This window comes from Canis lupus, chromosome 26, assembly GCF_003254725.2.
Source record: "Canis lupus dingo isolate Sandy chromosome 26, ASM325472v2, whole genome shotgun sequence".
NCBI classification, from domain to species: Eukaryota; Metazoa; Chordata; class Mammalia; order Carnivora; family Canidae; genus Canis; species Canis lupus.
This window is the reverse complement of record NC_064268.1, coordinates 8,734,845-9,023,202: the sequence shown is the minus strand read 5'-3', so window position 1 is coordinate 9,023,202 and position 288,358 is coordinate 8,734,845. Positions and strand designations below refer to the sequence as shown.

The following is a 288,358-nucleotide window of genomic DNA, read 5'->3' as shown; positions in this document are numbered from 1 at the left end:
GGGGTACTGAGAATGTCGTGGAACTAGACAGAGGTGGTGGTTGCATGACACTGAATGCGTTCAATGCCACTGAATCATGCACTTCATAACGGTTGCTTTCACATTGTGTGAAGTTCACCTCAGTAAAAAGTAGGAACACTTAGGGGCAAATGTCGGGGATCTGGACCCCAACTTCTTAGATTCAAATCTGTATGAAGAGGGGCAGGTTATGTAGCCTCTTGGTTCCACAGTTTACCCGTCTTCCAATGGGGTTCCTAAACTTCCACTAAATCAGGTCATAGCTATAAAGATCTTAGCGGAACCTGGCCCACAGTACGTGATAAACATACAATGGTAGTTATTATTGCTGGTGAGGGGAAAGGTGTTCAAGGCAAGGGCAACAGTGATGGCAAAGGCAGAGAGTTAGGTGGAGATAAGGCACAGGCCTGAACTGAAAAATGTTTGGTTGGGTTGGAGATGCCTGTGGGCGTAAGGAGGGGAAAAGGAGAAATGAGCCTTTCTCTTGATCCGACTTAACATGCTCAGGAGGAATTCTGGGAGTCCTCAGATCTCATTCGACCATAACATTTATTGCAAAGAATAAACACGTAGTTTCCATGTCATATTTCTTACCAGACAAGGAAAATAGTCATTCTACCAGGAACTTGAATGTATGTGATGTTTTGAAAGCGACCGTGACAAGAGCAAGTTTTCAGGTCACTTGCAAATATCCCATTGTTCCAAGTAACCTTTGGTAAGTATGCATGAGCTATCTCCATTCCGTCTTTATAGAAAACCAATTATGCATTGTGATTTGTACAAAAAATTGAGGATTTAAAAAAAAAACAACAAATTGGTAACTACTCTGTTGTTAATTAAAATAGAAGTCACAGTGCCTTTGGTTTTCCCACAGGTTCCTGGCCTCATGAGAGACTTTCGCAGAGCTTTTTGTAGGACTCCCCCATGGAGTTCAGTTCATCGAATCTGAACTTAGCCCCTATCAAATATTCCAAAGGCAAGCAGATTGGTGGTATATTCCTCCAGGGTGGTAGCTACAGGATGGGATTCAGGAATGGTATGCATCAGGGACTCAGTTGATAATAGATGTTTCATGAGAAAAGAGTTTCTGGGTCAGTTAAGTTTGGGCAACAGAGGGATTAACAAAGTTCCACAGGTTTCTTTCATGCAGGAATTATCAGAGCCTTTAAAATCCTAAGGTTCATTTGACTTTTCCAGAAAGAGATAGAGGAATCAGTGTTTTCCAAGTTGATTTGTGCAAGGAACCATTTTCCCGCAGAGCAAGCTACAGAACTGGGGTTTCAGAGATCTCGATTTGGGAACTGCTAGGTTACAACTTCCTTTTCAAGTTTAACTTTCTTACAATTGAGAGTGCAGTCTAATCACCTCGACTGGACTTTAATATGTCAATCAAAACACTGATTCAAAAAAAAAAAAAAAAAACAACAAGAAAAACTCCCAAAAAACAAAAAACACTGATTCATCAGTGACTTACTTTGTCAGTGCTGGGGAGGCATCCTGCAAAAGATGCAGTCTCTGCTCTCCAGGAGAAGACAGTCTAACATGGAGAACACTTGAAATAATAATACCAATAATAGCAGGTATCATTTATTGAGCCCTTACTATAATGCCAGATACCATGCTAAATGGCCTATTTAAACAAGCTCGTTTATTTATTTATTTTTTAAAAGATTTTATCTATTTATTCATGAGAGACAGAGAGAGGCAGAGACACAGGCAGAGGGAGGAGCCCGACATGGGACTAGATCCCGGGTCTCCAGGATCACGTCCCAGGCTGAAGGGGGCGCTAAACCGCTGAGCCACTGGAGCTGCCCTAAACAAGCTCATTTAAACATCTCAGAAGGACACTAGTATTATTCGCATTTTACAAGTAAAGATGGGAGGTTCAGAGACAGTAAGCAACCTGGCTGAGGGCACACAGCAAAGAAGTGGCAGAGTGCTTTGAGTCAGATTCTCTGGATACCAAAGTCATAGACTTCACACTGTGAGCTCTAAGGACTTTCTGGTCAAAACAGAAAAGCAAAGGAGTTAAGCCACCAAATCGGGAGGGGATAGCAGAGACTTATAGGTGCCTTCTCTAATTTGTAGAACAAGATGTTTATGGCCTGGAAGGTGATCTAGAGTAAGAAAGACCAGGGACTGGGTGAGAGGAGGGAGAAGATAGAGCTCCACATATAAATATCTGTAAGGAAGGGATCAATGGGGCAGCCCCAGTGGCCCAGCGGTTTGGTGCCGCCTTCGCCTTCGGCCTGGGGTGTGATCCTGGAGACCCAAGATCAAGTCCCACATCAGGTTCCCTGCATGAAGCCTGCTTCTCCCTCTGCCTGTGTCTCTGCCTCTCTCTCTCTCTCTCTCTGTCTGTCATGAATAAATAAAATCTTTAAAAAAAAAAAAAAAGGAAGGGATCAATGACTATGGGTTATCTTGGCAGCAGGGGGGGGATGGGAGGGTGAGGACGACACCCGGGAAAGGAGGAGCCTAAGAGGCACAGTGGCAGGAATGTGGACTGGAAAACCAGGAGAACCAGCCTCTTCTCTGGATCTTGCTCCAATTTACTATGCATCCTTGCATAGGTAACCAAACCACTCTGGTTTATACAGGTGTCAGCATCACACATCACTCTAGGACTAAGGCTGTAATTATGAATCTGCTTCCTCCAAAAGACAGTCCTTTTCAAGAGCAAGATGAGGCTTCAACTCACCTTCTATTCCCAGTACATGGCACAATACCCAGTACATTTTAGGCACTCTATGAACGTTTGTTGACTGAATGAGTGAATGAGTGAAAAAGTAGGTGAAACTGTAAAAGAAAGAGGTTTGGTGTCACTGATTTAAACTGGCACCAGAGTAGCAGCCCCTGAGACATATTTTCCCAGCTTTCTACTAAAATACCTAAGAAGGCAGCAAGAATTGAAAGCTCACAGTGCTGACACCCAAGACTGACAGGCGCCTGTTGCCAGAATCTGGGAGGAATTTCCATAAATATAAGGCAGATGGAGCTGGGTTGAGATAAATAATCGGGAACCTATTCAAGTTTTTTTGTCTGAAACAGGGCACCCCTCCAGGACAAAAGGAGTGAGGAAATACTCAACTCCTTCCCCACTTGCAACCCCAGACTCTGAGAGCCAGAGTCTGATCCAACCAGAAAATCAGGGTAGCAAGGAAAGAGGGACTTTTCTCCATTGTCTGGGGGACAATTCTGTAGGCAGAGTACTCTTCCTTCTTGTTGGCCCATGCTTCCACCATTTAGAGACTGAAGTTTTCAGAAGGCAAAAATTCAGGGGAGGGGGTCTGGAATGGAGGGAAGAATGTCAAAAGCATTTTGTATCCCAAGAGGAACAGCTTCCAGGAGTGTTACAGGTGAGGGAGGAACGGAGACAGAGGGTGTCTGGGGGTTGCAGTTTTTAATGTTCTCCCTTAGTTCCTTATGGCAAGGAATGGATTCGATCAGTTACTAGACTTCTCACAGGGTGGCTTGAATCCTCCAGAGGGAACAACCTAAAGGCTTTAAACTAGAACTTCAAGATTTCTTAGGACCTAACCTCAGATGTCACAAAGTCTTTTCCACGTTGCTCCATTGGCCATATCAAGGAAGTAGAGGAAGGAAGAGACTCTACGTCTTAATCTGGGAAAGATGTATGTACAAGGAAGGAAGGAATTGATATGCTCATCTTAAAAACAAGCCCATACGCACCGACATACCCTTGACAACATCTGAAGGAGAAACCTACAAGGATCCAGGTTGCATAACACAGATTACCTGAGAAAAATAAAAATCAGATTCCTCATATGCAACCCTAAATGCTAAAACAACATTCCTAGAATTATGGAAGAGATAATGATCCAGTAATTTTATACTCAAACTATTCCTTGTGTTAAAAGGTGACAAAAAGACATTCTAAGATAATCAAAGGCTCAGAAAATACAACTTTCATGTGAGCTTTTTGAGAAAGCTACTTGAAGATACACTCCAGTCAACCACAAAGTGAATCCCAACCAGAGGATGCCTGAATTGGAATCAGAATTATTCTGTTTCATGGCAGTATTTCCAAATAACAAATAACAAAGCTGCAGGATATTTGCTGATGATCTAATCAAGAATAAGTGGGGGCTAAAAAACTTCTGCTATAGAATCTGCAGAACTGCTTCTACTATTTGCATGTATCTCAAGATATCGTGTGGATTGTCAGCAATCAGATGTCTATCTCTACAGGACTCAGAAATAACACCTGGACACTGAGCAGTGGGAAAAAAGCACACTACAAAGTCTCTGGGTCTGGGGTCCCAGGTCAGAATGCCTTTAGGGGCCAAGAGAATTATTACTGGATAAAGTGGGTCAAGTGTAAGATAGGGAGTTGAGGAGAACTCGGGGACTGGGTTCCTCAATGTCCATTTTACAGAGGAGGAAACAAAGGCTCAGAGAGAGAACTGACCTGTCCCAGGTCTCAAAGGAGTTTGGATCAGGACAGCTTCTTCTTCATCCTGGAAGCTTCCTCAAAGGAAACTGACAGAGTTGCCAGCCCTATCATCAGGAGGCAGGAGAGGTATGTGCTTCTGAGGAGTAGAGGTGGGAACAGCCATTGGTCAGGGGCTCACAGCTCTGTCCTTATTTCAGTCATTGCTTAGCATAGTGTACTTGAGAATTATATGCTTTCCTTTCCAGGCCCTACCTCACATCCACCTCCTTCACGGGCCCAGCTGGGGGTGCCACTCCTGCAAATCGTCAGTTCAGCGTATGGTATAAAGAGTAGCAGTTGTCCATTACCAAGCATTTACTGCATGCCAGGACCTTGGCTAAATGTTCTATAAACAGGCTTTCGTGTGACCCTCAAGGCTCCCATGTGAGGCAGGTGCTGCTGTGTTCCCACTTTCCTGATGGAGCAGACACTGCCAGTGCCCCACCTGTATACCTTCAGAGATCTCCTCCATTTTTAGGCATACAGCCTCACCGTGTGCTTACACTCCTGTCAGCCTGCATCTGTTCTCTCTGTCCAAAGACTGCCCGCAGGCTTCCAGAAATCTCTCAGCTTGGGTACATGAAGAGGCGAAAGTACTTGGGAATTTATTATATGGCCTCTCCTCTCTCTCCATGCCCCATCCCAAATAAAGCTCTTAACCAACAAATGGTGATATGGGAGTATAAGTACTCTGGCTCCTCCCTCTAGAGGTCACACAGCCCACCTGCTATGCGCCATGTGCTGGGGAGGGTGCCGCAAAGCTGGGAGAGAACTTCCACATCCCCAGGAAGCTTGTCAGCCTCTTCTGCTGCCCATCTCCTCCCGCTGTCCAGGATGATGCAGTGGTCAGGAGGCCAATCCTAGATCCTACAGACACGTGGGCCACTTGGTGATTTATACAAGCGCTGACCCACCTAGAGCCAGGGAGAAAAGTTACAGGCCTGTAGTGTTTAAAAAGACCCCAAATATGCATGCTTTACATAAAACTACACACCCCTCCTTCTTCTGTCCCCTTTCTTTTCTCCACCCAGTTCTCACCCTTAACCTTCTTGGAAAAGTTTTAATGTGCTAATGTGTTCTTGCCCAAGGTCTGAGGGTTAAATTAGTGCCAAACTTCTGGTTCCTTCCATCATTGCACCATCTTGCTACAGGGGTGGGATTCATTGGTCTGAATTGGTTTGGGTTCTCCATCTTCTTTCTTGGTGAAAACCATCATTTCAATGTTAACTTTTTCTCTTAAGTTTGTGCAAATCATTTTATGCTTTATGCAGTAATCAAAACTATGAGAGACAGAAATTATGCTGAGTGAAAGAAGCCAGACACTGTATGAATTCATTTATGTGAAGGATAAGAATAGGCAAAATGAACCAAGGTTAAAATAATGATTCCCTCGGGTGGGGCAGGAATGGGTATTAAAGGGCAAGTGAGGTGAGGGAATCTTCCAGGACGCTGTGCATATTCTGTATGTTGAGCTGAGTGGTGGCTATAGAGTGGTATATATTTGCCAACATTCATTGAACTGGATAGTCAAGATATGTGCTCTTTACATGATTATACTTTAATTAAAAAATACACGATGACTAGTCTCTCTCTAATGCAAGTTAGTATAAAACTTCTCTATCTTCTGCTGTCTTTTATCCTATTGGCAGAGAAGTGTTGTTCTTTATTTCTGTCAACTTATATTTATGGAACACTGTTAAGTTACTTTTATAACTTGCCCTCCCCCCCATCATGACATGATTCCCCCGTAGAACTCAAGATCAAGAAGAGAAGCTAGAAATCAGGGATCCCTGGGTGGCGTAGCGGTTTAGCGCCTGCCTTTGGCCCAGGGCGCAATCCTGGAGACCCAGGATCGAATCCCACGTCGGGCTCCTGGTGCATGGAGCCTGCTTCTCCCTCTGCCTGTGTCTCTGCCTCTCTCTCTCTCACTGTGTGCCTATCATAAGTAAATAAAAATTAAAAAAAATAATAAAAAAAGAAGCTAGAAATCATACTCAAGTAATAATAATGGAGAATTTCAATGGGAATTAGGGAGTGGTGGTGATGAAAATCTCTAAGAATGAATGTAAGAGCTCAAATAATGTTCTCAGAACAATTAGTCCAATCTAGCTGGAACAGAAGAACAAACTGGGATCCATGAAACTGAAGTTAGACATGGAGGGCTTGGAGGCCAAGCTATAGCTTGTTGTAGCAGACAATGGGGAGCCACCAAGGTTTTGAGCAGAAGAGGAGCATAATCAAACCCAAGCTTCCCAAAGAGGAATATGGCAGTGTGATTAAGATGAGGCAAAGCCTTAAATCTGAGAAACCAGTTAAGAGGATACTGCAATAGCCCAGGCAAAAAGTACTAGGGCTTGCAATAGTAGAGAAATTAGGTGATAGGAGCTGTAAATAATATGACCTAAGGGTGTAGAGGTCAAGGAGGGGAGAGGAGTTGATGAAAAGGAGGAAGCAAAGGCATGGCACCTAAAATATCATCTCTGGAATGAGGCTGCCTGGGCTTGAACCCAAACTCTCCCCACATACTAGCTGTTGATTTGATGTGACTTGATTTTTTATTTTATTTATTTATTTGAGAAGGAGCCAGCACAAGTGGGGGTAGGGGCACAGGGAGAGGGAGAAGCTGGCTCCCTCTGAGCCCAGAGACTGCTAGCAGGGCTCAATCCCAGGCCCCTGAGATCATGACCTAAGCCTGAAGTTTAACCAATTGAGCCACTCAAGCTCCCCACTAACTGTTGATTTTAGACAAGTCTCTTAACTTCACAAAGCTTTCCATCTTATCTTTGAATTGCTGATAATAAGAGCACTTGTTGCATAGGATTAAATGAGATAAGGCCCAGAAGGCACTATCATAACGTCTGGGACTCATTAGGTCCTCAGTAAATGAGACTTAGTATAATTATTCTCATCATCATTATAATTATTCAGGATAATATTAACAATGGTTAAAAGACAGCCAATGGAGGGAGAGTGAAAGGATGGGGAGATGATGAATTCACATTTCTTTTCAGCAGAAGCTTTAAGAGCAAACAAAATATGGTTTGTTTTTTCCTTTTCTGCCACAAGCCCAGTGATGTCCCAGATAGAGGCCACTCCATAGGCCTGAATCCCAATAAAAAGACATGAAACAGAGCCACAACACATAATCAACACATGATCGACACATAACTTGAGCAAGAAATAAACCTGTGTTGTTGGAAGTTGTGAAAACTTAGGAGATGTTTGTTATGGCAGCGTATACAGTCTCTCCTGTTACAGAGGACCAATAAATTGCCAATGACCTCATGCTGTGTTTCAACAAAGTTACAGCAGGAGATGCCCACAAATTCCTCCAGAAAAGCTCACAAATAAGACAGGGCTCCAATCTTTTCCATCGTAACAACTATCATAGCATCAGACTGTTAGCACACGCCAAAAGGGATAATTTGGGTGGAGTGGGAAGATGCTCTGTACCCAGTATTTTACTGTTAAGGGCAAATTTGCAGAGATTTGGAAAATTGGGTGGTGTGTGGAGTAAACATACTGAACAAGTTTTCAGCTACAACACAGCTGAGCTCAAGGGAATGGGGTTTGATAGTTAGTGTCAGCATAATGAATTAAAAAAAAAAAAACTACTCCAGAATGTCTATGAAACACTGTCAAGTTAAAAATTGTGCCTGCAGGGTTGTTTTTTTTTTTTAAGCAATTTCTCTAACCGCTACAGCTAATAATATCTCATTTTTGTTAACTCTGAAAGAAGATCTTTCTAAAAACACTGTGACATGTCATTTCCCAGCTTAAACTTACTGACTTCCCATGATCTCAAAGATCAAATTGAATTCTTCAAATGACCCACAAGAAACCTTCATGATTGGGTCCTGCTTTCCTGGCTGCTCACCCCTCCCATGCTATGATCCCATCGCTCAAGTTCTGAAAATTCCCAGTAAAAGCCCTGCCCACTCTACCTCTTAGCCTTTGCACTTACTCTTCCCTGTGTCTGGAATACTTTTCTGATCGTCGTGAAGATCCAGTTCATGCATAGGGCACCAGTAAAGCAGATGCTCCAAGTGTTTGAAATAATTTAAATGTTTATCTTTCTCTGAAAAAAAGCATTGAACATGGAGGAAATCACATTTCTTAGAGTTCCCCTGTACTTATTTTGCTGTTTAGTATTCTTTTTCTTTTGAGCCCTACATAGATTCCCATCATCATCTCTTCCATGCTTAGGTCTGAGGTAAAGGTCTTAACCTTACTTGGTTTCTGGCTCTGGCTCTGACTAGTTTTCTTTATTCTTCAGGTTTGAGAGTAAATGCAACTCCCCCCAGGAAACCTCCTGAGACTACACCCTGCATCCATCAAGGTTAGTAACTTTCTTCTAGGTTACCAGAGCTCTTGGTACTTCTTCTAAGGCCAAAGTGATTATGTAGTAGTTTTTACCTAGTACATAAGTCCCAGGAGGGCAGAGACGCCTGGGTGGCTCAGCGGTTGAGTTTCTGGCTTTGGCTCAGGTTGTGATCCCGGGGTCTTGAGACTGAGTCCCACATCAGGCTCCCCACAGGGAGCCTGCCTTTCCCTCTGCCTATGTCTCTGCCTTTCTCTGCATGTCTCTCATGAATCAATCAATAAATAAAATCTTTAAAAAATTCCAGAAGACCACAAAGGGTGCAAGTCACTGCATTTCCACAAATTGGCTCGTGCTTGGCACATAGTAGATGTTCAATAAACATCACACCAAATGAAGAGATAGAAACATTCATTTCTGCCCCATTCCACCCCTGGACATGGTCCTAGGGCCTGATTTGGGGGTAAATTAATGCAGCTCATTGCATTTGGCAATCAGTGTTGATTTGGTCACCAAATAGGATGTTAAATTCAAAGAGAAGGTGTAAGTTGTTTAAAGCGGGCATTCAGCAATCAGAACTCACCCTCACTCCATTTTTTTGAAAAATATTTTATTGTGAGGGCACGTGGATGTCTCTTTCAGTTGGGCATCTGACTCTTGATCTCAGGGTCGTGATATCGAGCCCCACATGGGACTCCCCACTCAGTAGGGAGTTTGCTTGAGATTCTCTCCCTCTCCCTCTGATCCACTACTCCCCACTAGTAATCTCTTTCTCTATTTAAATAAATAAATAAATAAATAAATAAATCTTTAAAAAAGGAATAAGAGGGATCCCTGGGTAGCACAGCGGTTTGGCGCCTGCCTTTGGCCCAGGGCGCGATCCTGGAGACCTGGGATCGAATCCCACGTCGGGCTCCCGGTTCATGGAGCCTGCTTCTCCCTCTGCCTATGTCTCTGCCTCTCTCTCTCTCTCTGTGTGACTATCATAAATAAATAAAAAAAATTTAAAAAAAAAGGAATAAGAAAAGAATATATCTTACTGTGTGGTACAATATATGTAACATGAAATTTGACATTTTAGCCACTTTTTAAGTTTATATGTTTCAATGGCACTAAGTATATTCACAATGTGATGCAACTATCACCACTATCAACTTCCAAAACTTTTTCATCGCCCCAAGCAAAAATTCTGTAGCCATTAAGCAATAATTTCCTCCCTCCCCACAATCCTTGATAGGCTCTAATTTACTTTATGTTTTGGATTTGCCTATTTTTGGACATTTCATATAAGTGGAATCATACAGTATGTGGTCTTTTGGGCTTGGCTACTTTCACTGAGCATCAAGTGTTCAGGGTTTAGCCAGGTTGTAGCAGGCATCAATGGTTCATTCCTTTTTACGAATGAAGATTATTTCATTGTATGGCTATGCCACATTTTGTTTATCTGTTCATCAGTTGATGGACACCTGAGTTGTTTCTACCCTTTGGCTACAGTGAATAATGCTGCAGTAAGCACTGGCATACAACTATCCGTTTGAGTCTTTTTTCAATTCTTTGGGGTATATATTTAGGAATCGTAGAGTGACATTCACCCAGTGATTATCAAGAACAAGTACGAATCCTTGGTTGGAGTCCCAGAACTTAAATTCATTTGAAGGTTTAATACTGTTTTGATAGAAATATCACCATTTGGGACACCTGGGTGGCTCAGTGATTGAGCATCTTCCTTTGGCTTAGAGCATGATCCCAGAGTCCTGGGATCGAATCCTGAATCGGGCTCCCCACAGGGAGCTTGCTTCTCCCTCTGCCTGTGTCTCAGCCTCTGTGTGTGTGTGTCTCTCATGAATAAATAAATAAAATCTTAAAAAAAAGAAACATCACCATTTGACTATTTTATGTAAAAGAAAAGAAGGCTGGTACTATCATACAAGGAGAGCAATATTCACTACCAAAAATCAAAATGAAAACAAAGCAAACAAGCAAGACTACATCAGAAACAACAAGAACTAGAGAATACAGAATCCAGTAATGGGCACTCAACTCTATGGTCAACTAATATTTGACAAAGCAGGAAAGAATTTCCAATGGAAAAAAGACAGTCTCTTCAATAAATGGTGTTGGAAAAATTGGACAGCCACATGCAGAAGAATGAAACTAGACCATTCTCTTACACTATACACAAAGATAATCTCAAAATTGTTGAAAGATCTAAATGTGAGACAAGAATCCATCAAAGTCCTAGAGGAGAACACAGGCAACAACCTTTTTGAACTTGGCCACAGTAATTTCTTGCAAGATACATCTATGAAGGCAAGGGAAACAAAAGCAAAAATGAACTACTGGGACTTAATCAAGATAAAAAGCTTCTGCACAGCAAAAGAAACAGTCAACAAAACTAAAAGACAACCTGCAGAACAGGAGAAGATATTTGCAAATGACATACCAGATAAGGAGCTAGTATCCAAGATCTATAAAGAACTTATCAAATCAACACCCAAGAAACAAAAAATCCAATCATGAAATGGGCAGAAGACATGAACAGAAATTTCACCAAAGAAGTTTGACATACACATGGCCAACAAGCACATGGGAAAATGCTCCACATTATTTGCCATCAGGGAAATACAAATCAAACCCACAATGAGATACCACCTCACAGCAGTGAGAATGGTGAAAATTAACAAGACAGGAAACAACAAAAGTTGGAGAGGATGTGGAGAATGGGGAACCCTTTTGCACTGTTGGTGGGAATACAAACTGGTACAGCCTCTCTGGAAAACAGTATGGAGGTTTCTCAAGAAGTTAAAAATAGAGCTACCCTATGAATGACCTAGCAATTGTACTACTGGGTATTTACCCCAAAGATACAGGTGTAGTGAAACACTGGGACACCTACACCCTCATGTTCATAGCAGCAATGTCTAAAATAGCCAAACTGTGGAAGGACCCATGATGTCCTTTGACAGATGAATGGATAAAGAAGATGTGCTTGTGACTTGTATATATATATATATATATATATACATATATATATATACATATATATATATATAGACAATGGAATATTACTCAGCCATCAGAAAGGACGAATACCCACCATTTGCTTCAACATGGATGGAACTGGAGGGTATTATGCTGAGTGAAGTAAGTCAATCGGAGAAGGACAATCATCATATGGTTTCACTCGTATGTGGAATATAAGAAATAGTGAAAGGGATTATAAGGGAAAGGAGGGGAACTGAGTTGGAAAAATTAGGGAGGGAGACAAACCATGAGAGACTCTTAACTTTGGGAAACAAAGGGTTGCAGAAGGGGAGGTGGGTGGGGATGGGGTAACTGGGTGATGAGCACTTGATGGGATGAGCACTGGTTGTTATACTAAATGTTGGCAAATCGAACTTAAATAAAAACAAATGTAAAGGAAAATAAATTAAAATTTAAATTAAAAAATAAATAGAAAAAAAAAAGAACTATAGTTGCACCTACTCAGAAGATATTACTATTCACACCTTGGTGCTATTGATTCTTCCAAACCCTCTTCTGTGCATATGCAAACATATGGTGATTTTCTTTTTTAATGAGATCATACAGAGTATATATATCATTTCTTAGCATTTTTTAATTTAATATATCACAACTATATTCCACATTAAGCGGTTCCTCTCCCCAACAGAAATTTATGGTTACCTAGTATTTCATTCATTCCCTCGGGATATATTTATTGAGTGCCTAAAATCGTGCCTCAGAAAGCATTTAGCTGAGCCTCTAATATTGTAAGTAGGTTCTTCCCAGCTTCTTACCTGGATAAAGAGCACTGCCCTAAATATCCTCAAAGCTAAATCTTTACACATATACTTTGGGCCCTTCTGGAAATAAATTCTTAGAAGTGGAATTGCTTGGTCCAAATACAGCACCTTTCAAGTTTCTAATGTTTTCTTAATTAGGCATATTTGGTTGTGGAGAACAGACCCCTGCTTGAACTAGCTTAAGTTCAAGGGGTGTTATGGAAAGGATGCTTGCCTCAGGCACAGGGGAGAACAGAGTTCCGAAAGGCTTCCAGCAGCCAAAGTGTGAAGTCTGTGGTCATTTTTTTTTAACTTGTCACAAGGCAAATTTTATTTTTTTCAAGTCACAAAAATATGTGCATGTCAAAAATACAGTCTTAGTCCATACAAGAGTAGTTCCAGCCATTTAAAAGTTATACAGAGTTTGGAAAGAGCAATGCATATAGAAGTCTTAAAACATACAATATAACCACTCAATTCAGTTATTGCTAGTTATATGCAGCTTTTACTTGAGACTGTTCTCTACCAGGGAAAGGTCAGTGTTGGGCACTGATTGTTTGCTGCTGAAGGCATAGATGTAAACAGCCATTCCAAAATGAGCATAAGCTTACTCTGAGTAGACTATAATGTCTATTCAGCAGTACAAGAGACTGTGGGTCTAAATTTCAGTTCCACCCCATTTTCCAATATTTAATTCTATTCTGTTAACATATCAGAAGTAAAACGTGCAGTTTGGGGCAAGGGTAAAGGAACTGCTGCTTTTCAAAGTAAGCGATAAGAAACCTTAACTTTGAGTTGCAATGGAGAAATGAAGCTGGCACCTTTCATTTAAAAACCCCCAATTGACATGACCCCACCATGAACGCAGTTTTTATTTCAACGTTATCCAAATTCTTAAGAAAGAGGGAATCTGGCTGGTGTTGCCTCAGCCTAAGGCACTGGCTCCCCCAGGTCAGGGAGCTTCGTGATGTAACTAGGGCCTACCTGGAGCCAGGTAGGGGCAGGGAAACCCATCTGGAACAAATACACTCCTATCATATGAAGTGGATCTTAATACTAGCTTGAGACTAGAAATGCATCCATAGAAGAAAAAAAATAGCCTCCTTATCCTTCGTAAATGAGTCTGCATTCTCAGAGCACAGATTAGCCAGAATTTTTTTGGTTGTGAGTGACGGAAGATCAGTTTAAACAGGCCTAAGCATGAGGATTTGAAAGAGGGTTTGGACGAATCAGTAGCACCAAGGTGTTAATAGTGATAGCTTCCCGTGACCCGGGGAGTTTAGGGCTAGATCTATCACCAAATACAGCTGAATCCAAAAGATCTGACGGCGTCACCAGGACTCTCTTTCCCTGTCTTTCTCTCTGTTCTGCCTTCTTATGTGGAGGAGTCGTCTATGGACTGACTTCCAGGATAAGGTCTGTCGGCCACCTGCAGTTTCTGGCTTATATCCTACCACCTTGGCAATTCCAACAGGAAGAGAGTGCCCCTTCCCACTGATTCCAGCCAAAGTTCCAGAGTTTACTTCTGACAGGCCAATATGATTAAACTGATCACCAAGGACAAGGAAAAGGAGTATCCCAATTGTTCAGGCTTATGTCCTGGGAACTTCCAGCTGAAGCTAGGCAGTGGGGTAGCCCCTGAGTAGGAGGGTCTGGGGCGGGGGGGAATCAGGGTGCTTTTCTCAAAGAAGGGGAATAGTGCTGGGCAGGAAGTGCCAACAAGTGTCACTACAGAAATATAGTAGAGTCTTGTCTTTTTCCAGTAGAGGAGATGGCTCATATTGAGCCATCCTGACATTCTTTTCGTATTTCTCCCAAATGACAAATAGGAAGTTTTGTGAGCTCATTGAGAGAAGCACTGTTGTCTGTCCAATAGAACTTTCTGTAATGATGGGAATACTCTCTATCTGCGCTGTCGAGTCTAGAAGCCACTAGTTACCATGTTGCTATTGAGCACTTGAAATGAAAGCAGATTGTAAATTTTAATTAATTTTAATTTAAGTAGCCACATGAGGCTAGTGGCTACCATAAAAGCCTGCTAAATTTTTCTGTTGGCATTGTATAGAAATGCGAGGTCTTCAGTGCTTCCTGACTTCAGGAAAAGAAACTCTTGCCCTTGTCTGCTGGCAAGGAAACTTTCTGAGTCTCAGGGAGTTTTTCCAGGAGAGCAATGGGAGGTCTGCGCTGTGTCCATGGGGCCGGCGGTGAATGAGGCGTCTTGTAATGAAATAACTAAAACATCATTGTGACTGTAGAATCAAGGGTCTTCCCTCCTTATCTCCAAAGTGCCCGTGTTTTACATGAAAAAGCGTTTCTAATTAATAGGCCAGCCCCTCTTGAGTTTGATAAAAACAGAGGAGAAAAGGATTTGATTAACCCACAATCTTTTCAATTTGGCGTGTTCTGCATGAGTGAAGTGTGTTTTCTGCAACAGAGCCAAGCGGGGCCCGTCCTGGTTTACCGTGATAACATTCTTCCTTTGTGCAGCCCTGATTTCCCCCAGCCTGCCAGGAGAGGTTGGTATGAAGAGATTCTCAGAGGTAATCTCCAGTACAGCCTGCAAGGGTAATCTGGATTCTCATACAGATGGTGGCCCACCCCGAGGAAGGGAAGGATGATGAAGGCTTCCATTGTTCCCAAGTAAGAGAGTTGGCTCAGTCTGGAGACAGAGGGCGGGAGGTTTGGGCGGTGCAGGGAGGGGAGAGACCATACAGGAGGGTGGGTGGTACACTCAAAGTCAAAAGGTCAGGAACTGAGATGAGACAGAGGAAAATCAGCTGTTGTGATGTCCCATGCTGGGTGACCTGGTGTCTGCTGGTTGTCCTAGCTGTGGCTTGTGCCAAGGGAAGCCCTCCCTGGTCCAGTAAAAGCAAGTCACAGAGCAATGTGTTTACTGAGTTATGGCCCAATTTAATTCTTCTCTTTGCAGAGATGAGAAACTTCTTTTTCCTCTCTCCTCCTGAGAGAAACAGGATAGGTGGCCAGATAATGTCTTTCTAGATGGGTGGTGGTTTGAAAACATGACCTCAAATTCCTAGACGGTTCTCCCATTGAGATGCGGTGTCCCTCTGTCCTCTCCACTTAAATCTGGATGAGTTTGTGACTGCTTTGGCCAACAGAGTCTGGAGGAAGTGACGTACTCTGTGAAATCTGAAGCTAGGTCATAAAAGGTCCTCATGCTTGGAGGCCTGAACCACCACTTAAGAACTCCCCCCCAGTTTGTGGTACTTTGCTACGGCTGCCCTAACAAACTAATACAGCACCCTTCTGGAGTCCTATTTTGGTGTTGTCAGAAATTTTTTTTGGTCTTTTTCCTCCCCAATATTTTATTATGAAAAACTCCAACACAAAGAAGTAGGAGTTGCAAACACAGAGAAGTAGGAGTTGCAAACATCCATGTACCCATCTCCCACATTCTATAATTAACATTATCTTATGTTTGTTTCATTATATGGCTATCAACTTCTCCATCCTTCTACCCATCTAGCCATTCACCCTTTTATCTCCCTGTCTTCAAAGTAAGTTGCAGGCATCACACATTTCATTCTTAAACACTTCAACTTGTGTATCATTAACTAGAGTCTATATTTGTTTTTGCTTTTTAGGTGAAATTGAAATACAGTGAAATGTACAAATCTTTTGTATGTCACTTTATGAGTTTTGGTAAATATCTAAACCATGTAGCCCTAACCCCTATAAGGTACAGATGATCACCAAGCCCAGAAAATTCCCGCCTGTTCTTTCCAGTCAATACCCACACCCGCTTGCCCAAGAGGACACTACTATTCTGACTTTTCTCAACATAGGTTAGTTTAGTCTGTTCTAGAACTTCAGGTATATGGAATCATATGGTATATACCCTTTTGTATAAGGTTTCTTTCACTCAATATAATAGTTTTGATTGGGTTTTAAGAAAGCCATAAGAAAAAAAAAAAGAAAGCCATAAGATTTGGTTCAACATGTTTAAGCACCTTGCTGAGAACAATGAATAATAAATAACAAACACATGAAACAATGACTAGGAATATGTGCTGTACCTGTTCCATGCCAGGCAATGTGCTCCGACCTTGGGATACAATGTTGAATAAAACCCAGCCCTCTCCTCAAGAAGCCAGCAAGTACTGGAGCCAGAAGGAAAGAGTCTAAACACAGTATAATTCTGAGTAAAAAAGATAAGTACAGGGAAATGGAGATAATGGAGATAAGTACAGGGAAATGGATCTTTCTCAAACTTGGTTCCAGCAGCATTACTGTCTATTTGATATTTGTTTTTAAACCTACTCCTGTTATTTTACTAAGCTATTTCTGAAGTCACAATGTCCTTATCAATGTCAGGAAAGCACTATGCCCAGTTAAAAATGCCTTCTCAGGGTTCCTGAGTAGCTCAGCCCATTGAGTGTCTGCCTTCAATTCAGGTCATGATCTCCTGGGTCCTGGGATGGAGCCCCACAATGGACTTCCTGCTGAGTGGGAGCCTGCTTCTCCCTCTCCCTCTGCCCCTCCCCCTGCTCATGCTCTCTCACTCTCACTCAAATAAATAAATAAAATCTTTTTTAAAAATGCCTTCTCAGACTCCCTTGTAGCTAGAAATGGCCAGAGAACTTAGTCCTAGCCAATAAAATGTAGGCAGAAGTCCATTGGGTGGAGCTCCTAGAAAACTCTTTGCTTCCTAATTAAAAAACTGATGATGATAATGATGGTAGTGGTAGGGCTGGCATTGGTGGTGATGGTAGACAGACTCAGCTATACAGCCTTTTCCCTTCCTTTCCTTCTCTTCTTCCTGCCTGGAATGGGGGTGCAATGCCTGGAGGAGAGCAACTATTTTGAGGCCATGAGGATAAAAGCCTCAGGCTGAGGATTAAAGCAGGAAATTAGAAGGAGCCTGGATCTTTCACAACATCCTTGGATTGCTGCACCAGCCTTGGACTGTTGATGTTCAAAAATGCTGATGATTGAAAAAATTTTAACTCCTCACTTGATTAAGCCACTGTTGACTGAGCTTTCAGTTATTTGAAGTCAAATGCATCCCCATTTAATACATTTAAGTTTGATGGGCTACTTGTGTCTTTTTCTAATTTAATTCAAGTAAATATGTAATTATTCAAATAAAGTTGCTTTTAAGTCTGTAACTGACCAATATAAACCAGAGGAGGGTTACACTTTTAGAAATTGAGACCTGGTAGGGTCATTACTTTGAGCATTTCAGAATCTACGGTGATTCCTCCATGATATTTTAATTTAATCTTCACTACAACTCCAGGAAGCAGATGAGACAAATGAAAGAACGGATAAGCTGAGAGTTGTAAAGTGATTTGCTAAAGATCTCATAGCTGGTGAGTAGGGAAGCCAGGAGCGTTTCACAGTGTTAATGTCACAAAGGTTTATTAAGCACCTACTAGGTGCCAAGGGCTGTAGATACAATGGAGAATAAAATAAAGAAATAGTCTCTTCTCCCCTGGAGTAAGAGGGAGTAGACATTTTATCAGGTGTTGGCAACCAAATATGAACAATAATATGATAGAAATCTAAAAGTCTGAGGAAACATGAAAGAAGGTCTCGATCTTAATTTCAGCTCCCCAAAAGCTGATCCTGAGGCAACACTGGAGAGCACATAAATTTGAGGGAGGTGGTTCCAGGAGGTGTAGGTGGAAAAGCGAAGATAAAGTGGGAACAGAATATGTGCTAATAAAGGCATGGTAATAAGTTTTACACAGTGGGAAACAGCGGCTCACCTTGCGTCTCCAGTGGAGCCTGGGGCCCTCCGGAGAACCATGCAGAACACAGCTCAGAGTTGCCTTACCTGCGTGAGGAGTGGGATATTTATTCACCACCTCTCCTCCCTTGCTGGTTGAGAGCAGCTCCTGGGGGGCATTACCTCTCAGGCACTCTGGCCTATCCTACTCCTGCGCCAAGCAGGACTTTATCTAAAATAAAGTCCCAAGACAAGACACCCTTGTCTCGCACCAGATATGTGTGCAGATGAGCCCCGCGTGGGTGGAGGAGTTATGCACCAGCAACCACTGCCACACAGGGACCTCATCCAGTGAAGAAGGGTTCAAGAGGCTTCCGAGGGAAGTGATGCAAAATCAACCCTCCTTTTGCCACAGAATGCTGCAATCTGACAACATGAGACAGTGTGTAAGGAAGGCTGACTTGATGTAGTAAACCGCCTGCATATCTTGACATTTGACCTGCTGGCTCATCCACAAGGCCCATTCAGGCTGAACCAAAATCCCATAGTGGGGCTCCAGGATGGAGACAAGATCAAAACATACCTCCTTCCAGAAATCTCCTCAGGAACCTGGCCTCCTATGAGAGACCAGGGAGCCAGCAGCCGGTTACCAACTTCGCCTGGGCTTCCTGCGATGTGTGCTTCTGTCCTTGCTGACACGCCGAATGTTCTCCCCCAAATTATTTCTGAGTTCTCCTGGCAGCGTCTCTGCCTCCCCCGCCTCCCCTCCCCACTCCCTTTGGCAGATCTGTGTTATAAAATAAGAGGCTCGGGATTATGTCTGTCTGACAACTGAAGAATGAGCAACGGAGCAGATGCAGAGTCTTACAAATCCCGTGAATTATACATGGCCATCTGCAGCCTCGAGCCGTCCAGGATTTCCACCCCACACCACGGCGTTCCATATGGAGTCATATGTTTTTAGTATCGGAGCCATGCTGTCAACGTCCAGCAATCCGTCATGTGGCACATGTGTGATGCAAGCGCCCAAATAAATGTTATCTCAGGCCCAGGAGTGCCGAGCAGAGGAGCGCAGTGCCTCCCGCAGCCTGGTCTTCCCAGAAGGGTGCTTGCATGTATAGTCTTTGGAAATTTTGACAAGGTTCTGAAATCTTTAGCGAGGCACACCTCATGCCCTCCACCTCACCAATACCCTAAGAAAGGCTTGCTTTTAAAATAAAATGTAAGAAGTCACTAGATTTAAGTTCAGGCTGGTGAATTTCGGTGGATTCTTTTGGGACTACCACCACCTTGTGTTAAGAAACCTGGCCTTCGCTTTTCCGGGTAGGGCTTGAGATCACATGACCCTACCCTGCCCGGAGCTGATTGGCTCAGGCTGGAGCTCCCTGGCCGCGTCTGGGCCAATCAGATCCTCTCACCCAAAAATCGGGGCGGGCCTGGGTGGCTCAGTGGGTTAAGTGTCTGCCTTCCCCTGGGGTTGTGGTCCCAGGGTCGGAGAGTCCAGCCCCGCGTGGGGCTCTCTGCTCAGTGGTGAGCCCGCTTCTCCCTCTCCCTCTGCTGGTCCCCCTGCTTGTGCTCTCTCTCTGTCAAATAAATACAGTCTTTTTTTTTTTTTTTTTTTAAATCAGAATTAGGGGAGCTACTCGGGCTGTGCTTAGATCTTAAAAAGAGGAAACAGGGCAGTGGGGAAACCTCGTAGGGCCATGTGCATGGGAAGAGAGAGAATTAGGGTGCAGAGGATAGTGAGAGAGACAGAGATGGAGAAGAGAAAGGAAGAGGAGGGGAAAGAAGACGGGGGGCGGGGGCGGGGGAAGAGGTGGAGGAGAATTACCATCTCTGCCAATCCCTTGTTCTTAGCCCCTCTGCCCTGAGCTACCCTCTGTGTAAATTTACCCTCAGTGTAAATTCTTCTTGCCCCAAGGCTGTCTACTGGATGAAGGTTTGTGGTGAGAGAGAAGGAACCTGTTCAAAATCTCCGGGTTAATCAGTTAAAAGGTGGCACACCCAGAGTCTCCTTGCCTCCCAATAGGGAGAGGCAAGGGCTGGAGAAGATAGAGGTCAATGCTTTCAGGGCACCAGGAAGAGGGGCTGAAGTCCCCGTTACTGGGCCCTGGTAACCTTCCCTCAGAAACACTACAGGAGTCCGACAAAGTGAGGTGATCCAGCTCTTTGCTGTTCCAGTAATAGGAATATCTGGGTCTTGCTGCTGTTTTGCAAATACCAACTTTATGTCCATAGGGGATACCCGTTGTCTGGCCTCCTGGACATCTCCTTGCCCTCCTCTGGTAAAAGCAGCCTATTTTCCTATTTTCCTTTCCTAGACTACCCCCTCCCACTCTTACTGCATGTGGTTCATTGGTGATCTTGTCTTGACTCAGGCCCAGCCATTTAGAGTTATAGTAATGGTTTCAGGGAGGGGCCTTTGATCTAGGGCCACTGAAATTTGGCCTGGGACTTTTCCTGGAGCTATTAGGAAAAAAGCACTCTCTTTCTATAGGAGTCATTGAGCTAATAATTTGTAGGCATGGAGCTGCTGATGGCCACTTTTGCCATTGCAAGAGAATAAGCCAACACAGGAGAAAGAAAGAAGAGCTGGGAAGCAAGTGGAGAGAGGAGTGAAGGACAGCAGGAAAGAGAGAGAGATTGAGTCCAGATGAGCTGGTGTAAAGCTTGGATCCAGCTATGCTTGAGTCCTTCACACCAGGACCTCTCAGTTACATGAATCAATAAATCCTCTTATTTATATAAGCCATTGAGTTTTATGGTTCTGTCACTTGCAATCAAAGAAGTCATGAGTGATGCAACCTTCTATACACCCCAAACCAGTACCACCTCTTTGAAACTAAAGAAAAGGAGGCTTTTACAGTAATCCCAGGATAGAGGGTTCCCTGGAGAGACTAGTGCAATTGGCAGTTGAGGGGAATGGGTGGTGAACTAGGCTGGGTCAGGTGATGCGAGGTAGAACCTTTAAGGCTCTCCCACATCATCAGGAAGCTCTCTCAGTGACCTCTGCCTCTTATACGTGTGGATAAATGCCTGAAGCGTGTAAAAGTAGGACTTCCTCATGGCTCTAAGGAAGTTCAGTTCTTATGACAGTGACAGCCAAGAAAACTGAAACAGGTCTATGTAGGCATCTCAAGAACCAGGACTGGGCCTTGGTTGGACCCCAAGCCTTATGGCTGAGACCTGGATTTGAAGCTCAGTCCCATCATTTCCCAGCCCTCTTTCCTAGACAAGTCTGTCACCTCTTTGAGCCTCAATTCTACCTCTGTAGAATGAGGATGATGATGGAACCCATCTTATGGGGGCATGGTGAGCTATAAAGGAGATAAAGTCCTACTCTGGCTATACACATGATTGCCAGGTATCAGAGGTAGTTATAAGTTGGATAGCATTGACAGTTTTTATTTTAATAGTTGTTTTTGTTTTTAAGGTTACTGTCTGCTTTTGACAACTGATCCTGGTTTTTCATTGATGGCAGTGATCTAAAGTTCCTTTTCAAATAAAATTTATTGAAATAGAAAAGATGGCCAATTTAAAGATGGGTAAGTCAAAAATAGTACAAATGGAACTTTCAAAAACCATGAAGGGGAATTTCAGTGACTGTAGATGGAGAAGCACCAAGATAATGCCTGATGCCTGGCACATAGTAGGTGCTCACTAAAGATGTATAGATTGAGATGAGATGGCATTTGGCCCTGGCTGCAGGAGCAGGGCCTTAACTGGAAGGAAACACACAAGAGAGAAGATGACGGAGGCACCTGACCTTGTGGGGTGGAAGCTCTGATGCCTGACAAAGTGCCAGATGTACAGTAGGTGTCCCAAGTGGTTCTTAAAGTAAATGATTACAAGAGAAGTCAGCCCCAAGGCAAGCCCTGAAACTTGCAAATGCTAATCCCCTTTTTGGGTCTGGAAAACTTCCCACTTTGAATGCCTGACCCCTCTTGACAGCTGTCATCACACCCAGCATGCAAGAGGAAAAAGGAGCTGAGGGCAGAGTCCTGCAAAATGAGTGATTGCTTTAGCTGCTGTACAAGGCCACAAGGACTGATTGAGGCCAGATCATCTCTCCTTGGAACTTGGAAACAGAGCCTTACCTGGAGTGGAGAGTTTCTGGGGTCCCAAATTTAGATGGCTTTTAGGAGGCCAGACATGGAAGTAAATGAATAAAGTTAATAGATGTGAAACAAGAATCCTGGGGGTGGTGCCTCACTGGAGAAGGCATGTATCCCACTCAAGGTAAATTCACTGACTTGTTTTACAGATCACATTAGATCCTGGATATAAATGCTTGGCACAGTGCCTGGTACCCAGACAGCACTCAACAGATGATAGCTATGATTATTGTTGTTGTTCCTCAGTCAAAAAAGGGGAGTGCTGGTGGCACCTGGCTGGCTCAGTTCATAGAGCATGCGGCTCTTAATCTTGGGGTTGTAAGTTCGAGCCCCATGATGAGTATAGAGATTATTGATAAAAACACAAAAAGACCCTCTCCCCCCAAAGAAAATAAAAAGAAAAAAAGAGGCAATTACTAACTCTAGGGAAAACAAAAGTGTTGTAGACTTAGTATATAAGGACTAGTTGTGAACAATATAAGCAATCATCATAATATAAACACTGAATATTAATTCAATATTTTAATAGATGTATTTTTTAGAAAAATCTTAGATTTACAGGAAAATTGATAGTATGGAGAGTTTATAGAATTATCTTATACCTCATACCCAGTTCCTATCACTAGCATCTATAGATTATTCTGATTTCCTTAGTTTTACCTAATGTCTTTTTCTGTTCCAGGAAATCAACATTGCATTAGGTGAAATCAACATCTCCTTAGGCTCCTTCTGACTGTGACAGTTTCTCAGACTGTCCTTGTTCTTGATGATTTGACTGTTTTGAGCAGTACTGATAAAATATCTTAGAGAGTGTTGCTCAGCTGGGGTTTGTCTGATACTTCCTTCATGAGTAGACTGGGTTATAGGTTGGGAGGAAGACCACAGGGATAAAGTGCTATTTTCATCATATCATATCAAGGGTACATACTACCATCATGATTTATCACTGCTGATATTGACCTTGCTCATATGACTGAAACAGTGTGTGTTATTTTTAAAATATTAAATATAAAATAAAAATATAATATAACTTTAAAAATAAAATAATACTGTAACTATACTTAGAATATGAAGTGGAGAAGTCTATATGTGTCTGTGGTATGTGGAATATTCTAGGGGCAGGACTGAATAAAAATAAATCTTTACCTTCTATAGTTGAGAGATAATAGGTATCTGATTAGAAAAAAAATCGAGGAATGACAGAATAAATATTGTATTTAGGAAAATGCAGATAAAACACAGAGGAAAAAGAAATCATTAAAAGAGTTGAAAATAATTGCTTCAGGGAAATGAGAGTTCAGGGTGAGAAGTGATGGGACAGAGACTGTAGCAGAAGACACTGAGGGTTGACCCACCCAAAACCCATCCCAACCTCCATCTCCTTCCCTTTCTTCTGTAGAGTCTAAAAAGCTAAAAAAGAAAAACTCTCACCTCCAAGACTCCTTTGCAGCTAGGAGGGATCAAAATACACAATTTTGGCCAATGATATAATCAGAAACCTGCTGGGGATTTCTGGGAAGGACTTTGCCACCTTGCTTCTGCCTGGGACGCAGATGTAACTGATGACTTGAGGAGCTGCCATAGCCATTTTGTGGTCATGAGGAAAGGCCAAGAAATGAAAGAAATATCTGTCCTAATGCAGTTGGGCCACTAAAACGAACTGCTCACCTCTGGACCCATATTTGTGAACAACTAAAATATTTAAATCAACTCTTTCAGTTAATGTTACCAGCATTTAGGTTTTCTATCATTTATAGTCATGTGCAATCCATAGCAGATATAAGGGCTATTCATCAATGTATCTGCATTATTTTGATAATCATTACAATTAAATTTAAAAACAGGTAGGGGGACGCCTGGGTGGCTCAGCAGTTGGGCATTTGCCTTCATCTCAGGGCATGATCCTGGGATCCGGGATCGAGTCCCACATCGGGCTCCTTGCTGGAAGCCTGCTTCTCCCTCTGCCTGTGTCTCTGCCTGTGTCTCTGCCTGTGTGTGTGTGTGTGTGTGTGTGTGTGTGTGTGTCATGAATAAATAAATAAAATCTTTAAAAAAATAAAAACAGGTAGAACGTTTGGAACAGAGATTGCCTGGCACGTATACGGTTCCTATCATTTTTTGATCCCTTTCTAGTTCTCCCACAGCTCCTGGGCTAAGTCCTCCCAGAGTCTTTAGACAGCGCACCTCTCTGATGGATAGTGGAGAATACTGCAGATATAGTAGCCTCTTTGACAATCCCCATTACATTCCTGTACTGCACATCTTGACATTTATAGATTTTCCCTAATGCTGTAAATTAAGATAATTGTGCTGAAGTCCAATTAATTCAGTTAACTTTCCAGGACAAACACAAGTCAAAGTTTGGTAATACAGCAGAATCCTGAGCTCCTTTCTGTTGCTTACTTCTTTCCTTCTGATAAAGCCACTACATAAAGGTCTCAAAAACACTTTTCTGAATTCCCCTCTGCTATATCACTACTTCCTTAGAGATGAAACCAAATAGTCAAGAATCGGAGCCCTGCCTGTCATCTTTGATGCCTCCTTCATCCACCCTCTCAAGTTCCACCTACTCTCAGACCTGTTAAGGCCATCTCCTCTCCAACTCCCCTGCTCCCTTCCTGGCTTAAACTGCCATCAATAAGTTGCTGTCCTGTTGTATTCATAGGCCTCCAAGAGCTCCATTCCACTCAGTATGAAAGCCAGTGGCCTGCAGATCCAGGTGATCTGGCCCCACATGATCTCTGTAGGCTCTTCTCTGCCAGTCTCTACTCTCCCCATTCTAGCCATGTGTGTGCCAGGTCTCCTCCTACCTGAGGACTTTTGCCTAGAATGTTCTACTTCCCCAACCCCACACGCTCTCTTTGCCTTTCACTTTTTCAACTCCTACTCATCCTTTGGAGTTAAATTAGCTTCTCCTCTGGGAAGCCTTTCTGGATTCCCATTGTTATATAATGAGAGAGGTCCCTAAGGGCAGGATCCAACATTCCCTATTGTAACCTCAGCATTTGAACAGTTTCTGTTACGTAGCAGGTGCTCAACAGAAGTTTGTGATAGGCAGGAAGAAAGAAAGGAAGAAATACTGGTAGAAGAAAATTAACTGATATACAAATAAGTTTATTAGAAACTTGTAAGTACAAGTGGCAGTGAAGGCCTGTGAACACAGCTGCATTTGGGGTGGGAGACTACCCTCCAAGGCAGCTAATATATATTGTTAGAAATGCTTTGGGTTCAGGGCCCCTGGGTGGCTCAGTTGGTTAAGTGTCTGCCTTTGGCTTGGGTTATGATCCTGGGGTCCTGGGCTCCCACATTGGGCTCCCTTCTCAGCGGGGAGTCTGCTTCTCCCTCTGCCCCTCCCCCTGCTTGTGTTTGCTTTTCTCTCTCTCTCTCTCTCAAATAAATAAATAAAAATTTTAAAAAATGCTTTGGGTTCAAAGAACAGTAAATTCAGGAAACATGGATAAATATAGAGGTTGGCATCACAGGGTAAATTTGTGGCCCCCGTGAAATTCTGAAAATAAAGATTTATTGGAACACAGTCACATCCCTTTGTTCTGTCTATGGCTGATTTCATGATTCAACAGAGCTGAATCATTGCAACAGAGACCATATGGCCCACAAATTCATACTTGAAATAGCTACTATGTTTGGGGCATCTGGGTGGCTCCATTAATTAAGTGTCCAACTCTTGATCTCAGCTCAGGTCTTGATCTCACAGTCATGAGTTTGAGCCCTGCATTGGGCTCCACACAGGGCATGGAGCCCACTTAAAAAAAAAAATCTACTGTGTGGTCCTTTATAGAAAACATTTGCCAAATCTTGGCTTAAATGAACAGGGGTTGGTTTTTCTTATATAACAAGGAATCTGGAGATGAAGGCTCCCAGAGTTGGTTTGGAGAATGGCAAATACTCAGGGCTCTGGACTAGTGTCTGTGTTAGTTTCTTGGTCTTCCCCTCATGGTCACAAAATAGCTGCCACAGCTGCAAGCGTCACATCCTCACACAACTGCATTCAGAGGAGGAAATAACTAAAGTCTTAGAGCAGAGAGATTCTTCTATAACATCTTTTCCTCTTATTAGGGAAAATAAACTTCCCAGAATCCCTCAGAGGTTACCTCTTGCAAGGAAGAAAAGAGAGGTGTGCTGTCAGTCGGCAACCAAGTGCATGCCATAACTCCCCCCACAACATTTCTTTTATTAGTGGCACCTGATACTACCACTGCCCCTCCCTTCCCAACTGGCACTTGGTCAAATGTGGAATCCATGGTAAACTGAGGCACCTTTCTTCTTCTCAGCACCAAGACCCCCATCCTTTATTAGTACATAATAACCATCAGTTGTTGAATGCTAACTGTATATCTGGCATATTTCAAGCATTTAATTCTTATTGCAACCTATGAGGAAGTTATTACCATTTCACAAGGGAAGTATTGAGGCACAGAGAGGTCAACTCACTCACTTGAGGTCACACAGCAGGTACCAGCACAGTCAAGATTGGAACCAGCAGTGTGGCTCCAGAGCAGCCCACCATGACCACTCCACATAGCTAAGGCCAGTCCATGGAATCCGGGGAGGGAATGCTTTTGATTACAGGCCAGGACGGGGCACATTCCACTTTGCCTTGGAGGCCGCTTTTGCTTGTCAGGAGGCAATGGACCGAGGTACTATTCTCTTTGGGGCAACCTGAACTGCCACCAGAAAAGTGACCCATAAATTCAAGACGGAGCAGTGGCTTCCTCTGTGTATTCCGTCCTACTTTACATCCCTCCCTTAATTAATTAATAAAGGCTCGCGCCTCTCTCTGCCTCACTGCTTCCAGCCCTCCCCACCTGCGCTGAGATTCACCTTTCCTCCCTGTGGCCCCGCCCCACTGTGTTCTCTCTGCCTCTGTAACTGCTCCTTGCGCTGAGGCAGCTGGAGACAGAGACAGTGGACAGAAGGACCCGGCTGAGTTTGTGCAGCTCTTAAAACCAAAGCTCTGTATCACTGAATCTCAATTTTGTTAGGCAAGCCTGGCCTCTGCTCCAGATTAACCCCAACAGGCAGATGTTCCAAAAAAGAAATGCATCCCAGAACCGTGGTCAAGGTTGAAATGGGATTCTGAGCTCTCTGATGTTTCCTCCAGCTTTTCTATTTGAGGGTGTATCATTTTTAGATAGCCTGAGATCAGGCTAACAATGTGTGGTACAGAGCCCAGGCCCTAAATTCACACAGACCTAGGGTTCCAGTCCCAGTCCACCAATTCCTGGTCAAGAGATCTTAATCTCTGTGTCTCAGTTTCCTCCCTTACAAAATGGGGATGACAGCAGAAATCGGATGATGTTTGGGAATTGCATGACAAGACATGGAAATCACTTAGCATCAAGCCTGGTACAAAGTAAGTATTTGATTCTGAAAAAGTCAGCTGTTGGTATTGTCACTGGAATCATTACAATGATTTTATGACTCTGCAAGACACTTAGCACCCTGCCCCTGGAGAAGCAGCAGAGAGCTGGAAGTAAGAACACAGGCTCTGGATCCAGTCTCCATGGCTTCAAGTCCTGGCTCTGTCATTTATCAGCTGTGTGACCTTGGGCAAGTCACTCTGCCTCTCTCTCCGCCTTAGTTGTTTGATATTAAAATGGTGCCCACCTGACAGGGGGTCGTGAGGATGAAATGAAATAAGGCACTTGGAGGACTTAGAATAGCCCCTGGCACAGAGCTAGCACTCAATGAACATTAGCTGTTATAATTTCTGACACCAACTTCTCTGTTACTGAAAGTTATTCTTTCCATGTTAGGATGTGATCAGTGGTAGATGGTGACAACAGGATCTCCTAAAATAATATATGCATGCATGTATGTGCATTTTTAATAATAAATTTTATGAATATAAAGGATGTGTAGCACAAAAGCTACTGATAATATTTGTAACATATACTATATTTTGTCATAAATGATAACATTTCATTGATTTTTGCCAAACTCTGTATCCACTGTCCACCTGAGGCTGTAAATCCATCATGATCTGACAAATGGAGTGGTATATACTCCAGCCATGAATGTAGTTCTGAGATGAATGTTCGTTGATTTTCCATTTACATTAATGGATGAGATGACAGTGGAACAATGAACACAGATGTTAGAACTTCATTCATCCATCAATGACTTAAGCAACTACATTAAATAATAGTTTTTGAATACCAGGAGAATATTCTCCCAGTTTTTGGTGCATACAACACAACCCACTTTATTTTTTTTAAGATTTTATTTATTTATTCATGAGACACACAGAGAGAGAGAGAGAGAGAAGCAGAGGGAGAAGCAGGCTTCATGCAGGGAGCCCGATGTGGGACTTGATCCCAGGACTCCAGGATCATGCCCAGGACCAAAGGCAGGCGCCAAACTGCTGAGCCACCCAGGGACCCCCAACACAACCCACTTCAAAGTTTAATCTGCACTAACATTTTCTCTGTCTCTTTTTAGGGGTAGGCGAGCAAACACACAAAGCCCTAATTTGTAGCAACTGCCAATTTCCGTGGTGGAAAAGTTCCCACTGTGGCCAAAGGCAAGCTACCAGGGCAAAGTCACTGAACATGGACTGTGCACTGGCACATTGTTGTGCAGTGGTTCCGCAGTAAAGACACAACAGACTACGTCACCTCAAGAGCATAGGTAATAGCAAAATTTATAAAATAATTAGAAAGTAATGAGGGTTGCATATTTTTTTACCTGTTTTTAATTTAATCTATTCCAGTGTGAGATTATATAATGTAATTTAAAATAATTGCTGTGTTTAACAACCAGCATGCAGAATTCCTAAAAATTTTACAATTGGCTTTTAGGAGCTTGTGTAAGCTACTTCCAACATCCCACTGGTTTTGATACCTGAATCCCCAAAGGAAGTCTCAAGAAAGACAAAATGAGGAAATGCATTAAATAATTATCAGGTATGAGAGGTTTTTTTTTTTAATTTGGCATACAGAAATTTTCATCAATGAGGGGTTTCCTTATTATGTCAGATTGTATTTTGCAAAGACGGCCACAAAAATATCTCTTATTGCCAGATGTCTTCTAGAAGCTCAACACTGCCCCATCAATAGGTGGAGTCAGTCTTCTCCCCTTGAATTGTGGGGGAGCTTGTGATAGTTTGGGTCCATATACCAGGGTAAAGTGACTTCTATCCACAGGTCATTTCCAAGATCATAAAAGATGGTGTAGCTTCTTCCTTGGGAAGCGGAACACTCACACGCTTGAACTTTCAGCTTCTTAAGCAGTCTGGCTGCTCTAAGATAGCCATGCAGGAAGGAAGTCCCAACCAGCCTATGTGGAGATACCACATGGAGAGGCCCTGGGACTCCATGATGAGGAGAGAAATGTCCCCTGCTGGCCCAGCTCTAGTTCCTCTTGACCTCAGCTGCACAAGAGAATCTGAGCCCAAACACACATATGGGATCTTCCCAGGGCCTTGGAGATACTAAAAGCCTGTAGAGCTTTGAGGAGGATGTCAGTGAGAACTTGAAGAAAATGTCGTTTGATACTGAGAGAAAGGGAAACCTTGTGGTGGCAGAAAGATGGTCACCTGCAGTAATGTGGAAAAGAGAAAACGTATGTAATGATCTCCATGGTAGAGCAGAATATTGAAAGTGTCATCTGGCTTTTTCTTACTACCTATAATAAGTGCAAAAGGAGAAAGATGTCCAAAGAACAACTATTAAATATAAAGGAGCAGGCAGCGCTGGTGGCTCAGCAGTTTAGCGCCGCCTTCAGCCCAGGATGTGATCCTGGAGACCTGGGATCGAGTCCCACGTCGGGCTCCCTGCATGGAGCCTGCTTCTCCCTCTGCCTGTGTCTCTGCCTCTCTCTCTCTCTCTCTCTCTCTCTCTGATGAATAAATAAATAAAATCTTTAAAAATATATAAATATTTTATATAAATATATATATAAATAGATAAATAGATATATAAATATATAAATAAAGGATCCAGGGCCTGCTGGGCCCCCAAACAAAAGCATTTCTCATTCCCAGCCTCTCTGGATGACAAAAAATTTTCTCCAACTGAGAAAAGACCTCAGGCTTTTATTACCTGATTTCAAGACTTACTATAAAGCTACAGTAATCAAGACAGTGTGGTACTGGTGAAAGAACAGACACATAGATCAATGGAGCAGAATAGAGAGCCCAGAAATAGACCACTCATATGTGGTCAATTGATTTTCAACCAATGTACAAAGGCAATTCAATAGAGAAAGGATAGTCTTTTCTACAAATAGTGCTAGAACAACTGGATATCCGCATGCAAAAAAAAAAAAAAAAAAAAAGGAAAAGAAAAGAAAAAAAAGAAAGAAAGAAAAAAGAAAACAGCACATGTCTATACAAAAATTAACTTGAAATAGATCATAGACCTAAATGTAAAACCTAAAGGTATCAGAGAAAATCTTTGTGACTTAAGATTGCTTATATAGGACACAAAAACACACATTAAGAGAAAACTGGTAAACTGGACTTCATCAAAATTTAAAACTTTCTGCTCTTTCAAAGGCACTGTTAGGAAAATGAAAAGCCAAGGAGCTACATACCGGGAAAAAGTATTTGCAAAAAACATCTTAAGAAGAATTGATAACCAGGATAAGTGGATTTAAAAAAATTCTTGAGGGATCCCTGGGTGGTGCAGCGGTTTAGCGCCTGCCTTTGGCCCAGGGCACGATCCTGGAGACCCGGGATCAAATCCCACGTTGGGCTCCCGGTGCATAGAGCCTGCTTCTCCCTCTGCCTATGTCTCTGCCTCTCTCTCTCTCTGTGACTATCATAAATAAATAAATTATTTTAAAAAATTCTTGAAACTCTATTTTTAAAAACTTCAATTTTATTATAAAACAACATAATTTAGAACGGGCAGAAGACTATCTGCTCTCTACTGAATTGCTTTTGCACCTTTGTTAAAAATCATTTGTGCATTTATATATGGGTCTATCTCTGACTCTATTCTGTTTCATTGATCTCTGTGTCTGTCCTTGTACCAATACCACACTGTCTTCAATACCATAGTTTTATGTCTTGAAATCAGGTAATGTTAGTTCTGCAACTTTGTTATTCCTTTTCAACCTTATTTTGACTATACTAGGTCTTTTGCATTTCCATATGAATTTTAGAATCAGCTTGGCAGTTTCTACAAAAAGCCTGCTATGATTCTGATCAGGATTGTATTAAATTTATAGCTCAATTTGAGAATTGACATCTCAACAATATTGAAGCTTCTGACCCATGAGCAAGCTATATCTCTCCTTTTATTTAGGTCTCTTAAAATTTTTCTTGGCAGTATTTTGCAGTTTTCAGTTTGAGCCTTGTACATCTTTTATCAGATTTATCCCTAAATATTTCTTATTTTTTGATGTTATTGTAAATGGCATGTTTTTTAAAGTTCCTATTTCCAACTGTTTATTGCTTGTATAAAGAAATGCAATTGATTTTTGTATAATGATCTTGTATCCTGCAACCTTGCTAAACTTACCAGTTCTAGCAGCTTTTTTGGAAGCTTCCATCAGATTTTTTTATGTTGGTGATCATGTCATCTGCAAATTTTACTTCTCCAATATAATGTCTTTTATTTCTTGTCTTTGCCTTATCAAAGCATAACCTGCAGTACAAAGTTGAATAGAAATGGTGAGGTGATAGAAGACATTCTATACCTCATCCATATATATATATATATATATATATATATATATATATATATATAATATTTATAAACTAAAAATGGTTCTTAGGCCTAAATATAAAACTATAAAATGTCCTGAGGAAAGAGACGTTTTTGTGACCTTGGGCTAAGCAAAGATTACTTAAATATAACACTAAAAGTGTGAACCATTTAAGAATTGGTAAATTAGACTTTATGAAATTTTAAAATTTCTTCTCTTTGAATAAGAGCATTAAAATAATGAAAAAGCAAGTCATAGACTAGGAGCAAATATTTGGAAGTCACATATCTGAAAAAGGACTTGTACACACAATATACAAAGAACTTTCAAAATTAAATAATATGAAAATAAACCACTCAATTTTTGAACTGGGCAAAAGACTTGAACAGACATTTCACCAAAGAAATGTACAATAGCGAATAAGCACATGAACAGATACTCAGCATCACTAGTTGTTAGGCAAATGCAGATTAAAAACGCAGTGAGAGGGATCCCTGGGTGGCGCAGCGGTTTGGCGCCTGCCTTTGGCCCAGGGCGCGATCCTGGAGACCCGGGATCGAATCCCACGTCGGGCTCCCGGTGCATGGAGCCTGCTTCTCCCTCTGCCTGTGTCTCTGCCTCTCTCTCTCTCTCTCTCTCTCTCTCTCTCTGTGTGACTATCATAAATAAAAAAAAAAAAAAAAAAAAAACGCAGTGAGACACTACTACAATATCTATTAGAATGGCTAAATTCAAAAGACTGTATTGGGTTGAGTAGTGTCCCTCAAAAATGCATGTCTAAAAAAAATGCATGTCCACTGAAACCTCAGAATGTGCCCTAATTTGGGAAGATATAATTAATTAAAGCAAGGTCATACTGGATTAGGATAGGCCCTAAATCCAATGACTGGTGTCCTTAAGAAGGCCATGTAAAGACACCTCGATGTCAAACTTCTAGCTTCCAGTTCTGTGAGAGAATTCATTTCTGTTGTTTTAAGCCACCCAGTTTGTGGCAATTTGTTTTTTTAAGATTTTATTTATTTATTCATGAGAGACACAGAAAGAGAGGCAGAGACATAGGCAGAGGGAGAAGCAGGCTCCATGCGGGGAGCCTGATGTGGGACTCAATTCAGGTACTCCAGGATCATGCCCTGAGCTGAAGGCAGACACGCTTAACCACTGAGCTACCCAGGTGTCCCTCTGGCAATTTGTTACAGAAGCCTTTGGAATCTAATTTATTGACCATTCCAAATGTTGGCAAGGATGCAGAGGGAACCAGAACTCTCACACAGAGCTGATGGGAATGCAAAATAGTACAACCACTTTGGAAAACAGTTTGACAGTTTCTTAAAAAGTTAAGTATACGCCTGCCATATGATCCAGCCATTCTGCCCCTATTTACCCAACAGAAAAACAAAACAAAACAAAGAAAGCTGTGGGAGGCACAATAATCCTCTGCCCCAAGATGTCCACACCCAAATCCTCAGAACCTATAAACATGTTACATTACGTATCGAAAGGTACTTTACAAGTATGATTAAGCTAAGGATCTTGAGACAGGAAGATTGGCCTGGATTATCCAGGTGGGGCCAATGTAATCACAAGGGTCACTGTAAGTGAAAGAGCAAAGCAGAAGAGTACATGTCAGAGTGACACCATGTGAAAAGACTTGAGTAGTGCTTATGCCTTTGAAGATGGAGGAAGGGGCCAATGAGCTTTAAAAAAAATTAAAAAAAATTTTTTTTTCAGGTGGCTTCTAGAAGCTGGAAAAAGCAAGTTGGACAGATTCTCCTCTAGAACCTCCAGAAGGAATGCAGACGTGCTGACACCTTGATTTTAGCCTAGTGAAACCCATTTTGGACTTCTGACCCTCAAAACTATAAAATAATAAATTTGTGTTGTTTTAAGCCACTACATTTGTGGTAATTTGTTAAAGCAATTATAGGAAACCAACATGAAGACATGTATCAATACAAAAACTTGCATACTAATGCCATAGCAGTTTTATTTGTAATAGCCAAATATCCATCAACAGGTGCATGAATAAAAGAATCATGGAATATCCATGCAATGGAATTCTACTCACCTACATACGACATCATTCCCATCATATGGCATTCTGGAAAAGGCAGAACTAGAGGGACAGAAAATCAAAGAGGGATGGAATGTCTGGCTGTGTTGGTTGGTGGAGCATGTGACTCTTGATCTCAGGGTCATGAGTTTGAGCCCCATGTTAGGTGTAGAGAATACTTAAAAATATTTTAAAAAATACAAAGAAAAGATAAAAGGGATTTCAGGGCTGGAATGGGTAATGGAAGCAACTCCAGAGGTGTAATAGAACTTTTTAGGGTGATGAAATACCCTCTACTTGAATTGTAGTGGTAGTTATATAATTGTATGCATTTATTAGAATGTATACAACTGTATCCCTAAAAAAGGCTGGATTTTACTATATGTAAAGTACACCTCAATAAATTTGACTTAGTAAAAGGAGAGGTAAGAGATGTAGTAAAGAAAAAAAGGAATAATGTAAAGAAAGGGATGAAGGAGGGAAGATGAAAAGAAGAGCCTCAAACCAAATATCAAATCCAGGTTGGGACTATAAATTCCTTGGTTAAGACACCAGAAAGATACAAAGCAGCACCTTATAGAACCTTTCAAGTAGACAAGAACCCCTTTAGGGATAAAGGCCGTGCCTCCCAGATACTTTTCTCTGTACAATTAGGCTTCTAAGAATCTTTGAATTAGCAATAATCACTCCTTGGAAAAACCTCATTGGCTACAATACTGACACTGAGCAAAGCTTAGGCTTCTAAGAACCTTAAAGGCAGTGGCCTCAGTGGGAGCCCAAAGTAAAGAAGGATTTATCTTGAGGTGATTTGCTATTTTGGCTTTTCTTTAACGGTGTGACTCTCAATAAGATTTGTAGAAAACCCACAGAGTTTTTAATAGAATTGTTCTGGTGGAAGCAGTGCCAGCTGGGACTAAAAGGAACAGAAACAGCGCAAAATAAAATGAGGTCTTTGGATTCCAAACCTTCTTTGCGTAGGAAGCAAGCTGAGAAAACCACTTAGCTGCAAACATGGGCTATATTTTATGGAAAAAGAAGGATGGCTCAGAATCATACTGGCCATCAGCAAGCAATACTGTGTCCTAATCAAGGAATTGGAGACATCTGCCCAGCTGGATTCAGAATTGCTATGGATTGCTATATACCTCCCAATTTCTCATTCTTTGTGGGTTTTTTTTATGGTGAAAAAAATTTAGATTTAGATTTATAGCCAGCTGGACTCAGTTTAGTTGATACCAATTTTATTGGCAAAATCCAAAACATCATAGCCAGGAGCCAGTCAAACATACACTTTCTTCTCCCCAACAGGCCTTGTCAAGGTGTTGACCTTGGCCACATCAGTGTTGCAGAGCTTCTTCACAGCCTGTTTGATCTGGTGCTTATTGGCCTTGACATCCACAATGAACATAAGTGTGTTGTTGTCTTCTATTTTCTTCATGGATGACTCAGTAGTCAGGGGGAACTTGATGATGGCATAGTGACCAAGCTTGTTTCTCCTGGGGGCGCTCTTTCGAGGATAATTGGGCTGCCTTTGGAGATGCAGAGTCTTGGGTCATCGGAATGTAGGTGATGTGTGGATCTTCTTTTTTTGTGTGACTGTGCATGCCTTTCAGCACCGCTTTTTTAGCTTTCAAAGCCTTTGTTTTGGCTTTGGCTTTGAGAAGGGCAGGGGCTTCCTTCTTCACCTTTGGCACCATATTCGTGAAAGGCCTAATTTCTTCCTCTTTGAACAATGATGTCCATATCACTTATCCTATGCCTGCCCTGCCCCCCATTGTATATTGGGTGTGGGAGGCAGATGATTTGTTTTTTAGTTCACAGGCCAAAAAGAAAGGTACTCAAGGAGCTGTACCCAAGGCGTTATATTTGGGAAGTTTCATCTGTGCATGGACCTGATTAAGCTAACAAGATCCTGTGTCTTGGTACTGAGCCTGACCCTGTAATGGGATAAAACTTTTGGGAAATCTTGGAGAGATGTATTTTGCATATGAGAGGGATGTGAATTATTGTGGCCCGAGAGCAAACCTGGAAGATTATGTTTTCCAAAAATGGCTGCAACAATATTTCCCATTTCATATGCTTTTCTAGAATGTTGCAACTCTTCTCTCAACAGGTGGAATTTATGTCTTATCCCCTTGAACTCAGGTTGGCTTTTAGGACTACCTGGACAAATGAAGTACAACAAAAATGACACTGACTTCTGAAGCTAAGTCACTGAAATACCATACATTTCTGCCTTGATCTCTTGGGCTCCCAAGCCCGGCCTTAACCCTGCCACCATCATGTGAGGAAGTCCCAGTGGCGCTTGAAGAGGTTCATATAGAAAGGAATCAACATCTTCAGTCTAGTGCCCTGACTGAGCACCTAGCTAACAGCACCAAGACATCAGCCCTGGGGCACCTGGGTGGCTCAGTCGGTTAAGCGTCTGCCTTCAGCTCAGGTCATGATCCCAGTGTCTTGGGATCGAACCCCACCCTGGGCTTCCTCAGCGAGGAGTCTGCTTCTCCTTCCCCCTGCTCTTGCTCTCTCTCAAACTCCCTCTAAAAAAAAAAAAGAAAAAAAAAAAAAGATGCCAGCCATATGAGTGAGCCTTGTTAGGGGATCTGCCTACCTCCCAATGAGCTACCTCAGCTGAAGCCCTTTGGAGCAAATATAAGCTAACCCCACTGGGTCCTGTCCAAATTGCTGATTCATGAGTGGTATAAATGATTACTGTTTGTTCAATTCCCTACATTATGGGGTAGTTTGTTATATAGTAATGAATAAACAGAGTCCTTACCTAGAGGTATTTAAAAAATAATATAGAGTCAAAGCAATAAGAAAAGTTTAATAGATAAATACTTCTGAATACTTCAAAATGGAAAACTTCTGCATGTGAAAAAAAAGTCATACAATTAAGAGGCAAAGTTAAAAGTTAAGGACATTTACTTCTGGGCATATATACAAAAGAACTGAAAGCTAGGGATGCAGACAGATGTTTGGGACTCAGACACATGTTTCTACATCCATGTTCATATTAGCATTATTTCTAACCACCACAGTTCACCGATGCATGAAAGGATAAACAAAGTGTGGTGTATCCATACAGTGAAATACTACCCAGCCTTAAAAAGGAAGGAAGCTCTAACACATGCTACAGCATGGATAAGCCCTGAAGACATTATGCTAAGTGAAATAATGCGGTCACAAAAGGACAAATACTGTATGATTCCACTTATATGAGGTTTCTAGAGTAGTCAAAGTCAGACAGAAAGAAGAATAGAAGTTACCAGGGGCTGAGGGAAGGGAGGGATGAGGAGTTCGTGTTTAATGGGTATAAAGATTCGTTGGGAAGGATGAAAAAGTTCCTGAGATGGATGGTGGAGATGGCTGCATAGCCATGTGGATGCATGCACTTAATGCCCCTGAGCTGCACATTTAAAAATGGTTACAATGGGGACACCTGGGTGGCTCAGTGGTTGAGTGTCTGCCTTTGGCTCAGCTCGTGAGCCTGGAGTCCTGGGATCAAATCCTGCATCAGACTCACCGCAGGAAGCCTGCTTCTCCCTCTACCTATGTCTCTGCCTCTCTCTCTGTGTCACACATGAATAAATAAATAAAATCTTTGAAAATATGATTACAATGGTAAATTTTATACATGAATATTTTACAATAAAAATGAAATAAAATAAGTTAAAGACACAGAAAACTGGGAAAATATTTGCAATGTATTTGGAAAAAATAACTGTAATATATTGCCTTTTTTTTAATGTGGGAAAGTGACAGAAACCTGAAATGCAATACAAGAAGGATGAAGAGGAGGAGGGGAATCAAAATGGCTAAAAAGCACTTTGGAAATATATTCAAGCTCTCAAGTAAGCAGTTTTAGTGAGGGTGTGGGATAATGTACAGCTGGTGAGTGTGTAAATTAGCATCTTTCTGGAAGGCAGTTTGGTTCTATGCATCAAATCCCTTTAGAAAGTGCCATTACCCCACAATTGTACTACTAGGAATTAATTCTAAAGAAGTAGATAAGATACAAGGATAGCAACAGAGAATGACTTATAATCAGGCAAAAATTTGTATCAGCCTAGAGGTCCAGGAAGAGGGGGTCTGCGAAGAAATGCCGGCACATCCATAGACTACAGTACAACCTTTAAAAAGGATACATTCTGCTATATTTATTGACATGCAGAGGTGTTCGTGACATATTTTAAGTGTAAAAAGATGCAGAATAAGAAGTGTATGTACAGTATGGGGGCGGAGGAGTGCATGTGTCTGAATACATTAGAGGTCTAGAAGAAATGTTACCCATGCTCATTTCTGGGTGGGGGAGCTCAAGACAACTTTTTTTCTTCTTTAGACTCATCTGCGTTTTCTAACCTTTATTTGGCTATATATTACTCCTATCAGAAAATTTTAGGCAAACCTTTTTTTTTTTTTTTTTTTTTTTTTTTACAACTACAGAAAATCACAGATGTAGTTCTGGCTGGAAAATGAAAACACTCCTATGAATCCCACGGCTGTTCTCATCTGTGGATCTCAAAACACATCATGAAACATCTGCTGAAGTCTCGGCAGACCCTAAAGTTGTCTTGGGCGAAGTCGTCTTGCCCAGAAATATCCTTGGAGGAGAGTCTTGGATCACAGTCCTGTAATCCACACAGCTCACTTACTAGCCCTCCTCAGGTCTTCCAGCATCTGGGGCCAGTGGAGTAAGGTACCCGAGGATCCACGATCTCATTCACTGCCCCTTGCCTTGCCTGTCCATGGCACTGGGCTCCTGCTAGAGCATCTGCCCCACTGCTTTCTGATGCTTCTTCAAGCCTCAAACCTGTGACATACAACTCCCCTGAGTAGAGATGGTCAAGCCATGCCTCCAGATGCCAACTTTCTTTGAGCAGCCTGGTTCTTTGTTCTCTGGATACCTGATGCTGGCTGCCTAGGAGAGCTTGGGAGTTCCCATCCTGGACATCTGGGGTAGATCATCAAGGCTAGGAAGGATGTTGTGGGAGAAGCTGAAGGAGTCTGGGAATGTGGTGCATTCCTGAATGAGTTCTTCCTTGCCGCGTGTGTGTTATAGGTTATGTGACCCAGCTGGTGGCCTTTTCCTTCAACTTCTTTATCTGTAAAATGGGTACATTAGACTTCTCCCTAGCCACTCATAGAGGTAAAATAGCAACAGTACTAGAAATAACACCAACATGAATATTAGCCACTACTTCTAAAGACCTACCACATGTCCAGCCCTGTACAATACGCTTGCAGAACTTGGTCACTTAAGCTTCACAATGCCATGAGGCGGGGACGGTGATTGCACCTGCTTGACAGATAGGGACACCTGGGCTCCAAGAGGCTAAGTGTGCTGCCCGTAGTCTGACAGGTAGGAGGCACAGAGGTAGGAGGTAGGAGGTAGGACTGGTTAAGGTAGGAGGTAGGAGGTACAGAGCGGGCTCAAGCCCAGGCTGCCTATCTCCCACGCCCCCCGGGGACCGCGGTCTGCTCTGTCCTTCCTCTCCCGACATCTCCCATCTCACGCCTTTCTCTGGTCCATTTCTTCCTTTTGTCCCTCTTCCTGGACAAGCCCTGAGGTGAAGCCCTGTGCTAGGTAGGCAGAGCACGCAGGCAGAGCTGCTGCTGAAGTCGGCTACCTCCCCAGCCATGCTCGGTCTGATCGTGCCCTCAAGAAAATGCTCCGTGCATCATTGTTAATAATGGCAAAACCCCCGGCTGTCCGTCCACAAGGGATCAGATCAATAACACAGGACTTCTGCACAATGGAAATCTCCATTACAAAGACCAAAGGAGCCCCTTAGAGAACAATATCTAAGATATATTAAGTGAAGAAAGCGAGCAGACACGTTTTAAATGAGTCCGTGTGATTTTTTTTTAATGTGCAACATGATCTTAATTTGATTGATTGATTGATTATTGTTATGACAGTATTCTTTGTTAACGAGGTAGAATTCACAAAACATAAAATTAACCATTTTTAAAGTGGAAAAACTCAGTAGCATTTCGCACACTCACAAGGTTGTTGCAATCCTTGCCTCTGTCTAATTCCAAAACATTGTCATCATCCCAAAGGAAGCGCGCACCGTTAACTGGTCATTCCCGCCGCCAGCCCCCGGCAACCACCCATCTGCCTTCTGTCTCTGTGGCCTTTCTCATTCTGGATATTTCATATAAAGGGGATCATACAGTATGGACCTTTTATAACTGGCTTCCCGTTTTCAAGATCATCCATGGAGGGTGTCGTGCTTCATTCTTTTTTTAAAGCTGAATAATATTCCATTGTCTGGGTATAGCACATTGTCCATTTCTCGTTGCTGGACATGCGGGCTGTGTCCACCTTTTGGCTATCGCAAATAGAGCTCCTACGAATGTCTGTGTTTGGATTTTGTCCGAGTACCTGTTTTCATTTCTTTTAGGTCTACATCTACGAGTGGGACTGGGTCACATAGCAATTCTGTTTGACTTTTTGAGGAAATGCCACACGGTTTCCTACAGCAATTATATACCATTTTACATTACTACTAGCAATTTGCAAGGGTTTCAAATTCTCCATGTTCTTGTCAACACTTCTTCTTTTCTGGGTTCTTTTTTCTTAATAGCCATCCTAATGACTGTAAAGTGGGATTTCATTATGGTTTTGATTGCATTTCCCTAATGACTAATGATGTTGAGTATCTTTTCTTGTGCTTCTGGCCATGTCTATTCAAGTCTTTGGCCCATTTTTAAATTGAGTTATTTATCATTGTGTTGTTGAGTTGTAAGAGTTCTCCATTTAGTTTTTCAGCATATGCATGTTTATGTATGTCCACTCATTCAATAGCATTCATAAATGTTTAATGAACACCTTCTGTGTGCCAGCCACTGTCCCATGGTAGACAAGACAGACAAAAATGCTTGCCTATAAGGAACTTCTAGTCTAACAGGGGAGACAGAAAATAAGGAAGCAAAAAATAAATAAATAAAACAAGATCTGTTCTGATTCCCATGTGTGTTAAGAAGAAAGTAAGGGGCAGCCCTGGTGGCTCAGCGGTTTAGCACCGCCTACAACCCGAGGTGTGATCCTGGAGACCCAGGATTGAGTGCCACATCGGGCTCCTTGCATGGAGCCTGCTTCTCCCTCTGCCTGTGTCTCTGCCTCTCTCTCTCTCTCTCTGTGTGTCTCTCATGAATAAATAAATAAAATCTTAAAAAAAAAAAAAAGAAGAAAGTAAGCAAGGTGATGTCTGAGTCAGAGGAGGACTTCTTTACTCTGGGGGTCAGGAGGGCCTCTCTCTCAGGAGGGGTCATTTGGGCTCAGATGTGTTGAGGACAAAGAGCTAACTATGCAAAGATCTGAGAGAAGGGCTCCAGACAGCAAGAACAGTTGGTGCAAAGGCCCTGGGGCCAAATGAGCTTGGTGTCCTTGAGGAAAAGCAAGAAGGCCAGAGTGACTAGAGCAGAGTGAGCACAGGTGAGAGAGATATGTCAGTAGAATCAGAAATGTGAACAAGGGTTGGACCCTGTCTAGAAGCTGGACCCATAAAATTGGTTGTGGCGACTTCTGCAGAGATAGGACCTTTCCCTTTCTACTTTCCACACTTCTCCTGTGTTTGGCTTTTATAAGAAGCAAATATTGCTCTTGTGAGAAAAACTAATATAAAAAGCAATTCATGCCCAATATAGAAAAAAATTAATATAGAAATGTGTAAAGAAGAAAATTAAAATAAAAATTACCCATATGGCCAGCCCCTGGAGACAAACCCTCCTGCAGGATATTTATTTCTCTTCAGAAAAGGCGATTTCACACCAAGGAGCACATCTTCAGGCCACCATAGGGTCCCCCTGAAGCCCTCTCATATGCCTTCTTGATAAACACATAGATCCCATGTATAACAGCTTTCAAAAGGTGCACAACTTAAGGCCAGCATTTCCACTTGTAAAAGTGCATCCTAAGGAAATAATTGGATACTAGGACAATATAAAAATGTTACAAGAATGGTGGCTGTATCACCATTTATAAAGAAAGATGGAAAACAGTCTAAATGCCCATTATAAGAGGATATGAATAAATAAAATATGGGGCATACAATGGGACATTCTGCAGCTGGTACAGTAATGATGTGGATCAATATTTAGTGACATGGAATCATCTTCTGGTTATATTCTTGAGCAAACAAGTGGCTATGAAGCAAACTGTATGAATGGAATAACTCATTTTGTTAAAAAAAAGAACATATATGTACATTTGTTTGTGTATGTGCTTAAAAATAGACCACAAAAATATACACCAAGTTATTTCTGAGAAGAGGGATTACAAGTAATCATTTTCTTTTTCAATATCTGATTTTCCCATAGTAAGTAGATATTACTTTGCACTTTTTAAAACTTTTGCACTTTTTAAAACAGCTTGACCTTGACCTTGGCAGTGCTTCTGCCTGGAATAGTCTCCCTCAGCTATCCTCCACTTCCTCCAAGTCTTTGCTCAAATGTCATTTTCTCCAGGACCCTTCCTGACCACATTATTTAAAATTACACACACACACACCTCTCTCACTTTCCTCTTACTATATGGTATTTCCTTTTATTCCATAGAAAAACGTAATAATTTCTACCCTAATATGTAATTTGCTTACTTATTATGGTCATCACCTACGATCTCCTCCCCATCTTCTTCCTACCCAGGTCAGGTCCCGGAGCAGGTATTTCTGTCTATTTTGTTCCCTTTTGATTCTGAGAGTCTAGAACAAGGCTTGCTTGGAGCTTAGTGGGAGCTCAATAAATCCTGGAGGAATGAATGAACAAATGAATGAAAGAAATACAAACAAGCAAATGGTTTTCCTTTACAAAAACTTTCGTCCTCACCCTTCTGATTTTCAGAAGGGGTGTGGATGAGATGGATCTGGCAGGCCTGGGAGGGACAGTGGGGAGAAAAGATGTCCCTCTCACCTTCTAGATTCCTGCTCCCTGAATTTGCCAGAGAGCAGCCCCAGCTGGGCTGAGCCCTAAAGTCACACCGCCCCCTGCTGGGAAAGTGTGATGAACTGCGATGCTCAGTGGATGGCCCAGATGCATTTCAAAGAATTAAACCTGGGAATTTGGAAAGTAACCGGGTGGAGGAGGCCCCTACGTTCTCCCCTGGCAACCAGATAAGTCTCTGGAGGCCTTTCAGACTGGAAGGGGGGCTGAGAAGGAATTGGGGCCCAGGGACTCCAGGGTGGCTCAGCGGTTTGGCGCCTGCCTTTGGCCCAGGATATAATCCCAGAGTCCCAGGCTCCCTGCATAGAGCCTGCTTCTCCCTCTGCCTGTGTCTCTGTCTCTCTCTTTCTGTGTCTCTCATGAATAAATAAACAAAATCTTAAAAAAAAAAAAAAAAGGGAATTGAGGCCCTTTCCCTTGGCTCCGAGTCCTAATTTAGACAGAGTTCATTGCTCACAATGGATGGATTTCTCCTGTTGAAAAACTTGGTCTGGCCTGACCTTGATGGAAATCAGCCCTAATTCTAAGTCAATCCTCCAGTGGTCTTTTTTTTCAAACTTCTGGTTTCTCTAGAGTCAGTTCAAGTCCAGAGTTTTCCTCCAGGTTTGTGTTTAGCGTGTATTCTTTTATCCAACCCACCCCGCAAAACAAAAATTTCAAACCCAGTTTTTACCCAGACTTTTAAAAATTTATTTATTTATTTTAAAGATTTTATTTATTTTATTTATTCATGAAAGACCCACAGAGAGAGGCAGAGACACAGGCAGAGGGAGAAGCAGGTTTCCTGTGGGGAGCCCGATACAGACCCAATCCCTGGACCCTGGATCACAACATGAGCCAAAGGCAGACACCCAACCACGGTGCCCCTTACCCAGACTTTTCAACGAATATGCCAATTCAGTTATGGAAGGGTAAATGGATTGGCCAGATTCATTCAGTGACTCGGCATTTTTACAGAGCAGTCACTGTTGGCTGGACATGATGCTAAGTCCTGGGAATACAATAGAGAAAAAGACAAAAATCTCAGACACCATAGAGTTGATATTCTAGTGGGAAGACAGATGCTTAGCCCATAAATAAATTCAAATACCTAATTTAACACTGCAGTGGGACGCCTGGGTGGCTCAGTGGTTGGTTGAGCGTCTGCCTTTGGCTCAAGGTGTGATCCTTGGTCCAGATTGAGTCCTGAGTCCCGCATTGGGCTCTCTGCGGGGAGCCTGCTTCTCCTCTGCTTGTGTCTCCGCCTCTTTCTCTGTGTCTCTTATGAATAAATACATAAATAAAATCTTAAAAAAAAAAACACTGTAGTAAGTGATCTAACAGGAGAGAACAGGATATTGTGAAAAAGAGAAGCAGGGGTAGGCTTTGATTTGGAGAGGTCCATATGAGAACATGGCATTTAAACCTGAATTTTTCTCCTAGGAGCCAGCAGCATTCTTGATGAAGGAAATTTCCAGGCTTTCAGCCTTGGCAAAGCATTTCCCAAAAGAGGAATAATTTGCCCACTTTAGTAAATGTTTGCTCTATGGAATACGGTTTAGCACAGTGGTCTAGAATCAGAATCCTGGGTTCTAGTTCTGGATCCATCTTCTTTAGTTCCCACATCCTTTGTCCCATAGATTTATTATAAGGATTTAATGAGATAATAGAAATAAGGCAACTAATGCTTCACAAGTAGTCAGTACTCAATACATACTAATTGCTATTGTTAAAAGGCTCTGAGAACTTCTATAATGGAAGAACTTATTTAATTAGACTCTGGCTAGAGAAGCTTCTGGTTACATTACATCTTGTATTCCACTATAAATTTCTGGGAGAAATTACTTCAGCTATTTCGTAGGGGATGGGGTGAGTAGACTGTATTTGGTACTACCCCAAATCCATTTGCCACTTTTGTTTTTCTTGCTAACAGAACTTCAATCATGTTCAGGATTTGGCCAAAGAGCCTTTGATCTCAAGGAAAATGGCCAGGCTTGGCGTAGACATGGGCATCTTACCTTGTTTTGGCCCATGAAATGTATGGAGAACTCCCTGGAGGCTTCTGGAAAATATATTCCCCTCTTTGAGAAGAAGGCAACAGGCTACTTGGATCAGTGGCCACTCTCTTGGAAGCATTAAGGGAAAGAAATAGGATCTCTGATCGTGTCCAGCTACCAAACTACCATGGGACTCTCTATTCCCAAACTCCTTGTTATAAGAGAAAAATAACTCGCTCTTGGTTTAAGCTGCTGCTAATGGTCTTCTGTCACCTGCAGCCCAAAGCATTCCTCACTGATCCAGGGGTCTCAGCTCTATGTTCAGAAGAAAGATTAGCCTGGTTTTCTCCCTTAACTTGTATTAACACTCACTCGTTCACCCTGAGGACAGTCTCTGGGCATTGTATCAAGCAGAACCTTTCCCTTCCCTGGGACCTGTTCCCCTTCTAAGACCGTGACTCACCTCAGAGGCCCTAGTTGGCCTCATACCTTCATTCCAGAACAGATTCTGTGATCCATCCCTCTTTGTCTTTCTTGTCTCCCCTATCTATTTTTGTCCTTTGTCAAATGCCCTGGACCCTGGCTGGGATGCAGAAATGTTAGCATGTACTCCCCCTTAATCCCTTAGGCTCCTGTTCCCTTGTCCAAAGTCACCTAGGAGAACAGGGCAAGCCTAGCTTTTCTGTCTGGCTTTTCCTGGGGAAATAGAACTGTTCCATTATGTGTCCCAACCTCCAAATTCTCTGTTCTTCTAACACACATAGCCCCAGATTTTTTTTTTTCTGTCTTGTCTCGGAGGATATCTACAAAGGAGGAATAGCAAACACATGGCACATGGCATGCACCACCACTCTCCGATCCAGTACCCATGGCAGACATTGCTAATCAATCACAGCGCTCCCTCTTATTGAGCCAGAATGGCGAGGCTAAATTGGAGTTGGCGGGGAGATTAAGTAGACCATCAAAGATGTCAGCTTATTTATGTTTCCCAGTTATTTATTCTTACCCAGTTTCCCAGATAAAGGTCTCCAGCACCAGGCCCCTCTCTCCCTCACTTAACACAGTTGCATTTCATATTTATTTGTCTGATTATTTGATGAGCATGACTCTGCTTGGGCTGTAGCTCCAGAGGGCAAAGACTGTGTCTATCTTGCTCATCATTATCCCCTAACACCCAACACAGCACCTGGCACAGAGTAGTCACTCAGTATTTGTTGAGTGACTGAATGGCACCCTCTTGCATCATTCACTGCATTCTGCTTTATCATCTTGTTAGTCTGTCCCTTTCTTTTTTTTTTTTTTTTTTAATTTATGATAGTCAGACACACACACAGAGAGAGAGAGAGGCAAAGACACAGGCAGAGGGAGAAGCAGGCTCCATGCACCGGGAGCCCGACGTGGGATTCGATCCCAGGTCTCCAGGATCGCGCCCTGGGCCAAAGGCAGGCGCCAAACCGCTGCGCCACCCAGGGATCCCAGTCTGTCCCTTTCTTTAGAACCTTCCAGGACAGAGGCCAGGATTCATTCATCTTCCCCGGGGCTCCTGGCCCTGGCACATAATAGGTGATCACTATAGACTAATGAAATTGAATTCAAAAAAGACTGGGAATGGTCCCAGGGGGAGTCCAGAACATGTGTGATAAAGCCCTAAGCATTCTTTTACCTAAAAGCCAGAAAAAAAGCCATGAGCAAACCAGTGGTTTTCTAACAGGGGCAATTTTACCCCTGAGGAGACATGTAGCAATGTCTGGAGACATCTTGGATTGTCACAACTGGGTGGCATCTAGTGGGAAAAGGCCAGGGATGCTACTGAATATCCTCTAATGCGCAGGTCAGCTCCCTACAACAAAAAATTATCCAGCCCCAAATGTCAATAGTACTGATGACAACACACTTTATCCTCCACCTCCAACCATGTTGGAGAGGTCAAAGATGTCAGCTCATCTCCCCTGCCAACTCCAATGTAACATGGCCACCCTGGCTCAATTAGAGAGTGCTGTGATTGATTAGCAATGTATGCCATGGGCACTGAATGAGGCAGTGGTACTGCATTTGCTATTCCTCCTTTGTAGGTACCCTCCCTCAGAGACCTGAAAAAAGGTTCTAGGGCCATGCATGGCATGACCGTGACATTGAGAAACCCTGATCTAGATAAAGAGAGCAGGGAAGAAGGGTCCCTCCTCTCTCTATCTAGAGGAGGGATTCCTTTATAAAGAGGAGGGATGGAAGAGTCTTTTTTTTAATAAAATAATTTTTATTGGTGTTCAATTTACCAACATACAGAATAACACCCAGTGCTCATCCCGTCAAGTATCCCCCTCAGTGCCTGTCACCCAGTCACCCCCACCCCCCGCCCTCCTCCCCTTCCACCACCCCTAGTTCGTTTCCCAGAGTTAGGAGTCTTTATGTTCTGTCTCTCTTTCTGATATTTCCCACACATTTCTTCTCCCTTCCCTTATATTCCCTTTCACTATTAGGAAGAGTCTTTATCTTAGGGGAGTGAGTGGTCATTTAAAAGTACGAGTGGTGACAACCAACTTCGAAAAGTTCCCTCTGACTGCCGGCCATGTGGCGACAGTCTGCAGAAAGCCAAAGGCTAAAAGTAGGGAGGTACTTGGGGGGAGATTTTTGGAGTCATCCAGGTTGGTGGTTATAGGGATTTGATCAGGATAGCTGTACACTCTCGGCAGGCCTGAGCTGAGGGAGGATAGGAGACTGGACATGAAATCAAAGAACATGTTTTGAGCTGGGCTCCCATTTGGGGATGACCATTCTAAATACTGATTTAGGATTGTGTTGGGGATTAAATGACCATATAGGAGTGAGCAGAAAAGCCACGAGCAGAAAAGTCTTGCCTTTTTATCTAAGGGCAGACTAGATTACTCTGGGAAACAGGAAGGCAAAAACAAAATTGCATTTTGTTCAACATTATCTTTTTGTTGTTGTTGTTGTTCAACATTATCTTAATGCAGCCTCACAACTCCCCCAATGGGGTCAGTATTCTTACCCAACCCATTTCACAGATAAGAAAAGAAAGGTTCTACAAGGAAAAGCCACTTGCCTTCCCTCATCCAGCTAGCAAGTGGCAGAGGGAGCATTCTATCCTAGACCTGGCTGTAAATTTCCCCTTCTTCCCTACAGGTAGGCCAGGAGATACCAGGAGGAAGGGCAAAGGGTGGTCGGTGAATTCAGCACCCCTAAACCACCCTCAAACTCTCTACCAGCAGGGAACCCCTCTCTCTCATCCTAGTCAGTGGTTCTCTCATCTCTAGGTCAGTGGTTCTCAACCCAGGATAATTTCCCTGCTAAGGGGACAGTTGGCAGTATCCGGAGACATTTTTGGTTGTCCTAATGTGTGTGTGTAGGTGTGGGGGGGTGTTGCTACTGGCATACTGGCATCTACTGGGCAAAGGTCAGGGATGCTGCTCAGTATCCTACAATGCCCAGGACAGCCTCCTTGCCCATAATAAAGAATGATCTCACCCAAAATGTCAATAGAGCTGAGGCTGAGAATCCTCCAGAATCAAAGCCCTGTGAACAGCCATGTCTGCACTGGGAAGGGACAGGGGCCCCGGCCCTGCAAATCTGTGTGTTAGCTGACAGTATGCTGAAAGGTCCTTCACCTGAGAACCTCAGGTCGGATGACTAATGAGCCAGGAGTGAGACCTTTATATAGCTCCAGAGCAGGGCAATAGTGACAGGTTTGGCTGTCACAGTGCCACGGCCTCAGCAAAGGGGCTCTGACAGGCCGACAGAGGAGGGTGTGGAAAAGCTGGTGGGGGGAATTTGGGGCAGCAGCTGCTGCTGGAATCTGGGCCTCACAAGAGGAACAATGCCCCCTGGAACGCCAGGCACACCACGAAGACAGCTGAGCCTGCGGGGCGGGCGGGTGTGGGCAGGCGGGCATCTGAAGGGCACCAGTAAAAATGGAATTGTCTGGGTGCTTCTGTCTCCCACCCAGGCAAGGCAGATGACCAAGAGCTAAAAATACCAGGAAAGAAAAAGCCACTGAAGGGTTGTCTGGCTGCCTGGGGCTGGATCCGACCTCTGGGCTCCCTGCAAGTGATGAGAGCTGGGGCCCAGATCCCCCAAGACCTATGATCAGAATATCAGGGTGGGGACAGGCCCAGAGGTAGAATCTGATGTCCTGGGTTAAAATCTGGCAGGTACTTGCAGTGCGGCCCTGCAGACTGACTGCTCCTCCCTGAGCCTGTTTACTCATCTGGAAAATGGGTCTAATATTAGTACCTTCCTCACAGTGTTGTTTGAAAATGAAATAAGATGGTGGGTAAAGCACCGAGTGCAATGCCTGTTACACAGGAAGCTCTAGATAAGTGAGAGTCAGGTTTTCTTTGGGGACCTCAGATTGGCAAGCTCAAGGGGCAGTGGCTGGGTGGTAGCCATGATGGTAGGCCTACTATCCCCAGTCCTTGCTTTCCTCCAAGGATCCACCACCAGACTTAATAACCCCTCCAGGAGCCAACACACACTTGCTATACTCAGCCAGCTCATGTTTGTCTTTCTTCACCACAAAGCTGTCATTAAAAGTGGTACAACACAAAAAATGAGGGGAGCCTTGATGGCTCAGTTGGTTAAGCATCTCCCTTCAGTTCAAGTTCTGATCTCGGGGTCCTGGGATTGGGCCCTGTGTCAGGCTCCCTGCTCAGCAGGGAATCTGCTTCTTTCTCTCCATCCTCCTGCTGTGCTCTCTCTCTCATTCACTCCCTCTCTCAAATAAATAAATAAAATCTTTTTAAAACATGAATCATATTTGCCAGGTGCCACGATCATCTTCTCTCAAGAGCTTTGCATGAGGGGACTAGCAGGTGAGGGGGGTGGCTGGAATAGAAAATGAGCCTAGAAAGATAAACCATAATAACCACACACACACACACACACATACACATATACATATGTATGTGCACACATGCACATACTCATGATGCATGTACTGTGTGCCCAGCACTATATAAAGCCACTCATACACACTGCAAGAGTTGCTGTGTAGATGGCACTTGGAACAGAGCCTGGCACAGAGTAAGTACATAATAAATGTTAGCTGCTATCATTAGTATCACAATTTTCTAGTTTTATTTTAAAAACAACCTCTGGGGTCAGCACCATTATTTCCCCTGTTTATCAAGCAAGGAATCTGAGGTTTAGTGTGGCTAAGTCATTTGTTCAGGGTCCCACCTGAACTCCACTTAAGAAAGTGGAGTTGCTGACCTGGAACCCAGCTTTCAATCATTGCACCATTCTGGTAGGTCAAGGTCAAGTGCTAAAAGATATTAATCTGTCGAGCCAAGAAGGGGAGATTTCTTCCTGACATAGTAGGGAACCATTGAGGGTTCTGGGACATGTGTGGGTCATCATCAGAGCAAGGCATGGAGGAAAGTATTTAGAATGGGGGTATGTGAAAAATAAGGGTAGAAAGTCATGAAAAGACAGCCCCCCACCCCCTCCCAAAAAAAGACAGGCCCCAAACCAATTTACCATGGGCCAGATCTGGGACAGGACTAGGGAAGTAGATTTGCAATACATTCTAGAGGCATCCAACTCTTGATTTCAGCTCAAGTCATGATCTTGGGGTCGTGAGATGGAGTCCTCCCTAGAGCTCAGAGGAGTCTGCCTTCATCCCTCTCTTTTCCTCTGCCCCTGCCCCTGTTCATGCACTCTCAATCTCTTTCTCTCAAATAAGTAAATAAATCTTAAAAAAAAAAAATAAAAGACATCCTGGAGGCAGAAGAGATAGACTTTGTCACCAATGGGCAGAATTGAGATGGCTGAGGATTTTGGTCTGGGTGCCAAAAAGAGCAGTAAAATCATTACCAGAAAAAGAGTTTGAGGGGATCTCCGGGTGGCTCAGCAGTTTAGTGCCTGCCTTCAGCCCAGGGCGTGATCTTGGAGTCCCGGGATCGAGTCCCACATCGGGCTTCCTGCATGGCGCCTGCTTCTCACTCTGCCTTTGTCTCTGCCTCTGTGTGTGTGTGTGTGTCTATCACGAACAAATAAATAAAAATCTTAAAAAAAAAAAAGTTTGGGAGAGAAAGAGGAAAAAATTGAATTCATATTTGATCATGTTATTCTTTGATTCCCATTTCCCTGGACCCAGGTGACAGCCAAGAATAGGAACTGACGGTTCCTGAACATTCGTTGTGTGCCCGGCAATGTCCTTGCACTTCCCAAGTATTAGCTAACTATACTCACTCATTCAAACCTCCCAAGAATGTTTAAAGGGCCATCATTATCTGCGTTTCACAGATGAGGAAACCAAGGCAGGCAGAGCTGACATTGCTTGCCCAAGTGGCACTTGGTACGCAGCGAGTGTTCCATGAATGTGGCCGACCTGTCTCCACTAAGCACAAGGCCTGGTCCATCCAGTCCGACTTGCTGAAGAAGCCGCCTTCCCCACTTGGTGGTTCCTGCTGACGCCTGGGGGCCCTGACACAGGGAGATAGGCGCTATCACTTGATGACAGAGTCTATCAGCCACCAGGCTTTGGGCTGGCAGGGCCTGGTATGCCTTTGTTCTATCTGGAGATGACTGACTTCACCACCCGCCTTAAAGGGGCATGACACCCCAAGGCCAGTTGACCCGCTAAGCCAGTAACTTCCAGTGGTACCATAGTGAGTGCTTAGATCTGGCACTTTTCTGAGTCAGGCTCTGTCCTAGATATTAATGTGTTACTAGATTAACACTTTAAGTTACTGATATCAATATACGAACTCCCTTGATTTGCTGAAGAATTTTATAAAACAACTATATGGAGAAGGGGTTCCTGTTTACTTTACAAAGTGGGATATAACAGCTTAGATCTGAAATCCAGGAGCTAGAGAGGAGAAATTAATTTTAAAATGCCCCCAGCTGGGGCTGGATTAAAACTTCTAAAATACCTAAAAACGGAAAAGACACTGACTCCCACTGCCTCATGTGAAATGAAAGATAAAAACAGTTCGTAATGGTCAAACTAGTGTAAGAACATCCCACGGTGTTCTGATTTTCCCCACGACGGCTATTTTAATCCTTTTTAAAAATATATCTAATCCTTTCCCAAAAAAAGTTTATGGAGTTTTTCTTTGTTTTGTTCTTGGCACCTCTGCTTAGCTGGTGCTGTAAAGAGCATGTATTAAGTGTGTCTGCTGCGTGACCTGGCTCTGCCACCAGCCTCTCGGTTGGCTGAAATGGGAAGACATGCATTCTATCCTCATTAGCGAGGTGACGGCTGGGACTCCTCTAAACGTCTCCAAGGCAGATCCTGGAATGGAAAGGCCCAGGTGGGGTGTGCATGTTTGTCTGTGTGTTACCAGTGTATGACAAAGTGTATTTGTAGGTGTTGTATGTGTGTGGTATGATATCAACGTGAAAAAATGTATATTTGTATGTGCAAATGAGAGAAAGAGTCAGGAAATGCAAGATGGTATCCTGGAACAGAAGCAAGGACAACAGTGGAAAAGTCAGAGAAATCAGATAAACTCTGAAGTTTGGTGAATAGTCATGTACCAGTGTCCCACAGTAATGTAAGATATTAATATTAGGAGAAACTGGGTGAGGAGTATATGGGAACTCTGCAACTTTTCTGTAAGTTCTAAAATTAAAAGTTTATTTCAAGCAAGTCTAGAAGGAATTCTATGAAGTTCTACAATGGAAAAACTAATCTACTGTGCTAGAGGTAAAAAATGAGGGGGTACTTTTGAAGGGGGAGATGTTGATGGGCAGCAGGGAAAGCTTTGAGAGCTAGAATGTTCTGTCTTGACTTGAGTGGTGACACAGCGTGGACATAGGCAAAAACTCATTGCCCTGGGCACTTAAAAGACATGCACTTTGCTACAAGTGCATCTCAAGTTAAAAAAATCAAACAATTAAAAATATAATCTGGAAAACATAACAAGTATTGGTAAGGATGTGGAGAAAAAGGAATGCTGGTGCACTGTTGGTAGAATGCAAACTGGTGCAGCCACTGTGGAAGACAGTATGGAGGGTCCTCAAAAAGTTAAAATAGAACTCCCTTATGATCCAGCAATAGCACTGCTGGGTACTTACCCAAAGAATACAAAAACACTAATTTGAAAAGATATATACACCCTTAAGTTTTACTGCAGCATTATTTACAATAGCCAAATTATGGAAGCAACCTGAGTGTCCATTGATAGATCAATGGATAAAGAAGATGTAGTGTGTGTGTGTGTATATATATATATATATATATATATATATATATACACACATGTGTATTATATATTATATTATATGCCAGAATATTATGCTGCCATAAAAAAGAATGAAATCTTACCATTTGCAACAACACAGATTGATCTAGAGAGTATAATGCTAAGTGAAATAAACCAGTCAAAGAAAGACAAATACCATATGATTTCACTCATGTGGAGTGGAATTTAAGAAACAAAACAAATGAACAAAGGGAATACAGGAGACAAACCAAAGAACAGACTCTTAACCATATAGAGAGAACAAGCTGGTGGTTACCAGAGGGGAGATGAGGTGGGGGGATGAGTGAAAGAGGTGAAGGGGATTGAGAGGACACCTGTCATGATGAGCACTGAGCAATATACAGAATTGTTAAATCACTATATTGTATTCCTGAAACTAATATAATACTCTATGTTAACTACATTGGAATTAAAATTAACTTAAAAAATCATAAAAACACAAAAACATAGAGTCTGGAAGACTTTACATTAAACACACAAAAGACATCCCCTTCAGGGAGTATTTGGCCGCAAGTGGTAGAACAGAAGCTTTTAAGTCAATATATTTCTGTAATGTTTCAAATTGTTTTATATTAAGAGTGTACTCGTTCACATAGTATCGATTCAACTTCTTCCGGACATGTAACGTGCACACAGAGAAGAGTACTTATAGAGACGTACAGCTCCACTAATCTTCCCAAACATAGTATATCTGGGCAACCAGCACCCAGGTCAAGATACAGAACATTCCCTGTGCCCCCCAAGCCCCCAATTACTCAAATTCTGATTTAACTTGTTTACTTGAGAAGAACATCAGAAGAGCCCCGTTTCAGCTCCCTGCCTCTCCCTCTGCACCTCCCCCTGCTCATTCTCTCCCCCCCTTCTCCCCCCGCCTCAAATAAATAAAAAATAAAATCTTTCAAAAAAAGAGAGAGAGAAGAAGAACATCAGGGGCAGTGATTAGCAAAGCGGGAATCAAAGCCTTATATATATAGTGTTCCTTACGGGTCTCCCTTATTCTAAGTCTCCCTTCTACCCACTGAAAACAGTCAACACAGGCAAAGGCATTAAATCCACATTCAAATGGAGTCCTTGACCCTGAAATGCTCCATGGTGTTCCATGGCAAGGCTCCTAATGGTCAACGGAAAAAAGACTGTCTCCCTTTCAAATATTCCTGTCCTATAGGCCTGGGAAAAGGTTGGAAACCTCCTGGCCCCAAGTAGGAGGGTCTAACTGTCAAGTACCCCAAAATAATCACAGCAACTAACACTTATGGGGTGCTCACAATGAGCTACTTGATTGAAGCCTCATGAAAACCCTGTGAAGTGAGTGCTATTATCATTCTCATTTTACAGATGGGGAAATTGAGACTAAGAAGAAACTGCAGATCATACAGCTGGCCTGGACTCAAACTTGATTCATCCAGTTCCCAAACCCTGAGCCACCAGGACACCTTGAGGAAAATCGAAAACAAATATTCCTGCTGTCCTCAATCAGTCAGATGACCAAGACTCTGCAGGACCTAGGATCCACGGGCTCTCTCTCTGTTCTCTGATGTCTTGCTTCCAGTGTCGCCAAGGAAGAGTCTGATGCTGACTTAGTCAGATTTTCTCTTAATCTTGGGAGTTTGTGAATTTCACCAGGATATACCTTGGTGTGTGTTTTTTTCTACATCCATCCAGCATGGAGCTTGGGGATTCTTTCAAGCTACAGATTTGGCTCTTTCCCCAGCAGAAGAAAAATTTCTTGTATCACGTATTTTCAGCCTCTCCTCCTGAAATGGTGATCATTTGTACCTCTTCATTATTTGGCCCTGAGGTACTCCCTGCAAGTCATTTCCAGGTCAGTATTTGGATTGCAACAGGGACCATCCATTTTTGCAATTCATCTACTTAATTTTTAGCTTAGAAATCAGGTTTTAAATCTCCAGGAAGTCACTTCAGAGTTTCACCTGAATTTCCCTAGGTGTTTTGTTTTGTTTTAGTTTTATGGAGTAAACCACATACTTGGTTTTTTAAAAAGTAATCAAATTAATACATTGCCACATTTTCAAGAGAGAATTATTGAACATAAATACCCACTTTTCTCAGATTTAAACTTATTACATGCATGTCTCCCTATACCTGGATGAAGTTTAACTGATGTATATCTGGCCCTGGAAACAGGGCCCAGCACATAGTAAGGCTTCATTAAATACTTAAGTAATCAATACCTTTTGAATTGGGGATCAAAACCATTCTTGCTTAAAAACAGAGTACATCTACAAGCACTACTTACATTTTTCCCTCTTCTCACCTCTTCTTTTAATATTGTCAATGGACAATGTTTTTTAAATTACCACTCAATAAAATTGACCTTTTTCTGGTGTATAGTTCTATGAATTGTAGCTTAAATTTTATTGTTGTAATTAATATTACTCAGCAGTTGATCTGTTTTCTCCAACTGTTCTGTTTCTCTAGGTGTGGTAGGCAGGAAGCATTGAATTTCCCCAAAGATGTCCACGTCCCAATCCTTGGAAGCCATGAATATGTTAGCTTACATGGCAAAATGGACTTTGTAGATATGGTTATGGATCTGGCAATTAGGTAAGTATCCCGGATTATCCCGGTGGACCCCATATAATCACAGGGGATCTTTAGAAGATGGGAGAGAGGCAAGAGGATCAGAGAATCTGGAGTCAGAGACTGCAGTGATGTGGCCACCAAGTGAGCCAAGGAATGTGGGCAGGCTCTGGAAAAGGCAAGGAAAGGATTCTCCACTAGAGCCTCCAGAAGGGAGGCAGCCCTGCCAAACCAGTTTCCATTTCTGACCTCAAGAATGGTGAGATAGTAAACTAGTGCTGTTTTGAGCCACTAAATTTATGATAATATTTTTATAGTAGCAATAGGAAACTAACACACCAGGTTTGTTTTCTGATTGTTTTAGTAGTTGCTATTCTGATTGGCCTGCCCAGCCTTTTTCTCTTTGTCTTCTGAGTACCTCAGGCAGGCAGTTATTTTTCTCTTTGGCTCCGTGGGACTTGTGTGGTTTGGGGGATACTTCTCAGCCATAGGAATCCCACAGTCAGTAGAAAGGTAGAGGGTTTCGAGGTAGGTCCCCGGCCCTGTGAGCCTATGGCTCGTAGGTAAGATATAGCCATCCCAGCCTTGAGGACAAAGAAGGCTCCAGCCCACCTACTCTCCTCAATGCATTCTTGAGGTTGATGCTGAAACATACCCCTGAAAGTCTCCATAAACCCAAAACCCAGTCTTTCTAGATTCTCCACTCCCAGGACCTTGTCCCAGGTCTCTGGGGGGCCTCTCAGTGGTGTCCCAGTCCATTGGCCAGGGAGGGGTGCCTCTGGGTCTCCAGTTCTCTCAACAGAGCCCAAGACCTGACAAACATCCTGGGCTATAAGTCCTGGCAGCCATGAGGCTCCATGCTATTCAGGCCGCCATGTTCCCAGAATCTGTCTGACACACATAATTTCACTCACTGCCCCCAGTAGCCTTTTGGGGTCTGCAGTATTATGGTCTTCATCTGCAGACAAAGAGATTGAAGCCCCAGGAGGTTAGTGCCCTGTTTGAGATCCTGTACCTTTAGCTACTGAGCCAGGACTCTCTCCCAGTATCCCCACCCAAAGATCCAGTTGAATAAAATATGTCCTCAGGGGAACTAGCTGTATGGGTGCCCTTTAGGGCACACTTATATACCTACCTGCCTCTGGAGGGCCTGAGCCCATCCTTACCTCTGAACCAGGGGCTCCCCATCCCCCACCACTCATTCTGCACATCCACTGTGGCTGCAACAACTATTTTGCTTGGCCATTTATAGCTACTGACTGCTCACACAAGTGTTTTAACGAAAATCCATGGTACACCTATTAGCTAGGGAAACATTTATTCTGGTGTTGTCAGACAATCTTGGACAGAAAAGCTCTTCTTGACTGATCTGTGAGCACATGCATGGGTTGGTGAGTATGCATGGGCATGTGGCCAGTATGCACACGAGTGTCTGTGCGTATTATGTGCTGTGTGTATGTGCACGAATATACGGATATGTTTTTGTCTGTGCATGAATGCGTGTGTCCATCCACTCTGATGTGCATGTAAACACACCTTTTGTTATTAAAGATTCTGTTGGAAGATGCTCTGGGCCATTCTAACCCATGTATGACTGGAAAGAGGGAAAAAATTTGCATCTTTTTTTTGTCATGGCAATAGATGGTTCTTGGGTTTGTGCCCTCAAAATTGAATTTTGTTTTCACCTGAGAGGGGAGGTGAGTGATGCTTACCTGGGCTTCATCTCCTCTCATCCTGCAGAAAGCCTCATAAAGGTCTTTATATCCTTTTCCCACTTTCTGTGCTAAGAGAGGTGAAGTCACTTGCCCAAGGTCACACAGAGCTCAGATTCAAATGCAACTTTATCTGACTTTCCAGCCTCAGGGCTAAATCCCTCCACTCTCCTGCCTCATATCTCCTCAGGTTGAATGGAGACTAATAATCCCCACACAGGCCAAGGGGGCAAAGTCTGCCCAACTCCTTTATTAGCTAGTTTGTTCATTCCTGGGAGCCGAGGATCTTGTTAGAAGGTTCAAGCAATCAGAACAACTGAGAACATATTTGTGGATTGATTGGCTTGATAGGATCTCCAATAATAGTGCTTGCTGGTCTTGCTCCCAAATCAGGATGTCCCTGGGCACTGGGCAGCCCCCCAGGACTGGTTAGACAAAGGGTGTCCTGCTCTGAACTCCTCTACTGCTCCCTTCGTGTCTGGAATGAAATCCCAAGGCTGTGATCTGCCCAGCCTGCCTTGCTGGCTTCACCTTGTGCCCCTGATGCTCTGACAGCTCCAGCCACACAGGTCCTTCTGCCCCTCAAAAAAACCAATTCACCCTCCTTTGAGGCTTTTGTTGTCCTGCTGCTAGGAGCCAGTCTCTGCTCAGAGAGGATCCCTGAGCGGGGAGGCAGCTCCCCGCCCAGGACTTCCACACCTCTCTATCATTTCTATGTAAGATTTGTTTCTACCTGAAATTATCCAGGTCATGCATTTCTTTATTTTTATTCATCTTCTCCTGACACATAGCTTTCTGAGGGCATGGAGTTTGTCACTGGGAAGCAGTTTCCCTCAAACTAACACAGTGCCTGGGATGAATGTTGGGGACACAGAGAAGAAGGTGGTCTCTACCCCACAGGGTGTCTGGAAAATTAAATATGAGCATGAGACATGTGTACATGGTGCCTGGCACGTAGCAAGTGCTCGGTAAGTGAAATATGTTATTTCTTCAATCAACAAGTATTCATTGAGCAGCTGCTGTGTGCCAGTCACGAGCTAGGAGCCAGGGAAAGAATAGCGAGGAGAACTGAAAAGGACCCTGCTTTCCCAAGTTGACTGTTCACTGACACTGAACAAAATAAATAAGTGAATTACACAGTATGTCAGGAAGTGATAAGTGCTCTGCAGAAAAACAAAGCAGAGAAGGGGTTCTGGAGGGCAGACAGTGAGTGGCTATTTTAAATAGGGTGGTGGGGAGGTCTCACTGAGAAGGTGATATTTGAGCAAAGATCTGAGGCAGGTGAGGGAGGAAGCCTCCCTGATGTCTGATGGAAAAACACTCTAGGCAGAGGGAAGTGCAGGTGCAAAGGCCCTGGGGTGGGACCCTGATCACGTTGGAGAATTTTAACAGTCTCCTCTCTGCCATTTTCTTTCTCAAAATTGACAAGCACAAGTGCCTCCCGCCCGCCCAAGTGCTGCTGAATAAGTGTGCAGCATCTCTCCCTGTGACCCAGCCGCCTGTCTCTTTAACCTTGAATGCCTTTTTGGGTCTCATGTGTCACCGAGTGGCGAGCGAGCTCCCCTTACTTCAGAAGAACGGCATGGGGTGGGGGGGCCTTAGGTGGTGTCCGCCTCACCTATTACTGCCAAAAGTGGTCATGGGGTTATTTTTAAACATGGGGAGGAAGTATTTATTGTTCTGAGCAGAAGAGAGAGGGGCAGCCTCAGGGATTCTTCTGGGGAAGCAGTTCTGTGTCCTTTCCACCATGGTGAGTAAGCGAGGGCTTTGGGAGGTGTGATGCTGCAGTGGGGGGAAGGAAACGGCACCTATGAGAAGAGGACCAGAGGGGAGGGGAAGAAAGGTGGCTTTTGAGGGCCCCAGACCCTGGAGAAAAAAGCAGTGCTTGCTGTGTGTGCTCAGAGGAACCCCAATCAATGCCCCCATAAGCCACAAATAACAGCAGCTCCCAGGGACTCGCAAAAACAAAATAAGAGAGTTGGCTTTTTTATGGCTTGTCTACTGACCTCTCGAGGAATCAATAACTCCCAGGGCTTGCAAAATGGGATTGAATGCTTTTAAGGATCAAATTGTAATTCTTTTCTCTTGTTCAGGCAGCTGGGGAAAAGAATCTTTTTGTTTTCACCTTTTGAACTTGCAAATTTAAAACCTTTCTCCCTGTGTTGTTTGGCTAGGTGTCCCTCTCCTAGAGCAAGAAGCCACCAAGTCAGGGAGAGCCTGGGGAATGGTTAGGGGCACAGACTCTGGAGTCAGACTGCGCAAGTGCAATTCTGGGTCTGCCTTTTTGTGACTGTGTGACCTTGGGCAAGTGACCCAACCTCTCTGAGCCCTAGGTGACTTTCCAATAAAATGGCTCTGGTAATAATAGCGTTTACCTGACAGGGGGATTAAATGAAATCACGTATGCACGGTGTTCAAGTGTTTGCTCTATTTAAAGTCAGAGGGAAATGGGGTGGGGCCAAAGGTTAACTTGCTTTTCTCTGCACTGTTTGCCTATGCAAGGACAGAAGATTTAGAGAGATTTCACTGCCATTTGGATCAAAGGAGAATTGGGAATTGGGGAGGGGGAGCAGTGGGTTTTAACACCCTGAAAAAGTGTCACTTCCTAAAGGTATTCCTCATGGTTTAGTGAGCCTGACATTCCCCCCTGACGCCCACCACCCAATCAATTCTCCTTCTGTGCATTACTGAACTTTTTTGTGAAATGCACTGAAACACAGGCGGTCAGATCCTGCTGGGGCTGATCTGAAAGTATTGCCTCCTTCCCCAGAGGTGCAGCTCCACCTCCCCCAGTTTTACAAAGGAGGTGCTGCAAGATCCACAGTCTCTGAAGACCCACCAGAACCAGAATGCCTTTGAGACACGCTATTCCTTCCCGGTCCTCTTAGCCCTCTAGGATCATCGTTTTGAGACGAGTGTCAGCCTCCTACCCCCATTTCACAGATGAGCAGTTGAGGCTCACTCAGAGAGGGGACCTGACCTAGTTTTCTAACTTTCAGCTTCTGACTCTTAATCGATGCTTTCCCCTGCCTCCCACCACTTCCAGGCACCCAAGAAAGCCAAGAAGAGAGCAGAAGGCGCCAATTCCAACGTGTTCTCTATGTTTGAACAGACCCAGATCCAGGAATTTAAGGAGGTGGGTGCAGCTGTTGAACCATCCGCCCAGATGGAGATTCCCACCTGTTAGAGAGAACGCTCCTTTGGTCCATGTTCCCCACAGGGACCTCTTGGCTAGATGTTTCTATCCTCCAAACCCAAATCCAGTCTCAATGTGTGTGTGAACCATTTATTTTATTTTTAATTTTTTAAATTTAAATTCAGTTTGCCAACAAAGTCTAACACCCAGTGCTCCTCACATCACCAGGTGAACCATTTTAAGAGATTATTTTTTCATGATTTTTGCCGATCATCAAAGTAAAGCATATTTCTTGTTGAAAATGTCGGGAGAGAATTCAAGAAAACCCCAAAAAAGAACACAAAAATGACCTATAATTCTATAACCCATAGATAATAAGTGTACATTTTGATATGCATGCTTTTTAAAAAATATTTTATTTATTTATTCATGAGAGACAGAGAAAGAGAGACAGAGACACAGGGAGAGGGAGAAGCAGGCTCCCTGGCGGGGAGCCTGATGCAGGACTCGATCCCAGGACCCTGGGACCAGGGCCTGAGCCAACGGCAGTAACCACTGAGCCACCCAGGTGCTCTGCATATCCACGCTTCAAGTCATTTTTGTGCTATGTGGATACACTTTTAAACTCTTCTGCTATTTTTCTTTGACCAATTCCTCATCATTTTCTATCATCTATTGAAACCACTTCCTATGGTCGGATGTGACATTTGCTCAGATTGTCTTACAGTTATAAATAACACATCTTTGCTTGTTTCTTTGGGGTAAATTCCTAAAAGCAGAGCTGCTAGGTGAAAAGAACTTTAAAAAAGGAACTAAAAACCAGTAGACCTGCTGGCCCTCCAGAAATGTGGTACTAATTAATACCTACTCCCATCAGCCTCGAAGGGAAGGAGTGCAATTTCCCCCTATATCTCCATCAACATTGGGTATTAATAGATGAAAATATTATTTCTACCAAACTGAGAGCCAAAAAAAGAGTATCTCTTAGATTTTAAATTATATAGTCCTCCATTGTTGAGCACAAGCCAGGTGGAAATCCCATGGCATTCTACAGGAGTGCCTTATTAAGTAAACCTGAGGACCAATTAGGCCGAATTAAGCCACTGCCCGCAGGCTTAGAAGGGTACACTCTGAATTAATTTTCCAGGAGTCCTGATGGCTCACACTGAGTTATCCACACTCCCACCTGAGCCTGCAGAGGCAAATATGCTGCAGAGGCCCATGTGTTCTGTATCAAAGGGGAAACCATTCGGGATTTGAACACTTGTACTTTTTCGTCCTCACAAAAGTTCAGACCACAGGAATGTTGTGTCCCACATGCCACCAAGGAAAGAATTCCTAGACAAAATATATCTTGAACTTGTCACCTTCCAGGGAGGAGACCACGCCGCCCCTTCCCCCTCACCCAATCTCTAGAATGAGATCAGCATCTGGAGGGTGTGGGGAGGAGGTGTAAATACTTTCAGGAACCAGTTGCAAAGAACTCCAAAAACGTGGAGGTGAAAAGCCATTTGTAAAACACCTGGGTATTGACAAAGCTGTTGGGAGTCTTCATGGACACTACCTGGGAAAGATGATTGGCCCCATTTTGCAGATAACTGGGCTTTGGGGGGGGATGTTGGGGAGGATGAGACCCCCAATTATTAACTTGATTTTTTTTAAGATTGTATTTATTTATTCATGAGAGACACAGAGAGAGAGGCAGAGACACAGGCAGAGGGAGAAGCAGGCTCCCTGTGGGGAGCCCGATATGGGACTCGATCCCAGGACTCCAAGATCACAACCTGAACCAAAGGCAGACGCTCAACTAGTGAGCCACCCAGGCGTCCCTAACTTGTTTTTTTTTTTTTTCTAACTTGGTTTTTTGAATGAACACTTCATAGAGATGTAATTCACACACCTGAAATTCACCTTTGTAAACTACAGTTTGGTGGTTATTTACTAGTCACAAGCATTGTAGAGTCATCATCACTAACTCCCAAACGTTTTCCTCAGACCAGAAAGAAACCTCATACTCATTAGCCATCACTCCCCATTGCCGTCTTCCCCCAGCCTCTGGCCACCACCCAAATATTTTCTGTCCCTAGGGACTTGCCTGGTCTGGCCATTTCATGGAAACACATCCTACAGCATGTAGCCTTTTGCCCTGGCTTCTTTCACTCAGTGTCACGTGCCAAAGCTCATCCGTGTTGTAGCCTGTGTCAGGATCTCCTTCGTTTTTCTTACTCAGTAGGAGTCTGTTTCATGGGTAGACCACATTTTGTGAATCTGTCCACCAATTGATGGACACGTGGGCTGTTTCCAGTTTGGGGCCACTATAAGTAAGGCTGCTGTGGCCATTCAGGTGTAGGTTTCCATGGGGACAGATGTTTTCGATTCTCTTGGGTAGATGCCTAATTGTAGAACTGCTGGATCCTGTGGTAACTCTATGCCTAATATTAGTTTTGAGGAATGGCCAGTTTCCAATCATTGACTCTTGATCACATATCCTTCACTGCTCCCTGAATCCCAGAATCCCATTTCCTCCTGTTCATAGCCCAATCTCTTGGGCTCCTCCACCCAACTTCTCCTGGGCTGACCAGCCAAATGCCCCCTTCCACAGGCTTTCACCATCATGGACCAGAACAGGGATGGCTTCATCGACAAGAATGATTTAAGGGACACCTTTGCTGCTCTTGGTATGTCCACCCCCCATACACACCCTGGTAGGCCTGCAGGGGGGTCTCCTTATCTCCTGAGGGGTGAAAGGTAGGACCACTGCAAAGGTCAAGGGCTTGTCATTTTTCAAAGAAATGGCTCAATCATGATTGGCCTTTAAGACAAACTTCGGAAGTTAGTATTTAGGCTTTAAGTGTCTTCACATATCTTTTGTTTTTCTTTTAAAATAACTTTTTTTTCTGTGATTTTGAATGGAATGCCAACTCATAATAGAAAATTTGCAAAATTCAGAAAAGTATAAAGAAGAAAACTCAACCATTAGGCCACATTCCACTGTAACATGTCAGCCTCTCAGTCTTTTCTAGATACATCTGGGTTTTTTGTAGGGTCGTTGTTGTTGTTTTAAGCCTGGAATCATTCTATTTTGGAATCACCTTTTTAAATTTAACATCTCAACAGTGTGAGCACCAGTATATTGAGCTTTTTCAAAATATGTGTCCAACCTGCCACTGCTCACACCCTGTCCATTCCCACTCCCAGAACTCAGGGCCACCATGAACAGCTGCGCAGGTTGTGCACTATACAGTTCTATAGATAACTATTCATGTTTGTAGCCACTGTAGATTTTTATACTTAAAACAAATTATCTTAAGAACAGGTGTCTTTTAAAAATCTGCACAAAGATGCTATATGGGCTTGTGGCAGAGGCTGGGTAGCACAGGTATATCAGAATCTCCAAGGCTGTGTAGATTATAGCAGGTATAATCTGAAAAAGTTCCCTCAGGTGATTCTGATCTGTCTTTTTCACCTCCAACTGAGAGGGATAATTTATCGCATGAGTATTTTCCATTTAAGTAAAAAGTTAAAATATCTGTTTAAAATGTTCCAGGTTCTAAAGGCACTATTATAAAAATAGCTAACCCCTCCCCACATTGGATGTTCGGGTTTTTTCCAGCTGTCTGGCTATTATAAATAACACTGTGGAGACCATCTTTTCCAGTGAATCTGGCCCCACCCTCTCCATCTCTGATTGTCCCTAGACTAGATTCCCTCAAGTGGAATTACAAGGGCAAATGCCAGTGTCCTGACAGCTGCTTCTGCCCCAGCCCAGGGGGCCCTGACTGTGTGTTTCCTGCCCTAGGGCGTGTGAACGTGAAAAATGAGGAAATTGATGAAATGCTCAAGGAAGCTCCAGGTCCAATTAACTTTACTGTGTTCCTAACAATGTTTGGGGAGAAACTTAAGGGTAAGCTCGCGTGTATGTCCGTATGTGTGTAAGTGTAGCTGCATTTGTGCACCTGTGTGTGTATCTTTACGTGTCTTCATCTTTGGGCATGAATTAAAACCCCATGAGGGCAGACAAAGGTTGGCAGCAGATGAAGGCAGGGTAACACCCGGGGGGGGGGGCGGGGGGGAATAAAAGCAGCAGTTGCCATTGCTCCAAGGCAGGCCCTGAGCCAGACCTCATGCTTCGGCCTTTGGACGCATTACCTCATTTAGCATCTAGGAGGCTGGTTCTACTCTTATCCCTAGTCTTACGCGCAGAAATGGAAAGCACCTGCCTATGGCCACACAGCTAGCAAATGCTGGAGTCAGGATTCGAATCCTAGTCTTTCTAAATCTAGATCCATGTTTGAGCTTGGGTTTGTTCAGAAATGACTGGATTCTCAGCTCACTCCTTCCAAGAGTCAGTGCTCAGAGCAAGCAAAACAGCCTTGCTCTGGCCCCTCCATCTTTGGGATTTGTTGGGCCCTGCCTCCTGGGGTACCATGGGTTCCCAGCCACCGGTGGTTTGATGCAACCATTTTCTGTTTCAGGGGCAGACCCCGAGGAGACCATTCTCAACGCATTCAAAGTGTTTGACCCTGAAGGCAAAGGGGTGCTCAGGGCTGATTAGTGAGTGGGATGTGTGAGGGAGGACATGGGGGTTCCCTGCTTCCTGTGCACACACTTGGTGCCAACACCTGCTGTTCTCTCTCCACAGTGTTCGGGAGATGCTGACCACACAGGCAGAGAGATTTTCCAAAGAGGAGGTAACTATACCCCACCTCACCCTCTTTCCTAAAACACTCCCGCCCCACACTGACAGAGAACCTGCTACTGAGCCCCCATCTCATTTCATTCTCTCCACCACCCTATGAGGTAGAGACTAGTATTGCTGTCATTTTATAAATGGGGAAACTGAGGCCTAGGGATGTGAGTCACTTGCCTAAAAGGACACCACAATGCGAATTGCTCGTGTCTGTATTCAAACCCAGATCTGTCTGACACCAGGTCTACCTTCCTCACAATGCATGGAGCCCTGGTAAGAGCACCAATTTCCTGATGGAGTGAGGGTGGCTTGCAGGGTACCACATAATGTCATGTAGGTTCCACACTGAGCAATTCTTCCAGATGCTGTACTCATAAGATATACTGTAGAGTATCCATTTATTGCAATTGTTTTCCAGCAGATGGCAGTAAAGTGTCCTGTTACAATTTTTTTTTTTTTTTTTTTTTTAACTGTATATATGACTTTTCTGGCAGGTGGTAGCACTGTGCCTGGAAGAAGGGGCACTTTTGCTAATTTGCCAAAAGCCCTGTATCAATAAGCAATGGTCCTGTCGATATTAATTAAATATTTAAAATAGTCCCTTCTCAGCCCTGATTCCATTAGGTTTCACATTTCACTAAAAATTTTATTTAGATTTCCCCTAAAACCCAAGCAGTTAAAAGAGCCTGCCTTCACCTCCTAGCAGCTTGGTGACTTGAGACAAGCTCTTTAACTTCACTATGCCTCAAGTTCCTCATCTGTAAAGTGGAGATGGTAATAAAAGTTTTCTGGTAGTATGCTGTGAGGATTCAACAAGTTAATACGTGCAAAGTGCTGGAGCATGTGATAAGGACAATGTAAGTGTTAGCTATTATTAGCCAATATGTATTTTTAAAAATAACTAGTCAATACTTTTTTAAAAATGCAGAAATTACATGTTTTTAAAAATCTACATTTCTAGCTTCCCTCAAAGAATCAGATTTCCTCAAAAAGTCTGACCTACATGTGCACATGGCTGCATTGGGCTGTCCCTGTGGCACTTGTCACCTTTGTAAATGGGATGTGTGTCTGCTTTGAGCCACAGTCCCCGCTAGGCCCCCCTTGCTCCCTTACACAACCTGCCTGGCCCCTCTGTATGCCCGTGTTTGCGATCCCTGCTTTCCCTGCTGCCGGCTGGGCTCCCAGGAATATCCCTGCAGAATGGCCCGTGGGGTGAGCACCTGCAGAAGAGCAAGGAAGGGAAAGAAAGCAGGGAGGCATGGGGAGAGGTGTTGAACCTCATTTCAGGCCCATAGACTATCTTGGCTACCCTCCCACCCTAGGGAGCTCTGGAGATAGAATACCCTTCTAAGAGGTCCCAAGTTAGGCCCCACACTGAGCAGGTGGCTGTGGGTGGCCCAGGAAGGCCATGACCTTGGGGCTGGCAGCTCTCTGCAACAGCTGGGTGACAAGGCCTTCTTGGAGGGGACCTGAGTGTCATGTCTCCATGCCCACCGAATCCCTGCCACCTCTGCACTGGGATTCACCCCACACACAGCTGTCCCTCTTACTTCCCCTCTTGTCATGCTCAGCACATGTGGCTGGTTCATTGCAGATTGACCAGATGTTCGCCGCCTTCCCCCCTGATGTGACTGGCAACTTGGACTATAAGAACCTGGTGCATATCATCACCCACGGAGAAGAGAAGGACTGAGGGGGCTCACCAACCAACCCTGGGCTTGTCTTTGGTGGGGATGTAGTCCCTGCCCTCCTCTCACTTTGCCCAGTAATGCTGCCATCCCTGCTACCGGCCCGTTAGTTGTGTGGCTGCCTCATTAGCCACCTTCATCTTCTTTGCAGCCTCTGTGGCATATAGATACCATGTGGCCACATATCCTGTAGATGGAAATCCATCCAGAAGCTGTGTTCAAATAAATGAGAGGTTGTCTCTTTGTTCATGGTGTTTCTCTGACAGAAGTGCCTCGGATAATGAAGATCCTTTGCTAGTTCCCAGAGAGTATGAGTGAGTGATGTCCCTGCTGTCATTATTATTGAATCTTAGTAACTCTTTATTTGCAGTAGACCTTCACAGCCACTCAGAACTATTTCTATCAAGGGCCACAATTTATTGGAATGTTAACTAGAGGACCACACCCCTTTCTTTCAAAGAGCTCAAGCAACTGTAGAGCCTAGCTTCCATGACATCCTCTCCTTTAGGATGCCATTGGAATGTTTCTCCCATAGATGCACTTAGGCCCCATGATAAATTAAGAGGAGGAGGCCTCACATTCATGCTAAAAACATGGCTCATTTGGAAAAATAAATCATACCCATTAACTATAAGAGGTTAATTTCTAATTTCAGACGTAGCAGTTGTTTGTCCTGGTCACAATCACAATCTCAGGAGCCATGGTGACCTCATACAACTCTTGTCTCCTGTGTCAGCTCCTATGTCCTCCTAACTCCTCTACCTCATCCCAGGGTGGCTTCCAGAACCCTAGTTGAGTCCCTTTGTAATGAGTGTGAGGAGGCACTGAGGTTACAGAACAAAACATTTATTCTGGTTAAAGTACAAATGTAGCTCCATCCGCCTCAGACCGTTAACTTCTTCTTGAGCCTCAGATCATCCCCCTTTTCTGGTATGCTGTCTGAGTGTAATTCCCTGCTTCGTAACTGGTTGCTGAGCACCAGCTGCTGAAGGCTGCTGTGGTCCAGAGGCTGATCTGCTGCGTCAAAGACAGGACTGGTGTGAGGAGTTTGGAAAGCAAACCCAGCATGGGATGGGCATAGGTAGCTCCCTTCCCAAGGACAGTGTCCCTCTGCCCCGTTCATGGATGCTTAAGGCAAGGATATCCAAGCCTGGTTTGGGGGTCCCTCAAACTGGTGGGAATAGAGTGTGAGCACTTTTGAGGTTCAAGGAGGAAGAGCATCAGTAGAGATGCACTGCACAGGGACACCCAGACAATAATTGTTTTTTTTTTTTTCTCCCAGAAGAGGATGTGAAGGTGATTTTAGTTTAATGTCAAAGATACAGGGCCACCATGTGCAGTTGTTCAGGATGTAGACCACACAGACATCTGGTGGAGATGGTGAATGGATGGGCTGGAATCCAACCCTTGCTTGATTGCCAAACCATTTCTACACAGAAGGGGTACCTTTTCTCAATCTGTCCAGGGGGAGTGCCTCTTCTAATTCACACCTATGGACCAGAGTGACTAGTGAGCTAAGAGAAACCAATGTTTATCAACATTCCCTTGAGCAAAAGTGGACACATCATCTACAAGTCCTTGACTATGTGGGGCCAGCTTACCAGAAGCTATGCCTTGCCACCCTCCTCTTTTAGGAACTCAAAGGGTCAAGGGAAACTGTGCTAAGGTGCCTAACACCAGACCCAGCTTTCACTCCAGCTAAATTTCAGTTGCCTAGACCTAAGTCAGACAGGAGGGGCGTGTGTGTGCATGCGCGTGCGTGCACCTGTGTTGGCAATCTTCCTCCAGCCCTCCCCCTCCATCTTTGACATGCCTGCACACTTGAAGTGCTGTTTAGAGAAACGGGACAGATTATTTTAAAAATCTAGGTTTCTTTGATTACTGAAGTTGCTCAAGATCATTGTAAAACATTTGAACAATACAGAATTATTTAACTTAGAAATGCAAAGTTCTATGTAAATCACCACCTAAAAGTACCCACTGTAAGTCAGCCTATAAATCCTTTGTTTTTGTATGCACAATCAACATACCTTTCTCCTTCCCTCCCTCTAACCTTCCCTCCCTCCCTCCTCTCTCTCTCTCTCTCTCTCTCTATACACATCTCTTTCCCTATCATATCTCAGAGTTGTCAAGGGCTGTCTTGTACATTGTAGGATTTTTAACAGCATCCCTGGCCACTAATGCCAACAGCAGCCCCCCCACCCCATCTCCCAGTTGTAACACCAAAAATATCTACAGACATTGCCAAAAATCCTGAGGGGTAAAATCACCCTGGTTGAGAACTACTGAATATATATATATAGATAGATAGATGATAGATGATAGATAGATAGATAGATTGCCAAGCCATATATATATACACACACACACACACACGTTATATAATCCATATATTTATATATATATATATATATATATATATATATATATAACAATTGCATATATAATTTATATACCCTGTGTGTGAGAGTTTATATTGTCCCATTGCATTCCTTTCCATGTCTGCATAGTATTCCTATCACATGGATGGGTGAACTGTAGTTCCCAGACCAGTTTCTAATAGGTGGGTATTTCAGTCATTTCCAGTTTAGGGCTGCAGTGAATGCTGTCCTACGTTCATCTTTGACCCCTGAATAAATATTTCTTGAAGAACTGGTTTGCACAGGAGAGATTACAGGCCTAACAGGTATACCCATGTCTCAGGCTTATCACATGTGTGGCCAAACTGTCCTCCAAAACCCAGGTGGGGCTGATTTTTTCCCCAGCTCCAGATTTTCTGCCCCAGTGAGGGGAGTGTCATGAGCTTCTGGCCCTGAAAGGAGGGAAGGTCAACAAGCCAGCTGCAAGGCCACAGTTAGGCATCTGGCTACTGCCCCCAACCTAGCCGCACCTGCTTCAACCATGAGTTTGGGGGACACAGTTGGCATCGGCCGAGGTGGTCATGGGTTGAGTAAGACTAAGGGGCATAGGGTGAGGGTGACAGATGAGATCAGGGAACCTTGTGTGCCTGCAACTTGCTAATTTGTAAACTGTGGACATTTTAAGGTTCGTTTTATTTTATTTTTAAAGATTTTATTCTTATTTATTTGAGAGAGAGAAAGAGCATGCAGGAGCAGGGAGGAGTGGCAGAGAGAGATGGAGAAGCAGGCTCCCTGCTGAGCAGAGAGCCCAATAAGAAACTTGATCTCAGGACCCTAAGATCATGGCCTGAGGCTGAAGGCAGATACTTAAACGGCTGAACCACCCAGGCTCCCCCTTAAGGTTCATTTTAAATGGCCACAAAGTAGTGATTTAAAAAATACATATATATCCAGGATCACTAAACTCTGGGATCTTCACTGTGCTGTAGGGAGAAGCATCCCCAGGCAAAACAAGTCAAGGGCCACAGCCAAGGTGGAACCCAATGGAACACGTGGACCCATGAGGCTCATAAAGGGAAACTGAGGCTCTATACCGCATATTCCAGCACAGGTCTCCTAGCAACCAGCGCAGATGGCAGATCGCGGGAGAATGAGAACTCACCTTCATCCAACTTGTCGCTGAAGGGGTCAGCCCCGAGCACTGGGGGGATGACCTTGACCTGTTCTGCAGGCTTGAGGAGGGCGGAGCTACCCCAGAAAGGGTTGACGAAGGGCGGCATGTCTGTCTCTGCCCCTTCCAGCTCCAAGATCCGCTTGTAGGACTCCAACAGCAGCAGATCGTTGGTCTTCTTCTCAACGATGGCTGGAAAAAAATCCATCAGAACCAAGACAGCAGCAGAGAGACCTGGTTCCCAGGGTTGGACGTGCGGAGGCGGGCGGGGGTGGGGGGGGACAGGGAGGGATTGGGAGTGATGCCCCTGCTGGAGAGGAAGGGAAGGAACAGGACCAAGCCTCTCTCGAGAGTTATACCATGCATTCTCCAGGGGGCAGTATCACTCTGAGAGGGCAAAATTTGGTCGTTGATTAGCAAAAGCAAAACAAACAAAAATCTGACTTTATAACATAAAAAGATAAACATGCAGAACATAAGCAACTACATAGTGTATATAGTGTGAAAATTGCATAAGGACAATTAGGAAAAGAATGTCTGAAAAGGTTCCTTAGGAGGCAATAATGAAAAGGAGGTTGAAAAAAAAAAAAAAAAAAGAAAGAAAAGGAGGTTGAGAAACACTGGGTTTCACCAAAAACTGGGAGCCCCAGGCAGCCTTTTAAACTACTGATTTTTCCCCTGTGTGCTCTCTGTTTCAGGCTTCTGGGCCTTTGCTCATGCTGTTCCTTCTGCCTAGAATGCCTTTCCATGCACCCTTCCCTGAATCATGACTGCTGGTGCTTTAAGACTTGGATCAGGGCTCCGCACCCTACGGGAGTATTCCTCTGACCTGCCTAGGGGAAGGAGGTCTCCCTCTGTGTTTCATAGCTCCTGTAGTCTCCAGAGTCGTGTGTTCATTCACTCACCCTACAAATGGTTATCGGATACCTGCCATGCCAGGCTCAGAGCTGGATGCCATGGATGCATGGAGGAAAAACAAAATGAAAATAACTGTAACAACAAAGATGCAGTCCCTGACCTTATTAAGCTCATAAGCTTCAGTATATGTGAGGAAGATGGAGAGAGAGACAAATTCAACAAGGAAACAAATAAGTACACATATCCCTTGCTATCCAGATGCTCGTTATCTAGATTCTGTAACTCCTGGATTTGGATAACGTTTTAAACAAACCTCACACTACCTGTACTGTAGCTATTCTTTCTAAAAATCAGGGACCAAAAAATAAATAAATAAAATAAAAATAAAAATCAGGGACCAAAAATATTTGCATCTGGAACTATCAGATCTCAAAAGTCTTATAGATTCACCCAGTACATAAAAGAATTGCCATGAAAGGGAATAAAAGTGTGGAGGGGAAGCCAGCTTCAGGTGGGGCAGTGGAGGGAAGCCTTGCAGAGAAAAGACATTAGACTGAGATCTGAGTTTGAGGAGGAAATGGGATAAGGATTCCAGGAACAGCTTGTGCAAAGGCCCTGAGGTGGGAATGAATTGAAGGGAGGGTTGCAAGAATACACAGGACAGTGTGACTTGAGGTGGCAGACAAAGACAGAGAGCAGGACAAGAGGAGATGAGAAATGGAAGCAGGGACCAGGCTGTGCAGAACCCTGATAGGCTGTGTGCAGGAAAGAGTTAACACAGCAGTCCTGACCGCTATTCTTTGAAACGCCTGCTTCCCAGCATGGCCCCAAGCTGGCATCAAGGAACTTGGATTTCCGGAAGGTTCCTATCATCATTTACTAATAGCAGCTCAGTAGTCCTCCAGTCCTCCACTTCACCTCATGACCCTTTCCCCTTTTGCTGAAACAAATCATAGCCACAAGTAACACCATATGCTGAGTCTGTGAGCCCTCCTAGCAAATCACTGAACTTGGCAGGAGGGAGCATCTTGGGAAGCCCCCAAACAGATTGTATTAAGAACCGTAGGTTTTATTCTCAGAGCAGTGCAAGCTGTTCATTCCAAGTTGTCATGATCCACGGAGGTGCATCCCTCTCTCTCTATCCTGAGCTCAGGCCTATGGCTAGAAATGTGTTTTCGTTCATTAGGAATTTGCTACATGCCAGGCACTGCTCTGTACACTTTATTACTTCCTTTCCAATCTGTTTGCTTTTCATTTCTTTTTCTTGCCTTATTGCATTGCTTAGGAGCAATGAGAGCAGATATTCTTGCCTTGTTCCTGATCTCAAGAGGAAAAACATTCTGGTTTTTGCCTTAAGTATAGGTTAAGTATAGTAGGTGGGTTTCTTTTCTTAATTATTTACTTATTTGAGAGAGAGGGAGCAAGCACAAGTGGGGTGGGTAGGGGCAGAGGGAGAGGGAGAAGCAGACTCCCCACTAAACAGGGAGCCTAACATGGGGCTTGATCTCAGGACCCTGAGATCATGACCTCTGAGCCAAAGGCAGATGCTTAACCGACTGAACTACCCAGGTGCCCTCAGTAGTGGCACCCTTGGAGGTTAAGAAAGTTTCCTTCCAGTTCTAGTTTGTCAAGAGCCTTTATCGTAATGGATGTTGAATTGGTCAAATGCTGCTTCTACTCTCTATTGATATGATCATATAGTTTTACTCTAAAATTAAATATTATCTTCCTAACAACCTTATGAGGTCGATATTGGGTTTACTCCTCATTTTTTTAGATGAAAAAATTAAAGCACCGAGAGGTTCAGAAAGTTGCCCAATGGCACACAGCTAGTAAGAATAGAACCAGGATTTGAACTCAGGCAGGCTGGCTTTAGTGCCCACATGCTTCACCACCAGGCTCACCACCACCCAAAGAACAAGTCCTCATGCCTGCTCATAGAAAGCTCTGGAAATGGTTCCTAAGGGTCCAACAGGCCCCAGCGTAACTCACCAAAGTACTGTGGGAGGTTGTTGTCAGTGATTTTCCCTGTCTCCCCCAAATGCCCCAGGATCTCGGTGGCATCACAATTAATCTTTTTAAACAGATTCTCCACTGAGCTCTTGAGATACTCCAAGGTCTTGTTGATTTCCTTGTAGCTGTTCTCATACATATCCGCCTCCTCTGTGGTTTTCTTCAGTTTCTCCTGGTGACAGACCCCAATTCCCATCCCAGGTCAGCCAGACTGCCACCCTAGGCTCAGCCCACCTGTGAGGACTTTGAATGTAGATGGGAGTTCGGGACTCTCTGGAAACAGGGTCTCTGAACCACAGGTTTTCAAACCTCTGAGGGGGTTCAAAATCAATTTTCTTTTTTCTTTTTTTTTAAATTTATTTATTTATTTATGATAGTCACAGAGAGAGAGAGAGAGAGAGAGGCAGACACACAGGCAGAGGGAGAAGCAGGCTCCATGCACCGGGAGCCCGACATGGGATTCGATCCCGGGTCTCCAGGATCGCGCCCTGGGCCAAAGGCAGGCGCTAAATCACTGCGCCACCCAGGGATCCCCAAAATCAATTTTCTAAGCCTTAACCAGTATTTTATTTTTTATTTTTTAAATATTTTATTTATTTGAGAGTGAGAATGAGCAGGGAGAGAGAGAGAGGGAGAGAGAGAAGCAGGCTCCCTGCTGAGCAGAGCTCGATTTGATCCCAGGAATCAAGTGCTGGAATCATGACCTGAGCCCAAGGCAGATGCTTAACTGACTAAGCCACCCAGGCTCCCCCTTAATCAGCATTTTAAAGAAAGAAAGTATATCTCAGTGGGTTAAGTGTGTGCCTTCTGCTCAGGTCATGATCCCAATGTCCTGGGATCAAGCCCCACATCTGGGCTTCCTGCTCAGCAGGGAGCCTGCTTCTCTCTCTCTCCCTCTGCCTGCCACTCTGGCTATTTGTGTCCCCAAACCCTCATCAAATAAATAAATAAAATCTTTAAAAAAAATAAACAGAACAGAAAAAAAAAGGAAGAGAAAATACTAGTATGCATTGCAGGGAAAGAGGGTAAATATTGTTAAATGTACATTTTGTTTCCCTCACATATACATGTGTGTGTCTATATGTGTACTAGATTATAATATATTTAATTTTTAAAAAATAGGCTTCATATCCAGCATGGAGGCCAAAGTGGGGCTTGAACTCACAACCCTGAGATCAAGACCTGAGCTGAGACCAAGAGCCAATTTGGTCAATTGACTGAACCACCTAGGTACCTCAGAATTATAACATCTTTTAAAAGCTGATGACTTATATTTTAAAAACTGGCCCACAGAAAGGAATACATTTTACAGTGCAGCCCAACACCTGCATACATACATACATATTTGTGCATATGGGTGTGTGTTTATACGTATTATCTTATCAAATGAAGTGAAAGTTCCACAAATCAATACTTTGTGTGTTTTAAAATTTTGTTCTATTTCATTATTTTTAAATGCTGTTTGATCCAACAGACTGATTTTACCATTTGCAGTTTAAAACACATCACTCAGGGCACCTGGGTGGCTCAGTGGTTGAGCATCTGCCTTTGGCTCAAGTCATGATCCAGGATCCTGAGTTAGAGTCTGGCATCAGGCTCCCCACAGGGTGCCTGCTTCTCCCTCTGCCTATGTCTTGCCTCTCTCTCTGTGTCTCTCATGAATAAATAAATAAAATCTTAAAAAAAAATAAAACAGATCACTCTAGCCCAGTGGTTCTCAACATGGGGCCCCAGGACTAGGAGCATCAGCTCCATGGGGAAACTTGTTAGAAATGCAAATTCTTGGGCTCCAGTCCAGGCCTTGAATCAGGCTCTGGGGATGGGCCTGGCAATGTGCTTTTGATGAACCTCCAGGTGATGCTGATGCACAGTAAAGTTTGAAAAATCCTGCAAGTCCACTGGATCACAATCTTGGCTTCACATTGCTATCATCCGGGAGCTTCAAAACACTTGTGGCCCTGACCCCAGCCCCAGATTCAGATGATTTGGTCTGGGGTGCACCTGGGAATCAGGACTTTTAAAGCCTCCCAGGTGAATCTGATTTGCAGCCCCAGGCTGAGAATCCCTGCTCTGGGGTGGGAGCTTCCATTCATTTCCCATCTCTCCCTCTGAGTTCTCTGCTAGCTGAGGTGAACCAGGCCCTGTGAGGACCACCCCCATTCCCTGTGGCTCTATATGCATCATCCCAAATGACAGTCCCAAAGGGTCAGTCCGATCCACATCCCCACTTTCCAAGGATGGATCCAAAGCACTCAGTCAGGAGAGAGAAGCCAAGGTCTGAGCTGTCTCTCAACCACTGCACCAGGCAGCTTCCTCTGCCCCCAGCTCCCAGGGCTGCTGCATTTCCTCCTGTAACAATAAGAGCCGCCCTCTGGTTCTACAGGCGCATTAAGAGATCCCACAGCTAAACAGCCTAATGTGATGGTAACAGCACGAGTCCAGCACCTCACACATGTCACCTCCACCTCCTCACAATGGCTTCAGTTTCCAGATGATGAATATTGAAGTCAGACAAGTAAAGCAAACTCATGTTTAGCTTCTATCTATTGAATAGTCTAAGTACCCTACCTGGGGTTCCTCTCTCTTGAGAGCAAATATTTAGTATCAAGGTGATAGTGATTTTGAGGTTTTATGGACTCACACGATATCCACAATGATAGCTATGTCTAGAATTGTCTGCCCGGCAGCAGGCCTAGCATGTGCATGGATAACTTGACCCAACCCTCACAGCCCATTGCAGTGATGAAGATGATCATCTTCATTTTACAGGTGAGAAAACAGAGGCTCAGAGAGGTTAGATCACTTTCTCAAAGTCACACAGCTAGGAAGTGACTTTTCTGAGAGTCATATGCAAGCTTTTGTTCCCAAGCTTTTGTTAGGGCCTGGCTGCCTAACTCCTATGCAAAACCCTCCTGTTAAGGGACAGATGCCACCACTACTCCCAGAGGGGCAGGAGATGATGTAATGGAAGATGTGTGGGAAGGTTCCAAGAATAGAGCAAAGGAAAATGATCTTTAGCAGAGGGAAAAAAAAAAAAAAAAAAGGGCTCTTGTGACCGCATTGCTTTTATGACAAATTCTCCTGCTTGGGAGTATTTGCATTTTTTTTTTTTTTTTTTTTTTAGTATTTGCATTTGAAGAAAGGCCTCCAGAAGGCACGCTGCAACCAAAGGAACGAAGAGGGGATGGAAGGGCTTCAGAGGGGGAGAAACGCTGGAGGTTGCCCTGTCAGCCTCCCTGGGATACCCCTCGGCCTTCAAAACCCCGACAACAGAATAGCACCAGCCCCAAGCCCAAGGAAACATCTGGACACTGGGTGGCCCTGAACCAAGGACATGGGACCCCAAGCATGTGCTCAGCTTGAGGAGGGTCTCCTTGCACTTGGGCCCTACCCGGGAGTTTAATTCCCCATATCTAGGCTCCTGGGAGAGGCCTCCCTGAGCCCGAGCCCCAAAATGAGTGTCTTGTGCTTTGTTGCCCCCTAGTGGCCCACTGGAGAATGGCACCGCCATCCCAGTCCAACTAGATGCTTGTCAACAAGTGGCCACAGAGAAGGAAAGGAAAATGACCCAGGAGCCCAGTTCCCTGCGCAGGGAACTACTGGATAGAGCAGGGCTGTGCGGTCAAACTCTCTGGGTTCATACCTTTGTCAGAAGTTTGCTATCCATTCTCCCCTTTCGCCTTAATAACAAATTCCTGATTGTATTTGGGACAGCAATGTGCCCAGCTGAAAGTTATATTTTCCAATCCTCCTCTGCAATAAAGATGGCCAGTGAGATGTAAACACAGAAGGCACTGGCTGAGTCTTCACCGAAACTTTAAGCTGCCTAACAATCAGCAAAGTTGTTATGTTTGTTCTTGCCTCCCCCCACTTTTTTCCTGCCTGGAACATATATCTGATGGCTGGATCATTGGCAGCCACAATACAACCCTGAGGCATCCTTGGGAATGTAAGCCACATGCTAGAGATGGCAAATAGGAGTGGCCTAGGTCACCAATGACCTCATGACCAGCCCTGAAGGACCTATCTCCAAACATTTCTTAAGAAAGTAAATAATTTTACCTCATTTAGGCCATTATTACTTTGGTTCCTTGTGATTAGCAACTAAATACAAAGCAAAGCTTTTATATAGCAGCCCAGCTCCACAATGTTGGCCAGGTGACTTTACCTCTCTGAACCTCAGTTTCCTCATCTATACAATATAAAGATCACAGTATCTGCCTCATAGGGCTGTTGTGAGAATTAAATGAGATAGTACAAGAACAGCACTTAGCCCAGTGTCTGGTAGGTAGTAATTGCTCAAATAATGTTCATAATAACCGTAATTGACTGTGAGCAGGCCACAGCCAGGACAAGGGGGAGAGAAAAAAATTCTCAGGCAGAGAGCTTTGTCTGGGTTGTGCCAGTCTGGATGAAATTATAGGTGCAAGTGCCTGGGCTAGGCTCCCTGAAGACAGGGAGTCTTTAAAAGGGACATCGAGATTATAGGGACAAAATTCTACAGCAAATATCTGTAACAGAGGTGGCCTGAGACAAAGGCTCAGGACATGCCGAGACACAAGCCAAGCCAGGGGAGTCTCATAGGACAGATATTGTACTCCTCCTGAGAACCACCAGACAGGCCGCCTGACAAAGACTCCCATGTCTCTCCCAACCCTGGTCTTACCTCCAACTGTTTCAGGGTGGAGCAGTTGTCATCATGGGATGATTTCTGCTGGGATCGCAGGAAGATGATCTCGTCCTGCACATGAGAGAACCAGACCATAAGGAAAAGTGGGTACTCCCCACCATACCTAAAACTAAGCCTGTGCCTTGAGGAGATGATGAGGATTTAGATGATCTGTTTCAAGGAGCCTCTGAGTCCCTGGGCCCCCCTTATGCCCATGGAGGATCTTTCTGATGTTTAGGGTTTTTTAAAAGCTTTATTTATTTTTATTTGAGCGAGGGAGAGAGAGGAGGGGCAATGGGGGAGAGGGCGAGAGGGAGGGAGAGAGAGAGAGAATCCCAAACAGACTCCTCCCTGAGCACGGAGCCCAACATGGGTTTCAGTCCCAAGACCCTGAGATCAGGACCTGAGCCGAAATTAACAGATACTTAACCGTCTGCACCACCCAGGTGCCCCTGGAGCAGGGTTTATCAACTCTAGCATGAATCAGAATCATCTAGAGGTTTGTGAAACACAGATTGCTGGGCCCCTCTCCCAGAGGTTCTGGTCCAGTAGGTCTGGGTGGGGCCCGAGAATGTGCGCTTCTCAAAATTTCCCAAAAGCTGCTGCTCCCGTTGACCCAGGGACCAGACTTGAGAAACCCTGGGAATAGAACAAATAGAAAAGGCCAATCTTTGAGTAATTTCATCTCTAGGAACGTATCCCAAGGAAACAGTAGGAGATGTGGGCAAAGTGGCTGCTCAAGGCTGTCATGTTATTGCTTATAATCGCCCCCAGTTAGACACAACCGAAATAGTGGACCAGTTAAATCAATGATGGTACATTCATATCATGAGAGGAATGGGTTTTAAGTAAAAATATGGTTAAAAATGCAGATTCCTAGCCTATTCTCAGAGAATCTGGGTTTGTAAGTTATGGGATAGCACTTGGAGAATCTGCATTTTAAGTATCTTATGATTCTGCTACAGAGCATTCAGAGTCTCCAGAAGCCATAAGAGGAACATAGAAGATGTTGGGAGGTGTATGATGAATTTGGGGGGAGAGAGAGTTTAAAAACAGCCTAGAATGATCCCAGTACTATAAATGGGCACTTTTCCTGCCTCAAGACCTTTGTACTTGCTGTTTTCTGCCTGGAACATTAACCTCCCAGAGACCTACATAGCTTATTCCCTCACCTACAAATCTGCTCAAATCTTAGCTTCTCAAGTTCCCGTGCCCTCTCTTGACTTCAGACCTTCTATATTTCTATATTTCATCTTTCTTATCTACACCATTTCTCACTTTCTAATATACTCTATAATTTATGTATTTATTAGGCTTACTGCTAATTGTTTCTTTCTTTCTACCAGAACAGAAGTTCTGTCCATGGGGGCAGAACTTTTTGTCATTTTGTACACTGTCTCATAACCAGTGTCTAGAATAGTGCATGGCACATAGTAGGTGCTCAATAATACTTGCTTGATAAACAAAACCAAAAGAACTTTTTAAAAAAATCAGAATATGTAAGTCTCTATATAACTATATGGTAATGAATCTGTTAAGTTTTAAAAGCATCACCCCCCAAAAAAAGAAATCAGAAGGAAATAGATCAAAATATCAACAATGATTATCTCTAAGGAATGAGATAATAGGTGATTTTAAAAACTTAATCCTTAGGTAGTTTCCAAATTTTCTATAATGAGCATATCCTTCTAAGATTTTTTAAATATTAAGCATTTTCACTAGAAACGAGTGTTTTCAGGACTTATTCAGCAGGCATTTGCAGCTCTATTAAGCCTCAAAAGGCACAGTTCTATAACTTCAAAGAAAAACTCAGAGGCTACTGTTCTGGTCCAAACATCGTTCTACAAACGGGGAGCCTGAAGCCCAGGGAGATCATGGACCTGCCTATGCTTCATCAGACACACTCCTGCTAAGGTCAGAGACAGGCTGTGTAGCCTAGAGAGGCGGTAGCATCACGTGAAGGGGAAAGATGAAGGGCAATTTTGTTTAGTAACCATTTCTTGATCGGTTCAGTTTCCAACTAGCATCCTCGCATGCCTCTGCTATGGTCTGTCCCTGCCATCCCACTGGGACTATTAAGTTGCTGTCTCCTAGAAAATGGGAATCTTGGTCCTGTCCACTCCCCGGGTCCCAAATGAACCATCCATCCATCCTTCCATCCTTAAGCTTTCAGGCCTTCGGATGTCTGCGTCCAAAACCTTTCCATGCAATACTGCAGGGTGGCCACCTGAGGGCAGTGGCGAAGCGCCTACATCGGAGACAGAAACCTCAAAGGCCTCCAGGGTCCCAGCGCGCCTGGGACAGGACAGCAGATCGGACCCAGCTGGTGTGGGTGGATGAGGGCCAGCAGCCTTCAGCTAAGAGCAGGGTGGTGGGCCATAGTCGTCAGATCAGATTTCCCAAAAGAAACCAGAAATCCAGGTTTTCATGTGGAATATCCTGATTTTTAAATGTTGGCAACTAATAATTTCTAAATTTGGGGGGTAGGGGAGACTAAGCAAAAGAAAAATGAGAGCAGGATTCAACCAGTTACAACCTCTGACGCCGGTGTCCTCCAGAAGGGTGAAGTCAGTTCTTTGAATCCTAATGGATTTATACATTTTTCTTACCTGAACCAAGAGCAGAAGTTCCACAAAAAGACAAAAAGGTAAGGGTCCAGGCAACCCCTCCAGCCCCTCCTCCCAATTCCCACCGCCTTCACCCCAAACTGCTCCGTTTTACCTGTTTTCTATACTGTGTTTCCTCACAACCTGCGTTTAAATGAAAATGTTCTGTAGTTTTTTTGTTTTGTTTTGTTTGGTTTTACAAGAGTTTGGAAAGTACTGCTCTCATCCTACTATGTCATTCTACAGATGTGGAGAGTGAGGCCCAGACAGGAGTGGCCATCTGTCATCAGATACACCTTCCTGACAGAGACAGTCTGCATGGTCAAAGGACAAAAGGACACAATCCTCATGGTCAATGGCAAGATCAAGGTCAGTTATGGTTTCAGAGCCATTTCCTGGTGCCTCCTATTGTGTGCGGGCCAGCCTGGGCACTGGGAAAGCAGAGGGAATACACTCTTGTGCCAGTCCCCTGGAAAAATCACTTTCCAGAAGGGAGACAGAGGGCTGTTCAAGTTCATCCCTCCCACCTTACCCCCACGACACACTGAGCTGGATATTCTCCATTTTCCCCACAAATCTACTTGCCCCACTTCCACACCCTCTGCCTCAAACCCCAGGGGCTAGGGCTCTGGGCTCCCTTGTCTCCTGGCTTGGGTTGTTCCCTGACAATGGGATGCACCAGCTGGAGATTAGTGGTTGGAAAGAGGTTGGGGGTACTTTCCCACCAGCCCCTCACCACCTGGGAAGGTCACTAGCTTGGCCACAATCCCTTCAGGAGAGACACAGACATATCTTCCTCCACACCCCTCATCCTGATTCCAGAAACAGCTCCCTCAGTTTGCTCTGGAGTCCTCCCATGCTGCTCCTGCACTCTCTCCTTATAATTTCCTTAAACCTTTGTAAATAATCCCTTTAAAAAAAACTCACCTTGATTCACCCTCTTGGGGCATGCCATCTGTTTCCTCTGACCACTGATACCACCACCTTCATTCCCATCATGTTCATATACCGCCTGTATTATCTATCACTACGTATGAATGTCTATTAATAGTTTTCTTGAAATCAGCCAAATAGTGTTCATTTTATTATGTGTATCATTATTTGTTTGCCGTTACTATGATTTATCACCCTAAGTAATAATATCCATTAAATCACAAGTTTGCTAGCTATATTTGTCCGAATCCTCATAAAAATGAACTCATCACTGGTAAGCTACAATGTTTTTATCTATATTCCAGCTACTAGTCACTTGCTCATGGCCAGCGCACCTGCTCCATATTCAGGAAGCAGTGACATTGCAAAATTAAGTGGCTCCCTTCAACATACAAACAGCACAAAGACCTCAGAGGGAGGAATGACGAATTCCCAGTGGTGGCGACCTCTGTTCAGGGTCAGGACCAATGAGCAGTATTTCATCAGAAGCAAAGCAGAAGGTGGGAGAGAAAATGGCACAAGGGAAGACTCAGCAGAGGGAAATGCACAGGGTAGCTGAGGAGGGCACCTTCGGGGTCATGAGGGGAACTGAACTTTGTCAAGGCAGGTTAAAGCCAAATTTTCAAAGAGGCGGAGTGTCACACTAAGGAATTTAGATTCTATGCTATGCAGACAATTCCAAAGGCTGTTTATGTGTGTTTGGGAAGTAAGTAGCCCAAGGAGCCAATTAAGTTTGGGAACTTACAGGCTTAACAAAAAAGTAAATAGATTTCTTTACTGCAGGACTTGTCAGAGCCTTTACTATGCTAAGCACATCAATTCTCTTCAAGATGGATTGACAATCTCTCCTCAATTCTGTGAAGCTGTTGATTAATAGGGGTCAGCAGGCTCTTAAGGCAAAGGGCCAGATAGTAGATATTTTAGGCATTGCAGGCCACATATGATCTATCCTTTTTTTTTTTCCTTATAGCCCTTTAAAAATGTAAAAACCATTCTTAGCTCATGGCCTGTACAAAAACGGACCACAGGCTGTATCTGGCCATGGGTATAGTTTACTGAACCCTTGATTATAGAACATGCCATGGATTATAAATGTCACCATGGGGGGTGGGGTGGGAACGACCACATTATGTGTCTGCATCAACTGGAAAACAGTTATCAATTTCAGAAAGGTTAAAATGTAGGTGGGGGGAGCCCTGGAGGAAAATAGTGTTTCCCAAACCAATGAGACCTTGAGGCTCACTCTATAGAGCATCTCAAGGAGTGTTTTGGGGGACCCACTTTGAGAAAGGCTGCTGTGAGAGTGTGCCGGTCCCAGGCCTAGGAAAGGAGAGCTGCCCTGACCTGGATTCTCTGGGTCTTCTTGTGCATGGTCTCCATGTCATTGTTGAGCTCCGTGACATACGTGAACCGAGCAAAGTTCTTCTCCTCTTTGGCCAAAAAGTCATCAATGAGCTGATTCAGGTTCCCATCTTTGGTCAACTTCAGCAGCCGGAGGTGGGCCACCTCGTAGCTCTCGAAACTCTCACCCTTGCCCGTCTTCCTGTGCTTCTTTGCCTTGAGAGCTAGAAAGGAGAAGCCGGCAACCGTGAGTCTGAAAGGAAGCCAGTCAGAGCAGTGCCAGGTAGGGAGAGTGCTGGGCAGTGATGTTATCACACCCTAGGGAGGAGGCTAGATTCTTCCAGGAGAGGGCGCAAGAGCTTTACTCCTGAGTCCCTTCACAGCTACCTAACTGAGCATCTACTATGTGCCAGACACTGGGCTGGGCTCTGCAGACACAAAATCCCGGCCCCGACGGAGGAATCAGACAGAAGGAGAGAAGGAAACAGAAGAAGAAATACATGATCACCGTGGCTCAGTGATGGAGGAGCATCAGGTGGTGGCCAGGGAGCTGGGTGGCCAAGGAAGGCCTCTCAAAGGAGGTGGCATTTGAGCAGGGTGAAGGTCAAGGGAATCCTGTTGGTAGGCTCAGACCTTGGCAAATTCAAGGAACTAGAACCAAGAAAATTCTCCAAGTTTTCTTCTCTCCAGCCTGATGCCTGCAACAGCCCCGCCTTTCCTGAACTCAGTCTCATCTCTGATTTAGCCTCCAAATGGCCACCACAAAGATCTTCCTAGATTTTCCTATGCACATTCTGGCCGTGTGACTCCTTTACGTGTTATTTTAGAGAGTGAGACGTGGAGTTTCTCCCAAACACACACTTTTTTGCAACACAGTCCCAAATGAAAAAGGCAGGAAGAGACAGGAGATGCCAAAAGAACAAAGAACAAATGCAGCTGCCCCGGGGCTCTTTGAAGAGCTCAGATTTTTCAATCTGTTTGCGAGAGAGTAAAAATAACAGCACTGACACTGTTCTCCTCAGAAAGGGCTCTTCTTGCAAGGTTGGCCAGTGGCTGCACCTGGGCACTTTTTTTTTTTTTAATTTAAATTCAATTTGCCAACATATAGTATAATAACACCCAGTGCTCATCCCATCAAGTGTGCACCTGGGCACTTAAATGGTAAACAGTTCTCTACACAAATATCAAATTTTCCTTAAATACTGGGAGTGGCTCATTGCACCTAGGCTGTGCAGATGGTGTGTGTTTGTGTGTGAGTGTGTAGTTTATGCTGGACACCCGCTGTTCTTCCGGGAGGCTAGAATTGTGGTACGCACGAGGGAGAGGACACCTATGTGACCAGCCCCCAGTAAGATCTTGGGGCACGGAGGCTGTGATGAGATCCCCTAGGAAATAACCCTTCATAGGTGTCACAGTGAGATGCTGGGGGAATTAGCATGTTCTGTGTGACTGCCCTGGGAGAAGACTCTGGAAGCTTGTGCCTGGTTTCCTCTATGCTTGAGTGTGCTTTGTGTCCTGACTTAGGCCTGGCCACAGAGGTAACTATCCGCTGTATCTGTGACTCCTTCTAGCAAATCACCTAACTCGTGGGTGGACACCCAAGTTTCCTCCCCCTAAAATAACGGAAGGAAAACCTCAGAGTAAGAAGTTGGGGGTTGGCAGATAAAATACAGGACGCTCGGTTAAATTTGAATTTCAGACAAACAATATATTTTTTCAAGTATAATTATGTCCTAATTGTAGATAGCCAACAAGTAACTTTTTATTTCATTTAAAAATTTCTTCACCGTTTTTCTAAGATTTGAATTTAATGAGACATCTTGCAATGTTATTTGCTAAATTTGACAACCCTACTCCAGAAGGACTGGGACCCCTTAGTTGAGAGGGAGAGGGAAAGTGCCTGGAGAGCGTACCTTCCTCCTTTTTGGCCTGCTCCTCGAACTCCAGACGATCATTCAGCTTGATCAGCAAGAAGGATTTGAGCTTGGTCTCGTGGGCATAGACACGCTCCAGGTCTCGGATCTCCAGGTTGTACTGAGCAATGTCCTTCTGCTGGCGGTCCTTCAAGCGAGCCATGGCCTCCAGCCTGAGCGAGGCGGGGGCGGGGTCTGAGTGTCCCGAGGCTCCCCCCCTCCCCCTACCAGGCCAGAGGGACCTGCTGCCAGTGACCATCACTTCTTTATATCAGGGAGGCTTCTGGGAGTGGAGGGACAGCCCTTCTTACCTAAATGATGGGAACTGCCAGCTCTAGGACTACCCCAGGAAATGATTTTTCTGTTATGGTCATCACCCCCAACTTCACCACCATCACCATCATCATCACCACCACTAGTCGGTTACTGTTGCGTGGCCGGTCCTTATATACATATACTATTTAATCCTCACTACCCCCAACCCCTGAAGCGGACCTACAGTAATATAATAGCAATGGAACCAGGATTCAAACTCCGATCTCTCTGAATCCCAAACCTATGCTCTTCGCAGCCCAACTATATGTCTCTTGCCCCTGTGAGTGTGAGGCCAGGAGATGACCCAGACTGAGACCCCCCAGGACTAAAGGCAGAGGCACCCGGAGGAGATGGCACAGCAGAGAGGTTTGAATCTCAGCCCTACAACATCCACCATTTATCTCGGTGTCAGCTTAAGTATTTCAGCATCTCTAAGCCTTCGGATCCTGGTCTGTAGTGTGATAGGGATAACGACCCCAGGGGCAGTTGTGAGGGTTGAAATAATACTCAGGGCCTCTAGCATCATGTTTGGCAAGCAGTCAGTGCTCAGAGTTATGATGATGATTTAAGATCCCTCAATACCTAAGCCCGGGGACAGAGGTGCTCAGCAGGAAGCAAAGAGACGTCCCTGCCCCTAGGGTCTCCCCCCAGCCCACCTCTGCTCATTGGCCTGGGCAGACTGCTCGATGGCCACATTCGTGGTTTTCTTTTGCATCAGCAAGCAGAGCTTCTGTCGCTCCAGCAGTCGCTGGAGCTTCTGATAAGCATTGTCATAAGCAGCCTTCTCATAACGCAGGTCCTCAATCTCCTTCCGGAGCTTGGCATTGGTGGTCAGCTTCTTATCAAAGTGCATGGTGACCTGTGGGCGGGGCTGTGCTTCAAAACCGAGCTCCCTCCAGTCTCTGGAGACAGACTTCCAGAAGGCAGCCGGAGGGTGGGAAGATCTTTCCCCACCTCCAGCCACAGGTCTACAACACAGTGGTTGAAGCACTGGGTGAAGGGCTTGAGTTGGCCACTAAATGGCTAAATGGTCTTAGGCAAGTTTCTGTCCCACTCCTGATTTTAAATTTCTCAGCTGCTTTTTATATCTAACTTCCAGTTTTTAGCAATGACAGGGGAGAGGGGGAGAAGGTAAATGACACCATGAAGAAACAATCAACAGAATCCAGAAGGTAGAACTTTCTATGGGACAGCTGAGCCAGATTCCTCAGTAAGTGGGTATCTGGGAAAAGTTGGGATGGGGATGTTGTAGAGCAGGGCTTCTCCACACTGTTTTGGGCTAGATGATTCTTTGAGGTGGGGAGTTATCCTGTGCTTTGTGGTATTAAAGAAGCATCTGGGACGCCTCAGTGGCTCAGTGGTTGAACATCTGCCTTCGGCTAGGGGAGTGATCCTGGAGTCCCAGGATTGAGTCCCATATTGGAGCCTGCTTCTCCCTCTGCCTGTGTCTCTGCCTTTCTCTCTCTCTCTCATGAATAAATAAATAAAATCTTTTTTTTTTTTTTAAAAGAAGCATCTCTACTCTTACCCACTGAATGCCAGTAGCACAGCCCCTAACCCAGCTGTGACAAGCAAAAATGTCTCTTTTTGGAAACAATGTCCCTTTGGGGTCAAAATCATCTCTGCTTGAGAACCACTGCTGTCGACTAAAGAAATTTAAGTGACCTAACGATCAGGTGAATCTTGATTGGCCCCAACTTCGAAAGATATTTTGGAGCCAGCCAGAGAAATTTTAACGTGGGCAATGTTAAGGAAATAGTATTAATTTTGTAAGGTGTGAAGTAGTTTCGTGGCTATGAAACAAAACATTTGATCTTTAGAGATGCAAATAGAAGTATTTAGGGGTGAAATATTGTGATGTCTGTAATTTACCTTAAAATACATCAGGGGAAAGGAGGGTAAAACAAATATAGTAAAACGTTAACAATTATTAAATCTAAATGATAGGTATGTGGGTGATCATTATTTATTCCCTCCATTTTTCTGCAAGTCTTAATAAATTTATCTTAATAAAGAAGTTTTTTATACAAAGTGCTCCCATAAACACTGAAAAGAAACAATTATAGAAAATATTCCTAATAAATATAAAGTAGATTTGATCAGAGGTTTTCAAAGCAGGTTCTAAGAAATTTTAGGTTTCTGCAAGGCTAAGAAGGAGGAAGGCAAGGGAGACCACCAGGATGCAAAATTTAAGAAGGTATTCACTCTCCCAGGGTCAACCCTGCATTTCCATGAGCTTGATGGTGAGTGCTCCCTAAATTTTGCATACTGGGTTCTTCACTTGCCTCAGGCTAGTCCTGGCCCTCCCTAGGTTCCTCTGTAGGATATGTCAGTAGCCACCATATAAGGGAAGGAAATCCAGGAACAGAATCATTCTCATTCACATTCTTTCTGTGTCTTCTACTTACCCTTAAGAAGATACTGGTTATCAGTCATTTGCACTTTAGTATGAATTTTACTCCAGGATGGTTGACATGCTACCCATCTTCTCATTGTGGGGTAAAAATGGGAGGACTCTCAGGCTCCACTGAGTAAGTGAAGGTGGCTTTAGGGTTATGGGGTATCCTGGGACCCTGAAATAACCTTTAGAGATAGCTATCAAATCTACTAAAAGGCATAGGCAGACTTGGTCAGGGGAGTAAGGGAAAAGGGGACAGGTTTGAAAAGCAAAGGAGCAGAGCTCTCAGAAATGAGAGAGGGAACTTTACTATAGACCTTACATAAATAAAAATAATGATAAGGCAAGGTACTAAGAACAACTGCATACCAACAAATTAAGATAACTTAGATGAAATGGACAAATTCCTAGAAAGGAATAAACTACTGAATTGACTCAGGAAGAAATAGAAACTCTGAATAGACCTATTACAAAAAAAGCAGACCTCTATAGACAAATCATCATTAAATCATGCGTGTGTTCAATCAATCAATCAGTCAACAGATGTTTGCTAAGTACCTACTCCTAGCCTCACACTATGCTGAGCAGTAATGATTTTTAACCAAGGGGACCTTCAGTTTCACTGGGATAATAGTGCAAATGCCTGGGTCTAAGCTTTATGGGTTATGATTCAAAACCAGTGAATCTGGAGAATTACAGGTCTTGATTCAAAAGCAGGAATCTGCATTTTAACACACATCCTAAGCCTTCTGAGGCATGGGTACAAATCACTGTGCATGGATATTAAGAAGGCATTGCCCTGCCTTCAGTCCACTTCCAGGTTACTGGGAGACAGAGATCAGATCCAATTAAATTCAACCATGCCTGATTAAAGCCTCATGGTCAGATTTTGGGGGAAGCTAAGAGCATTGAATAGTGAGGCACTGACAGGGTTCCCTTCAAATCAATTTAATTCACTTTCCCCTCTCTTGGCTTATGTTGTGAGGACTGTAAATTCACAAATCAGACTGGAATGTGTTTGCATGTGCTCAGCATTCCTTCTTCCTTTCTTTTTGCTTTTCCAGGAGAACCATTTCTCAGCTCTTGATCCATATTGTTGGATAGGGCTGTCCTCTCTTGACTTGGGGGTGGGGGGAATGATCCAAAGGCAGTCATGTGGCTCAAGTCCATCTATTCCATTCATCTGCCCACAGTGATTGGGTTAGGGATGGGCACTTGACCCAAGATGGCCCAATGGGAACCCTCCCTAGGACTTACAGTTGAACTCTTAGGAAAGAGATAGTCCTTTTCTGCTGGTATTTGTTCATACTGGGGGCTGTCCAAGAATGAAGTAATTTCCATACAAAGGAGAGATGGGCAGAGAAAGTATCCTAAAGACACGTTTGGAGCACCTGGATCCAGCTATGCCTGAAGGCCCCACCTTTGCCCCTAGAATTTTCAATTCTGTGGCCAATCCATTCTCTTTTTTTGCTTAACCCAGTTTGCAATTTAGAGAATCCTGCTTAGTGCAAAAGTCACTATAAATTGAAAGTGATCAGGAAACATCACTTTTCTCTTTATCAAGTTATGTGTGTCTGTGGCGAATATTTCCTAGAGACATTATCAACAACAACCAAAAAGCACTAGGTCTGATAGAGGCATGAGCAGATTGAAATGGAGAAAGAAGGTCTAACTAATTCTGCTTGCTGAAGGGCACTATTTGAACTGTATCTTAAAAATGAGCAAGAGTTTTTAAGTTAAGACACTAAAAATAGGCATCCCAGGGGGTGTGGGGGATTGGGATGGGGTAGGGACAAAAGCATGGTGCATAAAGTGCATAGAGCAAGGAGAAAGGCACCTTGGGTAACAATGAACCAAGTAGATGGAACAGAGTAGGTGGAACAGAGTGGGTGGAACAGAGTGGGCAGTAAGTCCAAAAGGCTGCCTGGCTTGTGTGAACAGCATTAGTTCACCTTGTCCTGAGTCAAGCAACAAGATTGTTATGTTCTGTTAATGGCTCCACAGACATCATTCTATACTCTGAGCAAGGGAAGGCAGAGCTGTTTGCAAAGCTGCACAGAACACCTTACGTACGAGATTCAAATGGGTTTCCAAAACATGGATCTGTTTTTGCAGTTTCCGGGGATTATTGGCTTCCTGTATCTTTGCGAAGATCTGTTTTTGGTTTATAATTTTCTTTTCCATCTGAACAATCTGGGAAAAGAAAAGGAGAGAGAGAGAGAGAGAGAGAGGAAGAAAGAAACCCCCAGCTGTGTTAAATGAACATGGGTAAAAATTCTACAGTTCACTAACTTAAGTGTGCTAAAATAAAAACTGCAACGTTCTTTCTTTTCCTATAAATAGAATTCTAATTTCTCTCTTGAATACATGCTCAACTCAACTTAATCTTAGCCAGTTTGAGGTAAAATGAGGCAATTTAGAGTTTTTGCAGGTGAATTTCACTCGCCTTTTTGGCCCAAGTTTCTTTTGGTTGGGTATCACATCACCTGTGGCCAAAAGCATTCCTAACACATCATGCAATTTATGCACCAGGTAATTGATTCTGACTTCCAATAAGTTAAATACGCCCTTGCCATGGTTGGTAGGAAAGAATTTTGGTGTTTCTCTCTATGCTGGTAGCTCCAGCCAAGTTCTCCAAACCCAAATATACCTGCCACCCCTGCCATCACCTTCCCACAGAGCTCACTCTATAGTTTTCATACAAGTACTAGCAGATCATGCCATTTCTTCACACCGCCAACAGTGCGCATAACCAACCTGCTGTATGAATGAAGTCATTCATTCCAGGCAGATATCCATCCATATTACCTGTCCAATAGTTGGACCCATCTAGAAGCAGCTGGCTAGTGCTAAATCCTAGCAGGTTCTAGAGAAGTTTATAGAACTATTACCTGAAGACAAGTACCCATAAAGCTTGGTGAGTGCCAGGTCCTAATGTGTCAGAGATACTTTATTTTCTTAGGATTTGGGCTAAGACTAATCTCTAAGACTATTTTTGGAACCCTGGTGCATAAGAGTGGGTACACTGTCATTTTAAGTAATTTGATATGTCCCTGTTTGCCTGGAAGTGGTAGCTTGAATTCACAATCTAAAGCCCAGCTCCTGTTATGAGAGTGAGAAGTTCTACATGAGGCAGGTTAAATGCTTGGTTTAATGAAATATACAGTTTGTCAGCTACATGGAAGCTGGCTTCTAGATGAGGGGAAAGTATCCGTATGCTGAGCTTGAGCTGATGAATTCTGGGAGCAATCTCATCTGGGGTCCTGTGTTAGCATCCCTAAGATTTAGTTTCTTTGGTTATCTCCAAACCTTCAGGAAGTCTATATAGCACAGTCTCAGCTATGACCATGGGACATTGAGAGAAAAATCTATACTAGAGGTTACCAGCTATGGCCAAGCAGGTGGCATAAAAGAGTAATGTGGGCCTATTATAAGATAATACAGGATGGTGGAGTATATAGATATCATGCAACTACAAATTATAGAAAGTGCAACTAAACTGTAGATTTTTAAAGATTTATTTTAGAGAGAGGACAAGCAAGGAGAGGGGAAGAAGGAAAGAGAGAATCCTCAAGCATATTCCCAGAAGAGCAGAGAGCCCCCACTGAGATCATGACCTGGGCTGAAATCAAGAGTTGGATGCTGGGGATCCCTGGAGTCCTGGGATCGAGTCCCGTGTCAGGCTCCCAGCGTGGAGCCTACTTATTCCTCTGCCTGTGTCTCTGCCTCTCTCTCTCTCTCTCTCTCTCTCTCTCTATGTCTATCATGAATAAATAAATAAATCTTTAAAAAAATGTTTTTTTAAAAAAAGAGTTGGATGCTTAACTGACTGACCTGCCCAGATGCCTCATGGCTTAAAAAAATTATGGTTTATCTTTCTCTCATAAACATTGCTGGCTTAAAGTCTAGTAGCCCAAGGAAATAAACACAAGATCTCTGTAATTCACCTGGCCTTTCCCTGATAGTCAAAAAATGGCTGCCATAGTGCCAGCTTTCACAGTCATATTCCAGAGAGGAAGATAGAAAAAGCAATATGGATAAAGGGGTAGAATCTAATCTAGAAAGCAAAACTTTCTCGGACACCCTCAACAGACTCCCCCTTAAATTTTATTGTCCCCCTCTAGCTGCAAGGGAGGATGGGAAACATAGCTCTTTAGGAGTCTCTGTTAGAGAGGAAGGAGTAGAGTGGATAAATAGCTGTAGTGTCACCACAACACTATTTAGATACAGTTGCCCTGTGGAAATTCAGGCCCCATGTTGCCAGATCTTTCAGTCCTTTTTTTTGTTTGTTTTTAAGATTTTATTTATTTATTCATGAGAGACACACAGAGAGAGGCAGAGACACAGGCAGAGGGAGAAGCAGGCTCCCTGCTGGGAGCCCAATGCAGGAACTCGATCCCGGAACCCCGGGATCATATCCTGAGCCAAAGGCAGATGCTCAACTGCTGAGCCATCCAGGCATCCCTCAGTCTTTTTTTTAAGAGAAGCCAGATATCTACATTATTACATGAAATCTCTCAATTGTGAGCATGTTAACTAATTAAAATAAATGTAATCACTCAATGGGCCAAGCCTTCATGTTGTCAGGTTTCATCTGTCCTAAAGACCACCAATTTGGTCTACATCCACATTTTAAGGCCTTGAAGGGACCACAGTAGACTGATGAAAGATGGTTTTAGGCAGCAAGAGATGCCAAGCAGAAGACAGAAGAGTGATCCAGAGCCAGGTGCTGGAAGAGGTAACAACAACCAAAACTGTGGTAGACATGGTGGGTGCTTGAACCCCAACACCCATTTCACCCAAGAAGACTAATCCAAGCCAACCATGGTAACTCTAGCCCCTCTGCCTATGATTTATTCATTCAGGGATGGGCTGGACTAAACCAGTTGGGGCCTCTGAATTGAGAAGGTGTGATTGCTAGAGAAGCTTCTGGAAAAAGTTTCCTCATATCCTAAAAAAAGGTGTCCTAGGAGGAGATAGTCTGTTTTCTCTGTAAGAATCATTCTTTGTTGAAGGGGCCATAAACAGACCAGATTTGACCTTTACACTACAGTTTGCTGCCCCTGGTCTATCCCAAACCAATGATAAGAATTTCATTTCCCTTTGCCAGTGACTGGCCTAGAAGTAGGTATATGCCTTAGCCCTGGCCAATGAGGGTAAATCAGCTAGAGACATTTTGTGAAATATTCTCCCCTTCACAGGAGAGGAGATCATGTAAGAATAAGCCCCTCATCCCTTCTTCATATCTCTGAATGTGATGATGTGAGAAGCTACACCAGCTAAGCTTTGGCAGCCATCTTGGGACCATGAGAGGAGGGCCAACCAAGAGGATCAGAGAGAAAAAGGCCAACTCAACCTTGCAGAGCTACTAAACCATCCCTAGGATGACCTTTTTCCAGATAGACATCTTATTATGTGAGAAAAACAAAATTCTATTCCCCTAGCCACTTCTAGTCAAGAATTGCATTACTTGCAGCCCAACATATTCTCACTGGTACATCAAGAAAGAGGACAGCTCAGACCATCAGGCATCAAGGGAGCCGCCGGGTCTCACACAAACTTGTAAGGCACGTGAATGCTGTTTATGAGTGATACTAGCAGCTCGGCTTTGGTTCAGGTCAAGTCAGACCCCTGTTCTACTTGGTTTTCCGCTCTTGTGCTGTGCATAGTCAGCACCCTTAACACAAACCTGTTGCGATATCCAGGAGGGCAGCCTCTCCAGACGGCAGTACTGCCTGTACTGCAGGAGGCCCGCCCCTGCCTGAGTTGACCGAGAGAGACATCAGGCTCCAGCTCCTAGTCAAAGGCAGGTATGTGTCAGCACTTCCCCATGGCTCTTGTGATTAAATTCAGCCTCCTTTTCCCTTTGGCGCCTTCATGTCAGACATTGCTTTTGTGACACTGAGAGTAATTAAGCCTCAGCCCGATGGGAGACACAGCCATGGCTGTGCCAACAGAGGAATGGATTGCTTACTTGAGGTGCTCTCTTCAGCATGAAGGCACAGGCTTGTTGGCTTTTTGAGGCCAAGCAGGGCTAGTGTGAGGTCCCTGCCTCCAGTGACCTCTTGCAAGGAAGGAGCTCTGGACGTTGTATGGTGGGCACAGCAGCAGGGGATTCTGGGACCTACCTGCCCTGGGGTGGAATTGAGGAAAGAAGGTTTTTGTACAGGGCAGTCAGTGCCATATTCTTTTGAGGATTCCCAAGTAACCTGCCTTTTCCTGTTGTTTCTGAGGACCCACATCCCCATCTTTTCTCCAATTCTCCTCTTTCTTCACTGTTATTGCCTTCCTCATGCATTTGTATATTCATTCGTTTGTTCATCAATGATTATTAAACACCTGCTCTGTTCCAGACAACAAGGGCATGATGGTAATCAAGACAGTATGATGGTCCCTGCCCTCAACACCAATTTATAATCTGGAACTAGAAACAAGCTACGAAACACAGTCCTGGGAAAAGATACATGATTTTTTGGACACGTACAGTAGGGGCATCTGGAGAGGAAATGTAGGGATAACCATCTGGCAGAAATAGCATTTGGGCTGAGACCTGAAGGATAAATAGGAGCTCCTCAAGCAGAGAAGATGGGGAATCCAGGTGGAGGGAACAGCAGGTGCAAAGGCCTGCAAGCAAGAGAGCACTGTGGGCTCATGAAGGTGGCCAGTGTGGATGGAACACCAGAGGAGGAAGGAGCAGGAGAGAAGGTGGGAGGGACTGGAGGCACATAGTGCAGCCAAGTTAACAAACCACCCCTGGGAGCTTGGCCCTTATCTAAAGAACAATAGGAAATTACTAAAGGGTTTGGAGCAGAGGAAAGATGGAATGAGACTCCAGATTCTTTCACATACCTACTGTGTGCCAGGCACTGAGATAGACATGGGATGGGTAGGGAACAAAACAAAATATGGTCCTTGCCCTCCTGGAGGTGACAGGTTTTAGACGGATGACACCTGTGTTAAAGTATAATTACTACCATGAGAAGTGCTATGAGGGAGGTGCCGTGGGGTGTCATAAAGGAGTTAAGGGGTGGTGGTGCTGAGATCTCCTGTTTGCCCCCTGAAGTTATTCTCCACTCTGCTCCACCCTCCCTGCTCTGTGCCCTGGGACACTGACCTGGAAGGAGCCTGCAATGGGTCCCTTGCACTGGGGGTCCATGAGTGAGAAGAGGGGGTTGGAGTATTTATTCCCCTTGGCTTGTTCCCTGTCTACAGGTTCCACAGTGCCTGCCCTGCCCATGGTGGCTAACCCCACAGTGCTTCAATGTCCCTACTCTATGCTCACACCCTTGTAAACAGTGCCTCATAAAACTCTTCTCAGGGGTGCCTGGGTGGCCCAATTGGTTAAGCATCTACGTTTGGCTCAGGTCATGGTCCCAGGGTCCTGGGACGGAGCTCAGTGGGGAGTCTGCTTCTTTTTCTCTCTCTCTCTCTGGCCCTGCTCCCTGCTTATGCTCTTTGTCTCAAATAAATAAAATCTAAAAACAAAAATTAAAAAAAAACAAACACAACTCATCTCAAAGTACCTCACTGAGTGTACTATTTGTTTTTGTCAAGGAAGCTAATTGACGCAAGGGGATATACTTTCAACAGGAGAAAGGGCATAGAAAAGACCTCCCTGGGACACCTGGGTGGCTCAGTGGTTGAGCATCTGCCTTCAGCCCAGGGCCTGATCCTGGAGATCCGGGATCGAGTCCCACGTTGGGCTCCCTGCATGGAGCCTGCTTCTCCCTCTGCCTGTGTCTCTGCCTCTCTCTCTGTGTGTCTCTCATGAATAAATAAATAAAATCTTTAAAAAAAAAAAGAAAAGAAAAAAAGAAAAGGCCTCCCTGAGAAAGTCACATTTAGGCTGAGATATAAAGGACAAGCAGCAGGGATCAGAACATGTGCAAAGGCTCTGAGGTAAGAACAGTTTTCACATATTTGAAAAAAAAATGTCTGCAGCTAGGGACGCCTGGGTGGCTCAGCAGTTGAGTATCTGCCTTTGGCTCAGGGCGTGATGGCAGGACCTGGGACCGAGTCCCACATTGGGCTCCTTGCAGGGAGCCTGCTTCTCCCTCTGCCTGTGTCTCTGCCTCTCTCTGTGTCTCGCATGAATAAATAAAGTCTTAAAAAGAAAGTCTGCAGCTAGGTGAGATGAGTTAAGGAAGGAATGACATGTGATGAAGACAGAGGGGCAGGCAGGGGTTAGACATGCAGGGCCTTTCAAGCCATAGTAAGGGATATGACCATTAACATTGTGCAGCAAATGTCTCTAGCTCTTTGCGTTCTGGATACCGTGTACTTCCCAAACCTTTTTGTGGATGAGTAGAGTTGACTGGTGGTGGTTGGGCAGTTGGGGTATATATGGATTTGGTAAACTATTTTGAGTCTATGGCTCATGGGCAGAAGTGACATGCCACTTCCAGGCTGCAGCATTCAATTGCCAGTGTGAGACTTTCCAGAACTCTGTCTCTGCACAACACCTGGCAATATTCAAGACGGTAAACACCCCATCAGCCTGGCCCCAGGATGAGAAGATATTAAGAGCCCATAGCCAATCCATGGGGGACACAGCATGAACAAGGAAGAAATATTTATCGTTTTAAGGCACTGCGTTGAAGGGGCCACTCGGTGGTGTTACTACAGCATAGCCTAACCTCTCCTGACTGGCACAGTAAGGGTTTGAGAATCTACTCTTGGTGGGAAGGTGCTGGAAAACACAATGGAGGAACGGACCAGTAGCACCGGGGGGGGGGGGGGGGGGGGGGGGGGGGTCACAAGATTGCAGAGCATGCGCAGTCACCTTCAGAGTATGGGGTGTCAGATCTGACCTAAGGCATCATGGGTATTCCCCTCCCTCCTCCCCCTCCTCTGCGCTCTCCTCCCCACCCCCTCCTCCCCTTGCTCAGCGCTCGGGTTAACCCTCTAAGGGAAAGACCACACCTTCTCATTCAGTTCGGCCAACAGCACTTTCATTGATTTAATCAGGGCCTCATACTCCTTGGTCTTCAGCAGGAAACACAGCTCCATATAGTTTTTCTCATTCAGAGCCAAGTTCTTTGAGGACTTGATGAGACTCGAAAGCAGAGTGTTCTCATTCTGCTCTCCCTGCAGGGCCTTGATTTCTTTGCTGTTGGGAAAGCAGCATGTGATTAACCCTAAGCACCCCGAGTTTACCTTGCTCTGAAGCTCCAGGCTCCTTAGTGCGAAAAGGAGACGCAGCCAGGTACTTCCCACCCTGGCGGGGGGCGGCGGGGGGGGGGGGGGCTGGCGGGGGCTGGTCTCAGGTCTCAGGTCTCAGGTCCAGTCTAGAACTCTGACCGGCTTCAACGCCACAGCCCTGCCCCTCTCCAGGAGCAATATGCAGCTGTGCCTGTCAAAACCCATTCCCTAGACGTGGTGGGGGCGCCCAGATTCTCTCTTTTGCCAGCGGCTCATGGGCATCTGTCTGATTTTGCTGACTTTCCTTCCAGACTTGACTTTACAGCCAATTATCTCGGGTAATGAGAGGCAAGCCCATCAGGCAGGCATTTTCAATTTCCCGTCAACACAGAGATGCGCAGTAACCTCCAACCTCCCCCAGTGTCTCTGCGCAGGGTGCTAATGATTTATTAAATCGGCTGACAGGAGTCTCCTCCTCTCTCCCCCTCTCCCTGCTTTGGAGAGGAGACGGCTAGGAGTGTGGGCAAACAGGGATTTTGGGGGGAGAAAATGGCTCGGGTGACGACACAACAATTGAACAACCGGAAATGGCACAGAGGCTGAGTTTCTGGCCAAGTCTGGGCACCACAGTGCAGTCTGCAAACGAGCTGCCTTGACATCCTTTGGAAGCTTGGAGAAATGCAGAAGCTCAGGCCCCAACCCAGGACCTATTGAATCCAAATCTGCTTTGTAACAAGATCCTTGAATAACTCATATGTACATTCAAGTTTTGGAAGCATTGCTCTAGAACAGAAAATGTTCTAGGGTGGGGGTCTCCAAACTCTTTTCTATAAAGGGTCAAAAGGGTATTTTTAGGCTTTGCAGGCCAGATGGTCTCTACTGCAACTATTCAACAAGTAACCACAGGAGATGCATAAACAAATAGGGGTGGCCATGCTCCAATAAAACTTTATTTACAAAAACAGGCAGCTAACTAGAATGGCCCACTGGCCATGGTTTGCAGACCCCTGTTCTAAAGCAACAAGTCTGACAGAATCTCTGTAATGATGAGAATGTTCTCTGCATTGTCCGGTAGCATGAACCAGGCACCAAGGCTATTGAGCACTTGAAATGTGGCTAGTGTAACTGAAGGACTGAAATTTTAATGTTATCTCATCAACTACAAATGTAAATAGCCACATGTGGGAGTGAACCCCTAATTCTATTTTTTTTAAATAGATTTTTTTTTAATTTATTCAGAGAGAGAGAGAGAGGCAGAGATACAGGTGGAGGGAGAAGCAGGGACCATGCAGAGAGCCCGATGTGGGACTCATCCCGGGTCTCCAGGATTACGCCCTGGGCTGCAGGCGGCGCTAAACCGCTGAGCCACCCGGGCTGCCCTGAACCCCTAATTCTAGAGCAGCTTGTCTTCTATCCCTGGCCACTGGGACCTTTCTCCCCCACTTTAGTCTGTCTTGGGAGGGGAGGGTCTTTGTTAAGGTGGAGAGGAAAAAGAGCCCAACAGTCCACCAGACTTGGGTATTCAGAGGGCTCAGTAAAAGCAAAAGGTAGTCTCATGGGCAAGGCTGGGACTGGGAGTGAGGTGGCCCCAAATTTAAGGAGGCCTTCCCTCTCAGGAGGGAACAGGTATAGGACAAGCACTCCTTAACTATTACACCCGAGGCATCTCACTCAGCTCAACTCAGTCCTGGCCTCTATTTACAGGTGTTTCACTTGAAGAATCTCAGATCTCCGCTTTCCCTTCCTCCTCCCCTTCAGGTCCATCACAGTGAAACCAAATGAAATGGACTGGGGTAAAAGTAGGATGAAGGGTAAGAGTCCAGAAAAACTGTCAGAGATCCACCAGGAAGGAGGTTTTTCCTGATGTCCATCAGGGGTAGGCTGTGAATCAGGGCTGCCAGGCACAGATGTCCAGGCTGTGGACTGCACTGCCCACGGGAGCTCTATCCGCTTGAAAAACAATCATTGATTTTCTTGATTTACACTTTCCTAACGCTTCACCTTGTTCTAACAAAATCCCTATGTAGTGACAATGTTTCCAACAGATGGCAGTAAAGTGTCCTGGGAAAGGGTGCCTTTTTCTAATTCACACAAAGATCCCATACGAACTAGGTCGGTGTGAGTTAAATCCATAGAAAATCTGAACCACCCTGCTTCCCCTATCCTTTGAACTTCACACATCATCAAACAGTGGAAGATTTTCTTTCTAATAATGGGTAGTTTCTGCCTGTATAAACGTTATGCATATAGCTAAGGAATTACATTCCCTTCGAGGGAATCTAAGGATATTTGTTTATTCAACCCCAGGGAACGTTGTTCTATTGTCTAAAGAAGCTATCCACATCATAATTTCTAGGACAACCCAGTTTCAAATATTTGCTCTTGCAGATCCCATAAGGACGCACAGCAGGAAACATCTTTTGGGGCAGCGGCAGCCCGATGATTGCCCCTACTCTGGGAACTCCCCCACCGGGGTTGCTAGAACCATGGGCTCCACACTCGAGAGCCATTCGGTGGCTTATGGCCCAGACCTCGCCCCCTGGCCACAGCTGATTGGCCCAGGAGCGGTCACCTGACCCAAGCTGAGCCAATCAGATTCCTCCTTTCCTGGGAGTTTGGGCTTGGAACGGATTCCCAGTGGATTCTCGGTGTGGTCCTTGGTGGCTCGCGAGCGGGGGCAGCCGTCTGCCACCAGCCCACGCTGAGATGCGGACACGGAAGAACAAAACCCACCTATGGAAAGAAACAGCAACCAGAATTTTTCATTTGGACCCTTCCCTGAGACATGGGTGTCCTCCCCCCTTGGGGCCCTGAGGACACCCTGGATTCTGAGAATACGTACGGCCTGCTACCTGAAGCTATCCCAGCTAGGTACCCAGATCGGGTTCAGAGTCGGGTCCTGCCCCGAGGCCGCATGAGAAGGCAAACCGCGTGAAACCAAATCCATCGTTTTCTCCACGTTCGCTCAGTGCAGAACTCTGACCGTCACTTACTGCTGGCTTGAGATTTTCTGCTGGGAGCGGAAGTTGAAGGACTTCCGACTTTCCACCATCTTCCTGAACTGCGGCCTCAGCTTCCGAAGCTCAGCCTCAGCCAGCCGCTCTGTGACCTTCTCGGAAAGTTCCTGGATACTTGCCGAGCTTTTTCTCCTGTGCTTCTTTGGGTGAGACAGAGAGAGGCACTGAGCCACGGCTTAGGTGACCAGAGAAGCCTACGTTGCAGCTCAAGGACGGAGGGTGGGAGGGGGTCGGGGGCAGGGCTGGAGGTGGAAGACCACCCTTGGTGATGTCAACTGCTCATCTGTTCCGGAAAACCTGCTGGGGTGTCAGGGTAGAGAGGGGGCCGGGCCTCATTATTGCATACTGCAGAGGCAGCCTTTCTGTGTGATCTCGGGTGAATCACTTAGGGTCTCTGAGCCTCCAGTCTCTCATCTGTAAAATGGATGCATAGAGGTTTGCTGTCGGGATTAGATGAGCTGATGTGTGTACAGCGGCTAGCACAGTGCCTGACCCACGCAAGCATTCCATACACAGGAGCTAATACCTACCATCGGCATCTTGAAGGAATTGTGCTTTCCCTATGCTCAGACACCAGGGAGGTCAAAGCCAGTGAGTGCTCCTCTCTCTCTCTTCTCTCTGCAATGTCCTGTCCACAGCGGCAAAAGGAAGAAAATGTGTGAGGCCCCCAGCCCGTCCCCCCGGCTGGCAGGGTGGGACCCAGAGGCACCTTCTCCCCCCTCACTCCCCTGCAGTCACTTCCTCCTCCCACCACTTGGCACATGTGGAGGACACAGCAGATGGCTGCCCGGGTGTGAGAAGAGCCGCCTTTTTTTTTTTTTTTAAATAAGCAATGGTTGCCTGAAACCTGTTCCTCTCACAATTTATTATTAGGAACCAGGCAGATGGTTCTGGCATGTCAGTTACCCTCCTGCCCCCTGTGTTCCCAGAGAAGAAGGGGCAAATGGCATTCAGGGCAATGTGTCCTCTGATGGGGTTAAAATGCAATTACTCTACCTTCAGTTTCAGCTAAGGATAGAACACACACCTGCCTTTCAAAGCAAGAGCCAGTGGTACCAAAAGGCACTTTGATCAAATCATAACTTGAACTTCATCCGGCCTGTATATTCAGAGGAGGGGATGACTGTGTTAGCCCTACAAACCCCAGAGGGTTATGAGAGCCATTGCACTCCGACTTGCAGACGTCACAGGCTAGATTCCTAAAGCAGAAACTTCTAGCTTTGCCAACCACTGAGGGGTCCTGCAGTCCAGTGGTTTAAAGCATGGGTTGTGTCAATCATCAGATCTCAGCAAAAATTCCTCCTCCTCCACTTACTAACCTTGGGCAAGTCACTTCCGTTCTCTGAGCCTCATTTTCCTCCTTTGGAAAACAAGAGAAGTTCTAGAAGACACCTCACAGGTTGGGAAGCTGTCAGGCACCTCACTGAGCCTGGCACATAGTAAGTGCTCAGTAAGCAGGTCAATATGATATGGTATTGTATAGGTTGTTTCATGCTGTTTATGAGTAATAACTGATTGTGAGGGCTTGAGGAGTGTGCAGCATTCCTCCTCTATCTCCAGGTAACAATGCCTTGATTTGCTTTGGAAAACTGCCTCTGCCTTCACTCCTGGTCATTTTTTGTTCCCTGGGGCTGACCCTGCGCCTCCCTATCAGATTGGAGCATATGACTCTGGAAGGGCCAACCAGAGTGCCAGATCCCTAGCTAATCTGCGTAATATCCCCCACTCCATCCTCCCCACCCCAGTGTGATCTGTTCAGGGATGGGAGCTTGACCCTGCTGCTCTGGAGCCTACTGAATGAGGTAGGGAGTGGCTGGCAACCGTCTTGCCTCTGCAGGGAGCCTGAGAAAAAGGCTAAGATGGAGAAGACAAAATGGTGAGAGATGAAACTTGGTGATACCATCCAAACCCCCGAATTCAACCAAGTTGAATATACCTCTGGGTCATGTCCAATTACATGAATCAACATATTCCCTTAAAACAATCTGAGAGGAGTCTTCTATCACTTTTAACTAAATGAGTTCTCATGCCCAAGGTGTTTGGATCCATTTAGCACACAGACTAAGCCCCTACTGGGTGCTAAACATTTTAGTGAATTCAGTGGTAAGTCAGCCTTCAAGGCGGTATGAATTCTGTCCAGGGTGAAATAGTGCAAAAGACTCCACAAAGGAGGTGAGTTTTATTTTGGGTTTTGAAGCATGAATAGGAGTTCAACAAGCAGAGAAGAAAAGTGGAGAAGGAATTTTGGGTAGAGAGAACTGCCTGGGCAAAGTTTGAGAGGAAAGTGGATGAAAGGAGTATTCAGAGAATGATGTGTGATCTAGTATAGGTGGCAGCATCCAGCAGGAAGTGACTGACAAAGAAGTCTGGAAAAGCCTGGATGTTCCTTAAAAGCAATAATGTAATAAGATCAGTGTATAAGAGATCTCAAGGTGGGGGTAAAGGCTGTAGCAGGATTTATTTGACTGATGAGGTTTAGGCAAAGGACATCTTTGTACTCAGGAGTTTCTTATTTTTTTAAGATTTTATTTATTCATGAGACACACAGAGAGAGGCAGAAACACGGAGAGGGAGAAGCAGGCTCCGTGCAAGGAACCCAATGTGGGATTCGATCCCAGATCCTGGGATCACACCCTGAGCCGAAGGCAGATGCTCAACTGCTGAGCCACCCAGGCATCACTCTACTCAGGAGTTTTATGCAGCTCTAATTTCATATTGCCCAGGAGCTTTTTCTATGTTCAAGGGCTTTTTTGAACCTAAGTGAACCTGTGATACGCCTTTTTAAAAGCAGGGCTCAGGTAAACCAGACACTCGCTGATAGCCTGATTCTACCTCTCTGAACCTCAGTCCCCTCATCTGTAGAATGGGGATACCGACACTCACCTTTTAACATAAACTTTTATAAAGCTCTCAGCACAGTGCCTAGCACATAACAGTGATGAATATACCTTGTCTGTGAATCAGGATTGTCAAGTATCAGTGTATCTTGCCCTTGAGTTATTTGGTTGTGTTGTGTGTTTTTCCCTAGGAGCTGGAGGCACCATCAGCTTCCCACCTTTTTGCTGATACTCACTCACACCCAGAGCCAGGCTCCCCTGGGTTCTCTCCAGCTTCCAGAGGCCAACATAGGCCTTTCCCTGTCTGTGCCCACTGGTCCGGGCCCACTCTGTTCCCTCCAGAGAGATTTACCCCCATTCTCACAGCTGGGCCTTCAGAGCCCCACCTGTATCATAGCCCTGGCTCAATACCCTCTCATTCCCAAGCCTCAAACTTGAGGCCTACAGGTAGGTTCAAGCTACCTTCAGTCCTGTTTAGCAATCAGTGTTTTAGAACATGCATGTGTTAGACACCTGCCTGGCTCAGGGGTTGAGCATCTGCCTTTTGCTCAGGGCGTGATCCTGGGGTCCTGGGATTGAGTCCTGCATCAGGCTCCCTGCAGGGAGTCTGCTTCTCCCTCTGCCTATGTCTCTGCCTCTCTGTGTCTCTCATGAATGAATAAAATCTTTTTTAAAAAATAAATAAATAAAACATGCCTGTGGGTAGTGTACTCACTCTCCTGGCTACCAACTTCACTCCCTAGTGCCTACCTGCCTCCTCTCTCCAAGTTCCACACTCCCTGAAACTGCCTGGAGCTGGCAGGAATTTGATTTCGCAATTCCTGAGGATAAACTCAAAGCTTGCCCTCAGGCACATGCCCTCCGGTTCCCTGGGCCTCAGTCCATCCACTACAATATCTATAGTCCTGGGCATATGATAAGCTCACGGCAAATAGTGTTTGAATGAATGAAGAGATCATCTTTACCAACGAACATTTAATTACCTGGTGTAGGGGGAGGCAGGCTCCACCCCTGCTGCCGAATTTTTACAATCTGTCATTAAAGGAGAAACCAGAGCCATGACTACATGGGTTATACAATGCCAGGTCTGAAAGAGGAGCCTGTAAAACCTGACCCAGGGCTGCCTAACCTGGTAGTAAGTTAAAGATATGCTCGGGGGCACTAGCCAAGTAGGGGTACAGAAACATAACAATCTTAAAAAATTGGGATCGTTCTAGGGGGAAACGGAAGTTCGTTGGACCTTCTTGAAGTGATTGTCCACACTGTAATTCATGTTTAGTTGAGGGGGCTTATGGTATTTTCCAGGTTCAGGGCAGCCTCAAGGAACGGGCTGGGGCAGCCACCAGCAGGGGAGCAGCAAGCGCGGCTGCCTGCGGGGTGAGGCTTCTTACCAGGGGCCGCCAGGCCCCGCCGTGTCCCACCTGCGGCCGCGGCGTGTGGGCGCCCCAGGGGTGCTCGCCGCGCTGCCCCGCTGCGCCGACCCCCAGCGCCGCGTCTGGGACTCCTCGGACCCCTGGAACCGGCGCCTTTGTGACCCGCACGGAGGGGCGTTCTTCCCTGGAAGGCGCTGGAAGAGGACCCAGGCGAACGGCCGAAGGTGGAGGGCGGGGGCGCGACACACCTGTCAGCGACCCCTTCCCGGGCTAGCCGCGCCCCCAGGACACCCAGTAACAGCCACTAACGCTGCCAGTCGGTTGCCACTGCGTGCTCCCTCCTCGCTGGCATCTCCATTCATGCTCTTCTAAGACTGGCTGGCTGTAAGCATGACACCGGGAACCCTGGTCTGACCCAGGTCACCCCCCACACCTGGCATGAGCATTTTTTTCACAGGCCGAATGGAGTCTGGTAGTTTAAAGATAAACATTTCTCTTCAAATGGCCCCGAAACACAAGCCGACTACTTCTTGTGGGGGCTAAACTCAAGAAGCAGCCGCATTGCTCGAGGCAAAGGATTGGGGGTACTGGTTTTCTAGGGCAATCTTGATTCCATGGGATTTCCGCCTTACCCATAAGGCCGTGGAATAATTGTAGCTCAGCCATACTAAGATCTCCATCTTTTTATACCTAAACTCTTGGGACAGGATGTGTTTTAGAACTTATCACATTTTTGGTTTCAGAAAGGTAATATGGTGCACAAGGAAACATGTTGTCTCTGATGTACCTGGCAGCCACACGTAACCATGGGGAAAGTTAGTGTAACGGTATATCATGTATGGGGTTTGGGCAACATGTCATAATCAGACACATTAACGTTTCTGCAAGGAAACATGAATATTCATGCCAAGTAAAATAAAGATTTTGAGTAGCCTTATGTTAGGCCTTGATGATTCATATGAAGTGTTTTGGGACAAGTGTTCCCATCCTCATTTTACAGATGAGGAACCAGGCTTGAAGAAAGAGTGACTGTTGAGAAGCCAGGATTTGAATCCAGGTCTGTCTGTCTCTAGGGCAACCCTGAGTGAAACCACAGCCCCAGACCCTAGCAACTCTTCTGGAAGCTACCATCTCTTTGATATTTAAAGGACCACTGTAGCCTTCAGCTCCAAACCTAGCCTAGTGACTCACACATTTCGAGTGTCAATGACTGAAAAAATAATTAAGTTCAATTAGATTCATGACTTGTTAAAAATAGGCTCTCCCCAGAAGAATTTACTCTCCCTGCCTTTATGGGCACAGATCTCAGCAGCCCCCATGCAGAGAAGTGCTAGGCTTTTTAAATTAGAACACGCCAGAATTGATTCTGCTTAAAGGGATCTTCAGCTCCATCAGTAGGGCTTGGAGCAGAGTGAGATGCCAGCTTGCCAAAGCAATGAGCCAGCGGTGAGAAATGCTGGCGATAGCAGAGTCTACAGAATGGAGGAGGAAATTAGAATCAAGCTGCAGAGGAGCTGGGCAAAGGCATTTGGCTACAGACCAGGAAGTTGATTGTCCAAATGACTCTATGGCTACAAGGATCAGAAATCCATTCGAAATAGCTCAAAATTATTTTCCCCCCATCTCCAGCATCTGTTCCCCCTATTTCCTTCCTAGCAGATCCCAATTTGTTCAGGTAACCAGCTTTCTCCCATGCAGCCTAAGGAACCGAAGTTGATTTGCACATGTATCTTCAGGGTAGATCTGGATTACCTTTAGCCAATCCTTTCCATCCTCCTTACCAATGATTGGGCCAGGAACATAAATGCAAGCCAATCAGTGCAGAGCCTTCTCCTGGAGCCTGCAACCCATTCAAGAATCGGTCCAGGGATCCCCGGGTGGCTCAGCGGTTTGGCGCCTGCCTTTGGCCCAGGACGCGATCCTGGAGTCTCGGGATCTAGTGCCACATCGGGCTCCTGGCATGGAGCCTGCTTCTCCCTCTACCTGTCTCTCTCTCTCTCTCTCTCTCTCTCTCTCTCTTTTCTCTCTCTGTCTATTGTAAATAAATAAATAAAATTAAAAAAAAAAAAAAGAATCGGTACAGAACTGACAGTGGCCTAATCAGACAGAAAGGAAGAATTTATAGCCCAGGGTTGGAATGGAAATGCTTTTTCTAGCTCCACGGATGGGAACAAGGAGGCCGGTTGCCCCTGTTGTTAACAGCAGCCCTCTTCTAACCATGACAGAAGCCAGTGTGAGATCAAAGCCAACACATCATGGAGGGAACATGATGGAGGGAGGAGCTTAGAAAGACTTGCAGAGACATAGAGCTGGAGAGGATTATACCGTGCCTGATATCCACCTTGCTCTGTATTTCTTGTTATAAGAATTAACAAATTTTCTTACTGCGGGCAAAATCATGCTAAATTATATGAATACCGGGGTTATTGTATTTCTTTGTAGGAACTGTGAAAGTAACTCTCACAAACAGAGGGAACAGGCAGGGAAGGCACAGTATTATAGTGGAGAGGACACTAGACAAATTGTTAAAATACTTAGGTTCTAGTCCTGGCTCAGCCACTGATCTGCTGTGTGCCCTTAGGAAAGTCAGTTGACCTCTCTGATCCTTACTTTCTTGAGACTGCCAGGACCAAATTGAGAACCTAGAAGCCTAAAAAGATTGTAAAATATTTCACACCACCTATGGATTCAAAATAAAAACAGTAGTAATCCATAAGAAGGGTCAGACAGTCTGATGGAATTCTGACTTCTGCCATAATTTTTTTTTTTTGTAGATTTTATTTGAGAGAGTGTGTGTGCAGGTGCATGAGTGGGGGAGGGACAGAGGGCGAAGCAGGCTCATGTGGAGCAGGGAGCCCAAAATGGGACTTGATCCCAGGACTGCGGGACCATGGCCTGAGCCAAAGGTGATGCTTAACCAACTGAGTTACATCTGGCTACAGCTTATGTCTGGATAGCTATCTCCCCAGCCCCAGCCCTCTCTGGGCTTCAATCGCTCGGGTTCCTTCCTATCTTCCTACCAACTACGGAGCTGGCAAACTAAAGCTGGGAGCTTCCAGCTCAAGACTTCTTGTTATGTCAGATTGAATTAAGCATCTTATTTCATAAGCATTTATTAAGGGTAAAAATGGTTTCGTTTCCCTCTGTTGCCAATCTCTCTATGCATCAATCTCCCTTCTCCTACCCCTAACCCTGTCCACACTCTGAGAGAAGTCTCTTTTTAGAAGTCCCTTGACCCACCTGAGTCGGTATCAGTTTTCTTCTGGGGTCCCTCCCCCTGTGACAAGCAAGTGACATTCCTGGGTTCAATGCTGCAGAGATTTTGCCCTCCGGAAGGAATGCAAACCAGCCTGGGACTGAAGCCAGCATTAATTTCAATTTGGCGGCCAAATGCTTCTGTCTTTTTGAAATAACTGGGCCTTCCCCCCTTTGCATACGTGTTATCATCCTCTCCCACTTGTGGTCTTGCTATGTTCAGGTGAGGCTATGACAGGTAGGGTACGGTGAACTAGGGAAGGAGAGAGGGAAAGAGAAGACTCTGGATGCACTAAGTTAGCCTGGTGCTCCAAGAAGCATGAATACCTGCCATACCACTCAGCTGCTCTCAGGAAAGATCACCTCTGGCTGGCCTCCTCTTTAAGGGACATTGAAGTTTGAGTGTGGCAGATACTACCAGTTGTCTCACCAAATCCACTCTCTCCTTTCTTTCTTTCTTTTCTTATTTTTTAGTGGGAGTGGCAGGTGCCCAGCTCTAAAAACTCCCCTCGAATTAGATTTGGTCTGTGACTTGCTTTGACCAAAAGAATGCAGTAGAAGTGAGCATCTGATCACTCTGAGACCCCCTTGTTGTGTGGAAGGCTGAGCTAGCCATGGGATAGGAGCACCCAGAAAAGCACCCAAGCCCTAGACACGTGAACGAAGCCTTCTTGGACCTTCTGGCCTAGCACAGCCGTCAGCTGAAGGCAGCTCAGTGGACAGCCCTGGTTAACACTGTGCAGAACAGAAACACCATCCAGCTGTACTTGGGTCAACCTGCAGAGTGCAAAAAATAATTGTATCATTTTACAGGACTAAGTTCTGGCATGGTCACATAGCAACAGTAACTGAAGCCTGTTTCCTTTTTGGGACCATAGGGAGAGACATCACCAACGTGCTGGGCAGAAGAAAAGATGAAGGAGAGAAACAGTCTGTGTCCTGGATGATACCGTTGAGTTGACAAGCTAAAGCGGGGAGCCTCCACCTCAAGACCTCTTGTTATGTCAGATTGAATTAAGCATCTTATTTCTTAAGCCTCTATTAATCAGTTCTTCTGGTGCTAGCTGCCGAGGTCACTCCGATGAGTATAGCAGATTGGTTACAGATGTGGGGTGAGCGGATGCTTGTAGTCACTGCAGTAAGCATGTCTTTTTATTCTGATGCTTTGGCATCCTGGGGCCTTGCTGACGCTGGAAAGAACTGCCTTTCCCAAGGTTAGCTCCTGCCCAGAGGGAGCTAACTACCCACCAGTGAGCGCACCTTTCACATGCAAACCTACCAGTTCCAATGCCTACTTTATCAAGCTCTTAGTGCCCAGCTACTTTGCCCCTGCCCTAGTCACCCCAGGGCCAGGCAGCGACAACCAACCAGGGACAGAACCTGCACCCCAGAGCCTTCGGTAATCATTCAAATGAGCCAATCTTAAAGCTTTTCAGCTTGCCCATTCCTTCCTGCAGAAATCACAATAAAGATTCTTGCCCACGTTTCTCCCTCACTCCCTCTACCTCCTGCCTGATCCTGGTGCTTCCCCATGTGGCCTCCTGTGAAGTAATAAAAAATATACATACAGTGGACCCTTGAACAACACGAGTTTAAATTGCAGGAGTCCACATATACGTGGATTTTTTTTTAAATAAGTGGCTGTACAGTACTATTCAAGTGTTTTCTCATGACAACATTTTATCTCTAGCTTGCTTTGTTGTAAGAATGCAGTATATAATACATATATAAAATTGTATTAATCAACTGTTTATATTATCAGCAAGGCTTCTGGTCAACAAAAGACTATTAGTAGTTATGTTTTGGGGAAGACAAAAGTTATATGGGGATTTTTGATTGGGGGAGGATCGGTGCTCCTTACCCCAACATTGTTCAGTAGACAGCTGTGTTAGTCTTAGCCCCCAGTTTCTGGCACAGAACTCCTAACCCCTGGAATTTCCTAAGTGATAAGAGCACCAGGAGCATCTTTTGTTCTACCATTTGGGAGATTGTTTCCTGAACACAGTTTCTAAAGTCTTTTGAATTTACATATTTACATTTATATATAGTGCTTTTTACTACATGCTAGACACTGTGCTAGGCATTTGCAAACATTCATTCAAACATCTCTATGAGGTAGGTACTATTATTTTTTTTAATCTTATTTATTTATTTGAGAGAGAGCACAGAGGGAGAGGGAGAAGAAGGCTCTCCGCTGAGCAGGAAGCCCAACGTGGGGCCTGATCCCAGGACCTCAGGATCATGACCTGAGCCGAAGGCAGATGTTCAATGGACTGAACCACCCAGGCGCCCCTGGGTGGGTACTACTATTATTCATCTTTACAGATAAGGAAACCTGGGGTACCGGGAGGGAAAATGACCTGCCCAACGTCAAACAATGAAGAAAAAGCAAAGCCAACATTCAAATCCACCTGGTCTGGGTGACCATCAGCTAGCACTGGTCCTAACTGACTCCTTGAGGAAAGTGTGAACTCCCAGCTCACGCAGGCTGCACGACCTGCCCTCCCCCCAGCAATTTTCTTTTTTTCTTTTTAAGATTTTATTTTATTTATTTATTCATGAGAGACACACAGAGACACAGGCAGAGGGAGAAGCAGGCTCCATGCAGGGAGCCCGATGTGGGACTCGATCTCCATCCTGGGTTTCCAGGAACATGCCCTGGGCTGAAGATGGCGCTAAACCGCTGAGCCACCCAGGCTGCTCCCCAGCAATTTTCTAGTTTTGTTTTTCCCAGACCCCTTTGAGCTCTGGGTTTTCTGCCCCCACATTCTGGGGTGTCTCCATTGCAGTGGCAGCTCTTCTAAATGACCCCAGTAAGCAAGCCTCAGGGCCACTGTGTCCAACTTTCATTTTCTGGGTCCCAGGCTTTCTCAAAAATCGTCCTCTCCTCAGAGAGATTTAGATTAATCCCCTTATTCGGTGGCTCAGGATCAGACGGACAATCAGGTCACCTGCTTCAGCCTAGCCAGACCGGATTACCTGCCATGACCCCAAAATTCACTCAGGCACACCTGTTCCTGAGACATTTGCTGATTAATAACAGCAGGGAGTTGGGGATGATGTGTTTTTCACCTTCTGGGACCGTCTATGGCCTGAACCCAGAGGCCACCTAAGATAGGGCTATAGTTAAACACGTATCTCTTCACCCCTCATCCCCAGCCTCTCAGCTCCCCATCCTAAATTGGCATCATTTGAAAATCCCACCAAATTCCACATCATTTAAAGACCCAGAAAACAAAAGCTGATCGAGTCAAAAGTCCTCAAACTAAAAAATCTGAGCATGACCAGAATGTTCTCAAATCATCCATGTGATGAACGTATTTGAGTTTTCCTGCTTCCTTCTGGGAAGAGCATCCCAATTTCCCTGTTCCCACTCAGCATGTGAGGCTGGGGGTGGGGGGCTGCCCCATGCTGCCTGGATGCAGGTGGCTTGGCTCATGGGGCATTCCTCTACCTCCAGCCCAGCTCCTGTCCCCTGTGAGACCCTAACTGCTGGCTGTACCTGGAAATGGTATTCCAGTGGCTCTTTTGGGATCTAAGCTCCCCTCCCATGCTCAAATCTGTTTTCTCAGCCGCCTCTACCTCTTTGCCTTGTGTCCAAGGGACTCATCTGCTTCCCTTTCATTGAAAACACTGCTGCCACCCTTTTGCTTTCAGGTTGCCCTTGGACACATAGCTGCAAGCAGAGGGGGCACAGGGGTTTAATTCCCCAGCAAGCCTTTTGTTCACTACTCTGAGTTACTTTTCTTTTCTCCTTCTCCTTCTTCTTTTTTTGACTAGGCTCCACACCGAATGCAGGGCTTGAACTCATGACCCTGAGATTAAGATTTGGATGCTCTGTGGACTGAGCAACAGAGGTGCCCCACTCTGAGTTACTTTTCACTGCCCACCAGGCACTGTGCTCAGGATTTTTGCAGGCATGAGCTCATTTGCTATGTATCCCTGTGAGAAAATCCCACATGGGGAAGGTACACAGCTCATGCAATCTCCCAAAGTTCAGTCATGGACACTGAACTGTTTTCCATATTTGACAAACCAGTGGTGGGCAGGAAGGCATGGCGGTTATAGGCTTGGGCTGTGGAGTCAGACGAGCTCAAATCCCACCATGTGCCATGTGCTAGCTGTGTGACTTGGGCAAGTGACATAACCTCTCTGGGCCTGTTGTTTCCTGACCCAGGCTGCCAGGTCACCTAACTCCAGGACACATCATTCACGTTGGTGCACCAGGGGGCGCCATTTACACAGACAATAGAGTGAGTGTCACCCGTGGAGTCCTGCAGAGAGTGCAGCTGACACCATCTCCCTGGATCATTGCTGTCCGGGTTCACCCAGCAAGAATGAGCACTCAGCAATCATCCCAATAACCTCCCCACCCTCCGATTTCCAGAACAAGAAACTGAGGTTCAGAGCAGTTAAATGATAAGTCACAGGCCACACATTAAACAAGCCACTGAGTCAGGATTTGAATTCAGAGTTTCTTCTTGTCCAGAGCCTGTGAGCTATTGAGGCTGCTGTCCTGTCTGAAGACCTCCAGTTTGAAAAGCTGCTACACCACCCGTCTTCACAGCCACGTCTGCGTCTTTCCCTGCATCTGTCATCATCTCCAGAGTTTTCCCTGAAGTGCAAACTCCTTCCTCCCCCCACCCCTGCAGAGCTTCATACAGACCCTCACTTGGTTTTTAGCAGTCTCCTTCCAACCTGTACCTGTGCTGCCTCCCAAATGCGGACACTTAGCTCCTCGCCGCTGGTCCCGAGGCAGACAGTACTATCCATCCGGGCACATGGTCCTCCAGATCCAGCAAGCCGCAGCCCAGGTCTGCAGGCATTCCTGATTCAAGCAATCTGTCAAGGAAAAAACCACGCTTGCTGTTCCTTCCCAAGACTGTAATCTCATTGAGAGCAGAAGTGCAGCCTTCACCGGCCCTGCCTACTCTCTGCCTCAAAATAGTAGTAAGTTTTCATACATCGGCAATTTTTGGTGGTTGGAGAAATCTGGCTTTCCTTCTTACTAGCAAGGGATTTTGAATGAATCCCTTGATCTTGCCAATGTCCAACAGAAATGGAAGCTCAGGAGAATGAAGGGACTCGCGCAAGGTCACACAGCTGGTAAGGGAACAAAATTAAGTCAAACAGAAACAGCGAGTTCTCCTTCGCTATGCGCTAGTGGAGGCAGGGATCCACGTGAAATTCTTAGCACACTGCTTGACACATGGTTCAAACTCAATCACATCAGGCTTCTTCTGTATAAGTAGGGCTTGGCTCTGTTCCCCGGCCCCAGCCTTGTATAAAACTATTCTCTGTCTCTCTGGCTAGAATCTTTCCTTGATATGTGAACATAGAAGGCCCCAGAGAGCCCAGGTTACTGGCTCATAGATGCTGAAAATGCACCTTCTGGAAAACGGACAGAGTAACTGAGTATTTTCTAGAACCCTGGACTAGATTCAAGAGCTATAAGATTGTACTCTTGAGACCCCAGTATGCCCAACTACGAAGCAAAGGTTGGAATGCAGATACCAAAACGTTCCTCTGACATTCGAAGCTGTCTTGTCCTGCCCCCTCCCTGTGGCCCAAAACAAGCTGGTGGGTGGTATGTTATATAAGGAGCTTCCCAGCGTGTTGTGCAACCCTGGGCTGCTGCACAGCTGCTGGGAAGGCTGGGACCCAGGAGGCTGGGCCTGGCTCAGAAACAGATAACTTCCTGCAGGATCAGGCTGGCCACGAAATGCATGACTACTGGTGAGAGGTCTGTCTTCCTTTCTATCTGCCTACATTTTCCTCCCTTCCTCCCCATCTCCCTTCCCTCCCCCTCTTACTTATTTCCTTCCTTCCTTCCTTCCTCATAGCCTACTGTTAGAAAACTTGGGCCCTGGAGCCATGGGTTCAAATCCCAGCTCCACCAGTTACCAGCTGTGGGACTTTGGGCACGTTGCTTAAATTCTCTCACTTTCTTCATCTATAAAACGTGGATAATAGTAATACTGATCCTCACAACACAGCCTCACAGTTTTTGGCCTCACAGAACCTATAGCCTGGGAAGGGAGACAAGCACTAAATAAGTAATTTTACTGACAATTAATGGTTATCGTCAAAGGTCCGAGGAGTCAGGGAATGTTTCCCATGCAATTGTGACTCGTCCATTAATTGTTTCTTCTACTAGTTTATAAAGCTCCAAGAGGACTGAGGTCATGTATGCTTTATTCACTAATGTTTAACTGGCACCAGGAGGAATTCAATAACTATGTTGGGATCAATGGATGAATGAATGATGTTCCACTGGAGACCAGATAGATGAGAAGGAGTAAACCAAGTGAAGAGAATAGATGGAAAAGCATCCCAGGCACAAGGAACGGCAAGTGCAAAGGCCCTATGGCTGGCTAGAAGTTGGAGTGTTTGAGGAAATGAAGCAAGGAAAATACATCTGGGACAAGCAGAGTGACAAGGAGAGTGGAACAGGTCACACAGGGTCTTGGGAGCCACATGGTGGATTCTCTCAAGTTCCCAGCCAGAGCTATAATGAGGGCTGAGACAAGTATCAGAGAGACCTGGGTGCAGATCCCAGCTTCCCCACTGTCTGGCTGCATGACAAGTTGATTAGCCTCTATGGATCCCAGATCCTCATTTGCAAAGAGGACATAAGAATAGTAGCCTATTGCATGGTGTTTGGGGAGGATTGTGGAATGTAAAGCACTTACCATAGTGCCTGGCACACAGGTAATGCTCAAGAAGAGTAGCTGTGGTTATAATACTATTGTTATGATTGACTCAAGTCTCCTGATTCTCTTTCACTGTCCCCTGAAGCTGGGTCTTTTCCTTAAGAAGTGTCCTCTTCTCCAGGACCTCCCAGTGACATAGCTATCCTTGCCCTCCCCACTCATTCCTGGGGGCTCTCCTGGGGCAGTTCTCCCTGAAGTTCCCACATCCAAGACTGAGAAGATGGTTCCCTTGGCTCAGGGCAGAATCTCTATCCATGTTGCTAAGCAACCAACCCTCATCCAGATGCCAGCCTTAGCATGGGCAGAGGGATGGGAAGAGAGGATTGTCAGCACTCCAGGGAGGGCCTCCTGGGGTGCCCCCAAGACCTCATGCTCCAGCCAGGGCTGTGGCAAGAGAGAGCCAAAGCAGATGACCCATGTGCCACCCTCTGGGTCATTGCCCTCCCCGAGAGTCCGAGAGTCCGCACAGAGCAGTGGAAAGCCCCTGGGCTCAAGGGCAAATCCAAATGCGTTCAAACCTCAGCTCTACAATTGACCACCTGTACAGTCTGTCAAGGCTCTCTGAGCCTCAGCTTACTCATCTCTACAGTGGGATGCAGACCTAACTACAAACTCATCATGGACATTACATGGGATGATGATGTACATGAAAATGCCTGCACCGAGTAGGCACTCAAAGGATTTTGAAATATGGATGTTTGTTCAGGGATGACTCCACCAATCTTGTCACCCATCAGTGGCAATGAAGTTCAAACTCTTTAGCTTGCTTTTCATGGTCCCCACCTGATCCCCAACCTTCTTCTGTCTACCTAATTACCTACTAGTTGAGGGTCTGTCAACCTTCTCACTACTGACTTAAAAAAAAAAAAAACAGTTCTATTGGTATATAATTCTCATATCTTATCATTCACCCATTTAAGTATACAATTCAATGCTTTTTCGTATATTTGGAGTTGGGTAATAATGACCACAATTTTAGAACATTTTCATCACCCCAAAAGAAACCCCAGGCCCCCTTAGCAGTCACTTCCCATCCCCCCTTTCCTTGGCTGCTGGCAGCCACTATCTACTTTCTATCTCCATGGGTTTGCCTATTCTGGCCACTGCACATCAATGGAATTATATAGTCTGTGGTTTTTGTGTCTGGCTTCTTTCACTTAACATAATGATTTCAAGGTTCATTCATTTTGGAGCATGGATCAATACTTCATTCTTTTTTATGGCTGAACCATATTCCATCGTAGAGATAGACCATGTTTTGTTTGTCCACTCATCGGTTGATGGGCATGTGGGTTGTTTCTATGTTTTGAAAAATGAATAATGCTGCCACAAACATGAACAAGTTTTTGTGTGGACTATTGACATTCTGAACCAAATAATTCTTTGTTTGGAAGGGGAAGGGTGGTAGGTTGTTCTGTACATTGAAGGATGCTCAGGAGCATCCCTGTCCCCACCCTCCACGACCTGAAGCAATGACAACCCAGAATGTCTGCAGACATTGCCCACTGCCCCACAAGGGACACCATCACCTGGTGGAGAACCACCATACTCACCAGCCCTTAGCAGTTCCCAAAGCTTGTTCCCTGAGCGGAAGTACCAGAAGATGCTCTGAAGAAAACAACCTTCTATGGACAGGCCAGGTTAGGAATGACGTACAGTCCACTTCCTTTGCTCCTGTCCCTGGAAATTCAGGGTATCTATTAGCATTTTCAAGGCTCCCAGAAGGCCTGAGACAGTGACAGCAACACAAACTGGGTTGTACCACTCAACCTTTCTTAAAGTCACCTGGCCACAGAACCCTGTTTTAACAACATGGAACCCCCATGACAGTGACTGTGGGATGCTTTCCAGGTCCTGATTCTCCTCCCTCTGACCACACTGGCCTGCTTGCCACTTTCTTGGATGCACATTGCACATTTTAGCCACAGGAACCCTGTTCATATCATGTCTCCAGTGTGGCAGTAACTGTCCCTAGAAGCCACTCCCTGCAACTTACTTGCTAGAAGAAACTTGGTTTTGTTTAGGTAGCAATATATCCAATCTCAGGGGACAGACAAATTGTGCTTAGTGTCAATGTGCCAATCCTATTTCTCATTGCCAATGATCGTTCTAGGTGCAGATACATGTCTTAGCCAATGAACTAAAGGTGAAAACTTCTAGAAAATATTTTTAGACCCAAAAAGAGCCGCACAAAAAGAAGGCTTTCACCCACTGAATCACAACGTCATGCTTGGGATGCTGTCTTGTGAGGACGTGAGGTGTGGGGCACTTGGCAGCCACCTTGACAACATGAGGGGCCAAGTTAGGGTGTAAGGGAATCCACTGAAGATGACCGGCTAGACAGAGAAAACGTAAGCCCTTTATTGCATCATCGCGCTGCTGTATCGGCACTGCCCAATCCACCTCCAACTTCTGGATCTGTGAGATGATGAATCCTATCATAACTTGTAACCAGAGCATGCCCACTGATACTCCTTAAACCAGTTAGCTTTTGCTGAATAATAAAACACCCCAAAATTTAGTGGCTTAAAACAACAAACATTTACTATGTCTCATGACTCTGGGTAGCTGTGGCCTGGGGTGGCTTACAGGGACTGGAGGATCCAGGAGGTCCTCACTCACATGCTCAGCAGTGAGCTCAATGACCATGCATCCCTCAGCCAGCAGGCTAGCCATAGCCTAGCTCCTTCGCACAGTGGCGATTACAGGGTTCGCAGCACAAGAGACAATCCCCAAAGCACAACTGCTTTCCAAGCCTCTGCTTGACTCATGTTCACTAATGTCCTGATGGGCCCAAGCAACCCACATGGCCAAGTCCAGACCGGAGGGCAGGAGAAATGGACTCCACTTCTTCTTCTTCTTTTTTTTTTAAGATTTTATTTATTTATTCATGAGAGACAGAGAGAGAGATAGAGAGAGACAGAGAGAGACAGACACACAGGCAGAGGGAGAAGCAGGCTCCATTCAGGGAGCCCGACATGGGACTCGATCTCGATCCTGGGCCTCCAGGATCACACCCTGGGCTGAAGGCGGTGTTAAATCACTGAGCCACCTGGGCTGCCCAGACTCCACTTCTTGACAGGATGGACAGCAATGCCACGATGCCAAGGATATAGGGATGGAAAAGACTGGGCACCACACTGCAATCCCCAAGCCCCTTACCCAGAAGGCTCCAGCGTTGAACACGGGCTGGCTCACAGTGTGCTCTCATAAACATCTGTGAAATGAGGAAGTAGATCCCCTTAGCCTCCACTGCCTATGGCCTCAAATCCTCACCCAGATTCCACATCACATGGGCCAGGCAGAGAGGGCCTATAGGGGATGATGTGGAATTTGGTTCCTGATTTCCCCCTACCAAGGTGGTACCTGTTTTGCATGGTTATACAATGGACCCCCACAACTGTGATTCTGTTAGCTAAGAGTCAGGCAGATAAAGGCTCAAATCCCAGCTCGGCCACTGTGTTTCATATTGAGATTGGGTCAATAAATGAAAAAGCTTAAAGAAGAAAGGAGCTTATTTCTCTCTGGTGAATAAGTCCAGGGGTGCCTGGGTTGCTCAGTCAGTGAAGCATCTGTCTTTGGCTCAGGCCCATGATCCCATGGTCCTGGGATTGAGGCCCACATTGGACTCCCTCCTCAGCAAGGAGTCTACTTCTTCCTCTCACTCTGTGATCTCACTCACTTTCGTGCTCTCTCAAAAAAAAAAAAAAAAAAAAAAAAAAAAAAAAATCTTTAAAAAAGAAAAAGAAAAAGCCCAGGCCAGGCCCGGTGATAGTGTTCAGCAGGGTCAGGGATGCAAGGTCTTCCCAGCCAGATGCACTTCCACTGGGGGCCCCACCTCATGGTCCAAGATGGTGGCATTTGTGTTCCAGACAGCAGGTAAAAGAAGAGACAAAGAAGCAACAGGAAAGGGAGCACATCCACCATCTCTCAGAGTTCTCTAGAACCCTCACTTTCTTTAGCCATAATTCAGTTGCATGTCCCCACCTACCCACAAAGGAGGCTAGGAGATTCCAGGTGGCCATGTTCCCTGCTAACAGCTGGATTTCTTCTGCTTTGCAAAGGACGTTGGGAGACACACAGCAGTCAGGCCTCAGTTTGCTCTTCTGTGCATTGGGGGTGACAATGGTTCTGCCCCTCAGGTCCTTTATCCCCATTATTGGGGATAAAGAGCTTGGTAAATTGGCAATAACTGTTAGCGAGATTGTGATATAAAACAAAAAATCCTGGTAGCAAATAAACGGAAAGAAAAAGAAGCCAGTGTTTTCTGTGCCAAGGAGGGGTGTGCCCAGATTCACAGTCAGGTTCACTGACTCGGTAAATGACAGGCACCTGCCACCAGAGAACACTGGGACCTGTTTTAACACCCAAAGAGCAGTCAGAGGTAAATTAGTGTCTCCTTTTGTCTCCAGGAAGTGAGCCAAACTCCTCAGGACCAATTTGTGCTCCTAGGAGGCCAAAGATCAAGGCGGCCCTTGAATTAACTTGCACAATCCATGATTTCTCCAGCCTGTTCTTGGGAGCCTGGGTGAGGCAGGATTTGGCCTCTTTGAAACAGGGAAGAGTCTGAAGATGGTAAATTGAGGTGGGGGTCTGCACACTGTATCTGGAATCAGATATACCTGGGTTCAAATCACAGTTTTGCCACTAACCAGCTGCAGGCCATGGGCTAGGAATGTCACCTCTCTGAGCCTCATTTCTCATCTGTAAGATGAGGATAATAATAGTTCCTACTTCCTAGGTGAGCCATTGCAATAGAAAAATCTAGCAAAGGGCTGGCCTATGTAGGCTCAATCAAAATTTCCCTGCATATATGTATATATAAACAGGCTGACACTTGATTTTCCACTCAATGGCATGTCTTGAGCCACTTTCCATATCAATATCAGCAGCTCAGGATTGGGCTGCTGTCTCTCCACATCACATCCCCTAGAATGTTCATTTAAAATGCAGGTTCCTAAGCCCCATCTGAAAGTTCCAAGTCAGAACTAGAGGGAGAGGCAATCTGCATTTATAGACACCTACAGGTAAAGCTTTTATACACTAAAATTTAAGAACTGTGGGAGTACATCTACTTGAGTCTTTTATGACAGATACACCCTTATTAACCAGCTTCTACTGATGGACAGCTGTTTTCACTTATTTGTATTTATAAACAGTGATACAGTGATGCAGTGAACATCTTTATACATCCGTCTCTGTACGCTCATCCGAGTGTTTCCAGAGGGGTAGGTATGGAGTATAGTAGCTCCCTCAAGAGAAATCCTTACGCATGTTTCCATTTCATTTCCAGATGAGCCCCTATTATCTTTGATCAGGGCTCAGAGGCAACTTTCAATAAAAAGATAAAAGAAAGATGAGTGAACTGAGAAGAATGGGCAGATATCTCCAGGCAGGCAAGGTGAAAACGGGATGAATCACATGATTCCTATCAAATGCCCAATGCCATCCTCTGCCAAGCAGAGTTATTTGTTACCTTTTCTGGATCCCTACTCAGCACCTGGCATACTGTACCTTTATTTTCATACTTATCAGACTGTACCAGAACTATTCTCTTATCTCCCCTGTTTGCTGGTGATTGCATGATGGTTCCTTGATTCCTCTTTGTAGCTCCAGTCATTCATTCGAAAACATCTATAAGGCTCCTACTAAATCTCAGGCACTATCCTACATGCTGGGGATATAGCTATGAATACAACCGACCAGTTCCTTGTCCTCAGAGGGTTTATATTCTAATGGGAAGTCAGACATTCATAAAATGACATACAGATATATAATTACCAACTGTGGTGAGTTTCTAGTGGAAAGTTCCAGGAGGTGGTGGCAGTTTATAACTGGGGGGTCTGATGTGGATATGGTAGGCTTCCTGGAGGAAGAAACATTCAAGATGAAGGAGTGAGTGTTCCTGAGGCAAACGGAAGGAAGGATATTCCGTCAGGTGGGAGGAAGACAGCCTAAATGGCTGGGCCCCACCATGGGAGGGGGCATGACTAAAGTTGAGGCTGGAGATAGAAAAGACAAGACAAGACAGGTCTGATGGGCTGAGTGGGGATTTGAGTCCTCCTAGGCACAGTGAGAAGCAAGTGGGTGATGTGATCAAATTTGGAAAGACCACATTGGCCACAGTGTAGAGGATAGATTGGCGGGGGCGAGAGTCACTGACAGGAGACCACTTAGGAATGATGGCAGTATCAGCAACAAATTCCCAGAGGAGCTTTATTTAGACATCACAGGTATCCCAGAATATCCCAGGGCATCCTGGAAAGAAGCTCTTCCTTGAATCTAAAATACTCATACACCACCTCCCACCCCCTGCCAGTGGCTCTCTAGCACCTTTCCCTGCTTGCTTTTAATTTTCATTGCCATTATTTATTTCTCTCTGCTATTATATATATTTATTTGTTATTTACTTCCCTGCTCTCACCACCTCTAGCATGTCAGCTTCATAAGAGCTGGAACCTTGTCTCCTATTTTCCTTGCTACAGTCCTGCCCCTGTATCCTTCAAAGTGATGGGCACACAAGCTCAATAAAAGCACTGAATCAGTGTGTGAGTGAAGAAGTTGGGATGTTACGACTGCTTATGGCAGTGAACTGGATCCAGCCTTCCCTCCTGGAGATGATGGCAGTTAACAAGAGCTCTCACTTCAATCCTGAAATATAAGAACTCAGAATTCTCAAGGCTAGACAGGGTTGACCTCCTTCTGAGAGGGTCCGAAGGCCAGAGAGTTGGGGTAAGAGGACAGAGACATAAAATGACTTAGCAGAGACAAGCTCAGACCCAGGCAGCAGGGGGAAGAGTGAATTCGCCAAAAGTGCTCAATTCTTTCAGCTCCGCACACCCATGGGTTTGCAACAGATGATAAGAAAGTGATGATGTGATAGCAAACATGATGTAATTCATGCAGTTTACCAGATGCTGTTCTGAGTGCTTCTACTATATTAACCCATTTAATCTTTACAACCATCCTATGAGATAGGTAATGTGGTTACCCCCATTTTATAGAAGAGAAAATCAAGGCACAGAGAGGTTAGGCAACCTGACAAGGTGACAAGGCACAGAAGTGGTTGAGCAGAGACAGGAGCAGGTGATCCTGGGCATTACATCAGAGCGAGCTTCTTGCTAGTATCCTGCCACCCAGCCAGCCAAAGCCCCAAAGGCTTCTCATCGCAAGATCAGGATTGGGCGGACCCACTCACTCCTGCCCTCTTGTTTCATGAATTCCCATTCAGACTACAAAGTTGTCTTCATGCCCCGGAGACAGGATAGTGGCTCCAGCCTGGGTCCCGGAGTCTCATTGTCTCTCCAGCTATGTAACAAGTTGCTTAAGCTCTCTGTACCTTAGTTTCCTATCAACCTCATAAGATCATTATGAGGAGCTGGTACATGCCAGGGGCTTAGCACAAACCTTAGCCAGCAGTAAGCCCTCAAAGAAAGTAGCTTTTAGCCTGAGAGCGGCTTTGCACATGCTATTCCCTCTCCCTAGAATACCTTTCCCCCTTCTTTGCCTGTCTTAAGCCTACCCATCTTTCCAGGTCTGGTCAGAAGCACCTCCTTTGGGAAGTCTTTTCCTGCCTCTGTCTTCTTCCGAGAGAAATTAGTAAAATGGAAGAGTTCGATAAAGGGTCCATTGGCACAGGTGTGGGCAGGGGTTGGGACACTTGTAAAGACCAGGGCAATAACCTGGGCATAGCAACAGGAGGAGCCCCTTCTACCCTAGTCCTGAGCCAAGGGGGAAGGGGAAGCTACAGAACCTGGACATGGCAGCTGTCCTGGCCGTGAGAGATGCCTGGTTGAAACGGTGGCCTTAAGTAGAAGAAGGCAAGGTGTCCCCACCAGAAGTTAAGAAAATAAATACCACCTCCTCCCGGGCTCCCACTGGCCAAACTCAAGCAGAAGCAGAGGGCAAGGAAGCCTACTGCCTCTTGGGTGCAGAAAGCAGTTGATGGGAGGGAGGAATAGATCCGGAGAGGCAACCAAGAGACAATTGTCATTGCCCAAGGGTGCACCATGAGTTAACAGCAGTCAGAACTGGAATGCAGGCTCTCTGCCTCCAGCACATATCCAGAGAGCTACTGATGTTGAAGTCTAAAGACCACCTAACACCGGGACAGAGACCCAGCATGAACCAACGATAGCCTCAGCTATGCCAGTGGCTGGGTCAAATAGCATGTGTCTGGGCGTCAGACTTGGGGTGTCTTTTGAAGCTCTCTCGATCTCATTTGTATTGTTCCCTGGGGGCCTTAAGGATTAGGTACACAGTACACACAGGCTTTGGAGTCAGACAGACTCAGGTTCTAATCCCAGCTCAGCCACTGCCTAACTTAGCACTGAGGGGTATGTGAAGCCACCTTTGGGAGCCTGAGTCGCTCGTCTGCAAAATGGAGCAAATGAAGTTCCACCCCAGGTGCGTTGGGAGAACCCGGTGGGAAAATCCAGCCAAGCACCTGCAGGTCGCTGCACATCTGTACGTGGAGCCTAGGGGTGCTGTTTTTCTTCCCACCAGTCTTGACCAGTCTCTCCTCTTGCTGCTTCCCACCAACCCACCTCCCACCACAAACCAGCAGCCTCCTCATTGCCCTTGCCAGAACCCTTCCACCTTCCGCGGATCAAAGTCAGAGAAATTAAAAGCCCAGCGGGATCCCTTCAGACTCCCCCAGCTTAACAATGCAAGCAATTAAAGAAATCTCTCAGATTTGAGTTCTGAGAAAATCGGATCTTTAAAAAAAAAAAAAAAAATCCCAAACTCAAAACCCTACTTGAGGAGCTAAATCTGGTGTCCTACAAAGCTAGTGTTTCAAAATCCTCTGGACCTCGGCATTATTGGGAGGTAAGAGTTTTGAGCATCTGCGTCTTAGAGGGAGCTGCCCAATCTTTTCAGAGGGCTCAAGGTCAACGAAGGTGTTAACAATACAGCTTCCCCAGACAAACGCAAACCAGGGGACCTTCTGCCAAACAACTGGTCTGGACACTTCAAAAATGTCAAGGTCATGAATGACAAAAAAAGGGAAAAAAAAGTCTGAGAAACTTTCAGATTAAAAGGGACATAAAGAAATGACAACTAAAAGCACTCTGTGATTCTGGATTATTAAAAGGGGGGAATGATTCAAGAAATTTGCTATGTACTGTAGATTATAGTATTATATCAATGCTAAATATCTTGAATTTGATAATTATGCTGCAGTTACCTAAAGCAATTTCAATATTCTTAGAAGATAAGCAAAGGTAAAAGGCATCACGTTTGCAACTTCTCAATTGGTTCTGAAGGAAATAATGTGCAAACTTCTATATGGAAAGAGGAATGATAGAAGAAAGTGATGAAAATTGGGGTAAGGGGGATATGTGAATCCTTTGCACTTGTTTCATAACTTTTCTGTAAGAGTGGAATTGTTTCAAAGTGAAAAGTTTTTAAAATGCAGATTTCTGAGGGGCATCTGGGTGGCTCAGACTGTTAAGCACCCACTCTTGGTTTCTGTTTAGGGTCCAGGGATGGAGCCTGGCATGGGGCTCCACACTCAGCATGGAGCCTACTTGAGATTATCGCCTTCTCCCTTTGACCCCTCCCTCTGCTCCTCCCCCTTGCTCTTCCACTGTCATTCTCTCTCAAATAAATAAAATCTTTATAAATAAAATATCTTTAAAATGCAAATTTCTGAGTCACATCCTCCTGGAAAGCCCAACTCCTGGATCTTCAGAAGGGCCCAGGAATCTGCATTTCAGTGCACACATACGTGCACATGCACACGCACACACACATGCACACACACAAACTACTACCCAGGATTCTGGCACACAGGAAGCCTGACTATAATCCCAGCTCTGTAAAAAGCTGGGGCCTTCTTTCTGAATCACAAGACAGAAGCACAGCCTTCTATGGTTTTTACCCTCCTTTCCCCCTGTTCCAGGCAACAACCGAAGAGCCACTAATGGGGGGCTTTGCAAACCAACAGCATGAAAGTTTCCTCCAGACTCAGAGCAGGGCTTGCTCTGAGCTCAAACCCACTTATAATTTCATGACTTAAAATACAATTTGCTAAAAAAAAAATAAAAAATACAATTTGCTAAAGACAAGCTGCTGGGGAAGGGAGATAGAAATGAATGAAGGGTAAAGGAGACTGCCAAGGCAGGATAAAGGGGGGCTAGAGGAGCAGAGGGCTCCTGCGTGTGTGCTTCATCAGGGTAATGACATTGCTTGGCTTTAATCCTCCTTAGTCATTTTCATTTGGGGACATTGGCAGCAGCTCAGCTCAACATTGGCATTCAAATATGCCAGGGGGCTGTCTCACCGAGACAGGGCTGCCTTTCACAAACAGAGCCTCGGGAAAAGTGACTACACCCCAAAAGGTAATTAGGAGGAAAACAACTCAGGTGGAAGGGAGACACAACCTGGGCAGAGGCCTGCAAACCACTTTGACCAGGACCTAGGGTAAAGAATACATTTGCATTGCAGTCTGGTTTACACACTCTCTCTCTCTTTCCCTCTCTCTCTCTCTCTCTCTCTCTCTCACACACACACACACACACTGATGGACAGGAAATGCGCCATCTTAGGAGGGTTTTGTTAACTTCTGGGAGCCTGTCTACAGAAAGCAGAAAGCTTCCAGCTGTCAGGCTCTTGGACTGAGTCCCTGCCTCCCTCACCTGAACGGGGCCACCTTGCCCAAGGTCACACCCTCTTCCAGGCGATGCTAAAGTCCAGTGATTGATTGCAGGGTGGTGGGGGTATAGGCCTGGCTCTCTTGGCCAAGCTCAGGCCAATTCGCAATAGTCATTTCCACTCCACATTCCCTGTAGGGTTAGTCAAAGTCATTGCAGGGCCTCCATCCTGACTTGACCTCTCTCCACTGCTCACTCATGCTTCCTCCCTCTCCCTTCCACAGGCATTGGTCTCAACAATACTCCCTAATAAACCTCCCAAACACTAAATTCTGTCTCAGGACCTGTTTCCTTGAAGAACCTGACCTGGCACGCACATAATTAAAACAAGAGTTCTGTGAAAACAATATTTATCCTCTCTCTGTGCTGTGCATTCTCATATTATCTGTTCTGTTTCATTTTTTTAAATGTTGGTCATGACCCACTAAATTGATTTCATGACTCAGTCATGAAAATGCTAGCCTGGGCTACACCCAGTTTGCAAATGCTAGCCTGAACAATGCCCATGAAGCATGGATACGGGCAATGTGTCCTTTGAGCTGTCTTTGGCTGTGAGTAAAAGAATGCCTGAGTAAATGCAGATTAAATAAATAATAGAGGTTTACTTTTTACATAGCAACAGATTTAGCAACGAGTGGTTCCAGGGTTTGTTCATAACTCAACAACTTCATAAAAAACCCTGATTCTGTTCAATTTTTGTCCCACTGTCCTTAAAATGTTGGTCATGTGTCTCCATAGTCACAAGATGGCTGCCACTGCTCCAGGCATCATGTCCTCATACAATCATCTCCAAAGAAGTTGGGGTAGGAATCATCTCTTCACACATTTCTTTTACAGATGCCCCCTGTTTCTCCTGGGGCAGAACTAGGTCACTGTTTGTCTTAATTGGTCCCTGCCAACCAATATATAAGGTTCCATTGAAAAGACAAAAAGGCGAATGAAGGTCGGTAAGCAACCAAACAAAGTCTACCACAAGTCACATCAGGTATACCATAGACCTTATTTTTTTCTAGGGTCCAATATCAAAGACGCTGAAATGAGGGCAGAGTCATTGATCTAGGGCAGATTCACAGCAATCATACCACTACTCAGTATCCCAGACTCATGACAGACAGTAGTAGTTGATCCCACTAATCTTTTCTTCTAAGTAAGAATGAGATTTTATAATGTGTCTGAACAAAGTACTCCATGCACCCATTACCAACTTTTTAGAATTAAAATCTGAGATAAAATCTGGTTCTTGCTCTGGCCTCTAAACCAGAGGTAACAATGGAAGTTGATATGAGGGAGGATTAACCAGTCTTTGCTCTACATTTTCAGAACACTCTCTGACTCATGCTATCCACATTTCCCTTGGCCAACTTCTGTTGGCCTTTATAAATCCCATTGTCCTCCAAAGGGGTCCAACTCAAGCATTACTCCTCCAGGAAGTCTCCCTGAGAATCCCAATCCTGCATACCACAGGGTATCCCAATGTGGGTATCCCCACCTTCAAATTATTTATTGAACCCACTGATAGATCTTAGCATTACTTAAAGTGGGATAACCAGATATTGTGTGCCTACTGGCATAATGCAAAGGACATATCCCTAGAAAGTATTCTTGCCAAAAACCAATGTGAATTGTATTCATACTCAAGCTTAACTACCAGTTTACAAGAAACACAGGAACTAACATTAAATGACAAATGGGATACAATTAGAAAAAGTCTTAATAATGTCAAAAACTAAAGAACCAATGACCTAGTAGTGTCTTAAGCAAGTAAATAACATTTTTAAAAGGAGGGTAAATTTTGTAGATTTGTATCAGTTATTTGTTTGCCACAATAATGCTAAATAATAAACCACACTAGAATGTAGTGATTTAAAATAACTATTATTTCTCAAGGTTCTGTGGTCAGATGGGCAGTTCTTTTGGTGTGGGCCAGACTGAGCTGATCTGGGCTAGGTTTGTCCATGTATCTATGGTCAGCTGGCAAGTCAAATGAAGACTAGCTGGTCTGGAATGGCCTCATCTGAGAAAGTCCTCCTCCACAAGTTCTCTTACCCCACAGCAAGCTGCCTGAGCGTGTTCTCTGGTTGAGGCAGGGGTCAAAGAGAATAAGTGGGGTCATGCAAGATATCTCACTAGCCAGACCCAGGAGTCATGCAGCATCACTTCTGCACTCTATTGGCCAAAGCAAGTCCCATAGTCAAGCCCAGATTCCTAGGAGGTGAAATAGACGGACTCTACCTCCCAATAGAAGAAACTGCAAAGCCACATTGCTAAGGTGGTAGATATGCAGAGAGGCACATCAGTCCAACAGAGAGCTCAAAGAGACTATGTACCTATCAGCCAAATGCAATGTGTGCTGTGTTCAGATCCAGATTTAGACAAATCAAGTGTAAAACTTCATTTTTGTGGTCATTAGGGAAAATTGAACACAGACGGAATTTTAAGTACAACATCGTATATCGCTCTGTAAACATACTTTTTAAATGTGTCACTATTGTTAGAACTATGTATTAAAATATTTGTAGGTGAAATTATATGATGTTTGGATTTGATTTTTAAATATACCAGAAAAAAATAGAAGAGTGTGTTTGGGATAGTGGATGTATAAGAACGGCAAAAGGTTGATAGCTGTTGAAGCTGAGTAATGCACACATGGGGGTTATACTACTATTCTCATTGCATTTATGTGTATGTGTTTGCAATTTTCCATAAGAAGATACGTTTTAAAATTGTTCCGCTTTCTTTTGTTCGAATAGTTTCATAGAGTGTGTGTGATTATCCCTGGTGGTTCGTGCACATTAAAGAGAAAGTCTCATTTTGGTACAAGCCTGTCTTTAATACCTATCAAACACACATTAATCTCTCTTTATGACAAAGTGAGAGCAGGTCTCAGGTTCCAGAGCCCTTGGTAGGAATAGGAAACAGCAAGAATTTTATATCATTGTTTGATTTTCAGTGTATTTATTTTTTACTATCACCTTCTCTCTACCGTAATGCTTCTTTTCTGTTCATGGATAGTAACACAAAGTTCTCTTTTTAAATACATGTAAGACCATACAAAGAGTAAACTGTGTTTCTTTTAAGTGATTAAAGCAACAATGGTACAAGTGGTAAAAGGTTATGGCTAAGATGGTGAGTTGGTTGCTCCTGTTAACTTCGGATACCCACTGTAGCAAACAATCCCAAGTCTTACTGGCTTAACCCGGTAAAGTCCTATTTCTCAAGTCAAAACCCTATGCAAGCAGGAGAGGGGAGAGTCTCTGCTCCATGGAATCATTCAAGGACGTTTCCTCAAATTATCTGTGTTATTCCCTCTCCCTGGATGTTTTTTCCTTGTCTTGGGCCCAACTCCTCTTTAGCCTTTAAGATCTGGTCAAATGTCACCTCTTCTAGGAAGTCTTCCCTGAAGCGTCCAGGCAGAGATGGGAAAATGGTAGAGCCATAAATACAATGGATGTTTATGCAATGTGCTATGTGATCCTTCTCCATAAGCCTTGAAATCTTCAGCAAAGTTCCTAAAAGTACTACATGCTGAGCATGATTACATTTCTTCTCAAAATTAGTGATGAGGCTGTGCTTCATGTCACCTCTGCCTAGGGTGGAAGCAAGATAGCTCACATAGGAACAAGAGCTCTGAGACAGGGAGACTCATGGGAAAGAGGGAAGCAAGAAGAAATAAAATATAGGAACAGGCAGAAATTGTGGGGAGAGCTTAGGCTGCCTCACACCTGGGTCTATGGCACATTTAACCAAATCTCTAACGGGGCAAGAGCAGCATGTTACACATGTGTGGTGGATTGGATTATCATTCTCGATGCTTCACTCACTCTCTTCCCTCATTTGGTCTTGAAGTATGTGATAGTGAGGCAAATATTTTTCCCTGTCCTGTCAATGTTGGAGTTGGCCATATGATTTTTTTTCCTAGCCAATGGAATGTGGGCAGAAGTGATTAGTTCTAGTGCCAGTTCTGAGCCAAGATGTTAAGAAACTTTATGTATGTCTACTCACCCCTTTGCACTTCTGCTCTTCACCATGAAAGGAACTTGCCTGAGCAGTTGCTAACCAAACAGGATGAAGACACATGGATAAAACATGTGGAACATTCACCCGAACTCAACGGTAGCCAGGAGCCAAACCCAGTTCACCTGTTAGACCAATGAGCAAGAAAATTAACATTTGTTGTGTTTGTTGAACAGCTGAATTGAGACATCATTCACGTACAAGAAAATTCACCCATTTAAATAGTACAATTCAAAAAAACTTTTAGTATATTCACAGTTGTGCAACCATCACCATGATCAGTTGTAGAACATTTTTCATCCTCCCAAAAGGAAACTCCTATCCATTGCATCAGTGGTGTTTTCCCATTTCCCTATTTGTTGTTGGGACACAGTGTTATGGGGACAATAAGTGACACATACACAGGTATCAGAAATGCATCCAGTGTAAACAAGTCTACAATTTTTTTAATTAAAAAAATTCTACCAGAGTGTCTGGGTGGCTCAGCCAGTTAAGCATCCGCCTTTGGCTCAGGTCATGATCCCAGACTCCTGGGATCAAGCCCGAGTCTGACTCCCTGCTCAGTGGGGAGCCTGCTCTTCCCTCTCCTTCTGCTGCTCCCACTATTTGTGCTCTCTCTCTCTCTCTCTCTCAAATAAACAAAATATTTTTTACAAAATTCTTTCAAGTAATCTCTATGCCCAACATGGGGCTTGACCTCACCACCTAGAGATCATAAGTCACTTTCTCTGCTGACTGAGCCAGCCAGGCACCCCAACAAGTCCACAATTGTATATCCTCCTTGCAGATGTTCAAGATAAGAAAGTTTTACTTGCACACATCCACGCAGACCTCCTAATACACGTTCACACAATACACATGCTCAGATACACATCCACTTTCACACAAGATAGCTCGCATAGGAACAAGAGCTCTGAGACAGGGAGAGCTTATCACACACAGCCCCGGTGGCTCAGTGGTTTAGTGCCGCCTTCAGCCCAGGGCCTGATCCTGGAGACCTGGGATCGAGTCCCACGTTGGGCTCCCTGCATGGATCCTGCTTCTCCCTCTGCCTGTGTCTCTGCCTCCCTCTCCCTCTCTCTCTGTATCTCTCATTAATAAATAAAATGTTTAAAAATCTTTAAAAAATACATCACACACCTACACTCAAAGACTCACATTCATCTTCACTGATACAAAGATTCATATACAAGACTCATTTGTACACACTCACAACTACATGCTTATAGACAAACACACACCCAGATAGCAATATCCCAAGCTCCAGTTATTTAAATGACTCATCACAATTCTTTTCATATCTACACATAACATATGCTTTTATGTCCTTGTTTTCTTTAAATGACTAACATTTTTGTTTAAATAAATTTGTTTTTAAAGGAAAGTGCTATAAATAGATGGTTTGCTCATCATTCCCATTTGCTCTTGCCTCTTCTTTTGGCCACACTCAACCATACCCATGACAAGTGGGAGTGAGGGTAATGCAGTGTGAGCTCCTCCAGGAAGCTCCCCAATCAATGGCATGCAACATGCAGATACACAGGACCTTGCATTTATAAGGACCTCTTGCTTACATTCAGTACTCAACTATAAGCATTTGGAAACTCTTAATAATTTGGTAATTAGAATTACTATGTATTTTCATTTTGGGACAAAATTCTGTAGTCTCTCCTGCCCATGATCACTGAATATCCCCACTTCTGTGGCTTCCTGAGGTGACAGCTTCTCCCCTGGTCTGGGTGCTGACTCAGAGAAGGTCACAACTTACACAGCCCAGGCCTTGGAGTCCAAGGAGATAGGAGTTTGAAACTTGGCTCCATTTACCAGTTGAGCAACCTTGAACTAGCCTGATCTGACATCCACAGGACCCAGGACAAGAGTACAAATGGAGACCTGCAGTGTCTAAAACTCTTCATGGTATAAATCAAGCTTCCAAATTGTCAAATAAAATACAATCTAACATCTTCTTTTAACAAATATACCTTTATTATAACAAAGTGAAAGAATATGTGTAAAGCTATGGTTTTTATATGTCCTAAAATTGGTAAAATATCAATGATGAGTGGATTAAACTGTGATTATGCATGACTTTATGTTGTATTGATGTACCAGTGTTGTCTAAATAAATAATTTTAAAAGACATACATAATTAATAAATTAAAAAATAAATGTATGTTTATTACATATATTTTTCTTGCTTTCATTTTAGCAAAATTGCTCATCATGTTGTTATTATAAAGATTTTAACATAATTTGTGTGTTCTTGACAGTGATGAATCTAAAGGAATAAAATATAAAATGAGGGACACTGGGTAGCTCAGTCAAATATCTGCCTTTAGCTCATGTCATGATCCCAGGGTCCTGGGATCAAGCCCTGCATCTGACTCCCTGCTCTGCAGGGAGTCTGCTTCTCCCTCTCCCTCTGCCTGCCACTCTGCCTGCTTGTGCTCTCTCAATCTCTGTCAAATCAATAAATAGAATCTTAAAAAATATATATATATATAATGAAATTCTATCAAAGCATACGGTGGTTGAATACATTTTCATCAGAAATGTAAATTAAAGTAAAAAAATTAACAAATTAAAATATTTTGTTTTTAAGTTATTTTTCTCCTAAAATATTTTATTTTTTCTGTTAAAATGAAATTCTCTTTTAAATTCAAATTATCTTTTAAAGTCAAAAAGCAAAACACGAATATAAAACTAAAATAACATTTTTAAATAAAATATTTAAATAAAGCTTTAAATGTTAATTTTCAAATTTTAATTAAGTCCTAATAAATATTTAAAAATAAAACTAATGGGGCACCAGGGTGGCTCAGATGGTTGAGCTTCTGACTTAATTTCAGCTCAGGTCATGATCTCAGGCTGGTGAGACTGAGCCTCATGTCAGCCTCTTCACTGGGCATGGAGCCTGCTTAAGATTCTCTCTCGTTCTCTCTCTGCCCTTCCCCCACCTGTCTCTAATAAATAAATAGATAAACAAAAATGAAACTAATATTCCTAGATTTCAAGCAACGTAAAGAAATGTATCATGCTTCATGGCTTTTAAATCTAGATCTACATATGTTCAAATCTAGGGGTAATATGAATCATTTAATATTTCAAAATGATCCTCTGTTGCTGTGTTGGTTATATATTGTTATGTAACAAATTACCATAAACTTAGCAGTTTAAAGCAAGCCAGATTTGCTATCTCAGTTTCTGTGGTCAAGAATCCAGGCATGGTTGAGATGAACCCTCTGCTTCTGAGTCTCCTGTAAGGTTTCAGTCAAGGTGTGGGCCAAAGCTGAGATCTCATTAGACATTCAGCTGGGAAAGGATCTGCTTCCAGGTGGTAGTCTAGTATTCAATTCTTTATAGATGCTGACTCCAGAGCCTCAGCTCCTTGCTGGCTATTGGCTGGAGGTTGACCTCAGTTTTCAAAGCTAGTGAAGGAGAGCATTAATAGGGAAAATCTGTAAGCAAAACAGCAGTTACACCTGATGCAAGGCAATCACAGATGTAAAATCTTATCACTGTTGCTGTATTCTACTGGTTAAAAGCAGTCACGGGGACCATCCACACTCAAGGGGAGAAGACTACACAGGAGTCTGAATTCCAGAAGGTGAGAATTATGTGGGACATTTTAGAATCTGCTAGCTAGAGTTGCTGTGTGTGGTTTTTACAAAAATTGCGCTAATTTGGGAATACCCCTGGAACCACAAAATGGAACACAAAAAAGCATCCTGAGTTCCTTAGGCATTTATGCTGTCGGAGAGGAAGGATCTTGTAAGTTAATTCATTTGTCTTTGTTCCTATCTAAGTGCTTGCAACTCTCAATTATTCCTGCACTAGAACCAGAACTGGATGCCCATCTTCAATTTGGCAGCAGCACAACCCATGACATTGCATTCAGACACAACTGTTATTTTGAGGTCATCACCTAAGAGATGTGGAGAAGCTTTTCCCTGGGGCCTGAATGGTGTTAATCAGGAGAATGGATGTTTAGGATTACAAAGCTGTTCTGTGAGAGCTCTGAATGCCAGAGTCTGAGTGACAGAAACCCCACGTGTATTTTTAATGCGGATTTTTAAAAAGATTTTATTTATTTCTTTATTTGAGAGAGAGAAAGTGAGAGAGCACAAGCAGGTGGAGTGGCAGAGGCAGAGGGAGAGGGAGAAGCAGGCTCCCTGCTGAGCAGGGAGTCAGATGCAGGGCTTGATCTCAGGACCCTGGGATCATGACCTGAGCTAAAGGCAGATGCTTAACTGACTGAGCCACCTGGGCACCCCATCCCATGTATTTTTAATAAATTCTTCCTTTGTGTGTGTATGTTTGTGATATTCAGGGCTGCACTGTGGAATCTCCTCCCCTTGAGTGTGACTGGGACTTGTGAATACAATAGAAGTCACTCATGATTATGTTAGGTTATAGGCCAGAAGACATTTTGCAGATGTAATTAAGGTCCATAATCAGTTGATTTTGAGCTAATCAAAGGCGAAATACTCTGGGAGTGGTGCTGACCTAATCAGGTGAGGTCTTCAAAGAGATCAGACTGATTTTTGAAGAAGCAAATAGCTTTGTTTGAGCTCCCTGTGAAGGAGGCTATGTGGCCAGGGCCCAAGAATAGCCACCAGGAGCTGAGAGTGTTGCCCTGTGGATAACTGACAGGAAAACAGGGCACTCCATCACATAGCCAGAAGGAAAGGAGTGCAGCCAACCACTCATGTGCTTGGAAGGGATCTGAGACTCAGGAGATCACAATCCCCACTGACACCTTGATTTTGGCCTTGGGAGACCCTGAACAAAGAACTCCTCACCTATGAAACCTGACAATAAACAAGAGTTGTTTTAAGCACTGAATTTATGGCATTAGCTACACAGCAATAGAAAATTAGTGTCAGAGTGAATATCAGGAGGTGAGAATTATTGGGGGTCGTCCTCGGGACTGACTACCAAAACTCGACATGGTCAGACTTTTGATTTTTTTGCCTATCACAAGAAAGTGGTGTCATCCACTTTTCTTCCCTATTTTTTCTATGCACAACCTTCTTTACACTTCACTCAGCCACTCACCTGCTCCTCTCTTGATTCATTCTTCCCATAAACGGTTCCTGATCCCCTACTCTGTACTGGTTGATGGGGATGCAGAAGTGGCTGGTGTGTGTCCCCTGACCTCCAGGAGCTCCAGTCTGGAGCAGGAAGCATTCCCTGGTTTTCCTCAGCCCCCTTAAGACTACTCTCAAATGTAACTCACATATGGTTCAGACCCCAAAACTTTCCAGAAATCTGTTTTAGTACATTGTTCCACTCCCAAGCCATAAATTCAGCCCCAAAGCCTAATACACAACAGATTTTGCTGAAGTTCCCCATAGAGACTAAGGAGAGTATTATATTACATATTACAAGCCAAATTTTACCAAACTTCTATATTAAACTTCTCTCTCTTCAAGTTCAATTATTTGGAAAGTCTTCTCCCACCACTGCTAAACATCTTAATTATTCTGGGAAGTTCTGTCTTATTTTCATATCCCACTTGGCAAAACAGAAGCCTCGTGAGAAACCAAACCAATGTGGATGTGGGTGGATAAGGGATTTGCCTCCGTGGTTCTGCAGGCAGCTCCACCCCTGTGACCTTGAATGAGGTACTTGCTGTCCTAGTTTCCTGGCCTGCATTCTGCCAAAGGCCCTAAGGGAAGAAGAGCAGCTCTCTGGGGACCCCAGCCAGGCTTTTGAAGTTCTTGGAAGAAGGCGTTAAGTAAACAGCAAATCCAGGTAATGCTGTCTGTGGGCCTTCAGAATGAGGGTGTTGAAACGTAGGGTCAAAGGCCCTGTGGACGGCATCTAAGATCTACTTCCAGAACACCCCAGCCACCCCAGCCAGAGCCCCTAGGGGCACCTCTGTGTTTGAGGCTGAGTGGCTCGCTGGGTGTTCCACCACCATTCTAGAAGCTGGTCCCCCACCCTGGATGACGTGCATCATCACTCTCCTGTCTCTTGAAGAGGGATCTGTCTTCACTCACTCCCACACAATCTCATCCAGTCTTGTGGCTTTTAATACCACCAACGTGATGATTCATCAGTCTCCTGCCCTGCCTTCTCCCCTGAGTCCCAGACTCATTAACCAGCTGCTAACCAATATGTCCACTGGGATGTCTAATGGGCAGAGCACACTTCCTAGGTCCAAAGTAGAATTCCATTTCTTTTCTTTCTCCCCACCCACCCCCACTGAAACCTACTTATCCCCGTCCTCCCATCTTAAGAAATGGCTCCATCACCATTCACCTAGCTGCTGGAACCAGAAACCAAGGAGTTATCCTTGATTCTTCTTTTTTCTCCCATCACCCAACTATAATTCATCAGCGAACTTTGTTGGCTCTCCTTCCAAAATGTATCTCCACTCTGTTTTCTTGGCTTCCACCTTGGTCCAGGTCATCACCTTCTCAGGCCAGGTGACTGTAGCAGCCTCCTCGATATGCCCCCTGATTCCTCTTACCACCTCACAGTCTATTTTCCACACAGTAACTTGAGAAAATATTATTCCTCTACTTAAACTCTCCAAGACTTTATGTTGTTGACAAGCCCCAGGATTATCTGGCCCCTGTCTGTGTCTTGAACTTCACTTCCAACTACTCTCCTTTGTAATTCTGCTCTAGCCACATTGGTATTCTTTCTATTCCCTAAACACACCAAGATGGACCCAACCCCAGGGCCTTTGCATATACTGTTTCCTCTGCCTGGAGTCCTCTCCTCCCTACCACATATTTGTATACCTTACTTCTTGCCATTCAGATTTAGTCCAAAGTTCACTTCTTTATAGTCTCTATCCAAAGTTGACCCACCCACCTTCACTCCCCCCAGGCACTGCCCAGTATCTCCTATTTCTTCCAAAATCCCTATTACTATCTAATACTATCTTATCTTTGTTTGCCTACTTATTTGTTTAGATTGTCTTCCCCACTAGAATTTTAGCTCCGAGAAGGCTGTCTGATTCATTGTTCAATCCTTAGCCCCTAGACAATACCCACACAGGATCTACTCAGGAAACATCTCCCAAATTCACTCATTTATTCAGTCAGCACATATACATTGAGGGCTTACTTCTTAATGAATAACCAAAGATAAACAAGGATAACCAAGATGTCTGGCATCAGTGGGTTCAAATCCAGGCTGTATCATTACCCAGCTCTGGCTTTCCCTATCAGAGACTGTTTCCCCATCCTTAAAATGGGAATGACAGTACCTATTTGGCATGATTGTTATGAGAATTAACTTGCAAAGGCTACCAGACAGCCTGGCACATAGTAGGTACTCATTAAATGAGTACTTTCGTCCATGACCAAGGGTGATCTTATCTGCCAGAATATGTGGGCACAGGCCTGGGGGCTCTGAGACACCCATGGGACCACTGGATGCTCACATGGAAGGGGGATCAGTGTGGGCAAGAAGGCACTGAGGTCAACTGCTGACCCACTTAAACATAAGAACAAGGAGGAAAGGACTATAAATGAGCCAGGGCAGCTTCTCGAAACAACAGAATGGGAACAGCCTCAGGGCCACTGGATGTCTCCCAGGGGCCTCCAGGAACCAGCCTCCTTGACTCCCCCATCAGACCAAGGCCAATTCGCAAAGCCCTGCTTCCCACCCAGCCCACCTAGGGGGTGTGCCAGCTGGGGGCAGAGAGAAGTCTGGCAGGGAATAAAAGACACTAGGCTTCTGGGCAAGGTTTGAAAATAGAAGTTGTCTTTATACTCAATAGAAAATTGTGGGATCCCTGGGTGGCGCAGCGGTTTGGCGCCTGCCTTTGGCCCAGGGCGCGATCCTGGAGACCCGGGATCGAATCCCACGTCGGGCTCCCGGTGCATGGAGCCTGCTTCTCCCTCTGCCTGTGTCTCTGCCTCATTCTCTCTCTCTCTCTGTGACTATCACAAGTAAATAAAAAAAAAAAATTAAAAAAAAAAATTCAAAGAAAATTGTGCAGCTATCAAAAGCATGAAGATACTCTTTTTTATTTGTTTTAAGATTTTACTTATTTATTCATGAGAAACACTGAGAGGCAGGCAGAAGCAGGCTCCATGCAGGGAGCCTGACGTGGGACTTGATCCTGGGTCTCCAGGATCAGGCCCTGGGCTGAAGGCAGCGTTAAACCGCTGAGCCACCCGGGCTGCCCCAAGATACTCTTTTTTATTTTTTATTTCTTTATTTTTATTTATTTATGATAGTCACAGAGAGAGAGAGAGAGAGAGAGAGAGAGAGGCAGAGACACAGGCAGAGGGAGAAGCAGGCTCCATGCACCAGGAGCCCGACGTGGGATTCGATCCCGGGTCTCCAGGATCACGCCCTGGGCCAAAGACAGGCGCCAAACTGCTGCGCCACCCAGGGATCCCCGATACTCTTTTTTAAAGTAATCTTTAAGGCTTGAACTCAAAACCCTAAGATCAAGAGTCAGATGCTCTACTGACTGAGCCAGCTTGGCACCCTGGGAGGACATTCTTTATGAGCTGATATGAGTGAACTCAAGGAGTCATTGTCAAGTAGGAAAAGACAAATTTTAAAAGGACTACAAAATATAACATATACATGTGTTTGCTCACGTACAACTTCACTATCCCTGGAAAAACAAAAGAAAGGAGCAGCCCCTGTGGCTCAGTGGTTTAGCGCTGCCTTCAACCCAGGGCCTGATCCTAGAGACCCAGGATCAAGTCCCACGTTGGGCTCCCTGCATGGAGCCTGCTTCTCCCTCTGCCTGTGTCTCTGCCCACACCTCTCTGTCTCTCATGAATAAGTAAATAAAAATCTTTAAAAAATACAAAAACAAAAGAAAGTTAATGACAGGCATGCCTGGGTGGCTCAGTTGGTTAAGTGTCTGCCTTTGGCTCAGGTGGTGATCCTGGGGTCCTGTGATCACGTTCCACATCAGGCTCCCCACAGGGAGCCTGCTTCTCCGCCCCCCCCCCGCCCCCGCCCCCGCCCCCGCATTATGTCTCTGCTTTCAGGAATTAAAAAAAAAAAAAGAATGTAATGCTTATGCAAAAATACTTAAAATTTGAAAAGTAATATGTAGTTGCCACCCACATTGGGGAATTGCTTTACAGCTCCTCTCACCCAAAGGATTGAAGGAGAGCATACTTCCAGAATGATCTATCTAAAAAGTAAAAGTGGTGTTTTTTTTTTTAAAGATTTTATTTACGTATTTGAGAAAGAGTGCAAGCAGTGGAGAGGGAGAAGCAGACTGCCCATCTAGGAGGAGTCTGATGCAGGGCTCGATCCTAGGACCCTGGGATCATTACCTGAGCCAAAGGCAGACGCTTAACCAACTGAATCACCCAGGCACCCCAGTAAAACTAGTTCTATCATTCCTCTTTATGTCACTCCTCTGGTTAAAGCCCTTCAATGACACATAGCTGAGCATATCGTATAACCTCAAAAAAAAAATTATTTGTTGGATGAATGAGTAAATAAATGAAACAATTGCCTTTTACCTCTTAATTTTTATGTATTGATATGGAAAAAAGTCCATGTTAAGTGAAAAAATAATATTGCAGAATATTAAGTCAAGGATGATCCCATTTTTGAAAAATAAGATAATTACATATATGTAAAATTATATTGCATCTTAGTATACTCATGTATATATCCATATATATTAGCATACACATATACATGTACATGATGATTAGTTTAGAAATCTAGTAAGACCCCCAAAACTGCTGGTTCTGTATCTTGATCTTAGTGGTAATTACACAAGCATAAATGTAGATAAAAATTCATCCATCTGTACTTAACAATTGGACATTCTCCCCTATAGATAGTTATAACTCAATTTTTAAAAGGAAAAAAAATACCCCCAATATTATTAGATGCCATCTTCTGGGTCAGTTGGGATGATGAGGGGGGTTTTAATTTCCACGTATTGGTGAAATTTTACAACAAGCACACATGTATGAATCCTTTTGAAATATGTACCTTTTAATTCATTTTATTTCAGATTCTTTAGCTTAGCATGCAAAGCCTCCTGGTTCTTTCACTGCCTCCATCCTTCATTCCAACCACATCAAACTACTCACCTTCCCAAATGTGTTACGCTGTTTCCTACCTCCAGGCCTTCACCTTTGCTGCTCTCTTTTCCTGAGATACCCTCTCCTACTTCCTTGACTTCTCCCACCTACCTCACATTTTCTAGTCATTTAAGTCTCAACTGAAATGTCACCTCCTCCAGGAAGGCTCCCCTGGCCTCCCCCTCACTAGGTCAAATGCTCTAGAAACACCTCAGAGTTGATTCTGTCTCAACACCTGACTCACTTATCCATCTCACCATCCAACCGTGAGCTCTTTCAGGCAGAGATGAGAGTGATGGACCACAAGCCACGGACCACCTGAAGTCACCAGAAGATGGCAGAGATAAGGAAGGATTCTGTCCTAGAGCCTCCAGAAGAAGTGCAGTCCCCCTCATACCTTGGTTTCAGCCTGATGACACTGATTTCAGACGTCTGGCTTCCAAAAGAGTAAGAGAATAATAAATTTCTATTATTTGAAGCCACCAAGGTTGTGGAAATTTGTTATGACAGCCTCAGGAAGTGAACATAATTGATACCTCCTTTCTAGAAAACAATTTGAAATTGGTTATGAAGTTGGTTATGTGTGTAATGATGAGCCAGCGACTTCACTTCAGATAAGCCCTGAAGAAACATTTGTCCACATCCACCACAAGACACATGTAAGAACATTCCTCACAGCATTGTTTATAATGACAAAACCTGGAGACAAGTTACATGCTCATCCACAGGAGAATGGGGAAACTGTGGCAAAGTCACATCATAGAATAATGCATGGCAGGAAAACGAACACACTTAAGCAATTTGCAACAACAAACAAATTTCACATACCTAACACTAAGTGGAAGAAGCAAGTCACACACAAAAATATGAGCAGTATGACTCTGTTTACGTAAAGCTCAAAAACAGGTAAAACTAAACAGTACACTGTTTTGGTATTTAAACTATAAAGAAAAGAAGGGAATAATGAAAGCAAACTTCAGGGGTGCCTGGGTGGCTCACTGGGTTAAGCGTCTGCCTTCAGCTCAGGTCATGATCTCAGGATCCTGGGACTGAGCTCTTTGTCAGGCTCCCTGCTCCTTGGGGATTCAGGTTCTCTCTCTCCCTCTGCCCCTACCCCTGCTCAGGCTCGTGCTCTCTCTCTCTCTCTCTCTCTCTCTCGGTCTCAAATAAATAGAATCTTAAAAAAAAAAAAAAAAGGGGGTGCCTGGATGGCTTAGTCAGTTAAGCAGTGAGTGGACTCTTGACCTAAGCTTGGGTCATGATCTCAGGGCCCTGAGATCCAGTACAGAACCTGGTTCCCTGCTTAGTGGGGAGTCTGCTTGCCTCCCTCTCCCTCTGCTCTCCGTCTCTTTCTCTCTATCAAAAAAATAAATCTTAAAAATAAATAAATAAAGCAAACTTCCAAACAATGGTTATTTGAGGGAAGGAAGGGCCTGTGGTAGGGGTGGGGAAGCCCACAGGAGACTTCTGGGTAAGGTGACCATTTTTTTGTTGCCTAACTGGCATGCTTTGGGGGATGAAAAGGAGGGTGCTAGTTATAATTATGGCAGATAACAGGCACAGATCCCAACTGTCCCAAATAAACCAGAACATAAGATCACTCTACTTCTGAGACACATTATGGCCTGGTTGGTGTGGATATGGCTATTCGTTTTTTTTAGTGCTTTTCAGACTGGACAAATACATTTTCTATTTATGACATATTTCAGAATCTTTTTTTTCAACCAAATAAATGAATAAAGTGGGTTCCAGAATCAGTTCAGTTTTTAGTAGCAACTCCACATACAGAAGCAGATTCTTAACTAAATTCAGCAGTAAGGGAATTTATTACAGGGAGAGCGCTGAGCTCACACAATTGCCAGGAAGGCTGGAGAAAGAGGTCAGAAAACAGGCACAAACAGAAGGCAGGCACAGAGCAGGGCCCACGGCCAGAAACTTGCCCGGACCAGGCTGTTGAGGACACGCAGCTCCTCCCACTGCGCCTGGTGCTGCCCACCCAGCCCGGGCCAGGCCAACGAACGCTCCTGCCAACCTCACTGCTACTGCCATCCCCAGAGCCCAGATGGTGTCGCCGCTTCTACACCACCTGCAGTCCCCTAAATTTCTCCTTGTCCCTGCTGCTTTGCTTACTCTACAATCAAAACCCTCAGTGGGTTACACCGATGAGAATGGCTAAAATTAACAAGACAGGAAACAACCAATGTTGGCGAGGATGCAGAGAAAGGGAAACCCTCTTGCACTGTTGGTGGGAATGCAAGCTGGTGCAGCCACTTTGGAAAACAGCGTGGAGGTTCCTTGAGAAGTTAAAAATAGAGCTACCCTATGACCCAGCAACTGCACTACTGGGTATTTACCCCAAAGATATAGATGTAGTGAAACGATGGGTCACCTGCACCCCAATGTTCATAGCAGCAATGTCCACAATAGCCAAACTGTGGAAGGAGCCATGATGACCTTTGAAAGATGAATGGATAAAGAAGATGTGGTATATATATATATATATATATATATATATATATATATATATAATGGAATATTACTCAGCCATCAGAAAGGATGAATACCTGCTATTTACATCAATGTGGACAGAACTAGAGGGTATTATGCTGAGTAAAATAAGTGAATTGGAGAAAGACAATTATCATATGGTTTCACTCACATGTGGAATATAAGAAATAAAGGACCATAAGGGAAAGGAGGGGAACTGAGTGGGAAAAATTAGAGAGGAAGACAAACCATGAGAGACTCCTAACTCTGGGAAACAAAGGGTTGCAAAAGGGGAGGAGAGTGGGGGGATGGGGTAACTGGATGATGGGTATTAAGGAGGGCACATGATGAGATGAGCACTGGGTGTTATATACTACATGTTGGCAAATTGAATTTTAAACCCTCAGTGGGTGCATCTGACTGGTCGAACCAGCCTGCAAGTGATGCTGAAAAAGTGAGCACAGGCCACTCTCTGCTTCTTTGGGAGCAGGTGCTGCTTGCTCTTACGAGAGCCATTGTCTGGGGAAGTCTCAAATTCAGGATGACATGCAAACCCTCAGCAGCTGAAAAATGGGAAGCCCAGGACCTTTGCAAGGTATGTCAGAGACTAGGGACATGTGCCAAAAGGTTCCAAAAGAATCTTGAGGATCTTAAAGGTGGCTGGGCTCTAGAATTTTAGAATTCCCCTCATTAGTAAGCCTCAGGTGAAGCCTCAGAGTGAGGTTTCTGCAGTTAACACTTGAGTCGGTCAATTCTGCTTATTAAGTAGCTAGCTCCAAACAACTTCCTAAGTCTTTATGGCATAATAACTTAGACTTTGAAAAGATAAATTGAAAGAAAAAATTTTATTTCATTGTTAAATAACCACAATTGCTATCTAAGGGGATGGATGTGCCTGTGGGGGAACCGCATGAATTCTCAAACCTTGGAAGCAGTTTGGGCAACCTTCTTTTCCTATTCCAAGTTGATTTTCAAGAAGTAATTGCTTTTTATTACTGCCACCATGGAAAATCCACCTTGGGAAGATATGACATCATGGAAAGGAATGTCGTGCAATCTAATGCTGAAACTAGCTTGAGCTACCTTGAACTGGTAGTTCGAGAGGTATTGGAGAGATGTCAACAATCACAGTATTTGCCTTGAAAATGTAAAATACCAGGGCACCTGGGTGGCTTAGTCAGTTGGGCAACTGCTTTTGGCTCAGGTAATGATCCCAGGGTCCTGGGATGGAGGCCCCCATCCGGCTCTCTGCTCAGTAGGGAGTCTGCTTCTCCCCCTCCCTCTGCCTGCTGCTCCCCCTGCTTGTGGTCTCGCACTCTGTCTCTGTCTCTCTCTGTCAAATAAATAAATAAAATCTTTGGAAAAAGAAAAGAAAAAGAAAATGCAAAGTACTACATGGTGCTCCTGTGGGTTTGCTGCAGAGCCCCTGGGTGCCTTGGCACACAAATTGAAAACTATTCCTCTAAAGCATAAACTCAGAGAGACAGTAGCTGGTCAAAACAGGGTAGGGTCAGATGTTTTCGTGTTTGAGCATGTTGACACATAATCAAAGAAAACTTATGTGCAAGGAGAAGAGGAAGAATCAAAATATAGACAAGCCAAGAGGCCACAGAAGGAGCAAAAAAGAAAGGGCAATTTCCTGATGCAGTACTGCCTGCAGTTGATTCCATGATCTCTCCCCAGCAGCCATGTCTGACCTTGAGCTCCTGATCCACTGCCCTAAACTAGCCCTTCCCATCCTCTTTCTCAGACTCAGGGAGTGATGGCAGCTCCATCCTTTCAAGTGCTCAGGCCAAAACTTTGGATCATCCTTGACTCTCTTCGGGGATCCCTGGGTGGCTCAGCGGTTTGGCACCTGCCTTTGGCCCGGGGCGCGGTCCTGGAGTCCCAGGATCGAGTCCCATGTCAGGCTCCTGGCATGGAGCCTGTTTCTCCCTCTGCCTCCCTCTGCCTCTCTCTCTCTCTCTCTCTCTCTCTCTCTGTCTATCATGAATAAACAAATAAATCTTAAAAAAAAAATCCTTGACTCTCTTAGTCTCTCACAACCCACACCCGATCCAGTGTGTTAGCAAATTCTGTCATCCCTTACCTCCAACATATACCCAGAATCTGACCACTTCTCCCTATCTCTATGCCATTGACCCAGCCACCATCACCGCTCACCTGGAAAGGCTGTGAGCACCTCACTGCTTCTACCTGGTCTATTCTCAGCCCAGCACCCAGAGGGATCCTCTTAAAATGTAAGCCAATTCTAGGCTCTGAACCCTGTAATGGCCCCCATCTTGCTCAGAGTCAAAGCCGAAGCCCTTAACATGGCCATGCAGCCCTATAGAAGTTAGCCTCAGGCACCTCTCACCACAGCACCCACTGCTCTGGCTCTCACTCACTCATTCCAGCCACCCCAGCTTCCTCACTGTTCTTCAAACATGTCAGGCACAGCCCTGCCTCAGGGCCTTTGCACTGGCTGTTTTTTCCACTGCCTGGAACATAGTCCTCCAGATACCCCCATGGTTTGCTCCCTCGCTTCCCTCAGTCTGAGTTCAAATGTTATTTTGCCAGTGAGTCCTTTGTTGATCTTGCATATAAAACAGAAACATCATCTTCCTCCTCACAGGACTCCCTGGCCACTCACTTTTAGGAGGGATCACTGAGTTGTAGAACCTGACAGACTCAAATGAACTCATGTGCCAAGAAGTGTATTTAAATAATTCATTTTTTAAACAAATATTTATTGTTCAATCTATGTGCCAGACATTATGCCAGGTGTTGAGGGTAAAATGGTTGCTTCAATTTAAAGCTGGGCATCCAAGATCACCCACAATCAGTGTCTTGGTTCTCCAGATGACTATGCTCCTCTATTCAGGAAATACACTAGGAGGTGCTTAGAATTGCCTGGGAAGCCTGCATTAGATTGCCTGGGTGAGGCCCCATTCCAATCACCATCCGGAAACCCTAGGTCTGGCACCAGCATCCACCCTCCTGCCCTGCATGTCCAGCTGCCACTCAGGGCTGTGGTGGTGAGACCGGTCCTCCTGTAGTCTGTGGGCTGACAGGGAAATCCCAGGGGTGGGCTGCCATGGGCATGAGAAAGAACACAGTCCAGGCCATGGATGCAACTTGATTTCTAACTTGTAATATATTTAGACACATGTGGGCCTCCGTTTGTATTCTGATTCCAATATTTCACACAGGATCTAGATTCTGGTAGAGGAATGGCAAATAATGGCTACTGTGATTGTCCTCTCCCAGACCATGGCAGACTTCAGTAATGGATCACAGCATTTCTTCTCCCTGACCTGTGGTCTCCAAACTCCTTCACACATGGCACCCTGGGAAGCCACTACTAATCTTCCATCAGTGTGAGAGGTGCAACGGGATTTCATTCCCTGTTCTAGCACTTTCTACATGGTAGTCTGCTCTGTGTCCTATAGCATTTATCAAGAGGACTCTCTTTTTTTTTTTTTTAAGATTTTATTTATTTATTCATGAGAGACACACAGAGAGAGGCAGAGACATAGAGCTTAATGTGGGACTCGATCCCAGGACCCCGGGATCATGACCTAAGCCAAAGGCAGACACTCAACCACTGAGTCACTCAGGTGCCCCAAGAGGCCTCATTCTTGACCAGAAACTTTTTCTCCTGCTAAAAAAGAAACCGCTGATGCTAGATGTTTGTGGGAAGTAGACAAACACTCAAATGCTGTCTTTGGTTGCTCCTCAGAAGATCCTGATATGCTGTGGAGAAAAGAAAAAAAAATGAATAAAATAATTTCCTGTTTGGAGCATACTTACACCAAAACTTTTTTTTTTTTTTAAAGCCCACTCTTTCCTCTGAAGAGATTAATGTTTTGCATTAAGGCCCTAACACAACACATTCTGACTCCCAAGATTTTTTGGCAGAATGGAAAATCCTGATGGCTCTTTTTGTTTGAGTGGTTTATTTTCTTCTCCGCGTGGATCTCTATTTCTTTGCCGCCCCCCCCCCCTTTTTTTTTTCTGTTTGTCTCATTCTCCATCTCTGTCTAGTCTCTGCTCTGGATATCTATTTGTCTCTCCCTGACTTGATCCTTTTGTCCCTCTCCACCCCTGTTCCTCTCTGCGTGGGCAGCCGGGCAGCCCGTCTTTCTACGGGTACTTGGAGTGTGTCTGAATGTCTATGCATCTGTGTTTCTTTGTTTCCATCCCTGCAGGTGGGTCTCTCTGCTTCTAATCTTTTTTTTATTTATTTAAAGATTTTATTTATTCTTTTTTTTTTAAGATTTATTTATTTATTCATGATAGACAGAGAGAGAGAGAGGCAGAAACACAGGCAGAGGGAGAAGCAGGCTCCATGCCGGGAGCCCGATGTGGGACTCGATCCTGGGTCTCCAAGATCACGCCCTGGGCCAAAGGCAGACAATCGCTCAACCACTAAGCCACCCAGGCGTCCCTCTCCACTTCTAATCTTTGTCTCTTTTATCTCTCTCAGTCTGTCGTTCCGGCAGCGATCTCTGTGTGAGTCTATCTATCTCATCTATCTTCCTGTCTCTTCCTGTGTTTATGTCCCTGTCTCCATGTGAATTCCCCTATCACTGTTGCTGTTTATCTCTCTCCATCTCCCTGCTTGGGTCTCCTCTCCCTCATTCTCTTTATCCCTCTTCCCCTCCACCCCATGTCTGTTTCCCTCTCTTTGTCTTTCTGTCTCTGTAGGCTTGTGCCTGTCTGTCTGTCTCTTCATCTGTCAGTCTCTCTCTCTCTCTGCTTTCGCCCTCCCCCTTGGCTCCAACCAACTTATGTTTCCCTGTTTATCTTTCCCTTTTTCCTCATCTAGAGCACTAAGGTTGAGTCCAGACAGCAAAGGGGTGACTGTAAAGAGAAAAGTCACCCAGAGGTTTCCAGGCCACCAGATGTGCAACATATTTAGACAGAACAGCTGGATAATTTAACAACTTCCTCCCTCCCCCTTTCCCCACCCCCACCCCCCAGTTCCCTTCCAACAGACAGCATGTCTGTGTGAGGACAAACGTGTGTACACACCAGAGGGTACCCTCCTGAGATTCTGCACCAAAGTCGCCGTTCTCTCCAAAACCCCATGTGCAGCCTTTAATGTGATAGAATCTAGATTTGCTTCCCTACAACCTCCTTCTTCCTCCTCCTGGGTAGTTTGGCCTAGACGCCTGGTGCCGTTGCAGCACCTCAAAGACTTCCCACCTACATCCTGTGATCGCTATGATCTCACAAGTGAGGTGTTTGGGATGATGAAATAAAAAGAGGTAGCACAGGTCTAAAGGAAGCCCTGGAGAAAGCTGGCATGTGTTCTCAAATGCAGGGCATGAGTTCTTCTTGGTCTTATTTTACAGATGACGAAACAGACGGATAAGCTCTGGAGTCCAGAATCTGGATAGAACTAGTGCTCAGGACCAGAACTCTTAGCTACCCATGTGCAGCTTGCCTCCCAGCATCACAGGCTAGCAAAACTGGGCAGGGCCTTACAGATGGGGCAGCTTGGTACAGTGGTCATTGCCTCAGGCTCTGGCATCTGGGACTAACCCTAACCCTGAGTCCAAGTCCCTCCTCTGGGACTTAGAAGCTGTGTGGCCTCGGGCAAGCCTCTGTTCCCTTATTTGTAGAAGGGAAATAATAACATCATCTGCCTCAGAGGGATGTTATGAAGATCCGATGAAATAAAGCATGTGAAGTTTCTGGATAATAGTAGTATTCAAATACGTATGTTGCTCTTGTTAATATTAGTATTAGTATAAAACTGAGGCTCAAGGTCATACAAATGAATTAATGCCAGATCTGCAGACTCCACATCTGGATCTCCCAGCTCTGATACACATCAGTGTATCTGCACCAAGAGTTTCCTGCTAACTTCTCACAACCAAAAAGCACAAAAACATTTTTTTTTTAGCACTTTCTCTGTCCCAGGCAGAATCACCACACCCTACACATGTTCACTCATTTAATCCTCAAAACATCCCAATGACGAAAGCCCCCTGATAATCCCCATTGATTAAGATACTTAGGCCCAGGACACCTGGGTGATTTAGTGGTTGAGCGTCTGCCTTTGGCTCAGGTCATGATCCTGAGGTCCTGGGATCAAGTCCCGCATCGACTTCCCCGCAGGGAGCCTGCTTCTCCTGCCTGTGTCTCTGCCTCTCTCTCTGTGTCTCTCATGAATAAATAAATAAAATCTTAAAAAAAAAAAAAAAAGGAAAGAAAGAAAAGAAAAGAAAAAACTGAGGCCCAGAGAACCTTAGAAACTTGCCCTAATCACACAGCTGGTAGGTGGCAAGGCTGGTTGTACATGCAGGTGGCTGGCACCAAAGCCCACCTTGCAGTCCTTACACTTTGCCCTGTTTTCTGTGCAAATCTTAGAGATTTACCCCAAATCGTGGTTACATTCCTTTACTTTTCTTTCTCGCTCACCTTTTGCTTGTATAAGTAACACATGAATACATTCTCAATGGAAAAAATCGGGGCCATTGCTATAAAGTCTGCTTTGACATTACCCCTAATTTCCACTCTTAACAATTTAGTAGGAATCCTCTTTTTCCTGTACATTTGCACATGCACCTACTACTGCTTATGTGACCCTTTCTGCTGGGCCTCTAGAACACAGTAGCTGAGGTATCGATCCTGAGATTGAAGGAAGGTTGGGGGTGGGGCCGGCTGAGATAGTCTCACTCTCTGTTTTCTAGAGATCAGTTACCTATAAATATTCTGAAAGCTTCCAGCAGGTTGGCTTGGCCAAGGTCCCAGTGATTTGGATGCCTAATAATGTTTCTTTGGCTATACACAGAGACAGAACTGGATAAAGATAGGTTTAACTTGTTCATGCAGCAGCCACTCCCCACATACGGTTCTGAGACCTTGAAAGTGTCTGGTCTAAGTTGAGATGCACTGTCAATGTAACATACACATCAGATTTTGAAGCTTAATGGATTAAAAAAGAGGGTAAAACAATTCATGAATACTTTTCTTTATACTGATTACATGTTGAAATGATATTTTGAATATATGGGGTTAAATAAAATATAATATTAAAATTAATTTCGCTCATTCTTGGGGCACCTGTCTACCTCAGTCAGAAGAAAATGAGACTCTTGATCATGGGGTCATGACTTTGAGTCTCATGGTGGGTGTAGAGATTACTCAAATGAATAAATAAAAATAATACTTTAAAAATAATTTAATAATGTTAATAATTTTAATAATTAATTTCATTTGTTCTTTTCACCTTTTTAGTGTACCTACCAGAAAAATTTTAATTCCATATATGGTTCACATGGGTGGTGTACTACTCTAAAAGTTGTTCAAGGAGACACTTTTTTTTTAAAGGATTTATTTCTTTATTCCAGAGGTGGGGTAGGGGTGGGGAAAGGCAGAGGCAGAGGGAGAGGGAGAGAGAGTCTCACAACCCTGAGATCACAACCTGAGTCAAAACTAAGTCAGATGTTCAACCAACTGTGCCACCCAGGTGCCCCAAGACACTCTATTTTTTTTTTAATTTACTGAAAAAAGCAATAATAGTTCAATTGTATCAAGTGCTCAGGGCCAGGTAGTAGGCTAAACACTTCCCATCTGTCATCTCATCCATCCCCTCACATAGCTATATAAGGTAAGCACTACTGTGACCTTCATTTTACAGAGGAAAAACTCTGAAGCCACACAGCCAGCAAGCAGCAGAGCAGCAATTTGATCACTCGTGGGATTAGCCCTGCACAGTGACAGATCAAGAAAGCCATTCATGGGGACTCACCTCAGAGCCAACTGTGGTCGGAGGAGACCTTTGAAAAGTTTGCTGGCATTGGGTAAAAGGCAGAAGCCCCAAGAGAAATGCAAGCCCATCTCATAAACAGCCTTCTAAGGAGGAATTTTGTTTTGTTGATTTGGGGCCAGAGGAGAAACCAACCAACGCCTCCTGCCCTTTTCTGCTCTACCCTTAATTGCAAAGCCCAGCCCCTGCTGTAAATAAATATGGAGCACATATCGGAAGAGTAGTGGTTTGATTTATTTACCAGTCTGGGGCACCTCACCAACAGGCGTGGTGAGACCCTCCTTGGGAAGTTTTCCCCAATATATGTGCTCCCTTCTTCCTTTAGTGATAAAACCACACAAGGCCATCCAGAATAGATTATACTTCATCATAGCTCCATTGTAGCAAGATATAACCATATGATTACCTTCAAGCCAATGGGGTGTAAACAGAAGTGATATGTATAAATTCTAGGAAGTATCCTTAAAAGTAAGAGACATACCCTTCATTTCCCCTTTACAAGCTCTCCATGGTTGAAATGCGTATATGATGGCAGGTGCTATAGCAGCCATCTTGTATCACAAGAGGAGAGGTTGGGAATAGAAGAAAAACAAGGTAGAAGGAGCCTGGGTACCTGATGATTATAGAGCTGCCATTTAGCCTAAGGCTGCCTATGTGCCTTTATATGAAAAAGACAGAAGTTTATTATTTCAGCAACTACTAGTTGATATCTCATTATTAAAGCAACTAAACTTGTATTAAAACTAATACAGAGCCTCTGTTCAGCGTGACAAGTTGTAAACTGAATGGAATGGGGAGGAAAAGACAGTAGGACTGTTGGGAGAGCTTTGTGTAGTGTTAGACTGCTTCAGATGGCACTGGAGGCATTAGAAGGGAGAAGGCAGCTACAGAAATTAAACGGTTGTCTCAGGACCATAAACCACCATGCAGAATAAGCAATGAGGAGTTATCTCAATGGTCAAGCAAGCGATTCTGTAAATTGGGATGAAGCTCTCTAAGCCTCAGCCTTCATATCTGTAAAGTGGGTTGATAATGCTTATGAACAGGGTAAAATCATGAAAGGTTGTGGGGATGGAAAGAGACAGAGTTCTTAACGTGCTGCCTGGCCCATAGGAACTATATAATATATGGTGGTGGTGATAGTTGTTGTTATTTCTTGCTATGACTGGCCTGGCTGATCTTCTAGCTCTCCTGCTACTGAAATGCCTTTCCTCCAGTTGCCCAACAGGAGGCTGAAATGGTGACAGCCTCTCCATTCCTCCTACATGGTAACTTAGCAAATGAAGCAGAGACCATCACAAGATCCTAGACTCCAAGCCTTTTATCATGACTGTATGTGACTTTTTAAGGTATCTTCCCTGAAGGGGTGGGGTGGTATTTTAAGTGCCAATGGGAGAGAACTTAATATTGGGAGAGGTTTTTTTTAAGTTTATTTATTTGAGAGAGTATGTGTATATATGTATGTGCATGTGTGTGTGTGTGTGTGTGTGTGAGAGAGAGAGAGAGACAGAGACAGAGACAGAGGCAGAGAGACAGAGCACAAGCAGCAGGGAGGGGTAGAGAGAGAAGCAGACTCCCCATGAGCAGGGAGCCCGATGCAGGCCTCGATCCCAAGCCCCTGGGATCATGACCTGAGCCAAAGGCAGATGCTTAACCAACTGAACCACCCAGGTGCCTGAGAACTTAATATCTGTTACCAAGAGGGCAGACATAGTACATGTATTATTGCTCTCAATTTTTCATTCCTTCCTCCTTTCTCTGTAGAAGGATATACATCACTGCCCCCACTGACTTGGCCATATGACATGCTTTGGCCAATAGGATTTGAGGGGAAGTAATGATCATCACATCTGAGAGAGTTTTAAGGGATGTTACTAAACTTTTCTCCTTTTTCTTGTACTTCCCTCCTGCCACAAGAATGCACATGAGAAGGCACTCAGAACAGAGCCCAGCAGAAGCATAGACATTAACGAGAGGAAGAAATGTGTGTGTGTTGCAAACCACTGAAATCTTAGGGCTATTTGTTATGCAGCAAAGCTGATTTACACGTTCTCCTCCAACTGCTGAGAAGGGTTGAGTGTTTAGAAGAAGACAGACTTTGGTTCAAATTCCAGCTCTGCCAATATCCAATGTTGGGTGTCATTGAGCGAATAAGTCACTTCACTTCTTGGGGCCCCATTTTCCCCATCCGTGATATGGAAATAATTAGTGTCATACTTCATAGGTTATGGTGGGGATTTGGTGAGATAATGTACACAAAGGGCTTGGTGTTGAGAAAGGGCTCTGTTCAGAGAAGACAGGAGTCTGAGGCATGGTCTTTTGTCTTAGATGGAAAGACCAGTTTAGCTGACATTTCAGATCCCAGGCCTGACAGCCGCCTGATTCTGGGTCTCAGGGCGGGACTGTAACCTCTCTGAGTCAGACTCTGGCAAAGCCCCTCCAGGTAAACTGGTAAAAATGTATGTAAAACTTGGGTTGACAAGAACCTCACAACAGAGTCCAGGTTAAGCTACATCAGCTTCCTCCCTCCACACTCCTCTTCCCAGGCTCAGGGCCTCTAAAAGAAACCCTCCCCCCTCAAAACCCACAAGAACAGAAAACCCACAGCTGGTGGTGCTTTAGCTTGAACCCTGAAAACTCACAAAATGGCAAATTCATTTGTGCTGATCTTATCAATAGATGTCTTCCTGTGAGGCTGTTTGAAGAGAGAAATTGGTCCACTAGTCAAAATTTGCCTGCTCTTGGCTGGGCTGGATGATCTTGAAGTTTCAGGCAAGTTTTTATGGTATGGAAGCAGCCTATCTAAGAGGTCTGTGAAAAAAATAAATAAGAGGTCTGTGAACTCACAACATACTCGCGTGCACATATACACACGTATACACAACAACACTTGCACATGAGAACTTTCCTTGGCAGCCCCCAGATAACATGGTTCTCCCCCCCACACCATGCCCAGAGCATAAAAAATAATTTAGAAAAATTACAAAATGTGATGTATACCATAGAATTTTGACTTAGCCAGTTCCCTGTTTAGGTGACCTCCGGGTTTTCTTTTTCTAAGTTGCTTGTTTTGTTTGCACTTACAAACAACACTGACACTAGGCAGTGAGTGGTGGTCATGACTTTAGACTCTACTTAGTTTGAGTTTCCCCTAAAGAGATTCAGAGACAAGATTCGACTGCAGAATATTTATTTGAGAGGTGATTCCAAGAAATACCAGGAAGGGAATAGGAAAGGAAGTTAATAAAAGGGTAATTTACCAAGCAAATTACTTCTGTAGGCAGCTGGGACCCATTCCTGCTGGGGAGCACCGAGAACCATAAAACATGCCTCAGAGTTATCCCAGAGGTGGGGAGAGGGGGCCTGGGGTATTTATCCTCCAGAACAAGAACTGTCAGGCATTGGTTAAGGGATACTCTCAGGTGACATAAACTCCCTGGCACTTCTCATTGCCCTTCACACTTGCTGAGCCAGCCCTGGTGGACAGAGCCAAATCCAAGGGCTGGCAGTTAGGAGGTCTGGGACTACAGGGAGCCAGGTGAGGTGACCAGGTTGCAAAATCTAAGGAGGTACTCACCGTTGGGGTTATGCAAGCATGGGGTGGGAGGTTTGAAGCATCAGATGAGCATAGAAAGGTGATTGCTAGAAGGATGTCGGGGAGGTGCTGATAGTGTCTTGCTACAGGCTCTGCAGCCAAGCTTGCCTATGTTTGAATCCTAGCTCAGCCTCTCAAGGGCTACTTAATGCTCCTGTGACTCAGCTTCCACATCTTTAAACTGGAATAATTATAGTCCTTACTGCATAGACTGTTTGGGAGGGTTACACAGGATAATTCACATAAAACAGCACAGAGTTGGGCACAAAATAAGCCTCCCATAAGTGTGAGCTCTGATAACATTGCAATGAATATCGCAGCATGCATTTCCTGACATAGATTTTGAGAATCAAGGAAGCAAGATCACCTCATAGTTAAGAAAAGGACCTTTTGAGTCAAGCAAATGAGTGTTCAAGTCCCTGATCTACCATTTACTGTGTGACTTTAGGCAAGTCACTTAACCTCTCTGGGCCCCAGATCCCTGATGTTTAAAATCATTACTAAATAATAACACACTTTACCACAACCAAAAAAGTTTTCTAGTAAATAAAAAGATGCATGCAAGGTGTTTCTGTAAGCATTGTGCCCGACTTGAGTACAAGTGTGCAATAAGTCTCAGCTGTGACTCTTGCGTGTTCAATTTTTCATACAAGCAGGAAGTTGCTGCTGTGTTGGAGGAGCCAGGAAGATATAATTCACTCAGTAATATTTACTGCACACCTGCAAGTTGCAAGATGCTAAGATGGGAAGTGAGGGCTATTAGAAAGAAGTGTTAACACTCCATCCTGGCCCTTTTCCTGCACTGGAGTATTTTCATTCTTACTTTAATAAAATCACACATTACGCCCTTTGCTTTGCTCCTCCCTCAAGTGGGCAGGGTAAACTTTCCAGCAGCCTTGAAATCTTAACCAATTCAAAAGAGGGCAGAGAGAAAAGCGAGAAAAGCTTGGTCCCTGATGACCCTGGAGATCCCCCACGCAAAGCCCTGAGCTGCCCACCCATGAACCTGTTTTCATATGAAAGAAAAACAAAGTAATATGTGCTTGAGCTTCTATTTTATGCAGCCAAAATTAATCCTATGGTATACATCTGTCTTTGTCTTTTATTTTCTTATTTTTTATGCTCTGGGCATGGCATGGGGGGAGAACGATATTAACTGGAGGTTACCAGGGAAAGTTCTCAAGTCTTGCAAGGAAGAAACAGTTTCCAGGCTGGTTCCAGCAGAGTTTTGCTGCTCTGCCTGGCCTCTTATCTCTTACCAACGTCAGAGGCCTCAATCCTGGTTCTGCTATAACCTGGGTGCCTCCTGCTTTCTCTAAAGACATGCAGACATTCAGATTACGCCTGAGGCTGGAGAGGATGAAGAGGGGTTGGAGCTGCCCCCCACCAGCTCTGCCTTCTTCCCTTTCCTCTCTTTCCTGCCCTCACTGTGCACGGGTTCCATTCACAACACACCTGTCCATTTTCCTGCCAGGCCCATTAATTGAGCAGCTGAGCCTTTATATCCTGACTGATACATTTTTTTGGCAGGAGATACCAGAACTGCTGGACAATTTTCAGAAATAATTTTCTGGCTCAGCCATGGATAGCTGGGTTAAAAATTTGGAGAAAGGAGACCAACCACTATCTTCAACTGCCACTTATTGATCACCTACTCTGTTTCTCTACCTGCCCTCACTTCCCCCCCATCTTTTCACCCTTCTTGAAGGAAAACCACCCAGATTTTCTGCAGGACATTCCCCTCCCCCAAACCAATGGTTCACTTTTTCTCATGATGGAAATGCCACTTCCGGTGCCCAGGATGGTCATGTGACCCAGCCCTGGCCAGTCAGAGCCTCACATGCCCCTGGCCACGGTGATTGCCAACCTAGTTTGGACCACTGAAGAGTCAGACCAGCACTTCTTTTCTGTCTGTTAGCCAGGAGTTGGCTTCCTTCTCAGCTGGTCTTGGAGTTGTGAGAGGAGGAGCTACTAGCAGCCATCTTTCTACCCACAAGGCACCATCAGATGAGGAGAGTGGAGATAGCACAAAAGGAAGCTAAACCGAGTGGAGAGATGAGAGATAAAGAGGGAGGCTAGGCCTGTTAACATCATTTGAACTCCTGGATCAAACCGCACCATGTATAATTTTTAAAAAATTATACATGCAATCTTCATTCATATAAGCAATTAACTTCTTTGCTTAAGCCACTTGGACTTGAGTTTTCTGATTCTTGCAAACAAAATTCTCAATTTTCTATCTCCATTCCCTCATTACATCACCCTACAACATTCTATATAGTTTACTTACTTATCCTGTCTGTTGTCCCCAACCTCCCCCCAAGTGCTGTGTAAGGGCAGTACTTTTTACTTTTTTGGAATGGAGGAGGGGGATTCTGTTTTGCTTACTGTCATAGTCCTAGAACACAAAATAGTGCTTGGCATGTAGCAGATGCTCAATAAATATTTTTTAATAGAAAAATGAAGAGTCCTGAATAGTCCTGGTAGGAGCTATCGAGATATAACCTTGTTTGGACCTTGTTCCCATTTTGCAGATAAGGAAAACTAAGGCTGAGAAGTTTAATATGTCCAGAGTGACTGGTTTAATTAATGAACAATCTAACATTTACACCAAATCTTTCTGGCTCAAAGTCCACCACTCTTACATTATATTGCAGTGAAGTTCCCTTTATTGTTCTGAAACAACACAGTCACTGTGACAACTACCATTTACTCAACGAACTCTTGTTGCTGCCAGGCAAACTCTCAGCCCTCTGTATGAATTGCTTTATTGAATCTAACTCTCTACTCCCCACCAAAGCAGATGCTACTATTATCTCAGATTTCACAGAAAGAAACCAAGGTTCATAAATGGGCTCAGTGCTTTTTTTTTTTTTTAAAGATTTTATTTATTTATTTATTTGTTTATTTATTTATTTAGGAAGAAGAGATAGCCAGAGAAGGAGGCATGAGCAGGGAGGAGAGGGAGAAGCAGGCTCCCCACTGAGCAGGGAGCCAGATACAGGGCTCAATCCCAGGACCCTGGGACCATGACCTGAGCTGAAGGCAGACACCCAACCAACTGAGCCACCCAAGTGCCCTGGGATCAGTGCTTTTATAAGAGATCCCATAGAGCTCTGTCAAGCCTTCTGCTATGTGAGGATACAGCGAGGAAACAGCCATCTATGAACCAGGAAGCAGGCTCTCGCCAGACACCTTGCTCTTGGATTTCCCAGCCTCCAGATCTGTGAGAAATATATGTTGTCTATAAGTCACTCAATCTATGATATTTTTGTTATAGCCGCCCAAATGGACTAAGACATATGTATTACCTTGTCAGAATATTAAATCAAAGACAGAAATTTAAAAGTAAAAAAGAAAATAAAAGTACCAGGTATTCCAAAGGCCAGTGTTTTTCAAATTTCTTCACAATGTTTACCATATGCCCTCTATACTATTATGTATTGAACATATTTAATCAACTTGCAATTCTTGTATTTAAAAATCTATTTTTTAAAGATTTTATTTATTTGTTTGTTAATTTATTTATTTAGTGCAGAGAGAGGTAGAGACATAAGTAGAGGGAGAAGCATGTTCCCTGTGAGGAGCCTGATATGGAACTTGATCCCAGGACTCCAGGATCATGACCTGAGCCAAAGGCAGACATTCAACCACTGAGCCACCCAGGTGCCCCTAAAAATCTAATTTAAAAAGAAAATTTTGATAAATGGAAATCCAGTGTCACTTGCCATAAATAGGAGATACCTACATGTATATACTTTTAAGACAAAACAATTTCTTAAAATTCTAACTAGATATTTTCGCACCTAAAGACTGGAGCTGAGGTCTAATTTTTCTTTATTAGAAAGAGATTATCAGGGTTAGGGCACTGTTAAAGACTTAGCAACACCAAATGAGTCTTTCTCCTTAAGATTGTCCTTTCTAATTAAAATATTAAATTTTATCTTTTTTTTTAGATGTTATTTATTTATTCATGAGAGACACAGAGAGAGAGTCCAGACACAAGCAGAGGGAGAAACAGGCTCCATGCAGGGAGCCCAACCAGGGTCCCCAGGATCATGCCCTGGGCCGAAGTTGGCGCTAAACCACTGAGCCACCCGGGCTGCCTTAAAATATTAAACTTAAAAGTAACTCACTGCTGTAAACGAGGGTAATCAGTGTAGTATCAGTATCATGGGTCTGACACACGTTTTTGTAAATAAGGTTTTAATTAGCACATAGCCACACTCATGTTTACATATTGTCTGTGACTGTTTTGTTACAATGGCAGGGTTGAGTAGCTGCAACGGAGACTGACCCAGAAAGTCAAAAATGTTTGCTGTCTAGCCTGTTATAGAGAAAGTTTGCCGACCCCTACTCTAAATCAAGTCACATTCAAATTCTGTGGTGTGGATTTTTATCACCTTCTAAGAGAAGTATCTCCTTTTAACCAAAAGCCCATAGCAATCTTAAAATGAGAAATGCCAATGTCAAATGCCATCCAGTTTGTGTTGAAAGAGGCTCTTTAGATGCAAAATCCTTCTCAACTTTCTGAAGGCAAAACAGACCAGAAATGCCTCCGCCATCCAGAGTAAGGCGGTAAGAAGAGTGGTTAGAACCCCTTGTTTCCTGTGGGTTTGCTAGGCAGTAGAATTTTGTGTGATTTTGTTCTTCCCACTATTTTCCAAATACTTAACATGTTGTATTACTTTGCTTAGGCTGCCATAACAAAGTACCACAGACTGGGTGGCTTATACAACAGATGTTTGTTTCCTCACAGTTCTGAGGCCAAAAGATCAAGATTAAGATGTCATTGGGATTGGTTTCTTCTGATATTTCTCCTCTTGGCTTGTTGATGGCTGTCTTCTCCCTATGTCTTCTCCTAGCCTTCCCTCTGCACCCATCTGTGTCCACATCTCCTCTTCTTATTCAGACCCCAGTCATATTGGATTAGAGCTTGCCCTAATTACCTCATTTTTACCGTAAGCACCTCTTTAAAGACCTTCTTTCCAAATATAGCCACATTGAAGTACTTGGGGTTAGGACTTCAATATATGAAATTTAGGGTGACACAACTCAGCCCATAGTACATGTTTTATTTGCATTATTTTTAAATGGACAGTAAATCATTAAATATTTTTAAAAGGTACACTAACAAGTGTAGTGAACATTTTAACCTGAAATTTTTATCATGTACATAATGTAGGTCAAATACTTTAAAAACTCAAAATATAGACACCTACTCGCACCCAATCCCACTCCTCCCTGTTGACAGCTTCTTGATATCTTCCAGAAACTTTCTATAGCTAAACAAGGAGATACATATCTTCATAATTTTATTTTACAAACATAGGATTGTTTTATATACTGCTCTACAACTTGCCCTTTTACCCCAAACAATAGATAAATCATTGTATATTTTCAAAACAGGACATACACATCTTGCATCCTAAACTCCACCTCCACACTTACTTCAGGAAAACCCAAGTTGCCAAGGGGTTACTTGGAAGCAAATCCCAGACATAATGTCATTTCACCTATAAACATTTCAATAGCTATCACTAAAAGATCAGACTTTGATTTTATTTTTAACCATACCCACAAAACAAACAAAACCAGAGGAGGAATATGGGTGGTGGTTTGGGGGAAAGGGAATGATTATTCTTTTTTCTTTTTTAAAGATTTTATTTATGTATTTGAAAGAGAGAGTGACGGAGATTGAGAGAGATCAAGCGTGAGCAGGGGGAGGAGCAGAGGGAGAGGGTGAAGTATGACGGTGGCTTTTATCTATAAAAAGATAAAGACCATTGTGAGCCAGGAAAAGGAGTTGTTTCATGAGGGATTTTATCTATCATCTATCTATCTATCTATCTATCTATCTATCTATCTATCTATCATCTATCTATCATCTATCTATTTATTGCTGGTCAGCTAGAATGTCTGCCCCTTCATTCAAGATTCACCTGCTGCCTGAAGTCAGCGGCTTCGAGATTTTAAAAGAATGTAAGGGCTAATTTTTAATTTAAAAAGATTTTGTTTAATGTCTGCAAGAACTAAATTCCTGCTTAACTGATGGGGAAACTTTAGTGCTTAATGCACGTTACATAGGTGGGAGGATGTTTTAGGGCTTTCAGTAGAAAAAAATAATGTGCGTGGATGCCAGTTAAAATCCTCACTGTGTTCTGGCTGAGGCTGGAGGAATAAGTCCCAGCACAAGGGCCATTTAATGCTTCTAGAAGCAGAGCCACACCTTCCAGGAGCGACTTGGCTGTCTTGTCTAGGCTCTTCAACCTGAAGGTCCACACATACTTAGAACCCCTCATTTTGGTGAGCAGGGAACCTGATGCAGGACTTGATCCCAGGACGCAGGGATTATGACCTGAGCTGATGACAGATGCTTCACTGACTGAGCCACCCAGGTGCCCCAGGATGATAATTCTTTTAATTTTTAATTTTTATTTCTGTTACTGATATTGCAACACTGATTTGAGCCTTTGGAATATAAAATCAGTAAAGAGCCATTTGTTCCCTGCTTCCATTCCCACCATCAAAATAAGCAAGGTTTTACAAGCCCCAGATAATGCTCTGGGGCTGTCTCTTCCTTAACCTATAAAGCAGCGAGGCCAGAGAGAGAGTATCCCAGGCCCCCGGGACTGCTTTCTTATCCTGCTATGATGGACACCCCAGCAGAAGGCGGAGGCCTGTTTTGCTCCCAGGGGGTGCACCACAGATAGCCGCTGCTCCCCACTGTCCCCCACATGCTGTCCCGTAGGCCTCCACCAGACCTGTGTCAAAAAGTAAATAGCAACCTTACAATGCACACCGGCCAAGTGCTGTGTTAAGTGTTTACCTGGATCATTTTATCAACTTTTGCCTCCAACTATTATTATACCCCTTTCCCAACTATAATATTAATAGCTTCAATGCATTTGTTTATTCACCACATTTTTATTGAGCACCTTGTATGTGCCAGGCAGTGGGTAAACAGCAGCGAACCAAGCCAACAAAAAACCTTGCCCACACAGCAAGAGAAAATGGGCAAAGACATAATACGATGGCAGACGGTGAAGAGTGACATGGAGGGAAAAAAATAGAGCAAGGTAAGGGGGGGGGAAACATGATGAAAGGGTTGGGGAAGGGAGCCTATTTTAGGCAGGGTGATCCAAGAAGTCCTCTCTGACAGCTGTGTAGAAGTTTGAATGGAACCAGGGAAGAATTCTCTGGAGGAAAAAGCATTCCTGTCTAAGGAATGGCTCTAGGATGGGAATATGTTTGAGATTTTAAGGCACAGCATGGAGGCCAGAGTGTCTGCCAGTGGCAGGGGAGAAGGTGGTGGGGACCTCGGCTGGAAATGTGACGCAGAGCCTGGCAGCGATGGTGTGCCCAAAGTGGGTCATATCAACTTCCAAGAGCTGGGTGACATTGCCGTGGTAGCTTGAAATTGACCTTGGTGAGAGGATGTACACCACACAGATTGGCCAACATTGTAAATCAGGGCTTTTTTTTTTCCTTTCTTTTTTTTCCCCATTGGAGAGTGGACTTATCAGCATACCACACTGTTTGTAAGTCACAGTCTGGAGTTTATTTTATTTTTTTTAAGATTTTATTTATTTATTTATTCATGAGAGATACAGAGAGAGAAAGAGAGGCAGAGACACAGGCAGAGGGAGAAGCAGGCTCCACGCAGGGAACCCAACATGGGACTCAATCCCCGGTCTCCAGGGTCATGCCTCGGACCGAAGGCAGCGCTAAACTGCTGAGCCACCCAGGCTGCACCCCCCCCCCCCCTTTTTTAAACACAGTCTGGAGTTTAGCTTTTACTCTAAGTTTGAGTAGAATCCATTGGAGTCTTTGGAAGCAGAGAGGGCCATGATCATATTTCTGTTTTTCTTTTTTTTTTTAAGATTTCATTTATTTATTTGAGAGAGAGAGCATGAGCCAGAGCTAGAGGCGAGGGAGAAGTAGACTCCCCACCAAGCAGAGAGCCTGATGCGGGGCTCGACCGAGCAGAAGGCAGGTGCTTAACTGTTTGAGCCACCCAGGGACCCCTGGGTATGTTTCTAAGACCTGGTTCCTATCTGCCAGGTGGAGAAGAGACAGCAGGAAGGCAAGAGTAGAAATAGTTAACTTTGGTCCTGCAGGCAAGAAATGATAGATGATAGTGGCTTGGACTTGAAGGGGCTGAATCTGAGATGTGTTTGCATTTGCTGATGGATAGGAAGTGTGAAGTGTGAGCAAAAGAGAGATGTTGATAATGAGGTTTATTGTGCCTCTTTGTGTGTTCTGGTTATCTATTACTGCATAACAAAACACCCTGAAACATAGTGCCTCAAAACAATCACAGTCATTTATTCAGCTTGCAAATCTGCAGTTTGGGCAGGGTTTGATGGGGACAGCTCATCTCTGCTCTACGTGGCATCAATGGGTAGGGTTGTGCTCAGGGGACTGCTTGGATGCTGGAATCATCTTAAAACTCTTCACTCCCATGTGTGATGGTTGGTGCTGGCTGTGGCCAGAACACCTACACGGCCTTCTGCATATGGCCTGGCTTCCTCACAACACAGTGGCAGTTTTCCCAGAGCAAAAGTCCCAAGAGACATTCTTTCCCCCAGCTTAACTGAGATATTATTGACATATAACATATGTAAATTTAAGGTGTAGAAGCAATGATTTGCTCCACATATATATTACAAGATGATTATCACAATTAGGTTAGTTACCACCTCCATCACATAATTATGTGTGTGTGTACTTGCATAGTGATAATATTTAAGACCTACTCTCTTAACAACTTTCAAAGATACAATGCTGCATCATTAACCATACACACCATGCTGTGCGTTTGATGCCTAGACCTGATTTATCATTAGAGCTGGGAGTTTCCCCCCACTTCCCTCAGCCCCAGTTCATCACCATTTCACTCCTTCTGAGTTTGGCATTTTTTGATTCAGCATACAAATGAGAACCTATAGTCTGTGTCTTTCTCTGTCAGACTTCTTTCAGGCCGGGAGAGAGTGGTGTGGCCTATGGTACCTTCTGAGACACAGCTGCAGAAGCCAAGCAGTGACTTCTGATGTAGGGGTGGCCCCACCCAGTCTCAAGGAGTAAGAACCTGGATTCCATCTCTTGGTAGGGGAGTGGTAAGGTTCTAGAAGAGCAAGTGGGACTGGAAATATTGTCATGGGCAATTTTGGAAAATATAGTCCATTATATTGTGTTTTAGGTACCATGTGAATGAAGCAGCCCATGATTTCATTCAGTCTTGCACTATTCTTACTTCACAGATGACACAACTGATAGAGATGTCACTTGTCTCAGGCCACCGAACTACTAAGGGAACAGACAGGGATTTGGGTCCAGGTCATAGGCAACCACCAACCAGGCTGGAAAATGGTAGAGAATGGCCTTTGGAGGGTGGCCAATATTGGGGAACTGGCTGCTCTGTACCCCCTCACAGCCCTTCTGAGCCTCCCCAGGGTTAGCTTTGTTTCCCAAATGGCTCTAAGGCCACAGTATTCCACTAACTACAGGACCATGAAGAGGAGATAAGCTTTGAATATTCATGGGCAGAAAAGACAATTTGCTCAGGGACAGGCCCTGAGAACCTGCTCTGGCTTGGCTCTGGAGGGCCCCGAAATCTGGACAGAGCTTCCTGGCCAGACTGGGTGGGGGCCAGTGTGTGGGCAGATGGAAAGGCTAGTGGAAAGTGCTTATTCCGGAAACCATCAATGTGTGGCTCAGTTTCTTGGCAAGGAAGTGGGAGGTCCAGGCATTCCAGGCCACACAAATTCAAGATCCACTGAAGGCTTTCTAAGTTAAGTCAGCAGTCCCTTTACTGCAGTGGATACCTCCTAGAAGAGGCCAGGTCAGTGCAGAAACTAACATGGCCCCTAGGGAGCGCTGGTTTTTCTGCCAAGTTGCCCCATCATCAACTTCCACAATGGGCAGCATTCAGTGGTTTTCCAGAATGCTGGCAAGGAAACATTGGGTTGCTGCTGGCAAAGACCCACTGGCTTGGGGTTTGACACCAGAAAAATTGCCAGAATAATGTGAGTAGAGTGGATATCACAGAGTTTACTATTTTTGTTCTTTGCATTTTCTTTTCCTTTTTATTTTTTTAAAGCTATCTCAAATTGTTTGTTCGTTTGCTTGTTTATGTATTTCTTAAGTAGACTCCACATGCAGCATGGAGCCCAAGACAAGGCTGGAACTCATGACTCTGAGATCAAGACATGAGCTGAGATCAAGAGTTGGATGCTTAACCAATTGAGCCACCCAAGCACATAAATATATATATATATATATTTGTTTTTTAAATAAACCATCTCAGGTATTTAAAAAATGATATTAAGTCCCCAAATTGGAAACAACCGAAGCGCCTTCCAAGAGGTGAATGGATAAACATCTTCTTATCTATCCATACTACAGATACTTCTCAGAAATAAAAAGATATGTTCTATTGACACACATAACATGTGGAAGCTTAAGACCATTATACTGAGTGAAGGAAACTAGTCACAAATAGAGCTCACTCTGTGTGATCCCATTTATCTGAAATGCTAGAAAAGATAAATCTAATCTGTAATGGTAGAAAGCAAATCAGCTGTTGCCAGGAACTGGGTGGAGGTAGACCGACGACAAAGGGCATGGAGAAAATTTTATGGGCAATGGAAATATTCCATATCTTACTGGGTGGTGGTTACATGAGTGTATTCACTGGTCAAAATTTATTGGACTGTAGACTTAAAATGGGTGCATTTTATCATACCTAAGCTGTACCTAAACAAAGTTGATTTTAAATGCAGTACTATAACAGACTCCCACATGACCAGCTTCCCATTTAGAAAATAAAACATTAGAAAGAAAAGTGCACGCATTCCCAATTCCTTCCTTTATCCTTTCCTCCTAAATATGATGTGTTTCATAAATGGATCTTTATATTTTTACCACACGGAAGCACTTTCCTGAATATGGTAAGTGTTTTTCTCATGTGTCTTTATGCCTTTATTGCATCATGTATATTCCTAAACCAGGGTTTTTCAAACCACAGGTTGCAAACTGTTCATAGATTGTAAAATCAATTTAGAGTGTCATACCAGTATTTTCTTTCTTTTCTTAGATTTATTTATTTGAGAGAGAGAATGGGGAGGGGACAAATGGAGAGGGAGAAAGAGAATCCCAAGCAGACTCCCTGCTGAGCATGAAGCCCTACTCCAGACTGGACTTGGGACTCAGTCTCACGATACTGAGATCATGATCTGAGATGAAATCAAGAGTCAGAAGCTCAACCAACTGAGCCACACAGGCACCCCACACGATCAGTATTTTACAAATTAGGATAGACTAGGGTAAGATAGAATTAAAAACTAATAATGAGAGTATATCACCTGTAGTAAGATAAGTACTGTCTTCTGAAACTTTAGCTCCAATTTTACATTCGTGTGTACATGTACTGGATTGGAACATAACACATCTTTCTTTATAGCACAATGTGGCCCCAGAACAGTTTGAAAAACACTGTCCTAAATACACAATACTGTATTATCATTTTAAACTTTTATGTAAATAGTATCCTACAGAACTAATCCTTCCCTGGGACGCCTGGGTGGCTCAGCAGTTGAGCCTCTGCCTTCAGCTTAAGGCGTGACCCTGGAGTCCCGGGATGGGGTCCCACAATGGGCTCCCTGCATGGAGCCTGCTTCTCCTTCTGCCTATGTCTCTGCCTCTGTGTGTGTGTGTCTCTCATGAATAAATAAAGGAAATCTAAAAAAAAGCAAAAAAAAAAAAACTAATCCTTCCCCAACTGGCTTTTGCTCACTCGACATTAGCTTCCAGATATATCCATATTAATCCACATAGCTTGCTTTCATTCATTTCCACTACAGCAAAAACATGCCCAAGTTACTTCTCCACCCTCCCATTGTTGGATTTTTTTTTTCTTTTGCCAAATGGGACATTCAAAAAATAGCTATCTGTCACTATCACCACCATTTCACACTGGGAAGGACATTTTACTATAAATAAAGCTGGAAAGCCCTACTCTCTTAGGCAATCGTCTAAATTAAATAAATCTGGCTTTATAAAAATGTATTCTATTTGCCCCTGGGAGTTAAGATTGTTGATTTTGTACCTTGTTGACTGTTAGTTTGCATGTTGTTGTAAACTGGGAAAAACATAGTCCACCTACATATAACATAGTCTTGGGCTAGCTACTTCTGGGAAGGGGGAGAAGAATTGAGTAGAATGGAGTAAGGGTTCCAAAGGAGTCTAAACTATGTTTCACTACTTTTGTTATCTAAAAACAAGTCTAAGTCAAATATGACCAAATATTAACATTTGTTAATTCTAGAGCATGAACAGGGTCATCCAAGCTTTGCTCTAAGCATTAAATAGTTCCCCCCAAAATTTAAAATATAAAAAAATAAAAAAGAGAAAAAATAAATCACCAAATTGTACTTGCTCTAAGTTTTAAAGAGTTCATTAATTTTTAATGTTTCAGCATTGGGGGGTGGGGGCCTGAGTGGCTCAGCTGGTTTAGCATCCAGCTCTCGATTTCGGCTCAGGTCATGATCCCAGGGTCATGGGATTGATCCCATGGCAGATTCCATGGTGGGCATGGAGCCTGCTGCTTGGGATTCTCTCTCTCTCTCTCTCTCTCTCTCTCTCTCTCTCTCTCCCTTTCCCTCTGCCCCTTGCCCCTAACTTCCTGCTCATGCTCTCTCTCTTTCAAAAAAGAAAAGAAAAATTTCATCATCAATCAGAGTTAGGAAATGTCCATCATAGGTAAAACAGATAAAAGATAGTTTGTTCTTCATGGTTTAAAATCCAGCTTGTCTGTTTACTCTGTGATCCTGAGGAAGTCATTTAACTTTCCTGAGCCTCATGTCCCTCATCTGGAAAAAAAAAAAAAGAAAAGAAAGAAGAGAAGAGAAGAGGAGAGGAGAGGAGAGGAGAGGAGAGGAGAGGAGAGGAGAAGAGAAGAGAAGAGAAGAGAAGAGAAGAGAAGAGAAGAGAAGAGAAGAGAAGAGAAGAGAAGAGAAGAGAAGAAGAGAAGAGAGAGGAGAGAGAAAAGAAAGAAAAGAAAAGAAAAGAAAAGAAAGAAAAAAAGAAAAGAAAAGAAATAAAAGGCTGCAATAACTCAAATGTCCATCCATGGATGAGTGAATAAACAAAAGGTGGCATATCCATACAATGGAATATTATTTGGTCATAAAAAGGTACTGACATAAAAAAAAAAAGGGTACTGATACCTGCTAATGTCAATGAATCCCAAAATCATCACCCTCAGTGAAAGAAGCCAGACACAAAATGTCACATAGTATGGATTTTGTGACCACATAATCCACTTAGATGAAATGTCCATGATAGGCAAATATAGGGAGACAAGAAACAGACTGGTGGTGGCCAGGAGTTGGGAGGAAAGAGGAATAGGTAGTGACTGCTAATAGGTATGGGGTTTCTTTTTGGGGTGATGGAAATGTTTTGGAACTAGATAGAGGTGATATTTGTGCAACACAATGAATATACAAAAAGTCACTGAATTGTACACTTTTTAAAAAGATTTTATTTATTTTGAGAGAGGGCACACACACGAGACAGTGAGCACGGGGTCATGGGTGGTGGTGGACAGAGGCAGAGAGGGAGAGAGAGAGAGAATCTTAAGCAGACTCTGCACTGAGTGTGGAGCTCGATGCAGGGCTCGATCTCACGACCCTGAGATCATGACCTGAGCCAAAACCAAGAGTCGAACATTTAACCAACTGAGCCACCCAGACACCGCTGAATCGAACACTCTAAAATGGTTCATTTTGGGGCACCTGGGCGGCTCAGTGGTTGAGCATCTGCCTTTGGCTCAGGTCATGATCCCAAGGTCCTAGGACCGAGTCCCATATCAGGCTTCCCACAGGGAGCCTGCTTCTGCCTCTGCCTATGTCTCTGCCTCTCTGTTTCTCATGAATAAATAAATAAAATCTTTTTTAAAAAATTGTTCATTTTATGTGAATTTCATCTCAATTTCAAAAGGTAGGAGGGCTGTGACTCCTAGCATTACTGTGGATAAAAGTAAACATGAACACATATGCAAGGTCCTGGCACTGTCTGGCTGGGAGGCACCATCATTGCTCAAAGGGCCATCTCTCCCACATGGGGGAAGGCAGGGCTGGGCTTGTTTTTCACCTATGAGGTCAAGCTAGTGACTTGCCCAAAGCCACACAGTGAATCACTGGTGGACTTTGCATTAGAACTTACTTGGCTTTTCCAACCTGTGAATCCAGAACAAGTTCACTCCATTCTGCTTCTCCAGCTTGATACTAGAATGGCATTTTACGGTTTAAAAATATTTTTTCTCCTGATGATCTTCTAACACTTTGTAGAGGCTTAGCATGGCAGAATGGTTAGAGATGATGGCCCCTGCTGTCAGACAAATCTGGGTTCAAATCCAGGCTCTGTCACTTCTTAGCTGTGTGTTTTTTGGTGAGTCATCTAAGCTCTCTGACTCTTGATTTCTCCATGTTTAAAATGGAAATAGTTACTTATTCTATATATTGAGTGGGAATGAAACCAGAAGATATAATAAAGCAAGAGTTAGGTCAATGCCTAACATGTAGTACATTCTCAATAAATAATGGCTGTTAGTGGTCAAAGAAGCTACTTGGGCAAAGCACTTAACACATAGGGTTAAAAGTGACAGAAGAACAAAACTATTTCAAAGTCACTCTGTCACAGGCCCCAAATGCTTGAAAGCAGTGGTCCCCAAAGGGGGGGGATGGGAGAGGGAGTGGATTTCGGCTTTGCAAAGGATATATAGTGGTATCTGGAGACATTCATGAATGTCACTATTGGGGGGAGGGGGTGCTTCTGGCATCTAATAGGTAAAAGTCAAGGATGCTGCTAAACATCCTATGATACACAGAGCAGCCTCTGACAACAGAGAATGATCTGGCCCAAAATGTCAATAGTGCCCAGGGTTGTGAGACCCTGCTGTATAGTGAGCCTCTCATTGCCAGACTTACTTCCAAATGACAATGTGGTCCACCCTCCAGATAATGGGATAGCTTTCACAGTGAGTAATTTTGTGAAGGTAAGGAACTTTTAGCAAGGTGATAATCATCCTAATTTCTCTGTTGAGTAAGTCCAAATGGAAGTACATTTGAGGCCTTCTCAAAGAGAGACACACCTAACATCAACATAGACTCCATGAGGGCCAAGGATGGTTCAAGAGATTTTACTCTTTTAAAAGATTTTATTTATTTATTCATGAGAGATACAGAGAGAGACATAGGCAGAGGGAGAAGCAGGCTCCATGTGGGGAGCCTGATGCAGGACATGACCCCAGGACTCTGGGATCACAACCTGAGCCAAAGGCAGATGCTCAGCCACTAAGCCACTCAGGTGCCCCTCAAGAAATGTTAAAGACCCATGTAAATCCTCCCTGTCAGAGGCTTGTGGGAACATCCTAAAAAAATCTGCCCCCCCCAGGGGTGCCTGAGTGGCTCAGTTGGCAAAGTGTCTGCTTTCAGCTCAAGTCATGATCCTGGGGTCCTGGGATTGAGCCCCACATCAGGCTCCCTGTTCAGTGGGGAATCTACTTCTCCCTCTCTGCCTCTCTGCCTCCTTGTGCTCTCTCAATCTCTGTCAAATAAATAAATAAAATCTTAAAAAAAAAAATCTGCTCTCCCTAATCATGCATGGAAGGCCATGAGCAGAGACTGGCACACAATAAGCCTTCAATAAATGCTAGCTATTCTTATCATCTTTATTGCCACCTTGTTAACTACTATCTCCCCAAGTACATTGAAAGGTACGTTCTCACAACACCCATCTGAGGTGTGTGATGTTGTCCCCATTCTGCAGATGAGAAAACAGAGGCTCAGAGCAGTGATGCGACATTTTTTCCATCAGCCTCCTCTCTGATCTCCAGCCTCCAAACTTACCCACCAGTCCATTATCCCCACAGACACCAAAGGGATCTTTTTCAGACTTATTTAGAGAGAGAGTGTGTGTGTGTTGGTGGTGAGGCGGTGCACAGGGAGAGGGAGAGAGAGAATCCCAAGGAGACTCCCCACTGAGCAAGGAGCCTGTTGTGGGGCTTCAATCTTACAACCCCAAGGCCATGAAATTCAAGAATCAGATGATTAACAAACTAAGTCACCCAGGTGCCCCCAAAGGGATCTTTTTCAAATGAAATCAGATCGTATTTAGGAGAAGATGCTCTCTGGGTAATAATGTACAGAATTTTTTTTTCATTTTTATTTTTAACTAATCTCTATACCCAGTGTGGAGCTCAAACTTACAACCCCAAGATCAAGAGTTGTATGCTCTACCAACTAAGCCAGGCCAGGCACCCCTATTATGTAATATTTTCTGATCCAATGTTTCTTTATGATTCAAGTGTCTCAAAAAAAATTAAGAGCAATGCCATGGTTGGGTTAGATGTTAACATTAAAAGGAAACTGAGTGAAAGGTATATGGGAACTCTTTGTACTATCTTTATAACTCTCTGGAAATCCCCAATTATTAAAAAATAAACTTATTTTAAGAAATGGATCAGATCATGTCACTTCTCTAATAAAACTCTACAGTGATTTCCCACTAGTCTTAGAATAAAATCCAAATATCTTCCCATTGCTTCCTAGTCCCTGAGAAGTTTGGTCTTTGTCCGTTTTTTCAGCCTCCCCTCCCAACATTTGCCCCTCACACTATCCTCCAGACACCTTGGCCTTCTTTCAATCTACCAACACTGGAAGATTGTTCCTGCTTCAGGGCCTTTGCATCAACTGTTCCTTGTGTTACAACAGTTCTTGCCCTATGTAGTTCTTCCCCGTGACTCTTTCTTATCCTTCAGATCCTTTTTTTTTTTTTTTTAAGATTTTATTTATTCACGGGAGACACACAGAGAGAGGCAGAGACACAGGCAGAGAGAGAAAGAGGCTCCATGTAGGGAGCCCGATATGGGACCCGAATTGCCCTGGGCCAAAGGCAGGCACTCAACCACTGAGCCACCCAGGCATCCCATTTATCCTTCAGATCTTTTTTTTTTTTTTTTTTTTTTTTTTTTTTTTTATCCTTCAGATCTTTTTTTTTTTTTTTTTTTTTTAAATTTTTATTTATTTATGATAGTCACAGAGAGAGAGAGAGAGAGGCAGAGACACAGGCAGAGGGAGAAGCAGGCTCCATGCACCGGGAGCCTGACGTGGGATTCGATCCTGGGTCTCCAGGATCGCGCCCTGGGCCAAAGGCAGGCGCTAAACCGCTGCGCCACCCAGGGATCCCTATCCTTCAGATCTTGATTCAAATGTCAAATCCCCTGAGTCTCTCTCCTATGTAGTCATGTGACTCCTTCTAATTCTTTCACACAATTCACCACTCTCTGAAATTACCTTCTTTGACTGGTTTCTCTGTTCCTGTCTGTCTTCTCCAATAGACTGGGAATTCCATGAGGGCAGAGACTATGTTGGTTTGCTTACTGCTGTGTCCATAGCTTCTTAAACGGTGCCCAAAACAGAGTAAGGCTTCAAAGAACACTTGCTAAAAAGAGTACCAGTGTCTGTTGGTAATACCACAGGACATTGAAACAAAGCTGTGGACCCTGTCTAAAGCTTTCACCCATATTTTTTCCTATGGTTCTCTACTTTGTATGGAACCTCCAGAATACCCGGGAAGGTCTGGATTTGCTGGTAAACTTCATCAACATCATGTCTTTGTATCATTTAACGATGATCCTGATGCTCATTTAACTGGGATGAGAGACGGAAAAGAGTTCACCCCCAACTCTCTGGAAAGAGTTCCAAATTATTGGTTAAGGGCCAAATGTAGCCCAGATAGGTTTTGTCAGTCTCATATAGTGTTTTATTTTATTTTTTTTTCATATAGTGTTTTAGAATAATTTGAGTTCATGACCAGCCAGTTTAAAAATTAGAACGTTTCACATAAAAATTCATATGTCCAAGTTCATCTGAAAATTCAGAGGATCTGGCCACACTGCACCTATTTTTCACATGGCCTCAATGAATTGGAACTGGAAGAAGCTGGCTCCTTAGGTGGATGGGGTGTGGGCTCTACAGATCACTACAGTCTCTACTTGGTGCCTGAGTCCTCCTCAAAGCTAAAGTATTCCAGGGATCCCTGGGTGGCTCAGCGGTTTAGCGCCTGCCTTTGGCCCAGGGTGTGATCCTGGAATCCCAGGATCAAGTCCCACATTGGGCTCCCTGCATGGAGCCTGCTTCTCTCTCTGCCTCTCTCTCTCTCTGTGTCTCTCATGAATAAATAAATAAAATATTTAAAAAAAAGCTAAAGTATTCCTAGAAATACTGTTGAGCTTTCAAATATTTTGGCCATTGCCACTCTTACATGGAAACTCAATGTATAAAACATATCATAGTAGTAATAGTTAATATTAAGTGCTTACTGTGTACCACGGTGCTGCTCTGGTGGACACAAGGGAAGGAGGACCAGAACCCCACCAGTTCCCCATCATCTCCGGCAGCCCCTAAGAAAGCTCTGTGGATCCAAGGAAGAGCACTCAAAATCACATTTTAATACACTATCCACATTATCTAGATAGGCGGAATGAAGTATAGAGAAGGGAAGGGACATTCCACCTATTAGGCGGTAGCCTTCCAGGCAAATATTTGTCTACTAGTCCTTAGGGAGGCCATTAGTATTGATAATGGCAGAAAAAGGCCAACAGGGGATCAGTTCTTTCTTGTAAGAGCTGTTTGGGGTTTCTGGGAGCCATTCAGGGCTACTCTGTGAGTCTATGCCACTCTCAGGCTCTAAGCCAGCTAATAATGCATGTAGACATGTCAGCAAAACTGGACTCAAGGGGAGTTGTCCAACGAAGAATGGCATGTGGATAGGCACCCTCCCTATGCCCCAGTCCAGTCTGAAGTTCTCCTCCAGCCCTGATGATGTCAACAGATATTAACTTACCGCCATTTGTGTGGAAAATCGTGGCATTCTTGTGGTAGAGATGTGTTTAGATCATGCCATTTGATTCCACATTTATGTGTCAGGGTTGTGCTAGGTGTAGGGGATTCACAAGGGCTTTGGTTTCTAGCTGTCCTAAGTACTAACCCTCACTCTGCAATTTACTAGCTGTGTGACCTTCAGAAGACAACCTAGCCTCTCTGTGTCTCACTTTCTTCATCTGTAAAATGGAGATGATAGAAATAGTACATAATTCCTAGGATTGTCTTAGGAATTTGACGGGATAATTCTTGGCACATACTAAGAAAATGAGTGTAGTGTTTGTTTTTTTTCTCCACTGCACTTATCAGAAGCTGATATTTTTATTTGCATCATTGTTTATTGTCTGTTGGCTTACTAGATGACTCTACATGAGAAGGGCCTTGTCTATCTTACTCAACCCTGCTTCCCAGCCTAGAACAATGCTTGGCACAGAGTAGGTGTTCCATAAATATTTGTCTGCTGAATGAATTGCTGTCTTCATATTCCTGCTCTAATTGCCATTGCGATGATGCACCCTGCCCTGGAGGAGCCCAAAGTCTCACTGAAACCAGCAAGAGCCACCCTGACCTCAACAGCCAGCTGTTCACAACAGTGCTGGGCATCGACTCTGAATGTCACCAACTGGGCCCTGTGCCCTAGGCTGACAAACGACACTTGTGTATCTTCTGGTAGACTGAGCTGCAGCACGGGAGAATGAGTTTAAAATGGGAAAGTGGAGTTAGCAGCTGAGCCAAGCAGAGGGAACCCTGAATCTCAACACTCCACCCCAAACCCTCCTGCCAGCAAGGGAAACACATGCAAGGAGCGGCCCCAGAGAGGACACTCTTACCGAGGATTGATTCCCCGGATTGGTGCAATTACCTCCATGGCATTTGGAGATGGGACATGCATCCTGCGTGCCTTGAGAAACAAAATTAATTTCTCGGGGGTTGAGAAAGGGCTTTGCAAACTAAAACGCTGCAGGAGAAAACAGACAAATGTAAAGGTCAGGAAAGGGAGCAGATGTTTTGCTGAATGTGGGCTGCACTTCCAAACCCAGCTAAAAGCAACGCGTAGCCCCCTGAGGTGGCTTCCTGGAGAGGGATGCACTTAGAGAGACTGGGAAGCCTTGGGGAACCGGCCTAAGTTTCCTAGGATGTCTGCAGAAGCCAGGATTGCCTGCACTACCCGCACTGCCGGGGGCCCCTGCAAACTCCCTCCTCTCTTCTGGCCTCGAGCTCCAAGGCGCGAAATCTGCAAATTTTCCCTTTATCTGCTTGCACACGTCGTTCACCGTCGTTCTGGCTGGAATCAGGGTAACTGTTCCGATGATTATATAACTTGCCGAGTTCAAGAAAGATAATCCAAAGATAGAAATAATGAAAAAATTTTGAGTGGATTAAAAAAAATTTCCCCCAAATGCAAAAGTTACAGAGCGCGCGCGCGCACACACACACACACACACAGACACAAACACACACACACAAATATTTATACATACCCATAATCCCACCACTCAGAATGAATAACTGTGAGCCTCTTGATTTACCAGGGAGACGACTTTTTAAATTAGGGACAAAGTAAACCTTTCCCTGTCCCCCAATTCCATCAAATCTGAACCCAAAATAAGTCAACCTACTTCACTTTAATACTGTCTCCACCTCTACCCCAGATTTATCTTAGGGGGTAAATTCCAGGACCCCCGAATTTTCCCGGTGGGCTTTCACATGGCCCAGTCTGTAAACATCCGGCCTCAAGGACAGTCTCCGGTGGAGGCTGCAATCCCAAGAGCGTCCAGATGCATCTGCCACCTCAGCTCCAACTCCCGAGTGCAACTTTGCAGCTCCCGCTCCCGCCAGAGGGCCTATTTGCTCGGCCCGTTTGGCGGAGGGATCCCACGCGCGAGCGCAGCTACGCTCAACCGTCTCCTCCCCCCACCCCGCCGCCCGCGATCTGGCCCCGCCCCCTGCTCGCGCTCTGGTCCCGCCCCCTCCCGCGCGCCCTATGGCCCATAAAGAAGTCCCGGCCGGGCCGCTGCACTCCCCCGCGCGCATCCGTGCGCCGACCGAGACTGGCTAAGGAGTCGGCGGCCATTTTGTTCTTCTCGTGGTTCCAGTGGGGAGAGAAGGAGGAAGCAGGGAGCGGGGCGGTTGGGGGGGACCCGCCGCGGCTGCTGCCACCGCCGCCACCACCGCCTCTGTGCTCGTGGCGTGGGAAAGGAGGTGTGAGTCCCGGGCGCGAGCCGGCGGCGGCGCCGCTGCGGGAGGGTCGGCGGTGGAAGGCGATGGCGGATATAGATAAACTCAACATCGACAGCATCATCCAACGGCTGCTGGAAGGTGAAGGGGTCGGCGGACGGGCTGAGGGGTGGCGGGCGCCCCGGGGGCTCGCGGGGGAGGGGCGAGTTGGGAGGCTGGTTGGGCTGGCAGCGCCGAGGGGAGCGAGCCCCGCCGGTCGACTCGTGGGGCCGGGGGCTGCAGCCGGAGGGAGGCCGGCTGGGGTCCCGTACTTGGCCCAACCCGCGGATCCCGCCGGCTCCGCTCAGCCATTGCTCGGAGGTGCAGCCTTCCTCCCGGAGATTTGAAAACTCCGCTCCCCACCCCCACGTTTCCGGTCCGTACCCCTTTGCGCCCCGCAAATGGGACCAGTCTTCGGAGGAGAGAGAAGGCTGGGGGCCCTGGTCCCACCTGCAGGACGGCGTGTTCCTTACTTTCTGGTACCCGGCCTCCCGGAAACCAATTTGATGGGGCTGAGAGTTCCACCGGCTTTGGGGACTAATGTCCGGTCTTGCTTTTTTTCTTGTGTGGGGCTGGGGTCGGAGGACCAATTGCTTGTTACTTGATGACGAACATTGATAACCCCCGAGGACGTCGGAACCGACCCCCTCCTGCCTTCCCAAATACTCCCCTTAAGTTATCCTTCTCTCGAAGAGGTCTCAGCGCTCTTTTCTAAACGTGCCACTGAATGTGAAACCAGCGATGATGACAGTTTCGTTATCTTTCCAATATGCCAGGCTCTTTATTAAGCGCTTCGGGTGCATCTCATAATTACATTTATAGGAATAGCGTTTCTAAAGCGCTCTGTGTCAGACATTCTTAGAGCGGTTTACACACAGTTCATAAATTCTCCCAACAACCTTGAGCGGTGGGTGCTTTTGTTTTTTTCCCCCCGTTTTTTGGAAGGAACTGAGAGGTTAAGGCACTTGACCAAGGTCACACATTAGTGAGAGGTTTCAAACCCAGGCTGCCGGGAGCTAGAACTTGCTACGTTCAAGACACCTTAATGTTTGAAGGAAGGAGGTTAAACAGGTTAAAAAAAACAAAAAACAAAAAAAACTTTAATTTTAGCTGCCCTTAGACTCCTGAGGTGCCTGACAATTGATTCGTATTGATGTGGGATACAGATGAAGTTTGGATTTTAAAAAGGGTCGCTGAAGTGAACCTCCCCTCGCCCCCCCCCACGCCCACCTGAATTCCCAAGCCTGTCTACTATTGCTAATGTCTTTTTCTGAAACTTTGGAAGAATTCAAATCTCTTGATTTGGGCGCTGGATAATGTAGATTTGGCTGAGTTTTAACTGCTTTTTGCCTTAATTCTCCCCTAAAATACTGTACTGTAAATGCTTGAGAGATGGAGTCCAGAGCAAGAACAGTTGGGGAAGCTCTGGTACTAGAATTTGCAGATTTTTATAATTAAGTCATTAAGATGAAACTCGTGAAAATATCTTAATCCATGCTGAGATTTTTTACTTTTATATTTTCTTAAAGGAAAACCCCATTGAATGTCTAAAGTCTGAAATGCTCTTGAAATGTCGGTGGCATTTGTGGGTTGAAAGCCTTGTCACTCATTCAGTACTTGGCATTTATTATAAGAACTATATTTTTCATGATAGTCAATACGGTCCTTTGATTTATATGAGGCCATAGCCAGCCAGAAACCGATTAAACCAGTTTGCACTAAGAAAGGACCTTTCTCTTAAATATTTTGGTATGAAAAGCTTTAACTTTTGCATATCTGTGCAGGGATATATATGGGTAGATTAGATGAGCTTTATTTCACTAAGGAAACAAAAAATTGGAATCTGTGTTTAGAATAATCAGAACTTTATTTGAATAATCAGAACTTTAAAACTAAGTCTTATTAACTTTACTGTGTTGCCCATAACTCTGCATTCACATAACAGATTTGTTCATTTTAATCTTACTTTTTAAATCATGCTAAGAGATTTACCTTGATGAATCATCTAAAATGAGATTAATCATTTCTTAATAGTTCCTCTTTATGTGTTCGGTTGCACTTGAAAACTAGAATTTTTCTTTTATATTTCATTTTTCATTGAAATTAATAAAGCATGGCATTTTAATGCCTCCAGAATGGGCTTACTGCACAATACTGTATACTTCAGATTTGCTTTTTTCTCATCAATGTTAATTTGGCAGAGAAATGGTTGAAGATGATCCATTGAGGGGACACACACACATCCATGTTAGAAGATGTTGATAATAAATTTTGTGATTTTAAATACCCCCAAAATGTTTTTCCCTAAGAATTTTAATTAAAATGTAAGTATATCAAAATGGCATATGAGTTTTGTGATCTTTTTTGTATGTTCAGAATGGTCTTTTAAGACTGTACAAGCTTAGTTGAAAAGTGGCTTGGTAACAGTACCAAAAAGGCAATTCAGTGAGGTCTTAAGAAATTAACAGTGTGTTGATTTGGAATGTAGCTATGAAATTCTTTGCTACTCTAAACTTAAGTAGTTTTTTCTTAAGTGAAGTTTTTTTTGTTTTTTGTTTTTTTTTGTTTTTAAGTGAAGATTATATAGGTCACTTAGGTGACCCACCTTGGAAGTTTTATCCAAGCTCTGCCTCACTGATGATAAAACTTGAAACTCAGTTTAACTAATGTTCATTTATTTAATAACTATACTATTAAAGTTGGGAGATTTTGAGAGAAAATAAGCCTGCTGTTGATTTGGTCTGATATTCCTACCGTGTTGGAGAAAAGTGAGAGGGCAGTTTTTGACTTTGTAAGTGACCTGACTCAGAGAGATGGCTAGTACTTTTCTTGCACAGCAGGCAGTGTAACTTATTTCACTTCCTGATTTGCAAAAAGCATCTTTGCTCTGAAGATGACCATTGTCAAACTGCAAGACCTTGTCAGGCTCTGCATAATTGTTCTCCTTACCTCAGTGATTTAAATGTGACTTCTGCCTTGGCCCTCAGAAAGCATTTCCTACCTTAATCCTCTGTGTAAGAGTTCATCTGAAAATAGTGTTCAGATACTTCGAAACTATAAAATTAAGTGACCCATGTATTTAGCTTTTTAGTGTAATATGAAACATTTATATTCTAATGTTAAAAAAGCAGCAGTGCCTGGTCTTGAAGATCATACAAAGGACAAGCATGATGGCAAAACAACAAGCATTGATAAAAATCTGATCAAAGAAAACAAAAGTAATCTTTTCTAATAAGACTTCTGAAATGATTTTTTAATAGGTCAGATAATTTTGACAATTAGGCTTTTCTTGAGCAATTATCATAGGACATTTTGTTGATAAAGACAGTAATGTCAAAGCTTATGTTACTAATTTCCTTATTTACAAGAAGTCTGTGTTTCAATGCCTCCTGCTCTTTCCTCCCCTTGCAGCATATCAGTAGTAGGCCTCATCCTCTTTTCCTAAGAGAGACATGATCTGCAGCTTGCACTAATCCTAAACCACAGCGTGGAAAGGATTACTCTCCTTATGCCTGAAGTGCCCCCTTGTTTGTCAGTAGCAGGGGCGTCAGTGAAATCTAACAGGTTGGTGGCTTGTGTCATCATGTGCTTGAGGAAATGTAAGCCAGGAGAGCAGAGGCCAGGCTTTCCTTCTCCCCAGCTGGTGAAATAGAGGCAGTGCTGGGTCAAGCATTAGTAATCTGTTGTCAAAGTAGAGGTTGGTTGGTGAAATCGTTTTATGGCTTTGAGACTGCAGTCCTATAATCTTCGACCTGTTCTGCAAATTATGTGCCTGTGCCTGTCAGTGTACTTGAGGTAGGTAAGGATTACTGATCCTGAAGCAGGGCAGGGATTGATAATGATTTTATACCCACTTCACATTAACTTCATTTACAATGAGGGCAATTAGAAGACATTAAAGATTGAAATGGGAAGGAGACCTTATTCTGATGTGAATTGCTTTAAAACTGGAAGTCTCATTCAAGATGAATAGGGAAGGATTTTATATTTTTGGAGTTAATGGAATTCTGGGATGAATTACTGAGTTTTAGGATCAGACTCCTGTATCCAGAGCATGTAAGAACAGATGATTTACTTATAGGTCTTAATTATTTACCTGAAACCTCCAGTGTCTCCACTACTCTAGGGTTTGCTGGCGCCCAGAATGAGTGTCAACTGATATTAAGCCTTACGAAAATGAAAATTACTCTTAAAATGAAGGGTCAGACCTCAGGTCTCTTCAGTGGTATTTTATCAAAATGGGTTGTTAGAATAGAAAAGAAACATTTTGCAATAAACTGGTTTCACAGTAGGTGTAGAAAACTCCAGGTACTTGGAGAGCAGGAGATAGTGTTTTCTAACTACATCCTGAATATTTGTCTTGAGAAAATTGCTATCGCCTCTAAATGTCCAAAGTATATACCATTGTAACATTGTGTGTCACCCATACTTCAATAAAAAAATGCACAAAGTATAGCACCAGCAGTTAGTAAAGTCAAGAATGAGGGAGTGTGTGGCGAGGAAACAATTCAGATGCTCTCAAAGTGGGAAGTCTTCCTGCTGATAACTTTACAGTGAAACCATATGATTCTTGATAACATTTTTGTGGTTTATATTTTTTGTAGAAAAGAACTCAGTTGTTTGTGGAAAAGATTTAATGCTGCAGGTATTCACTGTTTGTCTTGGTTTGAGGTCTTCCAAAATCTGTCATATATTGGAAGGTTATTTATTGATTCTGTCACTGAAATGAATATGGTGTGCAGTAGTCTGAAGATTACCACCTACTTTAATAAGATTATCCTAAAACTGCAAAGTCTTTGTTGGCTTATTTTTACGCTGGTTGTGCCATTTTTAGATTCTAAAATCTCATTATAATTCATCTGGAACTTTTCTTTTTGTGTGTACTGTTCCTTTAATAAGACTTTCTTCTAACAATTAAGGAACTTTTAATTAAGGAGCAAGAAGAATACTTTTTTATTATTCATAAATAATCCCAAAGTCTTATTTCCTTGCATAGTTTTCATTTGTTTTGCTTTTGGCCAGGCTGTCAGAAAAGTTAGTGTTGCTTATGAGAAAAAACTGGCATTGCAAATAATCACTGAAAATATTCTTTTATTATTTCAACTTTTTGTCAGTTTGTTTTTGATAAATTGACTGGAAGCTTCTATCATGTGCTCGTGTTCATGATTTGCCAGATAAATAAGTTTCTACAGAACAGCCTTTGCTGTTAACAGCTATAATTCACTTTTCTGAATCTTTCTAGTCAGATAAAGGTTTTTACTCAAAAGTCGTAAAGTTCTAAATTGGTATATGAATGTCTTGATCACTAACCTACACGTTTACAGTGCCTACTGATTTCCATGCAATGCCTAACAACTGGATTTATGAGAAACACTTCCATCTGGAAAATGGAATTCTTTCTTGTCGAAATATTTTGGATTCCTTTGGCAATTGTTGAAAGAACTTCATATTTACAATTTGAACTAGCGCAGCTACTAATTAGGAAGGTAACATGTGACCACTCTTGAATTTCCCACTAAGGGTCTCCTTTGTGTGCATGTTTCTCCCGTTGCACACAGAACCACAGGGAGGGCTTTAAACCTCAAGGTAAGTATTGACTAATGTTTATTGAGTAGAGCTACACTGTAATTTTCTTTGTAGCTACTAGTGATAAAATGGAGATGTTTTTATTTTAAAAGCCTCTGTCTTAAAAAAAAATAAAAATAAAAAATAAAAGCCTCTGTCTTTTTAATGGTATTGAAGATCCCCTTAAGGTGAACTTTTAGTTTTATAATCTTGATGGAAGGATAGTTGTAGTCAAGCATTTGTAACAAGCTGCAGTTACCTATTCTTAATTTTCTGTGTCTTCCACAAGAAAAGGACAAGATTCTTGTCCATTTTGTTTACCAGGGTATCACCAGCGTCCAGAGGGTCTGGCACATAGTAGATACTCTGCAACTATTCTGTTCAATGTTTGAAGCATGGTTAATAAGTATTGACAGTCTTAAACAGATTGCCTAATTTAGTTCTGATTTAATGCTTCTCATTGGTAAGGATGCTTTGTGATTTTCTATCCTGTCTCAGAATTTTCTTAGGAAGCAATGACCATATATTAGGATTTTGGTAAAGAACAAATCCTTAGCTGGGAGGGTAATAGTATAGTGGAAGCACCACTAGACCTAGTTCGGTGGGGCCTGGTGTCCTTATAAGCTCTGTGACCTTGGACCAAGTCACTGAACCTCTCCCAGATTGTAACAGAAGTGACAGAGCCTAACTTCATAGGATTGTTGTGAGGATTAAGTGGCAATGTAAAACCCTCTAGTGCAGTGCCCAGCACATGATGAGTGCTTGATAAATGTTAGCTACAACTTGTAAGTAATTCTATTGGATGGAACGTTGAAAATAGTGAAGTAGATTTATGTGCTATTGGCCAATATGGCCATTTTTACGAAATATCTAGTGTTTTGGGGCTGCTAATACCCATTATGAAATCTTCTAATTGTTAGCCAAATCATCTTCAACTTGAAATTTAAGATTAGTCCTAAATTTTTGCAACTAGAAAAATGCTCTATTAAAGGCTGATAGGAAAATGACACTATTGTTTTTTTTTTTTTTTTAATTTTAAAGCACAGACACCGGTTTTTTGCTAATTAAAAGTATGTAGTCCAGAATACATGTTTAATTCTAATATCACAAGTCATCAGTACTTGGAGATTTATCCAGATTTCATTCACACAACAAGTTTTGAGCATCTGCCACATAATGGCCAAGGACATGTACACTGCAGAGCCAGTCATGTAGTCTTGGGTTTTACTTAGTCTACCAGAGCGTCCAGATGAATAGGTGGAAGCAAAATGGCATTTACAATACAAAGTATGTGTGCCCTGAGTAGTTTCCAGGTGTTGTGAAAGCATTTCAGAAAGCATAAAGTAAGCTTATAGGAGAGGCTCTGCGGGGCAAAGTAATATATAAGCAGTCTTGAAGGATGAGCAGGTATTTGCCAATTGGTAGATGATGGTGTTGGTGGTGTCTGTTTTCATAATTTTATTGCTTGAGCTAATTGTAGGGAATTTAAGAAGCTTTGTATTTAATGAGCACTGTTCCTCAGGTACAAAATCTTGATTTGTTCTAGAAAAACCGCATTTAATCCTTATTGCACATTAAGAATAATTTTTGTTAGCAATATTGCTTTTTAACTTACCTGTACACTCCAGAGGACCAACAGGAAAACAAAATAAGAAAACTATCACAAACTATTGTCTAAAGGTGGTAGTGGGAAACCTCCAAAACCGGTAAAATTTATATTAGCAACATTGATTTAATCTGATGGCATTGATTTAATATAGCATTCATATAAAAAGTACAGCCTTTGTTACATATAGGTGTAGATTAATTATTGTATACTCTCCTAAAAGACTTAAAGTGGACTATTCATTCACAAGTTTGGGGCTCTGCTGAGAAAGATTGAGATTGAAAACCAGAAGCTTCTAGGAGTCCCCTCCTAGCCAAAAATAAAGTTTCCTGCTGGGCAGTCTGCCCAAGCTTGTGGTATAATTGCTAATGATTGGGGTTTTCTGGCCAGTGAAGCAGGAATCCTACTGTCTTTTCTGACAGGAGTGTTTCTTGAATTCTCTGCTGTGTGTTAGGAGACAAAATTACTGTGGTTCTGGAAAAAACATTTTTTTATTGCTCAGTTGCTCTGTAGTATTATAGATGTGTGTTTCATATCTTCCCTCAAAAATTATCATTACTTTGCTTTCATCTTTGTTGCTTCTCATTTCATAATATTTTGATTCGAAGGAGATTGATGATAGTTTAGTTACATATTTTGGGGTCCAAAGTAGTGATTTGCTCAAGACTATAAAACCAGTACAGAAACTTGGGGCTGGCTCCCAGTTCCACTGCTCTCTCAACATTTTCTCTTTATTATGTGCTTCAGGAGTTTGGCCCTTTCCTCCTGTCATCTTTTCTTGCTTATTGTCTTTCATTGAAGGATACATAGTGTTCGGTTTCTGTTCAAAACCTTTTTCTTGGGGCACCTGGGTGGCTCAGTGGTTGAGCATCTGCCTTCAGCTCAGATCATGATCCTGGGATCAAGTCCCCTATCAGGCTCCCGATGAGGAGCCTGCCTATGTATGTCTCTGCCCCTGTGTCTCTCATGAATAAATAAAATCTTAAAAAACAAAACAATCTCAAAAAACAAAGCAGTTTTCTTCAGAGAACTCAGGGTTTTGGTGGCTATTCAGGCTGAAGAATGACTTTGCCTTAGACAGTAAATGGACACAGCCATTTTTAATAGGAAAAATTATCAACAAGCATCAGGTTTTTTATTTGTAATTTTTATCACTCTGTAAAATAAGATTTTTACAGAACAAAGCTAGATACAAACCAGTTAAACTTACTGCTTTGAATTTGTTTAGTTATTAAGCTGAATGATTTTGTAAGTTAAATATAAAGCCTCCCAAACTGATAAAATTTAAATTATCAACAATAATTTAATCTGATAGATTTTGTGGTTTTGTTGAAACAGAATCATTTTATATTAGGTTTCATGATGGAAGGATGTTAGAACCTAACATTCTATATTTAGTCTGGTCCTATGTTTTTGCTTCAGTTCTAATTCATAGAATGTCTGCTTTTATAAATCTTTTATACAGAATGAGAAGTAAGACTGATTACAAGTTGAAGATAATCACTGCCTGTATTTAACCATACCTTACCATCAAGCAGACCACCTCATAACTGTAAAGCTAAGATATTAGCAATTCAGTGCTATTTAAGCAGTACTTAGTGACTGTCTAATCTGCTACAACTGGAATCAAAACAGAACGTTTCATTTTGGGACACCTGAGTGGCTCAGTTGGTTGAGTATCTCCCTTAGGCTCAGGTCATGATCCAGAGTCTGGGATCGAGCTCCACATCTGTCTCCCTGCTCCTCTGGGAGCCTGCTTCTCCCTCCTCGAGGAGCATGCCCCTGCCACTCCCCCTGCTTGTTCATTCGCACGCTCTCGCTCTTTCTCAGAATAAATAAAACCTTAAGAAAGAAAGAGAAAGAAAGAAAGAAAGAAAGAAAGAAAGAAAGAAAGAAAGAAAGAAAGAAGAAAGAAAGAAAAGAAAGAAAAGAAAGAAAATTTCATTTCCTGCCTACCTGCTGATAAATGAACTGTTACAGGGCTGGAGTGCTTTACTTTGATGGGGAGTAGACCTCAAGCGTGGTCGGATGTGGGCAACACCTAGTGCTGTACCAATATTTATTTATTCTATTTCTTGTTTTGTTTTGTATCTGTTCAGATTACTAAGAAACCTTTCTTATAGCACTCACTGACATCCTTTGCCCTCTAAAGGCATAATCGTATTCACAGATGCAATCGCAGAGATTGCAGAGCAAACATGTACAGTATGTACAATGAGCCTAAAGTGTGTTTCAATAAAATGCAAACAACACTTAAATTTTTTCAGAGAACTCTTGAAATACCAATCATCCTCTGAAAAACACTGGTCGGGGGAAGGTTCTGAGCATTCAATCTTTTTTATTTTTTATTAAATTTTTTTTAGAAGATACACACATGGCGGGGGGGTGGGCAGAGGGAGAGGAAGAGAGAATCTTAGGCAGACTCTGCACTGAGCCCGGAGCTCAATCACATGACCCTGAGATCACAACCTGAGCTGAAATCAAGAGTCAGACACTTAGGAACACCTGGGTGGCTTAGCAGTTGAGCTCTGCCTTCAGCTCAGGGCGTGATCCCGGGGTCCTGGGATCAGGTCCCACATCGGGCTCCCTGTGAGGAACCTGATTCTCCATGTTTCTGCACCTCTGCCTCTGTTTCTCTCATGAATAAATAAATAGTCTTTTTTTTTTTTTAATTGTTGACACTTAACCGAGTCATCCAGGTGTTCTTCCAGTCTTTCTTTGTTTGTTTTTCATAAGAGAAAAAGGCAGAAGGAGGAGAAGCAGACTTCATGCAGGAGCCCAGTGTGGGACTCGATCCGGGAACTCCGGGATCATGTCCTGAGCCAAAGGCAGATGCTCAACTGCTGAGCCACCCAGGCATCCCGCAATCTCACATTTTAAAACAAGAATCCATAGAATCAACTCAGTAACATGACAATCTCTGAAATCTATTCTACAATTACTAATTCATTTATTTTTTTAAAGATTGATTGATTGATTGATTGATTTATGATAGGCAGAGAGAGAGGCAGAGACACAGGAGGAGGGAGAAGCAGGCTCCATGCAGGGAGCCCGATGTGGGACTTGATCCCGGGACTTCAGGATCGCGCCCTGGGCCAAAGGCAGGCGCCAAACTGCGGAGCCACTTAGGGATCCCCCTACTAATTCATTTGTAAGGCTGGAGAAGAGTAGACAAGATTGGGGGCAGAAAGAGAGGGTCTGGTGGGCAGGCTATAGGTGAACAAGGCCGATTGTGTGGCTTGGATGCAAAACTGAGGCCTTGGGCTGTGCCGCAGCAGGTCTGATTTCAGCAAGTAGCAAAAGAATGCCTTTCTAACAATATTCATACACAGTGTGTGGCCCTTTGTTCAGGATACTGTAAGAAGTCTTAATTTGTTATAGAAGATGCAACTAAATAAAATCCTATCTAAGATTTTACAATTATAATTAGGCATTAAAACCATATTCTTGGGATCCCTGGGTGGCGCAGCGGTTTAGCGCCTGCCTTTGGCCCAGGGCGCGATCCTGGAGAACCGGGATCGAATCCCACATCAGGCTCCCGGTGCATGGAGCCTGCTTCTCCCTCTGCCTGTGTCTCTGCCTCTCTCTCTCTCTCTCTCTCTCTCTGTGACTATCATAAATAAATAAATAAACAAACAAACAAACAAACAAACCATATTCTTTAGAAGTGTTACAAAAATAAAGTCAGGCCGGTTAAACTGTTTTTGCCTCCTCCTTATTAAAACTTGTGCCTTTTCAGATAATTTTTATGTTAAATTGTATCTTGACTTCATTTGACTAACTGGAGTTTTTCTCCCTACAGTGAGAGGGTCCAAGCCTGGTAAGAATGTCCAGCTACAGGAAAATGAAATCCGAGGACTGTGCTTAAAGTCCCGAGAGATCTTTCTCAGTCAGCCTATCCTACTAGAACTTGAAGCACCACTCAAAATATGTGGTAGGTTTTGGCACATGAACAGTTGCCTTTGGTTACGCAATTGATTGAGTGACTTGAGGATATATAGATGTCCTTGTATTAGCCAGCAGAATTGTTTGCTATTTATGAATAACCTGGGACTACTTAAAATTAAATAATTTTAACTTTAGAATAAATATTTCTAATGGACTTAGTTTACTTAGATGTGCTTCAGATTTTCTAAAAACTATTTCACTAAAGTAATTTAAACATTGCATCAGAAAGAAACGACACCGAATGGAGAGCTAATAAAAGGTCTGAACTATATAAATATATGTGAATTACATTTACACTTAAAGCAAAACATTATGCTTAAAAAATAGACCTCCTTTGATACTGTTTTGTAGTCTGTTTCTACATGATAGAGATAATCTGTATAAAAACTGAAATTCATCTGAGTAATGCTAAATATTTTAGCATATTTGACTATATTGATAACATTTATATGTTTATTTTTAAAGTAAACTCTATGGCATTATGTAGCAGGGAGATATTGAGAGCTGAATGAATTTGGGCGTGTGGTGTGTGTACCTTTGTTCACACAGGTCTGGGTCACACTAGCAGTGCAGCAGTTCTACTGACACAGAACCTGCAGACTGAGCTGCCAGAGATCTGATATTGAACAACCAACCTGAAAGGAAAGCCATGTTACTTAGCAAGAAGGCCTACCTGGGCATTAATAATCCTTTCCACAAAATTAATTCTTAATTAACTGAGTTGTCTGTGAGATTCTGGACATAAACATATGCTTAAAATTGTTATTAAGCTGAATTGAACTAAAATATGATAGAAGATTGGAAATTAGTGTTAGCTGTCAAATTTAACTCTTCATTATTAGAGGTCAATCCCGTTATGCAGTGTATGTTTAAAAAATGTTTCCAAAATTTTTTTGGTGGATTAAACAATAGTATGAGGGCACTGTGTAACAGAACTCTTGCTTCTAGGTGATATCCATGGGCAATACTATGATTTGCTTCGACTTTTCGAGTACGGTGGTTTCCCGCCAGAAAGCAACTACCTGTTTCTTGGGGACTATGTGGACAGGGGGAAGCAGTCATTGGAGACTATCTGCCTCTTACTGGCTTACAAAATCAAATATCCCGAGAATTTTTTTCTTCTCAGAGGAAACCATGAATGTGCCAGCATCAATAGAATTTATGGATTTTACGATGAATGTAAGTACTTTCTACATCTAAGGAAGATTTCCTCAAACTGAAATACTTGATCGTAAAACGGCAAATATTTTGTTAGGATACATGAGCATTTAGATAAAATGTTTAATCTGTCGTTTTCTATTTCATAAACTTGTTTTTTCTTAGGTTAGAAAAATAACACTGCCACTGCGGTATATATAATAATGCCCTAGTTTCTTTTATGATGTGACTATTTGATTAAGAAGTAATGATTGCAGTGGTGGCTTCTTTAATATCTTTGTTGAACTAATTTTTAGTACAACTCTGAGAACCTGTCCAAATCTGTTTTTAACAACTTTATTGAGATATAATTTCATTCCATAAAATCTGTCTAAGTGTACAGTTCAGTGATTTTTAGTAAATTCATGGGGTTGTGCAACTATCACCACAGTCCCAGGCAAACACTAACCTGTTTTCTGTCTGTAGATTTCTAGGTAATTTCATGTAAATGATATCTGGAAATATATAAATAACTGGTTTTTAAATTTTGTGATTTGTTTTGTTTTTGTTTTTCCTTCTGGCACATGTGTACCCAGGACAAACAGCAGTTACTATCCTAAAATGTGCTGAAAGGAGAAAGCAAAATTATAAAACGAAAAAATCATTTGTATACTATTTTATACATATTACAACCCATTTTGGATTGTTGTGCACTTTGGGTTGGTAGTTGACAAAAAAAGCTGAAGATTCTTAAAGCTTTAAAAATTACCAGTTTAGGTGGAATTTTGTTTTTGTAGTGTTGTTTAATAAGTATAAAATGTTTAAAGAAAAGGGTTTGAGTCCTTACCCTTACCCTTCTTTTGTGCTTACCATTTCTGCTAGGAGGAGCTTTGGGCTGGGGGGAGAGAGGTGGTTAAGGAATTCATTCAAGCTACTGCATTTGCCAGTGATGATAATAAGACCAGTTAAGAATTGTCCCTGTGGTCCTCCCCTAGACTATAGTCATAACCTGTAGTGTGCTGTTTTTCCATCTCTGTTCCATATAGATGTGTTCAGCTAGATCATTTGTTAGACATGCACTACTAGAAAGATTATATTTCTAGACTTCACTCTCTTAATCTCACCCTCTGCCAGTTGTATGTTTGCCTTGTCTAAGGCCCTAACACCCAGCTGGTAAGATGAGATGGGAAGGGATCACCAAAGAAAAATCTGATGGGTTCTGAACTGACTAGGGCAATTGAGTCTGTGGCCAGAAAGGTTTTTTTTGTTGTTGTTGTTGTTTTTAAGTAATCCCCGTACACAATGTGGGGCTTGAACTCACCACCCCAAGATCAAGAGTCAGATGTTCTACCAACTGAGCCAGCCAGGTGCCTCAAGGAAGATTTGATTTTTGACAATGAGTCTATCAGAAGTACCAGTAAAGCAGTTATTACTCCTAAGGTAGTGAAATGAGAGGCAACAAGTTTTATAAATTGTGTGTGTGTGTGGGGGGGGGTTAAGATTTATTTACTCATGAGAGACACAGAGTGGCAGAGACATAGGTAGAGGGAGAAGCAGGCTCCCTGTAGGGAACCTGATGTGGGACTCGATCCCAGGATACCGGGATCACGACCTGAACTGAAGGCAGATCCTCAACCACTGAGCCACCCAGGTACCCCTATAAATTGTGTTTTGGATACTTGCTATAGATGCTACTTTTTAGAGCAGATTCCTTTTATACACTGTTTAGCAAGTACGTTGATGTTTTCATTGATGAAACTCAAATCCAGATGATCTCTTTGTTGTGACATATATCCAAGTGTGAGGATATTCAAGACATTGTATTCAGCTTCTTTTTAATGCAGGAAACTTTTTTTTTTTTTTTTAATGCAGGAAACTTTAAAAATTATTTTAGATGGTCAGCATTGGTTCTTGTTTGGTCATCAAGACTTACTGATTAACCTTCTGCTCAAGCTCCCTTCACCCCCATCAGGCAGGTATAACTTGCCATACAATCTACTTGTGGGCAGAAAGGCATCTTGACAGAAATGGCTTTCAATTAATGGCTTACAGACTTCAAAAAAACTGTTGATAATTAAAATTTTAAGTTCTAATGAAAAGCTTTATTAAAATGTAGATTTTCATGGAACAATTTAAAACCACTGCTTTAAGTGATAAGCTTATTTCACAAGTATAACACGCACTCTTCTGTACTACAGTTTCTCTCTCTGCCCCCACCCTAACTTTATATAAAGAGTGCAGTCCTGGGGGGCACTTAAGTGTCTGCCTTCAGCTTGGGTCATGTGCCACAGTCCTGGGATTGAGCCCTGCGTTAGGTTCCCTGCTTGTTGGAGAGCCTGTTTCTCCCTCTGCTGTTCCTTCCCCTGCTTATGTGTGCACAGGCGTCGCATTCTCTTTGTCAAATGAATAAAATCTTTAAAAACAAAAACGTAGTCCTAGAAAAGCTGGAGTATCTGTTGTTAGAAAAAATGTGAATATGTATTATCCTTTTCTGATAACCAGAGCTGTCTGATCTGTAGTAATAGGAAACTGCATTAGGAGATCTGGCTCAGAATCCCTGGATTTGGAAGTTTGAAAAGATCTTGGCAGTTATCCAGACTAAACCTTTCTGGAGCCAGATGTTCCTTCTGGTCTGAAGTGGCCTTGGAGAGGAAGTGTAGAGAGTACAGAAAGCAGGACTCTAAGACTTAGTTAAGAAGCTCAGAGGGCAGCCTCTGTGGCACAGCAGTTTAGCGCCTAGCGCCGCCTGCAGCCCAGGGCATGATCCTGGAGACCTTGGATCGAGTCCCACGTCAGGTTCTCTGTGGAGCCTGCTTCTCCCTCTGCCTGTGTCTCTGCCCCCCCCCCCCTCTCTCTCTCTCTCTCTCTGTGTCTGGAAGGGAGGGAGGGAGGAAGGAAGGAAGAGAAAGGAAGGAAGGAAAGAAAGAAGAAAAGAAAGAAGCTCAGAGGCAACAGGAGGAAAAATCCTACTTTTTGTTGAAGGAGCCAATAAGGATAGAGGAATCGGCAAGACAAGCTGGAGTGTATTGCATTAGTAAAGAATCAGGGAGCAAAGCAGACAGACTTCAAGAAGGAAGAGGATTTATCAGCACTGGCAAATGCAACATGTAGGCAAAGGAAGAATCCAAGCGAGTCCTTAGCCATTGGATGGTCTTCCAGAGATAAGCTTCTGTGGAAAATGGGAGATGGAACCAAATCACTTTTATGAATGGAGGTTAGGATTAGCCCACCCTTGTTATTTTATCATTGTTGGAAAATTGGAGGTGGTGATTGTGTACAGGTTCCCTTTCAGCCTTTTATAGAGAGGAATGCTGTTTGGTTTCCAGAACCCTCCAGTGAAGAAAGATAAGGAATTAGTGAATTATTGACCTCCAAAGAAGTACAAAACAGGGTGAACCATGGTGAGAGTTATACCCAGTCATAGAAAAATACGAATTATTAGTAAGAAAGGAAGTCTTCCAACACAGAGGTAGAAGTCACGTTTTTTTTGAATTTGTATTACATTCCAAACTCTGTGCTAAATTCCATACCCAGCTGATTGGCAGTAGAGTGGAAGGTGTGGTTCAGGATCCTGCTGCTTGGGCCAGCAGGATGGACTGATGGACTTTCTAAGAGATTGAGCTTTAAACCTGTAGATGTCCCTAGAATAAGAAAGGAGAGGAGTCGAAGGACAAACTTGGATTTAGGAATGAAGATTGTGCTTTGATCTTTGATTTTTCTGGTACAGAGGGTACAGGAGAAAGGCACCCAACAATTGGGCCGTTCTCAACCCAATTCAGACAGATTTGTGCTTCCAGAATTTATGAGTAGGTTTTTAAACTCAGAACATAAATGAAAACAGTACCTTAGAGTCCTGCTTTTGTCTAAATCACACTATGACTCCAGAATGCAAGGAATATAGGGGCTGGTAAGGGAAATATAACCACCCTATAACATTGTTTTTCTGGGGGACATTCTGAGCATTTATGGCAGGGTTAGGAAGTTATCCTGGAGTGTCTGTAGTAAGCAATCTATATTCCCTTATACTCGTTTGTACCTTCTAGGGTGTGTAGGTCTAGGAGTTGATCTGGTACCAGTGGGCTATTGATAGTGGGAGATGGAATGAGTGTTAATTTTATGAAGCTTCCTCAGAAGGAAGATGGTAATGGCACATGCATAAGCTGTTCATAATTGCCTGTGGGTTGAGATTAGACAAAACAGACAACTTAGATTCCAGAGTTGGTGCTACCAAATGATGATTGGGGGTTAATGATAATCCTTAGTTATTACCTTTGGGATTCTGATTTCAAACCTCTATGGGATTTTAAAGTAGATCTAGTTCTGTTAAACCTACCCTTCAGGGAATTTTTAATAAAAGCATAGTTCTTGTTTACTTAAAAAGTAATTAGCCCCTTATTTTGGGGAGAAGTCCTGAGAGAATGAACCTGCAGAACACCAGTCTCTTTTTAACCACCCTGAAATTTTCACAGGTAAAAGAAGATATAACATTAAACTATGGAAAACTTTCACAGACTGCTTTAACTGTTTACCGATAGCAGCCATCGTGGATGAGAAGATATTCTGCTGTCATGGAGGTATGTGGGCTGATTTTAGTTCCAGATAGATTTTGTTCCCTTCTGAAGGGTATATACACTTTGACATTTATGAGTTGTCATTGGGATGACTTCTCTGTCAGGGTTCTCTTTTATTGATGTGCTACATCATGGGTCCACTCTGGTGCATCCAGGATCATTTGGATAGAAATCTAAAGTAAGAAATTGATTTGTTACAGGGAATTCTAGGCTCTGTAACAGTTTGACTTGAAAATAGAGCAGAAAGTGTTTTTAAATATAAAATGAAGAGCAATTAATGTGCTGTATCCTAGATCCTCCAGAATACTGAAAATGTGAGTAGACTTTCCTTGATCTGTTTTTCATCCTCTCCTTTCAGAAATTTTTCTGACTTGGATTTTAAAAGTGATTTTATTTTTCTCAGTGGTTGTGCTTTGTATGACATAATTAATTAAGATAGTAATTGCGAAAAGGATTTCTTGTTGCCTGTGGTCAGAAATTAGACAACTGTCAAAGAGCCAATACAATGAATGTATTTTAATAAAGCAGTTATCCCTGCCCTCCTGTATTTCAACTGGTTTGGTAGAGCTGGGCATGTGATTTTTTTTTTTTTTTTTTTTTTTTTTTTTTTTTTTTAACGTAAAAACTACCCCCAACATGGGGCTCAAACTTAAAACACCAAGATCAGGAGTTGCATGCTCCACCCAGTGAGCCAGCCAGGCATCCCTGGGCATGTGATTTTAAATTCAGATGAAAGTCAGCTGCATCTGAGCTGGTCTGATAGACTTGATGGTCCTTGGACAGCACAAATTTCCTAGAAAGCTACATCACACCTGAGTATCTGCACCCTCTACACACAGTCATTACAAATGGTTGGCAATCTAGAATGTACAATTGTTCATTATTATCATCAAAGGAGTTGAGGAGTGGTTGTCTAATAAATCACTAGATTTTAATTTTATAGAGCTCTGTATGTTGAGGTAACTGATTCCATATACCGTTTAAGCATACTGTGCCTTGTAGATTGGTGCATATGATAAATTGCATTGCTTTTTCAAAGTTGTTTTTCTAACCAAAGCTTAATAAGAAAATATAGCCATAGGTTTAAGCTTTCCATGTTAGACTCATGGAGTATCTCTGTAAGCAAATGGAATATTAAAGTTCTATTTTCTTCCTCTTTTTTTTTTTTTTCCATTTAATAGGTTTATCACCAGATCTTCAATCTATGGAGCAGATTCGGCGAATTATGCGACCAACTGATGTACCAGATCAAGGTCTTCTTTGTGATCTTTTGTGGTCTGACCCCGATAAAGATGTCTTAGGCTGGGGTGAAAATGACAGAGGAGTGTCCTTCACATTTGGTGCAGAAGTGGTTGCAAAATTTCTCCATAAGCATGATTTGGATCTTATATGTAGAGCCCATCAGGTATTGATTTTGAATTTTACATGTACACTTAAGAGCATGTGTGTGAGCACAGATTCTCCTTGTTGATTTTAGTGGGTAGGTATTGCTTATTCATACAAAATGTCTCTGCAAGTGACCTATAGGATATCAGACTCAATGGGAAACTGAAAAGTAGTTTTGCTCACCTGCAGTTTACACCTACTTATACTGAAAACGTTTTCTCTCCAAGGTGGTTGAAGATGGATATGAATTTTTTGCAAAGAGGCAGTTGGTCACTCTGTTTTCTGCACCCAATTATTGTGGAGAGTTTGACAATGCAGGTGCCATGATGAGTGTGGACGAAACTCTAATGTGTTCTTTTCAGGTAGATGATGCTTTCAACATTGTTTCCTACTGTTAAGGCTGAATTTTACTGACTTTTTTTTAGAAATTGCTGTTTTCTGCCTACTGTTCATCTATGTTGAGTAGACTAAGTTTTTATTTTCCCATACAAGTGTTAGTTCTAATTCAGTAATGAGTGAACTGCCTTTTAAGAGGGGGGGAAATTGTCAGAGAACCTTAGCTGCCATGTTGAATTTAACTGTTTTTACATTATTTAAGTGGGGTAAAAAAAAGTATTGGCTCCTTGTGCTTATAGTTCTTTTACTATAAATCTAAAACTTAAAATGTCAGTGTAATGTTCAGCTAAAATTAGAGTAGAACTAACTGCCACATGCCAGATGTGCTGTGTGATTACTCTTTTCCCACCACTTCTTTGTAATTTCTATAAGACTCGTTGATTCACCGTGACATCATTTATTTGGCCCTCACTTGGCACAAAAGTATCATTTACATGTAAAGTCTGTCTGAATCTTTTTCTCATTCTCTTATTATGATTAAATTTGTACAATTTCAAGCTAGCCCAATCATAATCATAAAGCCACTGAAGTCAATTAAATGTTGTTTTACCAACTATCAGGGAAAACTTGCAACTCCCAGCGATTGTGAGAGGGCTCCCTATGGGTTTGAAAAACACTGCTCTAGAGATACTACAAGATCTGACTTCAGAAAATTGTCATTTTATCCAGAGGCCAAATAATTTGTCCATGTATTTCATCTGTTCATCATAGCATTTATTACCAAAATGTGTACATGTTAGCTTGGTTTGTTAATATGTTAGTGGGACTTTGAGAGTTCTTGGGTCTGTTTTAAACAATCAGAAACCTTTCTAAACAAAAGATTTGAGTGAGATTTAAGAAATCTTAAGATTTTGGGTTGAGACTATTTCTTAAAATTGCACTATCTTTTAATCTTTGCAGATTTTAAAGCCTGCAGAGAAAAAGAAGCCGAATGCCACGAGACCTGTAACACCTCCAAGGGGTATGATCACAAAGCAAGCAAAGAAATAGATGTCATTTTGACACTGCCTAGTTGGGACTTGTAACATAGAGTATATAACCTTCATTTTTAAAACTGTAATGTGTATTGGTCGGCTTGCTCAAATAATGTGTTTGTGGGGTCCCCTCTTCCATTTTTTGAGTTAATGAATGGCATTTGCTGGTTATAACAGCAAATGAAAGATTCTCCACTCCCAAGAAAAAATGTTTTGTTTTTTTAATTCTGTATTCCTTTTGCAAACAACTTTAATGATGGTGTTAAAGCTGTACACCCCAGGACAGTTTATCCTGTCTAAGGGGTAAGTGTACAATTGATCTTTTTAAAATTCAGTTCAACCCATGAATAATGTAAATGCTCGTTTTCTTTAGGATATAAAGAGAGCCCTAGGGTGCTCAATCTGTACATGTTATTGTCATAAAGTGCATACTGTTGATTACAAACCACTGTGAACATTTTTTTTTTTAATTTTGTTTCAAAGGGATTGCTTTTTTCTCTCATTGTCTTGTCATGTACAAACTAGTTTTTATAGCTATCAACATTAGGATTAACTCAACCTTGCCAGCATCACTGGTATGATGTATATTTAATTAAAGCACACTTCCCTTACCGTATACTCAAAATGACGATTAAAGCCATTATTTTAAATGTTTGTGACTCTTTCCTAAAGCCAAAGTTTCTGTTGAAATATGTATTGACACACCCCTAAGTACAAGGTTGTGTACATGGTTGTGCACACATGCTACCTTCTTAGGGATTCAAAAACAGGTTTTTGGTTTTGAATAGCAATTAGTAACATAGTGCTATTTAAGGTATTAATGATTAAAGTTAATAACATTTTGTACAATTTCCATATAGTCTATTCATTAAGTAATCTTTTTACAGTTACATCAGGCCTGAACCCGTCCATTCAGAAAGCTTCAAATTATAGAAACAATACTGTTCTATACGAGTGACCGATTATGCTTTCTTTGGCCTACATTCTTTATTCTGCGGTGAAGTTGAGGCTTATAAGTCAAAACAAAGGAAATAACTTACTATCCACCAGTTTATACAGAACTCACAGAATCTATGACTTTTTTAAACTAAGATCTGTTAAAAAGAAATCTGTTTCAACAGATGACCGTGTACAATACCATGTGGTGAAAATGAATTCAGACTTATTAAACGACAAACTTGTTAAATCCTCTCAGTGTCTATTTATCAGCACAATACACACAGGAGAACTGTTGATGGCATATTGAATAGATTTTAATGAATAAATTGCTCTGGAAACCACACAGTTTCAATTTGGATTTGTTTTCCTTCAAATAGTCTGTTTTCCAAAGATGGACTATAATATGGATGCTCATGTTTGTGGAGGTCTAACCTGGATGTAACTACGTTTCTGAAGTAGGGTGATGAGATTGAGCTGTCCTCCCCTGCTGTTTAGGAGATGTGGGGCTTGCTGAGCTGCCATGTCACCTGCACCCATAGTTATCTGTTGGTCTGGGTTCACTTGAACAACTTTCTTTTTCGGGCTCAACCCACCAGTATTTGCATGCACAGTTCTTTGTTCTCTATTCCCCAATTTGTATGGAACACAGTGTTCTATCATACTACATGTGTCACAATTTTGTGAAGTGCGTATTAATTTCTTACATTAAAAGTGGGCAAAGAGCATGTCATTTGCAAAGCACTTTCTTCTATCAAAACCTGGTTTCCCTCGGGGAATAGGAGGAAATCCTCCTAGTAAGGGACTGTTTGAACTAGTGATGGCATGTTGATAGAAAAGCACAGGGCTGCTGGGGTCTAGCCTCCCATCTGCACTAATAGTCTCTGGTCTTGAGGCGTTGGCCACAACTTCCCTTCCAGCATGCTCCTGTCAGCCAGAGAGGTTGGACCTGCCAGGGTTTTTCATTGTCCACATTGTGACAAATCCAAACTTGTATTATTTTACTTTATCATATTCTCCCAGACCTCTTTAACTATAGGAAGAAAGATGAGCAGCATTTGATTATGTCAAAGGCAGATTTCATGTGTCCTTAGTCTGTGCCCTGGACATTATCAGTTGTGTCACTTCTAGGATTTCAGAATTCTATAGTTAATAAAATTGGGCCTCTTTACCCAGGTTATAGAACGTGAAGTGGTAGCTTGATTAAAATTTTTTGAGAAAGGACACAGCACCAGGTAAGTAGGAAACAAAATCAACCTTTGTTTTAGGACATGCGATCTTAGACGCTAATTATTTGAAACTAGTATATGACCAAAGAACTTGGCGCCTTCCCTTATAAATCCTATTCTGCACTAACCTTACATTCTCACTTGTAATTTCTCTTCATGTGCATCTGGTCACATCTGCCATTGGCTACATTCTGTCCAGGTCATGGCTCCTTTCCTGGCTGTGCGATTTGAGTGTGACTTAAATGCCGAGCCACAGTGTCTCTTAGAAAGCACCTGCCTCATTGTGACTCTTGAATGAAATGATGTAGTGTGCTCAGAGTAATGCTTGACTCATAATAGTATTATTCACTGTTTGTCACTTTATCATTAATCTCAGTTGTTTCATGTGGTTGAATATCTAAATTCTCTAAGGTACTAAGTAGCACCTACCTATTATATATAGCCTGTAATGACCTGATACTAAGCCATGGACAGCCAAGCCAAGTACTTGTGAGCACTAACTGCACATAAAACACTGATAGATATTTTCAGCAGATACAAAAGAAACAACCAGGAAACATGCAGTTGTTGAATGTAATATTTTAAATTCTAGTTTTCTTCTGTGTGATTTTTTTTTTTTGAGTATTCTTGCTCTCAAGATGACTGCACCAGTACAACACCTTTAGAAGGATGATAGCTATCCTTATGTAGCTAAATAGTTGTATCATATAGTTGAAACCTATCTTTTGCAATCACTGGTTTGTACTTACTTGACTAGGCCCGCCTGTCAATGAACCACAGAGATGCAGACATGGCATACTTCATAGTTACAGATACATAAATGGAATATGGGACATGGGAATTAGAAACAAATAAGATTGAGTGTTGAGTCATGAAGAAGGCACAGAATTCAGACTGAGGGAAGGAAAGATCACCTGAGTTTTTCTACTGTGGAACTATGATGGAAGGTTGAAAGGAAACTGCTAGGAAGTGAAGATAAGATAATAGCTGGCAAACTGAGGCAGAGTGGGCAAGACGAGTTCTTCCAAAAAGTAGATTAAAAGGTTTGATGCGGGCAGCCCGGGTGGCTTAGTGGTTTAGCGCCTTCGGCCCGGGGTGTGATCCTGGGGTCCCGGGATCAAGTCCTATGTTGGGCTCCCTGCATGGAGCCTGCTTCTCCCTCTGTCTGTGCCTGCTTCCCTCTCTCTCTCTCTCTCTCTCTCTCTCTCTCTCTCATGAATAAATCTTAAAAAAATAAAAGGTTTGAAGCCCAATGTGCCCATTTCCCCACGTCTGGAAAAGGCAGACCCAAAGTTCGTTCAGTCTTGCAAACCAGCTAGCTGGAATCTGCAGGGTTCATGATTTGCTTTTTTTCAGTTCTGTACGTCAGATGTATGCATCAACCTAGACCAGAAGAATAGGACACCCCAGGCTTTGCTTTCCTCACCTGCAAAATAGAGAACTATGAATACTGACTGGATTGTGAAGATTGAAAACCCATATAAGGTGCCTAATACATGGCTTATACATAATGAGCATTCAGTAAGCAGCTGAAAGATATTGAAGGATATTTCTAAGATTTACATCAATGGCCACAAAAAAGGAACTTGGGAAAACTTGTCTGAGCATAGGCAAAAATAGATTTTCATTCACCCCTGGTGGATTGCTATGTCAGCTTCAGATGAATAAAAATGAAGACGATATTAGTGCTTTCAACCACATCCTAAGACCAATGGAATGAAACTTCCTGGCATTCCTGAATCAGTGCATGATAAACAATTGGGTGGTCACAGAAATGACTGCTGTTTAGCTGATCACGATGGCTGCTGTGTAGTTCAAACGTGGCATTTGGATTTCTTGCATATATCAATTTCAAATACAGGTAAGCATTTTAGTTGTGCAGATTATGTCACTTGTCAGTTATTTGAAGTATATATGTTACAGGATGAAAGCACTTCAGTTAGTTTTGAACACTTCTGTAATCAGAAAGTTTAAGAACGCAGTAAGTAGAAAAATGTTATCTAGATAAGTTTGAAAGAACTTTTTTTTTTTTTTGAAAGAACTTTAAGCTTAAAAGTCTTTAGGAATTTTGAAATAGGCATGCAAAAGATTGGAAATAGTATGGCAAAAATCTTAAGTGCTTCTGAAAATAGAACGCATCTTGCAGTACACAAAGCTTGAGATAGAGGGATTGTGTACAACTGAATCATCAACCAGATTTTTTAAAGTCTAGGAACTAAGGAAGATGGGCCTAAGTCACTATCTTACTATTAGAACATAATATTCAGTGGTAGGGGCAGCCACAAGACAACATTCTCTTCCATCAACCTCAGGTAAAAATGAGCATTACTTAGTATTACAAACGTGCAGATGCCATAGGAACAGTAAATCAACTGATGGTGCTAAGAAAGTTCCATTCCTGCCTAATGTCAAACTTTGGAAAATTCAGACAGTTTGATAAAGTTTTTTTTTTTTTTTTTTCTGGCTAGATTTCACACTCATTCCTGTGTCACAAACAACTAGTTCTCTTATAGTGATGTTTGGCCGTGACCAATACAGAATTTTAATAATCATTCAGCCAAGATGTATATTTGGCACAGCTGTAGAAAAAATTCTAAGGAGCCACTTTAAAACGCATTCCTTTTTTCTTCTAGCCACCCAATTAGCACAGTATCAAATACCATGTCTCCCAGAGAAGACCAGCCCACACACCAGTTGTTCAGGGCTGGTATACAAGAGAACAGTAACCAGTCATTATGTTCTGGGACAGACTGGCTGCTTGACCTTTCCAGCAAAACCCTGGCAAGTTAGGTAGGTGTGGCAGGAGAACGGGTGGGTTAAAGCTGTTTCTGCTGAGGTTGGCAGAAGTTCATTTGCTATCTGCTGGAGATTTGCTCCATTCGCCAACTCCAGGAGCCTTCAGAGGAGACAAATTTGATAAACTGATACTTACCAAAATGAAATCACATCTTTCCAAGTATTGACCCACCTACAGACACCAGTATATTCTCACGTTTAGTGCTAACTAATGATTAAGGGATAGTTGGAGTTGACTCAAATAGTTTCTTAGTTGGGAGACCATGCAACGTAAATGATAAGATGCATGGATCCGTGGATCGGGTTTGGCTAGATTTTGCTCATCAGCTTGACTCCTGTTCTTACTGCTCTTCTAGAGCCATTGGGTATTTCCCAAGACAATGGAATGAGGACGAAACAGGAAAGAAAGCCAGCTATCTTATGATTGCTGCAGTGCACATGGCTTACTAGGTGCACATTTTGGTCACCTCTGCATTTACACAGAGTTGAGAAAGGAGATTTGCATTCTTTTCCCAACTCCAGAAAGCTAGGATTCCGCTAAGACAATGCTGTTCATACTGACAGGTGGAACTCTTCCAACAAAATCCTATCAAAGACATACGTAAAGTGAATAAAGTCACAATGGCTCTGTAAAAGCAGAGCCTGGGGGCTCGTCCCCCACCAGCTTCAGTCCCCAAGGATTGAAGCCAACACTTTGAGAACTACTGCTTACAGGTCTGGGTTTGTAGACCAGCATCGGTAAGAAGTCACCACAACTTAACCATTAGAGCTTTCTCAGCTTTGTGATGCCTTGTCTTAATATCTAACTAGCTAAGGATTTTAATCTAAGCTCTCTCCTGATAGTCAAACAGGTCATCACTTTAGGATTATGTAGCTGGCTTTCCCTTCTTAGCATTGCATCATGGGACAGATCAGGAAAGATGCTGTAGATCTGAATACAACATCTTAGAAGGCCAGGGTTTTTCATTGAGGGGGTCCCAGGCTGCTTTCCTTGTTTCTTGATTGTGTGTACAATTTAATTAAATGTATTTCACTGTATGTATATCAAGGTATATTACCATTTTATGTTACATGTTTCATATTCTGTATATTTTTTAGTGTCTTTTTTTTTTGGTGAAATATCTGAATACAATAGAAACGTATGTAAAATACCAATGTGCCCACACCTGGGTTAAGAAATAGAATACTACCAATATCTTAGGAGCCGCCTGGGTGTACCTACCCAATTACATCTACTCCCTCCAGGGTTAACCACTATCTTGAATCTGAAATTAATCATTTCCTTGCTTTTTATTGTCTGTGTCCCTAAACAATATATTAAGTTTTGCCAGTTTGTGAACTTTATATATGCTGTGTATATCCTTCTGTGAATGTCTTCTTGCAATATTTTCTTTCAATTTTTTAGAAAGTTTTATTTAAGTAATCTCTATACCCAATGTGGGGCTCGAACTCATGACCACAAAATCAAAAGTCTCACGCTCTTCTAACTGAGCCAGCCAAATGCTTCTTGACTTTTTTTTAGAGGTTTATCCATGTTGACATGCTCAATTCCCATTTTAGGTTTTTGGGGGTATGATGGGGGGGGTTCTCCTCTTGTCTTTTTTTCCTCTATTTTTTTCTATTTGTTTAGCTTCAGAGGTTACTATCTTTGCGCTTCACATTCTCTGTCCTTTGGGATTGATAATAACACATGTTAGGCCCCATTCTTCCATTTCCCTGTAACCTCTCTCTCTCTTCCATCCCTGTCCCTAAGCATTCTGAATGGTTATCTTCAGCTATAGCTTCTAGTTTACTCATTTTCTCCTCACTTGGTTTGTTCTTTTTTTCAAAAATCTGCATGGTCATTTGTTGTCATTTGCTTCCCTGCTAATCTTCTTTTTTAAAAAGATTTTATTTATTTATTTGAGAGAGCAACAGAAAGAGAGCATGAGTGGAAGGAGGGGAAGGGCAGAGGGAGAGGGAGAAGCAGACTCCCTGCTGAGCAGGGAGCCTGATATGGGGCTTGATTTGGGGCTCAATCCCCATCCTGGCACGCTGGGATCATGACCTGGGCCAAAGGCAGACACTTAACCAGTTGAACTGCCCAGGTGCTCCCCTGGTAATCTTTTTTAAGTCTTATATTCTATTTCTCTAAGTATAATCACCATGGTTACTTTATATTCCATTTGATTATTCCAATATCTGAAGTTTCAGGGGGTCTTTTTCTATGGCTTGTTACTCCTACTGGTTTTTCATTGTTGTTTTCATGTGTTTTGTGACCTTTGAGTGGGAGCTGCCCACTTTTCCTTGCGTCTTTGCCCACGGGCAGTCTCTGTGGCCTGGATGGAAGTTGAGTTTGTCAGCCAAGATGGAGTTTGCCTCTGCAGATAGACTGTGACAGTGATAATACAGAAACCTTAATAAATTCCTCACTTGAAAGTTTTCAGATTGTACAGGTATCATGAAATGAAGCCTCAGACCTAAACATTTTAGTGGTGAATTCTCAGGAGAGAGCTTTTTATTTCTCTCTACCCAGTGCCAGGGTCAAGATAGGCAAGTCTCTGCTGTCTCCTTATGTCTGGCAGGGTTATTTCCTTATGCCATTATTCCTAGCTGGATTCAGGGTCCACTGTAAGTAGATTGAACCATATGATGCCTACAAAAATCAGCAGTGTCATAAAGCTTGTCCCCTCTCCCCCTCAAGGCAACTTTCTAATAGACTTTGACTAGGTCCCAGGCTTTATCCCCTTCCCCAGGAGCCCTAGAGAGTTGTAAAAACTGAAGCAGAGGGTCTCCAGGGTTTTGTAGAAGCCTTGAAGATAGAAGCCATTTGGGTGCTCCCCTGCCTGCCAAGCTCAAGTTTTCTATTTCCACTTTGTTAGGGAGCAACCTATGCCAGGCCTGTAGTTTATTTTTTAAAAACCTACTTTTTATATTTGATTTAACATTTTAGTTATTTTAATCAGGAGGATCTCAGGATCTTCTCTCTCTCAGGATCCTTCTTCATACTTTGGTCACTCCAAGTCTCTTAGCTCATTTCTATTTCTAATAGTTGATCTGGGAGCGCCTGGGTGGCTCAGTCAGTGAAGCATCTTCCTTCAGCTCAGATCATGATTCCAAGAATCTGGGATCGAACCCCAAGATGCGCTCTCTGCTCACGTATTTTTCATGTGTTTTGTGTCTCAAGCGGGGAGCCTGCTTCTCCCTCTCCTTCTACCCTTCCCTCTGCTCATATTCTCTCTCAAATAAAAATCTTTAAAAAAAAATAGTTGATCTAATTAAGTTGAATCCTTGGCATTGTTTTTACTGCTGTTCTATGAATTCTAACACACGACCTAAACACAGAGATGTTAGAATCCAGGTGCTTGTCAGATTTCTCTTTAATAGTCTCATCCTTTGATCCTAGATCTCACTTCAAGTGGGAATTATTTTGTCCTTTATATTTAAATTGTTTGAAGTTACCACCTGCAAGTCCTTTTAAGGTCAGAGTGTGATGTAGAAAATATTCTACTGGGTAGGCGTATTGTTACTGTTATTTTTAAAGCTCCTCAGTTGATTTGCGTTTTCCTCCCGTAAGAATTTATTAGACCACTTGGCTTCCATACCAGGAAGCGAAGCTGCTGTCATGGAGAGATTAATTATCAGGACTGATGCAGGCCAGACAGCAGAGGCCCCTCACCCTACAGTTCCATACTTCAACCTCCTGGGTTACTGAAGTGAATCGTGAGCTCCCTGAAATTGTATGCAGTGCATTACCTGTGAGTGCATATGCGAATCTTTCTAAGGAAAAGATTTATAGTTTCATCAAGTTTGCATAATTAGCGAGTGTAAGTGGTGGTTTAAAATGAGTGAATAGACTTGGGTCCTACCTCAAACTTCATTTGACTTGAAAGTGGATCTTCTCGTAGTTACTGTAATTCTAGGGAGTTTCTAAAATACAAAGATAAATTCTTAGGCCTAGAATTTAATTCTCTCTCCCCTCGCCCTCTTTGGTCTCATGTTTTGAAATGATATTCATGCACTCTTCTTAGTAATTATCTCATTCGTGGTTCCTTTGCCAAGAGTAACAGATCCCATTGGTAATAACTACGTTGTGCACATTTGTGTTCATTTTGATGAATAAACAGTAGAATCATACATCTTCCAGCCATAAGAGAATTTTCTGAGTTGTTAAGTTTCTGAACAATATAGATGGGTGAGATTCAGCTTAAGCTTTCTATTCCTTTAGAAACCATTTGTTAGAAGTAGGAACGCAAGCTTGGCATTATAAGGTTTTCCGGGAAGTATGCTGCTCAAGCTAGTTCCTTTATACACAGAAGTACCCATTTTTGTAATTAGTTTGTGAATACTTGTGGCCTGGGGCTGGTTACACTAGCTCCTGAGTCTGCAGAAGCCCACAGGGACAGCAGTTCCTCCTCCTGAGGGCCATGCTGGGCAGTGTTTAGAGCACAGGCTCTGTAGCCTTAGGCCTGGGTGGGGATTGTCACTGCCCCTTCTGATTGTGTGGCCTTGGGTGAATCCTTTAACCCCTCAGTGCTTCCCTTGATAAAATGGGGATGATAACATCTACATCAGGGAATGCCATGTGATCAAAGTTAAAAGCTTTTTAACACATGGAAAGACCCATTATAGCTGTGCAATAAACATGAGGCATTATTATTATTATTGTGACTCCTGCCACCAAATCCAGGTAGCATTAAATGAATGGTGTAAAACAGTTAAATAAAAGCAAAACTAGAGGCACATGTGTGGTTTAGTCAAGCATCCGACTCATGATTTCAGCTCTGGTCATGATCTCGGGGTTGTGGGATTGAGCCCTGCATCAGGTTCTGCACTCAGTGGGGAGTCGTTTGTCCCTCTCCCTCTGCTCCTCCACCTGCTCATGCCCACACGCTCTCGCAGGCAGGCATGCATGCACTCTTTCTCTCAAAATCTTTCTAAGAAGGGCTTGAGACAGATTCTTTTTAAAGAATCTAAGTTGCTCTCATATTTGAAGTTTTTTTTTAATCCTGAAAAACAAACAACTCCTTTCCCTCACCATCATGTACTTGATAACAAAAAGTAAAAGTACCTGTGAAAAGCACTGTTAGGAAATTCTACTCTGAAGAGCTGCAGACTTTTCTGCAAGTAACACTAAGCTAACTAGGAAACTAAAAACTCACTGTATACAGTCTCAACAAATCAGTTATAAGTTAGTATCTTTAGCATCTTCAATCTTCTAATTTATTTGGAGGGGTACAATATATGTAAATAATTTTCTAAAACTGCAGACACCATAAGTATTTAAAGTGGATCTTCCCTTCATCCCAACCCCCCAGATGAAGCTGTTCCCCCTACGTTGACTCTCTACAGATAAAGCTTTTTCTGTGCACCTTTCGGGAATATGCCACAGATATGCACACATGCACCAGCATGTATGAGTATACATCCTACTTCACTTTTTTTTTAACATAAAAGGTACTGAAATATTGTTTTCATTACTTAACTATATACCGTAAACTCATATTAGCATATTATAGAACTAACTCATTCTTTCATCTCCACCCCTGATTCTAATTTTTCAAAAAGCTTATTTAAAAAAACTCATTCTTGGGCACCTGGGTGACTCAGTGGTTGAGCATCTGCCTTTGGCTCAGGGCATGATCCTGGGGTCCTGGGATGGAGTCCCGCATCGGGCTCCCTGCATGGAGCCTGCTTCTCCCTCTGCCTGTGTCTCTGCCTCTCTCTCTGCCTCTCTCTCTCTCTCTGTGTGTGTGTGTCTCTCATGAATAAATAAATAAAGTCTTTTTTAAAAAATTCTTCCTTGTTGAAAATAGAGAATTGTGAAGTCAGGTATGTAACAGAAAAATGGAGGGAAGGTGGGGAGAGAGCTTTATCATGATCCATGCTTCCCCACACGGGGACCTATTTTATGCCAGCAGAACTGTCAGCATTTACCTAGAAACATTTGTTCTTGTAACAAGCCACATTCTCAGTCCTGGCTCCTCAAGTGCAAGTTGAGGAGTACCTACTGAATTGTTGCCAAAAGAGGGAAGTGAGCTTAATGAGCCCTCCTACAGCTTTGTGATTGTGCCAGAAGGAAGTGGCAGGGACCACATACTCCTCCAGGGGCCTGGTGGGCCTGCCTGGGGCAGCTTGGTGCTGGTTCTTTAGTTACTCCAGTGTTTGTGGAACTTGGGTGTAGAGCTAGGGCAGGCGTTTTTCACTATTTCTATGTAGTAGCTGGTCATCATCCATGTGGTTAAAAAGTTGTTTTCAAGGGTAGGAAAGGATAGGCAGTGGAAGGTCTCCTGAGCCTCCGTTTTCTTCCCCAGAGACAAGGAATCCCTAATTCTGTACATTATAAGGATAAATGGGTCCTTTTTTCCTTACACACTAATTTGCACACTTCTACATCTCATTTTATGTAAGTCTACTAACGTACTCAGTAGTAAAGCTTGGGGCTCCTCCTATATTATGTGTACATACTGCTGCCTTATTCTTTTTAGGAACTGCCTAGTATTCCTTGACACTTACGTACTGTTATTAGCTGCCTATGGATGGATTTTTAGGTTATTTGCTGCTATAAATAATACTGGAATAAAGATTGTTGCTCATACTGAGGTGTATACATGCTCAATTCTTTTTTTTTTTTTTAAGATTTTATTTATCTATTCATGAGAGATACAGAGAGAGAAAGAGGCAGAGACACAGGCAGAGGGAGAAGCAGGCTCCATGCAGGAAGCCTGACGTGGGACTGTGGGACTCGATCCCAGGTCTCCAGGATCAGGCCCTGGGCTGAAGGCGGCGCTAAACTGCTGAGCCACTCAGGCTGCCCTACATGTTCAATTCAGGTGCTGTGTGTTGAATAAATTCTGTGATGTCAAATTGCAAATCAAAAGGGAGGTCAAGGGCAGCCCTAGTGGCTCAGCGGTTTGGCGCCGCCTTCGGGCCCGGGGTGTGATCCTGGAGACCTGGGGTCAAGTCCCACATGGGGCTCCTGGCATGGAGCCTGCTTCTCCCTCTGCCTGTGTGTCTCTGCCTTGCTCTGTCTCTGTGTTTCTCATGAATAAATAAAAATAAAATCTTAAAAAAAAAAAAAAACGGGGATCCCTGGGTGGCGCAGCGGTTTGGCGCCTGCCTTTGGCCCAGGGCGCGATCCTGGAGACCCGGGATCGAATCCCACATCGGGCTCCTGGTGCATGGAGCCTGTTTCTCCCTCTGCCTATGTCTCTGCCTCTCTCTCTCTCTCTCTCTGTGACTATCATAAATAAATAAAAATTAAAAAAAAAAAAAAAGGGTGAGGTCGATTTTTTTTTTTCTAACTCTTCACTCTGGAAAAATGTCAAATATATACCCAAATAGAAGAGTATGAAGCCCTCTGCAGCTGCCAACTCAGCCAAGCTTGTGTCATCTCCTTCCCTCCCCAATATGATCACTGTGGAAGATGCCCTAGCTAGCTATCACTGTACTCTAGATATTTCAGTTTGTACCTCTAAAAGATGATTTTTTTAAAACCATAACTATAATACCATTATAATACATAATACCAGTCAGCATTCAAATACTGAAATCCATGGGTTCCTAATGAAAATATTAGGGATTGCACAACGTCCACACTCTGATTCTGTCTTGCCTTCTTCGTTTGTTACCTAGAATATGTCTCTGCAAAGAAACTCCCCTTCACCTGCCACTTGATTACTCTGAATTATATAATATATATAGGAAAGTCAGGATGAATGCTTGGCTCTTTCCTTTTACCAACTTTCAAAGTAAATGTGTCCCCTAGCATCCTCTCACAGGTGACTGGTGAGTTAGGACTTGGTTTGGTTTTGCACTGTTTGGATATCATGAGGAATATTTGAAATGTTTCAATGTGTTGTCATTCAACATAGGGCTTGAACTCAAAACCTGAGCTGAGACCAAGAGTCAGATGCTTAACCAACTGACCACCCAGGTGCCCCAGGAAACACATATTTTTAAGAAAAAATAAATCATTAGGTTATGCTGATATTTTCAGTCCAGATTTAGGATTATACAATTTTTGCTTCTTTGATTTTACATTGTTGTATCTCTCCTCTTAAATAGTGAAAATCTTAGTTCCTGGCCACAGTAACCTAATTATTTGCTTCATCCTATAGTATATATAATGATTTCACAATAATAATATGAGTATTATTTTGTGGGGGTTTTGTGTTTTTTAAAGAATTTATTTGCCAGAGAGAGTACAAACAGGATGAACAAACAGCAGAGGGAGAGGGAGAAGCAGGCTCCCTGCCGAGCAGGAAGCCAGATGCACCAGCACACAGAGCTTGATCCCAGGACCCTGAGATCATGACCTGAGCTGAAATCAAGTGTTGGACACTCAACGATGCTACCCAGGTGCCCCAATAATATGAATAATTATTAGCAACATGACTACTAATTTTTTTTTACAGTTCTTTTTGTCCTTAGATTCATTTCTCACCCTTCTGGGATGCACCAATTACTGTTTTAAAGTCACCCAATATTGGGGATCCCTGGGTGGCTCAGCAGTTTGGCTCCTGCCTTTGGCCCAGGGCGCGATCCTGGAGCCCCGGGATCGAGCCCCGGGATCGAGTCCCACGTCAGGCTCCAGCATGGAGCCTGCTTCTCCCTCCCTCTGCCTCTCTCTCTCTATGTCTATCATAAATAAATAAATCTTTAAAAAAATAAAATAAAATAAAGTCACCCAATATTATTTTTAAGTTATGTTTATTTAATTTTGCTTTTGTACCTAAGGATAAAATAATTGCAGGGTCCCAAAGTCAAGTACACAAAGCAAGGTATGTTCAAAGAAGTCTAGCTTCTCCCCCTGCCCTCTCTACCCTGTCCTTACCTCACCCTGTTTATCTTCCTAAATGTGCATGCATGTGTGTGTGCACGTATATGCATGTTTAATATAAGTCAGTACATTATATTCCTAAGCCCTCTGTTTCTTGGAGAATGGCAGGATCTTACACACTTGATTTCACCTGGCATTTTTCCTTAACAGTTTCTCTTGGAGACCGTTCCATGGCAGTCTTTGAGTTCCTCTTGCCGTTCTCCAGCCTTGTGATCCTGCAGAGTGGAAGGTACCATATTCTATCCGACCAGTTCTCTGCCAGTGGACACTGGGGCAGTTCCCAGCCCGTGCTCTCACAGTCGTGCTGTGGTAACCAACTGGCACATACATCTTGCCATATGACTGGCCCAGTGTCTTTGAGATAGGTCTGTAGAAGAGGTATTGCTGCCTCAAAGGATAAATCTATATGCTTTTTTGTTAAGTTTGATATGTTAATTGCCAACCTACTTTCTAGCAACAGTGTTTGAGAGTAGACTGGTTCATTCGAAATGCACATTTGTAAGACTATGGCACCTTGTGTATTTACAGATGTCCTTGCTTAACCCTTGAGCCCCTTGAGCCTCCAGTTAGTAGCTGGTCACAAGAGCCAGGCCCTGTTGACCAGGCTTAGACAAGGAAGAGGGGATGGGACTATGCTGACAGAACCAGGAACCATGATTATTTTGATGCCAAGTCTCCCTTGGTCTTTTGTTTCTTCTGATTCTTCTAGGTCATTTCTTTGAATTTATGAGCTCATGTCTGTATTTGTGAATGTGTACATGGCTAGATGTGTCAGACATCAAGTTTTTTTTTTTAAGATTTTATTTATTCATGAAAGACACACAGAGAGAGGCAGAGACACAGGCAGAGGGAGAAGCAGGCTCCCTGTGGGGAGCTTGATATGGGACTTGATCCTAGGACCCCAGGATCATGACCTGAGCCAAAGGCAGACAGACCCTCAATCATTGAGCCACCCAGGTGTCCCAGACATCAAGTTTCAATAACTCACCAGTAAGTGCCTTCTGATTACAGGTCAACACACCCTCAGTCCCTTCCTTCAAAGCCAAATATTTGTTGAATGGCTGATATGTCCTAAGTGGACATTAGAGGTGTCAGAACAGTCTCTTCACCCTTCCTGGGCTTCAGGGTTATTTCTGCAAGGGTGAAACTGGATTAGAAAACAATAGGGAAAAAAAAAAAGAAAGAAAACAATAGGGCCTCCCCATGGTTGATGTGGATGGGAATTTCAGGCTGAGGAAGGGATGCATCTCTGGGCTCAAGTATCCATTTTTCTCTCAGATACACTTTGGGAGGTGGTGTTGCTCACATTAATATTCCTCAGTTAAAAAAAATTATTTATTTACTTATTTGGGGAGGGGGGCAGAGGGAGAGAATCTCAAACAGACTCCATGCTGAGTGTGGAGCTCGATGCAGGGCTCCATCCCAGGACCCTGATATGACCTGAGCCAAAATTGAGAGTTCAACACTTAACTGATGGAACCACCCAGGCACCCTGATATTCCCCAACTTTTTAGACATAGATAATCCAAGCTGGTTGTGCTGGATTTTTTTAGACAGTACAGTTGCCTCTCTAACTTGTTCCCCCATCCTCTCCTGTTATATAGAGGCAAAGGTTGAGTGAAATTAATCTACTACTCCTTGACAGAGACACTGGTTTAGCAATGGTCAGACCAGCCCAAGCCACCTAGCACACAGTATTCCCCCGGCCAGAGTGTGTTCAGAGGTGGAAAGACAATCCACATTGATCTGATCAAAACAGAAGGAAGCTTAGGACCATCCTTTGATTGGGGAGAAGGGGCAGCACCAAGAATGCCCATCTCCTCTAGCAGGTACAGTATGCCAATGTGAAGCCTAGAACTGCTATATTTTGCAACAAGGGAGGAAACTAGTCTGAGGAAAAAACCAACCCAAGGGAAATAGAGGGGCCAAGAGAACAGCAGAGAAACAGCTAAAGCCTTGACCAGACCGCACCTGAAACCTACACTATCACTGGACTATTTCAGTAAAGAGAAAATTTTCCTTTATTATACAGGTTAGTTTGAATTGAGTTTTCTGGTACTTGTAGCCAAAATGGGCTTCTTATGTTTTCCATCAAATTACTAAGTGAGTGATAGGAGATAAAGCAGCTTCTCAATAAAATAGTTTAAAATCACCACCAAATATCAACAGTTGTATCATTTGAGGACCTATATATCTTTGTGTTTCCCAGGAAAAATCTTCACAGATCACCTTTGTTCTCTAGCCCAGCCCACACCTTTTGGTGGCACATGGAGTGGAATTGTATGAGAGGAATTTTTTTTTTTTTTTTGAGAGGTAGTTTTAATGTGCTCATTGCCCCCCCTGCTTCCTTCTCGGACAGCTAGAAGTAACGGCCAGCAGAGTGAACTCCTCCACACCCACTAGGAAGGCACTGAGCTCCCTCTAGTGCTTTTGTATTCCCTCTAAATGAGCAACCATAGCCTAAAGTTGGAGGATGTGGAGAAGAAATGGTGCTGCTAGCACAAACTGATGCTGGGCGTTGCTGACCAGAGCCCAAGAGAAGACCCAGTACAAGTTGGGTGATGTCCATCTTCTGTTTGGTGTGTGTCCTGATGTTGGCCACCTCTCATCTCTGTCCTGAGCCCTGTGCCCGTGTCAGCTCATTCAGTCTTCCCGAGCACAAGGTAGGTATTCTGATTCCCATATTACTGAATAGTGAAGAAACTGAGGCGGTTGTTCTTACTAAGGCAAACGATGCATTTTTTTTTTAACTAAATGTTAGCCCAGCCCAGTAGGCACTTCATAAATATTCACCAAGTGAATGAATGTTGCCTCTTTTACTGGGGTTGTACAAGCTGATAACTCCTTAGTACCTTTCTTCATTTAGGGACTATTTATAGCGGTTACTCTGCACCAGGGGAGACAGAGGTCCTGCCCTCATGGAATTCAGTCTAGTGGGAGACACAGGCAGTAAACCAAGAACTAAAGGCTGTGGGTATGTGTGCATGAAGCAGGCACCCGGGGCAGCCTGATCTGGGGGAATTGGGAGACCCTTCTAAGGAAACATCATTGTGACAGAGACCAGCATGAGAAGGAACTGGCTGGACCCTACTGGAGGACGCAGCATTTCAGAAGGAGGAACAGCAGGTGTGCCAGCCCTGAGGGAGGAGCCTGATATGAGAGAAAATCCAGCCCAGCCAGCACATCGGGAGCACAGTAAAGGGGTGTGGGTGGGGTGTGGAGGAGCAGGGACCAGAGAGGCAGGGCCACCTGCGTTTTTATCCCAAGAGCAAGAGGGAAGCCAGGGAAGGTTCCTGAGCTCTGTGAACTCCAGAATTAAGTACTTTATTCCTTAACCTAGGGGTAAAGACATGGTGTTTTTTATAGTATTCTGTATAATTATTTGAACGTCTGTGACATTTCCTAACAAAGAGATGAGATTATATTTTTAAAAACCGCTCTCAGTACTATGTGGCAAGCAGGTCTGAGGAAGACAAGAGTGGAAGTGGAGAAACTGTCACAAGCAAGAAAGTGGTGACATAGCCCCAGGGTGATTACAGTGAAGACAAGAGAGGATGTGCCCCAGCTACGACAAGGGGAGCAGAATCAAGGGGTTTCACGTGAGTCATCAGGACCCCGGGGTAGAGGGAATAGAGAAGAATCAAAATCCTTTTCTGATGTGAAAAGCCACGTGCCTAACAATAAATTCTATTTCCATTCTAAAGACAACAAGCACTGAAGCACACGGTCATGACCACAAGGGACTCTGCGACAGACAGAACTGGTGTCAAATTCACCAGCAGTGATATTAGGCAAGACAGCCAGCCTCTCAGAGCCTCCCTTTCTTTCCTTAAAATAAAGATGTTCAGTGGTTGTGAGGATTGCATAAGGCAAGCGTGTAAAGCATGTGCTCACGCAATACCAGGCACACGGGAAACAGTGGAAGGGCTCCGTCTGGTTGTTACTGAAAACCTGAAGAGACTCTTTAACCTCCCAAGTTGACGGCAGGATCTGGGCTGGATCCCAGGTCACCTGGTTCAGCCACTGGTTCTCATACTGGGTGCCATGAGAATCCCCTGTCATGCTTGGCAGAAATACAGAGTTCTGGCCTCACCTCCAGAGATTCTGATTTGGAAGTTGAGGCCCAGGAATGTGTGCTTTCATCACATTCAGTACCAGACCATTGCAGATACTGGGGTTTGTGGATCACACTTACAGAGACATGGGTCCAGGTCCTACTCCAATAGAACACACCCATGCTCCCTTGCCAACCCCAACCACCACCAACCACCACCAACACTGCCCAGGTGGTGATAAAAAGAAAAGTGATAGCTCTACCTCTTGTTAGTTTCTCTTCTGGTGGCCATGACAGGAACATCAATCAAACTGGCTGCAGCAGAAAGGGGATTTATTGGCTTCTGCAACTCCCAGGTGCAAGGTAGCTCTGAGCACAGCAGGATACAGCCTCCCTGCAACCACAGAATGCCTCTGCTCCTGTCTGCATTGGCCTAACCCCCAGGCAAGCCTTCTCCACCTGCTGCCCCACAAGGCCAGGCTCACCCATCCTTGCGAATGGCAGTCCCAGCAGAAGAACTGTTAGCAAAGAGTCCCAGCCAGAGGTTCCCATGGAGCCCCACTGGCCTGGTTGGGTCAGCCACTCTTGAACCACTTGGAATGAAATTAGGGAATGGCTGACGTTGCCAGAAGAAGGAGGACAGATTCTGAGCAGGAAGAAACTGAAGATGACCACCACACTCCAAAGGAGACAATAGGAGAGCTCTGATGAGAAATAGCCCTAAATTACAATGAGCTCTCACAAGCGTGAGACCCCAGTTCCTGGAGATGGTCAGGCTGTGGCCAGAGGGCACTTTGTAAGGTGCTACCCAGAGAAAGGTTTTCTTCCAAACAGTTCTCATGCCTCTAGACCTCAGCTCCTATAATGTCCTCTTCCTCCTTTTCCTAACCCAGGAGACCAGCCTAAACATCACTTTCCCCAAGAAGCCTCCTCCCCCAACTGCCCTGTGGCTTTGCCTCCCTCTGTGTGACTGTAACCATAGCTCCCGTGGACAGAGCGGGCTCAAGTCCTGCCACTTCATAGCTGGGTGACCCTGGACAAGTGACTTCATTCTCTGAGCCTTGTTTTCTCATCTGTATAGTACCTGGCAGTTTCCCAAAGCTCTCTCTGCACTTCCTCAAATATCATAAACTTTTTTTTTTAGCAGGGCACATGATGCCCTGAATAAAAGGCACATTACTCCTGTTTCCTTGAAGCTAGGTATTCTGGGACTAGAGGGGGACTAGGGACTCCCATGGGGTGTGGGCAGCAGTGTCAGAGACTGGTCTGAAGGCACGGCTAGCATGCATCTATCATCTCTTTTCTGGCCCATACCCTCAATCCTGCTGCCCGAGACACGCCACCACCCTTGACCAGGAGGAAGGCCCTGGGAATGGCAGAGCAGTGACCTGGGCACCTTACCTGCCCTGGAATTCAGGCCTCCAGCCTTCGGCATGAGAAACAACTTCTGGTTTGTTCTATCCATGATAATTTAGGGCCCCCTATGATAGCAGGATGTCACCTGAACTCAGTCCCTGCCTCCCAGGGGTGGTTGTGGAGATTAAATGAGAGGATGTGCTGAAGATGCCCAGCATGGGGCCACTGCATAGTAGGTGCTGCCTCCATGTGGACAGCTGTTCTCTCCTCCCAGTTAGTATTATTACTATCTACTTCGTTCTGCCTCCCACAGATGCCTGGGTTGTTGACCGTCTGCCCACCCCCCCCACACACACACATACTGACACTGGGGGCATGTACCTTCACAGCAGGGGCTTTGCCTTCTCTCTCTCCCTCAGCTCTGGCCTGGGTTCCTTGGTTGCAAATGATAGAAACCAGCTCCGGCTGATTATTGGACAACTGCAAGGCACCCACAGGATGGCAGGGCTCCCCTGCTTGGCACAGACAAGCACTACCAGCACACAGAGCTTCCACACACAGGAATCCCACCCTGATGTGAGTAGATGCCAAGTGTTTGCTGTCTCCCCATGTCTCTCCCACCGGCTCCATTTGAGTGCCTGCCTTTCAGAAGAGGGCACACCTTGATGAACATGTCCCCCATCCGGACCCAACAGGTGTAAATTCATTCCCAAGAGGAAAATGGCCACCAAGCAGCAAATGTCCCAAGTATGGGTAGGGTCTGGATGCTCCAGGAAGTGAGAAGCAAAGACCCGGACCCAAACAAAAGTGAAATCTATCACCTCTCAAAAACGGATGCCTGCACATGGCTGCTCAGGGCCAGCGGATCTGTGGCTCAATGACTCATCAGCAGCAGCATCACTGGGGCCCAGGTACTTTCCACCCCTGGTTCTGCCATCAGGCTGCGAGCAGAAACTCCAGACTTGATGAGGAAAAGGAGAGGAAGGCCCCTCCTGTGCTGCTCCTGAGAAGAGGACATATCCCAGAAGCCCTAGGTGTCACTGGCCAGGGCACTTCATCACATGCCCTTTCTGGAAACATAATGACAAGGACAGATGGAATTGCCAAAATGGGTTTCGACTAATCTCACGAGTGGAAAGAAGTTGGGGGTGGGGGTGGGTCAATTCTGGGCTAATGTGGGACTCATCTGGTCAAACCTTCTCCAGCTGGCCAGGAAGGTTGAACCACATCATTGAGTAGTTTCCATGAGTAACCAGCAGGTGGAACAAGGCAATGCTGCTCCAACCTTTAGTGTGAAGTTCTGCTCAGCAGCCCAAGTCAGAAAATACTTCCAGGGTCTCATAAGACCCTGCACCCCTGCTCCCAACCAACCACTTGAGACACCAACTGCAAGCCCAAGCTTTTATCTATGCCTCTTTTATTTTTTAAAAAGATTTTATTTATTTATTTGAGAGAGAGAAAACACAATTGGGGGGAGGTGCAGAGGGAAAGGGAGAAGCAGACTCTCCACTGAGCAGGAACTTGACATAGGGCTCGATCCCAGGATCCTGACATCATGACTTGAGCCATAGACAACTCTCTTAACCCACTGAGCCACTCAGGCACACCTATGCCTCTTTTATAAAAATTAGAGTTTCCCATGACCCCTCCTCAGGTTTGATAACTTGCTAGGCTGGCTCACAGAACTCAGGAAAATGGTTTACTTATAATTAAGGGTTTGTTCTAGGACACAACTTGCAAACAGCCAGATGGAAAGGATGCATGGGGCAAGGTTTTTGGGGGTGACACACAGAGCTTCTGTGACCTCTCCAGGCATGTCACCTCCCCAGCATCTCCATGTGTTCACCAGCCAGAAAACTGTCTGAACTCTTCCCCTTAGGGTTTTTAACAGAGACTCCATTGTGCAGGCCCAGCTGATTGCGTCACTGATGACTCATGCAGCCTCCAACCCCTCTCCCCTGAGAGGCCGGGTGGGGTGGGAAGAAGTAGGGGGATAGATGTGGGATTGAAAGTTCCAGCCCTTGACAACCACCCCCCATCCTTGGGGCTTTCCCAAAGTCACCTCACTCCCATACATTCAGGTGTGTTGGAAAGGGACTTGTTATGAACAACAGATGCTCCCTTCATCTTTATCACCCCGGAGCTATTCAGGAGCTGGGGACCAAAAACAAATATCATAAGATGGTCTTAGTGTTCCTATCACTTAGGAAATTACAAGGGTATTAGGCACTCTGGTCAGGAGCCATGGACGAAGACCAAAATATCTATTTCTTCCATCAAAATATCACAGCCCAAACCTCTCTGCCAAATTCCAGACTCAAATCCTACTGCCTACATGACCCGTCCCCTCTGACAATTCAAACCAAATGTTATCACAAACAACTGGGATGTCCTCTCCCAGACTCTTCTGTCTCCACAATGGCACCAGCATGCACTCAGGTACCTCCTCCTCCCCCTCCATGTCCAGGCCATTTAGCTCCTGAACCCACGCCCATGTTTCCTTTCCTACTCCCAGCACACCAGTCCAAGCCATTATCTGGCCTGTACTCCCACCTCTGCCTTCCCTAAGAGCTACTCTTTTTCCAGAAACCAGAGTTACCTCAGCAAAACAAACTGTATCAATGGATGGAAGCATGAACAAAATACGGCGCAGCCACACAACGGAATATTCAGCCGTAACGGAAGTACTGGTCCATGCTATAACACGAAGGGACTTCAAAAACACACTGAGTGAATGAAGCCAGTCACAAAAGGCCCCAGATTGTAGGATTCCATGTGTAGAAATATCCAGAATAGGCAAATCCACAGAGACAGAACGCAGGTCAGTGGGTGCTGTGGGCTGGAGAGGAGTGGGAATGGAGACCAACTCTTTCATGGATACTGGGTTTCCTTTTGAGATAATGGAAAAGTTCTGGAACTGAGCAGTGGTGAACGTTGTACAACATTGTGAATGTACTGAATGCCACTGATTGTATACTTTATAATGGTTAAAGTGGTAAAGTTTATGTTACGTGTATTTTACCACAGTGATTTAAAAATCAAACTATGGGGCAGCCCGGGTGGCTCAGTGGTTTAGCGCCGGCTTCAGCCCAGGGTGTGATCCTGGAGACCGAGATCAAGGCCCACGTCGGGCTCCCTGAATGGAGCCTGCTTCTCTCTCTGCCTGTGTCTTTGCCTCTGTGTGTGTGTGTGTTTCTCTCATGAATAAATAAATAAAATCTTTAAAACAATAAAAATAAATTAAAAAATAAAAATCAAACTATGTCCCTCCCCTGCTTAAAATTCCCATTGCTTCTTGCACTTCACATGAACTCCAGTGCTTCCTGTTGGCCTCTGCCCTCCTCTCTGATCTGGTTCTTGCCCATCTCTGTCCCTCCTACCATATTTGGATAACTCTGGCCTCCTTTTGCTTTCTCACCAAGCCAGGCTCTTTCCCACCTCAGGCCCTTTGCATGTACTGTTCCCACTGCTTAGAAGGCATTCACTTCCTTTCATGACTTGCTCTCAGTTTTCAGCGTTAATTTAAATGTCACAGACAGGCCTTCCCCAACCATCCTACCTCATCTCTCTTCCCACCACTGTAATTGTCTGCCATAACCCCCTGGTTGTCTCTTTCATAATACCATCATTGGGTCCTTGTGTGCCTCCCTATAGAAAGTAAGTTCCATGAGTGGAGGTTGACTCTTGTCTGTCTCATTCACCTCTGTGTTCTCAGTGCCTAGCACAGAGTTGGCACTGAGAAGCTACATGCTTAATTTTTTTTTTTTAAGATTTTTTTATTCATGAGAGACACAGAGAGGCAGAGACATAGGCAGAAGAAGAAGGCTCCCTGCAGGGGGAGCCTGATGTAGGACTTGATCCCACGACCCCAGGATCACGACCTGAGCCAAAGGCAGATGCTCAACCAGTGAGCCACCAAGGTGCCCTGCTATTTGCTTAATTAATGAAAGATCACCCAGCTCACAAGGGAAGGGCAGAGGCAGGATCACCCAGCTCACAAGGGAAGGGCAGAGGCAGGCAGGTCTCTTTGATGCCAACTCTTTTTATTTTTTATTTTTTTTACAATTTTATTTATTTATTCATGAGATACACAGAGAGAGGCAGAGACACAGGCAGAGGGAGAAGCAGGCTCCCTGCAGGGATCCTGATGCGGGACTCCATCCCAGGACCCCAGGATCATGACCTGAGTGGAAGGTAGATGCTCAACCACTGAGCCCCAGGTGCCCCTTGATGCCAACTCTTATGTTCTTTCTACTCCTCCACATGATTCTGAACTATATTTGAAGCAGGAGCTTGAATCAAGTATCAGAGAATGGGGTCAGAGTTAGCCATGACCTTTTAATGTAGCTCTATTATCACGTAGAGGAACGTGAGCCTCATGTGGTCACTGCTGTAGATGGATTGTGTCTGCTGGCAAACCAGCCTCTGGACCCAGATGGCACATGTAACTCTGGAAATCCAAACAGAGCCCCGACTGAGATCTCATGGACTTCTTTCCTCCTTTCTGTTTCCTCGTATTCTCCTAGAGCCAGACTGGGGCTTTGCCCTAGGAAGGGAAGTAGTTAACTGCAGCAGCTGAAAACACTGGCCTGCAGGAACCAAAACCAGCACTGGGTAAAGCCAGAATGGGCCCATCCCCTGGCCTCTCCCAGGGCACAAGCAGGCCCAGACTCAGGCGGCCATGCTCTGACCTTCTCCAGAAGGCTCCACAAACATCTCCAAAACGCAGACAGGTCCTGGGATGGTGACTGGCTCGTACTTGAGCAAGCTGCGCTTACCGCTTGGTAAGAAATGTGAAGGGGGGTGGGCAGAGACTCGCTTGTGCAAGAGAACGGTGCTGGTATTGCTCAAACCAGACAAGTCCTTCCTCTACAGCAGGAGTTCCTAATCCTTTCTTCACAACATGGGTCCTCTTCTCTGGGGCAATGTCTTTAAGTGCATAAAGAGAATGCCTTGCATTACACAAGGCCCATTATCTTGAAATGCAGTTATTGAATTATTTTTTAAATTGTGGATAAATACAGGAAGTTCTTTGTTGACATATTAAAACTATAAGAACTGGGGCGCCTGGGTAGCTCAGTGGTTGAGTGTCTGCCTTTGCCTCAGGTGGTGATCCCAGGGTCCTGGGATCTAGTCTGACATCAGGCTCCCCTCAGGGAGCATGCTTCTCCCTCTGCCTAGGTCTCTGCCTCTCTGTATCACTCATGAATGAATAAATAAATACAATCTTAAAAAAAAAAAAAAAACTATGAGAACTAACAGCTGGGTTAGTAATTTTGAAGCAGTGGTGAGTATAAGTTATATTTTGATATATCTGCTATAACTATCTTGTGATTTGAAGATATCTGTGATCTCGATTGATGACCAAGCCTTGGGTACTGCTAATGCAGGTGTGGGCTGTTACCTGCATTCATCATGGAAGGAAATGCTCAATTTCAGGTAATGAAAATAGAGGAATTTTACCCATCCTAAATGATCAGCCTCTTAGACTTTCTGGACCACAGAAGAATGTCCCCGAGCATTGCCTCCCCAACTCAAATGGGAGCTGAGGACAGAGCTGCTCTTATATTGAGTGTCTGGGAAGGGCTGCCTACCACATGGTGGGCATCCAGCACTACTCTGTTGAGTCTCTTGGATCTTCTAAGGAGATAATCACATAGATTGCAGACAAGAGATTTTCTCTTTTCAATCTTTGTCCTCACTTCCTTTCTGGTCTCACTGCATTAGCTGGGGTCTTCCATACAATGTTGAACAGAAGCCATGACGGTGGGCATCCTTATCTTGTTATGCTCAATATTCACTTAACAATTTATGCAGTAGAACTGTAAAGCACCTACTATGTGCCAGACTCTGAGCCAAGGATAAAGATGGGACAAAATTAAGCTCTTTTCCTGTCCAACTGAGAAGACTGAGCACTAGAAGCATTCTGTGGACAGAAATATTGAAAACATCACTAAAGTCTCCCTACTTGTTATGCTGCTCTCAGGATCCTGATTCCTAAGAAGTATAGAAATAGGAACACCTGGGTGGCTCAGTGGTTGAGTGTCTGCCTTTGGTTTACGGCATGATCTTGGAGTTCCAGGATTGAGTCCCACATTGGGCTCCCTGCAAGGAGACTGCCTCTCCCTCTGCCTGTGTCTCTGCCTCTCTCTGTGTGTGTATCTCTCATGAATAAAAAATTTAAAAAAAAATCTTAAAAAAAAAAGTATGGAAATAGGTCCCTGCTGGTGGGGGTCCCAGTCTCCAGGGCATGGGTAAGTGGGCACTGGCAGTGGCAGCCTTCCCCAGGACCATGGCAGTGCAGGACAAGGAGGCAGCACATGGGAAGGATGATGAGAGGTGCCTCCAGAAGGTGTCAACCCCCTCTCAAATAAATAAATATTTTTTTTAAAAAAATGGACCAGATTGTGGTTCAGGGACTGAAATAGGAATGTTGCAATAACAAAATGTGACTGAGAAGTCAGACCAGACTGAGATCTTTTTTTTTTCTTTTTAAAGAGAGAATGTAGGGGATTGTGGGGGGAGAGACCATGGGCAAAGGGAGTAGGAGAGAGAGAATACTCAAGCAGACTCCCTGGAACATGGAGCCTGTCTGGCTGGATCCCAGGACCCTGAGATCATGACCTGAGCTAAAATCAAGAGTCCAATGCATAACTAACTGAGCCATTCAGGTGCCCCCAGACTGAGATGTTTTTAAGAAAGCCTACTACCCTACAGGAGTGGGGGAGGGGCAGGATGGGGAAAAGTAGACTCAGCAGAAGCCAGTAGAAGCAATACCACTGTGATAGGCAGACTACAGGCCCCTCAGAGATGTCCCCATCCGACCCCCCAGGACCCGTGAATATGCTATGATACCTGGGGAAAGGGACTTTGTAGGTGTGGTTAAGAATGTCGAGAGGGGAAGAGGAGACTGGATTATCCGGGTGGGCCCAGCGTTATCACAAGGGATTCCAGGAGGGAGGGAGAAGAGTCAGACCTAGAGGGGAGGAGAGCTGATGAAAGCAGAGGTCAGAGTGAAGCCACCAGCAGTTGAGGAATGCAGCTCAAAGAGACAAGGAACCGATTCCCCCCCTAGAGCCTCCAGAAGGAATACGGCCCGGCCAACACCTTGACTTTAGCCTTATTAAGGCCACTTGGACTCTTGACCTCCAGAGCTGTAAGATAACAAATTTGTGTTGTTTTTTAAGCCCCTGAGATCGTGATAACATGTTCCAGTAGGAACTGGAAACTAATACCGCCCAAGGACAGAGACTCCCCCCACCCCCAATTACGCCAGGAGTGGGCAGGTGTGTAGGAGGGAGCCTCCATCCTGAGGTTCGGGAAGAACTTTTTAGGAAGACAGAGACTGACATCAGAAACTCTTCCAGGGCGGTGCCCGAGACCAGTGTGAGCAGGGTGCTGGGGAAGCCCTGGGAGGACAGGGACCCCCGGACGCCGGGCCTGGAAGGCGGGGGGAGTAAGCCCGAGCGAGGGGGCTCGGCCTCCAGGCGGGAAGGCCCCTTCGTCCAGCGCCGAGGCCTCCTCTGCACCCCGCCCCGCCCCGCCCCGCCGGCCAGCGCCGGCCTTAGAGCCTCGGGCCCACGCTCCGCCCCTCCGCCGGCGACGGACGGCTCCAAGCCGAGCCACGGGGCTCGCTCCGCGGGACAGGAGCGTCGCCAGAAGCCAGCTCAGCTCCGGGGCTGGGTCGGGCCCTCGGTCCCGCGGGGGGAAGGAAGTGCTCCCCTCCTCCCCCGCTTCCCGCAGGCCAGCCCGGACGGATTCTCGTGATTCGCGGGGGCTCCCCCCGGCGGGGCCTCGGTCCCTCTGCGGGCGGGGGAGGGCCCGAGGGGAAGCGACTGGCGAGCGCCCGGGGCCCCAGGGGCTGGCAGGAGGCGCGGGCCGCGGCGCGAGCGGGTGAGAGGGCGGGGAGGGGGGCGGGGGAGGGGGGCGCGGGGGCGGGGCGGGGCGGGGGCGGGGGGGCGGGGGCGGGCGCCGGCTCGCAGTCCCGCGGTGGCCGCCGGCCGGAGGGCGCAGGGTGAGTGCTCCCGCGCGGCGCGCAGCCCCCGCTCCAAGCCCTCGCAGCCAGAGCCCTCCGGGGAGCGGACCCGGCCCGACTCGGGGACCCCGCCCCCGGTTGCCCTCTGCTGCAGCGTGGAACAGCGCCTTCCAGCGCGGGCGGACCGGGATTCCCCTAGGGACTCCCTACCTGGTCCAGAGTCGGGTGGAGGGCAGGGCCGCAGACACACAGCTGCCCCGGGACCTGGGGGAGGCCCCTCTTGGCCCCAGTTACCAACCCTTGAAAACGGGAGCACGGACAGGAACTACCCTTTTGTATGGCGTGCTTAACTGGGAGACAGGTGCCTGCCTTCATCACCTGCTGAGCGCAGCAACAGGTAAGGTGAGTACCATCCTTGTCTCCCTCTTGCAGGTGAAGAAACCGAAACTCGGGCCAAGCTACTTGCCTTGGGTCCCCCGCCAAAGGAGGCAGAGACAGAACTTACACCCAGGTCTGTGTGAACCTCTAAATCCTTTTATGCATCATCTCTGCCTCCCTAGAGAGACTGCAGGGAGAGAAGTGAGGATAAAGGTAGTACTGGGTATTCCAGGAGGAGGCTGAGCTGAGCAAACCTCCAGGGCAGCAAGTCCTTCACCTGGAAATACTTTTATGGTTTTTTTGAAGATTTTATTTATTTATTTGACAGAGAGAGAGAGCGAGCACAAGCAGGGGATGCAGCAGGCAGAGGGAGAGGGAGAAGCTGTGGAGCTGCATACAGCTCCATCCTAGGACTCTGGGAAGGCAGAGGCTTAACAGACTGAGCCACCCAGGCCCCCTGGAAATACTTTTAAACACCTCTTGGGGCAAGATGTGCTGAGGAATGAGAATGGTGGGTTGCGAGTTAAACTCCAGGACACAGAGGTGCAGCCCCCCTCCCCAGGAACTTACAGACCTCTACGTAGGACCTCTGCTGGGTGCCGGGGCTCTTGGAGGCTTTGCCTTGGGACTTCACCTCTCCATACCTCGGTTTCCTTGACTGTCTCATGGGGTTAAGCATGCTACTTACCCACAGGATTGCTGAGATTAAGTGAGATGCTTGGTATAAAGTCTTAGCCCAGCAACTAGCCCGAGGTTACTATGGAGCTGTTCCCCTCTGAAAACACTCTGGTTCCAGACACTTAACCTCAGGTCAGGCAGGGCTATCTGAGATCTGCAGTATTTCCGGACAGCTTCACCAGCAGCTGGACGCTTCTTGAGTAAGACCAAGGCTCGTGGCGGCAACTTCTCACACTCCTGAGTCCCTGGTGGAAAGACTAGCAGGAGCAGCATTTTGAAAATGGTTGGGTTGAGGCTTGCATAATTCCAGAACTACTCTGCAGTCCCTAAGCCCTTCCGGATCCCTGGTTTAGCAAGGAGGAGGAAGCCCAGAGTCTTATTGCCCCCAGATCCGCTCCTCATCTCATCCCCCACATCTAAGCCAGCAACAGGTTCTACTCCTCAGCATATCCTGAATCTGGCCATTTCTCTGCATCCTCATCATCTTTTGCCTCCACTTGGCCTCCCTGCACCCACCGTTGACCCCCCACCCCCCCAGGTCTTCAGCATTGTCTACCAAGCCCTCTGTGAGATCAGACGCTTGTGTCTTGCTACCATCCTCCCACTACAGCCACCCTGACCTCCTGTTTCTTCCTTGAACTTGCTAAGGGCCTTTTTTTTTTTTCCCCCCACCTTCTTAGGGCCTGTGCACGTGGTCTTCCTTCTGTAGGAAATGCTCTCCCCGGTCATCTTCTTGTGACTTACCTCTTTGCAATTCAGGGACCGCTCTACAAGTTGCCAGATCAAGTCTTCCCTGACCATGACCCTGGCAGGAGCCACACTCGCCTGCTCTCTTACTGCGTTCTTGTTTCTCTTTCTTCCCATGCTTAGCCATGAGTGATGCCAACTTTCTTATGTGTTTCCCTGGTTCCTTGTTTGTTCACTTGTTTGTCACCAGGGCCCTGACTTTTTTCTTTTTCACTTCAACCATCAGGGTTCAACTTGTCATTGCTTAACAGCATTCTTTCTGTTTCTACACAGACCTCAGAATTGTCATTCCTTCTAACAGCCCCTTGCCTTCCTCAGCTTTTCTCTAAAGCAGGGCTTGTGGGGTCTTTCCAGGTTCTAGCCATCATATCCAAATTAGCTTGTCCACAATGCACGTGGTTTGGGTTTTTTGTTTTGTTTTTTTGCTACCAAATGATTTTGTTTGAGATAGTGTTTTCCAAACTGATGTATTCAAGTCAAGAGTATGATTATTTTGAAGGCACTTGCCATTTATCACCAGAAGGTCACTGAGGAAAAACCAGGCCTGGCAATATAGTGCAAGTTTTCCTGCAGCCCCACAAGCACTGAGTTTTATTGCTTTTGTTTTCTCTAGTTTAATGGGAAGGTCATGTATGTATGTTTAACTTTTCTGTTGCTTGAATTAGTGAAGCTAGGTGTTTTTCTATATATGTGCCAATTCTATTTCCTGTCTTGTGAAGGAAGGAAATCTCCAAGGCACCTTAATTACTCCCTTCGCCTTTGCTTATACTAAATGTTCCGCTTGAGCCTGTCTCATGAGAGCAGGGCAAGGGCCCCCGGGGGCTAGAACAGGAACACACTGAGGCCGAATTCAGCTGGTTGCAGAAGCTGTTCTGCAAATCAACCAGCAAGAAACTCTTGAGAGTCCCTTGTGCCCGCAGCATGATACTAAGGAGAGAAAGAACTTAGTTTTCCTTAGTCTTTGTGAATAATTTTTTCTTAAATTATAAAAGCACATGGGATGCCTGGTTCTTCATTGGAACATTGGGGAAGCAAAAGATTGGGAAATAATCTAAATTCTGATCACTTGTGGGACTACACACATTCCTACAGGGAAATCTTACGGAGTCGTCCCAAGGAGTGTACCTGATCTAGCACACACCGATCTAGAACAATCAAACATACTGTATTCATCTCCTATGGCTGCTATAACAAATGACCACAGATTTTGGATGGCTTAAAACAACATGAATTTTTTACTTTAAAGTGCTGGTGATCAAATGTCCAAAAGCAAGGTGTTGGCAGGGCTGCCTTCCCTTTGGAGGCTCTAGGGGAGAACCTGTTTCCTTTCCAACTTTTAGAAGCTGTTCACATTCCTTGGATTGTAATCCTTTCCCTCCTCTTCAAAGCCAGTAGAATAACAGCTTCAAATCTCTGACTCCCAACTTTGCTTCTGTACTCACATATCCTTCTGTATCTGATTCTCCGGCTGTACTTATAAAGACCTTTACAATTACATTGGGCCCACCCAGCTAATCCCCACCTTGGGAGCCTTGATAGAATCACATCTGCAAAGTCCCTTTTGCCATATAAACTGACATACCGATAGGTTCTGGAGGTTAGGACAGGTGTGCCTTTGGGGGTCATTATCGAGCCTGCCACACCCCAAAGGGAAGTAAGCAAGGTTCAGAGCAGTGTGTGTAGGCTCACATTTGTTTAGGTTCAAAAAGAGAAAAAGAATAAATATGGATCCACTTGTAAAGACAGAATACCTATGAAGGCCACATAGGAAACTGGTTAAGAGTGGCTGCTTCTGGGAAGAATGGGTAGAAAGGAGGCTAACTGGTCATAGTGTATCTTTTTTTATTTATTTCAGCTTTTTAGTACATGCATGTATCACCTACATTAAAAATAAATTTTAAGGGGCATCTGGGTGGCTCAGTTGGTTAAGCATCTGCCTTTGGCTCAGGTCATGATCTCAGCAGGGAGTCTGTTTCTTCCTCCCCGTCTGCCCCCTCCCAACTCATATGAGCTCTCTCTGCTTTCTCTCTCAAATAAATAAATAAATAAATTTCTAAAAAAAATTTTTTAAGAAGTAACACATACTCATTGTAAAAGTTTAGACCTTTCAGAATTGAAGGAAAATACCTACAAAAATCAGTCCAAATCACTCTTTTTGTCCAGCAATAATCACTGTAAAAGAGTTTTTCTATATCTTACAGACTTATTTTTTAAAAGGCATTTGTAATTTTTCATGTAGATGGGGTCATACTGTATTTGTTATACTGTAATGTGAATTTTTTTGTTTTGCTATATTGTTTACCTCTTTCCTCTTCCCCATGTGAAGAAGCTTTAACAACACTAGGGTTTCTCACTCTTCAGATATACCTTAACTGACTTAACCAGACCCTCAGTGGTGGACATCTAGATATTTTGCTGCTTTCCAGAGCATTCTCAACACTGTAATGTACGTGTGTATATCTTTTTTTTTTTTTAAGTTTAAACTAGAGTGAAATTCACATAACATTTTACAATTCAGTGAACATTTAGTGAACAATTCAATGACATTTAGCACATTCCCAATGTCACACAACCACCACCTCTATCTATCTAGTTTCAGGACATTTTCATCAAACCAAAAGGAAGCCCTGCACCCATAGAGCAGGCACTCCCACCCTCCCCACCCCATCCCTGGCAACCACCAGTCTGCTTTCTATCTCTGTGGATTGGCATATCCTGAGTATTACTTATCAGTGGAATCATGTAATATGTGAAGCTTTGTGTCTGGCCTCTTTGATTTAGTATAATGTTCTAGGGGTTCATGTATGTTGTAGCATGGATCAATACTTCATTTCTTTTTATGGTTGCATAACATTCCGTTGTATGGATATACATCTTTTATTATATCCATTCATCCTCTAATGGATATCTGGGTTATTTCCACCTTTTAGCTATGAGTATGTACTTATATGTATTTGAGTGCCTGTTTGCAATTCTTTTGGATATATACGAAGGATGTGCACCCTTCCACATAGGCTTTGAACTTTATGCTATTTTTAGACACTGTTAACAGCAAGTTAAAAATAATTTGTAACAAAGTGTTGCAGAGCACATACTAAGATAAATGATTGCAGGATGTCAGATCTAAAAAAAATGTTTTCTTATTTTCCAGATCCAGAGAAGACAGGAAAATGGCCACCTGGGATGAAAAGGTAAATTAATTTTGGTGGACAAGCCATGTTAAAGGACCTCCCCAGGCCTGAAGACAAATCTTTTGGGTGTCTCAAACAGGATAAAGGGAGAACACCTGTTTGGGATGTTCCTGCCATACCAAAGTGTCTATAAAACAAAAGTGAAAACTATAGCAGGAATTCATAAACCTCAAGATAGTCTAAAAATCTGAATCAGAGCCTTCAAATCTCTCCTCTGCATTTTAATAACCGTGTGTCATTAGGCCAGGACCCTCACTTCTCTGCGACCTCTGTTTCCTTATCTGGGGAACGGAGAGAAAATTATCCTTGTTCCTGAAGGCTTCTCGGGAAGAGGTGAGGGAAGAGGTCTCAAAATGCTAGGCTGATATTGAGCCCATAAGTGCTTTTTCCCTACTGCCCATTTTACAGATAAAGACACTTGAGCACAGAGAGGTAAAGCCACTTGCTCAGGATCACACAGGTAGGAAGTGGCAGAAATAGGATTTCACCGTGGTCTGACTCCAGAGCAAATGCTTTGCCTCCTGTATCATGTGACCATCCCAAACCAAACTATTAAACCCTGTCCTTGATATCTGGGGTGCAGGTATGTTGGGTTTAGGGGGACATCAGTTGTGAATAGTGAGGATGAGGTAGAAAGGAAGTGTTCGCTTTCGTTTCAGCTGTCCTAGGAGGGTGCAGGCGTCGAGCCACGTAGAGCTGTCAGGATGGTGCTGGAAGCTCCAGGTAGAAGCAGGGTAATCAGAGCAGGATCCAAGAAGCAGGGTCATGGGATGATAATGATGACTCCTTTAATTCCAAGCGTCATTTGGATTTTAGAGCTGTTTACAGTGTGGCAGGGGGAAATGGCCCAGGGTAGATGCTACCAATTCTGATTTTAGAAATGTTGAAATCTGGGGAAAATGTTCATCTTTAAATTAATGAAATACAGTGGCAGAAGTAGTAGCAATAATAACCTGAACAACGTCTATCGAACACTCCGTGCCAGGCATTTGCTAAGGGCTTTCTATGTCTTTGTTTTTTTAATCCTTACAACAGCCCTATGCATTAAAGCATTATTATTTCTTTCTCCCATCTTACAGATAGGGAAATTGATGCACAGCAAAGTTTAGCAATTTGCCCAAGGTCACACAGCCAGCAAGAGGTTCAAACCCATACTGCCTGGCTTCCAGGCCCTAATTACTGACTAGTGATTGCGCCCTTTTTCAAACACGGTCAATCCCAAAGATAGACGAGGTCTCCAGAGGGAAGAGAGCAGGGAGTGAGATCACAGGGGCAATCCTCCCCAGCAATCCTCTAGGGCAGATTCTTTCCCCCCGTCATTAATTCATCTAACAAATGTTTATGGACACCAGCTGTGTCCTGGCACCCACCATAGCTATCAGGCTGTAGCAGCAGCAAAGCAGCAGACTGGTCCCTGCTTGTCTATGGATTCCTCTCTAGCGGAGAGACAGACCCCTATCAAATCACAAAACTGAGTGTGTAAAGGTGCACATGGGCAGAGCTGTAAAGGAGAGGCTGTGGTTGATGTGGGCCCCTCGCTGGGGCCACTGAGGTCTTCAGACCCTCTGACCAGATCAGAGCCTCTCTGACCTGACTCCTGGAGGGCCGGACGAGGTCACCAGGTACAGGAGGAAGACCAAGAGGGTGTCTCGGCAGAGGAAGCAGCCTACGCAGAGCCCAGAAGGCAGATGGAAGGGAGGCTTCGAGGAGGCCAGGGTGGTGCAGTGTGGTGGGGGGCCAGGAGGTGCTAAGTCTGGAGAGGCAGGGCCAAGCAGAGTGCAGGGGACACCGAAGGTTCTGGTGCTGGTGCTAAGAACAGTGGGTAGGCAGGGCAGCGACCAGTCAGGCCTGAACTTGGGAAAGTTTGTCTGGTGTCCTGGGGGGAAGGGAGGAAAGGCCAGCAAGGTGGGAGCCCTCCTATAGGAGAGCGGGGGCGTGCATGGTGCTGGAGAGAAACAAGCGGGTCGGGAGGGATTTGTGAGTGAAGTGCCCATAATCTGGGGGCCAGAGTGGCAGTGGCAGGTGCACAGAATGTGGGACCGATGTTCAGAGGAAGAAGTCCCCTTTCCTTTGGAGGGTCATGAAAGGTTCTGCAGAAGAGGGAACCTTTGGATTTGAACTTATGGGGTCCAAGGAAAGGGCGTTTCCAGTGGCAGAAAGAGCATGGACAAAGGCCTGGATGCGGCTCATGTAGAGTTCCCCAGAGCAGAGGACATTTGTGGGGGGAGGGCGATGGTGGAGGTCCTCCAATGGCCAGCTGAGGAGCCTGCACTTTCATCACAGAGAACCCTAGTTCTAGAGCGGATTTCCTGCCCACCTGGGAGATGGTAGCATACTGCCTGCTGCCCTGTGACTCCAGGCCGTGAGCTCCAGTGAGAGCAGCTCAAGGCTGGACAGCCTGGATTCAAATCCTATCTCTGCCCCTTGTGGGGCAGAGCGTTTGTGTGTGTGTGTGACCTCAAACCAATTTCTGAACCTCTCTGAGCCTCCATGTCCATGACCATGAGTGGCGTCAACAGTCCTCACCATGTAGTTGTGACCCTTCCTGGGAAGGTACTGGATGCACAGTGACTGCCTCCTGAGAGTGAGGAATTCCAGGAGTTCCAGTGATTGTCATTAATCAAAGGCAAATGGAACCAATTCCTACTTTCCTTCATTTGTAGTTCCCTATTAAATCAGGCAAACCCAAACAAGCGGAAATGCTCGATGCTGGTTATTCCGTGAAACCAGCTCATACCTAGTGAGGGGCTGGATCAACCCATACCACCGTTCTGGACAAAATACAATAGTCTGTGTCAAGAATCGTGAAAACGTTCATAATCAAACCTGGTCCTCTCACTTAAAAGGAAATAACCCATAAAAAGAAAACGAATGGATAGCATCGGACTTCGTAGCACATAAGGGGCCACTGATAATAGATGTCCATTATATTGTCCTATGAAGAAAATAATGCTGCCATTTACTATGACATAATGTGACATAACACTGAAACTGGTCAATTGTGAGACATTCAGATTTCAGGAATGTTAAAATATGAGAAAATGTAGTCTTCGAATCGGTGATAAAGGTGCTAGAAATGAGGAGCAGTTGGTAAATGCAATAGTGAGAGCGTTAACTTCTTGGTGAAATTTCTTGGCCATTAAAAAGGCATAAATTTGATGTGCATAACTAGGAGAAAAATAAGATACAAAATTGTCTGCAGCCTCTGATTATAATTAGACACCTTAGGCAGAAGATAAGGCTTGCATGTGGGGATTAACATGAATTTATGTCTTTTTTGCTCATGTTTTCACAATGCTGAAGGAACTAGATCTGGGGCGAAGGTCTGCCGGTGGGTGAATGACAGCAGGTAAAGCTGGGGATGGGGACTGTGCAGGGGGCTCTGAATGAAGCCAGGGAACTGGTGGGCTGGGTGGGGGGAAGGGGGATGGCTTAGAACCGCAGAAGCACAGAGTAGGACTGCAGAACCAAGGACCCACTGGGGGTGAAGGGTGAGGACAATTGCTGGGGGGATGGGAGGGGGAAGGACTCCCAGGAGGAGGGGCACAGGAGCCTTTTTGTCATGACACAGAGGCCAGGACAAGGGGATGGCAGCAGCAGCACTGTCACCAGCCAGGGAATATTGGGCCAGGACCACTTGTAGCAATTGAGCCTCTATTGATGCAAAGAGCAAGTTCCTTTTAGTAATTTATGCCTGTGGAGTGAATTTGTGTTTTAAAAAAATTGTTTTAATAGAATTGCTTTTAGGAGCTTTTTAATTGTCCGGCTGCCCGTGTTTAAGGGGAAAATGATGGTGTTGTAAGGAGAAACTGGCAGGGTTTTTTCAGACCCATCTTACTGGTAGCCAGCTCTGAGGAGGGGGGCTGTGGGCAGCCCCTTCCCACCTCCCTGCACCTCAGATTTTCTCTTCTGTGAAATGGGAACGGTGATACTCCCTCTAGAGTTGTGGGGATCAAAGAAGCTCCTGCATGGATACCGTTCACTGAGCCAGGGCCCGGCTGCAGGAAAGAGCTTGTAGACCCGGTGATGAGGATGAGCTGGGTTCTTAGCCATCAGCTGACCTCATTCTCCTCTCAGATGATTGCATGACACCAGCCACATCTGGGGAACTGGGAGCCAATGTGCTGAGAAATTGCTGTAGCCCTTTGCTCCTTTCTTGTGAAGCATCTGGAGCTTTCAGTTTTATTTACAGTGCTGGTACTCAACTTTGGCTGCACGTGGGAGATCCCAACATGCAGGCCAACCCCAGACCACTGAATTGGTCCCCTCCCATGCCCCCAGCCATCGTCCTCACCCTTCACCCCCAGTGCGTCCTTGGTTCTGCAGTCCTGCTCTGTGCTTCTGCGGTTCTAAGCCATCCTCCTTCCCCCCACCCAGCCCGCCAGTACCCTGGCTTCATTCATAGCCGCCTGCACAGTCCCCATCCCCAGCTTTACCGGCTGTCATCACAACCTTGGGGCCTGGGACCCAGGCACTGGGTTTTTTAAAAAGGTGGTTTCAAAGCGCAGGGAGGGCTGAGAGCCACTGGTTAGACTATGGCTGGGTAGGGCCTCTCTCCATGAGCTGCATCACAGTGAGGCAGGGTAGAGGGGTGTCCTGAATTCTGTTTGTCCCATCTTTTCCACAGCCAAAGCTTTTTAAGACGTTGGGGCCACAAGTTGCCTGGATGACTCAGTCACACTAGTAATAGGTCTTCATTTCTGGCCAAATAACTGTTGTTTTTTTTTTTCTTGTTATATTTTTGTTTTCTTTATGCTTTCATAATGAAATAACATGACTGTGCTTCCCAGTTAACATGGCTGATGTCACATGCTTTGAACCAGGACTGTCTCCTCTCTGGCAGTCATTCCTCTACCCCAGGCAAATCGACCAGCCACAGCCTCCCCATGCCTGTGTCTTTCAAACTCAATCCATTGGTGACTCCTGCAATCCATTAATGGGGTGCTGTCAGTCGTTTAAGCAATGAAATGGAATAAAATGGAAAACATGAGTGCTCACACTTACAAACTTTAGTCTTGGTTGTAGAACACACATATGTCGGCATGTATTACAAGGCAGGATTAAGATGGTTTTTTTTCTCATTGAGTAACACAGGGCTGAGCTCCCTGCCAGCCCTGAGCTCTTCCCAGCTGTGAGCCAGGTCCAGGGTGGTGTTCAAAGAGCAAGAGGAGGGAGTTCTGGGCCAGGCTGCCTGCCTCAGGATCGGAGCTCTGATTCTCATTGGCTGTGTGCCTTGGGGCAAGTTGTTCCACCTCTCTGTTCCCAATTTCCTGGCCTGTAAATGGAGATGCTTCAGTCTCCACCTCCTGAGGCTGTTGCAGTGTGTTCACAGAAGGCTTCGTGCAGAGCTCAGAAATGGCAGGTGCTGGAAGTGGGGGGTTAGTTAACACTCACTACAGCTCCTGCTCTGGATGTTCTTTTCCACCTCATCTCCACCCAGCCTCACCATCAGTCTGCCAGGTTGGCAGACTGGGACAGGAGAAAAATGCTGCAGCATTTCTGGGGGTACCTGAGCCACTGGTTGGACTCCTCAGCCCATAAGCAGCAGCCCCCATAGTCTGATCAGCCACCAGTGGTGGTGGTTTGCATCAACCTCAGACTTCCTCCCCACCCTAGAGAAGGAAAAGCTGCCACGCTTATTTAAAGACTTCCCTGATTTTAAAAATAGGCATTCCTCAGAACACAAATCCCCAGGGGCTGGGGGCGTGGCACTGGTGTAGGTGACCTGCTGCTGGAAGTCTTCCCACCTCCCAACAGAGGAGACCTTAGCTCTGCCTGGGGGATTCATTTTGCCATCAAGGTAGGTTCAGCAGGAAACTGCAGTCTGCCAGGCATGAAGGGCCCTGATGGTGGGTGACAGTCTCAAACACCGGACCCTCCCAGTTCCTCTGGTAGCGAGTGGTGACAGTGTGAGGTAGGTGTCTACCAGGAAGCCTCTGAGAGACACGGTGCCTGAGGCTTCTGCTGGGGGCTGGTCACAGAGGTACCTTCTGTCCAGCACTTGCAAGATTCCAGAGTCCCCGAAGGAAAGCAAGTGTTCAACATAAACCCCATGGTGTACCCAGTCTAGGCCTAGTGAGCTGGTCGTATCAGTGAATGGTGGAACCCTCCAGATGCTAGCCAGGGCCAAGCAGGCCTTTCAAAGGACAGCAGCCTCCAGCCTGTCCTGCACAGGCAGCAACAGGATTAAGGTTTGAGAAGTGCTCTCTGGCTGCTGATGGAGTGCCAGAGGGTAGCGAGGAGCTGCCCCATCTTCCACGTGAGAAGTGTGAGAAGTATCGGGGAGTCCAGGGGGTGGCCGAGGAAGGGAGGAGAAGGCTTAGTGATGTGTAGGCTATGGGGGAGAGAGAGAAGGGGGGGGGGTGGGCGGGCGTTGGGGACAGCTTCTCTGAGTATGTCTCAAGTACCCTGGACTGGAAGATAAGAGACCCAGGCACGCGTACAGGACTGTCCCCTGACTGGAGACATTTGCTTGGTTGTAGGGCCTCAGTTTCCCCATCTGCTAGAGGAGGGAAGATGGCACCTCAGAACCTTGATTCTACCTCTCATAATATCATCTTCTTGTTGCTTTAAAAAAACAGCTTTCCTGCCATACTATCCCTCTCTGGCAGAGCATTTTAGAAAGAACAAAGCTGGTAGACTTGAGTTCATATGCTGGCTTTACCACTTATGTTTCTTTGTTTCTTACGGTATTTGTTCCATTGTTTCTGTCTTCTTATCCAGGGATTCCAGTAATATATATATTGGTTCATTCCCCTTCCTGCCCAACCCCCCAAATACTTCATTCAGCACTCAATTCTCTGTAGGTGGGATCTCCCTCCAAAAATGGATCTTTCTTATGGTTAAATCTAATAGAATAAAATTTGGAAGTTTCTCTTCACTCTCCAACTCCCTTCCCAGAGGGAAGGTTTGGGATTGGTTTGGTTTATTTGGTTTGGGTCATTGATTTGGTCTGGTGAAGTTGGTGTTTTTTTGTTTTTGTTTTTTTTTTTTTTTTAGATTTTATTTATTTATTGTGGAGAGAGGGCAGGGGGAGGAGCAGAGGGAGAGAGAGAGAATCTCCAGCAGATTCTGTGCCAAGTGCAGAGCCCAACATGGCACTTGATCCCAGGACCCTGAGATTATGACCTGGGCCTAAACCAGTAGTCGGATGCTTAACAGACTGAGCCACCTGGATGCCCTGATTTTGTCTGTTTTTAACGAAGATGGCATTGTATGATATCTGGCCCGTGGCTGGTTTTCACGTAGAGTTCATGTGATCAAGGACACCTTCCTGTGTCAGCATCTGTGGCTACACGGGCTGACTGCCTTCTGAACAGCTGCCTGGTATTCTCCAGTGTGGATCTGCCACGATGTATTGAATGATGGACTCATTTCCAGGTTTAGGCTGTTGTAGCAACACCATAGGGAGCATGCATGTGCTTATGTGAGTCCCTTGTCAGGTCCAATGATAGGGACATTTTATTTTATTTTATTTTATTTTATTTATTTATTTATTTTTTGATAGGGACATTTTAAATTTTGATAGAAACTGGCCAAGGCTGATCCCTTCCTTCACTCCCACCCATACCTGGCACGTTGGAGAAACTCAAACATTGTTTCGAAAGATGAAAGAAACTGTCCCTTTGCCCTCCTAAGAAGAACATACCCATTCGTGTGCCCCCTTCCCTAGCTAGCCTCTGTCATCCTGCCACACCATGTAACTTGGGGCAATTGGTCTCTCCTCCCTGCACCTCAGTGTCCTCTTCTGTGGAGTGGAGAGTCTACCCTGCCTACCTCTCAGGGTTGTTATGAGCATCAAGCGAGAGCAGAAGGGGTGGAGGTGGCCTGTAAGCTGTGAGCAAAGGGAGGCACTTGCTGCCAGAATTGGAAACAGGCGGCTTTGTGACCTCTGAAGGACCCAGTTCTCTCCTCGGGGTCCAGGATGGATGTGTGGTCCACAAAGATAAAGGGAGGGAACACACCCTCCATGGCCACCCGTCATAGGCTGACTTGGGTACATACTTTCTGCATTAGCTTCCTGGAGCTGCTGTAATAACCACAAACCGGGTGGCTTAAAACAACAGAAATGTACTCTGTCAGTTCTGAAGGCTCGAAGTCTGGAATCAAGGTGTTGGCAGGGTTGTTTCCTTCTGGAAGCTTTGAGGGAGCATCTGTTCCATCCCTTTCTCCCAGTTTCTGGCAGTTGCTGGCAATCTTTGGCATCCTTGGCTTGTAGATGGAACACTCCAAGCTCTGCCTCCATCCTCACGTGGTCCCCTGCTCTTCTTCTAAGAACACCAGTCATTGGATTTAGGGCTCACCCTAAATTCAGGATGATTTCATCTCAGGACCTTTAACTAGTGACACTGACAAAGACCCGTATTTCAAGTAAGGTCATATTCTGAGGTTCCACATGGACATGAATTTGGCAGCCACAGTTCCACCCACTATACTGCCCTAGAAGACAGATCTCCAGTCCCTGGCTGTGTGGCTTTTTCTCAGCCGTGTGTTCTAAAACATGGGCTCCAAGTCACAGCAGCCCAGGAACAGAGCCTGGCTCTGCCATTTTTTAAATGTGTGACTTGGTTCAAGCCAGCTGCCTTACTAAGACCTGAAATGATGGCCTCAACCTCAGGGAGTTGTTAGGAATAAAATTACATAATGCATTTAAGGAACTTTAGTGGTATATTAATATAATAAAACAAATTAATAAACAATAATAATAGATGTCACTGCTATTGTGTCTTACTGGAGTTTTAGGGCAGGAGATGTTGAATAATAAGCAAATCAGGCCCCCAGAACTAGGCTGTGGGAGGGAGCAGAGAAATGGGTACTTAAGGGACATCAGGGGTCTGCCAAATTTCTTTAAAAATACCTTCTTCTGTGATTGTTGGATGACCACAAAATAGGGACTTTTTCCCTCCTACAGATGGCAGCTTCTGACCAAACCTGTAAAAGCAGACGTTCACAAGAATTTTTTTTCTCTATCTCTCCTAGGTCTGTTTTTCTCATTTCCCCCCTCTCCCCAGGTAGTAATCTTTCTGGTGTGGTACGTGTGGTGTATAAAAGAAAAGCAGGCGATACATTTACCTTTGAGTGGTAGCTCTTGTGGTTTGATATTAATTCATTTATTAGACAGTTACTGAACGCCTCCTCCCTGTGACTGAGGAAGGAAGAGTCCCTGCCCGCCTAGAGGTCGCAGACCAGGGCAGGAGACAAATAGTACAGAGATGCCACAGCACTCGTAAGTAAGTGGCAAGACCGGGAAATAGAGGAAGGACACTTACCCCGCAGCTGGTGGCTAAGGAAGGCCTCCCCAGGGAAGTAAAAGCTAGATGTCTGTAAGACCTGAAAGAGCAGTAGCGTGCAAAAGGCAAAAGATCTACCAGCCAGTGGGCACAGGTGTGCAGAGTCCGAGAGCAAGAAGGAGTGAGGCTTATTTTAGAACATGAGGCATTGGGTGTGGCTGGGGTGTGGCAGGCAAGGGGCCTAGGGAGGAGACCAGGGCCTGGGGGGACCCTGAGAGCTTTGCCTTTGTCCTGAAGGCAGTGGTTAGGGGGGATGGGGGGATGGGAGAGAGACTAAAGGTCGTGGTGGGAGGGGGCAGAGGCAGGTGAGAGCAGAGACACTGCAGAAAAGGCTTCCTGGCCACTACCATGTGAAGAAAAGACAAGGAAGGAGGCCAGTACAGGCATCCAGGCAAGAGGTGATGGCAGTAGGAGCGGGTAAGAGGGAGAAGAGAAGGGGGAGCATGAGCAGCCATGTTTAAGAGGTTAGATTGACAAGCCTTGAGGGAGAGAGAGTAGCCCAAGATGGCCTTTGGCTCTTGGCTTGAGCAACAGGGTGGACATGATGCTGTGCCCTAGGGAAACACAGAAGGAAGAGTGGACATGGGGGGGAAGATAAGAGATGGATTCAGTTTGGGTCATAGCAAACTAATGACCTGGCAAGGTACCAGACATCATCAGTCTGGAGACTGATTTGCACATGAGACTGATTTGCACATGTTCTCAGTGTTGAGAACACAGGTGTGCTGAGACGGGCGAGAGTTGCCCTGCACAAGCACAGGGTCATAATTGGGGTCTAGGGGACTTCCAGTGGCATGGGGCAGGGACATGGGGGCCAAGGAGGGTGGCTGGAGATGGGAGAGAAATCCAGAGGTGGGATTGTCAAGCAGAACCAAGTCACCAGTGAGAGGAAGCAATACTGTCAGGGTGGGAGCCCCTTTGTGGGCTTTGATACAGAAAGGTGATCCTGGAGAGAGTGGTGTTGGGATGTAATGGGATGGCAAAGGTTGATGCAGGGGAGATGGAGATGAGGGGTGTCTGGTGCCAGGGGCTCTACTGGTCTCAGTTGTTGGGGTTCCAAGTGACAGACACAACTCAATCTAGCTTAAGCTGCAAAGGGGATCTATCAGTTCATGTGACTAAAATGTCTGGGGCTCGCAGAGCCAGGCAGCGGGCTGGTGGGCAGAGAAGTACAATATCCATGGACGATGATGAAGTCAGGGGAGTTTAAGTGAGAGTTTGTGTTGCCGAAGACAAATGGCCAGCACTTCTGGAGGGGCAGCTCCGGGCTGGGCACCGAGGTCGAGGTCAGTGCTCACTGAGTCAGCCTTCCATCCTCCCGGGCAGAGTGGGAGGAACCCCAGAGCCCACGGTGGGTGGAGTTGCCGAGGCCCACGTTTTCCTGATCAGCTATCTTTTTGACCTTTTCTGAAACTTCTCTGCTTTGGGTATACCATATTTTTTACTTAAAACCAGAGTTGTTTTCTGCTCTGCTGAGTGCCGTCAATATTTTCATTTTCATCCCAAATTACTGAAAGTTGCTTTTTACTGGTCACACAGTTTCAGAAAGAAAAATTTCCTCTCCAGTAAAATATGTGGTTTTTGCAAAGCACTCCCATGGCTCCCGCCACACTGAGAACTAGCACAGAAAGTTTCCATCTGCCAGGTAAAGTGTTTTGGGGGCAGGGGAATTATGGTCAGTAGCTGCCCAGAGGACCTCAGGATAGCTGTGGACCTGGCCCGTGGCCAACCCTAGGAGCCTAACAATGGAGAGTCCAGCCTGAGATAAGCTGCAGCCCAGCATGGGAGACTGGGTATCAGTGCCCTCAGCCAATAGATGCTTGATGGGCTTCTGCTCTAGGTCAGGTGTCACATGAGACTCTGGGGACACAGGCCTTGCTTTCCTGGAGCCTAACTGCTAATATGGAAAGGGAAGTAATAAATGGTCACACACAAAAAATCCTGATTAGAAACTGTAAAAAACAGAGGTTATAAAATTAAGAAGGGGTCTGATTTAGATTTTAGGGGTCAAGGAAGAGGGCCTCTCTGAGAAAGGGACATTTCAGCTGAGGCTCAAGCAGGCATAGAAGTGAGCCAAGCTCAGAGTGGGGAGAAGAGTAGTGCAGGTTGAGGGAAGAGCCTATGTATTCGAATACTGAGCCTGGGGACAGTGCAGAGCATTGGAGGAAGAGAAGGGCAATCAGCATGGCTGGAGTGTGGTGAGAAGGTCATGGGGAAGGAGATTAGATCAACTCCCACAGGGCTGTGTATGTCATAGGAAGGATCTTGGATTTTTATCCAAAAAGCAGGGGGCTGTGATATGATCAGGTGCTGGGATCAGAGTTAAGGGTTTCTTAGGTCTGCTCAGGCTACTGGTTGGAGAATGCACTGGAAGAACTGGGTCCAGGGAGAGCAATCTATGAGGAGACTGTTGTAGTCTTCTGGGTGACAGGATGAAGGCTTGGACTGGGGTGGTAGAAGAGGAAGAAATGAATAGCATATGTGGGGAGAGGAGAGCCAGACGGGCTCCAGGATCATGGATGGGGAAAGAATCAGAAGGTTCACTCTTAGGAGGTTATACATTGGTCATGAGCTCTCCTTGGACCTCTCAGTATCTGAGGAAGTCTCCAGTAGGGAGCTCCTAAGGCACCTGAAGCATACAGAAGACTGAGCAGAGTAGGCAGTCTGGAATCCAAACCGTGGGATTCCTGGATATAGCATTTGAAGCACCACCCCCTCCACACACATCCCATACATCACCCTGCAGCCTTTGGGGTGCAGACTTCCCCGGGGCACTTAACCAGAAAATGTTAGAATTTAGGGAGGCTTCTGAATTCCAAGAGGCAGTGTCCTTTGTCCGGATTTGGAGTTGGGAAGTGTACAAGGCTTCATAGAACAGATGAAAAGACAGTGGACTGAGGGCAGAAGAGTTTGAGTTCTCTACTCCCAAGTGCACTGAAACCTTGAACAAACCCATCTCAGAAACGCTCCCATCTCTGAAAGAGTGGGGAGATCAGACCAGGTAACCCCTTTGGACTCTAACCTTTCCTGAGCTCCTGAAACCCATTATGAAAAAATCTGAGTATTTATCCAAGGTGTATTATTGGAGAGAGATCATTTTATTTTACTTTGAAAAGTGTAAAAATAGAAAAGAATACAAATATTATCAAGTACTTAGATAATCATCATCTTGAATAAACAGCTATTAACATTTTGTCATGTTTTCCTCAAATCTGTTTTTTTTTTTTATTTTTTAAGATTTTATTTATTCATGAGAGATACAGAGAGAGAGGCAGAGACATAAGCAGAGGGAGAAGCAGGCTCCCCCGGAGGCAAGGAGCTGATGCGGGACTCGATCCTGGACTCCAGGATCACGCCCTGAGCCAAAGGCAGACACTCAACTGCTGAGCCACTCAGGCGTCCCTTCCTCAAATCTTTATGTAATTTAAAAAGATGTTTCTCAGGGGCACTGGGTGCCTCAGTCGGTTAGGCATCTGCCTTTGGCTCAGGTCATGATCCCAGGGTCCTGGGATGGAGCCCTGCATTGGACAACCTGCTCAGCGGGGAGTCTGCTTCTCCCTTTCCCTGCTTGTACTCTCCCTCTCTGTCAAATAAATAAAATCTTAAAGAAAGGCTGTTTTTCAGATAGCACTCAGGTGTTTTTTGACTCCTTCCATTGTTGGCTCTTACCCACCCACAGGGCAACCACCATCATGAATTTGGTGTCTTCTTCCAGTCCATTTGTTTTTATGTTTGTCCTCCCTGGTATTCATTGAGCTTCCTAGATCTACATGTTTATATTTTTCCATCAAATTGTGAAGTTTTGGGACTCCTGGGCAGTGGTTGAGTGTCTGCCTTCGCCTTAGGGCATGATCCCAGAGTCCCGGGATTGAGTCCCACATTGGGCTCCCTGCATGGAACCTGCTTTTTCCTCTGCCTGTGTCTCTGCCTCTCTCTGTGTGTGTCTCTCATGAATAAATAAATAAAATCTTTTGTAAAAAATTGCAAAGTTTTTTTCAGCCCATTATTTGTCCAAATTCTTTCTCCCCAGTTGCTCATCTTTTGGTACATGACGTACATGTGTATTAGACCACTTGATATTGTCCCTAAGGCTCTGTTTTTTCCCCTTACCTTTTTTTCTCACCATGTTTCCACTTGATATTTTCTGTTGCTGTGTCTTTAAGGTCACTGATATTTTGTCCTATGGTATCTAATCAGCTTTGAGCCCATTTTGATTTATATATAGTTTCCATTTCTCTATTAAGAGTCTCTGTTTGGAAAAAAAAAAAAAAAAAAAAGGGATCCCTGGGTGGCGCAGCGGTTTAGCGCCTGCCTTTGGCTCAGGGTGCGATCCTGGAGACCTGGGATCGAATCCCACGTCGGGCTCCTGGTGCATGGAGCCTGCTTCTCCCTCTGCCTGTGTCTCTGCCTCTCTCTCTCTCTCTCTGTGTGATTATCATAAATAAATAAAAGTTTAAAAAAAAAAAAGAAAGAGTCTCTGTTTGGGGCATCTGGGTGGTTCAGTGGTTGAGCATCTGCCTTTGGCTTACGTCGTGATCCTGGGGTCCTGAAATCGAGTTCTGCACTGGGCTCCCTGCAGGGAGCCTGCTTCTTCCTCTGCCTATGTCTCTGTCTCTCTGTGGGTCTCTCGAATAAATAAATAAAATCTGAAAAAAAAGAGTCTCTATTTGTTCCCTCATTAAGCTCATATTTTCTTTGAAATCCTTGAACATATTTATAATAGCTATTCACAGGTCTTTGTTGGCCAATTCTATTATCTCTGTCCATTTTAAGCTGGTAAGCTAATGCTTCCACTGGTTATAGGTCATGTTTTTCTGCTTTATCTGTCTAGTAATTTTTTACTGCATGCTGTGTATTTATAAATGCTACATTATTGAGTGTTTTTTGTTGTTCTTCCTAATAGAGTTTGAGTTTTGTTCCAATAGGCAGTCAATTTACATGGGCATCTGCTTGATCTTTTCAAGGCTTCTTTTAAAGTGTATTTGGGACAGATCTAAGGTAGTTCTTACTATACAGCTGGATTATACCTACTAATATGGCATGACCTTTCTGGAATTTCTACTGAATGCTCAGGGTATTCAACAAGATATCTCTACTCTGGATGTTTGGAACTCACATATCTCCCAACCTTGCCTTGTGTCATCTCTGGTAGTTTTTCAGCTGTTTAGAATTCACCTAAGTTGGATTTTTTGGAGCTCCTTCTCTGTAGACCTTCCATTTCTTTCTCAGGTACTTTGCCATGCAAATTCTTGAGGGAGGGAGGCTCAATAGCCTTGAGCTATGGTCTTTGCTGCTACAGTCCAGAAAGTACTCTAGGCAGAAAGCCAGGGTGAGTGTGGGGCTCACCTTATCTGTTTCTCTTCTCTCAGGGACCGCAGTAAATTTCATATGTTTTATCCAGTTTTGTAGTTTTTTTTATGGCAAGAGGCCTAATCTTTTTTTTTTTTAATTTTTATTTATTTATGATACAGAGAGAGAGAGAGAGGTAGAGACATAGGCAGAGGGAGAAGCAGGCTCCATGCACCGGGAGCCCGATGTGGGATTCGATCCCAGGTCTCCAGGATCGCGCCCTGGGCCAAAGGCAGGCGCCAAACTGCTGCGCCACCCAGGGATCCCAAGAGGCCTAATCTTCTACCAGTTATTCTATCATGACCAGAAAGAGAAATCCTATTCTTTAGTATGTTTACACTTCCACTTTATACTTTTCTAAAACAGCATATAGTAATATTTTGCATGTATTTTAAAAATTTTACTTAAGTGATATTATATTCATATTCTAATATATCTTCTTTTTATTTATTTTTTTTCTTTTTTTTTTAATTTTTATTTATTCATGATAGGCACACAGTGAGAGAGAGAGAGGCAGAGACACAGGCGGAGGGAAAAGCAGGCTCCATGCACCGGGAGCCCGACATGGGATTCGATCCCGGATCTCCAGGATCGCGCCCTGGGCCAAAGGCAGGCGCCAAACCGCTGCGCCACCCAGGGATCCCTCTTCTTTTTAAACTTAACGTACATATTTTTTTTTGAGCGGGAGAAAGGGTGGGGGAGAGGTAAGGGGAGGGGGAGAGAATCTTAAGCAGACTCCATGCCCAGTAGAGACCCCAAAGTTGGGGCTCAATCTTACAACACTTAAGATCACAACCTGAGCCAAAATCAAGAGTCAGACACTTAACCAATTGAGCCACCCAGGTACCCCCAAACTTAGCATATTTTTAATTTTTTAAAACATATATTTACTTATTTGAGAAAGAGAATGCATGAGCACATGCACAGGGCAGGGCAGAGGGATAAAATCTTTAAGTAGACTCCCCACCGAACACAAAGCCCAGTGTAGGGCTTGATCTCACAACACATGAGATCATGACCTGAGCCAAAAACAAGAGTTGGACACTCAGCCAACTGAACCACCAAGGCACCCCTCAACATATTTGTAAAGACCTATCCACATTTATGTATTTATTCAGTCACTTAAATATTTGTTTTTGAGTGTGTATTAAGTGCAAGATACTGGGCGTGCCATTTGCCTGAAATGGAAAAAGTTCTCTCATGGAGCTTAGAGTCTGGGGGTGGAGGGGTAGGCAGATAATAAACAGATAAACAAGTTCATATATAATGTCACCAATAAGTGCAATAAAGAAACATGAGGGGCATCTGGCTGGATTAGTCAGTAGAGCATGCAACTCTTGATCTCAGGGCTGTGAGTTTGAGCCCCATGTTGGGTGTAGAGATTACTTTAAAAATCTTAAACAAAAAGAAAGAAAAAAATGAAGCAGGATGTAAGTGGATGCAGTGTGACTGAGGAAGGGCGACCAGACAAGGTCTCAATGGAGGTGATATTTGAGCAGAAGCCTGACCTAAGTGAAGGTGTGAACCATACAGATGTCTGCGGGAAGACATTTCCAGGAAGAAAGCCTAAATAGGCTGGAAAAAAAAAAAAAAAAAAACATGTGAAGGTTTTGTTTGTTTTTTTTTTTGTTTTTACGTGTGGTTTTAAGGAAGAGCATGACATGATCTCATTTATATTTGAGAAAATTCTTTCAAGTTGCTGGATGGAGAATGGATATTGGGAGGAGGTTAGAGGCTGCTGTAGTAATCCAGGCAACAGATAGCAAGAAATGATGGGGAGAAGTGATCTTTATTGGAAAGTAGTTTACAGGTAGGGCCAACGAAATTTACTGTTAGATTAGTATTGAATGAGGAGAGAGACATTTAAAGAACGATGCCAAAGTTATTGGCCTAAGGAACTAGACAAATGAAATGTCCTAAACTGAGATGGGGACTTTTTGGGTTGCAAATGAGTAATTCTGCTTTGAACATGCCAGGTATAGAAGATGCCTTTTAGATAACTAAGGGTGGATGTCCTTAGTTGAGGTTGGGATCAGAGATAGTGTTTCTGTATAATTCATGTATAGATGGCTTTTAAAGCTATTTCTCTGAGGGACACCTGGGTGGCTCAGTGGTTAAGCATCTGACTTCGGCTCAGGTATTTATCCTGGAGTACTGTGATCGAGTCCCACATCAGGGTCCCTTCATGGAGCCTGCTTCTTCCTCTGCCTAGGTCTCTGCCTCTGTCTCTCTCCCTCTGTGTCTCTCATGAATAAATAAAAAATAAAATCTTTAAAAAATAAATAAATAAATAAAGCTATTCCTCTGAATGAGAAGCCCTAGGAACTGAGTGTGAAGAAGAGACACCTGAGCCTTAGGAATGTCAATACTTAAATATAAGGTCTTTCTCTTAATGGAATCCAGCAAAATAGACTAATAAGAAGTAACCATTGGGGTGGGAGGAAAACTGGGAGAGTATGGAATCCCAGAAGCCAGTGAAGGAAGGATTGATCTACTGTGTTCGGTACTGCCAGGTGGATACCTGTGGATGTCATCAGTGATACACAGTAATGAAGCTCATTCATTTTAACTGCTGTATAGTATTCATTCCATGACTAGAGAAGGCTCATTTTTCTATCTCCCACCATTTAGGTGGACATTTGCAGTGATCATTCTTAAACATATCACTGATTTGAGCACATGGAGAGGGGTTCTCTTTGGAGACTTTTTCAGGATGGAATCACTAGATTATTAAGGAAAGATATGTACAGCTTTAACTTGACAAAACAGTGTCACATTAGTTCCCAAAATGGTGGTGCCAGTGTCAATTACTGCGTTTAGTGTTCAAGACCCCATTGCTTCACATCTTTACCAACATTTGCTATTGCAGACTTTAGAATTCTTGCCATTCACATTTTCCTGAGTCCTAGTGAGGTTGTGTGTCTCTGCCATTTGGGTGACCTGCCTGTTAATATTCATTGACCAATTTTCAATGGAGTCATCTTTTTTTTTCCTAATTTGTATGATTTCTTTATATATTCTGGATGCTAAACCTCTGTTAAGCACATTATATGACTGTGGTGTGTGTGTGTGTATGTGTGTGTGTGTGTGTGTATGAGAGAGAGAGAGAGAGAGAGAGAGAAACATAAAAGCTTTTAGTTTTGATGAATCAAATCTATCCATTTGTTTTGTTTTGTGTCTTATTTAAGCAACCTTTCTCTATTTGAAGATCATGAAGACACTTGCCTATATTTTGTTGTAAGACTTTTAAAGTTTTTTTTTAATGTATATATGTTACAGTTAATGCATCTGAAATTTATTCTGTGTAGGGTGTGAGGTAGGGATCTTTTATGTTTGTTGGTTGGTTTCCTATTGTGAAGGCCAGATGTCCTGACCTCTCTAGCCCTTTCCCATTGATCTGTACTGCCACCACCATCACATTCAGTTTCCTACAGGGGTATGGGTCTGGTCGGGCTCTCTTTTCCTGTTCCGCTGATCATATTGCCCATTCTTGGACTCATACCCCAAAGTCTTCATTATTGAACTTTATAGAAGTTTGATATCTGGTAGGGTAAGTTGGGCAAAGGGAGGATTATTTGCTTTTTTGCTTTGAAGTCATTTGTCTTTAAACAACTGTCCATAGTAGACTTAAAATAGCACTGGCTGAACTTAGGAAAATCTATTTGCTACTCACATTTCAAGAACTGATCTGTGGCATGAAGTGGGGGTGGGGGGGGGTGGCTCACTTTTCTGTGAAACTCTGGGTACTTTTACTTTTGGCTTTCCACACCCCTGCCCTGCCAACTCTCACCTCCGGTTTTTCAGGTTGTGATGTCTCTGAACCATGGGGCCGCTCTTCCGGTATTTACACGTGGTGGGTATTTTGTGACTGGGCTGCGGTACCAAGTTCATTGGTTATTGCCATCCAGACCATAGTGACAGGCCTGATGGCTTCTGGGGTTTCCTGTTGCCTCACCAGCACTGAGACCCTGCATTCCAAAAATAAAAGCACAAGAAACCACCGTGACCTCACGGTCTCTGCTTGCATGGTCCTCTGAGTGCCAGGACACTGCACCCCTGTGGCCAGGCCCAGGCCCACTCCCCGCCAGAGCAACGTGAGGTCCGCATGGTCTGGACGCGCTCGGAGGTTGGCCTGGCCTGAGCGCTCGCTCTCTCCCCACTTCCTCTAGGCCAGCTCCCGCAGGGCCAGAGTGGCTCCGGCCGAAAGGATGAGCAAGTTCCTGAAGCACTTCACTGTCGTTGGGGACGATTACCATGCCTGGAATGTCAACTATAAGAAATGGGAGAATGAGGAGGACGATGAAGAGGAGGAGCAGCCGCCACCAACAGCTGCCTCGGGCGAGGAGGGCAGAGCCGACCCCACTGCGGCCCCCACGCCCAGGCCCCCCCTCGACTTCAGGGCCACATTAAGGAAGCTCTTCAGCTCCCACAGGTTTCAGGTAGGTGGGCAGAGGCCCAAGAGGCTGGGGTGGGGCAGAGCCATCAGCCAGGAGTCACGAGGCGAGTGTGGGGGCCTGTCACTGCCCTGTTCCTTCCACGTGTGTCTCCCGGGTACGAACCATGGCTCAGGTGCCCACATAGCACCAGGCGGATACCGTGTCGTCAGGGAGAAAACCAGTCATGGACCAAAGTAGGTGAGAGGTCTCCCACCTGACAAATGAGTAAACAAAATGTGGTCTGTCCGTACCTGGCCGTGAAGAGGAATGAAGCACTGACTCCTACCATGAGTGGATGAACCTGGAGAACATGACACTCAGTGGAAGAGGCCAGGCACAAAAGACCACATACTGTAGGATTCCATTTATGTGAAATGTCCACAAGAGACAAATCCACAGAGATAGCACAGGTGGTTACAGGTCGAAGGGAAGGCAGGATGGCAAGGGACCACCTCACGCCCATAGGTTGCCATGTGAGATCATGAAGATATTACAGAGCTACATGGTGGTGGCGATTGCACCACCTGGGGAATGTGCCCCTGCCCCTGAGCTATGTGCCAACTTGAAAATGGTTCAGATTTTGTTATGGTAAATTTTATGTTATGCAGATTTTAGTGTACCTGCTCATAAAAATAAACGAAAGCGAAGATATTGGAGGCAGAAAAAACGTTCCTGCACTCACTCAGCCAACACAGAGGGCCTGCCCTGAGTGGAACAAGGCCAAGAGGGTCCTGTGCCTTACAGACTTATCACCACAGGGGCTTCAGTCTCTTATCTCGTGGAGCCCGGTGTCGCCCACCACCGACCTCCTGGTGCACGTACAGGAGAACCTGAGAAGGACACGCAGACTTTAGAGAACAGTGAGGGGTTTGGTGTCTATTGGCATCTGACTTTGAAGCACAAGTGCGGGTCAAGTCTGATGGGCACTGTCTTAGCCCCCAGCCCTCAACTGGGCAGGCGGGTGTCTGGAAACCTGTTCTGAGAGGCCCAGGTGAATGCAGGAGACCCAGGGACACTAGGGAATCACGCAGCCCCTTGTCAGCCCAGGTCCCAAAGTGGAGTCATTCTGGGGACCCTGTTGCAGGTGTCCTCCTGAACTGAAATAAACCAGCGCCCCCCTAGAGCTGACTTCCCCTCTGGAAGCAGAAACAGCCTTTGCCCCTCCCATCACTGTCTTTGTTCCAGGGTAAAATAGAAAAAAAAAATTTATTTTGGTCTTTTCCTTGCTTTCACGTAGCTTAGAGAAATGAAACAGGCCAAACAGCCCAGCAGGCTCAGTGCATTCCTATGTGTCTATGACAGGAAAGGAAATGTGGTATTAAGTTGTTGGGGTTGAAATCCCAAACCCTCAATTTCAGAAGCAGAAAGACAGAGCCAGTTTCCTTCCAGCTGCAAGGGGAACCCTGGACCTCCCTGCTCGGGGAGGGCCTTCATCTCCTGATTGGGTCACGGGGCTGCCCCCTGAGCCAGGACCTCTAAGGACACTCCTACTGGAGAAGACGACTGACCATTGAAACATAAGTAGGGCTGCTTAGTCATTCACTTGACAGTTGCTTCTCGAGCACCCACTGTTGCAGGGGGATAGAGTGGCAAGCATGGCAGATATACCCCGTCACTCTCAGAGGGCCCATGGCCTGTGGAGAGGCGGGCGCTCCAGGTGCTGTCGCCCAGATGATGCTGGTTACAAGTGAAGAGAAACCCTCTGTAGGGAAACAGAAGGGGGGTCTAAGAGATCCTAGGGGTAGGGAGACACCTGACCTAGGATTGGGTGTCAGAGGATGTGTCATGGAGGAGGTGACATTTCCTCTAACGCCTGAAGGTTGGGCCAGGCTCTGAATGGGAAGGGGAGGAGCTTGCCAGGCAGAGGGGCTGCCTTTGCAGAGGATCTGCCACATTCCTGGAATTGAGAAGGGTCTACATGGCTGATGTGTATAGCAATTAGAGGGATAACTTGGCAAGAGGGGAGGTGCTAGGAGGTCATCTGTGGGCAGTGGGTGGCCATGGAAAATCTAAATGTATGGTGGGAGGGAGTCACACAACTAGATTTGTAGAGGGGCTTAGGGAGACCACTATGGAGCTGGGGATTTCAGTTCAGGGGTTTGATCTCAGCCAGTAGAATCAACATGCAAGAAGATTCTGGTATCCCTTTCTTGGATGCATTCTCTACCTGTTTCCATGGTTTGAAGCAGCCTAGGAGACCTGATATATAGTTAATTGCCATCACTTCTCACACAGAATGGTACAAGCAAGGGAGAGAATGTGGGGTATGTTGGGCTGCTGTGGAATCCATGGGTGGACAGCGTAGCTGAGCCAGTGGAGGACACTCAGAAAGGTCAAGGATCTTCACTTCATTGCCTGCTCACTATGGCTGGGCCCTGTACTAAGCACCCCTCGCACATTACCTCATATCATGCTACCACTGTCATTCTACGGTGGAAAATTTGGTCGACCCCATTTTCTCCACGAGGATGTTTAAAGCCTAGAGTTAACACCGGAGGCTGATCAGTCTTGAGAGATGCCCAAGGTCTAGGCTAGTGCAGGAGGCGGCCCAGGGCTGCAGCCCCAGAGCCTGTACTCCGTAGAGCTGCAGAGGCCTGGCCCTCTTTGCCTCGTCTGGATTTGGAACTAACCAGCTCACCTGAATTCTCAGCATTTCTCTTTGTGATGTGACTCCCCTCAGAAATAGTGCTGCTTTCGGAAGTGGCAAATTCAGGTTCTGGGGATTAGTTGACAGAGGCCAGGACTGGGACCCACACATTGTGACCTTAGGTCTGTTTTAATTAAGGCTTTTCTTAATTGAGAAAATGACATAAAGTCGATCATTTTAAAGTGCATAATTCAGTGGCATTTATTTAGCACATTCACAATGCTGTGCAACCACCACCACCATCTCGTTCCAGAATGCTTCCATCACCCCAAAAGGAGAGCCAGTACCCATTAAACAATAAGCCCCTGGCCCCTGATAACCGCTTATCCGCTTTCTAGGTGTACAGATTCACCTGTCCTGGACTCTTCATATAAATGGAATCAGACAATGTGTGGTCTCTGTGTCCGGCTTCTTTCCTCAGCATCGTGTCTTCTCCAGTCGTTCAGGTTGTAGCTCGTATCAGGGCGTTTTCCTTTTTATGGCTGAAAAGGAAGAAGCCATAATATGTTTTTAATATCTGTGTGCCTTGTTCTTAGACCAGATGAGCTCTCACATCCCTTTAGCTCTAAAATAAAACCAAGGATGAAGGAAGGGAGGAAGGGAGAGAAGAAGAGAGAAGAGAAGAAAATTAAGCTGCCAGAGGCTTGAATCTTTACTGAGCTACTGAATTTGGATACGTATGAAAAACTTCATTACAAAGCAATTTGCCATGTAATTTTCACAGTAAACCATGTCCTCAAACACTTTAATTACTGAAATGATTAGCTATGGGCTGAAATGGTCAAAAAGGTTTACAAGTTTGTCTTTACTGAGGCCTGTTCCCTTTCAACCTGAGAGCACCGGTACTGCCAAGGAAATGGCAGACGGATGCGCGGCATCTACCTAAGAGCATCAGGTGTAGGATGTGGGGCCCTGAGGGACACAGTGAAGGCCCAGAATTCCCAAGGGAAGAGAAGGATGACACGGTGGCCTTTGGGGTTCTTCCCATTGCTGCCATTTCTACCATCAAACCCCGTAGCCCCTTGCCCTGCCATTAGAGCCCCTGCCAGCGTGTCCACCGCCTCTGTCACTGTCAATGAGAGCACACAGGCGATGTACCCTGGTCCCCACCGTCCTCCTCCACCAGCAGGTCACAGAGCTGCTGAGATTGTCTTTCCCACACCTCTCCTCGGTCCCCAGGAACTAGGATTCCATCGGCCTGTTACCCCTAATGAGCACAGTGAGCAGGGGCAGGTATTGCCGGCTCCAGGCAGAAGCTATTTTATGCATACAGTGGACATCATCATAATCTCACTACCCAAAGGAAAGCAGTCCCCAGCAGGCCTTCTGTGACTCAGATCTCTGAGGCAGATCTTTTTAATTATCTATTGAGCATCTGTTCTGGGTATACCCTGGCAAGAAAATCTCCAGAAATAGGAAAATTAAAACTTAAAAAAAAAATTTTTTTTTTTTTTTTTGCCATCTAGGAATTGCTTGGGAGATGCTGAGAAACAGTCAATGAATACAAAAGACCAGTGGTGACTGTCACCCATGCAGAGAAGCTCTAGGAGGACAGGAACTGGCTGGGGGGCGAGTGGTGGCCGACAGGCCTAGAAGGCACTCGCTAGTGGGCAGCAGGCTCTCATCCTTGGCATCTTCACCTAATGGTTTCCCTTAAATGTTTCTGGCCCTTCAAGATGAAAGGTCTCACAGTTTCTCGCTCCTTGCCTTGGTCTGCAGGTTATCATCATCTGCCTGGTCATTCTGGATGCCCTCCTGGTGCTGGCCGAGCTCATTCTGGACCTGAAGATCATCCAGGGTGACAAGAATAACTATGCCACCAAGGTAGAGTGCCAGCGGCCCCTTACTACAGTTCACGTCTATGTTTCCTGAGGTGGGCAGAGGGGGGCAAATTGCACCCACCTGGGAGTAGCAAGTCCTTAATGGACTAAGTCAATTGGGTGCTTTTAACGAAAGAGCAGAGAAAATGTCTTTCTTTCCAAAATTGTAGACAAGCATCTACTATAGAAGGAAACCTTCTCATTTTACTTGATGGCTTGAATCTTGAGTGGTGCTAGACCGCTAAGCTGGGGTGTGTCACTGCTTCTAGAGGGAGGATCTAACCAAGGGCTTGATACGATCCCATGTTTAGCAGCAGATGAGCTATTTCTCAGCCTGTCAACATTCTGACTTAGTCCCTCTGCTGGAGATCTGCCCACTGGTTTTTCCTCAATTCACAGCTGCTGCCTGAGCCCATCCCAGACATTTGTCCAGCTTTCCCAAGGCAGCTGCTAGCTTTTCTTCTCTGGCCAGCCCAAGTCCTTCTGCAGATGGATAAATATTTTTCCTCTCTCTCTTTTTTTTTTTTTTTAATTTTTTTTTATTTATTTATGATAGTCACAGAGAGAGAGAGAGAGAGAGAGAGAGAGGCAGAGACACAGGCAGAGGGAGAAGCAGGCTCCATGCACCGGGAGCCTGATGTGGGATTCGATCCCGGGTCTCCAGGATTGTGCCCTGGGCCAAAGGCAGGCGCCAAACCGCTGCGCCACCCAGGGATCCCCCTCTCTCTCCTTTTAACACAATCAGTGACATGCTTGCTGTACTTTTTTTTTTTCCTTTTTTTTTTTTTTAATTCATTTTCGAGGGAGAGAGTGTGTGTACAAGCAGGGGGAGCAGGAGGGGCAGAGGGAGAAGCAGACTCCCTGCTGAGTAGGGAGCCCAACGTGGGGCTCAATCCCAGGACCCTGAGACCATGACCTGAGCCGAAGGCAGACACTTAACTGACGGAGCCACCCAGGTGCCCCTCACTGTCTTGTGCCTTTTCCCACAACTTTTTTAAAAAATATTATTTATTTATTCATGAGAGACACAGAGCATGAGAGAGGCAGAGACACAGGCAGAGGGAGAAGCAGGCTCCCCATAGGGAGCCCGATGTGGGACTCGATCCCGGGTCTCCAGGATCACAACCCAGGCTGAAGGCAGCACTAAACCGCTGAGCCACCCAGGCTGCCCTCCCACAACTTTTTGAAATGAAAAATGGCAAATACACTTTTTGCTACATTTGCTTTATTTCTCTATATATCCACAAACACACTCATGTATTCTTGACTATTTGAAAGTAAGTTAGACATCAGGACACACATATTGAAGTATTCTTCAATATGCCTCAGAATAAGATCTTTCTCTCACAGAACCGTAATCACATTACCACACTTAAAAAATTATAATTCCATAACCAGTTTATATTCAAATTTCCCTCATTTGTCCCACGAATATCTGTTATAATGCTTTTTTCTCTTCAAACCAGACTTCTGACATGCTACTTGGTTGTATCTCCTCAGTCTCTTTTAATCTAGAAGAATCCTCCCACCTTGCCCCCTGCCCAGAATCTAGCCAGTCATTTTGTAGGATGTCCCACATTCTGGACTTGTCTGTTTCCCCAGAGGTCCTTCAACTTGTTCATATTCTTACATTGTCCTTGTTCTGTAACCTCTGTACACCAGAGGTTAGGTCCAGTTAGCAAGGGTCCAGTTAGCACTTTTCAGTGCTTGGCTGATGGGCTGTTTTCCTTATAGCGTGGCACGTCACTATCACTGATACTCAGTGGGATCACTTAAGGTAGTAAATGCTGAGCTGTTCCACTGTCCAGGGGCACTTTCCTGTTGCAGTTATAAATAATCTGCACAGTGACACTTGACTGCCATGTAAAGATCCTCATCCCCAATTAGCATCCACCTGATGGTCACTGCCTAAGTCAATGAATACACTGGGGGATGCAAACTGAGATTTCTAGCACTCATTTTACATCTAGTAGGTGGGGTTTTTTGGTGTTTTATTTTTTATATATATAAAGAGGAGCTTTCCTTTTTTCCCCATGTTTGTGTGTATCACTAAGGACTCATAGATTATTTTTTTTATTCAGTGTATTACAATCATAGTTATTCTGTTCAGTGTCCGAATTGCCCCACTAAATTTGGTCACTGTGAGTCTCTTTAAGCTGACTGCTATATCCTTTTAACATGACTACATGTTTGAGCATCTTTGAGCATTTCCTTGCTTTCTGGCCCAATATAATGTCCCAGGTCACTTTGTACTTTCCCTGTCCTAGAATGGAAGTGGTTACTTGAATGAAAACTAGTACTTATAAATCAAGATCTGGCAACCCTCTTTAATTACCATCTACCTTGGTGATCATTTCTAGTCAGTACTTAAGAGTCAGCCTTGGTCTTTAATAATTACATAGAGCTCCATTTGGAGGCACTGTAATGCATTTGACAAGTGCCCTCTAACAGATATTTCTATTCTACAAATGATGTAGAAAGTCTTTTGTCTGCAAATGATGCTGCAGCAAATATTGCTACAACATGCCTTTGTGCACATGTGAGAGAGCATAGCTTTAGGCTAAATTCCTAGCATTGGAATTACTGGGCCAAAGGGCATGGTGGAGGTTTTCAATCCTGCCATTGGGAGCAGAGGGCAGAGCAGAGCCCTTGTCTGCGGTGCCCCAGCTGTAGCCCCAGTTGGAGCAGAGCTCTGGTGGAGTTTGGGATGGGTCAGACGAATGCATTCACTCTCTGGTGCCCGGGCAGGTGCGCTCAAGGCCAGGTCCTCTGTGTGCCGTGCCCCAGCCTGTGGCCAGCCCTGGATCTGTTCTCACTCTGCCTCCTCTGTCATCTCCAGGTGTTCCACTACTCAAGCTTTGCCATCTTGACGCTTTTTATGATGGAGGTTTTTTTAAAATTATTTGTCTTCCGCTTGGAGTTCTTTCACCACAAATTTGAAATCCTGGACACCTTTGTGGTGGTGGTTTCCTTCATCCTCGACCTTGTCCTCCTGTTCCAGAAGCATGAGTTTGAGGCTCTTGGGCTGCTGATTCTGCTCCGGCTGTGGCGGGTGGCCCGGATCATCAACGGTATGGCCCCTGCTCGGGGTAGCCACAGAGGGAGTGCTGGGTGGGTGGAGCCTGGGAGTAGACCCCCAGGTCCTGGCTCCATCTCCTCCTGGTTAGTGTTTTCCAGAGAAAAAATAAAGTGATCTGATTTGGTGTCCCACCACTGCCCCTATGGTTACAAACTAAGACATGCTCAGAGGGACCACTTTTCTCTGTCAGGCCTTATTTTCCTGATTACTAGAAGATATTTATAGAAGAGGCCAGACTAATCTCTGGTTAAGTCCCTCCAGCTTGGTTCCCAGAGCACCTTTGTTTTTAATTTGGTGTTTCCTAAGAACATTCTCCCAAGCCTCATCCCCTGGGGGGGGGCGGGGGGGCAAGGATGCTGAGAAATGCAGCACCCTGGATTCTGCCCCTTGGAGGAAGTCACAGCATTTGTTGGCATGAGGGAGTCTCTGAGAACTCTGGGTTCCCCAGATTAACCAAGTGGACACTTCAGGGGGAAATAACCCCTGTTAACATGTTGTAGACTTTGGCTCTAGAGAACACACATGGGGAGATAATGCTCTACCAGACTTCAGGTAGAGACCCTACTCCTTACACACATCCTAGTGGTGCAGAGAGGCTTCGTTTCTGAGAAGCCATGTTTCTGCTGTTAGCTGCTCGGCTCTCAGTGAACTAGTCGGAGGTACTCAAATCCATCTGTGAACCCACCACATCAGAATCACATCCAGTGCTTCTGGAAGTCTGGGGTAGACCCTCACAGGGTATCTATTTTTGAAGTGCTAGCAGGTGCCTAGGGTGTCCAGCCAGGTCTGGGCATCCCCAGACAAGGGCTCAGCAGGCCAGGCTGTAGGTCATAGGCGAGGAGAGTGAGTGAGGCAGGTGTGGAGCCCTCTAACTTGAACACAGGGGGCTGGCAGGTAAAGTGTCATATCTCCAACTCAGGGCTGTGTGAGGGGCTCTGCCTGTGGACACTGTGGGCTCCCCCAGGTTTTAGGAGCCAGTTCAGATCTACTGATGAAAGCCCATTAAGCATATTCATTTGGGCTGTCAAAGGAAACAAAGGAAGCTTTTCACTTATTGAATAAGCTTATACTAATTGATTATTCATTGAACAGAAAAATACTCTGTGCAAAGGTTATGTGCCATTGAGGTAGATGAACCATTACTAACTATGAATGACTCATGAACACAGTTACTACCCATTACTCTATCACACCATGGTGACATTTGCTTTTGCAGATAAAACCAGAAGCCTGAGATTTGTTAATTTTCTTTGTCTTAATGGTAGCAGGCCATAGGACTGCCTAACGCCATTGCCGCACTGCTATCAAATATAGTGGCAGGACAGTCTGAGAAGTCTAAAAAAGCAACACAAGCTTTAACTAACTCAGACAACCAAGAATGCCAGGGACCAGGGGCCATTGCTCCCGGGCGTCATGGCCACCAAGTCCAGACATGGTCTCTCTTACTTGGAAGGTGCAGAGCATCCCCTGTTGCTGCACAGTCTCTTGAGGCCATGTCCCCACTGTGGTGTGGGTATTTATAAAGGAGCTATCAGATAAGGCTGATAACCCCTCTGTTGGCCAAGACATAGTTGATTACCTGACAGCTGACCTGGCTATAGCTGTGGAAGGCAGAAAACTGGGAAAGTGACAATCCCAAGGCTAAGCTTGAGCATTTCCAGCCTTGAACTTTTGTGTACAGTATTGCTGCTTACATGTGAAGGAGCTTAACACTCATCTGGTCAATGACTATTAAGGAATTCTTAGCCCAAGTGAGCTGAAAGGAAATATTTTACAACTGGGTAGTGAATAGCTCAGGAAAAAAAAAAAAAAAAAATTCTGACCCTCCTAGTTCTGATGCCTTTAAGCAAATGGACTGTTTTGTCTGTCACCATTCTTCCCAACTATATACACTTATAAGGAATACAAGGTTGTTGTTTTGTTTTGTTTTGTTTTCAAATGGTTAAATTAGAAACTTCTATCACTGAGACCCTCAGTTATTTTACAGGAATAATTATCTCGGTAAAGACACGTTCAGAACGACAACTGCTGAGGTTAAAACAGATGAATATACAGTTGGCCGCCAAGATCCAACACCTTGAATTCAGCTGCTCTGAGAAGGTAAGAAGACATTTTTGGGAAAATGCCATCTGTTTGCCTTCAGCACAGAGCTTCACTCCGCCAGGCCTTTGCTCAGATATCACCCTTCGCTCAGTCTTCCTTGTCCTTTCAGATTCAGATTAGGCATCACCTCCTTCCCCAGAGCTATGCCAGGTGTCCCTCCTCTGGACATCCTGTCACTGCAGTCACCCACTGGGCCCCAGCTGACCGTAGCAGGCTCCACTGGCAGACTCCACCAGGAATGTAGCCTCCATTCAGCTTTGCATCCTTGGGGCCCATCAAATAATTGCCACATCCCTGGCAAGGTTCAGAAGGTAAAACTGAGTTATCTGTCTGCCTTTGTTAATAACAGGAACAAGAAATTGAAAGACTGAACAAGCTATTGAGACAGCATGGACTTCTTGGTGAAGTCAACTAGACATGTACCTGCTTCGTCCCAAAGACAAGACTGCCTCACAGGCTTGCACCTCTGATAAGAAAGACAGCTGCCCCTCCTGGGGACCGTCTGGGAGAGAGATCTGGTTTGATGCCTTTGCCTCACCCCCGACCCAGCTCAGATTCTGGGGGGTTGGGGTGGGGGGAGTCTAAGGGAAGGCTCACTCTTTCTTGGTGTGATCAAGAGCTTCCCGTCCCATTCTCACCCCATATCACAATGTATTACAAACTATATTTTCTCATTTTGAACACCTGACTCTTGCTTGAAAATGAACAACGAAGCTGGACAACTTTTAGTTGTATATAAAATTTAATCTCATCAAATGTACTTTCCCATTTCCCATGTATGAGGAACCAGTGCATCTTTTCATGTGAGCATTCTGAAAGACAAAAGAAAAAAGGAAGCTACCTTGGCTACCAGCCCATTCTAGAAAAGTCTTATCTTTTCAAACTGTTTTAACATTCCCCCAGGAGGTTGTTCACAGGTACCCAGCCCCCTCTCTGCAGCAACCAGCTTTCTAACTGGCTCTACCCTGTTCTGCCACCTGACAACATTTTCTCAATTACTGTACAATTAACGTATAAAAGAAACTTTTTCCCTCGAGCCCTCCTACTCTATTCTTTCCAGCATCAAAGGCTTGGAACTGCTCTGTGGCATCCCATACAGCCCATCAGATGGAGAGCTCCAGTGCCTGCCACAGAAACAGCAATTAGACCCAAGACTCCATGTAATGAAGACGACACTGGGGGGAGATCCTTTCACGAGACCGTGTACTCTACTCACATGAGTTTATATGCAGTATTTTGCTATTTTTGTATTTATCTCCACGGGACATGAACTACAACAAGTAGTTTAAAAATAACTCATGTTGAGGCGGATAAACTGGATAAAGCCTCAACACCTATGCTACTTCAGGGTCTGTCCTCTTCCCCATCCTCCCAAAGGCTCAATTTGGTTTCCGCACATGACCTATGTGCTAACAGTACTGGAAATCACCAAGACCAGGTGGCGCCACATTCTAAGGTCAACCAAGTAGAATAAAATTTCCAAAAGGAGGAGAGTGAATGGAGAGGGGAAGTGTGTGGTCTGAGGGCAACCCTGCAGATCTGTGGTAGAATCTCAGGATGGCTCCAAGGGAGCCGAGGCCCCTCGATTCTGGAGGTGCGGTGCTGTCTCCTTGATTAACAACTTACGTCAAACAAACGGAAAGAAGAAATTAAACGGCAGCCTGGCATTGATGGTTGGCCGAGCTCTGAAGCCTGCCTTCGCAGGTGCAGACGCATCCACAAAAGTAACCGCAGTGGAAATAAGAACCGTCCTCTCATTTCCTGAGTCGGTCTGTAATAAAGAGAGTGTTGTGAGTCCTGCTTCCAGTGTGTGCTCATGTGCACAGGGTCACAAGGTGGCATACCCTGTGCTCCCTTCCCTCCTGGGGCCACGGTCAGCCCATCTCCTAGGCGCATGCAGGGCTCCTCATACGCTCACTTGGATGAGAGGGTTTTTACCCAGGCTGTCCTACCCACCAATGTCAACCACAACTCCATTTTCAAAGAATTTTAAAGATCAGCTCCAAACAAAAATGCTACTGTGAATTCAACTGTTGTCAGTGGAATTTTTTTTTCCCTAAGAAAGTGCCAGATTATTTTAAGAATTCAGATTGTTTAAATTTCAGTAATCTAAAAAAATAAAAAATAAAAAAAAATAAATTTCAGTAATCTTTTTCACAAAATAAATTTCACTATCACGCTTGAGTTTTGTCTGGACTTCTGTCTTAACCCACACCTCGAAACCCCAGTTAGACCTACCTCAGGAAAGGGGGATGAAATGAGACTTGCAGTTACGTTTACAATTTTAGCCTGTGGGTTCAGTAAGGACCCGTATTTGGTCCACTTCACTTCTATAAACAAAGCCACTGGGAGCTGGCAAGAATCCTGCAAAACAGAATGTCATTAATCAATTTGAACATTACACAATTTCATGTCAAACTTAATCTGCACTTCAGAGCTTTAATTATAAAGTGTTTCACATATTACAAAATGTTCTGAACAAGAGAGTGAAGAGACTCTAGAAGTTCAGATAAAAACAGCTGAGAGCACATATTTTAAAGTACTCAATATTCCCAAAAATATTTTAACACTTAAAGCATTTTTCCATCCTCTCCTGTTTCTAGAAAGGTCAAGATTACTTGGAAGTTGTGGAGATCCCAACAACAAACCGCAGAACCTTGGGCCTTAACTGCCCAGCTTCATCCAACTCAGAGATTCTTGAGGGGAGAAGCTGGCATTGAGTGGGGAGGAGAGGATGGTGGTAGTCATAGAAATTAAACCTAATTGTGTATCACGTTAAGATGCACCTAGAGGAAATGTAAATGTTTTCTTTTCATTTAATTTCATCAGTTGGCAATTAAGATGTTACACAGGGGTATCAGCCGAGGGTAAATTGTCAAAGATGCTAACTCTCCATGGGTGCTGCCTGCCTGCAGGCTGGAGACCTGGGAGCCAGCCTGAGGTCTCTGCCCCATGGAAGAGCAGGCGAGTGGGCCTTCTAACCCTTTCCCTGCCTTTACATCATGTTTGTTGGCAAATGTGACAACCACTGAAGCTGCATGATGGGTAGAAGGGATTCCATTGTAATCCTTTACTTTTGTGTTATGTTTGAAATTTTCTGACAATAACAAGTTTGTTTGTTTGTTTGTTTAATATGCTTCTTCGGGGCATGAAAAGCTAGCAAGCCTGCTAAATTTGGTGCCTGCCAAAAAGGCACTGGTGGAACTCCTTAGCTGGGAACTGCCTTTTAGGAAGTTTGCAGGCTGAAAAAGCCTTGTGAGTATCTGTTATTAGAAGAGGCAACACGCAGTGGTAGAAGCGAGCCTAGCACGTGCACTTGTGTCTGCTGCCACCTGAGTTTCCTGCAAGGTAGGTACCAAACCCTCTCTGGGCCCTCTGAGCTCCCTGCAGCAGCACAGACCCTGAAAATGCTAATGTCTGCACTGCCTCCCAGGCGGTTTTCCCTTCTTAGGGGGTAGTAACAATGTCTTAACCTGTTTCTGAGAAGCCAGAAACGATGTGGCTGGTTCCGAGGGGGCAGAGTAGAGACAAGAGCAGCAGAACAGCAGGGACTACTGAGTAATCATGGGTCCCTGCTGGGGAATGAGGAGGAGGGCCGGATCAGAGCCAGAGAGCTAGTCCTCACCCTCATTGTCCCCCTGCTATAAATACGCTAAGCAGATAATGAGAGGCCTGAGAAGCTGTGACAAGCAAAAGCTGGGCAATTAAAGGAGAAGATGGAGAGCACGCCTCCAGTAACGCCTCCAGTGACTGGCGGCCTACACTTTGATGGCTGAGACAAAAGAAAAAGGTGGGCAGAGGAATCACGTGTGATCAGGAACCTCTTTGTAGGAAGTCAACTTCCATTAAACTCAGGCAACTTTGGAACTGAAAGCTCTCACTCACGTGTGGGCTGCCTTTACAGACCAGGGAATGATGGCTCGGGGAGCCCCGTGGACAGGACGAGTCTCACTTCCTGCCACAGCACTCACGCTCCTCTGCCCTCACACGATGCCTCGTGTGATCATAGGAGGGGTCGGCATGGTGACAAGTCCCCATGTTTGGAGCAACAACTAGGCCCCACAACCGTTACTTTGTTTAACTCAACCATCTCAGGAAGCTGATACTCCAGCCTCACTTCCTATTTCACAGGTGAGGAAACAGGCTCAAACCCTCACAGGTGAGAGGGCTCACTAAGGGCACAATCATGTCTCAAGACCCAGGACCATCTGTTCCTGCCCACAGCTCTCTCCCCCTCAACAGGTGGCTCCCCTGGCTACCTCTACCTCCCCACTGGGCAGAAGAGCAGTAGGAGTAGGAGAGGCCACCTGCACGTGGCCTTCAACTTCCCCTTTACCTTCATGTGGGATGCCTGGGTGATGAAGTGGACAGGGATCCAGTCCAGCACATCCTGGGCCTGGGAGTTTCCAAAAGGGGCAACATAATCTGGGAAGCCTTGGCCCTTCAGGAGGTTCTTTACTTTCTTCACTGCGAGCTGACACGTGATGGCTTGAGGCAGTCTTTTGGGAAGGAAAAAGAGGTCAATGGAATGAGGCTGTTCATTCCAGCAGTTCTCACGGGGCTTATCTCACTCTCCAAAAGGATTATTTGACAGAAGCCAAAATGCCTCTACCCCTAACTCTGAGAAATCTTGGTTAGCCATGGAAAGAGAAAACAATGTTTCCCAAACTGTTCCATTGAGAGGCTCTGTAGAAGAGATCTATGGCCAAAAGTTTGGGAAATAGTACATGCCTATGTCCCTCCTGGAGCACACTGGCATATTAAAGGCTCTGAGAAGTCCTTACAGTAAGGAATTACATTTTGTGTTTTTATTTTTTTTTATTTTTATTTTATTTATTTTTTATTTTTTTTTTTTAAGAGATTTATTTATTCACGGGAGACACAGAGACAGAGAGAGGCAGAGGGAGAAGCAGGCTCCACGCAAGAAGCCCGATGTGGGACTCGATCCCAGGACCCCAGGATCACACCCTGGGCCAAAGGCAGGCGTCAAACCGCTGAGCCACCCAGGGATCCCCCACATTTTGTGTTTTTAAAGAATTTTTGTTTTTTTTGTTTTTTAAATATTTTATTTATTTATTTATGAGAGACAGAGAGAGAGAGAGTCAGAGACACAGAGGAGAAGCAGGCTCCATGCAGGGAGCCCAATGTGGGACTCGATCCCAGGACTCCAGGATCACGCCCTGAGCCAAAGGCGGCACTAAACGGCTGAGCCACCCAGGCTGCCCAGGAATTACATTTTTAACTTTAATTGGGTTGTTCCTCAAACAAACGAATTGGATCACAGACATACCCCGACTAACTCTTTGGAAATGTAATCCATGGAACAGCCTCTGAGAAATATTGGTCTAAAGTGATCAGAATCAATAATGTAAATGGTATGGACCAAAACAATGATATAATTACCCTGGGGGATGTAGGGATGGGAAGTGCCTGGGTGGTAGGATAGTGACTGGGTGGTAGGGTAGTGGAAGAAAAGAGAAAGAACCAAATTTTTGTCTTCCATAGTGGGAACTCAACAATTCATAAAACCAAAATATCAAATAATATTACACACAGGTTATTGACATATTTGGGAGAAAATTTCCAAAAAATCAGCTACAGGAGTTTTAAGTGATCTCCTGCGGAGTGGGGGAAATGAGGGTAAGGGCTGGTGTCTTTATAGTAAGCCATGCAGGGCTGGTTGACATTTTACATATGTGTTTGGTATTAGAAAGATAAAAACAGAGATCACATTCAGGCTTCTTCTTAATGGGTTTGTTACACCACATATATTAAGTCAGAAATATAGGAAGGATTTTCAAGCAATGTATTTTTGCTGTGAACTCAAGTGCTATGCAACCTTAAAACCTACACAAGCGTTGGGATTTTTATCCTGCCACATCTGATAAGAAAAATGACTGTAACAGTTTTCCTTTGAATCATGACAAATGGTTTATGGAGGTGAAAATTAAAATTAGAAAACACAAGTACTATCACTAGTGATAATGGGACTCACTGTGGCTTTCACAGGCGCTCGCTGGCTGATGCAGAGGTTTGATTAAAACGGGGAAGAGTAGGAATGCTTTGTTTTCTGATCAACACAGACAAGTTCCAAAATAAGTAAGTTCCTCTCTTACCTTAGTTTACAGCCAGATTGCATATCATAACCAAATAACACTGGGGTCCGGATCCCCTCTACTGCTAAGCAGTCCTGCTCCGCTGTGCTACGAAGAACAGTAAATTGTCCGTATCTGTTCATGGTCTGAATAATCCCAGATATACATAAAAAGTTAAGAGACAATCACCCAGTACTAAAACAGCCCGATTCTCAGGAGATGGTGACACATGTGTGACAGAAGAAATGAATGAAACCCAAATATCCCTTCTCTGGGCCTCTGCGATTTTGACAGTTATTTCCCAGGGCAGAACAAAAAAATAGTTCTATTTTCCTTGAGTAGTAGATCCTCAGAAGAAAAGTTCTCAGAAACCGTTCCTCCAAAATAATTCCAAATTTTCAAAACTACTAAATTTGTTTAAGAGTCTCTGCTTGAGTATGTAATTAAATGTATCCAAAAGTCTGTGTCAACTTTTCTGCCTTGAGATTTTCATTATAAAACACATTTTCCTGGACCATCCTGTTTCACCCCCAACCACCAGCCACACACAACCCCACTTGCTGTGCAGCTGGACCCACCACCCACCAGAGCAACCCGGAGAAAGTCCTGACCAAAACTAACCTCCAGCCCACAGGACCCTCACCAATAAAGAGAAGAGCCACACAACACATGGACAAGGAGATCAAGCTTCTCCACAGAACCAAAAAGGATATCCCTTCTGAGGCTGAAATCCAGCAACTAATGGGAGCCCCACAACATAGCCAGGGTTTCCACTGAGAAGAACTGGCTTTGTATTTTGCTGAAAGACAATGCAGAGATGCCCCCAAATAATTCTCATTTTACTAAGGAAGTAGGGTAAAAATAAAATGCTTTTCACAGTAAAATCTGGGATTTCCAACCAATAAAAGAATTTCTCCCCCTACTCAGAACTATAAATATGTCTGCTGAGTGTAGGAGTACATCATTCTATAAAAGAACAAGCTCACGTGGAAGAGAATCTTATTCCCGGAAAGGAAAAAGACACAAGGACTCTGCCTGATTTCATTACAAACACATGCTCCATAAAGCCCTTTGTTTGGTACAAGTGGATAGGTGGTAATATTTCTAAACTGAGATTTTTTTTTCACTGACAAGTTATGATTTTTTACTTGCAATTAAATATGTGTACAAAATTGATCAAACTTACCTGAATGAAATGAATTTCAAACTTCTGCTCCAGTGGAACTACTGCCTGGCTCACTGTCCCCAGAAGGAGAGAGAGGCCAGCCTGTGTTATCTCACCTGCAGATGTGTATGTGAGGCTGTACTTCACCTAAAAACAAAATGGTACTCCAAATATACCTGTGCCCATTGCATTTTGGTAGCTGTATCAACTACTCAAAGTACATACAGGAGGCAAATCCTTTCCTATTTCTCTACTCATGGAAGCTTTTCTCTCCTGTCCCATCAGATTTCAGGAGGCAATGCCCCAGCACCACCTCCAGCTGACAGGGTCATTGGAGCCTCTCTGCACCTAGTTACATGAGTTCCAAATCAGCAGGTCTGAGTGGAATATGATCAATTTCTGCAGAGAAAATGTGTTAAAAACAAAAGCAATAAAAAATTCTGATATATTCTTGAAAGTCACTAGGTTTGCAGAGAAAAATCACGTGATTATTTCAGAGACCTCAATTAAAGCAGCATCCTCTAATAACACAGCATAAAGCCAAGAAGGTGGGAAATCAAGAACACCAATACCGAGGATGGGCCAGAACACTCTTTGGAGGGCATTCAGTTACTGCCTCAGGCCTGTGCAGCTTGAGTCCACCACACACAGACTCAGCTTTCGAAGCCAAACTGGGCACCTACCTCAAGAACGACGTTAGTGCAGATTTTAACATGCCCAGCCTCAACCAGGGTCTGATTCAACATGACCGTGTCCTCCAGTTGGGTTAGTGTTTTATTCAGAGACTGAATGAGGATGGAGTGAACAGTGATAGGGATCTGCAAAGTAAAGGAGACCTGGCTCACAAGGGACACTGTCCAACAGAGATGAGTGGGTTACAGTGATGAGAAACTGGAGACAAATCCTTGCTAATACACAGCTCAGCAGAGGAAAGCATGCTACAGAACAATATGCATACTCTAACTGCACACTTGCAGAAATTCAGATATTTATACGTACATACATTTACATACAAAATACTAGAGAAGAATATAACCAAAGCTTTCAAAGTGGTTATCTCTGAAAACCTATGTTCACACAAGAACTTGTACACAAATGTTCACAGCGGCATTCCTAACAGCCAGAAATAGAAAACAACATAAATGTCAACTGATAAATAGAAAAATAAAATATAGTGTATACATGTAAAAGAATATTATTCATCCACAAAATGGAATAAAGTGCTGACTCATTCTACCACGTAGATGAATCTTAAAAACATCATACTAAGTGATAGAAGGCAGACACAAAAGGTCATATATTACATGATCCCATTTATAGGAAATGTCTAGAGCAAGCAAATCCTTAGGGACAGAAAGTAGATTAGTGGTTGCCCAGGGGCGGAGGAAGAAGACTGGAGAAGAACTTAGTCCCTGCTAATGAACACAGGGGTTCCTTCTGAGGTGATGAAAATGTTCTGGAATTAGGTGGTGGAGATGGTTGCACAAGCTTGTGAAAAAAATACTGAATTGTACACTTAAAAATGCTGAGTTTTGTGGTATGTGAATTACATCTCAAACATTCACACACACTCACAACTCCATCACACTACCCAACATGCGTAAATGTACTCTCACCTCCAAAGCACAGCTCCTACCAATAAATGCACTCGCCCTATACACACAGATGCATGTTCTCCATAGTCCCAGGACACAACCCCCTGATCCCTACCCCCCTACCTGAATATATGCTTGACCCAATTCATGCACAACTTCTACGCACACCCTCACACATACACACTAGGTGGTGGGATCACTGGAAGAGAAAACAAAGTAAGACAAATCTTTCAAGCAGAATCAGGAAGCTCTGAATAACCCGGTGCTATTAAAGGGCATCTTTCATTTATGGCCATTGCCAGCAGAGTGACAAGCAGCAAGCAATCCTTTAAATGATTCAATCCTCTAGGGAGCTGGGCCTCTTCATACTGTGTGACAAATCTGACATTTGTGCTAAATGTCAGCACTTAGAAACCACTGTTCAGGAAAGAATCTACCTTGTATCTAGTTGTTTATATTGCCTTGAACTTTGCCCTCAATCGTGTACCATGCTGTTTAGAATTCAAAATTACTAAGTGTTTAACTATCATTTTATAGATAAATAAGTAGTTCTTACATGTCTGCTTCTATGACCAAGAAGACCTGTAACTATCCTTATAAGTCAAACTCTAAGAATGTGACATGGTTCGGAAGCTGTCACGTGACAAGAGTGGCAGAAGGGCCACCCCAATCACAACACCCTCCACATAACAAGCCCCTCTCTATGTAAAAGTTACATAGGGAGTCCCGTGCTATGAGTCCATGAGCTCTTCAGTGTACGTCCTCAGACAATCCTGGGTCCCTTTATTTGAACCTACTGATCCCTGGTTCAGCAATAATATGTCGTTCCAAGAAAATGTACCTCCTTCCACACCAGCCTCTGATGGAGCCGTTTGGGTGGTATGTGGGTGTGACTGGCAGACACCACAGGGTCCAGGTTAGACAAGCTTTGGAAAGATGGACGGATGAGGATAGGTGACAAGAGCTGCACTGGTACAGCCACTGGGATAGTCAGAGAGTGAAAATGGTAGGCCTACCCTGGTTTTCTGAATGTCCTATCGGGTCATATCCCATTCCCACACCACCCTGTGCAGATACTTACTGAAATTATAGAGCCAGAACTTCATCTTTCATTGATGGTTCAGCAGATATTAACTGATCCCAGGCAATCCTAACGGGCTGCACTTAATGGGGAGCCTGGATCCAATTTTTATATTCCTGAGCATCTAACAAATCTTAGAAGTTGCTTTTTTAAAAAAACTTTAAGCAAATCTCTGATTTGAGACAACTAACAGACTTCAAACATGCACTGGACTTACTGTATGGCACACAGTACATGCCTTCCATAACACCCATCATCCTCACAATAGGTCTTCCCTGCTTGACTGAACCTAAGCATTCACTCAATTAACACATAACCCACTGAGTGCCCAATACCTACTAGGCACCACCCTTGGCACTACAGATATATCATGATTAAGGCAGAGAGGGTTGCTGCCCCCACAGACAGTTCAAGTTTTGAATGGTAGAATCAAAGCACTTTTTAAAAAATAATTAATTTATTTATTAATTTATTAATTTATTTTTGTGCATCATAAGTTTATTCCCGATGCGGGAGAGATTCCTTCCATCCCCCAAATGAATCACATGCTGCCCTGGAGAGATCTAGGAGATTCTCCTGCCATATCCAGGGAAGGAGTGAGAAAGGCAGGTGCTGAGGACAAGGCAGGCTTTGCAGTTCCCCAGCCTATTATCGTCCCCTCCTCAACAGAGGAGAGCTACTCCCCACTATTAATAGTCTCATCCACTCATCCCTTAAAGAAAAAGCCTCCACTCTTTAAAAAAACAAACAAAAAAAGACCAAAAAAATCCCCCTCAAATATGGGAGGGAGGAATCCCAGGCTGTGACTTGAGGTGAAAGGTCACTAACAGAAGAGGGAAAGGGAAGGGAGAAGGAACCATCACTGTTTCTGCTGCAAGGCCTCCTTCCTCGCTGCATCCTGCAGCAACTGTGTGTCCACCTCATCTGCCGGCAACTGCACGTAGTGGACCACTGAGCCACGGATGAAGCAGTTCTTCACTGACAACATGTGAGGATATTTCTCAGGGTCTGTGACACTGATGTCAGTTAGTTTGATGTTGAGATACTGATCCACAGAATGGAGGGTTCCACAGATGCTCAGGTCATTCTTGAGTTCCACGACCACATCCTTGCCCACCAGGGACTTGAAAAAGGAATAGAAGAGCATGGCGCTCGAGACACGGGACGCCAGTGGGACCGAGGAGGCGAGGGCCAGGAACCGCGGGCCTGGGGCCGGCGGCAACCCACAAAGCACTTTTTAGAGGTTAGAGGTATTTGAGAGCTAGTCTATTATATGGTTTTCAAACTGGATTCCTAGGATCCACAGAATTCCTCAGAAGGACCAAAGAGGAGAGAGATGGGAAGGCCAAGCAGGTGGAGGGCTCTGGGTCCCACCCCAGCTCCAACCAGGGGCTTTGGATTCAATCCAAATTACACACTGGGGAGAGTTCTGCTTGAGATCATATTTGAAAAAGCTCTGTAACTAAAACAAATTTGAAAATACCTTCACAGATGAGGAAATCCAGGCCCACACACAGAAGTGTGAAGTCCAAAGTCACAAGACTATTTCCTTCCAAATGTCTATCTTAAACACATGTTTGTATCTTGAGACTTAATGAAATCAGTTACAGTAGGTATCACTGCCCCAAGTGCAGCCTGAGTGCCAGACACTGCACAGAGCACGTCATGTGCATTCTCCCACTTGAGCCTCACGTCGGCCTCTGGGGCAGACACTTACCATCTACTGGACAACTGGGAGGAGTGAGGCACATGTCACTTGAGAAAATAATGGCAAAGCTGAATTTTGAACGAAGGGTAGCCAATCCCAGGAGCTCTGAAAGACTGTAACAAGGCCTCGCCTTCGGCCTCCTTGGGAACTGTATTCACAGACCCAAAAATAAGGGGTAGATGCATGTTCCTTTGCTCTAACATAACCACAGAAGACCTTGGCCACCTGATCACAGCCTGACAGAACCTCTGGGCTGGGTTACAACAGAACCTCCGGCTGGGTTACAACAGAACTTCCATGCACACCTCAACCCCTGAAGCTACACCGGGAATGTTCTGCCCCCACACAGGTGTGGACATTCAGGGGCAAGATACTTCTATTGTCTATGGGCACAGACGGCATCCTGGGAGCTAGCCAGCTCTCCAGACAAGAGACCAAGAATATCCCAAGATATGCCAGGGAAAGCACAGAAACCAATCACGCCCATTGTCTGTCAAGACAGCTATGCCATTTAAATATGAAAAAGTGCCAACTGCAAAAACAGAGAATTTTAACATCTGCCCCTTTTGTAACTACAAAAGGGTTAGCTACTAGGGAGCTTCCCTATTCCATTACTGCTTGCCTTTTGGCAAATGATTTTGTTACTGACAGTAAGGTATCCTTGTAATCCTAAGTGTATTCATTTCAAAGGGCTTAGGAATAAGACAGTGTATTATAAACTACCTTACTTTCCATCAAGAAATACTCTTACCAGGACACCTGGGTGGCTCAGTGGTTGAGCGTCTGCATTTGGCTCAGAGCATGATCCCAGAGATCTGGAATCAAGTCCTGAATCTGGCTTCCTGCATGGAGCCTGCTTCTCCCTCTGCCTAGGTCTCTGCCTCTCTCTCTCTCTGTCTTTCATGAATAAATAAATAAAAATCTTAAAAAAATAAATAAATACTCTTACCTCTGCCTTTGCTCTTAAACCAGGTACCTAAACAAAAATAAACAAATTTTGTTAAATACAATGAAAAGAAGCATTTTTATTACCTTTTCAGACTACAGTTTAAAGGGCATAATTTTCTTATTAAAGACTTCATAAAGAGGAAAACAATTTTCTTAATCAAGACCTGCCACCTACATATTTATATATCTATGTCACAATCAAAGAGGTAATTTTATGTCTTCCTTCTATATTCATTTCCTTCAGATTGGAAGCTTAATAGACCAGCCTCACAGAACTGGTCTCAGATGCCTCCATGCTTCAGTATCATTATTCAGGACTTTCCACATGGTCACGAGTGACACAGCACTGTGGGAAGGACATGGCTCCTAGCCTTCTGGTCACCCTCCTGCACCTGTCCTCACTGGAAGGCCACCATCGCTGGCCCAGGCCACTTCCATTACCTCCTAACTGCTCTTCCTACCTCTAGCCGAAACCCCTCAAGGGAGAGCTCCTACCTCCCCAACACAGCCAAGCACTCTTTCCAAAGGCACAACCTCCCTTCACTTTCCATCCCCATCTCCCCCAGCCTCACTTCTCATCACAAGACACCCTACGGGGCCAAAGGAAGATTTGGGAAAGGGGCTGAGTAGACACGTCTGGGGAGGTCTGTTCTGGAAGAGGTGTGCCTGCACACCAGAGAAGTCATTTCTGAGACCACCAGGAGAAGTCAAATAACTGGAAGAATTCACAGGCCTATGTACCTGACTTATGAGAAGAGGGGAAGAGGGAAAGTGAAGGGAGAGGAAAAGCTTAAACTTGATTCTGAAGGCTGCAACCCAGATGAATACTGAGGTCATGGACCACTCTACTCCTTTCTTGTTCCCCCAAAAATAAGGATCAGGAGGTAGAGGTTCACAATAATGGAATGGTTTTCCATCATTGAAAAACCCTTCACCTCTCATAACCCTCCGTGCTATCCGCCAAATGGGCCAGTGGCCTCTCTCGTCCCTTCAGGTTTCAGTCACTGCAACCAGAAAGAACTGATTTCCTGCCTGCTCTTTCCTATTTATTTCATCAGCCAACCAGAAAGTAGATTTTCTTTTCTTTTCTGGCCTGTTTCTCAGAGAGGTATCTTTTTGGTGCTAATATGATAATTACGGTCATAGATATTAAGATGTTTTTATAATTTCTACGGTTTTCAGTTATTAGTCTTTTTTATTCAGGAGAAAGACATTATTGGTTATTCATCAAAATGAATGAAAGCCAAAAAACAAAACAATGAATAAAAGCAAAATATGAACTATATAAAAATAAAAATTATTTTAAGTGATTCTTTCAATATCTTTGATATCAGTACACCAAAGAACTAGAGAAGAAAACTTTAAACTTCAGTTGTCAATCATGTACTGAAATTATTCTATACTTGTCATATTTTTTTTATACTTGTCATATTTTAAAAGGGTGCAAAGAACAGAAAACAAATCTGACGAATAAGTTTCACTTCAAAATAATTCTTACCCTCAAAATTTTAGGGCTGCTGTAATAAGCCATGCTCAGGGCTTCAATTTCTTCACACTGTTCCAAATTGATCCTTCTGGTGCACTTAACAGCTTGGTTCACTAGAAATGCTGGAAATCATAACATTCCCAAGGGAAAAAAAATGAGGGAGAAGAAACTTTTCCATTGTCCAATGGTAACGAAAAAATTGTAGTCTAAGTAAAACCATAAAATAATTTAAATACAGATATACAATATGCTTGAAATTATATTTTTAATAGGTAATACACTCACACAATTCAAAATTCAAAGGGCACAAAAAGATATTGAGAGACTCTTCCTCCAATCCTTGTCTCCTCGCATCTATCCCCGCAGCCACCACCAGAGACAACTGCTTATCCTCAGAGATAATCAGCAACAAGTTTGTTGTGTAGCTTTCTGGAAATATTCTATGCAAATAAAAGTATGTGTGTATATATATTTTTAGTATTTCTTTCCCCTTTTAGAATCAAATACATGTTATATAGTCTACACTTCACTTTTTTTTCTTTTACTGAACAATGTATCTTGGAGTTTAGGCTATCTTAGAACATGAAGAGATCCCTCATCCTCTTTTTTTTAAGGGATAATTAGTATTCTATTATAGATATGTTATAATTTATTCAAGTTCTACATTAATAGACACTTAAAGTTGTCTCTGGCTTTGCCATCACAAACAATGCTGCAATCTACTATTTTGCATGTGGGCCAGAGATTCTGTAGGACCAACTCCTAGAAGCAGAACAATGGGTCAAAGGGCATATGCATTTGCAATTTTGATACATATTGCTAAATTGCTCTCCACAGAGGTTGTACCAATTTACAGTCCTGCCAGCTACATAGATGAGTGCTACTTCTCCAGAGCCCTAAATTTCTTAAGCTTTGCTGATCCATTAGATGAAAGTGGTATCTCAGTTTGGTTTTAATTTATACTATTCCTGTTGGGATGCCTGGGTAGCTCAGCAGTTGAACGTCTGCCTTTGGCTCAGGGCACGATCCCGGGGTTCCGGGATCCAGTCCCACATTGGGCTCCTTGCAGGAAGCCTGCTTCTCCCTCTGCCTGTGTCTCTGCCTCTCTCTCTGTTCCTGTTGCAAGAAAGATTGAGTGTCTTTTCAACAGAATCCATTTTTGTTCCTACATGAGATGATGTTTCATTAGGCCACATGCCACCATACACTACTTAGCTTCTTCACAGCAGTGCTGCCTTAAGGATTGGAATGCCATGCCTGCTACCTCCCACTGCCAAGACAGTTACTCCACAGACTCCATGATACTCCTGAAAGGACAAGCAGGTCCCATGGGAGGTGGCTATGTGGGCTACATCCCCACTCCACTACTGCCAGAGCAAGCCTGAACAAGAGACTGAATATTTCTCAATTTCCCCACCTAAAAAATGAATGACCTGACCTCGGAGGATTATTGTGACAGTCAAATGGAAAAACACATGCAAAGGCACAGTAAGTGCTTAGTATTAGCTATTAACAAACTTTAGCTTCAGTGAAGAAAGAACTTTCCAGAAACTGGAAGAGGTAACTGAGTGAGCTAGTTTCAGGTAGTGAGGTCCCCATCACTACAAGTGCTCAAGGCAGTGATTGCATATGGCATAAAAGATGTGGTTGTGAATCTGACCTACATAATCCTTGAGGTCTCTTTCAACTCTAAGACTGTTTCTAGTTATGAAGCCTGCATAATTATGGTTAGTATAAGTTTAAACAAAGAGCAAACTCTGTTTATAGAGAGAAAGAAAAATACCAACTGTCTTACCTGCAGGGTTATCATCAGTGCACAGAGATGACGTAAGGGGAGAGGGAAATCTCAAGAATGAATCTGAAGTCTGCAGATGAACCCCATACTGTAAAGAGACCAACCTCAAGCTATTATGGTGCTATTAAAGCATTCATCCAACACTTACTGGACACCTACCATGTGCCAGGCAGCATTATGGGCATCAGGAGCACAGCGATGAGCAAAAAACAGATATGGTCCTTGACAGCATGGAGCTTACACCCAGCTGCCCCATCCCTTTCTTTGAAGGATATATGTATGTTCCTGTATGTGTGCATATTATTGTATTTGCAGACTTTTTTTTTTTAAGATTCATTTATTTATTTTAGAAAGAGAGAGAGAGCAGGAAATGGGGCAGAGGGAGAGGGAATGTCAAGCAGACTCCCGACTGAATGCAGAACCCGACATTGGGGTTCGATCTCACAGCTCTGAGATCACGGCCTGAGCCAAAATCAAGAGTTGAATGCTTAACCAACTGAACCATCCAGGCACCCTTGCAGGCTTTTTTATTACAGAATCCTTCTGGAAAGTTATATAAAAAGCTGACTTAGTGTCTGCCTCTGCAGACAGGAACTGTGTGGCCAGGAACAGGGGTGAAAGAGGTAATTATTTTTTACTAGCAATAATTATTTAAATAACAGATACAGGACACATTAAAATCATAACACGGACTGGCCTTCTTTCCCCAAACCAAACCATATGAAACCTTTCTCCAATATTCAAAACAAAATTTAAAGCTATTGTCCATACAACCAATTTTCTCAAAAAGTATCCAAATGCTTTGGTGTCAACAAGGGTATGGGGAAACATCCTCTTCACTAGACCTGGGACTTTAAATTCCTGTAATCTTTCCAGAGGGTAATCTGATATGGATATTTTAAATCTCCATTCATTTTGGCCAAGTTAATCCAGTTATAGGAAGATATCCTCAGGATTCAATCAAAGATATAAGTATCTATAAGAATGTTCATTATGGATTGTTTAGAATAGCAAAAACTAGAAACAAATATCTGTTCATAATAGAATGGCTCAATAATAAATGCCGATACATATGGAGAAGGGATACTTTGTATCACTAAAATGTAGCTCCAATCCTAGCTCTGACAAGTTACTTTCCTATATGGAAGTTTTTCTCATCAGTTAAATGGGGCAATGATGTATCTCTTTCAGGGTTGTGTGAAGTAATGTCCGGAAAGCTTGCACATGGAAAATGCTCAAGAAATGTTAACTTTTATATTGATATGGGGAGATGCATATAATTCATCACTGAATAAAAATGGAAGCTTACAGAACAATGTAGATAACTATAAATTCTACTTCTACACAACACTATATATTTTTATAGATGCATTTAAAAATCAAGAATAGGGATGCCTGGGTGGCTCAGTGGTTGGGCATCTGCCTTTGACTCAGGGTGTGATCCCAGGGTCCTGGGATCGAGTCCCACATCAGGCTCTCCCCACAGGGAGCCCACTTCTCCCTCTGCGTGTGTCTCTCATGAATAAATAAAATCTAAAAAAAAAAAAAAATTAGGAATATACACCAATCTGTTAACAGTGATTTACAATGCGCATTTTAGTGCACATTGTAAATAGGGGCCTTTCCCATAGGGGCCTTTCCATCCTATGTACCTCCATACTTTTAACTTTTAGAATTAGCTTAGGATGCTTTTTTACTTCTCTTTAAAGATGCTTCTGAAAAATCTGAAGCTTATTCAAAGTTAATGTATATTGCATTTAAAAGTTTACTAATGAATAGATATAAAATAGCACACATCTTCCTAAAGTCTCTAAAACTAAATATAGCTTTGAAAAGAGGACCAGGCACCCAACCAATCCACTCCATGTCCCCAGCAGCATGACTCAAGCACTCTGCTGCATTTTTTGAGGTGAAGAAGCACAAAGAATTCTGCAGAGACAAATGCAGGCTTATTAAAAAATAGACAACTTTAAACCCTATGTTAGAAATCAATGACTCATTTTTCGTTTTTGTGATCTCGGTTTCTAGGCATGAACTTTAAGTTTTTCCCTCTATAATGTGAATTCTGTCTTGGGGAAGCCAGTTTTGCTGAGAACATACTGAAAAACTAACTTACAAGGACAAGATATTTACAACAGGATGAGTAGACTCAAGTTCTTGGCTCACCTTATATTTAGCAGTATCTGGAGTGTCCAACTGGGTTGTGAAAGAAAGCTCTGATTCTGAATTCAAGGAAAATCCTTCAGATGTTTCCATCAATTTATCAAAATTATTTTCATCAGGCTCTTCCGGATTAATAAAGAATAGTGCAGGTTTATCTGTTTTTAGAAAGGGTATTTTAAAACGACATACAATATGTATATTATATATATATATATAAATAATATTTTGGAAACAGTTTTTAGTAGTATTAAGGCTGATGTGAAAAAAAAATTGTGTCTCTTTCCATATTTACTTTACCCAAAATTTCTTGAGTCTTATTAATAAACAGGATCTCCAGACTCAGCCTGCTTCTCTAACAGTGTAGAAATATCGGTTTCTAAAGCCTGCAGGCAAATAGCACAACAGAAGCCAATAATAGCCAATCATTCTCCAGCTCACAGAGTGAGGAGCCTCCTGCATTAACCTCTAAGGCAAAGTTCTCTGCAAATGGCCACAGGGACAACAGATGTTGCTTCTGTCTTTACACAACCACCTCCAAATCAAAGCCCAGAAGAATGATGTGCTGTGTATAGAACATATCAGGAGAAGGACAAAATGGGCTGGTATGTTCACTTGCCTGATGTTATGTCCTAGAACCTAACAATGACTGACTGGTCACTACTTTAGATTATAAATCCCAGAGCACTGGAGCACCTGGGTGGCTCAATCAGTTAAGCGTCCTACTCTTGATTTCCTCTCAGGTCATGATTCAGGGTTGTGAGATTGAGCCCCAAGTCCGTGCTGGGTGTGGAGCCTCCTTAAGATTCTCTCTCACTCCCTCTGCCATTCCCCTCTACTCTCTCCCTGCCAACAACAACAACAACAAAAAAGAAATTGCAGAGCATTAGCCTAGTTTTCAACTGAAGGGAACAAATTCAAAATATACAGATGATCTGAAAAGATGATGAAGCTTAATTGATGAAACATAAATACAATTCTCATCTTAGATATCTTGCTAACATTTTACACTTACAGGTACTTTGGATCTAAACACTTAGTTGAGCTAAATGCTCAGATAAAAATAAAGATCCTGTTTTCATGCAAATATTCTTAGTAAAAATAAAAGAGAAAAAAAGGAAATTGAAACCAAAGCTGAACCTGATTTTTAACCATTGAATCAAGAGGAAATAAAATATATATATATACACATACATACATATATATATATGTATAACCTAAATAAATCTAGATTCCTATGTGTGTCTACATATTGTAAACACCAGAGAAAGAAGTATGAGATTTCAAAAGACAACTTCATAAGCACATTAGTTTTAAAGAAAATGTGCATGCCCATAGGTCTATAAAGTTACTTGCAGTGGCCTGTGAAATGGCCTCAGAAGATGCACCTTAGTCAAACTTTAAACTGATTGCTTTAAATCTACCTGAATGAGACATTTTTCCATATAACAACTTTTTAAAGAAAAAACTTTCCAGGGCTTCTCAAAGGGTATCACCATCAAATACTTACAGTTTGTAATATGAATGCAGAAAATAGATGGATTAATCTGGTCAACAAGTTTAAATATCCTTTGAGGTGGATTTGCTGTAAAATTCAATGAATAGATGGCTGCTTTTTGACTACAAAACTGACTATCGCCCCTGAAAATTAAAAAATAAAAAATAATAATAATAATAATAATACAAAATTGTTAAGGCTTTTGCACACAATCTTAGCAAGATTATTTAAAAACTGTCAGATGCCTGAACTGTACTGTGTTAACAACTACATGGAAGATATTTATGAAAGTGTGATGTTAGACTTCAATCCATTTTTATTTAGTTTACTCGGTGTTAAAATGTTTAGCATTTGAAACTTTTTCCTCTAAAAGGTAAAATATTAAGACAAACCTTTAAGGAAATCTCGTCAAGTACGGAATACAGATCAGGGTATAATTTTGATGTAAATGAACCTTGTAAACTCTGACACATCAATCATATAAAATTTTGCAGAACTTCAGGTTGTCTGTAAGTAACCAGAATGGATCCAAAATTCCTTGTCTTTAGAATAAAGCAGTCTTCAAAGGACTGTGAAAATCAGAAAATGTGAAGTTATCTAGAAATCTGGGGGCTTAGAAGTTAGGATATAGTCAAGACTTCAACCAATCCCAGACTTGACAAACTCTAATCAATTTGATACAGACATGGTGTGGAGGGGCACCCAGGTGGCTCAGTCGGTTGAGCACCTGCCTTCAGCTCAGGTCATGATCCTAGGTTTCTGGGATCCAGTCCTGCATCAGGCTCTCTGTTCAGTGGGGAGCCTGCTTCTCCCTCTCGCTCTGCTGCTCCCCCTTCTTGTGCTCTCTTGCTGTCAAATAAATAAAGTCTTAAAAAAATATGGTGTGGAGATAGAGATGTAACAAAAAAGGGATCATAACCCATCTACTGTTATAAAGCCTTTTCTCAATCTGTATTGCCCAATATTTCCCAAGTCATTGATATGTTTTTACAATATTATATGAAATGGCTTCGTTGTATACCAACTTACTACAATACTCTAAATGTTTCAGTCAATTCTCTGCTGTTAGTTTGGGTTGTTTCTAGTTTTCCCTGATTACATATAATGCTATAACATCATCCTTGCACATATATTTTTATGAATGTCTCCAGCTATTTCCTTGGGCTATGTTCCCTGAAGTGGAGTTGCTGGGTCAGAAGTTAGATGTGTTGCTCAAGACTTCTAAGACCTATTGTCACATCTCCCTCCAAAAAGGAAAGATGTGTGCTCTTGCCAAGAATAGATACTATCCAGTTTCTACCCTTTGCCAATTTCATAGGTAAAAATTTGTTATCTCATTTTATTTTGAATTTTCTCATTTACTAGGGAGCTTAAACGTTTTCCCATATAGTTATTGCTCACTGGTATTTCTTCTTCAGTAAGGTGCTTCTTCACATCTATTGACCATTTTTTATTAGAATGTTTGTCTTCTCATTGGTTTGTGAGAATCCAGTTTTAAGAATCCCCTTTGAGTATCATATGTTGTAAATATTTTGTCTCTGTTTGGCTACCTTTCAATTTTACGGTGTTTGTCATCTAGTAATTTTAATTTTTTTAATAAATTATCAATCTTTCCTTTTGTGGTTTGCCTGTGGGCTTATGCTTAAAAGACATTCCCTAGCCCAAGATTAACAAATGTTTACCTATATTTTTCATTTTTTCATTAAATTTTTTGAACACTTCACTCCTTGATCTATTGGTAATTTACTTTGGTATAATGCTATGAAGCAGAAATCTAACATTTTTATTTTTCAATAGTTATCTTACGTCATTTACTGAATTTATCTCATTGTAAAATACCATATTTACTATACATTAAATAAATAAGAAAAAAATACATGATACTTCTTTAAAATCAGTAGGCATAACTGATTGTTGGTCTTTCTATTCTCTTCCCCTGATCTACCTATCTTGAAACAATACACATTATTTTCATTACTGTAATGTTACAAATGTTTAAAACCTGGTTGTTTGCTCTTCTTGTTCAATAATGGAAGGTCTTGGCTGTTCTCACATTTATTTTTCTAGATGAATTTTAGAATCTTTTTTTTTTTTTTTAAAGATTTTATGTATTTATTCATGAGAGACACAAGGAGAGAGGCAGAGACATAGGCAGAGGGAGAAGCAGGCTCCATGCAGGGAGCCCGATGTGGGACTCAATCCCGGGACCCCAGGTTCACACCCTGGGCCGAAGGCAGATGCTCAACTGCTGAGCCACCCAGGCATTCCAATTTTAGAATCTTTTTGACACATTACTCCTTCCCTGACTGGAACGACACTTATAAATTAAGTTTTTATGAGTTAGTTTACTTATATAATGATTCTTCCCATCCCATTACATAAACTATCTCTCCATTTATTCAAATGTTTTGTCTATTTCAAGTTTTCTTCACATAAATTCTGAGCACTTCTTATGTGACTTTTTAAAAAAAGATTTTATTTATTTATTCATAAGAGACACAGAGAAAGGCAGACACAGGCAGAGGGAGAAGCAGGCTCCCCACTGGGAACAGGGTACAGGACTCAATCTGGGAACTCCAGGATCATGCTCTGAGCCAAAGGCAGACACTCAATCACTGAGCCACCCAAGCATCCCCTTATGTGACATTTCTATTGAGTGCTATGAATAAGACCTATTTCCATTATGTTTTTTGATGATTATTGCTACAGTATAAGGAAGCTAAAGTGACCACTTTTCGAAAAGCCCTGTATAGGTCTAATGGTATATTAATCATTACTGTGGGCATAAAAATATTTTTTTAAATTTTTATTTATTTATGATAGTCAGAGAGAGAGAGAGAGAGAGAGAGGCAGAGACACAGGCAGAGGGAGAAGCAGGCTCCATGCACCAGGAGCCCGACATGGGATTCGATCCCGGGTCTCCAGGATCACGCCCTGGGCCAAAGGCAGGTGCTAAACCGCTGCGCCACCCAGGGATCCCCATAAAAATATTTTTGAAAAAGTATTAGTATTTATGAGAAAACATCTAGCGCTGATAAATTTATGAGGCCTACTATGTCTTAAAGGACCTGCACGAGTCAGACAGAGAAGGAATGGCTAATCAAGTGCAATAATGGCATTGGCCAAGGATGGGTAATGTTCTGGTGGGGTCTAGAAAACTCTTGAGTACCAAAGTTAGACTGCATGGAGGATTCAAGATGGGGGTTAGTAGGAAAAAGGATCTGAAAGAGTTTGGGGATGGATCTGAATCCAAGCTAAGGAAGGAGTCTGTAGGTAATGAGAGCTTCTAAAGGCTTTTTAGCAAGTGAGTGACAAGATGATGAGTGAGCTTATACAGAGGGGGTAGGAATGGGCAGACACAAGGGCAATGCAGCAGAAATGCTGCAGGAATGCAGGCAATGCTGAAGGAATGCAGCAGAAGGGGACTCCTTTTTTTTTTTTTTTTTTTTTTTAGAAGGGGACTCCTTACTCTTCCTCTTCCAGTCTGCCCACTCTCAAATCCTGCACAGTGGATCAGTATCAGTTCTGTGTATCTCTCTAGTCATGGGGAGGAGAGTACCTATTCATTCATATCTGCAACAGTTTCTTACTCGGCTCCCTGCTACCAGGCTTAGCCCCTGTAACCACTGACCTTGAGGTTTTGGTAACCTCTTTAGCTGGCACCTGTGTCCCAAGACTCATTCATGGAGCTTCCTACTGGAAATGGGTTCTCCCAACCCTGGGACAGGGATGAAAGGAACTCAGAGGAAGACAAGACTTTGAGGAGGATCCAGGAGTAAATTTTGATGGGATCAGAGAGGGCATCCCTCTGAGCTCCCTGTCTAGACTGTACAGCCTCGAGACTATACCAGGAGGAGGAGGTACTATGCAGGAGAGCCACCAGTGGTTTGGGGGTATGAAGTCCCCCAGGGCCTCAGAAGACTGGCTCTTTGGGGTACAGGGTCCCAGATTCTCCTGTGAGATCCTCTCCCCTGGATGAAGGCCAATGACTGGGTGGGTGGGAGACCAGAATGAATGAAAGGCCATTCATGCTGCTTAAGATGGGAATCGAATCGCCTCACCCCCTGATGCCCTGCAGAATTCAGGACAAAATCCAAACCCCTCAGCATACACTGAAAACCTCTCAGGCTTGGACCCCTACCACTGTCGCACACTCTTCTCAGCCTCCTTCTCCTTCTAGCTTCACCACACTGAGCTACCAGCAGTTAAGGCAACAGTCATACTCCTTCACCCCCAAGACTCTGCCATGCGGCTCCTTTAACCTAGAATGCCTTCCTCTGATACTATGCTGGCCAATTTCTACCTGTCCTTCAGGACCCACTCAGATCGTCTTTTCTAGAAAGCCTTCCCTAGTCCAATTGCCCAGGTTAGATGCCACTCCTCTGAGTGGTCTCCATGCCTAGGGCAGAACTGTCACCCACTCCTCTATCTCCCTTACTGCACTCCTTACTCAGTGAGCTCCATGAGGGCAGGGCTACACACCTAGCCCACCTTATAATCCTGGTGCTCATGAAGGTATGGTAAGGTATGAAAGAAGGCTAGATGGGAGAAGGGAAAGGGGAGGCAGGAGTCAGGGTAGCCTCCAGGTTCTGGCCTACTTGTCTGCCTGAGAAAACAATGGTAGAGAAGCCAAGAAAAATACCAGAGTGTTGGTTAGGGGTGGAGGGGAAAATTTTATTCATCGATTCAACTCACTTCCTTCTTTTTTTTTTTAAAGATTTTGTTAATTTGTTCATAAGCGACACACAGAGAGAGGCAGAAACACACGCACAGGGAGAAGCAGGCTTTATGCAGGGAGCCTGAAATGGACTCGATTCTGGGACTTCTGGATCATGACCTGAGCCAAAGGCAGACTCTCAACCGCTGAGCCACCCAGGCGTCCCCGATTCAACTCACTTCTAATGAGGGCCAACTATGTGGCAAAAATTGCGCTAGGCACTAGGGGCATAAGGGATATTATTCTTGCTCTTATGAAGTTTACATCTAGTGAAGAAAACAGACATTAATCCACTAATCTTAACAATAAATTTATAAATCATTAGATGATAGGATTAGCTGTTGACAGTTTAGCAGATGTAAACAAGCCTTTCATGAATTAGAACCTACATAATGAGAATAATCAATTAATTGGGATTATTAATTTTAATTTCATTATTTCCATGCTTCGTATTTAGAAGAAAGTCATAAGCAAAACTAACTCAAAAAAAAAAAATCATGAGGTCTTTTCTTGAGGGCACTATGGATTCAGCTCTAACTTCTATACCAGAGGTCCACAAACCACACCTAATTTTATAAATAAAGATTTACTGAAAGATAGTCATGTCCATTCATTTACATGGCTGCTTTTGCTCATCAATGGTAGAGGTAAGAAAGTTGCAACAGAGACCACTGGCCTGTGAACTTAAAATATTTACTATGTGGCCTTTTACTGAAAAAGCTTGCTGACCCACATTCTAAATAGTTTATATCTAAAATTTGGTATTGACTAATACAAGAAAAAATGACATTCTAAAGTATGATCTCCAATGGAGCCAAAATCTGACTCTCAGGCTTATACTTATTAAGGCAGAAAAGCAGAATGATTTCTAACAAAGACTGAACCACTCAGTAGTCCAGATATCCAGAAAAATAATCTAATTACAACATACCATTCTCCAAACATTTTTACAATACTATAAGCAGATTCAATTTCCCATTGGTCATTAAGGTAGTTTCTCATGAGGGGAAGCTGGATGGGTCAGTCAGCTACGGGTCTGACTCTTGTTTCAGCTCAGGTCATGATTTCATGGGTAGTAAGATGGAGCATGGAGCATGGAGCCTGCTTGAGATTCTCTCTCTCCATCTGCCTCTGCCCCTCCACCTGCTTGTGCACATGTGTGCACTATTTCTCTCTCTCTCAAAATAAGTAAAATCTTAAAAAAAAAAAAAAAAGATAGTTTCTTATGGGAAAAACACATTGTACTTCCAAAAAGCAATCAATCTATTAAGTATCAATTGCTACAATTTGCTACAAGTCTAAATTTGAGGTGGCTATCTCTGAATATTATTTGGTCCCATTCCAAATAATTAACCTCTTTTAAGTGCTGTATTTTTCAAAGAGCTTTGAAATCTGAATTACAAGAAACAAATCATTCAGAAGATATTATTTACCTTGTAATCAACTGGGAATATCCTTTTCCACTGTTCTCCTATACAGTGTGAACTGTGAGAATTCCTAGATTTACATATCAGAAAAGTATAAACAAAGCTTTCCTGTTTAATTTTTTGTTACAAGTACTATGTCCACAACAAAAGCTGTAAAATTCAACTGCATTTTCCACCTTAGGCTATATACATGAGACTAGTCCACTTACACAAAAATGTGCACATTATCTGTTTACAAATCAGAGTGAAATGTAATTCAATCTCTGAATACAAAGATTTCCTTATATTCTTAACAAAGTATACCCTCTCTTCTTTTTTCCCTGCACTATCATCTGGCTGGATGCAAATAAGGGAGCGATACTCTTCCACATATTGGTTTGGACAGCATGGCTTCTTAATGCAAAATACTGGAAACCAGGTTTGGGTTTTTCAGCCTGGAAGATTTCTCACTTTTTGTCCCTAGATTTTTTATAATCTCGGTCCAATTTCATCAAAACTGCATGCGTTACAAACTTACGTGACAATTGGAACTGAACAGGCAGAAAAGACACTGAAATCCATGGAGCTGCAATCAGGATCACAACAGCAATTGACGTCACACTGTGCTGGAGTCAGGTCACAGACACACAGAGCAGCAACTATAGAAACAAAAGAGGTGGGATGCAGAACTTCACCATCAGCAGGGTGTGACTGCCCCCTGCCACTGCAAAGTACCAAAAGTCTATTTCATAAAAAGGTCCATTTTATTTTTCCTATTGCACTTTGGGGAAAACCTGTGAAGTGAAAATTAGTCCATTTGGATGCTTCTTAATCTGAGATTTCCCCAAAGTAGCTAATCATCTGACTCACTAGGAAATTTCTGTTTGTGCTCAACCTATAAAGACTGATTTGGTAAGCTATGAAACCCAGGCATTTGTGTTTTTCAAAAACTATCCAGGTGATGCTGATAACTTAAGAACCAGCATGCTAAAACATTTACTGGACCGTAAGAACCACTGGTCTAATAGAACAGATTCCCAAGTTCCTCCTGTGGAGATTCTGATTCAGAGGAAAAGCCCAATGAAGGCCACTAGTAATCAAGAGTTCTCAAACTTGTTTCTCTCTTCAAGTATCACCTGTGGCTTTGAAGTTGAGCCCACATTCACAAACTATTGACCAAGAATCAAATTGGCTCAGGTGCTTTGTACTTGGCATTTTGGAAATATCTTTGGTAATTTAGACAATAAAGCATAAGGGGGATAGAAATCTTTGCAACATTTTTCCTTTTTTTAGAGAGAGAGAGAGCACTGAGGAGGGGGGGGAGGGCCAGAGAGAGAGAGAATCTTAAGCAGGCTCCATACCCTAGGCGGAGCCCCCAGAGGGGTCCAATCTCACAACCCTGAGATTATGACCTAAGCCCAAACCAAGAGTTGGACGTTTAACAGATTGAACCACCCAGGTGCCCACACATTTAATTTTTAATAATAGTGACTCTGGATTTTTTTTTTTTTTTTTTTTTTTTTTTTTAGGATTTTATTTATTTGGGAGACAGCGAGCAAGCACAAGCAGGCAGAGGAGCAGAGGGAGTGGAAAAAGCACACTTCCCATTGAGCAGGGAGCCTGGCATGGGGCTTGATCCCAGGACCCCAGGCAAAGGCTTAACTAACTGAGCCACCCAGGGTTTATCATTAAGCTCTTCCATCTTTAAAAGGGTCTTTTCCCCCATTTGATAAAATAAAATAGGGAACTAAAAATCCAGAGAGCCGGGGCACATGGGTGGTTCAACTGGTTAAGTGTCTGCCTTCAGCTAAGGTCATGATCTCAGGGTCCTGGGATCAAGCCAGGCATGGGGCTCTCTGCTCAGCTGGGAGTCTGCTTCTCCCTCTCCTACCCCTCCCTGCACTTATGTACGCACTCTCTTGCTTTCTCTCAAATAAAATCTTGAAAAATTTTTTAAAAGCTTAAAAAATAGGGATCCCTGGGTGGCGCAGCAGTTTAGCGCCTGCCTTTGGCCCAGGGCGCGATCCTGGAGACCCGGGATCGAATCCCACATCGGGCTCCCGGTGCATGGAGCCTGCTTCTCCCTCTGCCTGTGTCTCTGCCTCTCTCTCTCTGTGTGTGACTATCATAAATAAAGTAAAAAAATAAAATAAAAGCTTAAAAAATAAAAATATTGAATTAATGGTAGTAATTATTGCTAGGAAGGAGAGAATAAAATCAAGCTTCAGTCTTATGTCTCCTTTTTCAAAACAATAATCTCATGCAAAACAAGGATCTCAAGCAAATGGTGGTAGAAAGTCTACACAGCATTCTGATTTGCACGTATGAACTATTTCACAATAAAAATGAGCTTTACAAAACCATTGCTCAATAAAGGTAAAATATTTTGGAAAGAAGTGTATGAATACAAAAAGGAAGGTTTTGCCAATAAATACATAAACCTTTCTCTTTTTTTTTTTTTAAGATTTTATTTATTTATTCATGAGAGACACAGAGAAAGAGGCAGAGACACAGACAGAGGGAGAAGCAGGCTCCATGCAGGGAGCTCGATGCGGGACTCAATCCCAGGTCTCCAGGATCAGGCCCTGGGCTGAAGGCGGCGCTAAACCGCTGAGCCACCTGGGCTGCCCTACATAATCCTTTCTTAATCTGAGACACAAAAGTCTTCCCCCTGAAGTTTACATACTTACCTCTAGACAAGTGCTCCTTTACGTGCTTAGTAAAATGAAAAATCAACTTGTGCATGCTAATGTAAAAAATTGTGTTTAGGGCAGCCCCGGTGGCGCAGCGGTTTAGTGCCGCCTGCAGCCCAGGGCGTGATCCTGGAGACCCTGGATCGAGTCCTACGTCAGGCTCTCTGCATGGAGCCTGCTTCTCCCTCTGCCTGTGTCTCTGCGTCTCATTCTCTCTCTGTGTCTCTATGAATAAATAAATAAAATCTTTTAAAAAAATTGTGTTTAGGTTCCCTGCCTTATGTGTTTAAAATTACAATTTTGATTTTTCAGAACTCAGAACCTTTTTAAGTAGCTCTAAGACTAGTAAGGACAAAGCAATCATGTTTAATAACTACACTCAGGGATGAAAAAACCAAAAAGTCCCTCTCTGGGATGTGAGTATCCTTAATCTGCCAACAAGTGTCTACTGAGCACTCCCAGGCTCTAAGTAGCACTCAGCTGCTCCTCTACACCTCTTAACATGGACATGCCTGGCTCTAGAGAAAGACACTAAGGAACAGAGCTCAGATCAAGAAGAAAATTATCACTTTTCTCTTCCACCTGTAACCCATCCAGCACAGTGTGTCCAGTTATCCACTCAGAGCCCCTGTTCCAACTCAGGCCAAGACTGTGTTATAATATCAAGCAAGGAATTGACCTACCTGAAAAATGGGGATAATCCACATCATAAGGGATTAAATGAGATACATTACAAACCAGAAGCTTAGCACAGGGCTTGCTATACAGTAAGCAGTTAATAAATGCCAGCTGTCATCTATTATTATTTTCATGGGTCTTAAGAGGGGTCCTTTAAGAAGATGAAGTGCAGGAATGCCTGGGTGGCTCAGTGGTTGAGTGATCCCGGAGTTCTGGGATGGAGTTCAAATCTGGCTCCCTGCATGGAGCCTGCTGCTCCTTCTGCCTGTGTCTCTGCCTCTCTATCTGTCTCTCTCATAAATAGTATCTTTTTTAAAAAAAAAGATGAAGTGCAAATTCATCCCCTCTCCTGGTGCTGGAAAAACAGCCCTGAACACATGCCCTAATAACAATGATTCAAGAATAGCTTCATTTTGGGGATAAATCACATAAACAGATGGAATACTTAAATGGATAAAAAGACAACTGAGTCCAAAAACCTTGGAGAATTTTGGATATCGAATACTATGCCATCATCTGTCCCCATTTATCACATATTTACTTCCCCCGACTAATTCACGAAGTCCGATATAAAAGCTTTGTTTATATACACTAAGATACAAATGTATTTCTCTGTACTTTTCCTCACTCATTTATACTTTTACTTATACATTTATACTTACTCCTCACTAATTTATTTTATTTTATTTTTTTTTTTTTTTTTTTTTTTTTTAGTGTTCTTTTTACTCCTCACTAATTTAAAAAGGAGGCCCTTTGGAGAAATGATGACTCAGGAACTGAAATCCTAGAGTCCAGGAGGTCACCCAAGGATGAGTTTTCTATTTACTAATACTGAGCCTTACTTAAGATCTTTTTCTCTTACTAAGGGGGAAAAATAGTGCATACCTATTGGAGTTAGAGGACATTTTTTAAAGTCAGAGGACCTAAAGGGGTTTTTTTTTGAGATCACAAACCCCTTTGAGAAACTGCTCACTGCTAACAACCGTCATCGAGAAAAATGCATATTCACAAAATTTTGCACTCGGAGTATCTCAGGGTCACAGCTATCCCTTCCAAGTCATCATGTCAAATCCGATTATAAAATATTCAGTAATGTCCAACTCCAGAATTAGACCACTTTCTAAGAAAGAGGTTAATTATCCCTCATGATGAATCCTAAGTGGGCATAAACCCTCACCCCATAACTTCACACCTTCGACTCAACACAGGAGGCATCCTGGGGTTTCATAATTCGAGTCAACAGAAAAGGGCCTAGTCACATTTAGTAAACTAGACTTTTGGCGTCTCTTTTTGATAAACGAAAAGTTCAACACATCTTAAATGCATTCCATTTCCACAACTGCCCAGAAACTTTGGATTTACATAATTTCCGTCGCTGGCTGCAAAGGGGCAACGACTCGTGCATTTATTACCTTAAGCGTTAATGTTGTCCAGGACCACTGGAAGTAATTTTATAGATTTTATATTGTCCCACCTACGCTCTCTTGGGCCTCGGTTTTCCCTTCCGTATGAAAGGGACAATGAGGTCTACCCTACCGGTTGCTGAGACAATTAAGGCCCACGAAATACTCAGCAATGCCTGCGTACAGTGTTCAGTTAACGTTCGCTCTCATTAGGACATCCTCACCCGGGCTACCTGCTCCAGGTTGGATCATTCTGGATCCCTAGAACTACCACTTGGTACCCACCGTCCGTGACCGGGGTGGGCCTGGGGCCAGAGGATGGCACGGGGGCCTTGGGGGTTCCAGGGGGCCTAGGAGACAAGGCGGGTCGCAGAGTCGTCCGGGCCGCCTCCGCAGAGTTGAGGCCTTCCGTCGTCACAGGCTGAGGGGCCCTGGTCTGGGCGCTCACGGAGGCCCAGCAATCCAGGAGCATAAGCAGGAGCGGCGCGAGGCCCTGCGGCCCCATGGCCCCGCGGAACCCCACGCTACCAGCTGCCGGGACCGCGCGTTGCCTGGCAACCGCGGCGGGCTGGCGCGGGGCATTACGGGAAGGGTCCCACCAGGCCGCGCGCAGCGGCGGGGGCAGGGGGCGGGGCCTGAGCGAGACCGGCCTCTAGGAGCGAGAGCAGGGATAGGGGCGGAGACGGGGGTGGGTGGGGGTGGGGGTGGGGGTGGGGACAGGGGACGGGGCGGACGGGGGCGGGGGCGGGGGCGGGGGGGGGGTCGGGGGCCGGGGGGGGGGCCGGGGGCCGGGGGGGGGGCCGGGGGTGGGGCCGGGGGCCGGAGGCGGGACGGAGACCGGGACCGGGCGGAGTCGGGGTGGGACGAGGGCCTCGGATCTAGGGCTGTGTCGGGGCAAAGGACTTGTGAATCCCCGCGGTGGTTTCCAAACAGACTGCAGTGCTTGCGTATTTCCAGGTCCTGTCTCAGTAAGTCTAGGGCAGTGTTCAGGAATCCATATTTTTAACAAATGTCCTGACAAAACTAGTGAGGGGGACGGAAATTTGGGATCCTATCTCCTAAAGCTACTATCGAAAGAGCATAGAGAGCGCTTCATCGTCCTTGAATTTTCTGTCACGCACTGTCAACACTAGCTTTGCCTTTTTTTGTTGTAGATGGCCAGATCTAAGGAGGTCGTCAGAGAACTTCTATTCACCCTGCTGTGATAAGGGGGACAAATGAACACAAGTTTTTTTTACAAACAAAAAATTGACAAAAATTAAGTAAAATGATATATACGTTTTAAAGGAAAAAAAAAAACTGTATATGACTCTATAAAATGACCTGGGGACCACAAGTTAGGAAAGCGCCTCCAATCTACATTGGCTTTTTTTTTTTTTTTTTACATTGGCTTGTTTATAAAGGTACCCCATTGGAGGGATGCTAGCTATCTTTTTATTTATTTATGATAGTCACAGAGAGAGACACAGGCAGAGGGAGAAGCAGGCTCCATGCACCGGGAGCCCGACGTGGGATTCGATCCCGGGTCTCCAGGATCGCGCCCTGGGCCAAAGGCAGGCGCCAAACCGCTGCGCCACCCAGGGATCCCGGATGCTAGCTATCTTTGACACTTAATCTCCTTACAATTCAGAAGCAAATGTCAAATCGAAATGTCATGGTATTTACTCAAGAAACACATTTACCAATTCAGAAAAAATGCCAAAACATACATATACCTATTTATATAGCAAAGCTAAATCATCAAAGTGGCAGCTTGAGCACCTTTCTCTGGCACACCTGACAAAGCGTAGAAAAATATAACTGGATCAAAGGTATACTACAGATAGTTCCTTTTTTTTTTTCTACAAAGGATTGCTTTAACATCTGACTGAAATTCTGAACCATTTTTAACAGCTGATGTAATGCTTCCCTTAAAAAAACAAACAAAACTGTATTTCCCAAACCTTTATTTCGTAACTTCTAAATCCAGGATTTATTGTTTTTATAAACCTTCTCTTTACTTCCAGGTACTACTTCCTTTTCTATTCCTTGATATCTGTGAATCTCTTTGTCTTGTTTTCTTTTTTTTTTTGATCTTTTTTTCTATTTTGAAATTAGGCTGTTGGATTAAACTTTGATGAAGAATCCTTTGACTCACATTTTCATTTTATGGTTTGGGAAATCATCTCACCACCCTTTTTGTCCAATCTCAAACACTTGGTAGGTTGCCCAAAGGTAATTTTATGACATCCTGCAAAGTTGAAATGAGGGCTACATTAACTCAGATCCATTTTGCAAATCTTGGGAATATTGAAACTTTTCACTTCACAGGTGACCACTTCTGCCAGGCTTTTTTCATCTTTCTCCCTTTTTTCTGCCCTGCCCTTGTTAGGTTCCCTCATTAGGATGGAAGGACACAAGGAAAACCAATATCAATTTCCATATCTTATCTAAAACTGCATCATTTCAGTTGTGCATAAACGTTTGTGATTAAAAATGTCCATCTGTTTCTCTAGGATTATTGGCGATTTCAATTCCTTACAGCCTGTGCCAACATTGGGAGGAATAAAGACAATTCAGCTTTTTGGAATTCTGCATTTGGAAGCTGCCTTATATGAGGAGCCTAAAAATCCAAAGACAGGAGTGGCTAGGTGGAAAAATAGCTAAGGCTGACTTTCTAAGGCAGCATTAACCACTGTCTTGGTCTTTGGTGTAGTTTGGGGTGAACTTGTTTCTAACCTGTCTATAATTAGGTATCCAGTTTTTCCTATCTTTATTCAACTTAGCCAAATATTTTATAGATAGGGAGGCAGAACCATCAAGTTTCTAAAGGAATTACTTAGCACTACAAAGAGATCAAGGTTGTGTGAGAATAAAGGATTGACTACCATTTTGACTGAAGTGAGCAGTCCAGTAATTGATTTCTAAATCAACACCCAGGAGAAAAGAAGATAATCCTCAGCTTCTCTCCTCTTCCCATTCTTCATGTGCCCAGTCAACCACCAGGCGCTATTCTTGTTCTGAAACATTATTGGGACAGGAAGACTATTTGAGCAGACTTCACATTCTTGGAAGTTCTCAAATTTACAAGTTTGACCTTTTCTGAAATGAAGTAATAAATATAGTCACAGACACTCGCAAGAATGAAATAAGAATTCCTTGTTTGCCAGACAACTTTAAACCTGCATCCTATTAATAGACCATACTGCAGTTCCAATAAACTAGTTGGATTTTTTAAGAATAACTTTCGGTTTTATCATTTGCATATTGAAACATTTCAATCACAATGAAAGTTACTAAAAAGAACACCACTGAACACTGTACTGTGATCAGATTTGACATTTTGCCATACTTACTCCATATTTCTTTTTAGTCAGTTTCATGAGGGATATTTTATATACAGTATAAATTTGTGTACAGTTTTTGCCATACAGGTTTTTCTTATGCATCAATGTACAGCTTTTTTGGTATAGCTTTATGAGTTTTAACAAACACATACAATCATGCCACCACAATTACAATCAAGATATAGAACAATTTTACCGCCCCCAAACCCCTCCCACTAGCCCAGGCCTTTAGGACAGTGATCTATGTTCTGTCCCTAAGGTTTTCCCTTCTCCAGAATGTTACATCAATGGATCATACAGTATGCAGCCATTTGAGCCTGGCTTTTCACTTAGCCTAATGCCTTTGAGATCTATCCATTTTGCTTATGTCAACAATCCATTCCTTTTTATTATTATTGTGTAAAAAATAAATGACATTAAACTTACCATCATAATTTTTTAACGATTTTATTTATTTATTCATGAGAGACACAG

General features: G+C 44.0%; 6 protein-coding genes and 2 long non-coding RNA genes across 55 annotated transcripts; 4 read left to right on the top strand and 4 right to left on the bottom strand.

Moving 5' to 3' along the window:
- Positions 1–59,006: 59,006 nt before the first annotated feature.
- MYL2 (myosin light chain 2) lies at positions 59,007–67,276 on the top strand. 20 transcript variants are annotated; one of them, XM_025473944.3, is made up of 7 exons: positions 59,007–59,268; positions 60,565–60,654; positions 63,257–63,332; positions 64,454–64,558; positions 65,130–65,208; positions 65,297–65,345; positions 66,939–67,276. In XM_025473944.3, exons 1-7 carry the CDS (start codon positions 59,266–59,268, stop codon positions 67,035–67,037), a joined length of 501 nt encoding a protein of 166 aa, XP_025329729.1. In that variant the 5' UTR covers positions 59,007–59,265; the 3' UTR covers positions 67,038–67,276. The 20 variants fall into 20 exon arrangements, with proteins under 20 accessions (XP_025329729.1, XP_048957579.1, XP_048957577.1 ...); XM_049101622.1 differs by having other exon boundaries at positions 59,027–59,268; positions 64,454–64,507; positions 66,948–67,276; XM_049101620.1 differs by having other exon boundaries at positions 59,027–59,268; positions 64,454–64,507.
- Positions 67,277–67,862: 586 nt separating this feature from the next.
- Positions 67,863–104,118, bottom strand: CCDC63 (coiled-coil domain containing 63). 12 transcript variants are annotated; one of them, XM_049101600.1, is made up of 14 exons: positions 103,996–104,087; positions 103,588–103,636; positions 100,795–100,866; positions 100,298–100,395; positions 99,744–99,907; positions 96,532–96,718; positions 89,683–89,802; positions 85,868–86,070; positions 84,897–85,069; positions 82,987–83,207; positions 78,101–78,175; positions 73,414–73,606; positions 70,555–70,755; positions 67,863–68,049 (listed from the first exon to the last, which is right to left on the bottom strand). In XM_049101600.1, exons 4-14 carry the CDS (start codon positions 100,304–100,306, stop codon positions 67,916–67,918), a joined length of 1,680 nt encoding a protein of 559 aa, XP_048957557.1. In that variant the 5' UTR covers positions 100,307–100,395; positions 100,795–100,866; positions 103,588–103,636; positions 103,996–104,087; the 3' UTR covers positions 67,863–67,915. The 12 variants fall into 12 exon arrangements, with proteins under 12 accessions (XP_048957557.1, XP_048957564.1, XP_025329716.1 ...); XM_049101607.1 differs by lacking the exons at positions 100,795–100,866; positions 103,588–103,636 and adding an exon at positions 68,479–68,522 and having other exon boundaries at positions 103,996–104,118; XM_025473931.3 differs by lacking the exon at positions 100,795–100,866 and having other exon boundaries at positions 103,996–104,085.
- Positions 104,006–108,266, top strand: LOC125753704 (uncharacterized). The gene is made up of 2 exons (XR_007406094.1): positions 104,006–104,361; positions 108,111–108,266. It is a non-coding gene; the product is annotated as an uncharacterized LOC125753704 (long non-coding RNA).
- Positions 108,267–144,666: 36,400 nt separating this feature from the next.
- Positions 144,667–197,424, bottom strand: LOC112676540 (uncharacterized). Its single transcript, XR_003146580.3, has 3 exons — positions 195,539–197,424; positions 151,546–151,714; positions 144,667–144,876 (listed from the first exon to the last, which is right to left on the bottom strand). It is a non-coding gene; the product is annotated as an uncharacterized LOC112676540 (long non-coding RNA).
- PPP1CC (protein phosphatase 1 catalytic subunit gamma) lies at positions 173,429–194,525 on the top strand. Its single transcript, XM_025473928.3, has 8 exons — positions 173,429–173,764; positions 184,636–184,767; positions 185,730–185,960; positions 190,388–190,492; positions 191,671–191,894; positions 192,103–192,237; positions 193,172–193,232; positions 194,133–194,525. The coding sequence occupies exons 1-8, from the start codon at positions 173,710–173,712 to the stop codon at positions 194,201–194,203; spliced, it is 1,014 nt and encodes a 337-aa protein (XP_025329713.1). The 5' UTR covers positions 173,429–173,709; the 3' UTR covers positions 194,204–194,525.
- A 19,775-nt stretch (positions 197,425–217,199) lies between the features above and the next one.
- On the top strand, positions 217,200–256,314 carry HVCN1 (hydrogen voltage gated channel 1). Of its 11 annotated transcripts, none has more exons than XM_025473918.3 (9): positions 220,026–220,330; positions 220,845–220,923; positions 225,367–225,406; positions 243,850–243,898; positions 244,215–244,484; positions 248,848–248,952; positions 251,788–252,019; positions 254,015–254,127; positions 254,480–256,314. In XM_025473918.3, the coding sequence occupies exons 4-9, from the start codon at positions 243,869–243,871 to the stop codon at positions 254,543–254,545; spliced, it is 816 nt and encodes a 271-aa protein (XP_025329703.1). In that variant the 5' UTR covers positions 220,026–220,330; positions 220,845–220,923; positions 225,367–225,406; positions 243,850–243,868; the 3' UTR covers positions 254,546–256,314. The 11 variants fall into 11 exon arrangements, with proteins under 11 accessions (XP_048957552.1, XP_048957555.1, XP_048957554.1 ...); XM_025473923.3 differs by lacking the exon at positions 243,850–243,898 and adding an exon at positions 224,577–224,661; XM_049101595.1 differs by lacking the exons at positions 220,026–220,330; positions 243,850–243,898 and adding an exon at positions 217,200–217,221.
- On the bottom strand, positions 247,304–285,138 carry TCTN1 (tectonic family member 1). Of its 8 annotated transcripts, none has more exons than XM_035706703.2 (15): positions 284,844–285,138; positions 280,323–280,443; positions 273,674–273,804; positions 272,170–272,321; positions 270,004–270,091; positions 268,221–268,330; positions 266,724–266,750; positions 262,074–262,208; positions 261,412–261,537; positions 260,939–261,024; positions 260,247–260,387; positions 258,467–258,629; positions 256,369–256,494; positions 255,757–255,901; positions 247,304–247,610 (listed from the first exon to the last, which is right to left on the bottom strand). In XM_035706703.2, exons 1-14 carry the CDS (start codon positions 285,061–285,063, stop codon positions 255,758–255,760), a joined length of 1,770 nt encoding a protein of 589 aa, XP_035562596.2. In that variant the 5' UTR covers positions 285,064–285,138; the 3' UTR covers positions 247,304–247,610; position 255,757. The 8 variants fall into 8 exon arrangements, with proteins under 8 accessions (XP_035562596.2, XP_035562597.2, XP_025329699.3 ...); XM_035706704.2 differs by lacking the exon at positions 284,844–285,138 and adding an exon at positions 284,568–284,586; XM_025473914.3 differs by lacking the exon at positions 284,844–285,138 and adding an exon at positions 274,054–274,230.
- On the bottom strand, positions 264,543–265,296 carry LOC112676538 (U6 snRNA-associated Sm-like protein LSm2). The gene has a single exon (XM_035706706.2). The coding sequence runs from the start codon at positions 265,211–265,213 to the stop codon at positions 264,926–264,928; it is 288 nt and encodes a 95-aa protein (XP_035562599.1). The 5' UTR covers positions 265,214–265,296; the 3' UTR covers positions 264,543–264,925.
- Positions 285,139–288,358: the final 3,220 nt, after the last annotated feature.

Coding starts and splice junctions, on each gene's coding strand:
- MYL2 (XM_025473944.3), top strand. Junction 60,655..63,256: donor AGATCCAGGAATTTAAGGAG/GTGGGTGCAGCT, acceptor CCCCTTCCACAG/GCTTTCACCATCATGGACCA. Junction 64,559..65,129: donor GTTTGGGGAGAAACTTAAGG/GTAAGCTCGCGT, acceptor TTTCTGTTTCAG/GGGCAGACCCCGAGGAGACC.
- CCDC63 (XM_049101599.1), bottom strand. Junction 86,071..89,682: donor TGGAAACCCATTTGAATCTC/GTACGTAAGGTG, acceptor CCCCGCCCACAG/GTCACCATGCACTTTGATAA. Junction 78,176..82,986: donor AGAAGACCCAGAGAATCCAG/GTCAGGGCAGCT, acceptor TCTCATGTGCAG/GACGAGATCATCTTCCTGCG.
- PPP1CC (XM_025473928.3), top strand. CDS start 173,710: ATGGCGGATATAGATAAACTCAACATCGACAGCATCATCCAACGGCTG. Junction 184,768..185,729: donor AGCACCACTCAAAATATGTG/GTAGGTTTTGGC, acceptor TCTTGCTTCTAG/GTGATATCCATGGGCAATAC. Junction 185,961..190,387: donor TTATGGATTTTACGATGAAT/GTAAGTACTTTC, acceptor AAATTTTCACAG/GTAAAAGAAGATATAACATT.
- HVCN1 (XM_025473918.3), top strand. CDS start 243,869: ATGGGGCCGCTCTTCCGGTATTTACACGTG. Junction 243,899..244,214: donor TCTTCCGGTATTTACACGTG/GTGGGTATTTTG, acceptor CACTTCCTCTAG/GCCAGCTCCCGCAGGGCCAG. Junction 252,020..254,014: donor GGTGGCCCGGATCATCAACG/GTATGGCCCCTG, acceptor GTTATTTTACAG/GAATAATTATCTCGGTAAAG.
- LOC112676538 (XM_035706706.2), bottom strand. CDS start 265,213: ATGCTCTTCTATTCCTTTTTCAAGTCCCTGGTGGGCAAGGATGTGGTC.
- TCTN1 (XM_035706703.2), bottom strand. CDS start 285,063: ATGGGGCCGCAGGGCCTCGCGCCGCTCCTGCTTATGCTCCTGGATTGC. Junction 270,092..272,169: donor CAGATACTGCTAAATATAAG/GTGAGCCAAGAA, acceptor GTCTCTTTACAG/TATGGGGTTCATCTGCAGAC. Junction 261,538..262,073: donor GCACTAACGTCGTTCTTGAG/GTAGGTGCCCAG, acceptor TTTTGTTTTTAG/GTGAAGTACAGCCTCACATA.